The sequence below is a fragment of the Carassius auratus genome, chromosome 12 (assembly GCF_003368295.1).
Source record: "Carassius auratus strain Wakin chromosome 12, ASM336829v1, whole genome shotgun sequence".
NCBI lineage: Eukaryota > Metazoa > Chordata > Actinopteri > Cypriniformes > Cyprinidae > Carassius > Carassius auratus.
The window spans coordinates 9,281,465-9,558,578 of record NC_039254.1 but is presented as its reverse complement, the minus strand read 5'-3'; the positions used below and the strand labels follow the sequence as shown (position 1 = coordinate 9,558,578).

At 37.2% G+C, this 277,114-nt stretch overlaps 20 protein-coding genes and 2 long non-coding RNA genes across 36 annotated transcripts; 15 read left to right on the top strand and 7 right to left on the bottom strand.

The window, feature by feature from the left end:
* The first annotated feature begins 5,028 nt into the window (after positions 1–5,028).
* On the top strand, positions 5,029–8,669 carry LOC113112230 (forkhead box protein L1-like). Its single transcript, XM_026277661.1, has 3 exons — positions 5,029–5,376; positions 6,252–6,420; positions 6,684–8,669. The coding sequence occupies exons 1-3, from the start codon at positions 5,267–5,269 to the stop codon at positions 7,098–7,100; spliced, it is 696 nt and encodes a 231-aa protein (XP_026133446.1). The 5' UTR covers positions 5,029–5,266; the 3' UTR covers positions 7,101–8,669.
* Positions 8,670–12,537: 3,868 nt separating this feature from the next.
* Positions 12,538–30,940, bottom strand: tom1l2b (target of myb1 like 2 membrane trafficking protein b). Of its 2 annotated transcripts, XM_026276828.1 has the most exons (15): positions 30,818–30,940; positions 30,149–30,233; positions 29,713–29,791; positions 29,435–29,584; positions 28,493–28,627; positions 28,203–28,376; positions 27,994–28,110; positions 27,725–27,858; positions 25,457–25,505; positions 21,751–21,916; positions 21,516–21,630; positions 18,981–19,053; positions 16,104–16,163; positions 15,621–15,654; positions 12,538–14,711 (listed from the first exon to the last, which is right to left on the bottom strand). In XM_026276828.1, the coding sequence occupies exons 1-15, from the start codon at positions 30,867–30,869 to the stop codon at positions 14,557–14,559; spliced, it is 1,578 nt and encodes a 525-aa protein (XP_026132613.1). In that variant the 5' UTR covers positions 30,870–30,940; the 3' UTR covers positions 12,538–14,556. The 2 variants fall into 2 exon arrangements, with proteins under 2 accessions (XP_026132613.1, XP_026132614.1); XM_026276829.1 differs by lacking the exon at positions 16,104–16,163.
* A 1,690-nt stretch (positions 30,941–32,630) lies between these two features.
* On the bottom strand, positions 32,631–34,865 carry atpaf2 (ATP synthase mitochondrial F1 complex assembly factor 2). Its single transcript, XM_026276827.1, has 8 exons — positions 34,468–34,865; positions 34,334–34,378; positions 34,069–34,217; positions 33,792–33,889; positions 33,562–33,642; positions 33,344–33,456; positions 33,152–33,267; positions 32,631–33,057 (listed from the first exon to the last, which is right to left on the bottom strand). The coding sequence occupies exons 1-8, from the start codon at positions 34,601–34,603 to the stop codon at positions 32,920–32,922; spliced, it is 876 nt and encodes a 291-aa protein (XP_026132612.1). The 5' UTR covers positions 34,604–34,865; the 3' UTR covers positions 32,631–32,919.
* Positions 34,866–36,158: 1,293 nt separating this feature from the next.
* On the top strand, positions 36,159–36,901 carry LOC113112229 (uncharacterized). Its single transcript, XR_003293401.1, has 3 exons — positions 36,159–36,358; positions 36,448–36,546; positions 36,840–36,901. It is a non-coding gene; the product is annotated as an uncharacterized LOC113112229 (long non-coding RNA).
* Positions 36,902–74,371: 37,470 nt separating this feature from the next.
* noxo1b (NADPH oxidase organizer 1b) lies at positions 74,372–77,572 on the top strand. The gene is made up of 8 exons (XM_026277660.1): positions 74,372–74,580; positions 74,685–74,765; positions 74,850–74,919; positions 75,170–75,353; positions 75,546–75,754; positions 75,848–75,967; positions 76,054–76,171; positions 76,679–77,572. Exons 1-8 carry the CDS (start codon positions 74,515–74,517, stop codon positions 77,244–77,246), a joined length of 1,416 nt encoding a protein of 471 aa, XP_026133445.1. The 5' UTR covers positions 74,372–74,514; the 3' UTR covers positions 77,247–77,572.
* Positions 77,573–80,249: 2,677 nt separating this feature from the next.
* Positions 80,250–82,727, top strand: rnf151 (ring finger protein 151). Its single transcript, XM_026276826.1, has 4 exons — positions 80,250–80,417; positions 80,721–80,866; positions 81,450–81,546; positions 81,649–82,727. The coding sequence occupies exons 1-4, from the start codon at positions 80,415–80,417 to the stop codon at positions 82,147–82,149; spliced, it is 747 nt and encodes a 248-aa protein (XP_026132611.1). The 5' UTR covers positions 80,250–80,414; the 3' UTR covers positions 82,150–82,727.
* Positions 82,728–82,878: 151 nt separating this feature from the next.
* Positions 82,879–99,593, bottom strand: tex2l (testis expressed 2, like). Its single transcript, XM_026276825.1, has 12 exons — positions 99,093–99,593; positions 94,564–95,868; positions 92,973–93,173; positions 92,515–92,800; positions 89,829–90,061; positions 88,646–88,786; positions 88,365–88,464; positions 87,193–87,325; positions 85,619–85,753; positions 84,865–85,077; positions 83,633–83,753; positions 82,879–83,384 (listed from the first exon to the last, which is right to left on the bottom strand). Exons 2-12 carry the CDS (start codon positions 95,857–95,859, stop codon positions 83,220–83,222), a joined length of 3,024 nt encoding a protein of 1,007 aa, XP_026132610.1. The 5' UTR covers positions 95,860–95,868; positions 99,093–99,593; the 3' UTR covers positions 82,879–83,219.
* Positions 99,594–100,011: 418 nt separating this feature from the next.
* neurl2 (neuralized E3 ubiquitin protein ligase 2) lies at positions 100,012–102,451 on the top strand. 2 transcript variants are annotated; one of them, XM_026276822.1, is made up of 3 exons: positions 100,012–100,727; positions 100,846–101,569; positions 101,673–102,449. In XM_026276822.1, exons 2-3 carry the CDS (start codon positions 100,858–100,860, stop codon positions 101,786–101,788), a joined length of 828 nt encoding a protein of 275 aa, XP_026132607.1. In that variant the 5' UTR covers positions 100,012–100,727; positions 100,846–100,857; the 3' UTR covers positions 101,789–102,449. The 2 variants fall into 2 exon arrangements, with proteins under 2 accessions (XP_026132607.1, XP_026132608.1); XM_026276823.1 differs by lacking the exon at positions 100,012–100,727 and having other exon boundaries at positions 100,744–101,569; positions 101,673–102,451.
* A 644-nt stretch (positions 102,452–103,095) lies between these two features.
* On the top strand, positions 103,096–105,516 carry LOC113111760 (methionine-R-sulfoxide reductase B1-A). The gene is made up of 4 exons (XM_074559942.1): positions 103,096–103,241; positions 104,392–104,534; positions 104,625–104,739; positions 104,854–105,516. Exons 1-4 carry the CDS (start codon positions 103,187–103,189, stop codon positions 104,871–104,873), a joined length of 333 nt encoding a protein of 110 aa, XP_074416043.1. The 5' UTR covers positions 103,096–103,186; the 3' UTR covers positions 104,874–105,516.
* A 1,940-nt stretch (positions 105,517–107,456) lies between these two features.
* meiob (meiosis specific with OB-fold) lies at positions 107,457–112,013 on the top strand. Its single transcript, XM_026276812.1, has 14 exons — positions 107,457–107,549; positions 107,813–107,886; positions 108,120–108,177; positions 108,310–108,441; positions 108,579–108,651; positions 108,757–108,952; positions 109,085–109,185; positions 109,295–109,347; positions 109,430–109,525; positions 109,649–109,747; positions 110,974–111,118; positions 111,201–111,387; positions 111,471–111,557; positions 111,633–112,013. Exons 2-14 carry the CDS (start codon positions 107,815–107,817, stop codon positions 111,738–111,740), a joined length of 1,407 nt encoding a protein of 468 aa, XP_026132597.1. The 5' UTR covers positions 107,457–107,549; positions 107,813–107,814; the 3' UTR covers positions 111,741–112,013.
* A 16-nt stretch (positions 112,014–112,029) lies between these two features.
* mlst8 (MTOR associated protein, LST8 homolog (S. cerevisiae)) lies at positions 112,030–116,372 on the top strand. 2 transcript variants are annotated; one of them, XM_026276813.1, is made up of 9 exons: positions 112,030–112,179; positions 112,400–112,541; positions 113,322–113,373; positions 113,491–113,653; positions 113,722–113,797; positions 113,913–114,065; positions 114,189–114,313; positions 114,419–114,582; positions 116,026–116,372. In XM_026276813.1, the coding sequence occupies exons 2-9, from the start codon at positions 112,413–112,415 to the stop codon at positions 116,142–116,144; spliced, it is 981 nt and encodes a 326-aa protein (XP_026132598.1). In that variant the 5' UTR covers positions 112,030–112,179; positions 112,400–112,412; the 3' UTR covers positions 116,145–116,372. The 2 variants fall into 2 exon arrangements, with proteins under 2 accessions (XP_026132598.1, XP_026132599.1); XM_026276814.1 differs by having other exon boundaries at positions 112,050–112,179; positions 112,319–112,541; positions 116,026–116,369.
* A 143-nt stretch (positions 116,373–116,515) lies between these two features.
* Positions 116,516–128,671, bottom strand: bricd5 (BRICHOS domain containing 5). Of its 6 annotated transcripts, none has more exons than XM_026276816.1 (9): positions 128,571–128,671; positions 128,224–128,350; positions 128,076–128,151; positions 121,228–121,326; positions 120,911–121,039; positions 120,069–120,215; positions 119,881–119,988; positions 118,162–118,315; positions 116,516–116,825 (listed from the first exon to the last, which is right to left on the bottom strand). In XM_026276816.1, the coding sequence occupies exons 3-9, from the start codon at positions 128,136–128,138 to the stop codon at positions 116,731–116,733; spliced, it is 795 nt and encodes a 264-aa protein (XP_026132601.1). In that variant the 5' UTR covers positions 128,139–128,151; positions 128,224–128,350; positions 128,571–128,671; the 3' UTR covers positions 116,516–116,730. The 6 variants fall into 6 exon arrangements, with proteins under 6 accessions (XP_026132601.1, XP_026132606.1, XP_026132602.1 ...); XM_026276821.1 differs by having other exon boundaries at positions 121,228–121,435; positions 128,281–128,350; XM_026276817.1 differs by having other exon boundaries at positions 128,281–128,350.
* pgp (phosphoglycolate phosphatase) lies at positions 121,835–123,622 on the bottom strand. The gene is made up of 2 exons (XM_026276815.1): positions 122,799–123,622; positions 121,835–122,707 (listed from the first exon to the last, which is right to left on the bottom strand). Exons 1-2 carry the CDS (start codon positions 123,391–123,393, stop codon positions 122,382–122,384), a joined length of 921 nt encoding a protein of 306 aa, XP_026132600.1. The 5' UTR covers positions 123,394–123,622; the 3' UTR covers positions 121,835–122,381.
* Positions 128,672–132,619: 3,948 nt separating the features above from the next.
* Positions 132,620–157,918, top strand: LOC113111754 (delphilin-like). Of its 3 annotated transcripts, none has more exons than XM_026276809.1 (23): positions 132,620–132,960; positions 133,604–133,857; positions 134,742–135,074; positions 135,154–135,308; positions 140,206–140,475; positions 143,900–143,985; positions 144,820–144,889; positions 145,367–145,660; positions 146,605–146,756; positions 146,834–146,959; positions 148,012–148,094; positions 148,192–148,336; positions 149,403–149,716; positions 150,215–150,988; positions 151,079–151,166; positions 155,200–155,277; positions 155,467–155,663; positions 155,752–155,907; positions 156,044–156,130; positions 156,493–156,622; positions 157,032–157,150; positions 157,266–157,430; positions 157,516–157,918. In XM_026276809.1, the coding sequence occupies exons 1-23, from the start codon at positions 132,876–132,878 to the stop codon at positions 157,585–157,587; spliced, it is 4,233 nt and encodes a 1,410-aa protein (XP_026132594.1). In that variant the 5' UTR covers positions 132,620–132,875; the 3' UTR covers positions 157,588–157,918. The 3 variants fall into 3 exon arrangements, with proteins under 3 accessions (XP_026132594.1, XP_026132593.1, XP_026132595.1); XM_026276808.1 differs by having other exon boundaries at positions 155,188–155,277; XM_026276810.1 differs by lacking the exons at positions 148,012–148,094; positions 148,192–148,336 and having other exon boundaries at positions 155,188–155,277.
* A 1,935-nt stretch (positions 157,919–159,853) lies between these two features.
* LOC113111753 (rho GTPase-activating protein 17-like) lies at positions 159,854–187,149 on the bottom strand. Of its 2 annotated transcripts, XM_026276806.1 has the most exons (20): positions 186,483–187,149; positions 178,400–178,439; positions 175,870–175,974; positions 175,707–175,783; positions 174,805–174,916; positions 174,572–174,648; positions 174,378–174,495; positions 172,203–172,271; positions 171,997–172,078; positions 169,584–169,711; positions 169,175–169,286; positions 169,006–169,087; positions 168,833–168,913; positions 166,586–166,699; positions 166,410–166,501; positions 166,158–166,314; positions 165,555–165,818; positions 163,495–163,622; positions 162,742–163,239; positions 159,854–161,172 (listed from the first exon to the last, which is right to left on the bottom strand). In XM_026276806.1, the coding sequence occupies exons 1-20, from the start codon at positions 186,533–186,535 to the stop codon at positions 161,057–161,059; spliced, it is 2,505 nt and encodes an 834-aa protein (XP_026132591.1). In that variant the 5' UTR covers positions 186,536–187,149; the 3' UTR covers positions 159,854–161,056. The 2 variants fall into 2 exon arrangements, with proteins under 2 accessions (XP_026132591.1, XP_026132592.1); XM_026276807.1 differs by lacking the exon at positions 165,555–165,818 and having other exon boundaries at positions 186,483–187,145.
* Positions 187,150–187,803: 654 nt separating this feature from the next.
* LOC113111752 (leucine carboxyl methyltransferase 1-like) lies at positions 187,804–194,302 on the top strand. Of its 2 annotated transcripts, none has more exons than XM_026276804.1 (12): positions 187,804–187,894; positions 188,082–188,173; positions 188,449–188,540; positions 188,638–188,759; positions 188,975–189,051; positions 190,130–190,191; positions 190,281–190,383; positions 192,014–192,134; positions 192,221–192,322; positions 193,498–193,589; positions 193,713–193,810; positions 193,904–194,302. In XM_026276804.1, exons 2-12 carry the CDS (start codon positions 188,088–188,090, stop codon positions 193,924–193,926), a joined length of 978 nt encoding a protein of 325 aa, XP_026132589.1. In that variant the 5' UTR covers positions 187,804–187,894; positions 188,082–188,087; the 3' UTR covers positions 193,927–194,302. The 2 variants fall into 2 exon arrangements, with proteins under 2 accessions (XP_026132589.1, XP_026132590.1); XM_026276805.1 differs by having other exon boundaries at positions 187,829–188,009.
* Positions 194,303–195,621: 1,319 nt separating this feature from the next.
* On the top strand, positions 195,622–198,414 carry LOC113111751 (aquaporin-8). The gene is made up of 5 exons (XM_026276803.1): positions 195,622–195,955; positions 196,468–196,594; positions 196,751–196,965; positions 197,783–197,917; positions 198,145–198,414. The coding sequence occupies exons 1-5, from the start codon at positions 195,693–195,695 to the stop codon at positions 198,185–198,187; spliced, it is 783 nt and encodes a 260-aa protein (XP_026132588.1). The 5' UTR covers positions 195,622–195,692; the 3' UTR covers positions 198,188–198,414.
* A 316-nt stretch (positions 198,415–198,730) lies between these two features.
* Positions 198,731–200,740, top strand: LOC113112227 (uncharacterized). 2 transcript variants are annotated; one of them, XR_003293399.1, is made up of 5 exons: positions 198,731–199,450; positions 199,730–199,830; positions 199,948–200,081; positions 200,190–200,323; positions 200,415–200,740. It is a non-coding gene; the product is annotated as an uncharacterized LOC113112227 (long non-coding RNA). The 2 variants fall into 2 exon arrangements; XR_003293400.1 differs by having other exon boundaries at positions 199,914–200,081.
* Positions 200,741–201,888: 1,148 nt separating this feature from the next.
* Positions 201,889–202,875, bottom strand: LOC113111750 (hemoglobin subunit alpha-like). The gene is made up of 3 exons (XM_026276801.1): positions 202,505–202,875; positions 202,198–202,405; positions 201,889–202,097 (listed from the first exon to the last, which is right to left on the bottom strand). The coding sequence occupies exons 1-3, from the start codon at positions 202,597–202,599 to the stop codon at positions 201,969–201,971; spliced, it is 432 nt and encodes a 143-aa protein (XP_026132586.1). The 5' UTR covers positions 202,600–202,875; the 3' UTR covers positions 201,889–201,968.
* Positions 202,876–203,382: 507 nt separating this feature from the next.
* On the top strand, positions 203,383–204,662 carry LOC113111749 (hemoglobin subunit beta-2-like). The gene is made up of 3 exons (XM_026276800.1): positions 203,383–204,003; positions 204,147–204,369; positions 204,468–204,662. Exons 1-3 carry the CDS (start codon positions 203,912–203,914, stop codon positions 204,594–204,596), a joined length of 444 nt encoding a protein of 147 aa, XP_026132585.1. The 5' UTR covers positions 203,383–203,911; the 3' UTR covers positions 204,597–204,662.
* A 5,992-nt stretch (positions 204,663–210,654) lies between these two features.
* On the top strand, positions 210,655–211,452 carry hbbe3 (hemoglobin beta embryonic-3). The gene is made up of 3 exons (XM_026276799.1): positions 210,655–210,785; positions 210,934–211,156; positions 211,241–211,452. The coding sequence occupies exons 1-3, from the start codon at positions 210,694–210,696 to the stop codon at positions 211,367–211,369; spliced, it is 444 nt and encodes a 147-aa protein (XP_026132584.1). The 5' UTR covers positions 210,655–210,693; the 3' UTR covers positions 211,370–211,452.
* Positions 211,453–228,521: 17,069 nt separating this feature from the next.
* Positions 228,522–258,501, top strand: LOC113111747 (inactive rhomboid protein 1). Of its 2 annotated transcripts, XM_026276797.1 has the most exons (18): positions 228,522–228,748; positions 242,593–242,740; positions 242,840–242,982; positions 248,915–249,128; positions 249,327–249,533; positions 250,746–250,868; positions 251,011–251,174; positions 251,259–251,510; positions 251,607–251,718; positions 251,805–251,879; positions 252,573–252,734; positions 252,812–252,906; positions 252,993–253,056; positions 253,157–253,251; positions 255,673–255,748; positions 255,955–256,055; positions 256,207–256,360; positions 257,653–258,501. In XM_026276797.1, the coding sequence occupies exons 2-18, from the start codon at positions 242,621–242,623 to the stop codon at positions 258,070–258,072; spliced, it is 2,577 nt and encodes an 858-aa protein (XP_026132582.1). In that variant the 5' UTR covers positions 228,522–228,748; positions 242,593–242,620; the 3' UTR covers positions 258,073–258,501. The 2 variants fall into 2 exon arrangements, with proteins under 2 accessions (XP_026132582.1, XP_026132583.1); XM_026276798.1 differs by lacking the exons at positions 228,522–228,748; positions 242,593–242,740; positions 242,840–242,982 and adding an exon at positions 246,613–246,870.
* Positions 258,502–277,114: the final 18,613 nt, after the last annotated feature.

Sequence of the window (277,114 nt, the reverse complement as noted above, 5' to 3'; positions counted from 1 at the left end):
ACCTGCATCATTTCCAGCATATCAGTTCTTTTTTCAGTCATATTTAATGCAATATCTAAAACTGAACATTCGAATATCAATAATCAATATAGTGTGACTGCTGCATTTCCACCCACGTGACCTAAAAATGTAGCCCTTAAATTGCACAAGGATACTGATTAATAATGTCAAATCTATGAATCACTGTAGAATTTTCATGCTATTAAACTAACATTTTGGAAAACTGTTTTGTTGTGCTCAGAAGAGTTTGATGTGAATGATGTTTTTTTAGATCTATATGATGGTATAGGTTACACATCTTTCGTCCTCTGTTTCTGAATAAGCATTCTATTGAAGAATTTTGACCGCAGTAAAAAGAAAATAAATAAATAAATACATTAAATTGGTATTTTTAAGAAATGTTTTTTAGAAACTACACAGCTCTTAAAGAAACAGTACATGACAGGCAACTGAAGCATTATTACCACTTGGGTTTTAGCCCAAACTCATAGGCAGAAGCACACAGGCCATGTTTTTTAGTATAATTTTGTATATATTATATGCTTCAGTGTATGTATAGCATGTACATTGTAAGATTTAGTGTATTTTTAGTTGAAGGTGGGAAGGATGTTGGTGTTTATGTAGAGCTCTTTACAGCCCGTGTTGTACTACGAAACATGTTTCTACTAACTGCTGAAAAAGTTCTGTAAATATGTTAACTGAGTGCCTGTGCAATTAGAGATATACTTGAATACTCAGTTGTGGAGATGACAGAGTAGTCAGCAGAATAAATGTGGTGTATCGTACCAAGGCTACAACGCAGTTCCATACATTAAGTTGTTTTCTTTATATTTACGGTATTTTCACATTTTCAAAGAAATACGGAATGTTTTGTTGTTGCAGTCATTTTGTCTCTTATTTTGGCTTTTTGTTTCAGTTTTTCCCCTTGGTTATGGTGCAATAAACAAAGATTACGCAAATGGTCTTATACAGATGTTTTATATATATATATATATATATATATATATATATATATATATATATATATATATATGCATAATGATTTAATTGAAAAAATTATATACTTTTGAATACATCACAGGCATTATCTTAACACTGCTATAATCCACACTGATTAGGACACCAGAAGTGCTAATATTATAATAGGAATTTTGTTGCTTTTCACCTTTTTTTTTTTTTTTTATAAAAATTGGACATCATTATCACTAAGAAGCATTTACATTTACATTAATACTTTGCTTTTATGTAATTGCTACAAAATCACATTTAGAGCGATTGTTTGTTCTAAAGTGATCAAATGTTTACTTCTGTTTAAACAGTTCAAATTGATCAATTATCTAGACTAGCTAATTATCTAGTCTAGCTAATGACCAGAGGCCATGTAGAAACGTTTATGCTATAGTGGTTACAATTAAAGTGATTAGGAGATGTCTGGACTGTTTTATGACATGGTTCTTTATATATTAGCTCAAAATGGTATGATAATTAATAGCTGTCCCAGCTGTACAGATGTGTTCCTAAAGTGGGACACTGAAAAGTCTATGATAAATGGCCAAAATCACCTTTCATGTAGAACAGTCAAACCTTAAAAGTTAGTATTTCTCTTGGTTATGGATGGATCAAATAATCAAACATCATCAGACAAATAATACAATATGATAGTTTTGATGCATTTATTATGCATTAAGTAAGACATTAAGCAACTGTTAGGGGAGAGCAAGGGCGAAAGTACCATTTTTCAGAAAAACATAATTTTAAAAGATCATGTTGTAGACAGAGATTTATTTCTGCTGTGGCCAGTAACTCAGAAGTGTGGTCTATCAATACCAGGTGGTATTTTGTAGAAATGCAGAAAGACTTCAGTATAATTTCACTTTGAACATAAGTTGCACATTGTTCCTTTCGACCCCCTCGGTTGTGATGAAAGTAACACAACAATATAAACTAGATTTTTTCCTGTTACTCTTAGTTTTCTTAAGTATACCTGATTGTGACCTTGTTAATATGTAACTGCAAACTTATTTTGTCCTTAATCTTTGCAAAAAATTAAATTACATCTTCATATTTTCATTTTAAATTTAAGTTTCATCAGATGTCTCAAAACCTGCCTGTATTTTTTATTGTCAATTTCAATGCATTTTTATAAAATATAAAAAATTCAACAGAATGTACAATATAAAAATTTAATTACATTAGCAGAATAATAATAAATCTTTAAACATAATGTAACAGTATGTTTCCATCCAGTTGTTTTTATACATAAATTGAAAATGTGCATTAAAACATCTGGCAACAATGCAAATTCATATGTGGAGGTGTAAAGGCTAAGATATGGCTACAACCTAAATATAAATGTGATGTAGCAGCTGCCCAGAGAGAGATGTTCCTCTATGTCCAGAAACGCCCTCTCAAAAACATTTGGATAAAACCAGACCTCTGTCTGTCTTTCTGACCCTCACTCAGACATGTTTTTTTGGCATAATATGACATAAACATTTGTAAGAAATTATTCAAGATGCAGAAAGTCACAATATAGCACGCACTGGAACAAAATAAATACTTTTTGTCACTGTAGTGGGACAAAAGTAACAATTGTTACTTTCGTCCCAACAGGAACTCCTGACATTTAAACTCAATTTAATTTTATACTAAAAAAATTGAAAATGCAAACTTTAGGATGTGTTAAAGCACTAAATAACCTGTAGATTGATCATTACTGTGACACATGACACAAGAAAAACAACACGACTAATTAAAAAAAATTACCGCTTCAATAATTTACTTTTTGCAATCGAAAACAGTTTTACGGACCTAACTTTGGGAAACGACGAGGAAATCACGTGATATTTCTCAGCTCCATCAAGGATTGCATGCTGAATATGCTGTCAGCTGGGAATGCAAATGAAGAAAGAGGCTTGGAGAAAATCGCGTTGTTACTTTCGCCCCACGTTACTTTCGACCCCGCTCTCCCCTATCATAGAGACCTGTGATATTTTATGTAGATAGAATTCTTGACTGTTCTCTAGTTCAACAAACACATACAACCACTGCAGGCATAACCTATAGGACTATTTGAAGGCAAAATATACAACCACAGTTGAGGCTTTAGGTTAAGTTAAGTTTAACTTTATAGGCTAGATACTAAACAGATATACAATCATAACTGTCTTTTTTGAAAACCTCTAGTAGCTAGCCTGCACAAACATTGAGAACTACCTGAAAACAACCTACAGAGGTTAACTCATTACACCTCTGAAAACAAGCAGTCCTTCGCATGTCAAGACACCATTATTATCATCTATAATCCCATCTGCAGTAACAGCATTAACACTGCATAACAACACTAAAACCCTGTAAATAATCAGATACAATTTTCAATAATTAATATATATATATAGACCAAAGTACAGTACAGACCAAAAGTTTGGACACACCTTCTCATTCAAAGAGTTTTCTTTATTTTCATGACTATGAAAATTGTAGAGTCACACTGAAGGCATCAAGGCTATTTGACCAAGAAGGAGAGTGATGGCGTGCTGCTCCAGATGACCTGGCCTCCACAGTCACCAGACCTGAACCCAATCGAGATGGTTTAGGGGTGAGCTGGACCGCAGACAGAAGGCAAAAGGTCCAACAAGTGCTAGGCATCTCTCGGGGAACTCCTTCAAGACTGTTGGAAGACCATTTCAGGTGACTACCTCTTGAAGCTCATCAAGAGAATGCCAAGAGTGTGCAAAGCAGTAATCAAAGAAAAAAGGTGGCTACTTTGAAGAACCTAGAATATGACAAATTTTCAGTTGTTTCACACTTTTTTGTTATGTATATAATTCCATACATAATTCCACTTGTGTTAATTCATAGTTTTGATGCCTTCAGTGTGAATCTACAATTTTTAGATATATAATCTACAATATATATATGTGGTGCAAAAGCAATGTAACCATTAATAATATTTTTAGGGTTAGAGTTATTAAAGTGTTACATGCAGTTTTGTGTCTGGTGAGCATCTAAAATAGTGATGTTAAAAAAAAACTCTAAAATATACAGTGAGTATGAAGAAATTTTATGTAATTATTAAATTATGAAAAATGAAACAGTTATAAATTGGTATATTATTATAAAATCAATATTAACCAAACGAACCTTTATTAAAAAATGTATTTTGATATAACATAACGTTGTACACATAACATTTGATAAAAAGGGAGACGGGGTCATTTTACCCCCTACCATTTAATTATTAGGAGTTTTGCCTGAAGCCTGGTTAATGTCTGGCCCTGGTGCACAGTGTTTTCTGCTGGTGCAGTAATGGTCTTGTGTGCAGTGGTCTGGTGTAGTCTGGGGGGACAGGGGGACTGCAGCGATCACAGCAGCCGCAGACGGTCCAGCAGAGGAAACGGCGTCATGGGAACGGAGCGGGACTCCGCAGGGACCGTTATCAGATCGCACTCTCTGTGCACTCAGACAGGAAACGCCACATGAGCGTTTGTAAACTTCAGTTTAAACGAACGAACGCAAAACAACGGAACGTGAATCCTTGTTCAAGCCTCACCTGCTAAATTATCAAACCAAGGCCGTTTTTGACGAATTGTAGCCTATCATTTAAAAAGAAAAAATGAATGAGCTCGGTCCCAGATGTCCGAGCTGCATGTGTCCAAACAAGGAAGCGAGATCGATCGGAGGCCACACACAGACATCTCGCGCCGCGGGCTGTTTGCTCGTGTTTCTCGGTCCCTCATATGCCATTTAATGTTCTTTTGAACACACATCCCCTTTTTAGTCACGGAAACACAATTTATGGCTATTATGCCGCATTATAGATTGCATCTACAGAAGCCAAGAGTTGTTGCCGAGAGATATGTGATTAACTCAACACAATATAAACAACCTGAAAGAGTTAAGACGAAAGCCACGAGATACATGTTTGTTAACGTTTATTTCGTCATTCAATTATAGTTAAGAGGATCAGACTATAAAAAGAAACACAAGAAAAAAACAAAACACCCAATCCCGAGTAGGACCGGACCACCCAGAATCAAAGAGTGAATGAGTGACTGGAGTTTGTTGATCACGCCCCGGGTTCAGACGTTTACAGTAGTTCCAGTCATGTACGCCCATTATATGAGCATCTGAGCAGCAGCCGGCCACTTCCCCTACAGTACACACACTCACAAACACTTCTCATGAGCGCTGCTTCATTTGTCTTGGCCAGCTAGAGCCTTTCTCATTACTAGAAACCATAAAGGCTTGCCACCCTGGACGTCTGATGATGTTTGACAGCTCGCAATATCCTTATAACTGTTTTAACTATGATGGAGAAGGATACCCCTCATGTGCCACTGATGAAGAGAAGAAAGTGTGTCGACCAGCTTACAGGTATTTCATTGTTGTTGTTATATATTATATTATATTATATTATATTATATTATATTATATTATATTATATTATATTATATTATATTATATTATATTACATTATAATATATTATATTATATTATATTATATTATATTATATTATATTATATTATATTATATTATATTATATTATAGCAATAGTAGCCTAATTTACTAAACAATTATATATTAATTTAATAAATTAGCACTTTTTGTTTAGCACTTTTACAATAATTTTGTAAATTAAATTAAATATTAGTTAATGTTATTTTTGTTATGATGTTTTTTATTATTGTATATTTCAAAATGTATTTCTTAAGTTGGTAGAATTAATGAAGTGTTAAGCATTACAGTGCTAACTTTTGTAAGTAATTAAGGAAAGGTTATTATAATAACACAAGTTATTAAATAAATATATATATGTGTATGTGTGTATGATCATGTATATATATATATATATATATATATATATATATATATATATATATATATATATATATATATATATATATATATAATTACAGCAATATGTATTAATTATCATAATTATAATAACTTTAGCAATCATGAAAAGTTGTTTGCTGTTGACTTGATCAGAGCGCACTTGCAATGTGTAGTCTCTTACAATATTATCAATATTAATAGAGTTTCATTTCAAGTATATTCATTTTATATTTAAAGTATATTTTTAGATTTAAAGTATATCATATTTGTAATATTCTATTCATTATTTCCGCATGTGTATGAATGATTACAAATATTCCTGTAAACCCTTAATTAGGGGATACAGAGCTTTGAAGGGACAAATCTTTTCTTACTCTTTCTCTGACATCCGTTTTCCGTCTCTGTCTATCAGTTACATTGCACTAATAGCGATGGCTATACAGCAGAGCCCCGAGAACAAAGTTACCCTATCAGGAATCTACGAGTTCATCATGAGGAGATTTCCTTATTACAGATCCAACCAGAGGGCTTGGCAAAACTCAATTCGTCACAACCTCTCTCTAAACAGCTGCTTTATAAAGGTATGATGGAGACTGGATGTGTATGTTAAAACGTAAACGTCAAAAAAAAAAATAAAAAAAAATGAATGAACAATTTCCAATATATAAACAACCAGATTGTTTTTTTATGCTTTGCATCTGAAATCTGTACTCAGCTGCAATAAATGTTTAAGAAATAGTTAAGAAAACCCATAGTTATAATTAGTAAGGTAAAGGCGTTATTAATGGGTTTCCTAACTTTAGGGGTTTGTTGTAACTGGCTGCTGATTATATGTTTTCCTCAGGTGCCCCGTACGGAAGGTAACGAGAAAGGAAAAGGTAATTACTGGACATTCGCCACAGGCTGCGAGTCCATGCTGGACCTCTTTGAAAATGGCAACTTTCGTCGGCGCCGCCGCAGACGCAACTTAAAAATGGGCCTGAAGGAGACAGCCGAACCCTTCATTTCCATGGACACTCATCAGGGCATTGCAGTAAGACCCGTGGATTCAGATTCTTTCTGCCCTGTGAACACTAGTCACAGACCGGCCCAAAACAACCCGCCTCTCAGCAAACCTGAGCCTGAGATCAAATTCAGCATTGACTACATCCTCTCCACGCCGGACCCTCTGCCTGGGTTCAGAGCCCCTAACAGTGGAGCTGGAGCTGTGATCCATCATCTGGAGCCGCAACATCTCAGTCTTCACTTCTGGACCATCTAACCAAAACCATAGACTGAAACAGTCAAAAAAAAAACTTTAAGGCTTCTATAGAGCGCAGACAGTCTTTCCCATAATGCAAATCAGCTTGTCAAGTAGGCACATGCAGTTTGTTGTGTGCATATAGTGACTTAAAACATAATAATACTGAATGATATTGCTAATAATATAAATAGAAAAATGCTCTTTTTGAAAATATCCACATATGGTCATGAATCTTTGAAGGCATACCCTAGTCCAAAAAGTAATACATTTATTTCATACTTAGAATAGTTCAAATCTCTTAACATATTTACTGATATGTCGCTCACAGCTTACTGATATAAAACTTATAATTTCACTTTATTTGGAGTACTACTTGTGCACAATGCAGATTTCTTAATATTAAGCCTAAAATGTGTTTTAATGTCACTGTTGATGAGGACTGTATACAGATACTGTCTTTAAATGCAAGATATTTAAAGTGTACCTGAAGTATTGTAATAGTTCCCCACTTTATCACAATCAAATATATACCTCAGTATATCTTTAGTTGGACTTTAGTTGCACGATTAAAGTGCATTAAGTACAAAATTTGTTGTTCCAAATTTATCAGACTTTAAGTATACCAGTATACCAAAAGTACAATAGCAGGGCATTTTTATTAAGCGCATAAATATGTACATGTATTTGTAGTATACTTAGCATGAAATAAATGTATTTCAAATATGTTATTTTTCACTACGGCTGATTTTGATTAAATCAATCATACTTTTAATGTCAAACATACTGTAGGAAATACTTTACAGTATGTCTCCATTTGTTAACATTAACATTAAAAAGTAATTAGTTAAATATGACATTTACTAACGCATTAATAAAATCAAAAAGTCGTGTCTGTTCACATTTAATGGACTTGAGTTCACGTGAACATATACACATACAGTATTTTATTAACTAAGTAATTGATAAATGCTATAATAAATGTATTGCTTATTATCAGTAATATTAGCTAATGCATTAATGGGACCTTATTGTAAAGTGTGACCCAAACATAACTCACATTTTTCATTCCTCACCTTAAAGTATAAATTTAAAACTACAGATCTCATGCTCATCTGAGGTGTGTTGGTGTTGCAGGCACGGGTTTGGAGAATGTGAAGTGTTTGCAAGTAAATGCGCTAACATAGCTATGGGGTTGGTGGAATCAGCATTCCCTGCTTACTGCACAACTCTATTGTTTACATGTGTTGTTTATAATGTGTATCGTTGTTCCCTGACGGTCTGTGATCCGTATCAATCACTGATAGACTGAACAAATGCTCCCCCAGGCAAAACCAGAGCTCTCCGTCTCTAAAGCCCTCCCCGGGGGGGGGTTCTGTCATTTTGTTCGGGAATCTCTGTTTATTTGAAAGTGTCTTTAAGCTTTTTTTTTTAAGGGAAAAGTGACTGCTGAATTGATCACAATGTATCATAGGCCTTGTTTTGGTCATTCGTTTTTAGTCAAATTCGAACAAGCTTAGTGACCAACAAGCTTAGTGAAACAATAATCACAATATCTGCTAAATTTGTAGGTTTATAAGAGATAGCAATGCTGGAATCTATTAAATATTGTTTGACTGCCAATATAAGGCAATAAAGCAGTAATCATTTAAAATACTGCTTGAAGACTCTTTCTTGCCCCGTTTGCAACATTCAGGATCTGAGAAAACATTCTCTAAATATTCTAATCTTCTATAACAGATTAGATATTCTGACTTTAGAATTGTGAACTGCTGACTAAAATGAAGCACTCATTGAACAAAACGAGGTTATGAATAAATGAACACTCTAAATTGCAGCCAGTTTCCAGTAATGTACTAATTAGGCAAAATATTTATGATTTATCATAAAGAACGGAAACAAGAGTGCTTAGTTTTATTCATTTCCCACATATACTGTATGTAACTTATACAAAGTAAAAAGTCCATTACGCACAAGTCAAGAAAATTCATTTTAATGATATAGAAATGCTTTGACATATTTGAATAGACATAACTGAATATTAACGAACTGTCAGACAAGCGCAGTCTAACCTTCTCCAAATCTCCCTAATCTCTCTGACTGACCTTTTCCATTTATAAATGTGATTCAAACACTCTATTAGAATACATATCACTCATAAAGCCGGGAGTTTAGAGCGGAAGCCTGTTAACATTTATTTTCCTTCTAAGGTGTATCAATCATGGCTTGCTTTGTGCTCAGGAGGGGACATTTTTCAATTTAACCTTTATATTACGGAGTGACTGCATCAAAAAGGCTTCAACACACTTAACATGAGTGGCATTTAATATAGCATTACACTTGCAAGGTTAGCCGGAGATGTGACCTTATTCAAATCCTGCTGCCACTACAACATCTATCCCGATGCAATTATAATTAAACGCCTTATGCCGGCTTGCAAATCCTCTGATCGATCACTGATATTAAGGTAAATATTGCACTGCCCCCAGTGAACATCTAACTCTAAAAGTGTTATGGATCAGCAGGTTTCTATTAACAGGGTTGTTGATGTTGTGCGCTCTGGTGTGGATATATTTGGGTAAATTAACTTAGCATAAAGCGCTCCAAGGCTTGATCTTAAAAGCCCCCATAAAAAAAAAAGAAAAAGAAAAAAGAAAATCAAAGCTCCGACAGCATTGTTGCGTTAAGATTGCTCTCATTTTCTTTAGAATGAAAAACCAATTCATAGTTCACCCATTAATGTGTCTCTTCTGGTTTAGGAATATTGTGACTGTCATTGTCATTGTACAAATCTTAGATAAAAATTTCAGTCCCCCCCCCCCCCCATTATTTGTAAATAAACCCTCTTTTGTGCATACATGTGTTGCATTATATTGAAGCATTGTCAGCGAGGTGAAATGAGAGGCTTAGGGCTAAGTAAACAGCACTGAATGAGGAAATTGGGAAATCAGTGATGTGCAACGATAATAGCACCCATATAATAAACATAAACAGCTCATTTACTCAAAATGTTTAGCTTTCATTGCCTTTTCCCGTTTTCAAATTGGATTTTGGCCAGTAAATTATTATAAAATGCTTCTTAAAAAGGGAAAAAAGCAATCTAATAATGCAATAATGAGTCCCTGATTAGCAATCGTTATTTCCTTAAGGTGTGATTTTTAGTGGATGCTAAGGATGTCGCATTCATTGAATAACTCTATTGAATGATCAAGTGGTGGATGTGTATGTACGCTTCTGAATAAACCTAGAATCTAAAGAGAGCTCTTTAAATAACTGTGGGTTATGAGGTTTTTAAAACATGAACAATGGCATGGTTTGGACTGACATCGGCTACTAGAATTACTTTTCAAATTGAATTTTTTTGGTAACCATAATCTCTAAATACCCCCATTTCACAGCGGACCCCAAACTGAGCAGGCCATGTCATGAAAATGTTGTGCAGCTGTTCAAAACAAGCTTTTAAACTATCAAACAAGTTTTTATATGCAACAGTAAACCATTGATTTGAATTATGGAGTTTATGAAATTAATTCCAGAGCCCAAAATGTGAACACATTAAAAGATCCTTGCACTATGATTAGGAAATAATCAATTTCGCCCACGATGGAAGTGAATATGCACTTGTTAGGTGTTTACAACAGCCTTTCGAACATACTGTAGGTTTTATTTTTAACCCTTAGGAATGTGCCACGCGAGCCTGATTCTCATTGGTGCTCGCATCATTTCCTCTAAATTGTTGTCAAATTTGTCCACATGCACAGAGGATTCTGTCTTTAGGGGTTTACGAGAAACAACGTCACCCCTTCACTGGCAGACAGTCACGCAATTAAAACAAATGAAGTATCTTTGAAATAAAGTGGTTATGATAAGGACACTCACCTTCTAGATCTTGAGCAGCTCTTCCTGTTCATTTGGCCTTCTGTTTGAGATCTTTTCCTGCTGACTTACTTTAATCCAGGCTTTAGGTTTTTTTTTAGCAGTCTGAAACAGGTTTTCTGATTGTTTTCTTCCTTCTCCAGAAATAGCTCATTCAGGTTGATCCTTGGGCCTTTTCTTGGTTGCTGGGTTTTGAAGTATACAACTCTTCAAGTTGCGAGATCAGGGTTTTTAAAAAAAATGTTTTTGAGAGAAGTGTCTTATACTATATACCAAGGCTGATACATGATCTGAATGATAGATCTTATATGCAATTCCTGTGAGACGTCCAAGGCCCGTTGTGCAGCTAAAGATCTTGTTCTCACCTCAGGCCTTTTTTAATAGAGGCTCAATACGTTGAATTCAGTATACTAATATTTATGAGGAAACAGCTGATCACTCTACTCATCAAACATTTATCATTAATGTTTGCCATCAAACATTTAGTTTTGAGTGAGCTACATTTGAAAATATAAGCGGAGGAAGAGAAGTCAGCAGAAAATTCAGTCTTAAAACTGAAAGCCCTATAATCAACATAACATGCATCTTCAGTAGACAGTCAGGTAACAGATCACCATCTTGGTATAGTTTATTGGAGTTCAACACATGCATGAATCAAACAATACAGAGAGCAGCTTGAGGTATTACAACAGGTAAGCACACAGACCAACACAAGTACAATCTGTAAAACCAAGATTGACCAGAGAAATGATCACCTGCTAGAGAGTACAGCTTATTCCATCCCTTCTTTCTCTCTCTCTCTCTCTCTCTCTCTCTCTCTCTCTCTCTCACACACACACACACACACACACACACACACGTTTGTTTTTGTGAAAAGTGGGGACATCCCCTAGGTGTAATGGTTTTTATACTGTACAAACTGTATATTCTATCGCCCTACACCAACCCTACACCTAACCCTAACAGGAAACTTTGCTCATTTTTACTTTCTCTAAAAAACTCATTCTGTATGATTTATAAGCAATTTGAGAAATGGGGACATGGGTCATATCCTCATAAGTCACCATCTCCTTGTAATACCGGTGTCTTACCCATGTCATTATACAGAGTTGTGTCCTGATAGGTCACAAAACCAAGAGCATGCACACACACACACACACGCACACGCACACACACACACACACACTTTTCTTTGTTGAGATGTGTCCTTTTAGAAAGCTAGATTCTCTCTTTCCTGTCCCTTGGTAAATACAGAATAAACACGGTGTCTGCAGCAGACATCAGTATATCAGGAGCTGTTGTTCACACAGATACAGAGACACGCACACACACACACACACACACAACTCCAAATACATATCAAAGAGAAGAAAAGTGCCGTTCCTATAAAGAAATGCTCTCAATGGTACAAAAGACATTGGCATAACCTGACCATATAGTGGGCATCACTTTTGTCTGATTGCAATAAGTCAGTCAATTAAAAAAAAAAGGAAACTCCAAATCTATGATTTTTTTTTATTTTTACAGTCCCTCCATTCTAATATACAGTAACCAATACTATCTTCTGAGGAAAAAAAAAATGTTCTGCTTTCTCAAACTGTACATTAGAGACAATTTCCAGCAAAAACTTTTTCAAATAAATCAAGCTCTAGTGCAGCATTAAGTGATGAAATTGCACAATTGCTGAAAAATTCATTCAATGTGATGCTGAGAAATGGATAAATAACTTCACTTAATCATGTTTTTATTTTATTTTTATCCAGGATGAAATATTTCAGTGATAGTGTCAAAATCAGTGACCACAGCATTTAAATGGGATGGTTAACATCCATGGGAGGTCAGATTTGAGTGTATTTTAGCATACATATTAGTAATGTAGAAGATGATACAGATCTCATGAAAGAAACTAATCAACTGTGTCCCTCAAATCTCCTGTTATCAACAGAAGTAGCCATAATATTTTAGTATTAATGCTTGTACATATTCGAGCTGCATCCCTTCTACAGCTATCCTTGAATTTCTTCTTAGATCTTCTCAAGTACACCTAACTAACAAGACTAAATCTCACTGACACCTGATCCCTAAACTGTTTCCCTTACAGCTCCGGTCCACAAACACAGCATAATGAACTCCCAATAATTCTGCCAAAGGCGGCGATCCTCAAAATCCCAGTTTTCAAACTGAAATTATGAGTGCAAGAGGGCCAAAGCTTAGTTACTCATTAGATCTGGGCTTCTTAATACATATTGTGTGTAGTGTAAAATCATAAATAATCAGCCATGCAAAAGTGCACTGTCCCTTTGATTTGTGCTCACCTACATGAACAAATATAATCAAACACAAACACAACTAAAACTCCTCTGGACATTAAAAGCAATATATGTCTTAAGTTAGTCGACTTTACACTTAAATTATTTGCCAAGGTTAAACATTTGGTCCGTCAAAACAGTATGTACACAACAGCACTCAAATGAAAATATTACATCAGCACTTCACCTCACTAAACCAAATCTCTGATTTTTAAATGACGTTAAATGACTAAGTGGACCACAACCAGTTCTTTAAGGCAGATCCATTTCATTCTCAATAATAACAACATTACGCTCGACACCACTTCTGCTGCAGTCGTGCAATGTAAAATCCAATTTAAACTGCCTCGCAGTCACCATCAGTTCTCTGGAAACTCCATTTGTTTTCGGCCTCGTAATAGACGGCGTCGAAATGAACGACAGCTTAAATTTTATATTTGGACAAAAGCTCTTTTAACACAGCCCAAAGGCAAATAATTCCTTCAGTGCAAATTCAATTGAAATGCATATTTTTGTTCCTATTAATCATTTCTAATAGGCAATGAATTTGCCAAGTAAAATAGCATTTAAAAGTATCTAGTGAAATATTAGAGATGTGGTACAGACATGTCACATCTGTCAATTTTAAGCAATTAATTTTAATAAATAACGACTATGCTTAAAACTTATTTAATAACTGGTACTAATTTCTGATAATATAACACAATCTTTAAATTTGCCAGCTGAACCGCTACCATTAGCGGTCACCTTGTCAGAGGTATTAATTGGAAATTTCATAAATAATCCTATGTATAACATCCCTTTAAAGCAGATCAACAGGTAAATAAAACGAAAAAAAGAAAGAAGAAGAAAAAAAAAACGATTATTAGCTCCCTTAACAGATAATTAATGAGGAAAGCGAAGTTGGATTATCCAGCTGTTGCATGCAGAACCACAGTGAACACAAAGTTAGACATGACCGGATCTGGTAGTAGACATTGCAAGAACTTCCTTGCTTTATACCACAAATATCAATTAAAAAAATAGACACTGAACTCTCGAACCCACAAGGAACAGTATGCTTTTAAAGGGAGTTATGAATGGATCTTATACAGTATTTTGAATGGAATGAAAACTTGGTAGAGTATGAAAATGTCCATTATGAAAATGTCTAGAACATGAGATTGTTTTGATCACTTCAGTTGTGGTAGTGTTGATTGTGCTGGAGAAGCAGGAGAGAAAGAGGAGACGCTGATGAATCTGCAAAGCGGCTGACCCATCACTTCCGCATGAGCAGAGGATCTAACACTTATCTACAAGGCAAAGACAGGGTCCTCAGACCTGCCTGCCTTTTTGCTCGCATTCGCAGAAGCGCCGGCAGCAGCTGAAAGCTCGTCACTCGGGGGTGTCGGCATCTTGGGCACCATCTCTGATGCTTTGGCTCTCTCCTCCAGAAACTTGTCAAACTCTGGAAGACAGTTTTCATGGGGAATTTAAAGTCAAAATCTGCATATAATTGCTGGGACTATGAACAGATAAACACTACTGTTCAAAAGTTTGGGGTTGGTTTTTAATGTTTTTTTCTTATATTCACTAAAGGATGCATTTATTTGATTTAAAATACAGTAAAATGGTAACATTGTGAAATTACCATTTTAAATCTGAATACATTTTAAAATGCAATTCCTGTGATGCCAAAGCTGAAATTTCAGTGTTGTATCATCATGCAGAGATGATCTTAATATGCTAATTTGCTGCTTAAGAAACAGTTATTATCTACAGTGGCCCAGTAGTGCACAGCAAAACTAAATTAAAAAAGCAAACACAAGCTCACAACACAACAACATTAAGCCACAACACAACGGGAATGCTCCTGACCACTAGGGGGCAGTTGGTGCAGAAAGAGCAGAGCTAAACTGTCCAAATCAAAAATATTATTGATTTACTTTCTGCTCGATTCATGAATTAAGATTATAAGGATATCCAAACATTCAGTAAAAACATGTTATTAATTTAAAAATCGATTACACATATTAAGATCAATCACTTACATTTACGTTGGGTTGTGAGCTTACATTTTAATTGTGTTGTGTTGTGCACTACTGGGCCACCGTATTTATCACAGTTGAAAAACCTTTTGTGGAAGACATGATGGAAACCAGGTTCTTCAGTGAATAGAAAGTTTAAATAAAGTAGAAACAGAAATAATAGGCAACATTATAAATGTCTTTACTGTCAGCTATTGATCCATTTAATGCATATTTAATGAGTGTTAATTTCTTTAAAAACAAAAACAACAAAACCTGCCCCCCCCCCCAATAAAAAATACAAAAATACAATTTCTGAATGTTAGCATAAATCAAGTAATTCTTCATACCTTCACTTGTCACACCCTCTTCTTCATCTCCTTTCTGAAGGAAAGCGGAAAAAGGGTTAAAGATTTCAGTGCATTAAGGTTTGCGCAAAAAGATACACCAAGAAACATGATCATTTTTTCTCTTCAAAATTACCTATTCTTCATTTAACCAAATTACATTACCCAAAACATCCAAAAGAGTCATTAGTATAGAAAATAAGCGGTAAAGCAAGCAAGAGTCTACTCACTATGCACAGTGTATATTTTAATAAGTTAAAACAATTGTGAGAATATCCCAGAAAAGTAAGGAATGCAGAAAAACCATACAAGGAGAATCGTTAGTGACCCCAAAAAGAGGATAAAGGGAAATCAGCCAAAAACAAAAAGGCAAACAAAAAGAAAAATGTGGTAATAAGGGCATATTCCTTTTCAGACAAATTGCTCAAATCCTAAAGAAGAAGAAAAAAAATTCAATAAAATAAACGAAAGGACAGGAAATCTCACCACATCAGCACAGAGCCACTCCTCAATGTCATCCATGACAGAGGACTGGTCAAGAGCTGCCTATGGGCCCAAACCATGGGCCGGAGCAAAGCAAATAATAAATAAAATAATAATCCCAAGAAAACATGACAAAACAAACGAACAACAAAAAACAAAACAAAAACAATATGACTTCAACATAAAAGTCTTAATCAAAACAATATTAGCAAACTACCCCCCAAGTGTAGACATGTGGTAATTGCACTGAGTGTCACAGCACAATACTGTAATTCAAAATTATGTCATTAATAACTTACCCTTATTCCTTTCCAAACCAGTAAGACCTCCGTTTATCTTCGGAACACAGTTTAAAGGGGGGGTGAAATGCTCGTTTTCACTCAATATCCTGTTAATCTTAAGTACCTATAGAGTACTACTGCATCCTTCATAACTCCAAAAAGTCTTTATTCTTATTATATTTATAAGAGAAAGATAGTCTGTACCGATTTTTCCCGGAAAAACACGAGCGCCTAGAGGCGTGACGTGTGGGCGGAGCTAAAGAATCACGAGCGCGAGTAGGCTTTTGAGTTGAGAGCATGTGGAAGCTGTGACACAGATCCAGAGGCTGAAATTTAACAAGAGCAGCATCAGCAAAGGCGTCTCTGTGTGGTATGTACTGAAACTGTATATATTTGCTTAGCGGTTTTGGAAAATGACTAAGTTCCACTTTATGTCGTCTTTTTTTTTTTTTTTTTTTTTTTTAAGCTGTACATGTGGAAAGTGCAGTTTGATGACAACATCGCATGTTGTTTACTTGATGTGCTTACGCGCTGATAGCTAAGTTAACAACACAGAGATATTTGAAGCAGTCTTACTCACCGCATGCGGTTCCAACACACAATCGTGACCCTTTTCCGTTGGGACTGCATTATCCTTAAGAAATAAACGATGTGCAATCCGAAATGCAGGAAACAAACAAAAACACTTGCACAACTCTGTTGATGCTCTGTAAAAATAAACTCCATCCACTGGTCCCTTAATGCTGTTTCTCTTTTGGTAATCTGTGCAGGGTTGTCTTGCCCTGGCAACCAAAAACACACTTCTTTTGTGACTTTTCGCGACGCTCTCGCTCTGATCAGGCTGTGCTAAGCCTCTCAGTGCTCTGCTATACTGGAGCGCGCGCTCTTCTTAGGACCCATATAAGGAAATTCCGCTCCATCTAACGTCACACAGAGCCATACTCGAAAAAAACTTTCCGAAACTTGTGACAAACCGGAAGAGTTTTTTTTGGAACAAAAATACTCCTTCAAATGTACAACTTAATTTTTTAAACTTTGTCCATGTTTAGCATGGGAATCCAACTCTTTAACAGTGTAAAAAACTCAGAATGCATGAAATAGCATTTCACCCCCCCTTTAAGTTATTTTAGATTTAGTCCAAGAGCTCTCAGTCCCTCCATTGAAACTGTGTGTATGATCTACTGTCCATGTCTAGAAAGGTAAGAATATCAAAGTAGTCCATGTGACAGAGAACGAGGATGAGTCAGTCTGCTGTTCGTTAACTCTCTCACAACAGACACTGAAGAGAAGACAATGCTGAATAAAGTCATAGTTTTTGCTATTTTTGGACCAAAAAGTATTTTCGATGCTTCAAAAAATTCTAACTGACCCTCTGATGTCACATGGACTACTTTGACGTTTTTCTTACCTTTCTCGACATGGACAGTATACCGTACACACAGTTTCAATGGAGGGACTGAGAGCTCTCGGACTAAAGGCCCGTTCACACCAAGCACGATAACTATAAAGATTATGATAAAAATATAGTTCTAAAAATCGTTCTCAACATTAAAGAATAGCGGAGTCCACACCACAACTATAACGATAACGGCAAAGAGAAACGATATCGTTGGAATCACTTTCAGAACGATTTTTTTTCCTGATGAACGATAAAAACATTGCCAACCAATCAGAATCAATCCTGCTGTAATGAGCTCAAGAATTTAAAGCAGCAGACGCGCGTCTGCTTAGAATACACAGATAATATCATTCGCTGGTGTGGACGCTAATATCGTTATCTTTATAGTTCTCGTTCTTGGTGTGAATGGGCCTCAAATCTAAAATATCTTAAACGGTGTTCCGAAGATGAACTGAGGTCTCACGGGTTTGGAATGACAGGAGGGTGAGTTATTAATGACATAATTTAGATTTTTGGGTGAACTAACCCTTAAATGTCACGTTCTTCTCACTTACTAATTTAGAGTTTTTGCTTCACTACATACATTGATGTTGTACTACGTACCTTGGTATCCTTTGAAAATAGCCACAATTCGTTTGCCTTTTCAACCATTCCAAAATAAGTATCTCAATATCCAGCTCTATGATGCCTCTTTCGGTGCGTTTACATTTGACAACATCAACATCTATCTGGATTACCGATCGGATCTGTCTTTCCCGTTTTCTTTTGAACTGCATTTTCAGTCACAGGACATTTTACAAATCAGAGATAAGTATGTAGGAGTCTCAATAGTCTCCACACAGGTGTTCTCCATCTTTTTTTCCTGACAGTTCACGAGAGAGGGGTGATGTTGACCTCCGAACGTAGACACGATTGGCTGGATTGCGTTTACATTACACAGAGATCCGATCACAATGCATCCTTCGACTACCTCTGGACCAGGACATGCTGATCGGATAACATTCCAATCAGAAGTGCATTTACACTTCCCTTTTCAATGTGTATGTGGACAACGTCCAGATCCAGGTCGCATGTTAAAGCCAAGTGTAAACGCAGCCTTGAACGTTGAAACAATGGTTCCAAATGCACATATACTGATGGAAAAGGCAAGAAACTGACCTAAATTAAAAATACACACAGAAAGAGTTAAAGAAAACTCACCCCAGTGTGTTGTTGTCTGACATCCAAAGTCGGGGCCACTCCACTTGAAGCCTTCGTGTCTTCGAATGGTGCGCTAATAGTTCAAAATGAGCAATGTTAAAGCTAATACAACACAACATCATTTAAAATAAATTGTATCATAATATTAGGGAACAATGCCTCTTTAAACATTTATTTTATAATAAAGATCTGCTAATTTATTATTTCAGACAGCATGATTTAGTATTTTACATGAAAAGGGGCCCCTTCTGTCTAAGTAAATAAACACTTTAAAATTGAAAGTGTAAAACAAATGAATGAATGACACTAATCTGGCATAAAATCTTACCATTTGAGACCTTCTAGCCCTAGACAGGCGGTCATCTTTTAAAGTAGTGGGGAAAGATGAAATTGACCTTCTCTTAAATTAAAATTTAGTGTCATTAAAACTGAATTTACAAATGTTTCCATTTATTCCCCTTAATAAATGAAATATTGAATGATGTATCATCATAAAGCTATCTCCAAACTGAACAAAATTAATACGTAATAGCACACTGCTCGTAAAGGGATACTCTGTGAGTCTTACAATGCAAGAGTACAGGACCTCCAAAATGGATGCTTAAAAAAAACCACACAAAGTGAACACAAAAGGAAACCACACAGCTAAAGTTTATAAATCAATGTTTTCTAGATGGTAGAAGTCTGTTTTATGGGTTCTGACTATAGGTACGTGTAAGATAAATACTAATATTTGTAACTTTTTAAGCTATGATGCATCATTTTCAGCTAACTGCCACATGCATGATAATTCATCGGAAGTGATGGTTTATGGTTTAAAAAGCTGAATTTGTTTTGTATTTTTCTGACACACAACTATTACGTCGCTTAAGAAAACAATGTTCAACTGGGATGTTCAACAAAGTTCAACTCTTATGTAGGGATGCACCGAAATTTCGGCCACCGAAAATTTTCGGCCGAAAATGGCCTTTTCGGTTTTCGGCCGATAGACTTTTATCACCGAAACAACACGGCCGAAATGTTGTGATGACGCAAACAGAAACCGCGACCTGCACGTGCACCTGCATAGCAAAGACCACGAGCTCCACGCGACATTCATTTAACACCAGTGAGAACATTGTCTCTCTTCGTATTCCTTTATTCGCAGCACTAAAGCGTCTCCTAACAAAGAGATTAAGACGGACCACGAAGTAAAAACAAAGAAAAGTACAGTCTTATAGAGTCTGTTAGCACACGTCTCACTGAGATCTTTTCGGATCCTCTGCACTTCATCGCGAATGTGCTTGATCCGCGTTATAAAGAACATTACTTGGATGCGGAAATAAGGCAGCGCGCACGAGAAATTATCCAGGCCTCGCTGGATGCGGAGAACCCGCGTGGAGACGGAGAAGCGCCAAGTGCAGGAGACAGATCAGAGCGCAGAAAAAAAAGACTCGTCTCTGCACCAGATGAGTGGCATGCACCATCGTTGTCTGATATGTTCAGTGGAATTCTGCAAGAAAGTGCCTCAAATAATAATAATAATACGTTGGGTATTTTGTTCTTATACACACACACAAACATATATACATACATAATATCAGATTGTAGCCATATTTATGCTAGATTTTCTGCTAGATTTCTGCTTTAATTTGATAAAAATGTTTATTTATGCCCTGGCCCTATTTAAATACACTCTCTCAAATATGGCTCAAATGTCAGGCACATGACAAGCTCAACTGCTCAACAGCTAGATGGTTATCTGTCTGAAGTCCCCATCCCCAGAAGTGATAACAGTCTTGCCTATACTGGAGAAGTGATGCACTTTCTAGTCCCACATAGAAAAATTTCAAATGCACTTCACCTAAATGCACTTTGTTTTTATGAGAGAACAGTTCATTTTAAAACCTTTCTGCAGGCCAGTAGGCCTGTACATTATTATTAAATATACACATGAGTGGGATACATTTTTAGTTTGAATTTTATTTTATACTGTGCATTGTTGCAATGTGCTTAATAAATATTTACATCATTTGTAATTATGTATTTTTATGGGTTTTTTTTAATAAGTTATGTAATTGTAATTATCTTTGAAACTTTAATATTAATTTATGCAATTGCAATGTCTTAATTTTAGTAAAGTTAGTACACGGTCATAGCAATAAATGCAATGGTACTAATAATTGGCATAATTTATTTCGGTGTTTCGGTTTCGGTTTTCGGCCTTGGTTTTCTCTTTTTCGGTTTTCGGTTTCGGCCAAGAATTTTCATTTCGGTGCATCCCTACTCTTATGGATCATGCTTGTGTTGTGCGGATTATAAAGCATCAACATCGGAGGTACCGTAAAAGTGCATTATACAGACTAATTTTTTTCATTTTTAAATTCTTCAATTGTGTTCATCTAAAGAAATTAATTTATATACATCTGGGGTGTTATATGAAGGTGAGAAAATGATGAGAGAAAATTTTCTTTTCTGAGTATCCCTTTTGAGGAGGCATCTCACTCCATTACACATGATAATCTAATAATTACATGAAATAGATTTGTTTCATACTTCTTCCTTTCAGGCATGGTGCCAGTCCTGGTCTGGGCAAATGTGTCAAAGTCATCTTGGGGTTGACAAGTAGTCAATGAAGTCAAGGTGCCACTCACACTGTTGGAACCCACATCTGTAAAGCAATGGTATTCTCACATTAGTACAGACAAACACAGAGAGCTTCCCACTTGATATCTAAAATGTAAAAAAAAAAAAAAAAAAAAAATAGCGGCTCTAATGCCACCAGACTCACCCAAACCAGCCAGTCTGGAGGAGAGAGTGACTGGTGAGGCGGAGAGAATCGGAGCCACAGAGGGAGGCAAGCTGGATGGAGGAGTAGCACTGATCCTGGGGCTGACCACTGCAGGAGACCCTGGTCCCAGATCTATCAGGTTATCTTCTGTCGCCTCATTCAGGACCTGTGGATACACAACACCATTCCACCAGACACACATCGATTATGGACACTTTGTGGTGATGAGGTGATGTATTTGCTATCTTACCTTTACACCATGAACATTTTTGAACTGGTTTACATACAATAATTCTACTTTTTCTACGTACTTTAAAAAGAGAGACCCTGCAGTTAGGTATATAAGGTCAAGAGGAGTTAAGACAAATGGTTGGGATGTGCTATACACATTGTTTTCACCGGTTTCACCAACTCTTTTGTGAGGCTAAGTTCAAATTTGTAACTCGGGGTACACCAAGGATTGATGAAAAAGGTGAAGTTTTCAGACTGTACAGGAACATCGATTATTATAGTGGGCACAAGAGGAATCGCAAATGTGATAATGTGTTTCTCACAACATGTGTTTCTTCGCCACTTAGAAAAAGTTATGCTGCTGTAATCCCTCAGTATCTCAATTAAAAGCACTTTAAAACATGCTTTCAAAACCATAATTTGTTAATGTCTTACTACTACTACTACTACTACAACTACCACTACTACTCAAAAATAATACAATGATAACTCATGTGGATGACCTGGACTACATGTCCTTATCCTACTCCATAACACTTTGCACATAAATCTCGGTCCCCCCTATAATATCTTGTGTAGGGCTGAAAACAGTAGGAATTAAGATTCTGTGACAGTGAATTATGGTAGACTATATTAAATATGTATTCATGGATTAATGAATTTACTAAAATACATTACCACTCAAAACTTTGGAAGATTTTTAAATGTTTTTCAAAGAAAACCAAGGCTGTATTTATTTGATCAAAAATACAGTAACGTTATAAGTACTGTTTTTTTTATTTTATTTTAATATACTGTATAAAAAAATATTTATTCCTTCAATAACAAAGCTGAATTTCAGCATCCATTACACAAATGGCACATAAATAACTAAACATCAGAAATATATCATTTGAATATCCTTTATTTATCAGTACTGAATATTAACAGTTTTACTGCTTAATATTTTTGCAGAAACCATGCAATTTTTGTTTAGATTTTTTTATGAATATAAAATTCAAGAGAACAGCATTTTTGTGTAACAATTTAAAATCCTTTACTATCACTTCTGATCAATTTAATGCATCCTTGCTGAAAAAAAAAAAGTATTTAATTCATTTGTTCATTCAAAAATCTTCCTGATCCCAAATTTTAGGTAGTGTATGCCTCATGCAGTCCTGGAAATTACTACAATACCCTAAAAATATAACTGTATACAGTATTGTTCAAAATAATAGCAGTACAATGTGACTAACCAGAATAATCAAGGTTTTTAGTATATTTTTTATTGCTACGTGGCAAACAAGTTACCAGTAGGTTCAGTAGATTGTCAGAAAACAAACAAGACCCAGCATTCATGATATGCACGCTCTTAAGGCTGTGCAATTGGGCAATTAGTTGAAAGGGGTGTGTTCAAAAAAATAGCAGTGTCTACCTTTGACTGTACAAACTCAAAACTATTTTGTACAAACATTTTTTTTTTCTGGGATTTGGCAATCCTGTGAATCACTAAACTAATATTTAGTTGTATGACCACAGTTTTTTAAAACTGCTTGACATCTGTGTGGCATGGAGTCAACCAACTTGTGGCACCTCTCAGCTGTTATTCCACTCCATGATTCTTTAACAACATTCCACAATTCATTCACATTTCTTGGTTTTGCTTCAGAAACAGCATTTTTGATATCACCCCACAAGTTCTCAATTGGATTAAGGTCTGGAGATTGGGCTGGCCACTCCATAACATTAATTTTGTTGGTTTGGAACCAAGACTTTGCCCGTTTACTAGTGTGTTTTGGGTCATTGTCTTGTTGAAACAACCATTTCAAGGGCATGTCCTCTTCAGCATAGGGCAACATGACCTCTTCAAGTATTTTAACAAATGCAAACTGATCCATGATCCCTGGTATGCGATAAATAGGCCCAACACCATAGTAGGAGAAACATGCCCATATCATGATGCTTGCACCTCCATGCTTCACTGTCTTCACTGTGTACTGTGGCTTGAATTCAGAGTTTGGGGGTCGTCTCACAAACTGCCTGTGGCCCTTGGACCCAAAAAGAACAATTTTACTCTCATCAGTCCACAAAATGTTCCTCCATTTCTCTTTAGGCCAGTTGATGTGTTCTTTGGCAAATTGTAACCTCTTCTGCACATGCCTTTTTTTTAACAGAGGGACTTTGCGGGGGATTCTTGAAAATAGATTAGCTTCACACAGACGTCTTCTAACTGTCACAGTACTTACAGGTAACTCCAGACTGTCTTTGATCATCCTGGAGGTGATCATTGGCTGAGCCTTTGCCATTCTGGTTATTCTTCTATCCATTTTGATGGTTGTCTTCCGTTTTCTTCCACGTCTCTCTGGTTTTGCTCTCCATTTTAAGGCATTGGAGATCATTTTAGCTGAACAGCCTATCATTTTTTGCACCTCTTTATAGGTTTTCCCCTCTCTAATCAACTTTTTAATCAAAGTACGCTGTTCTTCTGAACAATGTCTTGAACGACCCATTTTCCTCAGCTTTCAAATGCATGTTCAACAAGTGTTGGCTTCATCCTTAAATAGGGGCCACCTGATTCACACCTGTTTCTTCACAAAATTGATGACCTCAGTGATTGAATGCCACACTGCTATTTTTTTGAACACACCCCTTTCAACTAATTCAACTAATTGCCCAATTGCACAGCCTTAAGAGCGTGCATATCATGAATGCTGGGTCTCATTTGTTTTCTGAGAATCTACTGAACCTACTGGTAACTTGTTTGCCACGTAGCAATAAAAAAATATACGAAAAACTGATTATTCTGGTTAGTCACATTGTACTGCTATTATTTTGAACAATACTGTATGTGCAGTTAGAAATCATATATCAATTACATGAAATGCATTGTTAATACTGTAAATCCCCATGTAGCCAATTTTATTTGAAGCAGTACAGGAACTAGTACTAGTGCAAGTAGAGGAAAGGCCAAAAAAAAAAAGGCAAGTGTCACAGACTGTGGGACAGGCATTCTACATGCTAGTGGAGGTTCACTGTCTAGACATGCTGGATAAACACAGGAAGATGTACCAGCCAAAACTGACATAACGTTTTTTTTGCATTTGCATGTCAAAAGTAAAAAAAATGAGATTAGATGACTTTTATACTTGCCTCCCTCAGCTAGCAATACCAGAAAATAAAAATAGGAAAAAAAAAAAAAATCACAAAACCGACCAAACCACACAATAAATAACACCAACATGCAATCACATCAGTTAATAACCACACAATGAAGTTACATCTCAAAGCAAACGTACCACACATTCTCAGAGCATGTTTTAGAGCAAAAAGCAAGCAATGACAGGAAGAGGAAACTATAAGAGTGACTCCGAGATGTGCTGTTAGCATGAACAATTACCTTATATGTGTTTGGGAAAAAAAAAAAAAAACCATCTTGATGATGAAATGATGCTAACACAGATAAAAGAACAACTCTCTTAAAGAAGACACAACCCACCCCGTTGTTTATGCCTTGAGCAGTTCGGCCAGATCGGAATCTCTCATATCTATAAAAAAATAAAAAAAATTAAATATTTAAAAAGCATGAAAAATAAGCAACCAGAATAAATACAATTTATTAAAACCTCACTCTAATTTAAAACAGACTTTTTTAATCAAGCATTAAATTTTGTCATCATTTACTCTCATGACATCCCAAAGACATTAGGTGCAATATTACATTGCAATATTGGAAATATTTGTGTTTTAAATATCATGAAGGCGAACCAAATGATACCACACAATCAACATGAAATTTGTTGCATGCAATGTCTTGATCTCAGTCAATTCACTATAAAGAAAGTGGAAGTACACAAAGCTTTCTAACCCTGCATTAATGGCACATATTCTCTCAGAGATGACAAGAGACAAGTCTTCTATATATGCTGATAACGGTACATAACGGTCTTACATTTGTCCCTTAATATTTCTCTTATGGTCTGTATAGTTAAAAACATTAGAAAAAACGTATTCAGCTTTAAACAGGTCTTTTATTTATTTATTTTTTAATCGGTGCATGAAATAAAACTGCTCTTAATTTTCACTGATGACTGCAGTGTTAATAATTTTAATTATAGGCCTATATTTCATTTTATAAATGAATATACCTGTTTTAAAAAAACATTTTTTAAAACATTTTTAATGAGGAGTAAGATAATAGCCTAATTGTTTATTATCTTCACAGCATGTCATACAGTAATGCGCTATGATATTACTATGAAATTATTAATCATTTAATAAAAAAAAAGAAAAAAAAAAAAAGAAAAAGTTACCTAATAATAGGCCTAATGAGAAGAATGTAAATCCTCTCACTACTGCCAATATTTGATGCTTTTGACAGAATTTCTGGCTATTGTTGATATGTGATACAACGCAACTCAACACGGGAAGGCTAGGGACCCACAGTGTGTGCCCTGTGTTCTAAAACAAATCTCATTGGTTCTCGTGATCTTCCACTATGTGGATGTGTTGATCGTTGTTTAGATGTAAACAAAAGCCTCGATTAAAACTGTTCATACAAAACCTTGGATTAAACTGCACTATTTATATGGATTCAGTTTAAAATGACATTATAACCTTTGATATTCAACGTTATATATCGCTAACGCCAGTATATCGGCTGATATTTGGCTTCTTTTTTTTTAATCTAGGGTTGTGCGATATGACGATATATATTGGATAGAAAAAATTTATATTGTTTCATTTTAAAGTGGTGTTGTAAAATACATTGTTTACAGTAATACTTTTGAATCATTTGGATGACTGCGATCTTTACACACCACCACGGGGCGTGAAGGGGAGACCGAACCAGATGGAGAAAAACCAGCCTGGACCAAACGAGGAGCTCGTTCCTAAACGAGGGACTACATCTGTATCACGGACACGCGTTTTTAAGCACTGCAGTTTTAAAACATTGAAACACAAACAACAGAGCTATATGTGTGCACTGTCTCGGTTTCTGTGTGAGGAGCACACGTTTTTTGACACTTCATTGGCATTGAACGATTACATAAAAACTCTTATATGGGTCAGATGAGCTGGAGTTTTTTTATAAGTATTTTTTTATTTAGGCTTGTATTAGTTTGATATTGACATTGGTGACAAGGAATATGAAAATTGGTGATTCTTTTATTTTGTTTTGTTTTTATTCGCTGTCGTCGTTTAACAGTTGTGTCTATTACTGATAAAAGTCTGTATAATAATCAGACAGAACGGTTAAACAAAGGAATTAAAACGGCTATACAATAAGTATTATAACCATTGTTTTTAAATTATTAGTAATAGAAAGGCAAACATAAAATGAACTTAATTAAACCGCACCACAAGGATACGTTTTCTGTGTGTATTTACGCATTGAATTTGAAAGAAAACAGCTCATCCTTGTGGTGCAGCCGAAACAGAGGAGCGCACGCAACCTGCGCTATGTTGATGTGGGGAGAGACAGAGAATTAAACTGTTGAATAAAGTCATTATTTTTGTTTTCTTCTCATAAAAAAGTATTCTCATCGACTTTTCTAGACCTTGGCAGAGTATTTTACTTGGCAGTCTATGGGACAGTCACAAGCTTCAAGGTTTTCATCCAAATTATCTTAAATTGTGTGCCAAAAACAAACAAAGCTTTAACGGGTTTGGAATGATATGGGGGTAAGTAATTAATGACTAAATTTTCTTTTTTGGGTGGAGTATCCCTTTAAAGAAAAGGTAAATTCATTGTTCTTCATCACACCTCTCATATCGTAGGAAGATGTTGTTGAGGTCATCGTTGACATGCAGGAGCTCCTCTGTGACTTCCTCATTGGACACACGTGAGATGAGCTCAACTATCCTCTGCTGCATGGCCCTGCACGTTCTGTTTAACTCCTTTAAACAAAGGAAGCAAACCATGTAACACTGTATAATAAAAACAGTCAACATACTGCTGCACCAACACTCCCTCTGGTGGTCTTCAGTAGCTCTTTCAAGCAAAGAAAACAAAAAAGAATCTGAATGAGAAACCTGGAGAAGCTCATGATCGGACGGATCCTCTTGACCAGGAACCATCTCGGTTAACATCTCCGACATCACCTTAGTGTTCCCACGCACAATGTCAAGCTCACTGCGCAGCTTGCAAATCTAGTCAATTATATTTTAGCAAATCATTATGCAATCCATGAAAACAAATGTTGATCTATCCCATTTAGAAGAACGAAGGAAGGCAGCAGTACCTGTTCAGGGGAAGGGTTGATGGGCCCAGACATGTGCAGATTGGGCATCTGTGGGGAAGTGTGGGTCACAGGGGCAGAGAAAGGAGGAGCAGAGGCAGGGTGAGGCTGTGGCTGTGGCTTGGGCTGAACTGGGGCGTTATATTTCTGCTGGTCCAACTCTGGAGCACTTTGCAGCTATTATCAACAGAGCAACACAATAAATGAAAGTGCAGAGATAGAGAGGGAAAGTTAAGTAAATGATAAGGGGCATAATATAACATAATTATAACATATCTGACTTCAACACCTACCCGTTGTGGTGTGTGAATGGGGGACAAGGTCTCCAATTCAGATCGAGGAAACTCTATACCCTTCCTCTTCATTTCTTCATACACGTGGACTACTCCAGTCAAATCTGGACTACTCCTGAAGGCATCTGCCCATGCCTGATGTACAAAGTACATGCAAACGTCATGTATGCTTTGAAATCTTGTAATTTAAAATGCATTAGAATAGCTATTAATATAGTTGATAACTGCAGTACACTTAGATCCTCTCTACTTTTACATTTAAAAGCTTGTTCAAGGGATAGTTCCCCAAAAATTTCTTAACACAAATAGATATTTCTTTGAATATTAAGTATATTGAGGATATTAAGTAAAGATCACGTTCCATGAAAGAAATTTTTTACATTTCCTACTGTAAATATATAAAATTGTATATATTTTTTAGATAATATAATTATATAATTTTATATATATTTTTTTAACAGCTATTACATAAAATATAATTCTAAAACACTGCTAGGAAGCTCAAGACACATTTTGACTTTTAAAAGGTACTGTTGGTACTACAATCAGGTGACGGTTTTAAATAATGATTTTTGAATGTCCAACAAAAAAAACAAAGCACAGACTTTACTTGCCTAGTTCTCTTTGGACAAAGTCATTCTAGACATGTTAATAATTTCATAAATAGAAACTTCTAGCATCACATTAGATGCAAGACCAAGCAAACTGAAGTCAACCTTGGTCATCTGAGCCAAACCTAGTAACCTGATCCACTAGGTTGTAATGAGCACAACTTCAGTGCCAATGAAACAATCGGATCTCCTTGACTACAGAGCATCAGGTAACCACCTCATGATGTACCTCCTAACACTCTCTATTAAGCCCTTCTGTTTGAAATATCATAACTTTCCTATCCTCATGTTGCATTTAACTTCTTGAACAATCAAAACATCCAGTCCATACCTGTATCAAAGCTAGAACTTTGTCCTGCACTATGGCAGGTGGGTTATTTTTAGGAGATATGATTTTCACCAAAACACCATCAATGAAGTCCCGGGTGGTGACGAGCGCATGGAACCGGTACCCACAGTTCTTTACACATGTCTCAAGAACCTGAACACATTATGGAAAATCTAAATGGACAGGACAATCTAAAAAAAAAATCAAAATGAACAGGATAATCTAAAAAATGGATTTTAGTAAGACTGCAAAGAGAATTGTTCCCATTGCATGCTTCTCACCGTCAACGTAAGCATCACCTCCCTGTAGTTTTTATTCCCATTAAGCCTCTTCTTTACAGCTCTTATAGCATCCTTAGGCCTATAAATCAGATAAATAACTAAATAACACATCCATGGTGCTAATAAGCAATCTGTTATGAAATTACAATGACAAGGTCAAGTGAATGAATCATCTTCCACAAGCAAGCATTGCCATGTTCTATAAATAACACATTGTAATGAGTTTATGTAATGCCCTGGACTTGCAATGGACTTGAATGGCCACAGAATGACTTATGAATGCATGATCATTCAGCCATAAATTAAATGTGCAACTATAACAATGACAGTATCTTCTGGATATGTAAAATTTTTGTAGGTTTTAAGGTTCAAATAACGTCAAAACAGAGGTTACTTAATTCAACCTGCTGTAATCCATGCATCTTTCATGTCTCACCCATCCTCTGTTTCATTGATTATATCACATATTTCCATATTCAAGGTCCAGTCTTCACTTTGAAGAGAGCCATCTGTGGCCCTTTCTGGGAAAGATAAAAAAACAAACTGATTAAATAATCGATTACAGCCGTTCACTAATAAGAGATTATGATTAATATAGGCACTAATAACATTACACTGAACTGTAAACTGCTGAGCAGTATGTGCTTGCATGCTAGTTATCTTCCAAAGCAAGACGTCAGTTTCTTTATACAGAGTGTCCATTTATAAGAGTTGATCAATAGTATGAATCATTAACACACATTATCTCAAGCTTTTGGTATGAAACTGGGTGTGAGAGATACACGAAGTGTCGACTGCCTAGCAGGCTAATACCAGCTGGTTAGTGAAAGTAGTATTTCAGCTTAACTTACTTAAAAGCGCCTCGCCTCACTATAATCAATAATTTAATTAATTTAGTATCTTTATTTTTAAAGACGCACATGTTGAGAGGTAACGTTAACGGTAAATAAGATCAGCTAACATTAATGAGCATTAGCTGTCAGCCAGCTAACTGTTAAGCTATCCATAAGAGTTTCTAAGCAGCGGCGGCTTACCTAAATGCATCGCTTTAAGCGTTAACTTGTTACTAACAATTTTTAACCATATAATTCCTTAAAAAACATACCAATGCACTGTCCCACCGGAGTACTATACGGGTTTCCCAGCAAGAACTCCATCTTGTCAACATACTCAACGACTAAACAGTCAATAAGACTGTAAACACTCAAGGCCCGCCAATGGACGACTCCCATTGGTCGTGTGATTCAAGGGCAGCAAAGCTATTGGCCGAGCATGCAGTCAGTTATTGAAATGGCACGCCAGCTAATTAAAGGGACAGCAGTGATTCCACTGACATGACGTTGCTTTATGCCGCGGATTTGATAATGTGGTTATGTAGCTAAAGCACTAAAAACTAAGAGCTAAAAACATACAGGTGCATCTCAATTAATTAGAATGTCGTGGAAAAATTTATTTTTTTCAGTAATTCAACTCAAATTGTGAAACTTGTATTAAATTGAATACACACAGACTGAAGTGGTTAAGCCTTTGGTTATTTTAATTGTGATGATTTTGGCTCACATTTAACAAAAAACCCACCAATTCACCATCTCAACATATTAGAATATGGTGACATGCCAATCATCTAGCCTTCAAAATGGTCTCTCAGTTTGGTTCACTAGGCTACACAATCATGGGGAAGACTGCTGATCTAACAGATCTGACATTGTCCAAAAAGACAATCATTGACACCCTTCACATGGAGGGAAAACCACAAACATTCATTGCCAAAGAAGCTGGCTGTTCACCGAATGCTGTATCCAAGCATGTTAACAGAAAGTTGAGTGGAAGGAAAAAGTTTGGAAGAAAAAGATGCACAACCAACCGAGAGAACCGCAGCCTTATGAGGATTGTCAAGCAAAACCGATTTAGGAATTTGAGTGAACTTCACAAGGAATGGACTGAGGCTGGGCTCAAGGCATCACCACACACAGACGTGACAAGGAATTTGCTGAAACACAGACAATGTCAGAGGCGTCTTACCTGAGCAAAGGAGAAGAACTGGACTGTTGCCCAGTGGTCCAAAGTCCTCTTTTCAGATGAAAGCAAGTTTTTTATTTCATTTGAAAGCCAAGGTCCTAGAGTCTGGAAGAAGGGTGGAGAAGCTCATAGCCTAAGTTGGTTTTAGTCCAGTGTTAAGTTTCCAAAGTCTGTGATGATTTGGGGTGCAATGTCATCTGCTGGTGTTGGTCCATTGTGTTTTTTTGAAAACCAAAGTCACTGCACCCATTTGCCAAGAAATTTTGGAGCACTTCATGCTTCCTTCTGCTGATCTGCTTTTTGAAGATTGCTGATTTAATTTTCCAGCAGGATTTGGCATCTGCCCAAAGCACCAAAAGTTGGTTAAATGACCATGGTGTTCGTGTGCTTGACTGGTCAGCAAACTCACCAGATCTGAACTCCATAGAGAATCTACTGTATGGGATATTGTCAAGAGGAAAATGAGAAACAAGAGACCAATAAATGCAGATAAGCTGAAGGTCACTGTCAAAGAAACCTGGGCTTCCAAACAACCTCAGCAGTGCCACAAACTGATCACCGCCATGCCACGCTGAAATTAGGCAGTTATTAAAGCAAAAGGAGCCCCTAACAAGTATTGAATACATGTACAGTAAATTAACATACTTTCCAGAAGGCCAACAATTCAATAAAAACATTTATTTTTTATTTATCTCATGAAGTATTCTAATTTGTTGAGATAGTGAATGGTGGGTTTTTGTTAAATGTGAGCCAAAATCATCACAATTAAAAGAACCAAAGACTTAAACTACTTCAGTCTGTGTGCACTGTATTTATTTAATACAGAAGTTTCACAATTTGTAATGAATTACTGAAATAAATGACCTTTTCAATGATAAATGAGATGACTCAGTCAGATGTGCACATGATTACAATTTATCAAAATTTTCCAACATATTAGCTAAACAGTTTCACAGCTTTGACATTAAAATACTGGGATTTAGTATTTACAGTTTTTCCATTTGGCAGCTGTTGAAACTAGTAATACATATCATGACCTTAGACATCTATATTATTGCTCAAAACATAACTAAACAGCAACAGCATTGTAACTGGTGTCACTGCAGCTTGCAGTAAAAAAAAAAAAAACACTGGGCAGAGAAATCAAAAATCAAATTTTTTTTCAGTCTCAAACAGTGCCTTTTGGCATTATTCCTGTAAAATTTTTCTCTTTACAGCTGCGCTTTCAGAAGAAAGATGCACAAACATTGCACCAGCAGCTGTTCGTGCTCGCAACTCATACATGTCATAATCATGAACCCATTCCACATTTCCCCATTGCTGGATCTAAGACAGAACAGAACATAAAGAACAGTAATTACTGATACGGGTAAAAAGCAGTAAGTACTAAACAGCTGGAACAAACTAAAAGCTACCAAACCTGGTATTCTTCCTCAAGTCTGGACAGAAGAACTGCTTGTTCCACGCTTAGGTGTTTGTCAATCAGCCCAAAGGACAAGACCAATGATTTCAGCTGAGAGATCATAAAATCAAGCCCTGTAGAAACAAAAAAAACTGTACCATTCAAATGGTCCTCTTCACATAAGATGCAAAATCACCACAGTATCTTTACCTGTCAGAGACCAAAAATTGTAGGAATTAAGGTGTTGACGAAAGGTCTCCTTAGTCTCCTCTGGGATTTGAGGGCCCAGTATACTGGTGGATGTGCCAATTACTACATTGTACCTAAAAATCACAAGATGCTCATATACGTCATTCATTTTTTATGGCTATATATTGTGGCTATTACATAATCTAGCTAAAAAGTGTAAATTATCTAGCCAAAATTACCTTTGTTCTATCCAGTTCATTACAGGGTCCCATTCATTTCTCTGAACTTCTACAAGTCCTGGAGGCTCTTCTACTCTGAAACTACAACAGAGACATCTGATTTAATGAAAACACAATATAAATAGATGCACTTAGGAAATGTAATACCATTTACCTTTACTGCCATTACAAGATAACGTTATATAAACTTTTTTTAATCAATTAAATGCCATCAAGTGAACAAAAAATACCAGATTGTGTCAGTCTCCAAAAACTTTAGAGCAGCTGAGATAATTTGTTTCTTCGTCCTTTGCGTTGGGTTATCAAGTGCTGTGTTGCAAAGGGTGGTCTGTATGGACAGAAAAACAATTAAACAGTTAAGATTTGAGATCTGGTAGGCATCGCTTGCTGCTTGTATGCAGATAATGTTGGATGCATCTGTTTCTAAATTAAAAAATGCTGCTGGGTGATAACACAGTTAATATACACAATGTAAGAACTCTACTTTATTTAATCAGGATGGCCTACTAAGTGCATGGTGTAAAACTTCAGTGAGTCCTTCTGAATGTCCCACTCTGTTGCAACAGCTATGGCAAGAGCTTCATTGGGCACTGTGAACAGCTTTCCACCTGGAGTCTTCATCTTTCGTTGGTCAAGGATTATTTCATACAAACCCCCTGTAGATGACACAAAACCTATTTTCAAACAGACATAACCTTTTCTTTTGTTAAATACATGTTTCTTTTTGAAGTTGTAGACTGCTATATGGGCATAAACACTGAATGATGCTCACCTTCACCTTGAGATATCGAGACATTCTCGTAGAACTTCTTTCTCTCTGCAAAATGTGATTTAAAGAACAAGATACCAAGCATCAATACATTACCTTTGTCTTTCTATAACGTTACTCTTCTGTAATGATCTTACCTGTTGTGGCACTGGCATATCTTGCCTTTTGTAGGTGTGTTGATAAACAAGGCACATGCTGGCCTTGAGGAATAGAAAATGGCCAAATGACCTGACCGAACTGTCTGGGATACTTACAAATATTCCGTAACATCATACTCGGAACGCTATATTACTCGTATCAATGTAAGAGTAACGTTACTGAAGCATTGAGTCAAGGTTAGAAAGCTGAATCAGGCGTTACTGCTAACTTGACAAATCATCGTTCATGTTTCAGTATGAATATGAAAACACAGGTATTAAGTATAATTAAGGTTAACTCAATTATTTAAGAACAAATAAATACTCTGACAAGAGATGTCACAGCATGCAGCAACGTGAAACCAAAGCGTGAAGCTGATGACTGTGACCTACACAAGGTCGTGGAGAACAATTCAAAATAAAAGTCCTTGCAGCTACACCTATAAACTACTGGAATTTCAGACTTATATTAGGATTTCAAACATTTCAAACATTTGCTTACTTCGATACAAATAAACACACATACACACACGCACACACACACACACACACACACACACACACACTATTTATTGCTATTTACTAGAATTGAATAGATTTCCTTTATAAAATATAAATTAATTATGTTAGTTTACTTTTTTATTTTCTACTAGGAAAGTGAGTCACTGTTTCGAAGTGCTCGAAACACCACACGGTGGTGAACCCTGCTGGTCATAACTGCGTAAATGCAACAAAAACCAGCAGGGGTTCAGATAAAAAATCGGCAGCTGGCAGCAGGAAGTGGCTGACATTGACAGCCGGAAGGCAGTAACTGACAGCCGGAAGGCAGTAACTGTCAGCCGGATGGTAGGCGGGACCTGCCATTCGGTGGGAGCCAATCAGTATCGACCAACGTGGGCGCAACCAATCAGATATAACTGCACCCAAACGCTTCAGTAATGGTTGCGATTGATCAAACGGTAAGTTCAGAAATTGGTCATCGGAGTAATTAATGTTTTTTTGCGTTGTAAGTTTGATTTTAATTGGTATCTTGGTGAACGACTTGGTAGACTTGGTGTCTACTTTGGTTTAATTGTTCAATGAAATCTAATTAGTGGTAGCAACGTTGTTTGTGTACCTTGTTAGGGGCCTACCATTAACTTCAAATTACGTTTGACGTACCATTAAATATTAACGTTTGTTAGCGTGTTAACAGTCTATTGAATAATATAAAAGAATGTTGTTTGACTGGAATGATAGAAGATACATTTGCAACACTAACCATATATTTTTGCATGTTAAGTCTTTCAGGAGATTGTGTGATATACATTAACTTAAGAGTTCTTAAAATAAGTTTTTTTTTTTTGCACTATTGAGGTGTGTTTTCTCTAATACTATGCATGTGCAGAACTGTTCTGTGTACCAGTTGAAGTTGTAAGCATGTGAATGCAAAACAATTTTTTAAATTTTTTTTTTATTGTTATCTATACAAAATATAATGGACCGGTTCATAATTCCTTATAACTTTTAGGTCTAGTTTCACAGACAGGGCTTGGATTAAGCCAGGATTAGGCTGTAGTTAAATTTAGAACATTGAAGTAGCTTTTGTAAACATGCATTTAGAAAGAAAAAAAACACATTACTGATGTGCATCTTGAGACAAAACCATGGCACTGACACCTTTTTTTTATTTTTTTTGTAATACCCAATAGTTGCCAGATGCTGTCCTGTTGAAAATTCTTCTTTACGTGATCCTGGAGGAGGGGTGATGCTACATTACTAAGTCCGTCTTTGGTTTGTTCCAAATTCAGAAGTCTGCTGTACTGTATACAGACTCCTTTCGAAAGAGGGCACAATCCAGCTGGCTTGACTGAGTATCTTCTTTTACAGATTTGATTAGAGGTTTAAAAAGGTGCCATAACAATACATTTCTCAGTTGCCATGTCTGAATGTTTATCTTTGTAATAATGCTGTTTTCATGCTCCTCATCTCAATATACAGGTGGAACAAAATGGAGAACAAGTCTAAGCCATGTCAGGAATTCAACAAAATGTACACCCTACAGACACTGCGACGAGGTTTACAACAACTGCTTACCAGGTGTGCAAATTATGCATGAAAATGTAATCACTGCTCTGTACATGATGACAAGATGCAATGGGAATAATCATTAATATGGCTGTGCATGCATGTCTACTGTTAATAAAGCAATTTAGGTATTAAAGTCACCAATTTCTTATGAATGGTAAAATGCAGCAGCTAGAGTTCTTCCTAGAATCAGGAAGTATGACCGGATTAGCCCAGTTCTGTAAACCCTGTACTGGCTCCCTATCAAACATCGTATAGATATTAACATCTTCAATTATATTAATCTGTTTCTTTCTTATTCGAAGGTCACTGCAGTCACCCGGATCCAGTACGTATCCAGACCAGATGGTGGATCGCACCTAGAAAGGACCTCTACAGCCCTGAAAGACAGCGGAGACCAGGACAACTAGAGCCCCAGATACAGATCCCCTGTAAAGACCTTGTTTTTTCTCCATTTTGTGACCGGTGGAGTTTTGGTTCCTTGTCACCTCTGGCTTGCTTCGTTGTGGTCACTTCATTTACAGTGATATCATTGACATGATTGCAAATGATTCCACAGATACTATTTAAACTGAACCGAGCTCAAGGATGACATCACTGAACTGAATGATAAACTGCCTTTTAAACTGACTACAAACTGAGTTTACTAATGTCCTTCTGCATTATTGACTGACACACTATTTTCCTATTTAATACTGTAAAGTTGCTTTGCTTTGAGCTGTATTATTAAAAGCACTATATAAATAAACAATGCTTGACTTGACCATGTTGCAAGAGGAAAATGAGGGGAGATGCACATCCACCCTGGGTTTTACAGTGATTGGTGCAAGATGCTGGAGAAGTAACTCTGTATACCTCATCAGTTCTGATCTAAGAGTCTTGAAAATACCTCCGGATTGTTGTTAGTGATTTTGATTGATATTTTAGTCTGCTTGCTTACTGGATATATTTTATACGGTTTACATTGTAAAGCACTGACTTTGACAACTTACTAACCCAGTTACAAATTTAACAGCTACTTTATACTATATATATATAGTTGTTTCTTGAAATACTACAAATATAACCGCAAATTATGATTTTAAATAAAGGTCTCTGAGAGACTTCTCTCTTTTCAGTCATTTGTGTATATAGCCTATAATAAATATACAACATACACCCAGTAAGTGCCACTCTCGTATATAAATATAAATTGTTTTATTTCACACAAACAATGATACATGCATAAACATTCAGCTGGAAAATAACGTTTAGCAAAATGATCTTATTTCTTTGTTTATATTTGATCAATATTTTAAATCAAATAATATACAATACTGACCTTTATACTTATTTAAAAAAGTATTAAACATAATCATAAGTGTATATAATTATTTATTTGTCTTGTTGCCGCCGGCAGCCTCCTCCAATTTCCGGGTATTAGCGACAGCTGCCATCCGGTTTTATTGGCAGCCACTTCCTGCTGCCAGTGACAGCCACTTCCTGCTGACAGCTGCCGATTTTTCGCTGAACCCCCTCTCACAAAAACTCAGGATGAACTGCATAAAACGGATTTCAGAAACCCATTCCAAATGTTTTATCAAAAGTGTAATATATTGAGTCTAATTAACAAAACATTAAATACCAATAAATAGGTAATGTTAGTATAATATGTGTTATTTTATTATTTACTTGTTTTGTTTGTTTTATAAAGCTTATTTAAACAGGCCAAAAATTGACTTTTAACTACTATTCTACATTTTAATTAGACAAATTTCTCATTAAAATGGCTACACATTTATAAAACTGATTCAAGATCAGGTAAACCATAAAGACACTGGTGGTCTTCACAGAGATCACCCTCCAGCGTCGAACCATTGGAATTTCAAAACATTTCAATACAGTGTGATGTAACAAAGTCTCGTTTACTGGAAATCGAAACTTTTTGAAATTATCCATAACTCAAACACACCAAAGCCAAAGGAAGTTAACCTCTTCTGCATCAGATGTCCGTTAGGCTACAGGAGTTTCGAATAGCTTTCCTTCCCATCATCCTGGTTTTCATCCGTTCTGAACATAGGCTGTACATCCCACTGCAATAAAAACTAATGGAAATTCTTGCAATATTGAGGTTGTGCTCCAGACAAACAAGCAAGCAAAATTAGCCTACCTGGCTGTGACCCATACTGAACCCAATTCTGTTTTGATCTGTGCTTTTCGTTTTATTGCTCCATTTTTTAGCTGTATATGAAATTAGGTCAAATCCAAAATAATTTCCCTACTTTTGTACCTATAGTTGTATTATTGGAATGTGCTATTATTTTATGTGTTTTTGCATAAATTTAGACCTTTTTTTGTCTTTCAACCGCATACATGCAAAAAAATTATAAAAATATGTATTAATTAATTAATTTAATAATTTATTCAGCAAGGAATTATTAAATTGACCAGAAGTGAGAGTAAAGAATTTTGTTTAAAAAAAACAAAGACTTTTGTTAAAGACCGTTGTTTCAACTTGTTGTGCATTTTTGTTTTATCTAAGTCTCCTGAAAAAAAAGTAAAGAAAAAAAAGTATCATAGTTTCTAATTCTAACTCTAATAAGAAATATTTGTTATTTTTCAGATCAGCATAATGATTTCTGACTGACAGTTTGACCTTTAAGCCTATGGCTGCTGAAAATTCGGATTTGCCACAGGAAAATAAAATCACATTTTAAAATAAAAATAGCAATCAGTTGTTTCTAATTGCAATAGTATGCCATAATATTATTGTTTTTACAGCATTTTTTTTTATCAAACGCAGGCTGAACACAAGTTTTAAAGCCATATATTGTTCTGCTGAACTAAAGCACCAGTCCTATTTCAGCATGATGTCTCCTTATGTGAATACTGGAGGATCAAATGCTTGGCAGAAGAAAGAGTAAAACCCTCCTGTCACGTTAGACAGATTTATAAAAGTCAACACACTCCCTTTACAGGAATATAAAACAATAACCACATTCTTCATTGGGGATTACGAAATGCCCTTTTCTGAGAGGAAAATAGAATACTGATAAAGATAGTAATGGCACTGGGCAAGGCTTTATTCTTAGAATACAATACTTCATCTGATAGTAGAGAGAAATCAGGGCATATTCTCATTAGCAGAAGATACATAAGTAGAAATGTTTTCTTTAGTAGGTCTGGATTACAGTTCAAATCAATAAAGCAATGTTTAATTTCTGGAGCGTGTCAAAATTAACCAACTTATTTAGACAAGCAGGTTTCTCATTTTGAAGCTGTGCTGTGTAGGAGTGAGACGTGAGGTGCACAGGGAAATACAATAATAACAACAGCTTTTATTATTATTAAAAGTTCCTGTAACATTCTTGTCAAACACTGTTGTCTAGTTCCTTGAACTAGACATAATACTTTATAGCCTGCACGGTGTATTTATGCTTTTGGTATTTTTTTTTTTTTACATTAAGCTTTTTCACTTTGAAGCTGTGCAGTGTAGGAGGGAAACGTGAGGTTCACAGGGAAATGCATTAATAACAACAGCTATTTTATTATTAGAAGTTCCTGTAACATTCTTGTCATACACTGTTGTCTACTTCCTTGAACTAGACATAATACTTAATAGCCTGCACTGTGTATTTATGCTTTTGGTATTTATTTTTAAACATGAAGCTTTTTCACTTTGAAGCTGTGCTGTGTAGGAGTGAAACGTGAGGTGCACAGGGAAATGCATTAATAACAAAAGCTATTTTTATTATTAGAAGTTCCTGTAACATTTTTGTCAAACACTGTTGTTCTGTTCCTTGAACTAGACATTATACTTAACCCCTTACTTGTCACCCCCCATTTTTTGGCATGGAGACAGAAATGACATATAAAATAAAAATGTTTCTGCTCATGATTCTTTCTGACTCTCACCAATGCTCTTCTCCCCCGATAGCTCAGTTTGGCCAGATGGCCAGCTCTAGGAAGGGTTCTGGTCATCCCAAAAATCTTCCATTTAAGGATTATGGAGGCCACTGTGCTCTTAGGAACCTTAAGTGCAGCAGAAATGTTCTTGTAACCTTGACCAGATCTGTGCCTTGCCACAATTCTGTCTCTGAGCTATTCAGGCAGTTCCTTGGACCTCATGATTCTCATTTGATCTGACATGCACTGTGAGCTGTGGACTTTCCTAATCAAGTCCAATCAGTATAATCAAACATTCAAATGAAGGTGTAAAACCATCTCAAGGATAATTGGAAGAAATGGACATCACCTGAATTAAATACAGTATATGAGTGTAACATCAATGGGTCTGAATACTTAGGACCATGTGATATTTCAGTTTTTCTTTTTTAATAAATCTGCAAAAAATGTCAACAGTTCTGTGTCTTTCTGTCAATATGGGGTGCTGAGTGTACATTAATGAGAAAAAAAAGAAGAACTTAAATGATTTTAGCAAATGGCTGCAATATAACAAAGAGTGAAAAATGTAAGGGGGTTTGAATACTTTCCGTACCCACTGTAGTACTGTCCAGAGTAAGATATTTTACATAAAAGATGTTTACATTTAGTCCACAAGATAAAAAAAAAATGATGAAATGATTAAAATAACCCCATTCAAAAGTTTGGGAACCCTTGGTTCTTAATACTGTGTGTGGTTACCTGGATGATCCACGACTGTCTTTCTGTTTTGTGATGGTTGTGCATGAGTCCATTGTTTGTTCTGAACAGTTAAACTGAGAACTGTTCTTCAGAAAAATATTTAAGGTGAAAAATAGCTGGGTGGAAATCTGTAAAAATTTTATACTTTTAAATTTGACTTAATAAAATTTATATTTTTAAAAATTGCATTGCTTTTTTTATTTTTTATTTTGCACTTTTAAAGGTTTGCATTGTGGATGATGATTCTTCCCCTAAGTCTGAGTACTCAGCCTGGCAAAAACACTTTCAAATACTTATGATTCTATTCTATTCTATTTCAAGTTTTATTTTTGTTATTTCTGACACTTACTTATTATATGTGAATATAGTGCTTTATACAATACAGATTCACATTAATAAACAAGAAACAGTTAACAATGTTGCTGTAACTGTAACAGTTTTAATGTTGCACAATTCAACAATTATGAAAACAAATTTAGTTTCAGCTGTAAAGCAGTTCTAAAGTGTCATTATTCAGCTCAATTTAATTCAATGTTATTTTAGTTCAGTTTAATAACTGTCAATGTGGCAAAGTTCATCAATTAAAAAAATATTTCATCAGATCTTTAAACTACTGTATGACTTTCATGCTATTATACAGCTCAAGTCAATTCAGTAACAGTGTCAATGTTAGTCAAAGTCAGTTTCATTTTCCAGCTCAGTTCCGTTCAAATTTTGGTTTCATCCTACACAGTAAAAAAACATTGGGTTGTCAATGTGTTGGGTTATCTTAAAATTTGTTGGGTCATTTTTTTTCGTCGTTGGGTTATTTTTAGTTATATCCCAACTGTTGGGTTAAATATGTTTCCTGCATCACTCCGTTCAAATTTTAACGGTCCAGTCAGAGACTCAGAGCGGACATCAGCAGCAGCCATAGACAGTAAAAGAAATCGACACAGCGACCCTATTGGAACTCAATTGAGAAAAGTGAAGCCCATTTGTAGCGTTTTTTAGCACTTCTGTTTCTGACGCGCAGACTCAAACTAAGCTTGATGACGTCAGCAACCTGTCTGACAGATGTAAATCTTCTAAGTGGCTGTGCGTGAAAACTGCCATTGTTAATCTTGCATAGAGGGCGAGCTTGAGCGGGGAGTTCTTTAGCGTGAGTGAGCAGGAGTAAGTATTCTGATTAATTATTGTGTATAGTATTTTAAAATGTAACGCCAGTACGCCATATTAAGTTAATTGCCTGCGAGCTTCTCCTCCTGTCTGTACGGTAATTTCTCTACTGTGCGACAGAGAGTCGAGTGGTTATGACGCAATCGTTAGCCAATTTTTATAAAAATTGTTTCTACGGGGCCATAATGTAACATGGAAGGTAATGGAGCCCTTTATACATTGTCGTGTATCTTTAGAAATAAATAATGGACAAATGGAGTCTTTAAATGCCTCAGATGTAAAGTTATTCGCTGTCAAAGTGACACCAAAATGAATGGGATGTCAATAGGATGCTAACGCAAGTGAAGTTCTGCTACAAGATGGCAGCACGAGGCTGACTTCAACTTCCGGTCGACTTCTGTGCCGCCTGGCGGCAGTCTGCATGATTATAGAAGGTAAGTAACTGTTAATATAATCGTATGATGTATATAACTTTTATAACATTAAGTAATGTGTCTGATACGTTAATTCTAATTTTTTGATACGTAAATTTTTTTTTAATTCCCTTTAGTCTGTTTGTTTCCCCCAGAGAATCAGATTGATTGTAAATGAATGCTATTCCTGTTTGTTCGCCAACATTAATACATTAAAAGATTAGCTGCAAAACTTTTCAGACAAGTATTACTTAAAGTTAATAAAAATGTCTGGTGAAAGTGAAAGTTTAACGAAATCATTAGAATTAAGCTAGAAAAGCCGCAGGGACCATTTATCGGATCGGACCAGATTGGAACAGACTCCGTGAGAATCGTTTGAATGAACCTGCAATTTTCTGTTATAAAAGTTCAAAACCCAGATGAAAGAAAAGCGCACAGTCGTGAGGCAATCCGCTCTTTCAGCGGAAATTTATACCAGTGCCCCAAATTTACATAACGTTACTCCTACAACCAACCTTTAAGAGGGGAGCGTAAAACAGAAGCCATATTCATCTTAGCCCACCAGCACTATTTAATTGTACAGTAAAAGTGTCAAGGGGCGAGACTGGGACTCAGTTGCAGGTGCTCAAAAGGTCAGTTTATTAGATGGCTTAATTCCAAAGGACAGAGAAAAAAAATAAAAATGAGAATTAACAAAAAACAATCCAGGAACAGGGCAGTCTGGAGCAGATCCAAAAGAGCCTCCTGGACGAATTCCACTTGGAAATCCTCTGATGCAATGCCCGGACAAACTGACAGGGAGACGGGGGCGCTGTTGAGGCGGGGAACTGGTGGCGCGCTGTGGCGCGGCGAAGAAGAGGAGTGACAGCGATCGGTGAGCTCTAACGCGGGAGGCTGGAGAGTAGCGCTGCCTGAAAGCAGGAGGAAGTGGGAAAAAACAAACAAACTAGAGGATGAAAACAAAACGGGCACGATATCTGTGTAGGCTAAACAAGAGATGTGGATAAAGTTGAGACATGGACGAGAACAACTCGACGATCTGACAACAGACAGCACACATGAGGAGACTAAATAGAGAAGGAGTGATTATCATAATGCAGAGCAGGTGATGGTGACCAATAACAAGATAATAATGAAACAAGAGGGCGGAGACGGGCACCACGGTGACACAGAAGCACATGGTAAGTGTAAACAACACACACTATGGGGAAAAACAGACAGATCAGCCCGGGGGCGTGACATTACCCCCCTCCCCAGGAGCGCCCCCTGGCGCTCCAGGGAAGGTACCACCACACTGCCGGTTGAAGTCCTCGATCAGCGACCGATCCAGAATATCCCGAGCCGGGACACAACTCCTCTCATCCGGACCATATCCCTCCCAGTCCACCAGATACTGAAATCCCCGACCACGACGTCTGACATCCAGCAACCTCCTGACAGTGAAGGCTGGGGAACCATCCACTAGACGGGGAGGGGGAGGGGGAGGGTTAGTAGCAGATGGGTTAAGGCGAGAATGAAACACAGGCTTGACCCGAGAAACATGAAAGACTGGGTGTACCCGACCAAGTATGGGAGGTAACTTGAGCTTTACCGCCACCGGACTCAATACCTTGGTGATCTGATATGGCCCCATGAACCTGGGGGCTAACTTGCGAGAAGCCACCCGGAGAGGAAGGTCCTTGGTAGACAGCCATACTCTCTGACCACATACGTAGCGGGGAGCAGGAATACGGTGACGGTCAGCCGCTGCTTTGGTTCGTCTGGAAACCCGAGCCAATGTTTCCTCAGCCCTCCTCCAGGTGCGGCGACACCTGCGGACGAAGGCTAAGGCAGACGGAACAGCAGCATCGGGTTCCTGTGAGGGGAACATAGGAGGTTGAAAACCAATGGAGCACTGGAATGGAGACATACCTGTGGCCGCCACTGGCAAGGAGTTATGGGCATATTCAATCCAGGATAACTGTTGGCTCCAAGAACTCGGATTATGGGACGTCAGGCAGCGGAGAGCTTGTTCCAGAACCTGGTTTGCCCGCTCGGACTGCCCATTGGTCTGAGGGTGAAAACCTGACGACAGACTCGTAGAGGCCCCGATCTGTCGACAGAACTCCTTCCAGAATCGGGAGACAAACTGTGGCCCCCTATCAGAAACCACGTCCACCGGAAGGCCATGAATCAGGAAGATGTGGTCAACCACCACTTGAGCGGTCTCCTTAGCTGAAGGCAGTTTGGGAAGGGGGATGAAATGGGCCGCTTTAGAGAAGCGATCAACCACCGTCAATACTACGGTGTTACCCCTCGATGGTGGAAGACCAGTGACAAAGTCAAGGGCTATGTGTGACCAGGGGCGGGAGGGGATGGGTAAGGGCTGTAGCAGACCAACAGGAGGCTGATTAGAACTCTTGTTCTGGGCGCAAATTGGGCAGGCAAACACAAACTGCCTGACGTCCTGGGCCATGGATGGCCACCAAAATCGCTGGCGGATGGCAGCCAGAGATCTCCGAACCCCAGGATGACAGACTAACTTGGATGAATGCCCCCACTGGAGGACTTCAGGGCGCAGCCCATCCGGCACGAAAAGTCTACCCTCTGGGCACTCCCTCGGCACCTCTCTCTCTCGTATGGCTTCCAGCACTCTCCTCTCCACGTCCCAGGAGAGGGACCCTACCACAATCTCTTTAGGGATAATTGTTTCAGTAGATACACTGGTTCTTTTTGTATCTCTGTAAAGACGGGAGAGGGCATCAGGTTTCATATTTTTGGAGCCTGGGCGATACGAGAGAGAGAAGTTGAACCGGCCAAAGAAGAGTGCCCATCGGGCCTGGCGTGAACTCACCCTCTTGGCCGAACGGACGTATTCCAAGTTCTTATGGTCCGTCCAAACCAAGAAGGGCTGTGCTGACCCCTCCAACCAGTGATGCCACTCACCCAAGGCTAGCCTGACCGCCAACAGTTCCCGGTTCCCTACGTCATAATTCCGTTCTGCTGGGCTCAGGCGGTGAGAGTAGTAGGCACAGGGATGTACCTTCCCATCTCTGGGGGATCTCTGAGAAAGGACCGCACCTACTCCAATCTCAGAAGCATCCACCTCCACAATAAACTGACGTTCAGGGTCTGGAAATGAAAGAACAGGAGCAGAAATGAATCGGGACTTTAGGTCATTAAAGGCCTCCTGAGCCTTCAAATTCCACCTAAACGGTACCTTAGTGGAAGTAAGAGCTGTCAAGGGTGCAGCAACCTGACTAAAGTTTCTGATGAAGCGCCTGTAGAAGTTGGCAAATCCCAGAAACCGCTGCAGTGCCTTTCGTGAGTCTGGAGGTGGCCACTCGGCTACGGCCCTTACCTTAGCGGGATCAGCTTTGATTCCCTCCGCCGAAATGATATAGCCCAGGAAGGGAACTGACTTGGAGTGGAAAACGCACTTCTCCGCTTTAACATATAGCTGGTTCTCCAGCAGCCGTTGTAGCACCTGGCGCACGTGTTGGGTGTGTACCTGAAGTGAAGGAGAGAAAATAAGAATGTCATCTAGGTACACAAAGACAAACTTGTTAACCATGTCTCGCAACACGTCATTAACCAGGGCCTGGAAGACAGCTGGGGCATTTGTCAGGCCAAAGGGTAGCACCCGGTACTCATAATGTCCCGAAGGAGTGATGAATGCTGTCTTCCACTCATCCCCCTCTCGAATCCGAACCAGGTGATAAGCATTACGGAGGTCCAACTTACTGAAGACCTTGGCTCCCTGCAAAAGTTCAAAGGCAGATGACATTAAGGGCAGGGGGTACCTATTCTTAATGGTAATGTCATTCAAACCTCTGTAATCAATACAAGGGCGCAAGGAGCCGTCCTTCTTCTTAACAAAGAAAAACCCTGCGCCAGCAGGAGACGAGGAGGGACGGATGAGACCGGCATCAAGGGACTCACGAATATATTTGTCCATAGCCTCTCTTTCAGGACCAGACAGGGAATATAACCGACCCCTGGGCGGAGAAGTGCCTGGGAGGAGGTTGATGGCACAATCATAAGGCCGGTGAGGAGGCAGGGACACAGCCCGGGACTTGCTGAAGACCTGCCGCAGATCGCAGTACTCCTCCGGCACCCCGGACAGATCAGCATCATCCACCTGCACAACAGGAAACACAAAACCAGGAAAAGAGGCAGAACCCAAACAAGACTCAAGACAAGACTGTTTCCAAGACAAGACTGAGTTTCTGGCCCAATCCACATGAGGGCCGTGCTGCACCAACCACGGGTGTCCCAGAACCACGGGGGCACTCGGGGAATCAAGAAGGTACAGCTCGGTTATCTCATGGTGATTGCCAGAAACGATAAGACTTACAGGAGGGGTGAGGTGAGTGATGGTAGTGATAGGGGAATCATCCAGAGACCGAACAGAGATAGGAGTAGAGAGGGGAATGGCGGGAATTCCCCACTGCTTGGCCAGTGCCGTGTCCAGGAAACTACCACCAGCCCCAGAATCCACCAGGGCCGAACAGGAGTGACGAGAACCTCCGAACTGGACACCCACGGGAAGTAGTGTGCGGGAGGAGTGGGGGAAATTAAGCGGAGATGTGCCCACCAGAATCCCCCTGGCTACTGATGGGCCTTGGCTTTTAGCGGGCATTTTCCAACGAAGTGTCCGGCCCTCCCACAGTAGAGACATAAGCCCCGGGTGAGTCTCTCTTGCTTCTGCTGGGAAGTAAGACGCAGTCGTCCCACCTGCATGGGTTCAGGGTCAGCAGGAGATGGCAGAGGCAGGACCGGGGTGGATTCGCTGGTCATTTCACCCACCCTCCAAGAAGTGCGAGCAGTCAGTTGTTGGTGACGAAGGCGAAGGCGGTTCTCAACACGGAGGGCCAGGTCGACCAGATCATCGAAACTGCGTGGAAGCTCTTGGGTGGCGATCTTGTCTTGGATCTCCTCGTCTAGTCCAGCACGAAACACAGCTCTGCAAGCCCCCTCATTCCAGTCACAGGCCGCTGCTAAGGTCTTGAATTCAATGGCATACTCGGTCACTGAGCGGCCTCCTTGCTGTAGCCGTGCCAGCTGGGCCGCTGCTTCATCACCCCGAGCAGAACGGTCGAATAATTTGACCATCTCCTGTCGAAAAGCCCCAAACGAGGCACAAAAGGGAGCCCGGGCCTCCCACACTGAAGTTCCCCAGTCACGGGCTCTGCCTGTGAGGAGGGTTAGAACATAAGCCACCTTAGTCTCTTCCTGGGCATACCGGCGGGGCTGGAGGGCGAAGACTAGGGAGCACTGAGACAGGAAGGCTCTGCAGGAGTTAGGGTTCCCATCATAGGGAGGTGGGTTGTTGGCGTGAGGCTCAGGATCATGACGGGTAGAGGAAAGGCTAGTGGGGTCCTCCGATCTTGCAGATGTCTGTCTCCGAAGTTCCTGGAGCTGGGCAGTCAGCTCCGACAACTTGGCATTAAGGAACTCAACCTCCCGCGATGTGGATGTTAGCTGGGAGGCATGTTGGCCCAGGAGAATGCCCTGCTGGGTGACGGCTGATCTGAGGGGATCTGCACCTGCTGAGTCCATGGTGGTCAGATCGTTCTGTCAAGGGGCGAGACTGGGACTCAGTTGCAGGTGCTCAAAAGGTCAGTTTATTAGATGGCTTAATTCCAAAGGACAGAGAAAAAAAATAAAAATGAGAATTAACAAAAAACAATCCAGGAACAGGGCAGTCTGGAGCAGATCCAAAAGAGCCTCCTGGACGAATTCCACTTGGAAATCCTCTGATGCAATGCCCGGACAAACTGACAGGGAGACGGGGGCGCTGTTGAGGCGGGGAACTGGTGGCGCGCTGTGGCGCGGCGAAGAAGAGGAGTGAAAAACAGACAGATCAGCCCGGGGGCGTGACATAAAAGTGTTTTAATGGTTTATTCATATTGAATTTTGTTATGCATCTATTAGAATACCCTATAATTACAACAATTTCTCTTATAAAGCTAGATTGATTGACATGTTTTGAAATGTGTTGTAAATGTGTTTATACTTATGTTTTAGACAATGGATTTTTTCGTGAAGGAAAAATTGCAACAATAGAATTTCTGTCTGTTAACTGAAACATTTCAAGGTAAGCAACCTATTTAAATTAATGATACATAAGTTTTCAATTTTAGACCTATGACTTCCAAAAATTATGAAAAAAGACAAATGAGGTGAAATAAGTGTATTGCCACATTCAATCCAACAAAGCTTCCTTTCATTTACAGTGTACTTTTGTTCCTTCCTACAAGTCCAAATCAGTTAAAGGGTAAAGGGTGGTAAAATGTACTCATTAGCCGCAAATATTAGCACAAATTTTCTGGAGGGAGTGAAAACTGGTTTAGTCTGTCTGTTAGTGCAAATGATTGTAGATCCCCAAAAACTGTAAGTTTAGTTTTAGATTTTTGTTTTTTTGTTTTTACTTGTGCTTTCTATGTACTTTTGTCATTTAAAGGCCTTCATGCAGAAATTGTCTTTAAAACCCTTGGTGAAAAATGGTGTGCACATCATACACGGAAATGAAGCGGTCCTTCATTGACATTCAACCTGTAAGTAAAAGCAAAACTTAAAATTACAGTGCCCTGTGGAGTCAAGTCACCTTTATTTATTTTGTATAACACATACGTTGTACAATACAATTAGTTCCAAGAAGATATTAAAAAAAATAAAAAATGAGGACATAATTTTCATTTTTGGGTGAATTATCACTTTAACCAATTTAAATTTGCTATAGCTTTTAACTAATTTAAATTTGCTATAGCTTTTAACTAATTTAAATTCACTCATTTGTGAAGTGAGTGTATCAATGAAATATCACAATGCGTGTTAACTGAACTTTTTTTTATTTTATTATTCTTTTAAGGTTGGCACTAATTAGTGCTGTAATTGAATCATGAGACAAGCCAGAATCCACATGTCCTGGTGCAAGTTTTTATTATTTTAAACGGGGAGGCGATGGAACAGAAGATGATACTACAAGCAGTCGATCTGTGTTTCAAACTTTTCTTTGTATATGACATCTACTACCTAAAGCCCTCTGCTCCCATTTGAGAGATTTTGGAACACACAGTCTTTAATAGTTTCTTCTGCACACTGTCTCCTCCTTAAAAACTTTGTATTTAGTAATCAGTAAAAAAATGTTTGTTATTATATATTATGTTCATTTTATTTGAAAGTCATAACATTTGCCAAGTGTGGTAACCCATACTCAGAATTGGTGCTCTACATCCAAGTGCACACACACAGCAGTGAGAAGTGAACACATACCCGGAGCAGTGGGCAGCTATAGATCCAGCGTCCGGAGAGCAACTGGGGCTCAAGGGCACTTCAGCCATGGGTACTGAGGGCGGAAGAGAGCGCTGTTCATTCACTACCTCCACCTACAACTCCTGCCAGCACCGAGACTCAAACATGTGACTTTCGGGTTACAGGTCTAATTCTCTAACCATTAGGCCACAGCTGTGAACTGTATTTGCACATTTGTGTGTTTTGATATGAATATGAATTGACACATTTGTACATCTTGAAAATGTCAGTTGTATTTGTATTTGTATTTGTATATTGCATATTACAATAAAATTTGTAATTTACAACAAAAGTAGTTTCAAAATATGGTTGCATTAAGTAATTTTTAATAAAAATACTGATGTTAATTAATATAAATAATTAACTCAACCGTTGGGTAACTTTTAACCACTGCTGGGAACGTTACTTTAAAAAAGTAATTAGTTATAGTTACTCACTACTTGTTCCAAAAAGTAACTGATTTAGTAACTGAATTACTCTATAATAAAAGTAACTCGTTACCAGGGAAAGTAACTATTTGCTTTACTGTAAAAAAAAGAGTTGCTACATAGAAGTCATAGAATTTGTACTTTTTTTTTTTTTTTTTTGCAGTTTTCACAAGTCAGCTGAAATTAGTAGAACAGACAGGTACATAACTTTCAATATTTAATGCACGTCAACAGACAGCAAGAGTTTTATCCAGCACTTCAAGTATTATCTTTGTAAGAAAAGTGTTTTTGGCCACTAGCTTTGTAGATGCGTGTGTCACACATTACATGTACACATTACATGCACGTTCTTGCCTTTGACCACAATGAATTTGAAGTAGTGCTTATATCTTCACCTTGAAAATGCCAACTTTTCATCGGATTGCTCCTGACTCGACATCTCTGCTGCGAATCTCTGTGTAGCTGTTGCGTGTGTGTGTTTGTGTGTGTGTGTGTTTGTACATGAGTAAAAACACTGGCTCTGATTGGCTACCATGAAACACATGACTCTGCCTTAGCCAATCACAACCGCTTATCTCATCATTAACCCACCTGCTCACTCGCTGTGTGAGCCAAGGGTGCGTTCGGATTGCATAATTTATTAAATCAATGCATAGTAACGCACCCCATTTAACGTTCAGTAACGTTAACGGCGTTGTAATGACGGAAAAAGTAATTAGTTAGATTACCGCGTTACTGAAAAAATAAAGTTTTTACCTAACGCCGTTCTTTTAAACGCTGTTATTCCAAACACTGCCTTTAACCCAACAGGATTTTAACCCAATGGGTTGGGTTGAAATAACCCACAGATGGGAAGGTGCTATACCAACCCATAATTTGGTTACAAGTTGGGTTATTTTTAACCCAACATTTTTTAGTGTGTATAATGTCAACACAGTTAAATCAATAACAATTGTTTACCGACGTTTACTTTCTCTTTTTACACAAATAAGAACATTTACTTGGCTTGTTCAAGATCCCCCAGTTCAGAGGGTGGTGACACAAGGGTCCGCCCACTCAGAAGCCATGCTACAGATGGCTCTTGATGAGGTAGACTTGGACATGTTTCGGGAAGTTCATCTGACATCAGCGAGTTCACGGATGTAGCATTAAGCTTTGTAAACATGCCAGCTGAACAAGCTACGGATACAATAATCATTAGGACCTTCTCTAATCAGAAACCGTGGGTGGTCAGAACAATCCGTTCAGTAGTAAACAAATGCACTGCTGCTTACAACGCCAGTCTTTTGTCGGGAAACATGAGCGACTACAAAGCATCATGATATGCTCTCCGACACACAGTAAGAGCTGCGAAACACAGATACAGGGAACGCATAGAGTCACATTTCCAGCTAAAGGACTCCCAATGCATGTGGCGAGGACTAAGGTCCATCTCTGCAGAAGTGAGAGCAGATCCGTCACTGGCTGACAAGCAAAACACTTTCTACGGCCGCTTTGAAAACAATCTAAGCAGCGCGAGTCTGTCGATCAGCGCATCAGGAAGCAGCAGTCAGAGCAGCGATGATCATGTGATCACTGTGTCGGAGGATGAGGTTCAGAGGGCTCTTAAGTGAGTGAACGTCAAGAAAGCAGCCAGACCTGATGGGATTCCTGGACATGTTCTGAGGTCCTGTGCTGATCAGCTCACTGGTTTGTTTACATGCATTTTTAATGAGTCTCTTGCTACATCTGTGGTTCCCACCTCCTTCAAAAAATCTGTCATCATCCCTGTGCCTAAGAACAATAAACCCTTTCGCTGAATGACTATTGTCCAGTTGCCCTCACATCAATAGTCATGAAGGTCTTCGAGGGACTGGTTAAAAACTTAGTCTGCTCCTCCATCCCTGCTACTTTAGATCCTCTTCAGTTTGCTTATCGCCCCAACAGATCCACTGGTGATGCCATCTCTCACATCCTGCACTCTTCTCTCACACAAATTGACAGCAATAACAGGAACTATGTAAGGCTGCTATTTATCGTCTATAGCTCAGCTTTCAATACTATAGTCCCAATAAAGCTAGCTTCTAAACTCATGGACCTCGTCATGAATTCTTGAATTCTTGAACTCTGCAACTGGATTTTTTATTTCCTCACCGGCAGACCTCAAGTGGTAAAAGTAGGCAAGTTCCTCTCCAACTCCATCACCCTGAATGTAGGAGCCCCACAGGGCTGTGTCCTGAGTCCCCTGCTCTACTCTCTCTACACACATGACTGCATGTCTTCCCACAGCTCCACATCTATTATCAGATTTGCTGATGATACTGTGGTTCTGGGCCTCATTCACAACAACAATGAGACCACATACTTGGATGAGGTAGATAAACTCTCTCTCTCTGAATGTGAGCTAAACAAAAGAACTGATTGTGGACTTTAGAAAGAGAAAGCAGCAGCCCTATGTCACGGTTGGTAAACCGTGATCTCTGGGTTTTGCACTTTGTGGTGAAGTCTGTGTGTTTCGCGTCTGCGCTGATTGTCATCAGCAGCAGCTGTCACACATTACTCTCCCTCTATATAATGGCTTGTCTCACGTCTTGTGTTTGTGAGAGCATAGTTTCATGTCGGTAACTGTGCTTTGCTTTTGTGTTGTTCTGTGTCTGGATGTCCGTGTCTTCCCCCGGAACCTCATCCACTCATCGCAACCATCACAAGCATCACCACTTACCTTCGGCTCGATTCCCCGCAGTTCCTGTGCCATCCTCTCCTGTTGCCAACTCACCACCACCATCTGGATTACTCACCGCCTTCCACCATCTTGGATTTTTGTCTTCCCAGCGTTGTTTGTATTCTAGTTTGTTTTGTTTTAGTCTTCATTAAACCTTGTTCATACTCTCACTTGTTTCCAGCTTCTCCTTCACCCAGTCGTCACAGAGCACTCTCACCCACCATGGAAGCAGCGAGCACCACCTCCTTGCCTGACTTTTTCCACCACAGCGTCAACCGTATGGATCAGCAGCAGGAGAGCATCGCTAACACTGGACGCGTTATCCAAGCGCTGGTGGCACAGGTGCCCGAGCTCACCCAGCAGATCCACCAGCTCACCTCTCCCACTGCGCCCATCGCACCGCCTGCGCTGCTCGTCCCCCGGGATACCCGTCAGGATCACTTCCGGCCAGAGCTGCAACTTCTGGCACCAGAGAATTATTCCGGTGAGCCAACCTTCTGCAAAACTTTCCTTAATAAGTGTTCCATGCACTTTGCCTTACAGCCCCGCACCTTCGCAACAGAGCAGTCGAAGGTTGCGTTTACCCTGACTCTACTATTCGGCAAAGCAGCCCTATGGGGGACGGCGGTGTGGGAGAACCAACATCCATGCTGCGCCTCATTCCACACCCTCTCGGAGGAGATGAGACGGGTCTTTGATCGAGCCACGGCCGGCAGGGAAGCCGCCCACCAGCTCTCAGACCTACATCAAGGGAAATCTTCTGTCACGGATTACTCCATCCAGTTCCGCACCCTGGCGGCCACGTGCCAGTGGAACGAGGCGGCACAGTGGGATTGATTCCTGCATGGGCTGGCCGACCGTGTTCAGAAGGAGATCTACCTCCTCGAGCTAGCGCTTCGAGTTGATGCCCAGATTAATCGTCTGGGTAGACAGACCAGTCCTACACGCCATCCGATCTCTCCGGAAAGGGGCCGCTCGAGTCGAGAGAACACGGTCGGTCCCATCGACGACGACCACGAACCCATGCAGTTGGGTAGAGCTCGGCTGTCCCGGAGGGAGAGAGAGCGGCGGAGGTCCCAAGGACTGTGTTTATACTGTGGAGGCTATGGACATTCCATCTATTCCTGCCCGGTAAAAGAGCCAGCCCTGTAGTAAAAATGAGGCTACTATAGGGTGGGATCTCCACTGGGAAGTCCTCAACTACATCATCGACTCTCCTTCCGGTGAAACTGCGGTGGGAGAATCACACTCACGACTGTCATGCCCTTCTGGACTCCGGAGCTGAAGGTAAATATATCGACTCACTCCTTGCACGTCACCTAAACATTCCTGTCCTACCTGTGTCTCTTCCCATCCATGTCACTGCACTCAATGGCCAGGAACTGCCTCATGTCACCCACTATACTGAACCCATCACTCTGCTCACTTCAGGCAATCATTGCAAAACCATATCCTTTTTTCTCATGGACTCCCCCGTAGCTCCCATTGTCTTAGGTCACCCCTGGTTAATTAAACATAATCCACGAGTGGATTGGGGTTCCAACACTGTCACATTGTGGAGTGAAAGTTGTCATGAGCCTTGTCTGGTTTCTGCTTGTCCTGTTTTCCCTGTCTCTGTCTTTCAGAAGGAGAACATGGTATTATCAAATGTGCCCGCAGAGTATCTGGACCTGAAGGAGGTGATCAGTAAGTCCCATGGTGCTTCTCTTCCTCCGCATCATCCCTACGACTGTGCCATAGACTTAGTGCCAGGTAAGTCTCCGCCTAAAGGCAAAATATACTCACTTTCTATTCCAAAGAGGGAGGCCATGGAGAAATACATTTCTGATTCCTTGGCATCTAGGTTCATCCACCCTTCCTCTTCTCCAGCGGGGGCGGGATTCTTTTTTGTGGGTAAGAAGGCTGGTTCTCTGTGACCTTGTATTGACTACCGAGAGCTGAACAACATTACGATAAAGAACACCTATCCATTGCCATTTATGTCTTCAGCTTTTGAGAGGTTACAGGGAGCATCCGTATTCACAAAATTGGATTTACATAATGCTTATCATTTGGTCCACATCAGGAAGGGGGATGAATGGACAACTGCCTTTAATACCCCTAGAGCGCACTTTGAATACTTGGTGATGCCGTTCGTCCTCTCCAACTCGCCAGGGCTTTTGCAAGCACTTGTTAATGACGTGTTGAGAGATATGGTAGATCAGTTTATATATGTTTACCTGGATGACATACTGATTTTTTCTTCATCTCTCCAGGAACACGTCAGACGAGTGTTCCAGAGATTACTTGACAATGGGCTTTTTGTCAAGGCGGAGAAAAGCATATTCCATGCACAGTCTGTTCCCTTCCTAGGGTATATCGTCTCGTCCGAGGGAATACGTATGGACCCACATGGCACTAGATTTTGTTACCGACCTCCCGATCTCTAATGGCATGACGGCTGTTTGACCATAGAGGACCGGTTCTCGAAGGCGGCACATTTCATTCCCTTAACCAAATTACAGACAGCCAAGGAGACAGCGGTCACTGTCCTAGATCACATCTTTCGGCTTCATGGCCTCCAAGTAGACGTGGTTTCTGACAGGGGATCTCAATTTATATCCAAATTTTGGAAAGAATTTTGTAAATTGCTAGGAGCGTCAGTTAGCTTGTATTTGGGTTATCATCCCTGATGAGCAAGCCAACCAAGATTTAGAGAGGACGTTGCGATGTTTGGTTCCAGTGCAGCTTAGGGTACCAGCCACCAGTATTTCCCAGTCTGGAATCTGAAGTCGTGGTCCCCTCTGCTCACGCATTTGTCCAGATGTTTCACCACACCTGGAACAGAGCCCGCGAGACTCTGCTCCAGGTGAGGGAGCGCACTAAGGCCAAGGCCGATTGCCACCGGTCAAAGCCTCCCGTTTACGACGTGGGTCAAAAAGTGTGGCTTTGGGTTTTGCACTTTCTCTGGATTTTGCACTTTGTGGTGAAGTCTGTGTGTTTCGCGTCTGCACTGATTAGCTTGTGGGCGTCTCCGTTAATTGTCATCAGCAGCAGCTGTCACTCATTACTCTCCCTCTATATAATGGCTTGTCTCACGTCTTGTGTTTGTGAGAGCATTGTTTCATGTCGGTAACTGTGCTTTGCTTTTGTGTTGTTCTGCGTCTGGATGTCCGTGTCTTCCCCCGGAACGTCATCCACTCATTGCAACCATCACAAGCATCACCACTTACCTTTGGCTCGATTCCCCGCAGTTCCCGTGCCATCCTCTCCTGTTGCCAACTCACCACCACCATCTGGATTACTCGCCGCCTTCCACCATCTTGGATTTTCGTCTTCCCAGCGTTGTTTGTATTCTAGTTTGTTTTGTTTTAGTCTTCATTAAACCTTGTTCATACTCTAACTTGTTTCTAGCTTCTCCTTCACCCAGTCGTCACACCCTATACTCCTCTTATGATCAGCGGGACCCCTGTGGAGAGGGTGAGCAGCTTCAAGTACCTTGGTGTAAACATCTCCGGGGACCTGACTTGGACTACACACATTCAAACTCAGGTTAATGAAGCCAGGCAAAGACTGTACCATCTGCGACAGCTGAGGAAATTCAGGGTCTCACCAGCAATCCTGAAAACTTTCTATTCAGGAGCCATAGAAAGTGTATTGACTCAGTGTATCTCAGTGTGGTATGGGAACAGCTCCAGTAAATAGAAGAAGAAGAAGAATGCTTTTTATTTTCATTGTACACAAATACAATGAAACTGCAGAGCTTCTGCGCAAGGTGCGTGGCATACAATAGAAAAAAAAGGATACATATGATATACACATATTGTACTGAATAAGATGGAAGGGGTGGGGTCAGTGCGTGTCAATGCATGTTTGTGTTCAGCATAATTATAGCTCTGGAGAAGAAGTTATACTTAAGTCTGTACGTGATTTAATGCACCTGCCAGATGGCAGTGCTCTGAGCTCTGTTGAGGCAGCAGGAGTTGTAAATGATCCTCTGCGCGGTGTTGATGATCAACTGTATTCCTTTTCTCTCCACCTCTGTACAGCTGCCATACCATACTGTGATACAGTATGTCAGCAGGCTCTCCACTGCAGAGTGATAGAAGGTCTCCAGCAGCTTCTCCTTCAAGTTGTTCTTCTTCAGCACTCTTAGGAAGTGGAGGCATTGCTGTGCCTTCTTGATGACTGCTATGGTGTCGGCTGACCATGTGACATTCTATTATTGTATTGAAGGTATTGAAGGCTGAGCTGTAGTCAATAAAAAACATCCTCACATACCTATCCCGATGTTCCAGATGGCTCAGCGCATTATGGAGAGCTATGGCTATTGCATCCTCAGTTGATCTGTTAGCTCTATAGGCAAATTGATGTGCGTCGAAGGTAGAGGGGAGGCAGGTCTTCAGATGGTGTTGGACCAGCCTCTCGAAGCACTTCATGATAATTGGTGTGAGGGTTATTAGGCGATATTCATTGAGGCTATCTTTAGCTGATTTCTTTGATATCGGGATAATTATGGAAGTTTTCAGGCAGGATGGAATTGAGGCTTGTATCAAAGAAAGGTTGAAGAGGTCGGCAAGGACTCCTGAGAGCTGGTCAGCACATCCCTTAAGCACTTTCCCTGGGATGCAATCAGGGCCTGCAGCTTTCCTAGTGTTCACTGTTCTGAGCACCCGCCTCACTTCATGCTCTTGGACAGTATGTGGGGGGGTACTAGGGTCTGGTGTTGGCTGAGGTGATGTGTTTTTTGCTGCTGTGGTGTGTCAAAATGAGCAAAAAAGCAGTTCAGTTCTTCTGCCAACAGAGGCGAGCTGTTCCCAGCTGCACATCTGCTCCCTCTGAAGTTTGTTAGGTGCTTAAATCCCTGCCATACCTGTCGTGAATTGCCATCTGTGAAGTGATCTTTTACCTTCTTTTTGTAGTCCCTTTTTGCATCCTTAATTCCTCTCTTCAGGTTGGCTCTGATGGCACTGTAAAGAGCTCTATCACCTGATCTAAAGGCAGCTTTCCGATCTTAAAGGAGCTTGTGGACTTGGCTGGTCATCCAGGGTTTCTGGTTAGGAAAAACCCAGATTATTTTATTCACTCTGACGTTGTCCATGCAGTATTTAATGTAAGCCAGTACCACCTCAGTGTGAACAGCCAGGTCCTGATGTTGAAAAACTTCCCAGTCAGTATGTGTAAAACAGTCCTGAAGCTGAGGAAGTGCATTTTCGGGCAATACAGACAGTATATAACAGTCTTTGTGAGTGGTGTTGTTCTTCTTCTGAGGGGAGTATATGTTGGAATAAGAAACATAGAGAGGTGGTCTGACTGGCCTAGGTGAGGGAGAGGGATAGCTCTATATGCATGTTTAATGTTGGTGTACATACGTCAAGTGTGTTATCCCCTCTAGTCGGGCATTTAACATGCTGGAAGAAGTGTGGAAGTGCTGTTTTCAGATCTGCCTGATTAAAATTTGCAGCTATAATGTGTACTCCATTAGGATGAGCATGCTGCTGTTTATTTATGGAATCTAGCAAGAGAGTAAGAGCTATGCTGACATTAGCATTGGGTGGTATATAAACAGCAATGACAATCACTACTGTTGTCATTTTTACTCGGTAAAAAGAATGGGCGGCATTTGACAGTCATGAATTCCAAATCCGGAGAGCAGTGGCTATCTATGATTATACTATTTTTTGACCAATCATTGTGCATGTATATACACACGCCGCCCCCTCTGCTCTTACCAAAGTCTTTATTTCTGTCACAGCGATGTAAAGTGCGACCCGACAGGTGCACTGCTGTGTCAGGGCGTCCGTGGGTGGAGCCAGGACTCAGATACTATCATAATGCCGGATTTGATGGTTCCCAGCGATATAAAGCCCCAGTTTGTCCATTTTGTGAACCAAGGATCTTGCATTGGTGAGAGACATGCTTGGTAAAGGAGGCTTATGTGGTTGTTTTCTGGGTCTCGCCAAAAGACCGGCCCGGGAGCCCCGCTTTTGTTTCCTTTCCAGACGCCGCCCGCGTCTGGGTTTGCAGAGACCAAAAACTGTCCACTGAGATCCCGGTGGTCTGTCGATGTCCTTCGGAATATTATGTGTGCAACAAAAGTCATTTGTGACTGTGGTCTTATGCTGAAATCCAATGTCTAATAAGCCCTGATGGCTATAATTATGCTCCAAAGCAGCAACATACGAAAAAAAACATGATAAAACAGAAAAAAATGCACCAAAAGCAAGAGCTGTAAGCCGCTGCATCTATGTGCGCCGCCATTGTAAAATCCAGGTGTAAATGTTACAGACTGAAAGCCCTGCAGAGAGTTGTGCGCTTAGCTGAGCGCATCTTAGGGTCTGCTCACCCCACTCTGCAGGACATCTACTTCAAACGCTGCAAAAGCAGAGCTGTTAAAATCATCAAGGACTCCATCCACCCCAGTAACCATCTTTTCATTTTGCTGCCATCTGGTAAGCGCTTCTGTAGTCTGATGGCAAAAACCGAGAGACTAAGGAGGAGTTTCTTCCCCCAGGCCATCAGACTCCTAAACTCAAAACCAGCCTCTTAACATCTTCATGTCTCCACTTAATATTCACTTTTTCAGTAAGATATTCATCACTACCTCACCTTGATCTTAGTGCCGCGTTCGACACCATAGATCATGACATACTCATAGATCGATTACAAACCTATACAGGTATTTAAGGGCAGGCTCTAAGATGGTTTAGATCCTACCTGTCCGATCGCTACAATTTTGTTTATTTAAATGGGGAGTCCTCTCATTTATCACCAATAAAATATGGAGTGCCACAAGGTTCTGTCCTAGGTCCTCTGCTATTTTCAATATACATGTTGCCCTTTGGTAATATTATTAGAACATACAGGATTAGTTTCCACTGTTATGCTGATGATACTCAACTATATATGTCAACGAGACCAGGTGAAACTTCTTAATTTATCTAAGCTAACAAAGTGTGTTAAAAGATTGGATGACCAATAATTTTTTTCCTATTAAATTCAGATAAGACAGAGATATTACTTACTGGACCAAAAAACAGTACACACAATCTCTTGGATTGCAATTTGCAACTAGACGGATGTACTGTTAAATCACCAAGTTTTTGTACTGGCCAAGTTTTCAAATAATGCCTTTCATAATTTTGGACTGCAGTTATATCTGATCAAATGTGCATTATTTTTATTAACTTGGGTTAAACAAATTAATTTTACTTGGTTGGAACAGCAGCTAAGCTAATTATGTCTCTATTTGTTTCTCTGTTTTGCCACATGATTTTTATCACGATACAGAGGCAGTAATTTGGACACATTGACAAAAAGCCCATTCTCTAGCAACCTCTGAAGCACTCGTGTGATGTGCTGAACATGATCCTGGAGAGAAGATGAAAAAATCTATATGTCATCCAGGTAAACATATATGAACTGATCAACCATTTCTCTTAGCACGTCATTGACGAATGCTTGGAAGACTGCTGGGGAGTTGGACAGCCCGAAGGGCATGACCAAGTATTCAAAGTGCCCCCTAGTGCTATTATAAATGCAGTCTTCCATTCACCATCCTCCCTTATGCGGACCAGATGATAAGCATTACATAAATCCAATTTTGTGAAAAATGGATGCTCCCTGTAACTGTTTGAAGGCTGAAGACGTTGTTCAGCCCCCGTTAATCGATACACAGTCGCAAAGATCCATCCTTCTTCCCCACAAATAAGAACCCCGCCCCCGCCGGAGATGAGGAAGGACGAATTAACTTGGATGCCAGAGAATCAGAAAAATATTTCTCCATAGCCTCCCTCTCTGGAACAGAAATTGAATAACTTGCCTTGAGGCGGAGTCTTACCCGGTACTAAGTCTATGGCACAGTGTAAGGACGATGCAGGGTAGAGGTAGAGGTAGAGAAGCAGCACAGGACTTACTGAACACTTCCCTCAGGTCCTGGTACTCATCTGGCAAGTTAGACAAATTCACTGCTTTTTCCTGGAACACAGAAACAGGCAAAGATTAACAGACAGGCACAAGACAAGACTTTTGACATGGGGTACTCCAATCGACACTGGGATTGTGCAGAGTGAGCCAGGGGTGAACAAAAACTACGGGTGCCAGAGGTGAGTCCATGATGAGAAATGTAATGTTCTCGGAGTGGTTGCCAGGAGTAATGGGAGTTATGGATCCAGTGACATGAGAAATGTAGGGGAGTTGCTGTCCATTAAGAGCATTGATGGATATCTTGTGAGTGAGCGGGAATATGGGTATGTGGAGTTGTTGAGCCAGTTTAAAATCCAAAAATGTACCCTCTGCCCCAGAGGCCAGTAGTGCCTTGGTGTCGTGCGTATGGGTTGCTCATCTTAGTCTTACCGGGAGGCGTGTGGATGAGGTCTCGGCAGAGATCCCACCCGAGAGTAGTCTCCTAGTAATGACCGGGCCTGATCCCTTTACCGGGTAGAGGCAAAGTCCTAGGGATCTCCGCCTCTCCTTCTCCTCCCGGGAAAGCCGAGCTCTGTACACAGTCAGCCAACCCATGCAGGAATCAGTCCCACTGCGCCTCCTTGTTCCAATGGCACTCTGCGGCCAGGGTGCGGAACTGGATGGTGTACTCTGACACAGATCTCTCCCCCTGGCAAAGATCGGCGAGTAGTCTGGCCGCCTCCCTACCTGCCACCGCACAATTGAAAACCCTCCTCATCTCTTCTGAGAGTGCCTGGAACAAGGTGCAGCATGGATCCTGATTTCCCCAGACAGCCGTTCCGCACACAACCGCCTTGCCTGACAGAAGGGTGAGGACAAATGCCACCTTGGATTGCTTCTGACGAAATGTCTGAGGCTGCAATGAGAAATACATCAAGCAATGGGTAAGGAATGCTCTGCAATACTCGGGTTCACCTGAGTATCCCTCTGGTGTGGGTAAATGGGGCTCTTGCTGATGAGGCGGCTTGGGGGAAACCGCTAGAATTGGCATCAGTGATGCGCGGGTTGATCCAAAAATATTTTTTATGATATTCAGGTCGCGGTCGGTCGGGTCCTCTGAAATAAAGATGCCAATTAAACCTTTGTTATTTATGTAGTACTATACACGATTTTGAAATATATAGGCCTACACTTTATTGGCTGAATAACTGGCGCGAATAGAGTGAAAACCTGTCCCGCTTTACGTTGTACAGCAATTTTACCCTTTGTCCCGCCTGACGCAAATTGAGCATCTGTCCCGCTTTTTCATTCGACCCTGCTTAATAAATACACGGATATGTCCATAGGTGTAGTGTTAACTTATGTCCAATAGTTCAGAGGAGAGCAATAAAAGCGTTAGTCGATAGGCTCAGTCGTACATCATTCATACTGTTGACGCGAGCACTGTTCGGTCAGGTTAATGGCCACGAAAAAGAGAAGATTCACTTTTAATAGCGAATGGACCACAGCATACCCTTGATCAAGACCTGTAGATGGCGAAGCAGAGAGAGCTTTTTTTCTGTGGGACATGGAGGAGAATACAACGTGAAGCGACATGGTGCATGTGAGTACCACAGGAAAAAAGCACATCATCAAGAAACATGCAAATCAGTGCAATCGTTTTTCAATAAACTAAATGACCCACAGGCTGACAAAGTTTGGGCAGCAGAAGTGACGAGCATTTATCATGCCGCACATGACTGCAGTAACAAGTTTGCCCAAGTCATTTTTCCAGATTCTGAAATAGCTAAGAAAAAAGCTGTAGAAACTTTGGGTTATATTTTGGGTCAGGTAGTGTCTTAATCTTTTAGTCGGTGGGTTTAAAAAGAAATATAAGCAATATATTACAGAAAGCTTGAAATGTCTACTTTTAAACGAAAATATTCAAACCAAAATAAATAGGCTACTCTCTGATTATGTAATCCATATGAAATGTGCATTTCTCTCTGGCGTTCATGGCGAGCAACTACATCTTAGCAGCGACACAGAAAACAGCAGTTTATTACCATACATTTAAATGTCTCCTTTCAAATTTAGACACATTCATAATCGTTACTTTAACCGGTTCTTTGTGGCAAGCCTTATGTGTCCAGTTATGACGCTTATCCTGTAGGCTAAAGCCTATTTAAGTAATTATATTAATATAAAGGGGCGACGCATTTACTACTTTTACAAAATGTGGGTCAGGAAGCGGGTCGGGTAAAATATTGTATTTTAATTTTTTTGCGGTCCGAGTTGCGGGCGAGTTAGTTGAAAACATCGGTTGGGTGCGGGTTGTTTATACATTGACCCACGCATCACTGATTGGAGTGGGGGTGGTGCAACGGGGCTTTTCAGATGTTGGAGTTGTAGGGTGAGCTTGGCCAACTGCGCCACAAGAGCTTGGATCACCCAACCTGTGTTGGCGATACCTTCGTCTTGTTGATCCATCCTCGCCATGCTGCAAGAAGCAAAATCATTCCAGCTAGTAGGGCCTGCTGAATCCATGGTGTGGTCAGATCGTTCTTTCACAACCCAGAGGCAGGATGCAATTGCAAGGCAATTTAATGACAAGATATATAGTAGGTCAGACAAACAGATTACAATGAATGATGCACACAGATGGAGATTGGCGAAGATCACAAGCTCTGATGGTGAATGATGCAGGGACCTTGGTGGACAACAGTGTTAATCATCTGTGATCCAGTCCTGTAATCCCAGTGAAGGTGCTCGTGATTCCGGTGCAGGGAACAAGAAGACACGATGAAGAACAACAGGGGGAATCCACGATCCAACACAGCCAGGGGACAGAACGGAAAACAGGGAAGAATCACATCGATCTGACAATATGAGACACCAGTTAATGCACTTAAATAGACACACACAATGGGACGCAGGTGGTGCTGTAATCAGACGTGATCAAGGACCACGCCCACAGACACACACCTGCACACTAAACAAGCCAAGAGAGAGACAGAGAATTCATGAACCGTGACAGATTTACAACCAGTGGTAACTAGGATTTACACAAGCTACAGTCAAGATCCAGAACATGTGAGAAGAGATGATGCAGAAGACCTCGGATGATGCTAACCCTGAAACCCAACATACAGAGCTACCAACTTTGGTATAGGTTTGATTGTAACACATTATAATCAGGGGTGCACATCATTTTTTCAGCCTGGTTCTCTTAATAAAACCTGGAGATTTGGTTTGGTCCTCACACTGCATATAGCGCGACCCATTAAATGCAACTATAAAAAAATAATTAATAAAAGTTATAATATTATTACACTTTATTTATTTAGTTTTTAAAAAATTAAATAATAGTAAATAAACTAAATAATACTGTGTGATAATATTATTAAAAATAAAAAGCAGTCCTAGTATTAAATACAAATGCATTTATTTTTTATTAAATAAACTTAAAAATAAAATCCAAATATTTACTACTACTTTGTTTGTTTGCCTCTTTAAGACGAATCGCTTTATGTATTCCCCAATTTTAAGTCGCTCTGGAAAAAAGCATTTAAAAATAAATAAACAAAAGCGTTTTCATCATATTCAAACTTAAAATCAGCAGGCTTTTATTTTGACAGTTTGCGGGCAAGTACTGTAAGTATTGTAAGGGAAACAGGTCAATTTAGCTCAAAGGGAATCATTTAAGATTTTAAAGGGAATTTGAACAGAATCACTGTTTCAAGGCTGGTCACGGAGACGCGCCTGCGGTTCAGTGAACGAGCCGTTTAACATTAAATCTGCGCTGGATACTAATATCCAAACTATAGTGAAAACACTATTAATTAGCACAGTAACAAGATCGGCAGTTTAAGACATTAACTTGTAAGCACAAAACACAAGATACTTCTCTTTTCAATATGAATAAGGCTTTATTAGATAAATCTAAGACATATAAACTAATCTAACACATAAACGCACGCACACACACATTCACACAAGTTGCAGGAAGGTCGAAAGTTAGGGAAAGATGAGTTTAAGAGAATGGAAATATGGAATTCCAAGTTTACAGCAATACGTTAAATTGCATAGACATGAACAACCATCAATCACGTAATTAGCGCTCGCATTGAGTTCCTCAGTGGGGTTAAAATTATATTAGATACACCAGTGTCGCTGATTGGCTGGAAGTTCAGTTGGCTGAAGTGACGTCTTGGGGAGCCTGTGCTTGGGCGTTGGCTGAAGCTGGAGTTGTGTGGCTGGTTGGAGTTCAAACGCGCAGACGAGGTCGACGTTACAAAACTTAACTCAGAACACAAAACTCTCAAACGGAAAAGAAAAGAAATAAAGTTTGACGAGACTAGGTTGTGTTCCTTCTCATTGTGGCATAGTAGCAGCAGGCAGGCACGCTGGAACCGCGCTCAAAGAACAATGATGACTAACCGCATGGCTAGATGCTACAAGCTAAAGCTAGGTAGCAAAGCTACAAGCTAAAAGCTAAGAGCAGGCATGACTAATAGCATGACTGATAGCACGAGCAAGGCTGGAACTAAAAGCAGACTAAAAGCGAAATTACATCGTGTCCAAAGTATTTAAACTTCCTTGTTGGCCACCCCTCAAATGTTGCCTTGACCAATCAGATATGGTCTTGGGTCTGGGGTCATAAATCATTTGTTTATCTTACCAAGCATGTGGTTCCTGCCTCGCAGGATCTAATTTTGGACATTTTGGATTCCTATAACACAATTATGATATATTTTACAAATAAATGATTGTCAGGACAATATCAAGCAAGAAAATTTGATTATATCAATACTAGTCATGACTATGTATCCTATAGTTATCAAAAGACATACACAATAAGTGATTATACATGATAGTCAAATGTGTGGGTTACACATAAATGAATATGGAGTTAAGCAATGGAACGATTCATTTATAAGTCTTTTTGAGTTCATTCTGGTCCATATATAATGTACAACAAGCAGTTTCTTTGCCATTCTCTGGCAAAGGGACTTTTCTTTGAAGACAAAGGTTTAAAGCCCTTCCCCCTTAGGAATTTCAGTCTGGTTCTGCCTGATGGGGGAAGTCAGTGCAAGTATTTAACATGATCTCCTGGGTTTACATGTGATGTCCAGCGTTGCATTTCAATCACGAACAATAAATTTGACAATCTCTTCTTCGAATTAAAATTGTTAATAATTGTTCTATTGGTGTTAATGTTGAAAGCTGTTGTGTGAACAAGTTGGTTGGTTGGTTATCTTGCTTGGTTCTTGTGGCACTAGAACTGATTTATGACTTCCTGAGGAGTTCAGCTCTCGTTTCAATGCACACAGCTCTGATAGACTCTTTGATTTGTCTGGTTTGACTCATTTCTGCTACAGTATACACGCTTCCGGATTTATCGCTGCTGATTAAAGAGTGTCAGTGAATGAATGTCACAGTTTTGCATTGTGCTTTAAAACGGTAGGCATAGCCTAGATTTATGCTTTCAGGTTGAAAATAAGACTTCTATATTACAGTTTGTGATCTGAAATGGTAATTGTGCATTAACAGCTGTCAACCATGTCGGTACGCAAATGTGCTGTCAGAACATATTTATATTAAGCATTTTATTTTAAATCTAGATAAAAAAAACTGTCTCTTTGACCTGGCTTACACATAACACACTAATAGGCTTCTAATATCAAATCTGTTAAAGGATTTTTAGGCTGCATTAATTAGGTAAACTGGAACCGGGAACACTTCCCATAACCCCCGATGTAATTGCTACATCATTAGAAGAATGGCATCTGCGCTAATATTAGTCTGTTTCTCTCTTATTCCGAGGTCACCGTAGCCACCAGATCCAGTCTGTATCCAAGTCAAAGGGTGACTGCAGCCACCCTGATCCAGGATGTATCCAGACTAGATGGTGGATCAACACCTAGAAAGAACCTCTTCAGCTGTGAAAGACAGTGGAGACCAGGACAACTAGAGCCCCAGATACAGATCCCCTGTAAAAACCTTGTCTCAGACGACCACCGGGACAAGATCACAGGAACCAGATGATTCTTCTGCCAATCTGACTTTACTGCAACCTGGAATTGAACTGGTTTCGTCTGGTCAGAGGAGAACTGGCCCCCCAACTGAGCCTGGTTTCTCCCAAAGTTTTTTCTTCATTCTGTCACTGATGGAGTTTTGGTTCCTTGCCGCTGTCGCCTCTGACTTGCTTAGTTGGGGTCACTTCATTTACAGCGATATCGTTGACTTGATTGCAAATGATTGCACAGATACTATTTAAACTGAACTGATGACTTCACTGAATTCAATGAAGAACTGCCATTAACTGTTATTTTCCATTATTGACACACTGTTTTCCTAATTAATGTTGTTCAGTTGCTTTGACGCCATCCTTTTTGTTTAAAGGGCAATATATATAAAGGTGACTTGACTTGTATCATATAATAATAGCTGTTAATACTGTTTACTGTCCATTGCAATACTGTAAATTATGTTCATAGTTCTGCCTATAGTGTACATACACTTTTACATAGCCCATCTGTATAGTATGTTCATAGTACACCTATCTGTATATCGTGCTTATAGTATTTAATATCTGTAAATTATGTCCATAATACTTACCTGTATAGTTATTGTACATATTATAGACCTTTATTCTGTACTTACTGCTTATTGCACTTCTGGTTAGATGCTAACTGAATTTTGTTGCCTTGTACCTACATGTGCAGTGACAATAAAGTTGAATCTAATCTAATCTAATCTAATAGTTTTCTGATTAAATATGGTCTGAATGAATACGTCTTTAATTGATTTTTCCATACATTTCTGCCATATGCACATAAACTGACAGTCACCACTGATAAGCTGCAACTAAATATTGTAGAAACTTAATTTTCTGTAAAGTTGCTTTGCAATGATGTGTATCGTTAAAAGCGCTATACAAATAAACTTAAATTGAACTGAATTACTAATCATGCTAATGACATGTTAGTAACTTGCTAGTCATGGTAGCAACATGCTAGTCACCTGCTAATCATACTAACAACATGCCAGTCACTTGCTAGTCATGCTTGTGACATGCTAGTTACTTGCTAATCATGGTGGAAACATGCTAGCGACATGTTATTAACTTGCTAATAATGCTAATGACATGCTAGTCACTTGCTATTCATGTTAGCAACATGTTAGAAACATTCTAATGACATGCTAGTAAATTGTTAATAATGCTAGCAATATGCTAGTCACTTGCTAATCATGTTAGTGACATACTAGTAATATGTTAAGCATGCTAGCAACATTTAAAAAAAGCTAATGACATGCTAGCAACATGCTAGTCACTTGCTAATCATGCAAACAACATGCTAGCGACATGCTATTCACTTGCTTATCATGCTAGCAACATGCAAGTCATTTGTTAGTCATGGTAACAACATGATAATGACATGCTAGTCACTTGCTAATCATGCTATTAACATGCTAGTAACTTGCTAATTATTCTAGCATGCTGGAAACATGCTAGTAACTTGGTAATTATGCTATCAACACACTAGTTACTTGCTAATCATGCTAGCAACATGCTAGTTCACTATTTCTTATCTATCTATCTGTCTATTTATCTATTTACTTTTCTGATAGATTATATTGCCTTCAAAACTTTAAAACTTCAAATTAGTTAAAATCCCTCAAACCCTCAAACTTTAAGCTTTTAAAATTACTTCAAACCTTCTGGCTAGGCTTTTTCAAGCCAACTTTAAGTTTGCCTACAAAATTGTTATCTAGTTTAATATAAAATGCTTCATCATCCAACTTCTTTGGAAAGCTCAAACACTGTAATGCTTGGTGCCAAGAACACGTTTCCTACTATTAACAAAATGTCTGTGTTCTCTTTCAGAATCCATTTATTAAAAGCCTAAAAACAACAAAACAAAGAAACAACACTTTAATTGAAATTGCCATCTTGAATCTACTTGGTCATTAGTTTATGTCCTTTGTCTTGAAGATGTTAAGGCTAAATAAATGTTTACTTGTCAGCATGATTGATTGTTCAGGATATTCTTTTTTGTCCAATATTTAAATGTAAGAGAAAGAACTAGAAAGGAGAAAAAGGAGCAAAACCCTGATATTACAAATTCCTCATACACAACCCATAAATGACCTATCAGTGTCAGCAACACAATTAAAAATGTGAAGTTTAACCAGAGTAAGGTGTTGGGGGGTGCTTGACAGGTGTCAAACACTAGAAAGGGGTCCATGCTGCAAAAAGTTTGGGAACAACTGGTCTAGCTGTAAAATGTCTGGGTGATTGCTTGAATATGTTTTCGTCTATGTGCACACCATGTGCAGTATTGCATATTTACAAACAGTCTTCTGTCTTATGTTTACCATTAGGGTGGGTTTTTGAAAAACAGGCCGTAAACGCAGTCATTTCTTGGGCATAACAAAAGTCCTTCCTGTAACAAGAAATATAATTGACTCTTTTTCCTTGTTTGGGTGCCATAAAGTTTACTTCTCCAGTTACTCACCACTCTGAGAAGCACTTCTTTTATCTCTAATGACAGCAGTCATAAATATACAACTATATAATAATAAGCTTTCGTGGAATAAATTTATTTGTTTGCACGTGCTTTAAAAAAAACAGTTGCACATAACATGGGATTATAGCTGTAGTCATTAATTTACTCTCAAAACTGTTGTTTTACTGTTTGATTCATTCAAAGGTGTAGAGATTTTCCAGTTTATTTAAAGGCCGTTCTCAGTGTTTTATATGAGTCATGGACTTTCATGTGATGTTTAAAAAAGGTCATGCCAAGAGCCAAAATAAAAACAATGTAATCTTAACTCCTATTGCCAGAATAGTTTACCCCTGTTACTGTCAAGTATCTACTTTTGTGCACCACAGTTTGGTGCACAGGTGTTTTATGCATGACTGTTACTTATAAATTTTAACATAGCTAAAATGCTGCATTAAGAAACCAGGACATAACCATTTTATAAACATCATTGTAGTGGTATTTTATTTAATCCAATTTAGTTAAGGCCCAGTCACACAAGAACAACAACTATAACAATAATCTACTCTCATTTATTGAGAATGATTAATTTCACGTCGGTGTGATTGTGACCCAGTGTCGGTGGTATCGTCCCAGTTTTAATACCCAGACTCGGGCCAGTACTGGCTGAGTGTTTCATTTCTCTTCATTGTGATTTTTGGCCCAATGAGGTTGTTTCAGTCCAGTTTCAGTATCAAGATTTTGGCCAGTACTGGCTAATTTCTCTTCAGTGTGATTAGGGTGGGTTTTTGAAAAACAGGCCGTAAACGCAGACTAATTTCTTGGACATGACAAAAGTCCTTCTTGTAACAAGAAATATAATGTACTCTTTTTCCTTGTTTGGGTGCCATAAAGTTTACTTCTCCAGTTAGTCACCACACTGAGAAGCACTTCTTTTTATCTTTAATGACAGCAGTCATAAATATACATCTGAATAATAATACACTTTTGTGGAATCAATTTATTTGTTTGAACTTGCTTTAAAAAAAGAGTTGCATACAACAGAACCCAGACTTGGGCGAGTACTAGCAAAGTGTTTAATTTCTCATTGGTGTGATTGTGGCCCAATGTTGGTGGTGTCAGCCCAGTTTCAGTACCCAGACTCAGGCCAGTACTGGCCAAGTATTTCATTTATTGTCGGTGTGATTGTGGCCCAATGCTGGTGGTTTTGGCCCAGTTTCAGTACGCAGACTCGGGCCAGTACTGGCCAAGTAATTAATTTATTGTCGTGTGATTGTGGCCCAATGCTGGTGGTGTTGGCCCAGTTTCAGAACCCAGACTCGGGCCAGTACTGGCCAAGTAATTCATTTATTGTCGGTGATTGTGGCCCAGTGCTGGTGGTGTTGGCCCAGTTTTAGTACCCAGACTCGGGCCAGTACAGACTAAGTGTTACAATTCTCATCGGTGTGATTGTGGCCCAATGCCAGTGGTGTCAACTCAGTTATAGTACCCAGACTTAGGCCAGTACAGACTAAGTGTTACAGTTCTGGTCTTTGTGATTGAGGCCAAATGTTTTGGCAGCCGGATTAAGGCCAGTGTATTTGGGTCTATACTGGGGCATCATTCATCCTATGTCCATTCCGAGTCTGGCAACCGCAACAGCAGCCAGGCCAAATTATTTTTTCTGGCCTGCCAGATCTAGGCCATTATCGGGCCAAACCATTTTGGCTACCCGTGGAGGGTCAGTACATTTTCAGTAAATACAATTTTCATTTTGAAAATTATTATGAATTATTTCTTTAAAAGATAGAAAAGTTTAATTTCTAGCCATTATTAATGCCTTAGTTGCAGGACTATTTTAATACTCTGGGGTCTCATTTATAAACGTTACATACACACAAAATAGGCATAGAAATTGCATACGCAATTATTTCCACACATATCGGGATTTATCAAAAATAACCTTGGGGTAAATATGTACAGACATTCTGGACTTTGCGTACGCACTATTTATCATGGAGTGAGAAAATTAATGAAGTAAACAATGATTTAATTAAACTCTGTTTTCATGTCGATATACACATTTACATTAAATATTCCACTCGCATTAAAGGAAATTTCATTAACAATAACAATTTATGTGACATGTTATTTTTTAATGACAGCGGGGAGTGCTATAGGTGCACAGTATATTATGCGATATTATGGCGGACACTGCTGGATTACTGTACAACCACAGCTGCACGGAGGTGTTAATGTCGTGTAAAGTCATCTGTACATTATGAAAAATTTTAGATTTGCATGTTTCCTTTTTACAATACTTTTTCAGTGACGCACCCAATCAGACAGTACACTGCAATAAATATGGATTTATCGGTTTCCACTAAAAATGCTAAAATATGTTTATCTTATCAGCAAAACTGCGTACATTTAATTTGAAATCATCTAAATTCTATTTGGCAGTGTAAAAGAATGAGATCATCTAAAATATCAGAACTATTTAAGACTATTTTGTTTTTATGTATATTTTCAGCAAGGATTCTATTTCTCTACTGGCTCTGTGTTAAACATGGTGTCACGTGCATGGGAATTCGCATAGAAATTATATGCAGATGAGGTTATGCATAGTAAAACTAGGCATTGTAAGCTTCATATTTGGTGGTTTCAGGGAGGAGATGAGGTGTAAAATTTTGCGCAGGTTCTGGGGTGCGCATGGTTTTATAAATCTGAGAACTTTTGGGCGCAAACTGTTTTAAGAAATCTATGAAGAGTTATATAAATGAGACCCCTGATGACTATTTGTAGAATGTGTATGTGTAGCTGTAGATCAGTTTTATTTTCCTGATATGTTCATTTCCTAATACATAGCTGTTACAGGAAACAAAAAGAGAAACTAGCTTCAATGAATGCATAGTTGTCTAACACTGATACTTAATGCAGAGAAATCTTGCTCCCCTCCCTAACCTCTCCCAAACAACTATTTTAAGAAGACAATTGGCTTTACATCTTTACATTCATCATTGTCGTTATAGGTTGTGTACACATTTTTTTCTTGACTACAGCATACAGTTCCACAGAAAGAAAATAGTTAATTCTATTGACATTTTTTGCCAGTATCCATACAATCATGCGTGTTCATTTATCTGTTGAATTTTGTTGTATTATAAAATGTATACATATGTGTGTGTGCTCTTGTTTTTGTGACATATCAGGACACAAATCTGTATAATGACATGGGTATGACACAGGTATTACAAGGAGACTTATGAGGACATAACCCATGTCCCCATTTTTCAAAACGCTTATAAATCATACAGAATGATTTTTTTTGAGAAAGTAAAAATTCACAAAGTTTCCGGTGAGGTTTAGGGGTAGGGTTGAGAAAGGGCGATGGAATATACAGTTTGTACAGTATTAAAACCATTACACCTAGGGGATGTCCCCACTTTTCACAAAAACAAACATGTGTGTGTGTGTGTGTGTGTGTGTGTGTATAAATAAACTTTTTCTGGTATTTGAAGGTTGCAGGTTTCTAGCAAAGAAGAAAAGCAATATTTCAAAAAATACTTTGACCATTTTTTATAAGGGACTTTCTTTGGGGTATTTTCCAAGATTGTCATTCTGTTCATTATTGCAGCTGGCTCAGATCAAGTCTTTGGGCACATATTTTCTTCTGGACTGTCCCAGGTGAGTGGGCGGTGCACAGGGCCAGAGTAGGACTCTTTTTCAGCCATGGAGTTTCATGCCTTAGAACAGTCCACTTTAGTTAACTATTTACTATAGGTGGAAGGGAATTGCCGTTTGTCCCGCGTGCTGTAAAGCGGAAGCAGGCAGCAGAGAATTGTGCTTGCAAATACTGGACAAACTGTGTTCCATAGGCTATAGCTTTCATACAGAATGACTGGCAACCCTGCAAGTGGTGCTCCAAGAAAATAATAAATAAACAGAGTGGGTTTGTTGTGAGTGGATGCCTAGGACAGAATATCTCAACCCCAGTGGCATGACAACACTGGCCCTCACGGCCAAAAAACAGACCGGCCCACCAGGAATTCTCCCGTACCTCCCGATTAGCCAATCCGTGCCTGGTGTGCAAAAAGCACGTGTTTTGGGCCTTTACCCAAAACGTGCGTCTGGGGTTCTTTCCCAGGTGATGATGTTGGCATGCTTGAGGCATGACAAATCGTCAGTGTTGATGACCTTGAGCTGATTCTGCAGAGGAGTTTTGGCGGTTCTTCACAGGCCGCTGTGACGCCAGCAGCTTCAGATCAATGTTCTAGCTGTCTGCCCTCTCATCACCCTCAGTTTGAAGACACACCTGTGAGCCTCACTTAGCCTGTCCACCAGCACAAAACCACCAGGTCATCATGGAAAAATTACTAAAGGATGACAGCCGTGAATGGACTGCTCACGTTGGATATTTTGATGAAAAAGTCATTATCCCTTACGGGAAAAGTCCCAGTTTAAACTCTTGGAGCTCGCCCTGGCATTGAAAAATGTCAAAAGCCATCCAGATAAATAGACAGATACTGTAGTTAGACAGATAGATACTTATATAATATATAAATAATTAATATTGCCAGGTAGTAGCTAATGACTGTATAGACAGACAGACAGACAGACAGACAGACAGATAGACAGAGATAGATAGATAGATAGATAGATATTATTGTTTGCATCTTAAACTATCTACTATATACCATGTTTTGAAGACAACATTTATGTTTTATCAGCGACAAAAATTGTCATAACTTATCTCACCTTGGTTTGAAGTTTCATTCCTGATAAATATTATAAGTTGGTATTGTGTAATAACTTCTCCCGGCGCTCAATTCGCACGTGGGCGCGGCTGTTTTACCGGGTATTCGCTCAACTTTCTGTAAAGGTTCACGTGAGATAAACAACACGCCCAGGTCTGACTGGCTATAAATGAGGATGAGGATGCTAGTGATGCTGAAAGAGAACCAGGAAGAATAGAGTTCATAACGTAATCTCCTGAAACCGCTTCAGCTATGAGTGACCCGCGCTTTCCTGTCGACATCCGAATCATCGGAGTAATGAAGAAAGACAAGGACAAAGTATGATTATGTTGTATATTTGAATGATAACTTTAAGTATTGCTAAGATAATTTGTTCATTATTATTATAATTATTAAAAAATTTTTTTGCTTGTTTGTTACAGAAGTTCATGACTTCAGTGCTATGGTCAGATCAGACTGAGTTGATAGTGTACAGATCCTTTTGGGACTTCAAAACGCTCCACGTAGGTTTTACAGTCATTTATATAGCACAAATGGTTATATAAGTATAAAAATCACCAGCTAACCTGATTTTCTTGCTTTAACAGAGGCAACTGAAAAAGAAGTTTCCTGTGGAGAACCACAACAAAGAAGATAGAGTGCTTCCCAGATTTGGAGGTATGATTGGCAGTTTTTAGGCATTTTTGTCGCATTTAAATCACTCAAGATCAAAAATAGGCATATAATATAAGCATATAATAGCATGCATAAAGTAGCATAACTGCATTTACATACTTTGTGGTGATAAAAGTATATTGCAAGCGCTTTCAAATAATCATGAATGATTATTATTATTAGGCCTATATAATGCATTATTGTAATACATTTAATATCAAATATGTTCAAATATAATTTCTATTGTTTGCAGCACAGTTCATGGTGACTTCATTTCAGCTGAAAGGTCGGCATAAGTCAGTGTCTCGTCTAAGGTATCTGGAGAAATACTGTTCCACCCTGTTGCAGTGTGACACAACTGTGTCACATTCCACAGAAGTTATTCAATTCTTCTTGCCAACTGAACAGGAGCTTCAGCCAGAATATACCCAGAACAGGTATGTAGATAATTTCCCTGCAGCAAATAAACAGACTGCTTCAGCTTGCCAAGCACATAGTATGTACAGTAGTTCAGTTCATATTTCTGACTTGATATGTTTATGGTTTTCCAGAATTTATTGCTAATGTGAACCAGCTGGAAAGTGTTTGTGCAGTAAATGTCTGTTAAAGCTGCTTTCCTCTCCCTGCAGTGTGATGATTCTGCAATCAGACAACATCAATGCTGTCAGAGGAGGACCTGACTCGGCAAATAAACATCTGAGCAACGGCAACGTGACCCAGCCTTTTGTATCCAAGACATATCGATGTGTGGCTCCATACGAGACCAGAGATACAAAGAACAGGCCATTTAAAGTAGCTGTGGATGAAAGACTGGAAGTGCTGATCAGAGACAAAGCAGGTATGTATCTTCTATAAACAAGTGAAACAAAAGTAAATAGTAAAGTTATGTTTAGTCAATTCATGTTTTTGTGTGGGTGTTTGTTCTGAACAGGTTGGTGGCTTGTTGAGAATGAGGATAAATATCTAGCTTGGTTTCCTGCTCCCTACTTGGAATTATGTGATGAGGAAGAGGAAGAGAAAGAGGAAGAGTTTGAAACAGCAGCCTTTGAAAGTAAGACACGGTTGTTACATAAACATTCTGTTGCAATGAATCTCCAAAGATAACCTTGCTAATCAAACATTTTCTTGCTCCACTAGGCTCTCTGTACTGCGCTATAAGAAGTTACACCTCAAAAAAAAAGGATGAGCTCTCTCTCAGCATTGGCGCTGTTGTGGAGGTGTTACAGAGGACTGATAATGGCTGGTGGCTTGTTAGGTAATTAAAGTTGTTAACTCAAATTGCATTCAAAGTATTATAGGAAAATATATAGCTGGAATAAGTAAAATAACCCCCTTCAAAAGTTTGGTTCTTGTGTGTGGTTACCTGTTATCTATGATTGTGTCTTTGTTTTGCGATGGTTGTTCATGAGCCTGTTATTTGTTCTGAACAGTTAAACTGAGCAGCATTCTTCAGAAAAATCCTCAATGTCCTGCAGATTCTTCAGTTTTCCAGCATCTTTTGCATATTTGAACCCTCTCGAGCAGTGAATTTATGATTTTGAGATTCTTCTTTTCACACTGAGGACAATTTTTCTGAAGAACATTTACTGCCTTGAATTATTTACTGCCTTGTCAGCATATATCTTATGAAAAGTAGTGTATTTTTACATATATATGAGGGAGAGAAGCGGGGGGGGGGTGGAGTAATGATAACCTCTACATGTACATGGAGTTTTCCCCATACAAAACATACTGTTACCTAAATCTTTTATTGCTTCTACAGATATAACAGAAAGGCAGGCTATGTGCCCTCCATGTACCTTAAGCTCTACAGCAGCCCCAGCTTTGGCCTTCAGTCACTTCAGAGGAAACTTCACAGCTCCACTATCAACCTGTCCTCCAGCAACACTTTCAAACTGGAGCCTCAGGTCGACTCACGAAACAGAATGAATAATTTCCTTAAATCAAACTCTCTGGAAATGCTGTCAGAGCCGGTACATCATGAGGAAGCAGGCAGCTTTAGCGATGATGGAACTGACTTCAGCTTTAGTTCCTCAGACACAACCTCCATGAGCCCAAGCATGTCCAGCTCAGAGGGGGAAGAGGGCCTGAGACAGGAGCATAGAGAGAGAGACAGCAATGACAGTGATATGTCCAGCGGTCAGTCCAGCCCCACCAGCTCAGACACTGATCACCCAATGAAAGGAGTCGAAGCTCCCAGGGTTCCACCCAGACCACAAACTCAGGAGATCCTACGTCGCTGCACGACTTACACCCGAAAAGCTGCTCTGGCGACTTCTGCACGCCTGGCACCTGAAAGAGAAGTCATTGCAAATGAAGGGAGAGCATGAAAAGGGTGCATTTGACCATGAGAGACTCTTTGCTTTTACCTTATTTTTGATCGCCTTTGAGTATAATACAACAATATTAATCTGGTTTCTTTTTCATTTCTTTGTAATCCTTGATGTGGCTATGTAAATAGTATAAATATTGAATTAATCAAATATATTATACATAACCTGTTAAAAGTAGTTACTGTGTACATATTTAAAGTTTTTTAATCTTCTCACATTTGTATTTTTTCATTAACCTTGTATTCAGACTGTTAGCTTTCATCCTGGAGATAATGGTCTTCCATACTAGAAAATAAAAAGAAAATATTTGTACTTTGTATATATACCTGCACAAGTTTCAATAAATGTTTTAACTTCATTTTAATGCTTTTGATGTCATGACTTTTTTTCATGGGAACTGGTCATTTATAATATATACAGGCACATATTTGCACACACACATAAAGCATATTAGCACACGGTTATACATTTAAAATAAAATTAAAATTATGCATTTTGTTTTATCCAAAGCAAATTACAGTGCATTTCAGGCTATCAATTTTCACCTATCATGTGTTCCCGGGGAATCATCAACGCATCTCTTACCTCTGATTCATTTCCTCTGTCACTCAAAACTGCAGTTGTTACCCCTGTTCTCAAGAAACCCAACCTTGATCCCTCAGTTTTATCTAATTATCGTCCCATTTCAAATCTCCCCTTCATAGCTAAATTACTGGAAAGTACTGTTGCCTCCCAGCTTCAGTCTTTTCTAGTTCAAAATAATCTTTTTGATCCTTTTCAATCTGGTTTTCGCCCTTTGCATAGTACTGAAACTGCACTAGTTAAGGTACTGAATGATCTGCTTCTCTCTGGTGATTCTGGTTCTCTGTCTCTGCTTTTGCTGCTCGACCTTGGCTCTGCCTTCGATACCGTCTCCCATCAACTACTCATTTTGCGCCTTTCGGATGTGGGTATTTCTGGTGCTGCTCTTTCCTGGTTCTCCTCTTATCTCTCTGACAGACTGTTCTACATTTCACTTCAGAATTTTCGCTCACCCACTGTCCCCCTGAAGCAAGGTGTCCCTCAGGGATCCGTTCTTGGGCCATTATTATTTATAATCTATATAATACCTCTTGGTCAGATCCTCTGCCGTCATGGTTTTAATTATAATTTTTACGCTGACGACATTCAATTATATACTACCTGTACATCAACTTTTTCTTTCACAACTGACAAAATCTCTGCTTGTGTACATGAAATAAAAGATTGGCTTCATTCAAATTTTCTAAAACCTAATATGGACAAAACAAGATTTTTTTGAGATGAGATTAAATGAGATTATTTTCACTGGACCTTCATCACTCACTGATAAAATTCCTACCAACTTCACCTGTGAGATCGCTGGCTCTCTTATCAAACCATCTAGTACTGTTAAAAATCTTGGTGTAATTTTTGATTCCTCTCTTGATTCCACATATTTCCCCAATTCTGCATGATCACTGGCTTCCTGTTCAAATTCAAATTCAAAATTCTCCTTCTCACTTTTAAGTCTTAAAATTTTCTGAATGTTATAGTTCTTAGTTTTTTTTTTTTTTCTGCTGGTTGCTGCCCCATCTACCCAATTTCTCACTTACTGTACTTGCACTCTCAATTGCCTTCTGTTGCTCTGTCTGCTCTCTTTGTCAATTGCCTTTATTGTTGTTTGTTTATTGTAAAGTGTCCTTGAGCTCTGGAAAGGCGCTATATAAATAAAACTTATTATTATTATTATTATTATTATTATTATAAACTATTCCACTCAGTGTTACAATACATCTGGGGTTATCTTAAGTGTAATTACCATTATCATCATCAAAGAATTGAGTTTGTTTTTGTGAAAGTCCTTCTGTGTAATTATGTCGTTAAGATAAAAAAAAAGTGTATACACTTTATAAACTTTAAACATAAGGAGTGGCTGAGATTTATTTATAGGAAGCTGCATTTCCTTATATGAAAAAAAATCAGACATTCTCAGAAACAGTTTGTCACCCTCTAATCTGTATATTATTATTCCCTATTTACTTGTTCTATTTTTATTATTTTATTATCTGTGTGTTTGTCCTGTTACTGTCATTCTGTTGCACTCTGGAAGCGTCTCATGAAAACAAATTCTTCATATGTGTTTACATACCTGGCAATAAAGCTCATTCTGATTATTCTTGTTTGTTGATTATTTGTAGTCATTATAGAGTATTCTGCCCGTATTTTAGTATCCAAAGTCCTCACAAATTTCCCTTATGTCAACATGGCAAAGGATAATACAGTATTGAATGCGACAGATAAATAACTTTGCAATATCTACATTCACTCACTACATTGATTATTCCACTTCCAATTTTCCCCTGTCCTGGAAATTACAGTGGTTTTGATTGTACATCTAGATTACTTTTTCCGAATTCTATTATCCACATTAAATTCCAATAATCACATATATGCTATCTGTAAACACGCGAGTGCCAACAAATACAATGAACAACATTAAGACAATTGTGTACTATGTATTTTATCCATAAGAAGCACAACTTACCTACTGATCAATCTAACCCCATTCTCTCCTGTACATATGAATGGTGACCAGTACAAACTGGTGTTTTCTTTATTGTAAAAAAAACTTTTTAGCTTTTGCTTAGGTTTTTCAAACACCATAGCTCTTTAGTTCAACTGTTAAAGTGTGGTATACATTTAGTTAAAGTGTATGACACATTCAGTTAAAGTGTATGACACACATTTTTTCACACATAATGATTTATGATATATTCTGTTGTGCAGAGAATGCTGCTGTGTGTTCATTGGCTATTCAGTCCTGTGTGTTTAGAGAATAGGGCTTGTAGCCTCTAGAGCAGGCAGTCATTGAAGTTCACTGGTTCCCATAGCAATGCCTTTGTCTAATAAGTAAAACCTAGATGGTACCAAAACAGGGTCCCAGTGGTTAGTGTAAAAAAAGTTGTCAGGTGCTAACCACATTCGTGACTTGTGCTAGAATGGACAAGAAGAGAAAATGGGACATCTGTAATGCATTTCTGAATGATCCAGGGTCAAGTGATCTCCTTCGGGATGTTTTGACACATGCCTGTCTTTTTGCCTCTACAAATTATTTAACATATACAGCATCTGTATTAGCTGTGCCCTGCCTGGTATCAAGTCAAGATGGTGAGTTTTTCCTTTTTTTAATTACATTAAGTATAAAGTAAGATATTTGTGAAAAAACATATACAGTATATAGGCCTATTTATATTTTACAAGCTAGAACGTACAGTATAAAAAAATCTGAAAATATGCAACGTGAGTAATTTATTTAAAAAAATGATTAAATTTTTTTTTTTAATAAAAAATGGTCTGTAATAGTTTGATCTAATTTTAGTAGTTATATCAGTAATAACACTAGTATCCATATGACATTAAAATACAAATTAAATTATTATATATTACTTTTTAATTTGATTTTGGGTTTAGACTGGAGGTTATGAAGTGGAGCAGTTTGTGGAGACCCCAGATGAAGATCTGATTTGTGTCATCTGTAGAGCAGTTCTACGCTGTCCTGTACGACTTAAATGCAACCATGTCTTCTGCAAGGAATGCATTTTACAGTGGATGAAAAGGTAACAACTTAATATTTGATAATAAAAGATAAAATACACTAAGGGGAAATGAAGGGGGCGAAAATGAGGTAGGAAAGTAACATTTCTTGTCTAAGTTATAATTTTTGACTTAACTGGTATAACCGGTTTCATCTGAATTGGGTGCTTCTCTTGTATCTTATGTCTTTATCTTAATTTGATGTATGTTATACATCCTGATGGGAAACCTTTCATCTAAAAGAAGTCTCTTAAGCTCTCCAAGGCTTCATTGATTGGATCAAATATACTGTAAAACTAGTAATATTGTGAAATATGACATATATATATATATATATACTGTGATTTTCAGCAGCCATTACTCCAGTTTTAAATATATCACATGAGCTGATTTGGTATTCAAGAAAAATTCTTGAAAACATTTTTAGAAGAAACCGTGATTTTCCAGATTTTTTTGGTAAACAAACTGCATTCAATTGAAATATCATTTGTTGATTGCATTGTAAATGTTTGTACAGCCACTTTTGATCGATTTACTTAATCTTACGTCTATTTTGAAGTAACTCATTGGATGCTTGAGCAAATGTTAAAGTCAGTGTTGTTTCAGACAGGTGAAATGCCCATGTTGTAGGCAGTCTATCGATCAGAACCAAATGCTGGTTTTGTTTAAGCTGAGTAAATCCATTGGCCGTTTATCAATCAAGGTAGGCAACTTTTTTTTAAACTCAAGACTAAAATACAGTACAGTAGTTAAAGTTCTAGTACTTAAACTGTGAATTTGAAACAACTCCATACTTTGTTCTTAGTGTCGAAATGCACAGCAGGGCTGCAGGGCCACTTTCCCGCTTTCTAACGAGTACCTCCACATCTCCAGCTGTCCGTATGAGTGGCAGCTCTGTCCCCATGAGGGCTGTGGGCAGCAGGTGCTGAGGAAAGACGCGCAGGCGCATGATCAGAGCTGCTGCCACTGGCGACAGCCGTGTCCCATGGGCTGCGGGACGGTGCTCGTCCGTGAGAATCAGGCCCAACATAACTGCTACAGAGATCTGCAGCAGCGCTATGTAGCTGAGCGGCGGAAGCAAAGGGCCATCGCAGCCAACCTGCGCAGGAAGATGCAGCGTATGCAGAGCCGGATGGCACAAATAAGGAGGCAGATAAATCTGATGTGTGAGAGCCTGGAGGTTGGAGATCTGGAAGTTGAAGCAGGGGAGGGAACCAGTGTTTGGACTGATGCTAGTGATTCCAGTCCGAGCGGCAGCAGACACCGTCACACCGACAGCAGAAGTTCACGAGTCAGATTTATATAGAGATTCAAAGAGAGCATTCAAGTTAGTTTTTTATGTGAGCGCGTTTTATTAAATGTGTCTTTCCACTTTTATAGTCATCTTAGGGAATCGTTCACTCAAAAATGAAAGTTACTGGCATCTTTGTTTACTCACCTTCACGCTGTTCCAAACCTACAGCATATAATTACTTTCGTTTGGGACACATAAAAGAAACTATTTTGAAGAATGTTTGATCTGTCCATACAATAAAAGTCAAATGGGGTCCAAAACAACGACAACAAAAACAGACATCCGGGTGTTCCACAATCACAACATGAGTGACAAATGATGATAGAAAGTTTATTTTTTGGGTTAACTATCCCTATAAGGGCAGCACAACACACATTTTTACAGATTTACTGAGAAAAAAGCATGATGGTAAACAAAATAGTGAAGATATTCTTTGCACATTCCTTCGACAGCTTTGAGAAGTTAATAAAGTGAGACATTGATGGGAATGCATAAATATGAAAAAGATAAACTTTTTTGTAACATTCAAATGCCTGCTTAAGTTCAGATATTACAATCTTGAAGTGACACTTGACAAGTAAATGTGAAATCGTACAAAAACTGTCTTTGATATTAAATTATAATTTATGAAGTAAAAAGCAAACACTGTAATGTAAGACTTTTTTTTACTCAAAAGAGTTGTATTTCATTCTAAATATGATTTCTTAAATAAATTTGATAGTTTTTGATTATTACTTATGCTTATTTGTCTAATTTAAGCCATTGTGGAAGTTCATAAACAGTTGTCCTCAGGAAATAAACAAAATAAAGTTATAAAAATGGTTTATTCACACATTAAGCCACTGGTATGTTAAGAATAACTGACTTTGATTTCTGGGATGTTAGGAATTTTACAAAGAGTGCCTTGTAATGACTGTATAAGGAGATGTCTGATATATTTAGAGAGAATATGTGTGAGAGCTTAGTGCTGTGATGTTTAAATGAAGCTGAATGAATGAAGCTTACACTGCAAGAAGTTTGATGAAGTTAAATGAGGGAGTTCTGTTACTGGTGTATTGTCATGTCTGTTCCACAAGGAGGCACTACTGTAGTTCTGCAGAATGTTCCAGATCACATCTGTCAGTGGAGGCCATAGAGGAATGCTGGGAGAGCTTTGCAGGGTGTTGTGGGAAAGCTGGCAGCTCATCCATCCCAGAGTGCATTAGCGGCAGGTAAATGTCATCCATGTTGGGCAAAACAAAAACTTTCTGGAAAAATAATTGTTGTGGGGGTCAATATAAACATTTTAGATTATAATTACAAATAATTGTCTTTGCATTGCCTGCCTTCTGATCCCAACTTTAGGAAAGACAAAGTGAATGGACTTAAAAAAAAAAAAAAAAAAAAAAAGTTCCAGACCACGCCAGAAATATCTTGGTAAATTAGTTGCCATATGCTTAACATGTTCACCAATTTATAGTGAAGCTCCTGAGATCATAATATAATTAAAACAAACCTGAAACTCATCCTTCAGCTTTTTTTCAATCCATTCAGTTACATGACAGAATGTCACTTCTCGCTCTCCCAGTTTGGGTCTGACTCTTAGATCAAGCTTCGGGGGTCCGCAGAAACTGTACCTGAGAGTGAAACAAAAAATGCTTACAAATCTGGGGCATGCATCCAAAGACATGTCTGCAGGGCATATAATGATTAATAGGCAAAGAGTGGGCCAATTTCCAACTCTTAAAGTGCACTTCTTTTGATTTGTTGAAAAAAAAAAAAACTATAAAGGCACATGTAAAGTACTTGATTAGAATTTTATCTGTAGTTTGTTCACATATTTTAAACACACAAAATTGAAAATTTGTAATTACAAATGCATCCAAATAAATAACATGTTTCAATAGAATGATGATAAAAGTATGTATTAGTTTGCCAAAGATTCTTGTTAGTATATTTGTCAGTAAACTTTAAACATACTTCAAAGACAAAGGAAGTAATTATAAAATTGCATATAAAGATCTGCTAAAGTCCTACTCAATAAGTTCCAAACCGACTCAAATAATTCAGCTAATTGCATTTTATATAATATTCGGTTTGAACTTAAGGCTATTCTTTTAAAGAATAAGTAGTATTTTGGTAACCCTTTATTTTAAGAACCAATTTTCACTATTGTTGCTTTTTAGCATGCATATTACTAGCATATTGGCTGTTTATTACTTATAAAGCATTTATCAATGCCTTATTCTGCATTCCCATATTTTAGATCTCTTTACTACAAACCCATACCTAAATTTAGCAACCACCTTGCTATAGTAACTATTAAGCAGCAAACTGGGAGTTTATTGAGAGAAAACTCTTAGTTAATTGTGAATATGTGTTCCCTAATCTAAAGTGTTACCAGTATTTTTATTATTTTACTATCAGATACTTCTTTTTGTTTCAAAAGCCTGCTCCTCATAACTGCACCTGAAACATCACATATCTTCTGTCTGGCTGCGACTGCATCACTGAACTCATCAAATCTCGCCCAGTTAGTACAGTGTTACACTTGTCTCTAATCCATAAACCTCAAATTGAAATGTAATTACAACAAAGTCAAACCTTCAAGATTGAATGGCACCAAACTTTAAGGAGCATGATTGCTCTAGATAATCTCTGCAGATGCTGTGTAAGCTTAAGCAAAGCTTCAGTCCCTAATGCAACATTAACAGCGTACGTGTTCAAGTGAGTGAGAATGGCTCGTACCATATTCTGTCGGTGGGGGGAGGAGGAACGTTGATGGCGAGTGTTCCAGAGAGCTCTTGAACTTCCACAGCCAGCAGCAGTGGGGTGTTGGACATTTCTTCAATCTTTTTTTTAATGTACTCATTTTCTGTGGCCTTCTGGAAATACTTCGACTTGGCAATCTTGTCGACAAATCTCAAAATCCGCCTACTAGTACTGCCTCCAGCTGCAGTCCTGTGGGAAGCAAAGTAAATTATTCATCAGGTGGCCTTGATTTATTTTAAGCTGCATTTATTGTCAAAGAGATGATGCTATATAGACATAATTCACCCCAAAATCATGTCACTCCAAACCTGTATTATTTTTATGGCTGGAACACCAAAGAAGTTATTTAGTGAAATGTCCAAGCTGCTCTTATCCATACACTGAAAGTGTGGACGGTTGTTCCTGGTCACCAGCTACTTTCATTGTGTGTACAAGAAGCAGCATGGACATACTCCTAAAAAATCTCAATATAGAGTCCATTATAAAAAAGAAAGTCAGAACAACTACAGAACAGAACAGAACAACTTGAGGGTAAAAATGGATTTTTATCAGATTTCATTTTTGAGTGAACCACCCCTTGAGTGGTGTCAGCAAGACAAATACATCTTGATGTTTCATTTACAAAAACAGCATTTCTGATATACATCTCCTTCGAGTAATACAGAGTTGCGAGATCTCAGAGAATAATTGTTTAATGAATAACATGAATGGTCTATTAAATAAGAATTACCCCTCAACACCAGGTACAGCCTTTTCATTCAGACTTCCTTGAGTGTCAGCAGATGAAACTTCCTCTTCATCAGAAGATCCTGCACTTGATGATTCCTCTTCACTGTCAGCCAGCACAGAGAGCCTGGACCTGCTACTGCAGAACACATCCAGACAGGACCTCATCATTACGAGATATCATGAACATACACCCACAAACAACACTAGGATGGTACTGAGTCTACGGAACAACATACAGCATACAGTGGGCTCCAAAAGTCAATGAAAATATTTTGATTTAAAAAAAAAGAAGCATAACATGCCACAGTATAAAACAAAAATATTATTGTCCAAAATATTGGAGTTTGGAGTTTTTTTTACTCTTGCTCACAATGGCTGTATTTATTTGACCAAAATACAGTAAAAACATAATATAATAATGATTAATAGTAAAAAAAACTTTTCTATTTAGAGCTGCAGTAGGTAAATTTTGTAAAAATATATTTTTTTACATATTTGTTAAACCTGTCATTATGTCCTGACAGTAGAATATGAGACAGATAATCTGTGAAGAAATCAAGCTCCTCTGGCTCCTCCCAGTGGTCCTATTGCCATTTGCAGAAATTCATCCGCTCCCGGTAAAAAACAACCAATCAGAGCTGCGGTCCGTAACTTTGTTTATGTTCAAAATGTAGAAAAATTTATATAATAAGCGAGTACACCATGAATCCATTTTCCAAACCGTGTTTTTAGCTTGTCCTGAATCACTAGGGTGCACTTATAATAAGTGTTTATATTCTGACTATTTTAGATTGCTTCGGGGGTACCACAGCGGAGTAACCAAGTACCTTTGTGATTCTTCATAGACATAAACAGAGAGAAGTAGTGTCACAGTGTGTCTGGTCTGTGTATCCCTGGGTGTCCACTAGAGGTCTCACTTCCCCTTATCGTCACTGTTCATTGTTTTCAGCTGTTTCCACTTTCATCATTTGCACCTGTCTATAAATACCAGGTCTGTTTCTGTCTTTGTTACGGAGTCCTTGTTTGATGTCAGTGTGTTACATGTCCATCACTCTTGCCTTGTCTTGCCTTGCTTTGCCTTGCCCTGTGTTCGTGTACTGTTTATGTTCTGTTTTGGATATCCTGGTTTTGACCCTGCATCGCTTGACTACCCGTTTGGATTACCCTTATTAAACAAGCTTCATACCTGCATTTGGTTCTCTCCTCGTTCCTTGCATCACGAGATGTGAAAAGTAGTTCTGGCTACGGTATTCTTCCACAAGACGCAAGCAGTTCTGTTTATTTACCGCTAGAGCGTCAAAAGTTACCTACTGCAGCTTTAAATGTATTTTTTTATGTAATTTATTCCTCTGATGACACATCTCAGTTTTCAGCAACCATTAATTGGTCACATGATGGTTATTTGGTGCTCAGTTCCATTAATTCCATTTGAGTTCCATTAATGTCTTTCAAAAAAAAGGACTCCGAAATGTTGTATGGTATAGGTTACATCATTGACTTGTGTCTATGCTGTGTTGAGATAATGATATATTGAGATATAATGAATAATATAAATGTTATTCTCCAAAAACGTACAACACATTAATGGTCTCCAACTCTGTCTCTGCCTCGGGGACTCCCTCCTTCCCAAGTTTGGAGAGGTTGATTTTGGTCTCTAGAGTCATCTGCAGTGCTCCTGTGTACTCCACCTCCAAATGTAACCAAAGGCCTGACACACAAACACAAGACAAGTTTATTGTTTTCCTGAAATATAATATAGCAAAAGTACCAGGTTAAAAAAAGTACACTTCAATAATGTACTTAAAGTGCTCTGTTTTCCTTACTAAAAACAATTCTTTAGTACTTCTTAAGATCAACTAAGTGTACTCAACTGTGCTATTTTGGGACACCATGAAGATGAACTAAAATGTGCTTTTAACTGTATGTATATATATATATATATATATATATATATATATATATATATATATATATATATATATATATATATATATATATATATATATATATATATATATATATACATACACCACTTGTATAAAAAAAAAAGCAAATTTAAGTACATATTCATGGTTTCCCAAAATAGCACAGTTGAGTTCACTTAGTTGATCTTAAGTTTATCTCAAGAAGTACTGAAGAATCCTTTGTAGTATATTAAGTACAAAATTAGTGTGCGAAAATAGATCACTTTAAGTAAATTATGGAATTGTACTGTAGTACCACCACTATATGTGTGTAGTGAAAATTAAAGTGATGTGATCTGTTTATGGATGAAATTTCAAATAATTATAGTGCCATAAAACGCTCACATGTCTACTAACACATTTTACAAATCCATAAATGGGATGAGACCAGAGCCAGGGAGCCAGACTCTGTCGAAAGCCATTAGGTGTTACATAACACCCAGAGATCATGAGGCGGAGAGAAAACGACGCATGCTGTGCCCCACACAATAATAACTTCACTCCTCATGAGGATAATACATCCCCCATATGCTACACAGTGATCATTTTACCATACAGCTGAGTGCATAAACACACATGTGCACTTGCTCGCAGACATGCTGCTATTCGCTGAGGAGCATGATGTGATGTTATGTGCTTCTTTGATCCCTGATATTACAGAAGGATAATAACCTTTCATCTACTGCTCAGTGCAGGAACATAATAACATATACGCTCAACAGTCCTGATGGATGAATGACCTAATCTGCTCTTTTATAAGAGGCTCTTATGAGCCTCACCAACCTCTGCTGTTGATCTGTGGTAGAGATGTGCCTGTTATCTGGGGCATGCTGGAGCCCATGGCCAGTTCGGTGAGGGTCAATTCATCCATGAAGTAAGGCAACTGTGGAAAAAAAGGGTAAACTCACACAAAAGCACTTGCACACGTGGTAGGAATATTAATATCATAAGCTATTGATTCCACTTTTCGAAACCATGCTTGAGGAAGATTATAAAAAAGAGCATTAGCTCCACACACTTTGTCCAGTTAAAGAACATCCTGTAATTCCTGTGTGTTCTCTTACCCGAATTTTGCTCAGCTTTCGCTGAATCTTCTGTTGGACTTTATCAGCCCAGTACTTCTCATGGAGGAAGTCCCAAAAGATCCGACCAATTAGTGCATTCAACCAGTCAGGTTTTGTGTCATCCTCATGGCAACAAAAGGTCTGCTCCAAAAGGGGTGATGGAAGAAAAATTTTTGGATTCATGAAGATACAATGAAGATACACTGTGCCACTTTTCAAATAAATTGTTCTCTAAGCTTGGAGAAATGAGATATGAGAGGTTAATATATTACTACTTAATATATTTCAAGATAATTTAACTATTAGCTGAACTGAACCATGTTAGGGTAAACTGTGTCAGGTCAAGAGGTATAATATTGTTGAACATATGACATGTTTGCATTACATTAATGAGCTTGCTATGCTGAATTGTTGTGCAGTATGTTAAAGGGAGAGTTCACACCAAAATTAAAATTTCCTCATTTTGTTCCAAACCCATAAGACCTTTATTCATCTTCAGAACACAAATAAAAATATTTTTGATGAAATCCAAGAGCTTTTTGACCTTGCATAAACAGCAACACAACTGACACGTTCATGGCCCAGAAAGTTAGTAAGGACTTTGTTAAAATAGTCCATGTGACATCAGTGGTTCAACCTTAATTTTATGAAGCTACGAGAATTCATCTCATGCAAATTCAATAAATCTGCAATTTAAAAGGATTAAAAAAAAATAACATCAATGAAAAATAAGCAGATTTATAAATCCCATTCCTAACTTTGATGTTTTATAATTTTGGAATGTGGTTAAATTTCTCTACTAGTTTAATATTTTAGAAAATTTAGAAAGCAGTAAAATGTTTTTCAATATTTTGTAATAGTATTTCCTGCATTTGGAGGCAAAACTCACTGTCATTTTTAGCCGCTGTCTCTAAGCATCTGACACACTTCTCACACCCCACAGGAAAAAGCAGCATTTAATAATTCATGGTTGATCTTTAGCCAAATATTTTACTGAATTGTACACATTAGCAATTCAACAGCATGTAAAGCCACCCTTGATAACTGCAGTTTGACATACCTGCCATGCAGACTATTTATTCTGACATGCTTTGGTGGAATTTTTGTATCATCTGTATATCACAGGCTTTTTTACATGGTCATGTGACAAAATTGACACAAAGCCTCTTTGTTTAAAGCTCACCTGTTCTTTTTGAGTAGGGCTGCCCTGGGTGCTGCTTTGGCAGGGGCTTTGCAGTGGACTGGCATGTGCTGAGAAGATGAGACTGGTCATGTAAGAAGTATAGTCTGGTATAATGTTCTCTTTTACTCTGCCAGCCAAATCACTATGGTACACATCTTCACTGCTGTCCTTGACTGAGCTTTCATCACCATGTGACAGACCCCAAGAGTTCTCCTCATGCACTGCAGATTTATCTACAGAGCAAAAGAAAATTCAGAAATAAAACAATTGTGTAACTTAATGTTAGCAAAACATTTTTAAAATGTTATTTTCTCAGCTCAGGCAACTTCTTTCTTTATACTTTACAAGACTGTACAAAATGGCTTCTGTATAGACACTTTTATTTGTATAATTGATACATTAAATAGATAATTTGCATATTACATTATAGTAATATAAAATAATATTATAACATTATTATTAACTATATTGAATAATATTCAATTAATATATTAAATATTTTATATATGGCATATATTCATTCAACATTTTGACAACCACAAAATGTTCCTTTATGAATTAGATCGATAGAAATGTTGTGATGCATAAATTACCATAAAAGCCTGATCTGTCAAATATGATACATTAAAAAACATATGCAATAACATTTTTGACATATTTTGTCAAATTGTGTTTGATGCAATTTATGTACTGTATGTTCAGTTCACTTAAAAGGGTTGGTTTACCCAATAATCAAAATTATGTCATTAATGACTCACTCTCATGTCGTTCCAAACCCGTAAGGCCTCCTTTTATCTTCGGAACACAGTTTAAGATATTTTAGATTTAGTCCGAGAGGTCTCAGTCCCTCCATTGATACTGTGTACGGTCTACTGTCCATGTCCAGAAAGGCAAGAAAAAAACGTCATCAAAGTAGTCCATGTGACATCAGAGGATCAGTTAGAATTTTTTGAAGCATCGATAATACATTTTGGTCCAAAAATAGCAAAAACACCGACTTTATTCAGCATTGTCTTCTCTTCCATGTCTGTTGTGAGAGAGAGTTCAAAACAAAGCAGTTTGTGATATCCGGTTCATGAACGAATCATTCGATTGAGCCACATTAAAAAATTTACCAGCTTAAGGGTGTACTCACACTGCCAGTTTGAACCGTGCCCAAGTGCGTTTGACCACCAAAGCGCGGTTCGTTTGACTAGTGTGAGTGCTCCGAATCGTGCCCGGGCGCGGCTCGATTAGCCGGTCCTGGCCCACTTGGAAGAGGTGGGCCAGGGCACGGTTCAGTTGGACTCGGGCGCGGTTCGCATGCAGTGTGAGCGCTAACCGTGCCGGAGCACGGAAAAGGACGCTTTGCATCACGGTTTTGCGACGCTCCAAAACCAACATGGCAGGGAAAGGGTCGCTTTGGTCTACGGCTGAGGTGCAAAACGCATAAAAACTAAAAACTGCAAAGTCCTTGCTGCACTTCAGCTGGTACCTTGCAAACATCCTCATACGAGCAGCACGATTACATGAAAATTTTCGCGCCACTAAGGTGACACATCTGTTTAACAACAGGCTGTGGACCAAACAACACAAAATTATCCACAAAGAAAACAGAGCGATGCACTCCATTGTGTTCAGAGAACGCCGCTCTTCCTGTTTATCCCGAAACTGTCGCACCATAATGACGTAAGCGTGCTCCGGCACGAATGCTGAAACCCTATATGTGAGTGCAGGCCAGAGGGGGAGTGGGGAGGGGGGACAATCGTACTCGGGCCCGGTTCATGGCAACCGTGCCTAGTGTGAGTACACCCTAAGTCATTTGTGGATTAATGTGTATTGGAGACGCGAACCGTTTAAAACGATTCAGTTCGATTTGGTGAACTGGTTCAAAAAGGTCCAGTTATATCGAATGATTCGTTTTGAACGTTTTGAAATGTTTTGAACTCTCTCACAACAGACACGGAAGAGAAGACAATGGTGAATAAAGTCTTTACCAAATAAAGTTTTTACCAAAATGTATTTTCGATGCTTCAACAAATTCTAACTGACCCTCTAATGTCTGGACATTCAAATTTCTGGACATGGACAGTATACCGTTCACACAGTTTCAATGGAGGGACTGAGAGCTCTCGGACTAAATCTAAAATATCTTAAACTGTGTTCTGAAGATGAATGGAGGTCTCACAGGTTTGGAGCAACATGAGGGTGAGTCATTAATGACATAATTTAGATTTTTGGGTGAACTAACCCTTTAAAGGGAGTTCTCCCAAAAATGAAAATTCTGTCATTAATTTCTTATTAATCAGAGCTTTCTGACACTGCATAGGCAACAACACAACTGACGTGTTCAAGGCCCATAAAGGTAGTAAGAACATCAATGGTTCAACCATAATGTAATGAAACTATGAGAAAGAGCAAAAAAAAAATAATAATAATAATAATAATGACTTTAATCAATGATTTCTTCTCTTCTGTGTCAGTCTTCGACACACGTTCATGACAAGGCATGTGACTTTTTTATTGATGTCCATACTACCTTTCTATGGGAGGGTCAGAGAGCTCTTGGATTTCATCAGAAATATCTTAATTTGTGTTCCGAAGATGAACAAAGGTCTTACCGCGTTTGGAACAACATGAGCGTGAATGAGTTTTCATTTTTGGGTGAACTATCCCTTTTAAGTTCAACTAATTTCATTTTTACTACCAGATATAGATTCAGAATGGTTCTCTTCATTGTGAATGGATGCAGAAAACAGTTGATGGAACCATTCTTCTTTCTCCCGCCCTGTGCGTCCAAAGAGGTACAGTGTGAGAGGATGGGAAACATTTGTCGTAGGCCCCGGGTGTTTCTCTACTTTCTGAGCCTCCTCCTGACCGTGTGCCATCTCGTCTTCCTCCACAGCTCTTTCTCCTTCAGCCAAACTTATACAGATTGGATACTTCCTGTTCCACACTCTCTTGTGTGCCAAAGCCAGTGGCAGAAGAAATACCTGTTACCAAGGCAACAACTTCATTATAATTACGTGACATCTATGCAACATTCTGCCACATTAAAACTCCAGCCATTTGGGTTCAGAGACCATAAGTAGAACTGTGTCACACTACCACTGAAGGGCAATGCACGTCCTTCTACTAAGGTGTTAAAATCAGTGGTACACTGACCTTGCTGCCAGTGAGTCGAAATATCCGTGAGTGGGTGAAATTTTTTTCGTAACAGGGCTCGTCAAAGGTAGCCCAGCGGGGAATGTTGTTACGTGGGTAGTCAAGCCGCAAACAGGGTCCATCCAATGTGACATACACAGTGTGCATGAGTGATGGAAAGTAGGTCTCTGGATCATATGCGTACATCTCATTCATCCAGCCCTAGAATGCAGAAACTGTAATATATGAATTCTCACCACAAAGTTTTAGGACAGAGACAGACAAACTAAAGAAGTGGGGCATTGGGATAAGCTCTGTAGCTACTGTAGTTAGCCGTGACAAGTAGTGGGTGTGTGTTATTCTCCATCAGACACAGAAGAGCAGAATTATTCACAGAAGCGAGTGGTAATGAGAGTTTTGTTCAGTCTTTGGAGAAAAGCAAGTTTAAGGCTTACTTTAGACACTGTGACATTCAACGCAGTGTGTTAAAAAAATAATAATACTGATTCCCGAAGGACATGAGCCTTGACACACTGAAGTACAGGTTTTGGTTTAATAGCAGTCAGCAAGGCTGTTGTTACCTGTGGTGCTGTTCTATTGCTTTTCTTAGCATTTAACCCTATAGTGGAAACCCAACTACATGTCTTCTGCACCCTGGTGGATAATCTAGGCTATTTAGGAAGTAGAATAAATTGCCTGTCCAAAATTGTAAGTAGGTACTTATTTAAAGAAAAAAAAGTAATTACTTTACGATCACTAAAAAAAGGAAGTTATATATTTTTATAATATGTGTAGCATGAATTTAATCTGGATGTTCTACATTCACTATGTCATTATCATGGGATCTACCAAAGTCAGTTGTGTAGCTTCAATGCCATTCACAAATCCTCTCCATGGCCTCATGGGATAGTCGTGTCCATTGTATACACACAGAATCACACCAGAAGCAGTAGGTCATCCAGGTACTTTTGCCTATGAGTATTGTGAATTCAGACATAGGTCTACCTCCTTTGTTACATATTATTTTTCATCTAGTATATACAGTATTAGGGAAGTATGCAATTTTGTATGCAGCCACAGTTATATAAAAAATATTAAATATAACATTTTATATTTATATTTTTACTCTGCCTTGCAAAAATCAAAAGTTGTTCAGATATTTTTTTTTTTTTATAAATCCCTTATGCTCACCAATGTTGCATTTTATTTTATTTAATTTTTTGTTAAAACTGTAAAGCAGTCAGATTGAAATATTACTTACAACTTAATTTTAAACATATTAAAATGTAATTTATTCCTGTGATGGCAAAGCTGAATTTTCTTCAGCGTCACATAATCACTCAATTAACTATTATAATGTCCTGATAATGTGCACAAGAAATGTATTTTTTTATTTTTATCAACTTAAATTCTACTGTATACCTTAATGAATAAAAGTTATCATTTATTTAAAGAAATTACTGACCCCATACTTTTGAATGGTAATGTACACACAAAAATTATTTTACTAACATATTTTGTTATATTATACGTTCTGTACTTTGCAAGTACAGATCATTACACCAATTAATTTTTTACAAAATATAAATATTTTAAAATGCATCATACTCACCTTGAGAGACGGTACGTTGCTCTGTAGAGCTTCAAAGAGAATATTATTATGAGAGGTCCCATGTAGTCTATGTTGTTGACTGGTGGGAAAGTGTTTCATGGAGCCCCATCGGATAAGCACAAGCCCCAACATTAATCCAAACACTAAACCAAGGAACAGGCCAGACCAATACGCTGACAGAGGAACAATAAAGTAGCAGTATGACAGAAACGCTACATAGGCAAGACCCACTCCTGGCACTGGAGAGGAGGCCTGTTCTGTCACATCTTCTGCCAAACCATCTTGATCAGTTCTATTCATATCTGTGCTCTGGGATGCACTGACGTGAGTGCTGGACTCCATCACAGATCCAGTGTCTGCCTGTCTGCTATGGTGCTCATGGGAAAGCGAGGATTTCTGCACACACCGTTTGCGATGTCTCACAGGCCAGTTGCACTCCAGTAGAATCTCACTTTCTGCTTTCCTAGCACTTTTAGGAGATTCAGATACAGTCAGGTCACTGGTCGTTTTCCCAATTCCAAAGCCTTTGTAGCTTGGTGAGTCCACTGATCCTGTGCTCCTTTGGTGCTTGGGGCTTCCAACACTATCTTCACGCATGATCTTACTGAACATGCTCAAAGGTTCCTGCATGGCCTCCGAGAGCTTGCGTCGTGTGTCCTCCAGCTCCATTTTGAAGAAGCTGGCTTTGGGCTCGGTGGGGGATAAGTTGACTGGAGATGGAGGAGCGGTGCGGGAGTCACCGGTGCGGCTTTTGGGATGGGTGAATTGCGACAACAAGTGCAAATTGAGCTTGGAGTCAGACCTGGATTGAGACACCTCCGGCTCACTGCGAGAAAGCTCGGTGGAAATCGACTTCACGAGGCTGAGGAGCGGTTTGGGCTTTAGAGAAGACTCTTTCAGTTCCAGTTCTGTAGATAATGACTTCACTAAGCTTGCCAGGGGTCGGTGAGTGGGCGAGAGGAAGCCAGACCCCGGGGGGAAAGAGTTTCCCAAGGAACCCAGAGAAGATGGAGAAAGAGGAACATTGAAAGCAGGTGAGCTGAGACCCCATTCCCCCTCTGTCTGAATGTCGACCGAACATGGTCTTTGGTTTCGGAAGGAGCTAAGTGACTTTTTGCCATCACAGTCCAAGGTGAATATGAGGTCAGTGTCATCAAGATTGTCCCATTCACCCTCGGTGTCCGTCAGTTGGATTACTATGCCTCTCTGGTCAGTGTCCTTCTTCAGCTGTAAACCTGGTCTCTGGGTCCCACCGGCCAGTTTGTGAGTTCCTTCATTTCCTGTCATCCCTGCCATGATTTATCTCTACAGAGCAAAAGCAAAAAATCTTTGAGTCGGCAAAAAAGACAATTAAACTATTTTGCCTCAAGATATATGGACAACACAGTCATTTTGCTTCAACTTCCATCAGCAGTTTTTTAGAGCGTGACAGAATATGATGATTAAGAGGAAGATCTGTCTTTGGCAATGATCGTTTTGGACAAACCATTGACTGGATCAGTTTTGTGCTACAAAAAAAGTAACTCTTCTTCCTCAACAACAGTGGTTCTTAACAAGGCTTCTGAAAAGAGCCTTTTACCTATGAGTATTATGAGTAAGATAACAAATCTTAATTAAATGCTTTAAAAACAAACAAAATCATATATATTTTTCCCCTTCGACAGCTAGGCTTCTGGATTAACAAAATGAATCATGTTTAATTCATTTATTTAAACAGTCACAGATTGTATTATTAAAAAAGTTTGAAAACAACAATAATTTGGAGCCTTCAAACACCTCGTTGGACCTTTTAGTCAAAATCTCTATATTTGATGCCCCCTGAATAATGTCTAGAGTCTATAATTATTACATAATGCATTAGTAGGGTTTCAGAGATCTACCTACTCTGAAATTTTATAAAAAAATAATAATAACATTTGAATAAAGTTCATGCACTTTGTGCCTGATATCCTCTATGTATAAAAGGCAAAATAACAGAACTAGAACAATTATGCTGAACATTTGCATTTTCTCCGTTAATGTTCAATTTCAAGTAAATTTTCCTAATAAAGCACATTTATAACAGCCACTAGGCTGACCAAGGTACTTTACAGAAGAGAAAATTATAAAAACATACACAAAAAGCAAACCAGATAAAAATAAGAGCAACCCATTTAAAAATTATTGTACAAGAGTATTCGGTACACTAAGAAAAACAAATAGGTTTTAGCAAGGACTTAAAAACAGCAGGGTATTCCAAAGTCGTGGCACCTGCCACTGCAAATGCATGCTCCCCTCTACGCTTAAGTCTAACATGTGAAACTACCAACAAAGCCTGGTCGCAAGATCTTAGGCTTCTAGTTGGAGTGTATAAATCAAGTAATTCAGAGATGTAAACAGGAGCTAGGTAATATAAAGGTTTATAAACAAAGAGAAGAATTTTAAAATCTATTATCTGATGAACCGGCAACCAGTGTAGAGATCTGAGAATTGGAGTGATGTTTTCATGTTTGCGACACTTCAGAAGTAGTCTGGCTGCAGCGTTTTGGACTAGCTGAAGGCGTGCACTTTGAGATTTCAATACACTGCAATATAAGGAATTGCAGTAATCTAGCCAAGATGTAATAAATGCATGAACAGCCATTTCTTGAGCTTTGGGAGTGAAAAAGTCTCTGATTTTAGACAGTAGGCGAAGTTGATGCAACCGATAATGAAGGAGATATGTTTATCAAATTTTAAATGCTGGTTGACAAGAACACCTCTAGGTTCCACACCTGTGATCTAAAAATGTATAAACTGTCCAAATCAGGGCATAAATACTGAGAATTCTCATTAGAACAATTACTTCGGTCTTCGTTTAAGAAGAGGAAATTTTGGGCAAGCCATGATTTAACCTCCTTTAAACATTTCCAAAGAGAGGTAATCACTGCGGAATTGTTTCTTTTGATCGATAGATTTGAGTATTGTCTGCATAAAAATGAAAAGAGACAACATGTTTCCTAAGAATAGAGCCAAGAGGTAGCATGTAGAGAGAAAATAGAGAAGAAGCTAAGATAAAGTCTTGCAGAAGTCCACAGGTCAGAGGTACAGAGGAAGAGGTAAGGTATGACTTAAACCAATTAAGAATGCTAGCTTTTAGACCCTCCCAGGACTCTAGTCTGGATAATAGTGTGGAGTGGTCTATATTACATTTTCAGCATGTATGTTGGACACTAAAGTGCTGAAAATACACGTTGCCTATAAGATTTATTGTTTTCTTTCTGTGCTCGACAAAAGAAAAAATGAAGCCAATTGGCACATAAAAGAGGTTAGGTAACACTTAAATACACAATACGCAAACATATTCATAGACAGAACCAGTATTCAATTTTGCTTTGCCCATTAATTGTAATTAGTTTCCCTATAGGCTGCAACATTCTAAAATACTACTTAATACATCAAGGGGAACCACAATGAGGGACTTATCTCTTAGTCAGGAAATAATGGGCCTTTCTACTTCAGTCAACAGAAGATCTAGCACTATCTTTCTAGGTCAAGTAAGGCATTTAAAAGTAAGTTAAAGACTGCCTTCTGTGGTTATGTAACCCTGTGACACCAATTCTCCAGCAACTGGCAAACTCTCTTTAATCCCTTCTTCATTCAAAATGGACTGATGAAATAATAAACCAACCGACTGTTCGAGGGCACATCTACATGAGGTATGTCAGACCTCTCTCATGTTGTTGGAGAGGTCTTTTCTTCTGAACGATCAACAATGCTGTATAGGCTATAAGTGTATAGAAATCTGCATAAACCATAATTTGGTGTGGTACAGTACAATAAAATATGTTTGGTTTGTCTAAATTCCTATCAAATTTCAGCTATTATTCACAACAGGGTAAAAACATAATGTATGATGGAACATTCACTCCCTATAAATAGTTATTGATTATTAATTTAAGCTTAGGCAGACTTGGACACACAATGCCTTTAATCATCTCATCTGAGCTACTGTGTGTGGTAAAAAAAAAAAAAAAAAAAAAAACAACAACAAAAAAAACATGTTGATTGACAGCCAACTGGAAGGCAACCATCTGGACTAAACTATGATAGACAATAAACACACATGTAACTTCTGTAGAATTTGTTACTGGTAAATAGAAAAAGATTGCATGCAAATGTGTTGATAATGTGTCATAATATACGTCATAAAATACTGTAAAATCCTTAAAATTCTTTCAGATCTGTCTGACAGACACAAAAATATCTCAACAGATTAATAGCACTGCTTAGGCCTAATGTCAGATGAACTGGATTTGAGCTCAAGCAAATGTTTCAGATGGATTAAATTCATTAATAATTCTCAGAGACACGTGCCAATGATGGAAACAAATACCGAGCAGTATGATAAACTTTAATTTGTTGCAAATGAACAGGCATCACAGCAGGTGATTCATCAAGGCAGCTGGTGTATTGCTTTGTAGGATTCATGCAAATCATAAAATATGAAGGATGCTCATTAAAGCAACTTTCTGTGAGTATGGAGATAATTTCAAAAAGAATGAACTCACCCAATTTCTGCACAATCGCCTGATCTCAAAAAAGAAAAAGAAAATCAGCTTTTGCCTTCTGTCAATAACAGTGAGTCGCAGATCCGTGAATCATTCCCAGAGAAGAGACAGATGACACTTTCTCAAACCGTCTTGCGTGAATCGTAAGTCTCCACAGAGCTCGACATCAGACTTTATGATACAAGCTCAGTTAAAGAGCGATGTGCGCTCATGTCGTTCATTATATCCGCAGGGCTGTGCAGATGTGCATGTATCGCTCGGTAAACCTGGACTGTGCAGCGCGCAGATCCTCCGGAGTTCTGAAGTATTATTACACTTATGCAGTGCATCGCTGTTATATTACTGTGAAGCTGTGTATTCCCATAGAAACTAACTCCTCCCCCTCACAGGCTCCATCCAGATGTGATTTTGCGAGCAGCAGCTCCTCAATCTGATTATAGGAAGTATGGCTGGAGTCCACTTTAATCCCCATTTAAAAATAAATAAATAAATGAATAAACCCTGCCCCAACATCCATACGCTTATAGAGACACAACAAGACACTCCGATGACCCTAAAAACTCAATATTTGTCCTAATTTTGTTACCGCGACCATGCACAGCACTTTCAGAATTCATATATTACGATTATTGTCTGAAAATACTGGAAATGGTCACTGTTACAGTTTATTATGCTGCATTTTATTAATTTTGGACAATAATAATTGAATTTAAAAAAGTTACTTAAACATGTTCTAATTTATATTTTTTCCCCTTAATCCACAAAACTGAGTCTTCACTCCAAACATATGTCTTATATATCAGTACAAATTAATATCCAGTTTAGTTAATTTGTTTACAGGGGCAGTGCACATTAATGAACATGACTGTAAATTTGACAGAGTGTCAAAAAGTAAAATAAATAGATAAATAAAAGTTATTTTATTATTAAAAGTAAATAGGCTAACTGTCATAATATGTTTCTGGTTATAGAAATCAGGTTAATGCATTCACATGATTCCACAATACGACCACTTTCCGTTAAATATCAGAATATTCTTGAGTATATAAACTAATTTAAAGAATAGCAAAATAATAAAAAATGAACTACATTTTATTTTTCATTTGACCAAGAAAAAAATATTGCATTCCCACATTGTAGCCTGTAATATTTCACTGTCTCAGACTTTGCTAGGGAGGTGGGGTAAAAGAGGACAATTACTTTGGCCTAGATAAAGCTTTGCAGAGCCCTCTTAACACAGATCTCTCTGCTATGAAGATACATGTTACTTAGAGAAATAGACAACACAAGCCCACTCTCTACTTCCTTACGAGTACTATTCAGTATTTATTTATATTTTTAATGAACACCATGATCTACAAGAAACAGTGGATAGTGAATTGTCAATGAGCAGTTCTGATCTGAAGGCTATAACTCCTCCCAGTCATTAGTCTTCACTCACCATATCTGTCAGCTATTTAAAACCACAACTGACACATGCAGGAGGTCAAAAATAGTCAGCCCTTCAGGGCTAAAAATTCCTAAGCCACAAGTGAACCGTGGTGGAGGTATCGTTTAAAAAGATCATGCTTTTAACAAGAACTATCCCCAGAGAAAAGGACAATAAACACTGAGGAAAATATTCTGCTTGAATAAGTGAGTTTTTAGCTTTTATTCTTTGTCCATTTGTGTTTTACAGGCTTAAAAAAAAAAAAAAAAACTTTTAAGCTTGAGTTATTACAAAGTTATGTCTCTTATTTGATTTAACTTGTAGAAAACTGTCAAAATGGCAGCAGTTTTGGGTCAGTTTATGGAATTCCATTCAGTTCACGGGACAAATGTGAGACTGGACCCCTCGAGGACTCAAGCCACCCGAGTAGAAAGTTTTGCAAATGGTGTCTGCTTCAGTAGAGGCCCTTTAAGCCCTGGAGAGATCTTCCTAGTGGAGATAGAAGAGAAAGAACTGGGTTGGTGTGGTCATTTAAGGATCGGACTTACTGCCCACGACCCTCGGACACTGGAAACTGTGCCAGAATACTCTCTGCCTGATCTAGTGGATATGGGAGACAGCTGGGTATTTGCAATAACAAGAAATCATAATAAAGTCATTGAAGAAGAAGGAGAAGGTGGTGAACAGCCAAATGTTGGTGATGAGGCAGAAAACAAGCCTAAAACATTTTTCACAGACACTCACCTGTATATAGAAAACATAGGCATACCCAGAGACAAGTTGGTGGGACGCAGTCGACCCGGGAGATTCAGTCACATCCTGGATGATCTGTATAAAACCAACGCTCTACCCCCCACGGCCCGTCGCAGTCGGATAGGGGTTGTCTATGTACCTAAGGGACAAGGGTGTGCCGACATGCACATTATTGTCAATGGTGAAGACATGGGAGCCTCTGCAAAGAGCATCCCCACCAATAAGCCGCTGTATGCTGTTGTGGATGTATTTGCAGCTACTAAATGTGTTCGGATTGTCCAGGTGGAATATGGATGTAAGTTTCAGTTTATAGCTTGCTAATATGCTTTGATATGATTATATGACCCACATTGTAAGACAGACTGTAATGATCCCTCTCTTTTGCTCCTGTGTTTTAGTTGCCTCACTGCAGACACTCTGCCGAAAGACAATCCAGAAACACATCATTCACAGAATGGCTTTGGACTGGTTGGAACTTCCTGAGTTACTTAAACACTATTGTAAATATGAGTGAGCATAACCTATTAAACATCTGAGCAGAAAAGGTCTTTAAAACTAAATGTGGCTGTATTGTTTTTTTTTTCTTCGCCCACCTTTACATATCTATGAAATAAAAAATAAATGTTCTTCAAGGCTTGTAGCACTTACAGTGTTGCTCAAACTTGCATTTCCAGTAATACTTCAGTGAACTGTGATTCTTATATTCTCATGGCTAAAATGATCTTTCAGCGAGCCATAAATGCATATTAGCCATGTAAAGCCTGGCATATTGAATAATAGTAGTCCAAATAAATGTTTATTACAGTTTAGAATCTTAGACTGAATCTTTAGATAAAAACGTGAAAATATTTTTTTGTTTTATGTTTTATATTTGTATGTGATACATCAGGGTTTTATGGCATAAACTGATATAGTAAGAAAAAGACCTCATACTCGAGGAGGAGGAAAAAAACACAGAATTCTGATAGCTGTAAATCACTGAGATCTTAACATACATACATAAATACATATAAATATCTGTTGTCACTCTACCTATATCTCCTAATACGGGCCTATATGTCTTATTAAGATTATTATTAGAAATATTGTTTAGAAATATTAATTAATTATTTAAAATAATAAAAGTTCTGTGGTTTTATTGTGGGGGGAACCTTCTTTATGCAATGCAATGCACTGCATCTTTCCTAATGCAATGATATACAGTGATAAGTGATAAATGTACAAATATACATATACATACATATACATACATATACATATATATATATATATATATATATATATATATATGTATATATATATATATGTATATATATATATATATATATATATATATATATATATATATATATATATATATATATATATATATATATATTATCATGTCAATTGATAATTGAGAGGCCTCTTGTGTATCAAACATGATACAGTGGGCTTTATAGGGTTAAATGTCAACATGCCATTTTGTTTGTGTTTGTAAATTTCTTGATTCACAATGTCTTTTCTTTGCCATTTGTAAATTAGTAAATAAACGTAGTTGAATTTTCACTTGTGGTCTTTGACTTTTGAACCTCACTATATTTCATTATCTTTTTAAATGGTTGAGGTTTCTTAAAAACATTCCTGAGACATATCATAGCATTCATTATTTAGCCTACCATAAAATAAATGTATTCTTAATGTATATAATTCATCTTTTAAACGAATCCATTTATTAAAGCGCCTTCATTCATTCACATATGAAGCGTTGTCCACGTTGACAGGAGTGTTCGGTTGATCTGCACTGACACCTAGCGGTCGTTCAGAGAAAGGTAAACTGTTGTGTAAGGGTCACGTGACCGGAACATTTCGTTTCTCAGCTTGTCCTCGCACTTGATCTGCTCATACACTGTCTGTGCTATCTACTGAAACGATGTCATTTTGTTCTTTTTTCGGGAAGGAGTATTATAAAGATAATTTTAAACCCGGTAAGTAATGTTTTTCATTATTTACTTTCCACAACCTGCTCCCTTGAAGGAAGATTATGATGTAACTTTATAAAACTTGGCTGAACAGGTGTACCGAAATTCGCTAACCAAGGGCCTGTACCATGAAGCTGGATTAGGTGGCTAGCCAGCTATGTTTCATCTTAGTTTCCGCCAACTCTGGATTTTAGGTACTATGAAAGTAGCTCGGCTTTAATCGGTGTTAGTTGCCATGGAATCTTTCGCTGCACGGCTAACCTGCTCCGGGGCAGGTTATGTTCTTGATTAGAGATTTCAAACTGAAGGTGGACCAATCAGATGTGAGAGAAGTGACACATGTCTGACACAAAGTCACTCCAGTTTATCTTGCTCCAAATTAAAGGTCACTTATGCTTAAAAAAAAAAAATAGAAGTCTGGCTTTAATGATAATAACTGAGTCATTTTATGATTTATATAATTATTGTGATTGATATTATTATTTATCTCTTACACACAAGCAATTTTAGTTTAACAGTTATTATAAATTATTTTAAATAAATATTAATGTATACAGATCATGTAATATAAATAAGCTGTAGTATCAAAAGATTGCACTATTTTAAAAATTACAAATCTGAACTTACATGTTCAAGTCTCTATCACTATATATTTTCAAATGTATAAACTATGTTAACAAGTTCCACTTGTGACTACACTGATGGAGCAAGATCATTTATTTTATTAGTCCTCCTTCATTTTTCATATGACATTTAAATTTCGCATAATCTTCAATCTCTTAATCTTTAGCAAAACCTTTAACCTTTAGTTTTGAATCTCGCGAGAAGTAAATTAAACATGCTTTGTATTGCAAGGCTCCTGATTGGCTGTTCACCAGTGATGTCACACATTCATGTGCATGCGCTCCACAAACTCAGGATCAAAGCCTGAATTGACAAAGAAAGTTGATGAACAGCATCATGGTACCAACAAAGCCGGATTGGAGAGGTTTGGTTTTGTCAACTCAAAACTAATCCTCTAACTCTGAATTTGTTCAGCTACCATCATGGTACAGGCCCCAACACTGCTTAAATATTACTATAGCTAAGAAAACAACGTGTCTGTTTTACAAACTTGTCGAAAAGGACATTTACCTGATTCAGTTTTTCTCTGCAGGTATATATGTTTGCTCCCAGTGTGGGCATCCACTCTTTTCTAGCAGATCCAAATATGAGCATTCCTCCCCCTGGCCTGCCTTCACTGAAACCCTCCGAGAGGACAGTGTATCAAAACACATGGAGACATTAACAGCCTACAAGGTCAGAATCAGATGTTTTTTAATTAGTTCATATTTACAGACACCACAAATATGTTCCTGTTTGTTTATACGTATCCATTTATATATGCAGGTTCTGTGTGGCAAGTGTGGAAATGGACTAGGCCATGAGTTTCTGAATGACGGACCCGAGGACGGCTTATCACGTTTTTGAATATTCAGTCACTCGCTTAAGTTTGTCCCAAAAGGTAAGTCACCACACGTAGTTTTCTGTATCATTTTAACAGTATCAAATAGCTTTATTTGTATTTACATTAATAAGTAACCATTTTAATTCATACTCCCAACTTTTTTCCAATCAGATAAGGTTGATAAACAATAAGCGAGGTGATGAGGCTGCTGTTGCACGCACACTGGTAACGGGATGTTCAGCTCATGAAGTGGACAAGGAAAAGCCCCAAATGGAGATCCTGTTCACAGATATATTATGACATTCCTGGGAGCCACAGAGACTAAAGTAGTTGCTTTATTTTTATACTAGTCTGTAGAGCCTGACCGATATATCTTTACCTTTTTTTTTTTACAGAACATAAAACGCAGATTAAATGCAGATTAAAAGTTTGTCCAGCAGAGCGCACTTTTTTTTCTGGAATATTGCTAAATTTTAAATTCGAAAAATATTGAAACTCTTTGGTCATTTTTGAGCATGCTAACGGTCTAATCTGATTAAATGATCTATGCCAGACTAAGCTAAATATGCTACCGTCAGACCCGGAGATCGGCTGAATGGATTCGAAAACGGTAAAACTCAACTGTTGAACTCTAGCGGAGTTGGAAAATTAGCCTGTTTTCAAAAATAGTGGAGTGTTCCTTTAATGCTACATTGTCACCTAGTTTGAGAGACTCGATGCTAAGTAAATAACAAAAATGTCCCCGTCTTTTACTATCACAATGAGCTTATCATATTCGTTTGCTACATAGTAAGGCCCTATGATTTCCATTAAATGGAATTTACTGTATAACATGGAATTTCATGGAATTTGTCTTATTTTTGATGAATAAATAAAAACCTATCCATACACACACACACACTACTAGGCTACTAATAGGCTATTAAATTGCAAAACAAAACACAAAGATTTTAATACTAATGTTCTGCATGCTCATTTGATTTCCAGAAAATACACAACACAGAGTTTGTGGAAAAAAAATAGTTATTATTTATTTATTTTAGATGTTTACATTTGGAAAAGCTGTGCTTCCTGCATAAACCTGCACCTGTTGGTTAGGCAGTAGCTTGCTTGCCACAGTAACCAATGTCTCTCTATATCTGACGCACCCACTTCAGGTCCAAATACCAAATACTTAATCAGCTGTGATAGATGAGGGAGACATTCAAAATGTACAGGGCTGGGGGTACTCCAGGACAGGTTTGAGAACCACTGCCCAACACAGTTACCTTCTTTAATTTCTTAATTCCAAGTTATTTATAGTTTGTTCTATTTGTGTTATTTAAAATAAGTGAAGTTTACTGTTGACTGCACTGATGTCAGACTCATTTTGAATAATACAGTTTATTGTTAAATTGCTAAATACCCTACCATGTCACATGATTATAAGTGTTTGATCACTACATTTGAGTTATCATTGCAAAAATGGGTGTATGTGTTTATGTAGGCTATATACTGTATTCTATATACAGTATCAAGTCAAAAGTTTGGATACACTAATGGGAAGTGTGTCGAAACATTTGACTATACTGTACTATAATATAGTCTAGAATATTATCCAATATATCGGTATCGGTCTTGTTTTACTCCCTAATATAAATATCTGCATCGATTGGGCCCCCAAAAAAAACATATCGTTTGGGCTCTACTAGTCTGCATAAGCTGATATGAACATGTGCAAGATGAATGAATGAAATTACTTGATAAAACCAGTCTGGAATATTGCTAATTTAAAATGATAATTGTGGACCTTCACTTATTTCCTAAAGAAAGTTACAGCACAGTTCACTGTCACAATGATGATTATTATTATGAACAAATAAATAATTTTAACATTAAAATAGCATGTTATTAATTCATGTCTCTTTGTTTTGTTTCCACTATTAAAGTATGAATCAAATCAATTTTGTTTGTTTCCTTTTATTGTTATTTTAATTTTTAATTTATTTATTTTAACCTTAAATTTCTATTTTAATTTTTAAATAGCACAGTTGGTTTTAATTTTGTTGAATAAAAACACATACAAAATACAAAAGTCATTCACACATACAAAAACAAAGAATTGAATACTCCAATGACTTAGCATTTTTTTGTGTGTGTCAGTCTATGGTGCACACGCAGTGGCTGCTTGGCACACACACACATACACACAAAGTGCTAAGTCATTGGCGTATTCAATTCTTTGGTTTTGTATGTGTGAATGACTGTTTTTATTCAACAAAATTAAAACCCACTGTGCTATAGGCTTATTCAGTGCTTACACACTTCAAAGTGAGATTAAAGTCTTACTGAAAGATTTGCTGATAATTCTGAATGTCTGGAATATACTACTTAACTTATTTATTCTTATTTTTTGGCACCATTTTACTATTTTTTTTTGTTTTAGTTATTGAAATTTATATATATAAATTTCAAATAACTCAATATAAGTGTGTTTGTGTGTGTGTGTGTGTGTATAATTATTATTATTTTTTTATATATATAAATGATTACTCTGTCTCCTTGTCTTTTCCTTGTAAGTCTGTATGTAACTTACGTGTATTTTTGTATTGTCTTTTTTTTCTTTATTTATTGAAGTAAAATAAATATTGAATATATAACATAAAAATAAACATTTTACATAAACTATGGTACTTTTAGAGGGGAAATATTTTTTATTTTATTTTATCGAAGACCATGATATGTCATTTATTTAATAAAATAAAATAAATGGGAGCACCCAACTTTGGTTGTAACGTTAGTAGTAACGGTCACATTTCAAAGCTCCAGACCCGCGAATTGCTTCATCTGCTGCTTTCGACTGAAAGAAGAAAACAAGACTTCCCAAGGTGATTATAGTGGCGGTTAAGCTTAACGAACAATAACACATTGCTTAATTAATTTATAATAAGTAATATAGTGTAGGGTACAGAAAAAGTAACAATTAGCAACGAATCTGTTTTACCTCAGCGTTAGTTCTTCAGGTTGAAATTAATGTTACTAGCTTTTTTTAATGACTCCTTTGCTGGTTTTGCGCTTCATAAAATTGGAATTATTTTTTCGTCAGAATCACACTCCACATCGTTTTTCCGTTGTGATACTGTCGTTTCAGGTATGAAAAAGATGTACGGTTCAATCGGAAACTACGTTCCAATAAGTGACCTAAACATAAACATCACACACTCGGTGAGAACCTGAGGCAAATGTCAGAAGACGTAACGTTAGTTTTGAGGACCTGGTTATGCTGGTGTCTTGATTTGAATAAATGATTAGCAGTAAGAGAATTGTTCAAAATATGGTTTATATATTTAGCTTCGTTTATAAGATAGATAAATTGCTCTTAACAAAACTGGCCTTGTAATAGAATGCCTGCAAGCAATATATTTTCCATCAAAAAATAAGGCCTTTTCATTTTCCAGAAGGTGGTCGGAGTTATAATTGGGAAAACTGATTCAAGAGGATTTCCAGACCGGAAAAGTTGGTTACCATTACATAGATGTTCATGCATTCTATTTCCATTCAATTTCTTTCTTTCTTTCTTTCTTTCTTTCTTTCTTTCTTTCTTTCTTTATATAGCTTATAATAGTCAGTCTTTTATGTTTATTTCAGATGCTGGCTCTGAAAGGTTTACTTTCAGCTTTACCATCAAAGATTCCCCAGAACATTTTATCAATGTGTCTGCATGGGGAAATGAGGAATATGTCCAAGGACTGAGCAGTCGCTTTCAGATTGGGGATTGTGGTGAGATTTAATTTAGTCATTAGGAATCTAATTAATGTCATTTAGATTTAACAATTACTTTTAACAAACACACTTTTAATATTAACTTCTAATGCACTGAATTGACACTGCAAGCCAAAAAACATCTTCTGTTTCAGTTGTAATTGAAAATCCCCTCGTAGTGACCAAAGACTATGAGAAAGAAGAAAGATTTTGCCCTTCAACACCCAGGTAAAAAAAATAAATAAATTAAAAACAAATTAAATCACATCCAGCTAAGAAACATTACTCTGTCATCATACTGTAAGTTTGTAAGTGATACATATTTTATTTCAGTACCTACAGGCTGTTGGTAACAGAGACTCACTCAAACATTAGGATATGCTCAGATTTAGAAACAGAGGCCAGGATTCTGCCACTATTCCACATGCCAATTAAAGACTCAAGGGACTTCTATTCATTGGGAGACATTACTGCAAATGGAGAGAGTCTGAATGGACACATCATTAACATTCTAGCAGCAGTGCAGTCGGTTAGATTCCAACAATATACTGCTAGCCCTCCTCACTGTCATGGAAATTCACACAACTTGGCATTGGTGGCTGCGGGGCAAAAGTACAAATGTGTTTTTATCCTTTTCAATGATTGAGATTATATCATTTAGATTGGAGAGGAGAAATTCTTTACCAAATCTGATGGACGCAAAGGACAGAGGCTAGAAATAAAGCTCTTTGATGACACTGGGAAATCATTCCCTTTTGTGTGGTGAGTACAGTTAAATTCAGTATGATTCAAAAAATGAAATAAATCAACAAACAACAAATATCCACCGCAAACACTAAATTGAGTGATTTCATTATTTTTTTTCATCCAGCTGGGATAAAGAGACTATTAGGCTGGTACAAACACTGACACAAAGAGAAACAGGTATAATAATGTTTATTTGTCTGTTTATTGGCAATTTCTAAGATGTGCGGATTGAAATGCATTTGATCTATTTTTTTCTCAGTGCTGTTTATTGCAGATGCCCGCATCACTTTTGACAGCTTTCGCAGCTGTATGACAGCAACAGCCACCTCAAAGACAATCATTACCCTCAACCCTGGTACCGATGTGATATGCTAGATAAAAGAATCTGTTTAAATACTTACAGTTATAATATTTTTATTATTGTTCTATTTAAACAGCTATCATTAAAATCCTTAAATTGTTTTCAATTACATTTTAGATACAGCAGAAGCCAACCAGCTGTACACATGTATCAGGGAACTGCTAGAAGCTGGAGGACTGGATGACCAAGACATCCTCTCAGGTGACGATGTGCAATGTAAGTGACAGGATGTATCTTAACCTCTGCATTAACAATGCAGTACATATAGTGCAGTTCATACAGAAACATTTTACAATAAGGTCCCAATATTAACATTAGTTAATGCATTAAAGTAGTAGTTCATCCAAAAATAAAAATATACTAAGCCTCAGCCCGTCCAAGAAGTACTGTTGACGAGTTATTTTCTTTGTCTGAGCAGATTTGGCATAATATAGCCTTACATTACTTGCTCACAAAATTGATCCTCTGAAGTGAAAGGTGCCATCAGAATGAGAGAATGAGAGCCATAAAAACATCACAATACTCTTTGTGTTTTACATAGACTGTATAAAAACATGGCCGTAGTGTCCGTGATGTCACGCATAGGTTTCCGAAGAGTGTTTTTGAAGCAAATATTATTTTTGGAACCAGGCTGTAAACGTTTTTTATTTCTGCTGTTAAGTTAGACATTTTAACATGGGGAGACTATGGGATTGACTCCCTTTTGCAGCCAGCCTCAAGCATCCAGTTGACGAATTACAGTTTAAGTCACTTCCTTATGGGCTTCACGAGAGAGAGCGGGAGGATGCCGCTTGGTTTTTTAAGAAACATATCTATCATTTTGAATCTAAAACCATTGCTTGTGGTTAAGATACGAGTCCTCTATCCATAAAATTGCTTTCTCTAGTGAAAAAGACTTCTTGTCTGAATCAGAAGAGAAATGTGCACAGATGAAATACTGTTTACATGTGAAAACTGTTCTGAACAAATATGTTGGTGGATTTTGATATGAGAGGAATTTTCACTGGAGGTATCATTAGTATGGATTCTTATGGACTCATTTTGTGGCAAGAGGTGATGGTTTAAAGTTTACATTTCTCCAAATGTAAAAAAGAAAGAAACTCATACTTTTTGGATGTTCTGAAGGTGGAAATTTTTTCATTTCGGGGTGAACTATTCCTAAACTAACATTGACTAACAGTAAGCAATTTTTTACAGTTTTTGATAAACTTTATTCACATTAGTCAACAAAAACACAATTCTTTATTGTTAGTTCATATTAGCTTAGGTCCGTTAAATAACACTACTTCTGATTTTATTAATGCATCAATAGATGCTGAAATTAACATTAAGGTTAACAAATAATATTTTTCTTATTATCTAATGTAGTTAACTAATGTTAAAAATTAAATCTTAATGTAAAGTGTAACCACTAAAACTGTAACCTTCCATTTATTTCTCAGTGGATTCCATTAGTGATGTTCTGACTGTGGAAAAGCTTAAAGCCAGAAGTCAAGAACATGCTGAGGTCCTTCACTGCATAATATTTGGATTCATCACAAGTCTGGAACTAAATTCCTCCATCTCAAAGGTCATACGCAAGAGATGGTAAGTGTGCAATGCTTTGACAGTTTGATGCAATGGTCTTCTATTCACAAGCCTTAGTTTTAACAAATAACTTCTCCACCAGTGCCAAATGCAAATTTCGAATCAATGAGGAGAGTCAGACATGTTCCAATGATGCCTGTCCAAATCAAGGACAACAGCTCCAGGCCACTGAAGGCTTTGACCTGCTGGTGGACATCAGTGATCACACTGGGACTGTGCAGTCGTGCAGCCTGGCAGGCACAGTGGCTGAGAAAACCCTGGGCTGTAAAGTGAGTTAACTTAAGACTGTCTGTGTGTGTCCTGATGTCTGTATGTTCTGCAAAGAGTAAACGTCAAATATTTATGTTGACAGACAGAAGAGTTTTTGCGTCTGTCGGAGTCTCAAAGGATGACTCTGAAGTGGCAGTTTCTTCTGGAGAGATGCAAAATCTATCTAAAGGTTATCCATGTTTTTTTCTTATTTTTAAAAATTGAATATTTAAGCATGTAACTCACTCTGCATTTTAAATTGTAGGTTTTTCCATCTACTAGAAGCAGAAGTGGAATGAGGGCAAGCATTTTGTCATGTGCACTCGCTGACCCCGTTGAAGTGAAGCAAAACTTTGCCTCCTTTGTGGTTTGATGCAACACAGCAACCAAAACAGCATTGTTCCTCATGTGAAAACAAATTGAATGTAGGCCTTCTTGTGTTTAAGTTCACCTTGCTTCAAATCCATATATTGTGAATAATATATATATATATTTGAAAATTTGTTCCAATGCCCCATTTGATCTCATTGTGTTGTAATTGATCTCTGTAAAGAATTTATTTCCATAATTGTATCCAAATATGTTTGCATCAAACTGATTTTTCTTAACTGTTTTAACAAATAAATACGTTAAATATTGAACACTGTGCTGCTGCCTCGGAACCTTTTTTTTCACGAATTGTTTGTGTGCGGACGGTTTTGGAAGAAACACTGTTTAGGTTTGACATCTCTAAATAAATAATGTTAAATTCGTTAGCGCTGTCATATTTTACATGTATCTGATCGGATTTCTAGTGTAATCTTAATCATCAGGTAAGAACATTAATTTAAGTTGTATTATTTGTATCAAGCTTGTACAGTTTTATATTTAGAAAAGCATTTTAGCACGGTAAACACATTAGTGCCATGCTATTAGGTTTATTATCTTATTGCCAACATAAATGATTTACAGAAACACGAACATAAAAACGCTTTAAGGTACATTCACAAAGACTGCCTCGGCTAAAACGAGTCTGGAAATCCTCCTGTGAAGCTGTCTTTAGGTCATGAATGTGAATCAAGGCACCGTGGGCAGTGATCCGGTGATACTCGCCACCGCTGGATATGATCACACCGTCCGGTTCTGGCAGGCTCACAGTGGCATCTGCACGAGAACCGTCCAGCACCAGGACTCTGTATCCTTCGCAGAGCAAGATACACAGACTTTTACCCCGTATCAAAAAGAAGTGCTCTAATTGTACTGAATCTACACTTGTAATGTATTACAAATCTTAAAAGTATTTTTCGAAATGTACTTGCAGATAATGTAACATTACATTAATAAAAAGCAATTTAAGTCCTTAATGTTCATGTTTATTAAAACACTTTAAAAAGTGCACTTTGTAATAATGCCATATTAGAAGTTTTGGTAACATGTACTTTTTAAATCATGTAACCATTTAATAATCATTTGTCATGTTTTGAAGAAGTGCACTTATTTTGATGTTATGACCAAGATACTAAAGCACATGTAATCATAATTTTAGCTACATTTTTAAGTATAATGCAACTTCATCACTACAAATGTTTAATTACAGATATATTTAAATACTTGACATGCATTGTTTTTATAGAAATTACATGAAAATATATTTTTGTTGCCATAAATGGTTACCATAAATGGGCATATTTAAAAGACAATGCAAGTAATTATACAATTAGATTTAAAAATGCACTCAAGTCCCCCTTAAGTGGGTCAAACCCACACTTAAGTTTAACTAATTGTACCTAATTTACCTTTTTTTACATTTTAATTTGATTGCAAACAGTATAATTTTTTTGTAGTATATTATTTCCATAATAAGGACTCTGTGTGAACTGCTGGTACATCCTGTGCAGTAGGGTTAGTGAGTTTATGGTGCAAATTTATGGTTTAGGTGCAAAAATACCTCCAAGATCCTTAACTCAAACACCAGCAGGTGAATTCCCTTGAAGTGACACCTGATAGGAGCATGATTGCTGCTACTGGTAAGTTAAGCATGTGCCTCCTAATTTATATATAAAGCTGTTAAATTATGCAAATAGTATTTCTCTTCTATCTCTGCCTGAATAGTTTCCACACTGTACCCTTTTCTTGTGTTTTAGGTTATCAACACATACGCATGTATGACTTAAATTCAAATAATCCAAACCCTGTGATCAATTACGACGGTGTCAGCAAGAACATCACGTCTGTTGGCTTTCACGAGGATGGGCGGTGGATGTACACGGGTGGAGAAGACTGCATGGCTCGCATCTGGGACTTGAGGTAGGGCCAAACGAATGCTGTCTGCTGGATCTATAAAGGCTGTTTCTCAAAGTACTCTTTTCATTCAGGTCAAGGAATCTACAGTGCCAAAGAATATTTCAAGTCAATGCACCTATTAATTGTGTGTGTCTTCATCCCAATCAGGTCAGTTGGATATTGTTTTATTTTTAATATCTTATTATCTGCTACTATTGCTACTGCTCACAAGAACACCAATCAAAAGTACAGTACATTTTCTTTCTGAATACATTTGCTTTAGGCTGAATTAATTGTTGGGGACCAAAGTGGCGTTATCCATATTTGGGATTTAAAAACAGACCACAATGAACAGCTCATCCCTGAGCCAGATGTGTCCGTCAACTCAGTCCATATCGATCCTGATGCCAGTTATATGGCTGCAGTCAACAGCTCGGTCAGTAACCAATAACAATCAAGTGTTATTCAGTATCTCACACTACTGAGGTTGAGCTAATATGTACTGCATATATTCATACTGTATCAGAATCAGGATTGGTTTATTTGGTTTTGATTGTAGGGCAACTGTTATGTTTGGAATTTGGCCGGAGGAATCGGCGATGAGGTGACACAACTCATACCCAAGACCAAGATCCCTGCTCACAAACGCTACTCATTACGCTGCAAATTCAGCCCAGACTCCACGTAAGTGTCTTACAAAAAAAAGCTAAACTAAGGAACAGGGAGTTATGATTTGATTATACGATTATTAGACCAATCAGTGCATCAGTGTTTTCAACTCTTTGTTAGATTGTTGGCCACATGCTCCGCTGACCAGACCTGTAAAATCTGGAGAACCTCCAACTTCTCTCTGATGACAGAGTTGAGTATAAAGAGTAACAACCCAGGAGAGACGTCCCGAGGCTGGATGTGGGATTGTGCCTTCTCTGGAGATTCACAATACATAGTTACAGGTGAACACGCATAACATACACAGTCCATATGTTTTACTAATACGAGAAGATCATAAGTTTACATGACCATTGCAGAACCTTTGGGCCCACATTATATGAGGTGTCTCCAATAGCATAGTTTCGGTTACATTTTATTTTACAGTACGTGTACTTACATGTACTTATAGTGTACTTACACTTTATCTAAGAAAGTTCTGGTAATACAAGGTAACTACATGGGGTAGGTTAGGTTTAGGGGTAGGTTCAGGGTTAGTACCTAGTTATTACATAGTTATTGTAATTACAATAATAAGTACATAGTATGTACATGAGGAACAGGACTGTAAAATAAATTGGTACCATAGTTTCTGTAATAATTTGTTCACCCTCAAGTTGTTATAACTCTGTATGAGTTTCTTTCTTCTGTTCAATAGCCATTGACTTCCATAATATGAAAACAAAATGCTATAGAAGTCAGTGGCTTACCAGTAATTTTCAAATGATCTTCTTTCATGTTCAAACGAGGAAAGAAACTCATACAGATTTGGAACTAGTGGAAAGTGAGTAAATGTTGACAGAATTAAAATTTATGGGCCAACTATCACTTTGTACTTGCATCGAAAAATAATAATTATTGTTTGGTACAATGTACTTATTGTGCTCATGTTGTACTGCAAAACACTTTTGCTGCTATTGAGGTAGGATACATGTAACCTTTACAGTCCTGTTCTGCATGTACAGTAAATACTACTACACATTGTAGTAATAACAATAACTGGGTAGTATGCTGGCCTGAACCTACCACATCCAAAATTAAAGTTTGTTTGCATAATATAGTATATGGGTGTGCTGCATATATTTATGTATAGAAATACATACACATAGACAAGAAATATATTTAACATATATTTATAATATAAATAATATACTGTATAAATAAATATGTAAAAAATCTATAAATATTTAAAAATGTGAAATATTTGAAGTATTTATATATAAATAGAAATATAAACAGCACACACTGTATATTATGGAAACAAACTTTTATTTTGGACGTGATTAATCGATTTGACAGCACTAGTTTCTACAGATATTACAGATTTAGTAACTTGTAGGCATTATTCAAATAAAAGTACAATGTAAAAAAATATGTTTGTACGTACATTGTATCAAATTATTAATGACATTTTTAGTAGATAGTTGTAAGAGACAGATGTAAAATGGGTCTGAATTTTATAGATGTGTAATATTTTTTTTTTTACGTTCCATAATACTTCCATAATACTTTATACAAATCAAACTGTCCTGTTCAGAATTTTGCTTTCTTTTCTTAATATCGTGTATTGCCTCTTGGAGCATCGATGACATTTTTGTAATGGTTGAGAATCAGTCCCTCAGTTGTCCTGAGTTTGCAGACTTAAAAAATTTTTTTGAGTTTGTGTTCATTTTGGTGTATTTTCTCAGCCTCCTCAGATAACCTTGCACGTCTGTGGTGTGTGGAGACTGGAGAGATCAAACGGGAATACAGTGGCCATCAGAAGGCCGTGGTGTGTTTGGCCTTCAATGACAGTGTGCTTGGATAGTATTCTCCTCATAACATCTGACTTCTGCATATCATAACCATCCTCATGGTATTCAATGGACTGATTACGTGTGTAAACCCTTAATGTTGATGATGACTGGTCTAAAAACTTTCTAAATATTGTATCCTTATCGTAGCAAATCAAATGTATGTTAGGATGCTTCTGCTCAGTTTTTGTATGCATCTACAAGTTTTGTCAATAAATATATTTAGCTTTTGATTATTATCCAGAGATTGCTGAATTTATTCCCTTTCTAGAATGAAATACTCATTCAGATATCTATGAATGTTTGAACACAATGGTGCTTTATTGTAGACCAACAGTGTTTTCCATTACTCATCTGCATCAGGTTACAAGCTGGACTGAGTCTTAGAGCCGAGTCATGTTCAAACGCCACTGGAAAATGGGGCTAAATACTAGAGAAGGTGAAGATAAGGATTGAGCAGATAACATGGCAAGATGGTTCCGCCTTCGTTGCCAGACTGGCATTAAATATGCCATTTGTGTAGCCTCTCCAGTTGCTCTCGTGGATGTGAACGCATTTGTTTGTTTCCCTGGCGTGTGCTGGTACACCGTCAGTGGAATGTCACTCTGGCAAGTAGTAGAAGCACACAGAAACACAAATGTTGCTGGGAAAGCAGATGTCGATGCAGAAGTAAATAAGTCTTTGTTTCCCGGGCCCTTCAGGGGAAAAAAGGAAAGAAATCTCAAGGTTCTTATTTCTATGGATGTGCCGATGACAATCATAATCAATGTACTGTTCCTCGTTCATGCTCTGCTGGTTGCAACCCTAAAAAAGGTCACAACTCAATCTCACTGCACCACTGGATTAGGTTTCTGTCACTGTGCTCTTTAAAGAGCAACTCGGCATGTTCTTGGCTTATATCTCTCCTATACATTCTCTGTCACAAAAATCAGGCCATCCAATATTTTAAAAAGGAATATTTTGTCTTCTGTCTAGTTTTAGCCCAGTACAGCATTTTGATTAACACAAAATTTAGAACAGAAGTGAATGGGGCCAATTTGTTAAATGTTAAATTATTCATTGTTTCAGTAGTATAGCTACAAGATACAGTTTACACTATATTTATTTTAACATGATTTCAATGTAAACCTAATAAAAATCCTTTCTAGCTTTTCTATGTCATGTTATATCCAAATGTACAATTTAATTGATCTAATCTTAGATGAGGCTTAAGCCTAGTCTAAAACTAAAATGCATGTCTAGACTGTTTTAATTTAAATATTAAAATATCAGTGCCATCATTTCATCTCAAGATGTACACCAGTCATTTCTTTTTTTTTTTTCTTCCTAAGGCACGTTTATAAAAAATACTTAAATGTCCTAATTGAACTATGGCCTAATCCTAGTTTTAAATATTAAAAATATCATAACTCATTTTTGAGTGAGATGCTAAGGTCTAATCAAATTCAATTATCTATGCTAAGCTAAGCTAAAAGTACTATCGCCAGACCCGGAGATCGGCTGAATTGATTAGAAAACGGTAAAACTCAACTGTTTAACTCTAGGGGAGTTGAAAGCCTATTTTCAAAAAAATCTTAATCATAACGCAACTACTTTACAAATGATTTAAACGACTTTACTCATTAAATAATATAAAAGTTGTAACAGAAGAATGCAAGTGGAATGTTTATATGGCTAAAATTATATGGAGTTTTAAATATTAATTGGTTCCCTTTTTGGTAACAAATGTGGCTGATTGATCATAACTCTTTCAAACGTTTGGGGTCAGTAAGTTTTATTTTATTTTATGTTTTTGATATAAGTTTCTTTTGCGTTTATTTTATACCAATCTTAAGTGTCACATGATTCTACAGAAGTCATTCTAATTTACTGATTTGATGTTTAAAAAAAAAATGTAAACCAGTTTTGCTGCATAATACTTATTGAAAGCATTTCACTTTTATCTTTTGTGACATTATACACATATTGACTTTCACTTTTGATCAGTTTATTGTAAAAGAATGTAATACTGTAGTATTGACACACTCTTACCATCAGATCTTCTAGTCCAGTACACAGAGGCCTGCTGACAGATGGACTGAAGAGGTTCTTGAAGGGTGGAAGCTTCAACACGACTGCCGGGCAGCACTCCCAAAAACTCAGTGTGTTTTTCAGTCTGATTTCCCACCACCCAGACCTGACGAACCTGTGAGAATCATCACATATCTCACTGTAGAGTAAATTATCCTCTAATGGTGTGATACAGGCTCACTATATTGTTCCTGTGTGAACACATACGCTGTATAACTCCCGATCGTATAATTGTGTCTTTTGGGGGTTTTAAGTGTTTCCTCTCGTACAAAAGCCATTTGTAATTACACCACTTACTCCTCTGAGAAATCAGATAGACACTTGCTAAAGCAGAGTAATGCCTGAGTGAGCCTAAGACAGGCAGTTTATGCTTCTCAATAGCTCATTGTGCAGCAAAAATTGGAAATCTTGTTCAAAAGGCTATTGACCAAGGATTAAGTTTCCAAAAGGTTTTCTAATGGCTTTAATCAAACGCAATGATGCAAAAATCTCAACTGAGACCAAGATTTTAAGTGGTCAGCGATACTTATCGGTTCATCAACCCATCCCGTTCTGCACAGATCATAACCCAGCGCATGAATCACCTTGTTAAGTGCTGAGAGAAGTGTGTCCAACACAGTTCCCTGCTCTGTTTGCGGAAAGGAGCTCTGTCTTTCCAGTAGTGACTTATAAGAGGAAAAAGCCAACAGAGTGGCCATTGTGCACCCTGTGGTCCCATCCTGTAATGCGATCCAGCCAAGGTGGATCAGATGGTCTGTGGAATTCGGACTCGGCTACACTAAAGCCCTCCTGAGCTGGTGCAGTCCATTACTCCCTTTCTGGAGTCACGGAGGAGAAAGCAGCCAAAAGAGCTCTCTAATCTACCCAAGAGCACTGGGGTGGTGCCGCGTTCAAGTGTCAGTCAATTTGCCAGCCACCTTTACATTTAGGTACATATGGTGTATTAGTTCTTAAAAAGCCGCTGCGTCCAAAAGAACGAGATCCTGTCAAATACACCAAAGCGTTTTACACTGACATTCTCCTTCATATGGCAACAACAGGAGAGTTGATCATTTATTCCTGTGATGGCAAAGGTGAATTCTCATTTTTTTCAGTGTCACATGATCTTCCAGGAATCATTCTAATATGTTGATTTGGTAACATTTCTTAGCATTTCAATAATAATAATAATAATAATAAAATAGTTGCATTGGGTAATATTTTTGTGAAATCCCTTATACTGCCCCCCCCCCATTTTTGGGTAAATAGGAAGTTTAAAAACAGCATTAATTTGAAACAGAAATCTTGGTACGTAATAAAATACTGCCATTTTTTATTCATTTATTATATATATGTTGAATAAAATAATTTATTAAATTTAAAAAATTTTGAATGGTACACTCGCAAAATTAAAGGTTCTTTATTTGGCATCTATGGTTGCATGAAGACATCCATTCTTTGCTAAGAAAAGAAATGGTTCTTTTAAGAACTGTCCACTGAAAGGTTCTCTGAAGAACCCAAGTTGGTTCTTCCATGGCATAGCTGCATGCAGAATCCCCCTTTTTGAACCTTTATTTTTTTTTTGTAGAGTGCAGTGTATATATTAAATATAATGTAATATTGTAAGATTGGTTTGCCATAATCACACAATCTTCTGGTCCATTACAAAAATAGGAGACTCAACAAGCAGAAATATTTTACCTCTTGCTCAGACTTGTTCAGATGAGACTGCACATTCTCGTAATCCAAACTTTCCATCCGGCGAAGAAAGCAGCTGTCCTGGTTGCCAGGCTTATAGCATACCAGCCCCTGAGGAAGAGCGATACATAGGGAAATGTCACTGAGGTTTAGAGGAAAAGCCTAATCCGTAGAGAAAGAAAAGGCCTTACATGTCTCATGTCAAAAATCACTGTGGAGGTGTGGTTGACATGGGAAGTCACAGAGTAGGTCACTATGCTGTTGTGCTTGTCAATCAGAGCCGACTGATTGATCAAGTCTCCTGTGTGATCAGGAATTCTGACAACCTGCAATGAAGACTGTGCGGAAAAGTTTTAGTTTAAAGCAAGACAACACAGCTGGATATCATATCACCATATTTTACATTACATTTATGCAGACACTTTTATCCAAGGCAACTTACAGTGCATTCAAGCTAACATTTTTTTACCTAACATGTGTTCCCTTGGAATTGAACCAACAACCTTTAACACTGCTAACACAATGCTCTACCACTGAGCCACAGGAACACTATCCATTAATCAGTAATAATTTTAAATATTAATCATTTGCTGATTAATCACAGTGTATTACTTAGCAAGTATATTGCATTTGTATTCAAAAGTTATTGAAATGTTACATTTAAATATGCAGTAAGGTATTGTGTAATTAAATATGCACTAATTTGCATATATTGAAAGAAAACTGAACACTGGATAAAGCCAGATTCAAAATTCTTGTTTCATTTTGATATATTATTTTGGATATTTATGACTCCATAAATCAGAAAACACTGTCAAAATACAAATACATTTTCGCCATGTTTTTAGAAGTAAAATGATATATAAATCAGATGATGACATATGAACAAAAAAATAATATTTACTTTTCACCAGTATGAAATAAAAAAAAAAGTTATACAAGCAAATCCCCTTGCATGGGAAACAAACAAACAATGATATACTGGTGTCTTGGCTTAAAAATGCTTGAAAATAGGAAATGGCTGGACTCTTACTTGTGCCTTGTGCTGTAGCCCTAGATGTGCGGTCACACCGAGAGCGATGATAACAATGAGCAGCATGGCAGCAATACTCCCCCAGAGAACTTTGTGAGGAACCCTGGAGGAGCTCAAAGGACCACAGTGCTAGAAAACCCAAGCACACAATCATCTCCCTTCGTGCTACATTTAAAGCACATTCCCACTGAACAGTATTTATGGTTTGTAAACATAAGCTAGCAATAAAACACAGCTAAGCAAAACACAAACTGACATATTTGTGCTATAATCTAAAGTATGCGTACTGCTAATGGAAAACAGCAATGAACCCTCACCATGTTCTGTGGGTCCTCCAGACTGGCTTCCGAAAGCTTCCAGCACCTCACCATTCTGCCCTGTTTTGCTTCTCCTCGCGGTACCTGTCTTACTTCTTTCTGTGTAAAGCAATGTTCATGACTGAGCCTGACCAGCGGTGCCTGCGGTATAGGTGTCTAACTCCTCTCTGCCCCCCACCAGGTAGTCCAACCCACTGGCTGACTACCCCTATACCAGACAATAGACAAAGGGGACAGGTAGATCGGCACTGTGGACAGGGCTTTTCGTCGTGGAGCCAGTTTTTAAGGCATCGACTGCCCATGCCCTTTGGCTGCTGATAGACCAAGGTGACTTTAATAACTTCAGAGGTGGTTATAGTGAGAAAACTGAAGAGCAGTCTCATTACAGGGAACCCAAAAATTTTAACGGTCATCATTTACTCACTCTCACGTCGTTCCAAAACTCGGTGACCTTCTTTCTTTTGAGGAATGTTGATAACCACACACTTTCCAAAATATAATTTCTCCAAACAGTGTCTTTTATGTACCCCAGAAGAGAGTAAGTTCGGCAAGTAGTGAATGTTCATCCATTTATGTACAATATTAAGAAAAAGAAAACGTCGTACACTTTTCGTTAACAATTGTTATTTATTTGATCGGTTAGGCAAAATGAAACACTTTGTTCAAACCTGGGTGAAGAATTATCATCCTACCAGGGTTATGGGTTTGTGAGGGACAAAGCTGTCGAGTGCAAAATATATTTAAAAATGGTCATAATATTCTCGCGCTCATTATAATTTCAAGTAAATCGAGTTAACAGTACAGAATTGTACAAGTACTAAAAACAAACGGCACAATTTAAAGGGTCACTTGTTTTGTAGCACCGGAGTGTTACTGACCAGAAAACACATTACAATTTTTTAGACAAAATAAAACAAAACCAAACAAATAAACATCAACACTAAAATGAAAACATAATGCCCTTATATTACCTTAAAATTAAATCAGTGGTAGGCCAGTTTGAAATGAAGCCTTGATGACATAGTAAAACCATACAGCATATATTTTTAGAAACAATTTCCATTAAATCTATTTAACTGCAATATTAAAATATTGACACACATATATTGTTAAACATTCTCTATTAAAGTGGGTAAATTCCAAGCAAACGCTGACTATGCTTGTAGTGCAGGTAAAATATCAGCAACGCTCTCTATATAGTAGTCAGGCACCATCTTCTGCCGCTGTGGACATTCGCTCTTCTGGTTTGCCTCAGCTTCGGCTACAGTAGAAACTCCTGTGAGGGCCAGCAGGGTCTTCAGGCCACAGTTTGAGCCTAGCATGATGTCCGTGTCCAGTCTATCTCCGACCATCAGACACCTCTCAGGGTTCAGCCCGAACTGGCTGGCCACACACTCGAATATGAAGTTGCTGGGCTTTCCGACCACTTGAGCTTGGCGCTGCGCCGCGGTCTCTACCGACCTAAGAATGCACCCTGTCCCTGCAAACAAGAGGAAGACAAGGGCGTTGTGAAAACAAAACAACATGATTCAAGGTGATGCATATTTGTGATGTCACTCATATCTGCTTACCAGGGATCGTTTTGCCTCCCTCCAGAGGCAGCGTCGCGTCCATGTTAGTGCCCACGAACTGACAGTCGGGGTTGCACAGGTACTGCAGAGCTCTGTTGAGCTTCATGTAGCTGAAATGTTCATCAAAGCCGACCAGTACAGCTCGGACCTCATTATCGAGAGGAATATTCGCCCAGTCTTTCTGGACTCCTGAGATGGGGTCAGGTCCTACACCGACCGGCTGGATCCCCACGTACTCGAGCTCCTGCCTCATCGCATTGCTCCCAATTAAATAGACTTTTCCGTCGAGTTTACACACATTTTTTAGGTACATCGCCGAGCAGTACCCGGTCCCGAACACCTCGTCCTTGGAGGCATCGAAACCGAGCTTGCCTAATTTATCCGCGTACATTTGTCGGGTCTTCGAGCTGTTGTTTGTAACAAAAAACACCTGTTTGCCGCTTTTCTTCAGAGAATTAATAACCTCAGATGCTCCGGGGATGGCTTGGTCCCCTCTCCATAATACACCATCGCAGTCAAAGAGCACACTGTCCACTGAGTCCAGTAACGGTCTGCTCAGAGCTTCTGTCAGCCGCGTACACTTAGATGAAGCCATTCCTCTAACGTTAGTTAACGTTACTCTCGGTCTTGTTTCTTGTTCTCGGTCCGTCCTAAAATAGCATTTGATCTTCACCTATCTACGAACAGTCCGCCGACTAGACGGATATCAGCTTATGTCGGATGACAGAGAATGACAACGAACTGGAAATTACCAGTCGCGGCAACCGAAGGGCAGGCACTCTGCCTTGTGCAAGTGATTCGTCGTTTGACATTGTAGGTGACGTTTTATATACCAGTAAAGCACTTCCGCACCGATTTAAAGGGCCAATGACCCTAATAAAATGGTATTAAATAGACCTCGGGCAGGTGCCATTTTAACATTTTTATGAAACCCAGAGTGTGAGGAAAACATGTATAGTACATTACACTGTTATCGAGTATTTTTGTTGAACAAAACTAAAAAAAAGCATTTTTTTTTAAAGCCTTTTGTCTTGGAAAAGGCGGATGCTGACAAGTGCCATTAAACTTACTCTACTCATTCGCTAGTCTACTCACAAGTGTATTCATGTTGCATTTAGTCACACTCTAGCAAATTATCCTGACCCAGACTTTCTGGGAATATATATATATATATAACATTTAAATTTATGCATTTAGCAGACGCTTTTATCCAAAGCGACTTACAGTGCATTCAGGCTATCATATATATATATATATATATATATATATATATATATATATATATATATATATATATATATATATATATATACACACACGCACACGCGCGCACACACACACACACACACACACGCACACACACGCACACACACACACACACACTGTGTTGAGCTGCCATTTTATTAATCCCTACCGACAGAGAGCATCATTGAGTCACATGCAAACCACTGATCTAAAAATCACCCAATTTGAAGCAAAACAGTCAAAAAAATCTTTCTATGTTGTGTGTATACAAATTCCTTTTTTACTTCAGCTGTTACCTGCAATGTTTATGGTATTTTCGGGCAGGATAAGAGATATATTTAAACCGTTTAGGTGGATGTGTCTGCTGCACACTGCTGCCACAGGTAACTGATCCAACGCAAAATATAGCCTATTTCTTTATACATAATTATCCCCTTGTCTTCCAGGCCAGCTCATACCACCCCTTCTGCCCCTTGGCTGTCTGACATTGTTCTAAGCTTGGGGCTGCTGAAAGGGTATGGCACAAATAAATAAATGTATATCAGTTATTCCTCTCTTCCTTCTCTGTATTGTCTCCACTGCTAAAACAACATACTATCATAATAAAGTTAACAATTTTTCTAACTCTCGCCATGCTCTTTAAAACATTTTCCTCCCTCCTTTGTCCTCCTTCTCCTCCTATCAACTCTAACAGCTAACGACTTTAATTAAATAAAATGAGAACCATCAGTGCACAATTTTCCACCCCACAAACTGTCAAGCGCATCTGAACAGCAAACATACACTCATTCACATCCTTCTCTTCACTCTCTGAGGCAGAGGTCTCCAATCTCATCCTTTCGAATCATCCTACTACTTGTCCGTTTGATCTCATCTCCTTCAAGCCATTTCTCCTGCCGTTGGTTGTACCTACACTCAAACACATCCCTTCACACTAGTGTTTTTCCCTTGGCATTTAGACAGGCTCGTATAACCCCACTAATAAATAAACCCACTCTTAACCCATCTCATTTAGAGAACAACAGAACAGTTTCCCTTCTTCCTTTCATTGAAAAAAAAAACACTTGAACGCACTGTGTTCAACCAAGTCTCTGCCTTTCTCACACAGAACAACCTCCTTGGTATTAACCAGTCTGGTTTCAGAAGCGAACATTCAACTGAGACTGCCTTGAAACTCTAAGATTGGCAAGAGCAGATTCTGAATTTTCAGTGTTTATTTAGCTGGATCTGTCCGCTGCTTTTGACACGGTTAACAACCAGATCATCCTGTCAACCTATTGGCAAAGTGCATCTCGGGAACCACACTCCAGTGGTTTGAGTCTTATCTCTCAGATAGGTCCTTTAAGATATCTTGGAGAGGTGAGGTGTCCAAATCGCAACATTTAACTGGGTGCCACAGGGCTCAGGTCTTCGACCACTTCTCTGTCTACATGGCATCACTAGGCCCTGTCATTCAGAAACATGACTTTTCATATCACTTCTATGCTTATGAGTCAACTCTACTTCTCATTCCATCCTGATGATCTGACGATAGCTGCTCACATCTCAGCTTGTCTAACAGGCATTTCTTGCTGGAGGAAGGACCATCATCTTCAACTCAACCTTGCCAAGACAGAACTGCTTGTGGTTCCAGCAAACCCATCGTTTCATTACAATTTCACCATGAAGTTAGGCACATGAACCATAACTTCTTAAAAAACAGCCAGAAACCTTGGAGTTATGATTGATGATCAGCTTACTTTCTCAGATCACATTGCTAAAACTGTCCGCTCCTGCAGATTCGCTTTATTCAACATTAAGAAGATCAGGCCCTTTCTTTCGGAGCATGCTGCACAACTCCTTGTTCAAGCTCTTGTTCTGTCCAGGGTGGACTAGTGCAATGCCCTCTTGGCAGGTCTTCCAGCCAACCAGCCTATCAAACATTTACAATTAATGCAGACCGCAGCAGCAAGATACATTTTTAATGAGACAAAAAGAATACACGTCGAACCTCTGTTTATCAATTTGCACTGGCTTCCAATAGCTACTCGTATAAAATTCAAGGGATTAATGCTTGTCTACAAAACCAACACTGGCTCTGCACCTCTTTACTTAAATTGATTACTTCAGACTTATGTGCCCTCTTGCATTCTGCAAGTGAATGTTGCTTTATTGTGCCATCCCAAAGAGGCATCTTACACTATAACTTCTCTATTTTTTTTCTATTCTATCTATTCCTTTTATTTTTATTCATTATACAACTAACAAAAAGGCCTCTTAACACTAGTTTTCTCTATTCTTTTTCTATTCTATCTGTTTTCTTTTTATTAATTATATAATAATTAACGCTTCCATTGTCCTCATTTGTAAGTCGGTTAGAATAAAAGTATCTGCTAAATGACTTAATGTAAATGTAAGTCAATGTATGGGTTTTTACTGTAGATTATACAATGATTTGTTCTTTTACACTTCCTAATATTGTATATTCAACAGTATTTTACTGTAAAGATACATGAAATGTAATCTGATGTTTAAAGGAAGGATAAACCTATACTTACTATAATGTTTGGATTGTGCAGGTTTTGACCAGCTGACAGGTTGTACAGTTCCCAGATAATATAAATCATAAGACCTTGTTTACCTGCGCTGGTCAGGGGTGAGTATTTTTAAGAAGTGTAAGGGTGTGAAAATTATACCCCCCGTTTAAACCTGCCCTGTTGAAGCTACAATCAAATTCTTTTTTGCACACATCCTCCATGACATGACGTGATGATAAAATAAATTTGGTGAGTCTGTGACATTGTTAGCCCATGCTGGTCAGGGGGGTGTAATTTTAAGAAGTGTAAGGGCGTGAAAATTACACCCCCCATAAACCCGTCCTGTTGAAGCTACAGTCAAATGCTTTTGAGCACATATCCTCTATGACATGATGTGATGATAAAATACATTTGGCAAGTCTGTTACCTTGTTAACCTGTGCTGGTCAGGGGCATAAACCCATGTTGTTGAAGCTACATGGTAATTATTATATGTACACAACATATAGTCTATTCATAAGCTTAATGTAAATGAATGAAAAAAAGAGATCCTAATAAGTACATACACATGAGAAAATATATAAAAATAAATAAAGTAAAAAAAGCTTTTTAACATATTTGTTTTATCAATTGTCACTGCTATAACAAGAAATTTGGTAATCATTTTATTTTATTTGTTTGATGTAATTACACATACCACTTAAACAGTGTATTTTTGTGCAAACATTTATTTGCCTCGCAATAGCGTGTTATTTGCATGAATGAATTATGCGAGAAACAAATGCGATTAACTATTATAATTTATGACATTCATTTGCGAGTTCAATCTTCAGAGTAATAAAGTGTTTACTCAAATCACGGAGTGAACTAATAAGAAATGACAACAGTAAATATGACCTGGATCTTCATGCAGAAGGATAGTCAATGCAATGTGAATTAAACAGCTTTATTTTGCCAACTGGCAGCTTTATTCTTATTCTTAACCCTGTGGTTATGGGCGAATAAAATTTCTGCTTATTACTTTAAATCTACAATGCTTCCATGCTACTTGGTGCTTGCTGAGTGGAACATCGAAAAATATAATATACGAGGAAAAGCATAAAATGTATACCCTGAATACACTTCATAGTACAGTAAAACTAAGTCACTTTGGATCAAAATTTCTGCCAAATGCATGCATGTAAAAATTCCTTAAATGGTTCAAGTAGATATTTATCAGATATTTTTGTAATTATTTTATAAGTTAAGGAAGGACAGTGCACATTAATAAACATTACTAGGTAAGTTATACAGTTAGTTATGTAGTCTTTTAAATATGTTTAATATACACTACCGTTCAAAGTTTTGGGGCCAGTGATGGGTAAATGGGGTTTTGGGGTTAATTTTTATATTTTTATAAATGAATACTTTTATTCAGCAACAATGCATTAAACTGATCAAAAGTGCATTTTACACAGATACAAAATAAAATAAATAATAAAAAAAAAAAAAACTTTCTGTTCATCAAAGGAGCCTACCTTTGATGGAACAGCTCTTGCATAGTTCTGTAGCAAATGCTTAAGAGACATGGTGGGATCCATGGAGAGGCAAAATCTAAAAGAAAACATGATATAATTTCTATTTTAAACAACACAAGAAATCAAAAGTTTGCAGGACTTTACTGACCCCTGTGAAATTGTCCAAAAGCAGACCGAGGAGTCTGCTGATGTCCTGAATACTTACAAACCAGAGCAATGCAGGTGAGCACCATCGCCACATATACAACAGAGTGAGGACTTCCGTTAGCCACTACCTAAGCAGAACAGCACTGTAAGTGAGTAATTCATTTCACTTATTATATGTTTATACACGACCGGAAAGAGCGCTTAAATCAATATTTTCTAAACCATACTGTGTTTAAGAGAGTATTTTTTTTACAACGTTGGACATATATTTGAGCTAATATACACAGAAAGAGGCAAGCGAAGGAGTTTCATTATTTATTTATTTTAAGTTTATTAACCTTTATTCACCTGAACATCATTCTCACACCTTTTTATCCCATGCAGACAGTAGTGTGGTGAAGCAGACGTGAATACTGAACTATGTTGCCAGATCTCCACACACAAAAAAACAGCTCTGTTAAAAAAAACAGTCAGACTATCCATATCAAACAAGTAAAAGGAGGTATTAAATTACATAATTTTAGATAAATTTTTTTAAACGTTTTACACTACTTCAATCTGGAAATAAATCACCAGCAGCTAGTTATATTTATATGCGACTTTTTCACTTGAAGACAATGCCATGGCGGATATGGCAACATTGGTACGGAACAACTGTGCTGTCAAGGTAAAAGTCTTTTTTTCTTCTTCTTCTTTCTCGCTATTTTGAAGTAATTCAGTTCATGTTTAACCCTTTCACGCATATTGGTCACTACAGCGGATAGCTATTTAAAAAGCATTTTCTTGAATTTGCATGGGTTTTTATGGCAAAGTTGCACATCAGCCTCTTGGACCCTGGTGCATCATCCTAATAATTGCAACCAAGTTGGCTAGCTGTTGTGTTTCGATTTTTTCCCCCTCCAAACCAAGATGGCCAAAGGACAGTCAGACATGCCAAGTTGCTCCGGAATATCCACCCATTCTTCTGGAGACTTTTGTAGGTAAAAAAAAAAAATATTGCAGCATCAAGCAATATCTAATGAGTCATATCACAGTAAAATCTTCCAATTTTTTTTTTTTTTTAGATTGAGAGAAAACTCTGATTAATCACATGTCCACTGTAGTGGACGTCATGCATCAATTGCTATATTTCAGCTACAATTCATAATTATAATGTGAATATTGTTTTTGAAACTTAAAACTTAAAAACTTAGAAATCGTGCTCTGCATTTAACCCATCCAAAGTGCACACACACACAGCAGTGAACACACACACACACAACACACACAACACACACCCGGAGCAGAGGGCAGCCATTTATGCTGCGGCGCCCGGGGAGCAGTTGGGGGTTCGATGCCTTGCTCAAGGGCACCTAAGTGTAGCAGTCGATTTTGTTCCCCTCGGAATGTCTGTTTCCCCACGGGTTGCCAGGTCCGTGTAATACCTGGATGTAAGGAAAGCAAAATGGGACATATTTCTTGTTACACTGCAGCATAGTAAAATGATTCCCACACTCCCGTTTATGTTCTTTTTTTTATAATTCATCTTGCAGTTGTTCCGTTATTTTTGTCTTATGTTTTTACATTTCAAGTTGAAAAACTTCTCGTCTTAAATTTATTTTCAAGTTTAAAATTTAGAACGGTATTTTGAGCTATTTGACTTGCCGTACATCCAGTCACGCTTCTTGCGCACGGTAGTTCTGATCGTACGTATAGTTACTTGGCAACTACGCAAGAATTATAGTATGTTTGCGTAAAGGGGAACAGACATTCCGAGGGGAACAGAATCGACTGCTACACCGGCCCGAGATTTTAACCCACAACCCTAGGGTTAGGAGTCAAACTCTCCAACCACTATAGGCCACGACTTCCCCCACAATGCATGTTACTTGTAATGCTTTTCCTTACTCATAACATCAAAAAGTAATCTGATTATGTAATGTGCGTTATTGTAATGCGTTTCTTTAATTGTTACATCAAAAAGTAATCTGATTAGGATAATGGACATTACTTGTAGTTAATTACTTGTTAGATCAAAAAGTTATCTGATTAGGTAATGCATACTTGTAACACATTACTTTACTTGTAACATCAAAAAAGGAATCTGAATGCGTTATGCATGTTACTTGTAATGCATTAACCCCAACACTGATAATTTCAGATGAGATTGAAAAAACGTATCACTAGGTTTTCTCAGAGGAGGGCTATGATAGAAATGTGCATGTCCACCTTGAACATAATCAGAATTATCAGCTAATCAGGGTAAATATCCATACTCTGGTGCACTGGAGGGAGCATCTGAGTGGTTTCCACAGTTGTACCTTGACAGGCTGTACAAAATTCTGATGGAATCATGTCCTCATGTTCTAATATCAAAGATACGCAAAGTGCAACTTGTATGACGTTGTATGAAGCCTTTGCAATATTTCGCATTTATATTTTTTGTATATATTTTATATTTTTCACATGATTTGATTTAATTGTATTGATTAGTTAAATTCACACACTTTATCTGTTTGATTATTGTATTTTATTTAATATAGTATATCTTCAGTTTAAACCATAACCACATGCTGTCCACTAAAGTGGACATCTGAAGATCTCTTTGAAAAATGTGTTAATTCTTGTTTTTCATGCCCTAAGAGCAATAAAAACACAAAAAAATCCTGACTGAGGTTATCATAATTAATGCATGAAAGGGTTAAATTATAGTCTGCAAATTACTTATTCCTATTTTAAATAAACTCTTCTTTCTCAATGTGGAGGTTATTATTTGGATAATAAATAATTAGACAATATAATTTATTAAATTGCAATACAATACAATACAGTTACAATACAGCCTTTATATTTTCCTCTGAAATTCAGTTTTTCCAAAAGTTTATTTGTCCATCAAAAACTTTGAATTATTTACAATTTTTGTTATTCGTTTCAGAAGCAGGTGGTTGATAATGTTAAGTGCACTTGTTATCAGTTCAGGGTTGCCATAGCCTTCTAACTGTTGCCTCTTACGGTTATCATGTTACAGACCTGCACATTCACTACAGCGGTGATGCCTCAAAGGAAAGGGATACCACTGAAGTCCTTCGAGAATACTCCACCCAGCAAAGGAAGCAGGTATTCTCTTTTAAAATATGCGTGCATTTGTAAATCTATATATGAACAATATGGTCATGAATATAAAGAAAGTTTACTATGTGTTTTTAAACTTGGTCTTTTATTGCACTTTTGGTTGTACATCATTAACATAATCGTGAGCTAACACAAATCAGGATGTAGACTGCTATTATTTGTTACCAATCTTATTTTTAATGTTTATGGATTGTACTGTAATACATAAGTTATTGTGTTTTGTAATATGTTAAATTATGTCTAATTTATGCATTTATAAAAGAAAGAGGTCTTTATTATTTTAAAATCTTAAAAAGATCATAGAGTCCTTATAGTCAGTGCAATATATATATATATATATATATATATATATATATATATATATATATATATATATATATATATATAGCACTGACATGACAATTATTATTATTATTTTCTGAATGTATCTATTTATTCATTGTAACATCAGGGTTATTATCGTTAACTAATATTTTGATAAATTAAGATAAAAGTGGATTAAAACTAAATAAAATGAAAAACAAATATTTGCTGAAAAATTTTACCAAAACGAAAATGAGAATGGTGCTCTATATATACGTATAAAAGTACTGTTTTATTGCAATACAATAATATATTATTTTTTACATGCACTACCACCTTTCTATTGTATTGGTAAGTTGAGATGTTGATTGAGGAACAGTGTGTTTGGATATACAAGCATTGGCTGTAAATAATTTAGTTAGCCCTGTATAACTTGTCTTTGCTTCAGTCTTTTACATAATATGTTTTATTGCTAGTTATACTGTTTCCTCATTCAGTTTGTAACCTTGAAAGTGAAACCATGCTACACTTTGTCATGTGTTTATACCGTGGCTTGTTCATACTTATTATCTGCCTGGGCCAGTACTCTAAAAAATACAAATAAAATCGTTTGCACCTGAGATGCATCTCAGCTCACTCAGTAAATCAATCCTTCCTCCCAAATTCCCCCCGGATGCATGACAGCATGTGGCACGAGAGATCTCGAGATGCAGCATTTAATCTGCCTGATCCAGAGCAAGAGCTTTAATAGCACTGTTCCTGTTCAAAGATGTGTGACTGCGCTCTTCAGTGCATTCAGACGTTCTAATTATCCACCATCGTCCTGACAGATCCCCAAGCAGATACTGGGCTACTTTTTGTCCCTTGGAGAGACAGCTAGAAGAGAGAGTATGGGAAGGTGGTATTTATAGAGAAATGGGGCCTCACTTTACCCTTTTTTGGAGAGAGAATCATCAAGGATCTGTGCTAGGTGTCCCAGTTTCTTGATTTGAGCTCTGCAGGCAGGACTAGCAAGACTCGCCAGAGATGCAGAGTCAACTCATCAACAACATCACTCTGGCACTCGATGCAGTGTCACTCTTTTTTTAAGTGGCAGTGCTCTGCATGCCACACGATGATGGGGGGCATTCGAAAGGCGTTTCCCCTGAAGCGTGGTGCGGTGCAGTAAGAGGATCTTATGGAAGACGTGGACCAGGCATTTTGCTCTCGAATTTTTGATACCTGTTGAATTACGACAAAATGAAGAAATTCCTCCAGAATAAGAAAGGGAGATACTCCTTACGGCAGAACAAGCCGGGTCCTCGATATCCGCCCAAAGATTTTTGTAAGTGTTTAGTGTTCAAGAATGTTGTTTTTTATAGGATCATGATGATGATGATGACTTTCAGCATCACATTTAAAGTCAGTTTAGGTGTGCATGGAGCCTAATGTTTGGATGTCATGGAGCCGGTTTAGCATGGACCGGCCCACAAACACAATATTTTACCAGACATTTAATTGGGAATGTTGATCTGTGAATGTTTCCGTTTTACAAGAAATGACTTGCTATGCTACAAACGTGAGTCTCATGTTGATGAAGCTGTATTCAGGCACATCTTTGCTCTGATATCAGATGATTTGGGAGCCTCTGTGCCTTTTTCAATGAGGTCAATGTTACTGGGAGGTCTAATGTGTCAGCTGAGACTCTGTATTTAGGGAAGGTTGTATGGCTCTCTTTATGTTACTGCATTACTTTATCTTGTCAAGATAGGCAAAAATGACTTCACTTGACATATTTGAGCATCTAGGTGTATATATTTTAGGTGCTTGGTATATTTTAGAGTCTGTTCAAGCATGTGATGTCCAGCAAATTCCATATTTCTCAGGAGGCTTGATCGTTTTGCTGTGTAGGTCTTGTTTACAACAGGCTGATCAAACATTTGAGCCTCGTTGCTCCCATATCTTCTTATTTGCCATCTTTCTTACAGTCCTCACCATGCCAGCGTCCAACCAGGGCTGGCCAGAGGAGTTTGGCTTTCAGATAGGGGGGAATGGGCCCAGCTACATCCTGTATGTGGAGGATGGAAGCAGTGCTCATCTGTCTGGACTGCAACCTGGAGATCAGGTCTTGGAGATTGAGGGCCAGAACGTTTCCAGTCTAAGTGCTCAAGAGGTCATTGCCCTTGCCCAATCACAGCGAAACATCCCGCCCAGTATTGGAGTAGTTTCACGCATCCAACAGGTGGGACAATGACGTGACAATTATTATTATTATTTTCTGAATATATTAATTTATTCATTGTAACATCAGGGTTATTAACGTTAACTAATATTTTGATAAATTAAGATAAAACTGGATTAAAACTAAATAAAATGAAATACCAATATTTGATAAAAAATTTTTTAAACGAAATGAAAATGAGAAATTGCTTTGGAAAGTCAAAGCACTGAAATTACAAACTGGAAATAAATGAAATGCACAACTGAAGTGAACTAAAAACTAAATTAAAATATGTAATAGAAATTACAAAATCACTAAACAAACTTACTAAAAATTTACAGATAATTAAAATGAAACCTGACAAAATAAAAGCTTGTTTAAACAAAAACAAAATGTCGGTACAAACTATAATATAAAATGTTTATATACATTATTTAAATGCACATATTCTATGAAAATATGTGAAAAAAAAAAAAATATATATATATGTTATATATATATATATATGTATATGTTATATATATATATATATGTATATGTATATATATATATATATATATATATATATATATATATATATATATATATATATATATATATATTTCCGAAGGCATAAGGTGATATGAAATCAAGAAAATATAAAACCTCTGAAATAATGAAATACAAACAAAAAAAAAAATGTCATGATGTCTGACTCTCCAAAAATCTAAATATTGTTTGTGATTTAATAATTCAAGATGACAATATATAAATAAAAATATAATTATCTTGAAAATGTACCAATACTTTTTATATTTATAAAAAGTATAATTCTATTTATAAAAGTTTTTTAAAACCCAAACTATTCATTCATTTCTGTCCATTACAATATTTACAGTCTGTTGCGTTTTATGGCCCTCCTGCAGATGGATATCACTCCAGGCCCTGATGGTCGCTTCGGTTTCACTATCGTGGGAGACTGTCCCCTGCTGGTGGATGATTGCTCCCCCTGCTCCCCAGCGGGTCGAAGTGGTCTCAGAGCTGGAGATTATGTCATGGAGGTGAACGGGATCCCAGTGAAGCACCATGAGATGGCAGCCGCTTTGATAAAGGCCTCTCAGGGCCGCACACTACGGCTTGGGGTGCTGTGCATGGGCAGTCGCCAGAAGCGCAGCAGCGGGTGTCTAGAGGGCTCTCAGAAAGACACTGATGGCATGCGTCAAGACCGCAAACACAAGGCTCTGGAGTTCAATAGGAGAGTGAGTTTATCTGACAAATGCCTGCTTTTTGAATTTATAAAATGAAAGAGGTGCCAAATCAGAATCCTTCCTGTTTCAGGTTGAGGAGATTTTGAGGAATGAACCAGAGGTGAAAGAGAAGCTGTTTGCTGTACTGAAACAGTTTGCTGCTGAGAGGAAGGTGGACTGGCTTGCTTCCGTTCTTCCTGACATCTTGACAACCGAAGAGCAGCAACAGCTCATCTCAGACATCAGGTGACAACCCTGACAAGCCCACCTGCCACCTACAGCGTTCAGTCATGCTAACCTCCATCTCAGGGTCACTCTGACCCAGATGTCTTCTGCTACTGTACTGTATTTAGCCGTGCAGAACAGATTGAAGGCCACCAGAGGGCATCAGTTTAATGTAGGTTTTTCTAAATATAAGAACAGAACTTAAGTACATTCTTTGCTTTTGTTATTATTTATGATGCACATATGATGCACACATTTGCAGTAAACATAAAAACGCTTTCATTTCTCTGTGTTTGCAATAGAATTAAGCAGTGTGGCTTTCAGTATAAACTGGTATGACTTAATAAGGCCACCGATAGATGTGTCTCCATCTGGTGCTGCCATGCAAACTGATCATCTTCAATCCCTCTGATGTGCGCTGGCAAAGCTAATAGTGAAGTTCCCTTTCCAGTCCAGCTTATGCCTTAATGCCAACTGGGTCAATAACATAAGACGGCACTGGACAGAGAATTTTAGTGTTGATCCATTTGTCTGTGTCTCTTTGGGCACTGTCAAGCTGTTTGGTACATGATGCTTAGTCGGACGGTTAACTATAATGTACACTTCAAAAGTTTGGGTTCTGAAGTCTCTTATGCTCACAAAGGCTGCATTTATTTTGATCAAAATATGATTCAAATAAATTATTGTGAAATATTATTTTGATATAAAATATTTTATAAGTTTATTGATGTTAAAGTCGTAGTTAATGGTTTGTTAATTATGAGAATTGGACCTTTTAAAAAAAAGTGTGACCAAAACACCACAAACTTTATGGTAAATGGTAGTCTAAGCTATTGCCATTATTAAAAAAATATTATCATAATAGAGTCTGTCTGGTGAAGGTGCTCGATGTGCAAGAGAAATATATTGTATGTTATATGTACAACTTGGTTGCATTTTGCAAGACAGCTTTCCTCAGTTTATTAAAGAGAGGTTATAATATAGTGTTCAGTATTGTGTTTGCTAAATGGAGACAAGCTATTCCCTCAGAGCGGTGGGTGTTGTTATCTCTGTATTATGAGATAATAACCTTTGTCACTGTATAATCCTCTTTAGAGAGATATCTGGTGAAGGGTGGTGAATGGTGATGTCACCATGTGTTCAGCTGCGTGGGGATCTTGAGTTCCTTCCGATGTACTTTGTAATCCTAAATATGCTGTAGTTGAACTGGAATATTTGATACATGGAACTTGTGGAAGGACATTAACCAACTGTTGAACTGAACTGTTGGAACTTAGTATAGTGAATCTTTATGATCTAGTACATTTGAATATTATCTAGGACAGATTTTGAGCCATTCTGGGTAGATTTAGTTTGCACTGGCCTACTGGGACATTAGCCAGTTTCCAATTGAATTGAGATATGCTCTTTCAGTTGGCACTATAGATGTATCTGGGCACAATCATCATCATGTCTAGAAATCCATTATTTAGGTTATATGACAAGCCATGGCTGTTCAGTTTAAGTTGTGACTGTTTATTTTGCCATCTTAGAGAAGTAGTCACAAGTTTGTTCTTATTCTTATTCATTATTCATGAAGAAACTGAATGCTATGAACAGAGATTTTTTTTTTAATTTTTATGTTTATGTTTAGGATTTCTTTTTTTTATGTTTTTGAAGGTCTTAGGCTTGCCAAAGTAGCAATTAAAATCAGAATCTTGTGAAATATTATTATAATTTCATTTGTGAATATATTTTACAATTGATTTTATTCCTGTGATGGTAAAGCTGAATTTCAGTGTCAGTACCTTATGATCCTTCTGAAATCATTCTAATATGCAGGTTTAACTTTTCTATTATAAACATTGAAAACAGCATTCATATTTACAACATACAGTAGCTTGTATCTTATCACCTGTCCTGCCCAATTAAACACATGAACTGGCAGATAATATCACTGGTCTCATTTAGTTAATCTAACTCATTTTGATCTAAATGAATCAGCCTTGTCTCAATATATTATGTACATGTCTCAGTTTCTGCCAACACATAATCTCACTCTCTCTCTCTCTTTGTGAATCTAATGGATTTTCTGCTCATTATTCGGGGCTGATCTTCTTCTGCAGGTCAATGTGAGAGGCAGCGGTCTCTAGATTGTAGTCGATGGCTCTTGATGGCTCAGAGGATGTTAAATTATGTCCCTCTGGGTCAAAGTGACGATAATTTTTCTGAATATGTCTCTTAAGTAGCCACTTCACATTCATCTTGTTCTGAGTCATGATAAACTAAAAGATTAGATGCTTTAGGTGAGTACTTTTCATTAAACTTTAATATTATTCATTGTGGAAGGTGTCTCTTCAATTTACAGTATTTTACGAAGAACATCTTTGTGATTTTATTTGTTGATTCATTTCATCTCTGTTATAAGATTGTTTAACATTTCTAACATTTTAACTTGTCATGTATGAAAGTGTTTGTGTTCATTGTTGCTAAATCAGGCATGTTGTGTCAGTAATACAGCGATATTTTAGAGATAAACAACTGTTCACAATTTTGGGGGTCAGTAGGATTTTTAAAATGATTTTGAATGATTTTTACACTCTCACCAAGGTTGCATTTATTTCTCAAAAATAAATTATAACCAATATTATCATGAAATATTATTACAATTTCAAAAAACGAATAACAAATAATTAAACCATTTAAAAATTTAATTTAAATCTGTGATGGCAAAGCTGAAGTAATAATAATAATAATAATAATTATAATAATAATAATAATAATAAATCAGCAGCATTAATCTAGTTTTCGCATGATCCTGTAGTTAAACAACCAATTAAGTTATTTTAATAATAATAATAATAATAATAATAATAAAATGTACAGATAGTAAGCTTTTGAATGTAAGATTCCATGGCTTATTTATAAATTTATTTTTAATTATTTATCTTCACTTGTTTGACGATTCATATTTTCCCTTTTATTCTATCCAGAAATATAGAGCTATATAAATAATTTTCAATTAAATATTATGGTGAACTAAAAAGTAATTAATAAAAACATTGTTGTGTTTTGCAACGGTGCCTGTCAAAGTGAGTCATTAAAATATCAAAACAGAGCAACTCATATTAACCTTTCCTCAAATTATTATTATTTTTTTTCTCTCAAAAACCACCTGACCTCCTCAGATGAATTTCACATTACAAATGCAAATATAGTCTGGCAATGGTAGTTCCATCCGCATTTTCTGAAAAGCACAATAAATGTTAATGTTCTGTGGTGTACAGTATGGAGTCATTTATAATACTGGCAGTAGTGCTTCGGTACTCTACGTAAGCTAAGGTTTGTACTCTAGTGGCCTCTTAGGGTGCTTAATTCTTTATTTTATTCTTGTCTGCTGTCTAGAACTGCTGCCATTAATGCAGCGTTTCTTCCTCTGTTAAGTCACTGTGTCTCTCTCTCTGTGCCTCCATAATAATGTGAACCCGAGGCAACTCTGCACTCAAGAATTGTCTAATGGTGTGGTTTTGTCAATTCTGTAGACCAGGCAATGGGGAGAGAAAAATGATAATGTGAAACTGTATAATTTGATATAATATATCCAGTCATATATCCAGGTTACGATTATAAAGTATCTGTGTGCAAGGTGTCTGTGTCCTTCAGAAAGACAGAGACTGAAATCAAGAAAACAAATGTGTATGTTTTTCTTAAAGGGATAGTTCACCCAAAAATCTTCAGAACCTATATTTTTTAAAAATGTCTCTATGTTTGTGAGGGTGAGTAAATGATGGCAGAAAAGCACTATAGATAGTTCTCTTTCTGTGCCTTATGTTGTTGAGTATTAAAATAATGTCTGATCTATGAAAAAGAAAATGAGTTACATTGAGTTTGTAGGCTATTCATAACTCATTAGTCTGATTACAGTCTGTCACTGACAATAAGAGACTTACAAATTTTAGGAGAATGAATGCCGTGACTCAGAAAATGTCTGTGCTTTTTGTTTGATAAACACATGGAATTATTTTAAATGCTAATGTCGGTACATCACCTTCAGAGAACAAAAGCAGACAGAAATGCGCTGACGTTACACTTGTCGAGGTTACTAAGGCTACATTTGCTGAGGTTTTTCACTTTTTCTGGTTCCCTGGTGGGCGGCATAACAGGCTTTTCCATATCCACCAATGTTGCATAAATGTGACAAACGTGGCCTTATTTCTAGTCAGAATCCCATAAAAGGTGAAGCTATCAGAGTTAACACTGTATTTATCTCCTCTCTGCCAAATGTTTTTCTCAAATGTTTTTGTCTAGCCATTTTCCCACTTTAGATTGCGCTGAATTCCGCATGCGCTGAATCTTTTCAATTATATTTTGAATGCCATGCTACGAGTTTTGGGTTTGCTTTCTTGCATATGAGATTTGAAGCTGTTCCCAGAGAGCATAGGACAACAGGAACAGCAAAAAGAGAATGAGAGAGAGAGAGAGAGAGAGAGAGCGAGAGAGAGAGAGAGAGAGAGAGAGAGAGAGAGGCGGTAGTGTGATGTACTCCCACACCTTTGCTATTGCTGGCTTCTGGTATCTGTACCAGAGCTCCTGGAGTGGGATTTTCAGATGAAGACCGCACTCACAGAGGCTGCTACATGTTGGAGTTCCTCACAGCTTCCATAAAATATCGGGATTGCCTTCATTACTTGGGTTGCTTTTTATCTCTGCCATCCTTTCCTGTTTTCATGGATTGTGAAGTGTCACAGTGATCCTGAATGAACGCAGTGGACTCAGATCTGAAGCTCTTTCACTTTGAGTCGTGATAGAAACCATTAGATGGGAAACCTGACTGGCTGAGCTGAACTAACAACCTTTAAAAAGTCTTTATAATAATGGCTCCTCGTAGCTGATTTAGACCCTTTTTTCTCTGTTGCCTTTCTGTGACCATGTTTGCCAGGATCTTCATTCCCAAGAAGCATCGGCAGCGCTTTGACGAGGCCGTTTCTCAGAGTCTCCTCAACCGCATGTGCCGTAGCAAGAGCCTTGGCGAGCCCCAGAACAGGCCCCGCCGAAGCCGAAGTCAAGACCACCATGAGCGAACCCATGGCTCGAAACGGGCCAGTTCTGTGCCCAGAGATCCCAGCGATGACCCGGCCCAACCTGAGCGTGGCCTTAGGAAGAGCACCACCAAGATTCCCAGCCACTATGTCACTGGAGCTAACCAGAGGTACATATCGCACGCCTCTTTCATTGGTGTTCCTTTTCAATGTCCTATTATTTATGATAAAATGAGCGTTTTAATCTTTCATACTGGTTTGAAAGGACAATTTTATCCCAAAACACTGCAGGAAGCCTTCTTAAATGCTTAGAACACTGTATGATATGTGGGAGACTTTGTGTGTGGGTGGGTGAGAGCTGTGTTTGTTTCTGTGCCTCATGCTTTCCCCCCCCCCACACACACATACACATGCATGTACTGTCCACAACACAAGCATTTTTTCATATTGTGATCTACTAATCGTTTGTTATTAAGTATTAATGAATTAAATTCACGACCTAAAAGGAAGATTGCCATCATATTCAAGCCATGAAGCTTTTTATTGGAATTTAAGCCAGAACAAAAGCAGATTCTTTTGTCATCTGGTTTAAATTAATATTGCTTTCTATATGATGTCATTACAATCTGTCGATATGCTTTATTTGTGAACTGGAAATGATATCTAAAATATTAACAGGGAAGTATCACCCAGAGTGTTTAGGTTAGTAAATAAAACAGCACGAGTGGATATGATGTGCTGATACCCCATAGACTGCTGCTCTTCAATAAATAATGCTTCTTTGGCTCAGATCTTATGTAATCTCTTTTCAGAGTTCTTATGTCTTTGTTTTTCTGTCATCCCCTTTCTAATCCGCCATCACTGTTTGGTTCTGGTGGCCCGTCTTATATAAAATGGCACTGCGACAAGAAGCAAATGTTTCTACTGCTTTCTCTTGTCTCTGTTTACTCAATGGTTCCAGTGTCGCCTTGAACTGTTGCCACAGCAACCGCTAAGGCTAGCTATGAATTTTTAAAGCTAGCTTTGAAATGCATTGGTCATATAGTGTAAACATATAGCGTACTATTATTTTTATATATTTTTGCATTATTGCATTGCACTGGTGCATTATAAAACTTTTAAAATATCCCATAAAGACTTATTGGAAGGCATTGGTGAGCCATTTCAAAGGACATGAATAAATATGAGACTTGGGCAAGTAGCAACCAACCAGGACGCCTTAGCAACGCCCTAAAAAAAAACAACTGCTCTTTTGACTTGTGCCAGTGAACAACCACCTAGCAACTGCCCAGAACACCCTAGAAAAACCCTGCAAAGCCACACCATGACAACTGTTTTGATCTGTGCCAGTGTACACTAGGTAACCACTAGGGGTGTAACAGTTCAAGTTAATCACGGTTTGATTCGTGTCACAGTTTTAGAGTCAGTTTCAGCATGGTTTGGTATCCGCTATGTTTAGGGAAAAGCACTATACTATCAAACAAATGTAATTTAAATAAGAATAATTAATCTAATTACAAGCCACGGTACAAATAAATACAATAGAGCAAAGATACAAATAATACAAACAGTGCTTTTCAGGTTTTTCTAGGTACAGTAGGTCTAACATTAGGTTTTAGGTGCAGAAATTGAATAAAGTAATCAAATGTAAAGTAACATTGCAAATCAATCTGTATAGATCTAAGACGAATCCTTGTTAACTCTTTCCCTGCCAGCATTTTTTTTTTTAAGTTGACAGCCACAGCCAGCGATTTTTATGAACTTCACTAAAATTTGATGGCCTACATTATATTTTGCTGTATGAATATTTGAATATACAAAACACCAAAATAAAGATCAATGCCTCTACTTTTAAACAAAAAAAGTTTTATTCTAGCTTCTATCAACACTTGAATATAGGTAGGTTTCATACAAATTTATAATTTTGAGCAAAAAAGGGGAGAAAATCAAGTTTTTAACAAAAACTACATCTGGATTCTCTATGATTATCAAAGCATAAATCCAGTAAATACCTTCCATTAACATCTCCAAAGCTTGTACAGCCATATACCAATTCCTGTATCATCATTTTACTCCAGAATATTATGCAGTTTTCATTTATATGCCGTCTATTGCTGATGATCGCATTATTTATCATATGCATCTGTTTACATTAGTTTTTCCGTCCTGTTCACGTGTGTTTTTGTTTGGGAGGTTTTGTACTCGTTCAGAAGATAGCGCCCCTGAGTTTATAAGAGTGAAAACACGTAAAGCTGTAAGAACTCGTCAACGGCAGGGAATCGTTGTCTTCTAAATGACGAGATAACTCGTCAATGGCGGGGAAAGAGTTAAGTTACAAAAGCTATTCAGTCAATAGCAGTGAGTTATTTCCTTGTCTTTTGTTGTTTGACTAACATAAAAAAGTGCTGTCACTTTAAGACAATGCACAGATCCATTCAAGCACAAGACTTGAAAACAAACTCATCTGTGCGTTCTGAGATGTGGGTTCAAGCACTTCAGATGAGTGCACACAGATCTTCTCACTGCGTGCGAGTTCTCCATGTCTTCTGGCTCTTTAATATTTCAACTGGCAAGGCTTAAATGAGTTTAGTTTAAAAACAGATAGCAACATTTGCTATCAGACTTTGTTGCTGCCTAGAATTAAACTGTTGGTTTCGTCTGGCCAGAGGAGAACGGCACACTACTTTGACACACTATTCCCCGTTTAATACGGTAATGCTGCTTTGACACAATCTGCATTGTAATAAGCGCTATATAAATAATGGTGACTTGACTTGACCTTTCAAGTCTCACCTGTTGTTGTAATGTATTGGGAAGCCAGAATCCATATCAATTGACAATCATGCATTAGCTGGACTCTGTCTGTTTTATGTGTTGTAATTATTATTATTATTTTAAGATTTATTTGTGCCATTATTATGATAGGACAGACCAGAGCTGACAGGAAGCAAGGTGGGAGGGATTAATAAAGGCCCTTGTGTTGGGATTTGACCTCGGGACGCCCTTAGCGCAGTGGTGCTGTATGTCGGCATGCTGCCCACAAAGCTATCGGCGCTGACATGTGTTGTTATTTTTAACAAAGCATGTTACAAATGCATTGTCAGATTTAAGTTGACCCTCATTGAAATTTCATCCCGAACCGTGGGTGGAGAACAGTATGGTTTGATTTTTTACCAAGAACCGTTACACCCCTTCTATTAACTGCCTAGAACACCCAAGCAAAGCCCTACTGTAGCAACCACTCAGACTGCAAAGTAACACCATGACAAACTTTTGACCTGGGGCACTAACTTAACTCCCATAACACCCCAGCAAAGCCCTAGCAACCACCAAGAACACCCTAGAAACAACAATGCAACAACATGGCAAATGCTATTTTGATATGAGCCAGAACGCGACCACACTTTAGCAACATGCAAAAAATCCCTCTGAACGCCTTGGCAGCTGCCGAGATTACACTGTGGCAGTAGGTTTTGTGCAGACAAGTTATGTTATTAAAGAAAAAAAAAATCTTATTTTGAATATTAGTTTTGAATATTATATGAGTATTTAACATACCTACAGACAGTAATGCCTCTCTTGTTTCCTCCGCAGAACCATCCGTGTGTACAGGGGTAAGAAGAGTTTTGGGTTTACTCTGAGAGGTCACGCTCCTGTGTGGATCGACTCCGTAATGCCAGGTGTGTATGAATGATTGTGACGTCTACCCATAAGCACTTGCAACCTTTCATTATTAATCAGAGTGATAAAAGCACTGACTCTCAGGTGAGTCCGGCTTTTCTTTTTCTGAGCGTTTCTGATCTGACACAGAGTTATACATCCTGCCACCTACATGTAGCTTACAAGTCTAATACTAGAAATTAATTTTTCCCATGATATTTTCGCCGCCAGCCATCGATCAAGTAAAGATGCTCTCCTTATATAAATCACCATCTTCCAGGACACGGCTGTGTTTTGTTACTCAGAATATGTGCCACGTTGAGGGTCACATCGCTGTTGGCTACAGAGGCGGATGTAATAAAAAGGCACATGGAAAGCACAGCTGGGGTCAGTGGTTTGTTTTCAAGGGGAATGGAGTGTTTTTTTTTTTTTTGGGGTTTATTGTGAAAAAGGAAGGAGTGGGCTGTTGCACTAATGAGAAAGCTTTGGGTACATTTGTATTGAAGTCTGCACGATTGAACATTCTGTGTGGAGAGAGGGCGGTAAGTGTGTGAGTGTGTGTATGACGATATTCGCCCACTGCGGGCCTGTGCTGAGGCTAGTTAACACTGACTCAGCCGCCTGTGTGGGGCTGCTTAGAAAAACAAGTAGGAGTCTAGCATCGTGATGGAAAAAACTGATTACATTCCCTTTCAGACCTACGACGGGGTACCTTGTAGTGTTTTACTAACAACCCATCACAGAGGACAGCGATATTACACATCAACATGGTTCACTGAAAGAGTGTCTGTGGCTTTGGGTGTCTTATTCACAGGTTTCATTTTCAGTCTCAAACCCATGTTTCCCTATTACAGGTAGTCCAGCCGAGGCGTGTGGCCTTAAAACAGGAGACCGCATATTGTTCCTCAATGGCCTGGACATGAGGTGTGTTTATTTTTGTTATGCTGCGACGATGCTTTAAAAGTTGCACATCAGTGAACTGATATTACAGTATAGCAGATACTGTAGATAGCAAGTTCAAATGCTAATTAGGTTTGAAACAAGCTATTTTTAGTTTCACTATTCATATTATGCATTTATATTATTCCGCTACTCCTTAACCAACCACTAGCTTTCATAGTTTGTTTGTTTAAGCCTAAATGTAAATCAGTTTCCTGCGGCCAGGGTTTAGCTGTTTCTTGGCTGTGAAGTTAATCTGAAGAGCACAGCAATTTACTTCATACTGCCTCCGGCGGACTGACAAGCATAGAATTATGTCAATAAAAAATTCCCACCAACTGTACATATATTTATGAGTGTTCTTTAAGAGAACATGCTATTTGATTTTGTCCTTTTTGTCTTATATTATATTATATTACTGTGTATTATATTACACATTAATTCTATTCTGTCTACATTAAGGAACTGCTCCCATGAGAAGGTGGTGTCCATGCTGCAGGGCAGTGGTGCCATGCCCACTCTAGTGGTGGAAGAGGGCCCCGTAGATTATTCGCTCTCAGATTCCGAGCCGGAGGAGACCCCCACCATCCCGCGCTCGCGCTCCCCGGCCCTCAGCTCCTTGCAGTGGGTGGCCGAGATCCTGCCACCCAGCATCCGCGTGCACGGCCGTACCTTCAGCCAGCAACTTGAACACCTCCTCACCCTGCAAGAAAGATATACCATTTGCAAAGCTCTGGAGACCTTCTTCCAGCACAGGTCAGGGCAAAATTCATCATGGCTGAGTGGGAGCAGACACATGACTTAGCAGTCCTGAGATTATCAAAACAAAAATGAGTTGTGTATGTTGCTCACAGCATGCTTGGGTTTAGTGATTAGATTTGGTGGTCTGAGATGTTTGGGTCTCAACGTCGACCGTAACAACAAATGCAGGTCAAGAGTTTGAAATAATTCAGTTATGTAATTGAAATGTTTTTTTTTTTTCATTTATTTGATTCTGATTTGCTGCTGCAGAAACATTTCTTCCTATTATCAATGCTGAAAACTGTTTTTGCTGCTTAATATTTTTGTGTAAGCATTGATACACTGCCATTTAAAAGTTTAGGGTAAATAAAAAAAATACATTTAGGGCAGAAGGAAAAATTCAACTGATCAAAAGTTACAGTTAAAGAAATGTATACATTTATAGAAAATGGTGATGTTAAATTGTAACAAGATTTCACAATATTACTATTTTTCTGTCTTTTTACTAAAATAAATGAAACCTACGTCTTGTTTCGAAAACATCAAAACAGTAATTATTCCAACTTGCATTTCTTTTAATTAAAGATATAATTGTATTTTATAGTCATGAATTAAGTGACTAATGCAGTGTTTGACAAAAAACATACAAGTTAGAAATGTGTTAGCCAATTACAGGCAACAGAGCTAATTAACACTTAGACACTGTAACCATCCTGCCATATGATTACAAATATCCTAGCTGTTCCCACAGTGAGGGAGTTTTTGCCGCTTGGCAGCAGCAAGGCAAATATGAAAAGCATTCAAAAATAGCTTCAGCCTCAAGCAAAAATAGATACTCACAATCAAGAACAATCTGTGGGTTCTTCCAAATGTAATAAATAACGCTCCCTGGTGCAATTGCTTGCTTTGAGAGCAGCCCAATTATTTCTAAAATGGCTCTCTCTGTTGCATGTAAACAGGAATGTGGACACACTCATTGTAGACGTGTTTCCTGTGCTGGACACTCCAGCCAAGCAGCTGATTTGGCAGTTCATTTACCAGCTGCTGACCTACGAGGAACAGGAACACTGCAAGTGCAAGATCGCCCGCTTCCTGGGCTTCAAGAGTGCAGGTTAGCCGTGGGTTTACTGTGTGAATGACAGGGGTTTTCTTTCCTGATTACATTCTGACTGTGCATCATTACCGCAGAACCAGAGACAGGTCCAGAAAGCCACAGACGGAGCAGCTCCATGCGAGTGTCAGGTAGCTCTCACAAAAACACTGTGAGAGAGAGAAGCTCAGACGACTGCATCATCGGCACTCACCTGGGAATGGGTATGACATTTCCCCCATCAATGTTTTGGATTTAGGCAAAAAAAAAAGCAGAGTCCAAAATGAACTTTTTCCACACTGAACATATAAATACATGAAAATTGTAAAATAAAATAAAATATTTTTATTAAATGTATATATATGCATTATAAATTTAAAATTTTGGGGGGTTTTGCAAAGACTTTTTTTCATACCTTTTTTAAACAAAGTCTCCTATGTTCACCAAGACTGCATTTATTTGATGAATTAAACTACAACAACAACAACAACAAAACAATAAAAATCATAATATTGAGAAATCTTATTACAATTTAAAATAACAAATGTCTATTTTAATGTATTTTTAAAAGTTGTTCTTGTAATGATTTTTTTTTTATTTTTTACTTTTTTTCTGGATTCTTTTGTCAATAGAAAGTTCAAAAGAACATTTGAAATACCTTGATGTTTATTTTTTAAAAATAATTTGAAAAATCTATTTAAAAAAAATACAAAATAAAAATTGAGGGGCATCTATACTTATATATCTATACTTATATAAGTATATATATATAAGTATATATATATATATATATATATATATATATATATATATAAGTATATATATATATAAAGTATATATAAGTATATATATAAGTATATATCTATACTTGCCGTTTCATAAAATCAGTTTGTTACTCTTATTTGAAGCCTAATACTTGTTCATTTTGGATCCTGCTCATAGTATGTTATAGAACAGATATAGGTCAATAAGTTTATGTAGAAGACTGTTTATGCTATGCATTGCTCCATCGTAACATTGTTTCAGATAGCCATGCCATTCTGTCCCTGTCTGTGGTAAACAAGCAGTCAGAAGTGTTCTCAGCCTTGTTTATGATTCACCAGCATCTATTAGGCTAAAGCTATAAACTGCTTGCAGTCTCTGTGCGCCCCTCAGCCAGCTAGCGCCCGACCCGCTGCTGAAGCTGACTGCCCTCAGTCTCTTTATAACTCCTGAAGGGCAAGCAGCTTTCTGTGCACATGCTCTGTTTCTGGACCACGCTCTCTCTGTGTCTCAGGAACATTCACTGACCCTGTGACTCCAGAGGAAAGACAGTGTGGGGATGGGACTTCCTTCCCAGAGTCCCCAGATCTCAGCCACGTGGGTACCATTTTCTGCTCACCTGCAATTCATTGCACTGTCATCACTGTGTTATGGAATCATGCATAGTCTCATCTAACCACGCCCCAACCTGTAGATGTCAGGAGTGTACACGGAGCTTGAGAACATGTTTCCCGGGAAGAGCAACCAGTCTCTCCAGAGTCACTCCTCACCCAGGGCTGTCGGCATGGGCCACGCTGAGAACAATACATACACGCAGTCTTTCACACACAGTAACGCAGGTATTCTGAGCTTGTTCTGACATCCGCAATTGACACATGGTGCCTCCACAAAAAAAATGGCTGTGCAGGACCTGTGTGACAAATTTACATTAAATGTGCTTGCTTATGTAGCTTTAATTTAAGATAGAAAACAGGGGTTTTCAAACTAGCCACAAGGGGTTAAATGGGTTTTCTTTTTCTTTAAGACTTAAAAGAATTACAAAATATTTTTGGAGAGGTTTTTAAAGTTAACACACTAAAGATATTATTTAAATCTCTTTTATACATAATTTTGGTAACACTTTATAATAAGGTTACATTTAGTTAACATTAGTTAACTACATTGCATGAAAAATACTTCTAAAGTATTAATTAATCTTAATTAACATTAATTTCAACAAAATTCTATTAAGATTAGTTAATGAACCTGATCGAACTAACTAGATGTATTTTTATTAACTAAAATAAAAAAAGATGAATAAATACTGTAATTTTGTTAGTTAATGTTAGGTAATGCATTAATGATTGTTAACTAACACTTTATTGTAAAGTATTACCATAATTTCTTTAACATTATTACTGTTATTAACTGTACTTATATTATTATTATTACTACTTATTTTTATTTATTTAGTTGTTTGTTTATTGACATAGCTTGTACATAGAAATAGATATTAGCTTTTAAGAGTAAGAAACTAACAAAAATCTAATATGGATAATATTAGTTGGCAGAAAAAAATGGATTTGGATAAATATCAAAAAAATAATTTAATTGTAAATGTTTCTCTTTAGATTTGGATTATACTTTAAAAGTGGTTGTACTTTCCAATTCAATTGAAATATTTAACAAATAATATTGTAATGCTTTTGTTTTTCAATGACCATATATAAGCCAATTCTGTTTTATGCCTTACAATTAGGATTATGGCATCAACAAGTTTGAAAATCCCTAGTTTAATGTATTAGCATGTTAAAGTTCTTTATTTTGATCAATTTAAAAATTTTTAAGAACATTTAGAACAATACGATCTCTGATAAGTATTCCTGTGTAGTTTAAATGGTCCTCATGATTTTATTTATTTTGCAGGGAGCCGTAAGTCAGGCCTCTCTCTTTCATGGACTGAATCCTTACCTGGCCCTCAGTTTGAGCCTTACCAGCAGACTGTGGCTTCTCCAGACAGCGTGGACTCTAATCCTTATGTTAGTTTGGACAGCCCCCCCGCCTCCCCTCTGCCTTCTGATGAACCCAGTCCTCTGCCCCAGCGCAGGAAGCTCTTCACCTTCTCACGTCCACCTCGCAGTCGAGACACCGACAAGTTCCTGGATGCTCTGAGCGAGCAGCTGGGACACCGGGTCAATATCGTGGATGACTTTAAGGGAGGGGAGAATGACTATGAGGAGGTTTGTGTCGGATACAGAAACAGGTTACTATAGCCTGGCCAATTAAATATTGTGAAATTGTAATATTAAAATATTCACAAAGAGTTATTTATTTATATAAATTATACAAAAAAAAAATCTCATTTTGTTTTTATTATTTTTTTCTACCCATCCCCCAAAACACTTGTTTTATGGAGGGTTGCTTTTACTTTACTTTACTTTTTTCCACTATTCATTTTCTAATGTAATATATATTTCAGTTCAGTTATTTATTTATTTTTCTCCATCCATTTTCCAAACTTTTTGTTCAATGTAAGGTCAGATTTCTTATGTTATTTATTTATTTTCCATTTATCCGTTCTTTATATTTAAATAATTTTTACGAAATTTTGGGTCTATACGTTCTTTAAACACTTTATTTTTATTTTATTTTATTTTATTTTATTAGGTGCATTATATACATTTTAGTTCTATGTAAAGTTGTTTTTTAAGCCCTAATTGTTTTTGCGACACTGGCAGATGAGTTTCCAGGATGAGCAGGAAGTGAACATGCTGCCTCACGAGTTAAGCAGTGCCAGCAGTGAAGACCACAGCAGCAGCGATGACTCCACCTCAGTCTCCTTCTCCTCAGGCTCTGACCACATCCCTCCTCCCCCACAGAGTCCTCCGCCTCCACCACCTGCCATCCAGTTCACCGACCCGCCCTCGCCCCTTCCCCTTACCCCAGAGCACTTGCCCCAACCTCCCCCTGCCTTCCAGCACCACCCCATCATAGCCCCGCCCCCACCTCCACCTCGACCCTTCCTAACTAACCGCCCCTCTTTGCACAAGGTACTGTCCACCAGTGAGGAGCTCAGGTCCCAACACACCCATCCCCGACGCTCCTCTCCCCAGCCCAACGCTCCACCCATTCTCCAGCTGCACCAACCGAAGGCTCACCCCATCCTACAGTCATCCCCGCGTACCCCCCCTCAACCCCCGCACGCAACCACACAGCACACTCACTTACGACATCCCACCCAGTCCATCTACCACAGCCAGCAGACCTCTGCTCCCAGAACCTCCCCGAACCTGACCAAACAAAAGAGCCTCCATTCCCAGCATTCCCAACAAAGCTTTGATGGTACTCTGTCAACCAAGGTTCCCCCACCACCGCCTCCTCCTTTACCCCCACCCTGCGATCCTCCACCTTTGCCCAAAGCCAGCCCGAAAGCCTCTGACAACAACCACATGAGCGTGAAGAGACTGCGCTGGGAGCAGGTGGAGAACTCTGAAGGAACTATCTGGGGACAGGTAAGTTAGTGATACATAACAACCACAGCGCGCCTCAGAGCCATGTTGAAGTGATGAGTTGTTATTAAGTACAGGTGATCTGTTTTCTAGCTTGGAGATGATCCTGATTATCATAAACTCAGTGACATGGTCAAGTACCTGGATCTGGATCTGTACTTCGGCACACAGAGGAATTCCAGTACGTTCTCTCTTTTGTTATAGCTGCTTCAGTGTAGTTTTGCATGTATACAACATCATCATCCCCTTTTCATACAGCGCTGTGAAAGAGTGTTTTTTGCCCCATCTGATTTTCTGTGTTTTTACACTGAATGTCTTCAGATCCTCAACCAATGGGTCAGTGACATATGTACCATAAAAAAGTGTTTTTTCAAAAATTTCAAATAACAGGCATAAAAATGGTTGACTTTTGTTCTACTAACTCTCATCTTTATAGAAACATATGTTGTTTCAAAATTTTCAATTGGAATCAGAATTTATGTGACAATTTGTTGTATTAGTGCTTACAATCGTCATATGGTGTGACATGAAAATAATTGTATATAAACTGAAAATGGATATCATCTTTTAAGTTACTCACTTTATCAAAATCATTTATCATAACTAAACTGTGATCCATTATAGTTTTGTGAAAATTAATTAAATTTGTGTATTTTTTTTAAAACATTGCTCAATGTGAGACCTATGCCGTCGGTCTTTCAACATTTTTTCTATTTATTGTGACAAACCTTGCTAGAAAATTATAAAAATATTTGTGACTCTTGCTGATACTATTTTCTATGTATTCCATGAACATTTTCAGGTTTTATCATTAATAAAGGTATGTTATTTTCACAATTTGGAATGTCACACCAAATGATATAGTGTCACACCATATGATAATGTCGCCATGTGTCAATGCAAACCATGTATTATCCTACTTATTGGTGAGTACTGATCACTCATATGGCAGGAAATATTTAACCACTCTTAAATGCTGCAAGGCAATATTCAAATTTTATTGATTTATTTGATATTTAACAATAAAACAAACATTGTTTTAATATTGTATGAACCATATGAACATATGTTTGTGTATCAAATTTCATTTCAATTCAAAACTGGTCTGCAATATGTATTAAAATAAGTAAAACAACCATTTTTTTAATATCATATGAACCGTGAACATAAAACGTAGCTGAGTGGATCCACAAATAAATCAGTTCATCTAGACTCCATTGTACATAAGCCAGTCAAATTTGGAGAGAGTAGTGAAAGTGAAAGTGAAGTGACATTCAGCCAAGTATGGTGACCCATACTCAGAATTTGTGCTCTGCATTTAACCCATCCGAAATGCACACACACAGAGCAGTGAACACACACACACACACACACTGTGAACACACACCCGGAGCAGTGGGCAGCCATTTATGCTGCGGCGCCCGGGGAGCAGTTGGGGGTTCGATGCCTTGCTCAAGGGCACCTAAGTCGTGGTATTGAAGGTGGAGAGAGAACTGTACATGCACTCCCCCCACCCCGAGACTCGAACTCACAACCCTTCGATTGGGAGTCCAACCCTCTAACCATTAGGCCACGTAGCAAACCTCTCCCTGTATCTCTTTGTCCTGTCTGCACTTGTCATCATTATCTGCCTCAAGTTGACAAAAAAAAGGAAATGTATGGTTTGAGATGAAGACAACATTGTTTAGACTTAAACAGCATTCTAAGGTTTCTGTGAAGGGATCTGCTGTGTCTGTCTGATGAACTAGAAATCTGTATCACCGAATTAAACTAAACTAAACTAAACTAAACACAATCGATGGTGGATAATTACAGCTTTTATGTGATGATTGACCCAAATAAATGTTTAAAAAGACAAAACATACATTGGACTTTGTTATTTATTGTTATATATGCAGGGAATTACAATTCATATCATATGGTGTGACAATCAAATCATATGGCGTGACAGGCAGACATGTCACACCATATGATGTTTTCTGCACTTAGCACAACCTTGAGTCTTGTAGCTACACATTAGCATACTAACAACATGCTAGCTGTAACAAAGCAGCATATATTTACATATAATTATGACAGAATAATAACATTTCTTTTGCATTTTTATAAAAAAATGTGTCACACCAAAAGACATCTGGAAGTGGGACTTTTGTCAGAGTGCCAACAAGATCTGATTTATTGTAAAAATAAAAATGATGACTCACCTCAGGTTGAACAGTAGAAATACACTGCTAGTTCTGTACAACATTGCTGAAGAAGGTCCTCTCCTTCCCAAGGGTGTCAAAACAGTTGTCCGTTCAAATATCCCAAAATAGTGTCACACCATATGAATTTGATTTGTGTGACAAAATCTTTTTGATTAGAACTGACTCAAAACATTATGCTTGGACTTTGAAAAGAGTAGGCTCACAAATAGACATCTGTATTATTTGTCTGTATTTTTTTGAGAATTTTTGCATTTATTTTTTTTTGTTTTATTCAAGTTCTCACTTTGAGAAACAAGTGCCGGACAGTCACAGCATATGAGTTTTGTTATGTTTGGTTGAAAATTCTGAAAAAATTAGTTATGAACTGTTTTAATGTTGAATATGTTCACATAAAGCATAATGTTCTGCACAATATTGAGAAGGTTTTTGGCAAATATATTTTGCATTCATACATGTTTGACACTGTGAAAGAGTGTTTTTTGCCCCATCTGATTTTCTGTGTTTTTACACTGAATGTCTTCAGATCCTCAACCAATACTAATTAAAAAAAATCGAAACCCTTTACAAACAAAAAACACAACAACATATATCTTCCATATGATTCCTGTATTGATTTGTTTTAGATCATGCCGAAGGATTTTATTTTTTAATTTAATAAATCTATTATTATGTAATAATTTAATGCAATGTTACTTTATATTTATTATATATTATATTTTATATTAATTTATTTTATAAGTCATTAAAATAATACAATATATTAGACTACCATTCAAAAAAAAAGTTTTTGAAAAACTCTTTTTAAATTAATTTTAAAAATAACTTTTCTATTTTAATATATTTTAAATGTTATTTATTCCTGTGATGGCCAAGTCGAAATTTCACACTTTCAGATATCATTCTAATGTGCTGATATGGTGCTCGAAATTTTTCGTTATTATCATCAATGTGGAAAACCGTCATGTTTCTTTCTATTTCTTTGTAACATTATACATCTCTTTACTTTCACCTTTTGTCTAATGCATTCTTGCTGAAAAATAATATATTAGCATAATTATTAGTATAATAAATAGAGCTGTCAAATGATTAATCGCGATTAATTGCATCCAAAATAAAAGTTTTTGTTTGCATCATATATGTATGTATATATTTAAGAAAAATATGTCACGTTTATATATTGAATATATTTATATAAATATAAATATATACATGTAAATATTTTCAAAATATGCTCTACGTGTGTGTCTTTATGTATATAAGACATAATAAATATACTAGGCACACACACATATATTATGTAAACAAAAACTTTTATTTTGGAGCACTAATAATAAGCATTCATGTCTTTAAAAACAAAACAAATCGGTAACACTTTAGTATAGGGACCAACCCTCACTATTAACTACATGCATATTAGCATGCCTAACATTTTGGCTGTTTATTAGTACTTATAAAGCACATATTCTGCATGATTATATTCCACATCTCTAATCCTACCCAATACCTAAAATTAACAACTAACTCTTGATAACAAGCAGTTGAGGAGTTTATTAAGGCAACAGTCATATTTAATGGTTTGTTAATAGCGTGAATTTTACCTTAAAATAAAGTGTCACCCCAAACTTTTGATGGTAGAGTACAATATATGTAATATATGTATGTGACATTAGAAATTCAGATGTTGGCAAATACTTTTTTATGAACACAACATGTCAACATTGTCTGTATATTGCTGTCTTCATCCACATGTGGCATCTGTTTTGTAGCTTGTCATTTTGATGGTGAGAATGAATGCAATTACCTTGTCTATTTTTGTACTTTTCAGCTCATCTCTCATGGAGAGCTACTGTACATGTCTGTCTCCGATCCCATCATTCTCATCCAGTTATTGGCACCTTACAGCCTCTTTTCAGTCTCACAACCCTCCATACAGTTTATTGTCTCCACTTCTGGTGCGAGGAGAGCTCATCCTTACACTGTTATTAAATGTGTCAGTCTCTCTTCCAGAGCCTGCTTTCCTGCCCGAGAACTTTAAAAAGAAAGACGTGGTCGAGATTCTCTCCCATAAAAAGGCCTACAACGCCTGTGAGTATGAGTAGGGTTGGGTTGAAGTGCTCTGGGTTGAGTCAGGTTTGTCGTCTTGTGTGACGTAGATGTGTAGGAGTAGGTTAAAGAGGTGTTGTAGGTATTTGCTGCTGTAGCAACTGTGTGGGAATTTTTCTCAATGAGAATGTTAAGAGTCCATGTCTCATCACATCTGGCCGCCCTGTTCAGCTATCCTCATAGCGCATCTGAAGCTGTCCCCGAAGGAGCTGCGAGAAATCCTCATGACCATGAGCACCGAGCGTCTGGAACCCGCACATATTAAACAACTGTTGCTTTACGCTCCTGATGACGAGGAGGTCAAACAGTTTCAGCATTACAACCAGGACCCCGCCAAACTTAGCGAGCCTGACCAGTTTGTCCTACAGGTGCTGTCGAGTTCCTATTACTTGAGTTCCAGCCGTTATGTTCCAATTCATGTAAATATTCATGGCTTCTTGTGGCCTTGTTCTACAGATGCTACTAGTTCCTGAGTATAAAACCAGACTGAGGAGTCTTCTTTTTAAGACCACTGTGCAGGAGAAAACCGAAGAAATGAGAGGCGCATATGAATGCATATACAAAGCATCATTAGAGCTTAAAAACAGCAAGAGGTTGGCCAAGATCTTGGAGGTAAAACACTTAATTCTGCACTGAATTATAAATGATCTTTTAGAAATCTTGGTGTTTCCAGAGCCATTCATTTTAAAATATTTGCTCTTTATTGAAATATTGTTCTCAACGCTTTGTATACTTTTCGTGCTTTTAGTTTGTTTTAGCAATGGGTAATTATCTGAATAATGGTCAACCCAAGACGAATAAGACAACAGGATTCAAAATCAATTTTCTTACGGAGGTATGGGTGCAATAATTACATTGCAATGTTTTGGTAACACTTTCTCACCATGAAGTAGTTGCTTGTTAGCATGCCTATTATTAACACACTGGTTATTTAACCCTAACCCTAACCCTAACCCTAAGCACATATACTGCATGACCATATTCTACATCTCTCTGATCTCTAATCCTACCCAATGCCTAAACTTAACAACAACTCTTAATGAGCAGCAAATTACGAGTTTATTGAGGCAAAAATCATACTTAATTAGGTCTGTTAATAGTGAGAATTGGACCTTAAAATAAAAGTGTGACCAATGTTTTTATTAAAAATTCTTATTTTTTATGTTTGTCCTATTAATGGATTCAAATACCTTTCAGCTGAACACAACAAAAACAGTTGATGGAAAGTCAACTTTCCTCCATATTCTTGCCAAATCATTATGCCAACACTTCCCAGAGCTCATCGACTTCGCCAGGGACCTCGTAACAGTGCCACTAGCTGCCAAAGGTAAGCTGTCAGTCAGAACAACTTCCTGTTCGATATTTGTATATACACCTCTTTTCAGAAGTTTGATAATTGTTTTACGTTTTCTGCATTTAGTTGATCAAAAATATAGTTAAAACTATATTATTATTTAATACTCTAAATAAATTGTTCTCAGTATTAACAAATATGTGATGCTTAATATTTTTCATGATTGTTTAAAGAATAGAACAGAATATTTCTTTGAAATAGAGATATTTTCTAACATTATAGATGTCATTACTATAATGTTTGATCAATTTAATGCATCATGGGCGAATACATTATTTTATTTTTTTGCTGTTGGTTTAAATAGGAACGCAGACATAAAATTTGCAACTATAAAATGTATTGACAAATGATTCATGTTCCTGTATTTTTATCGCAAATTCAGTCAATCAGAGGATCATTACGGCTGAGCTCAGTGACCTTCACTCCACCATCCAAGACATTAGAACCTCCTGTGTGAAAATCCCAGCGACTGCAGAGGATCGCTTTGCATCAGTTATGAGTGTATCCACCAATCCACAGCCTTTTCTGAATGAGTTTGTTAGTGAAAAGTACAGCTATCCTGTGAGAACATATTGAACTTCCATCGCAGTGCATCATTCCTTAACTCTGATATTAGAGCTTTCTGGAAAACTGTCATCCAGCTGTGCAGTCCCTAGACTCCTTACAGCAAAGAGCAATGGATGAGTTTCATAAAGTGGCCTCCTACTTTGGAGAAGACAGTAAGGCCACGACCACAGAAACCTTCTTTGGCATCTTCGCCGAATTTATCTCCAAATTTGAGGTGAGTTTTTTAAATGCTGCCATTTTCACAGATGTAATTGCACTAAAGCTGTGAAGTAAGAGATTGCTGATTTTGTATTCAACAGAGAGCACTGAGTGAGACGCAAGGAACAGAAAACCCCAGAAGCCCCCGAATAGCCTCGCCGCTGGCATGGTGAAACCAACAGCATCTGCTGCTTCTAACCCAGAACGCCCATGTGCCAATAAAAACAGGGAACTTGATAGCGTGAAGGGAAATGAACCTTACTTTAAATGTCTCAGATGAATTCAAAATATCTTTAGAATAAAAAAAAAGTTTATATTTTATACAGAACTTCAGCTAGAAAGTATATTAATATAGCCTAATAATAATAATCTTTTTGTTTTGAGATGTCCAGCTGCTAGAGAATGTAACAGGAACACGCACACTTCAGGTGGAGAGGATTGATGGTCTATTTTGGTACCGAGGTGAATGAATGAAGCCAAATGTATTTTAAAACACACAGAAAAGAAAAAAAAAAGTTTCCGATGAGTTTTAAATTCTTCACAGTATTAGTGTTTTATTGTTGTACTCCGTTGTGATACGCCGATACTATAGCAGAACAAGAGTGCACCCTTCATAACTATTTTCCAAATCAATGATCATTTGTATTTTATTGCATTATTAGTTGTACAATTGATCGGTGGTTTCATCCCGCATGAGAATCTGTGGTAGGTCTAACATCATGAAAATGATTTTCAGCTATGAAAAGATGATGCAAAAGCTTCACATTGTTAAAAGGGTACACATATCATCTGTGTTCTTTTAAAACGAATATGTAGCTGGTCTGACTTTTTTAGGTACTATTGTTTAAGATAACCCAACGCATTTCTTCCCGACGTCTTCGGTTCTTAAACAAATGCATGATCTTCCTTATTGCCTGTTTTTGTCCTTTTTGTGTATTTTTCTTGTCAGAACCAATCAACGAGGAGAAAACCTTCAATTTGCATTTGCATGTAGCAGAGTATTTCTATTTATGTAATGGATTCCTGTTTTGATCGTTTCTGTATCTATTTGTTTTACTGAATATGTTTTACCAAATTAGTTGTAAATTAATATCTGTGTACAAATTGTTGGTGTGACTAACCTAGTGTTTTCCTGAGCAGTTCTATATTACTGAGCAGTTCAATATTGAAGGGCCACATATTGCTGCGTTTTAATCAGATGTCGAATTCGTTTTGCCTGAATAAATACGCTTTTGCGGAAATTCATCCGTTATTTCGTACTGACCTCTATTTACGGCTTTTTTACGGTTACATTTAACAACAGTTGTTTTGTCCATTTTTTTTTTCTTCAGTGAACTCTCCAGATCCACTTTGAATGACATCATCAGGTTCTCGTTACTAGGCAACACTATAAGTGCTTCAAATACCAAAGCTCTTAGACGTTTTTATACAGAGTCAGAGGATATAGAAAAATGACTAATAATAAACCCCTGCCTCTTCATCAAGAAACTTAAACCCAATTACACAGACACACAAAAAAAAATTTAATGAGAAAAACAGCACAGTATAAGGCTAAATTCTCTCTTCATAAATAAATGATACATTTTAGAATGAAATCTGGTTTATATCAGTACTTTACACCAAGGAGCTCAAAGATCAGAATGAGGAGGAAATCCAAAAGCAACTAACTGAAATGAATGCATGAATTATTAATGTCTGTGAAACTGGATTCTCATTGGCCGATTGTGATTATTCACTACATAATTCATTAGTGTCCTCATCGATTCCCCAAAGCAGTGCTGCTTGTTTTTCACTATGGTTTCTTTCTTCACATATAAAATACAAATAATTATTTTGTAAGTTGGCCTGTAAGCAAAATAATGAAAAGTCATTTGGTCACTTCAGGCTGTATATTGGTAGAGAAGAAGCTACATTTAATTTCATACAATGACAGCTTACACTCAGTGTGCATAAAGACTAGAATAGGTTGTGAAATTAATGAGAATACAACAATTTGTGAGCCTGGAGCCTGGTCTTTAAGTAGCAGGGTATATTTGTAGCAATAGCCAAAAAATACATTGTATGGGTCAAAATTATAGATTTTTCTTATTAGGACATTGAGTAAAGAACATGTTCCATGAAGATATTTTGTAAATTTCCTACTGTGAATATTAGTAATATGCATTAAGAACTTCATTTGGACAACCTTAAAAGTGATTTTCTCAATATTTAGATTTTTTTTTGCACTCTCTCAGTGTTCAGATTTTCAAGTGTGAGTAAAACCATTAATGGACTCTGATCAGAGACATTGGTGGTGTTAATTTATATTGTAGGTGGTCAGTTCACTTAAAATGGTGTAATATTTTTAGTGTTTCTTTGCACTCGTATATATCCAGAACTACTGGTGAAGAAATACATTTGAGAAGACAACATCTACACAATGAACTGTTGAAACACCAGTTCCTGTTTCACTTTTTTTTATTTCACTTCGAAGCAGTAATACAAAGCATTTTTTGCCTTATTCCAAATTCAATAAAGATGTAGTCTTCTGACATGAAGCTTCTGAACTTCAAATGCACCGTCAACTTTTCGTTTCATAAGTGTGAAGTCAGTTTACTTTCCAAACCTTGGTAAAATAGCTCTTGTAAGTGTACTTAAGTAAGGCAGCATGGTAAAGGCAAGGAAAATGATAAAGAAAAGCTAACTGAGCATGATCGCCTACATTTTCCCCCCTCACACGAGAATCATATTCCAAATGTTCGGATTTTAAATGAGAGTTTATGGAAATGAGACAAAGAGGGATAAATGTAAGCAATTATGTCTGCTCTTAGCTATTATACAATAAGACTAACATCCGCGTGGCACTTTATTCCCCACTTTGGTACCATATCAGGGGTAAAAGGAGGGAAATACAAAGCTATCCTTGTCAAGGCCTGATAAACATACAAACAAAGCCATAACAAAGTTTCCATACCAGAATATCACTAAAGCACATATTTTGACCTTTTTTCTCATTACATAAACTGACAGCTAAACACTATTTCTAATTTTAGCAATCATATTGAGAGTCCAATAACAAATGGCCTTTTTCACATATGATCCAATCAGGATTACTTTTACACATAGCCGAGCAGTGCTCTCCCACATATGTTAGGTCCAGTCATTTTAATGCCCTCACAATAAGAAATCATCAGCTGTCAAAGGCAGGAAACCAATCATTTGACATTTGCATACCTATAACCAAAATTAAGGCTTGCAAAAAAAAAAAAAAGGAATGTAATGTATTTGTACTGTATTAGCTGACTGGAGACCTGCAGTCACAAGCTACACACAAGCCACAGCTTTCAATCTTTTAAATTGAGTAATTGCTTTATTTAGCTAAGGCCACTTAAGACTCACCTCCACGTACCTCGTTCACCAAATTCACCCTATCACCGTACAGTGTTCATTTTTGCTGCCATCGCAATGAAAGGCATGTTTAAATAAACATGCAATATCTCGGGGCGCCTGTTTTCCTGGTGCCACTGGGATTTTTGAGTGTCTTAAGCGTAGGGTAATCGAGGAATACAGCCAAGATGATAAACACTTTGGTAATGGTGAGAAGAGCAGCCCTTTAGCAAACCTTTGGTTAAGGGAGCGAGTGTTTGGGGGACAAGGCCGTTTTTACAGGACGGTGCTCTCTGTGTCAAGGTCAGTGTCCTTGAGTTGGGCGACGGGCTTCTCAATGGCGATATCAGGAACAAGAGCTCGAGCCAGTGGTTTAAATGTCATCCCCGAATCTGTAAGAGACAAGATTAGGGATTCAGACCATGTTGACTAATGATTGTTAATAATCAAAATACAAAATTAAGTTTAACAGCGCTTTCATTTATTAGACCAGCACCACCCAATGATGAGCAAAATCATTTTTTATGTTTCTGTAATGGTTGAGCTCATTAGTCATAGTAGTTGTGTTTCTAATTATAAAGTTGTTGAAATGACTGTTGTTATCCTTGAATTTTTGAGTTTGCTGTTAAAAAAATAAATAGTAAAGCACTTTATACATGTTTTATTCAGATACCTAATTACAGTCAACAACAACAGAAACTGTGGAAAAGTACATAAAAACAATTGCAAGAATGCAAGATATTATTATCAAGGCCAAAGGCAGTCAAGCAAAATATGTTTTTTGGTGATGTGTGAATGAAAATTATTTAATTGCCTAATAAATGACAATAACATTTTGAATTTTAAACAAATTTTTGACAAATTCAGCAGGAGGTCTAATAAGTGTGTTAAGCACATGCAGTGCTTAAATTTATTAGAGTATATTTATTGACTTTGTGCATCCGAATACAAAATATTAATAAAGTGTTATACAATTTTTTTCTGTCTTTTGCGTATAACAGTACATTCAAAAGCTCATGGATTGGCTTTAAAATGAGGATTTAGTTTATTTTAGAATAAGGATTTAAGGGAAAACTCACTCTACATACTATACAGTTTGCTTTTGAATGTTTTTTTTTTTTTTTATGGGACCTATTCCAGGACTATAATAATAATAATAATGATAATAAATGAATAAATAAATAATACTTTATTATTAAATTATAACAAACCAATAAAGAACTCTTACTATATTAATAATACTACCGTGCTGTAAAATACAATTGTATAGTATTTGATCTTTATAACATTTTACAGAAAAACTAAAATCACAGTGCTAATATCCATACTGTCTTCATTTCAAAATCTTGTTACATTCAAACTGGCGTTTCTTGTCAAAAAGTGACAAGCTTGCATCCCTGCTTTCTCTAAAATGCTGCACGTCAAGGATATCTGCAACATATCTCACTTTATCATAAATGGCAGAATTAAGTAATACTATTAATATAGTGTCAAAGGTTAAATAAGTTATAGCAGTGTATTAATTTGGGGTACTATTTTGGGTAAAATCCTTCAGGTTGCACTTATTGGTTGACATCGTAGATAAGAAAAAAAACTAAGTAGAAAAGTACTCTAGTACTGACACAGTATTCAATATTCAGAGCAAGGAAGCTCAATTATAAAATGTTAATCATTAAATGCAATTCTAAAATAGTAGCGAGATAAATGTGAACTCATTTTGTTATGAAACTTTGTTTGAATAAACGCATTCTGCTCTCAGTGCATCTGTGGTTAGTATTTCACCAAGCAGTGGTATTACAAATGAATCCACTTTTTTTTATGATGTAGCAACATCTATGAAATTCTATTCAGCTTTCAGACACAGTCTTCATGTGCCCCAAAACCTTATGCAACTCGTAGAAACGCAAACAATATGGCAAGTTAAACAGAAGCGTAGAGTGACGGAAATAAAAGAGCTTCACCCATTGTTTTGAAAGCAGCACTGCAAATTCCATTGCTGTCACTTCCTGTGGCTGGAGGCTGGGGCGGAGGGGGAACAGTAGGTCTGTTTCGTGGTTTAGGCACAGGCCTCGGCCGAGGAAGCGATCCTGACTGGAACACTGGGGGAGCAGTGGGACTGGGACTGTCGTGGAACACTGCTGTGGGCGGAGGGGTGCTCGGTGGTGTGGGAGTGCTGGGAGGGGAGGGCTCTTCTCCGCTGGGCTGGGGAGGGGGCGTGGCCTGCGTGGGAGGCTGCGGGGGCGGGTGATTGGGTGCCTGAATAGGAGGCTGGTTGCTGGAGTGGCGACGTGGGGTTGTGTTGGTTTGAGCCTGTGGTTGTGTGGGGCTCAGATTGGTCGGAGAGTTACTAGAAAGCGGTCTAGGGGAGGGGCCGAGGGAATGCTGTACTGACTGATTGGCTGGTTGGCCTGGTGGAGGGTTGGCTGGTTTAGGAGGAGCAGGGGCCGGCTTCTTGGTACCTATAAATAAAAAGAGAATTTAAAACAAGCTCTGTCTGGTTTTCTGAGCTGTTCTCGTACAACACCGGTCTACACCGGACGTGACCATTACACACCGCAAATCCAGTCATACTTTGTTTCAAAAGAACATTAGAAATAGAATGGGTGATCAGTTTACTGTCGGAGACTTGTTTCATGTTGAACTGCAATGTATCTAGTGTAGACAGTGTCAATGATTTTTGTCATTTACTCAATTTCTGAGGTAAGTCTACTGACCTCTGCGTGCCATGTGAGGACTGGGTCCTGTAGATCCAGCCACAGGGGTCCCCACACTCAGCTGTCCTGATCCTCCAGTGCCATTTCTCTGAGCTGGAGGAGTGGACGCAGAGTCTCGCGACTTTGGACTGTGACACAAACAGAAGAAAAAATAGACATCTGTAATATTTATTAAATAATATTCATTTGACATTCTGCAACATGCAAACTCCACAAATACAAACGTAAGCCTTATTGTGGTGGAATATTTAAATTTTAATTAGTTCACCCAGATAGCAAAATTATGTAATTAATAACTTACCCTCATGTTAGTCCAAACCTGTAAGACCTCCATTTATCTTTGGAACACAGTTTAAGATATTTTAGATTTAGTCCGAGAGCTCTCAGTCCCTCCATTGAAGCTGTGTGTACGGTCTACTGTCCATGTCCAGAAAGGTAAGAAAAACATCATCAAAGTAGTCCATGTGACATCAGAGGGTCAGTTAGAATTTTAGAAGCATTGAAAATACATTTTGGTAAAAAAATAGCAAAAACTACGACTTTATTCAGCACTGTCTTCTCTTCCGGGTCTGTTGTGAGAGAGAGTTCAAAACAAAGCAGTCTGGATATCCGGTTCGCGAACGAATCATTCGATGTAACCAGATCTTTTTGAACCAGTTCACCAAATCGAAGTGAATCGTTTTAAAATGTTTGCATCTCTAATACGCATTAATCCACAAATGACTTAAGCTGTTAACTTTTGCTGAATAAAGTCGTCGTTTTTGCTATTTTTGGACCAAAATGTATTTTCAATGCTTCAAAAAATTCTAACTGACCCTCTGATGTCACATGGACTACTTTTATGATGTTTTTCTTACCTTTCTGGACACGGACAGTACCGTACACACAGTTTCAATGGAGGGACTGAGATCTCTCGGACTAAATCTAAAATATCTTAAACTGTGTTTTACGGGTTTGGAACGACATGAGGGTAAGTTATTAATTACATAATTTTGCTATCTGGGTGAACTAACCCTTTAAGTTTGAAATGGTTAATTGGGATTTTTTTATGTGGATTTTTTTCTCAACATAAAAATATGTCTGTATTTCAGAAAAAAATAAGTGCAAAAAGCAAGCTTAAGATTGTCAGTGAGGCAGCAAATAGACATATGTACCATATATACACCTAAAGCAGTGGTTCTCAACCTTTTTGACCTAAATATCCACGTTTATTTAAATTATAAACATAATTGATATTCAAAGCCCCCCGTCCCCATATGATAGACAGATACATCAAAATGTCAAATGTCTAATTGACTAAATGCAACTATAAATTATGAAGATATTAAAATATTAAATCATAATATTAAATAATTATTTTCTGTAAATATTACATCTTAACATTTTAACCATTTTAATCTTTTCTTTCATTTCTTTACTTTTTATTGTTAAATCATTTGCATGTATTTTTCTCCACTTTGTATTATCACAGCCTTCTAATATCTTAGAAGATGATAGGACACAAATGTCCACACATTAGAGTGTATGACAAGCTGATTTGACACATTTTCCCTTTTAGTGTAAGCCAATAAAAGCGGTTTTGTTTTAAATGGAGGAGGAGCATGAGCAGTCAAATACTCTCTTTAAAGGGGAAGTCGTGGCCTAGTGGTTGAAGAGTTTGACTCCTAACCCTAGGGTTGTGGGCTCGAATCTCGGGCCGGCAATACCATGACTTAGGTGCCATTGGCTGCCCACTGCTCCGGGTGTGTGTTCACGGTTTGTGTGTGTTCACTACTGTGTGTGTGCACTTTGAATGGGTTAAATGCAGAGCACGAATTCTGAGTATAGGTCACTCCCTCACAAAATACATTTATCAAACATACCTACTTGCCATCTGTTGCTGAAAAGAAATATCAGTAAAACTAATTTTATTTTAGGGTTGTTATAGAACAATGTAAACCACTGGAAAAAAGAAGTTGAAAGATCCGTTTTCCCTCCACAGCTATTCCATGTGCATGCAGGGTGGATTCATTCATGCATTGCACTGATCCGGCACGGTCCGGAACATGCAGGAGTCTTACCTGATCTCCTCAGTATGCTGAGCTAGAAGCTGCTGTGCTGCTGCCAGGGCGGCCATCCCCAGCGCCAGCCCGGGCTGACAGCTCTCTAAGCCCAGGCCCACCTGTGCAGGCTGCTGGAGCAAGAGATCAACCACGGGCTGACCCCCTGCACTACCTGCAGCCTCCACCGGGGGCAGCGGGGGCTGGAAGGCAGGCGAAGCGTGCTGCTTTCTAGGCACAGTATTGCCTCTACGAGGATTGTGGTCCATTAATTTATTAGCAGAGCTACAGAAAGAAGAGACAGCAGAGACACCACTAGTGCTAATAAGTTCCCAGGAGAGCGACGCTACAGAAACCAAGAGGGTAATCTGCATTGGTAGAAATCCCACTTACACCACACACATTGCAGGGTTAAGAGGGAAAAGCAAGAGCTTTATCAGTAGAATGGACACATGGCGGGTGTAATCTGATCCACTATTTTAATAGCTCAATTAAAGTGAATCGATCTATTAAACTGCATTCTAAATCAACTTAATTGCAGATCTTTGTGAAGCAAGAGGAACTAACTAGTGTGATTGATTCAGGGAATCAAACTGTTAATTGAGATTTTGCGTTAAGTTTTACCTGTCTCTCCGGGGCAATTCACCATCTGGGCCCACCATGCTGCCAGGTCTCTTCCTCTCTATAGTGCCCGAGTCATAATCTGGTGAGGTCAGGTGGTTGACGTTGTTCGGCAGGGGCGCAGGCATAGAAAACATGCCGGATACATTAAAATCCACATCTGAAGGAATAACAAGAAACAGGTTAATCCTAAAACTGACAGTAACACTTTTTTCACTGGTAAATACTATATATTTAAAGCTTTATGGCCCCTACCCTCAGGGAAAAACCAATCTGCATGCTGAATGATGGGTTCAATTATAGTAACTACATGTACAGAGGTTGCAGCAGCCATTTCTGCTAGGCTCCTGAAGGTAAAGAGAGGAGAGTTTTAAAAAGGCACAATTAAATGTGTTAACGTGTTTGCTGGATATTGCAAAAAATATTCTGACCCCTCGGTTTTGGCCCACAATAGATTGGGTCCAAGGACAATTGCAATGTTGCTGGGGGTCATCTTGTTAACGTCACTTTCCTGTGCAAGCTTAGCAAGGAACTTAACAAGGTATCTGTAAAACAGAAACAATAGTCTAAATGAGAAGATAGCAATTGAGAAACAATATTTTGAAATCACCATCTTGAACTGTTTTTTAATGTAGTCATAGTGCTGACGTATAAACAAGTTGTTTCAGCAATCCACTGATTTCAGATTTTTTTTTTTTACTACAAATTAGAAGAAAATAAGAAAATTTGCATTAGATGAGGTTATTCTTAAAACGAGAAAAAAAAACCCCACATTTACAGGATAAGTAACATGATTATATTCAAGATATATTTGTATCATTTTATTTACCATTATTTATTATTTCTCTATGTTTTTAATACAGTTAAACTGGGAAGGATCATGGGTCTGCACATGAATAACATGCAGATGATTGACAATAAAATTTCAATACGTCTGAAACCTCTCTGCATACTAGGGGTGACCCCGAATAGTCGACGAATCGATGCTTCGATTCGAGGAGCCTGATTCGACAATCTAACAGTCGAATATTCGCGGGTGTTATTGATTATGCCATTTTGACTATATGGGAGAGCTCAAATGTCTTCACATAGAACTATCGGTTTTCTCCCAATAAGTTAATATACAGCCTATTATGATAAAGCTGTAAGAATCTGAAAAGAGAGAAGCTTCAAATTAATATTTTAAAGTGCGTGAATAAATCCAACCACCCCTATAGATTTATGTTTCACTTTCCATAATCCGTGACCGACATGAGGAGCATCTTGGCAGCAGGGATTTTTTGGGTAGAGACTGGATTTTTTTCGAACAGGTAGGGTACAAGTGATTTCAAAACATTTCAGCAGGTATATATATATATATATATATATATATATATAAATATATATATATATATATATATTATATATCGAGGATTATTTACCTGATATAAAATGCATTTGATTTTGAGTCAAGTGCTTCATTGTAGTACTACGGTGATATCTATTCATACAAAATGCATGTTATTTTTTATTTAGTGCTGTCCTGAGTAAGACATTGTACGTACATCTTGTTTCCTTATGGAGCATCAGTGAATGTTTGAATCTTTTTAAATAGTTGTGTTCGAGTCCCTAAAATGTCCTCAGTGTGATAACATGTATCTCAAAATCATACAGTCACTGCTGGAAAGGGTTCAAATATGTAAAGATGCTGGAAAACTGAAGAATCTGCAGGACCTTAAAGATTTTTCTGAAGAACGCTGCTCAGTTTAACAGTTCAGAAAAAACAAGGGACTCATGCACAACCATCACAAAACAGTCAGTCAGATCCAGACAGTCGAGGATCATCAGGTGACCACACATAGTACTAAGAACCAAGGGTACCCAAACTTTTGAGTGGGGTTATTTTAATAATTTCAGCATTTTTTTTGTCTTGTGGACTAAATGTTAATATATTTTATGTACAATATCTTACTCAGGACAGTACTAAATAAAATATAACATGCATTTAGTATGATCTCTTTTATTTTTTGAAAATTACTCGCATTTTCACAGATTCTGCAAAGGGTGCCCAAACTTTCGAGCCCCACTCGGGCACTTTTTGCAAATAGCCTATAAGTCTTAATATTAACGTTATGTTGTATAAATAAGGAAGCGTATTCTATATGAAATTATGAGTTGAATCCCATTGATTAAAAACTTTCTATTAAATGCATTACTCTACTGGTCATCTTCAGTGCGCGCAGCTCAAAACAGAAATGCAGAACATTAATTACTAACATTTTAGGCTAAAGTTAAAATGAGGGCACTATTGAAAAAATAAATAAAATAAAATTGTTAATTCTTATGGTTTCGCCGACGTTAAGTGTTAGCTATCTGTTCATCAAAACATAAAACATTATTTACCCCGTTTATATCTGCAAGGTGTTCATTACACATTTTCCCTGTGTGTTAACATCAGTAATTATGGCTGTTGAATGTCTGACTTGACGCTTGTTAATGTATTTTGCCCCTCCCCCAAACATATGATTTCACTATCAGTCGAATATCGGCAAGATTCGAAAATTCCGATTCGACTATGAAAATCCTTAGTTGGGGACACCCCTACTGCATACACGTATACGTTTTCAATCTCACACATGGAGCCCCAGAACTCTGCACAAACTGATTATACTTCACATTAAAATGCAGTTGAAACTCACCTGAAGTTTGCCTTGTTGTTTTTTGGTAACTGATCACAGGTAACCCACAAAGCTTGTAACCGTTTGTCTGGATCAGGGACACTTGACAAAATAAAAGCCAAGTAATTAACATCATAAACACTACAAGATTTATTTAAAAAACCTTTTCTGTAAAGTACTGCAAGATGGCTTACTTGGATGCCTGTATCCATTCATCATACAACTGGTACGTCATCAAAGGTTCAGGCAGCTCTCTGAGATATGACTTTAATGCCCCTTAAATCAGGAGGATGTGGTTTTAAATTAACATTCATTAAGTGTGAATGACAAATGACTGATACACTCAACAAAACAAGGACTTACCAGCAACGGCATGCGGGTCGGAGTAAAACTCCTCCAGCTGTGAAGTGGAGCAATCCAGAGCTGCCTTCAGCTTCTTCAGCTTGGAGGCTCCTGCAGCTATTCTGAAAAGACCCTGGAGAACGATGAATTTAAAGAAGGATTCAGAGTGAAAACCAAGACCCAAATTCATTCTCTAACACTTTAAATGTTTTGTTTTGTCGGATAGCTGTAGGAGCAGTTTCAAAGATGTGTCGGTACAATGTGGACACAGTTAAAGGATGAACAATACTTGTATTGTGGTTCGATAATTGAAAACATTTGCCGTTCTGTCTTGAACGGATTGGAAAAGATTACTGTGGCAGATCAACAATACAGTATTTGATGTGTATGACTGATGTATTGTTTAAACACTGTAGTTGTCTCGCCGTACCTCCTCTTTCATTCCAGTCTCCAGCAGCATCATGATGCAGGCCTCTATAGGCAGCGCGATCTCTCTGCTACTGCGCTTCAGGTGCTCGTCCAGAGCCGTTCCAAACGCTGGCTTCTCAGTCCACGAATCTATCAGGAAAACAAAAATAGCTTTATTGAAAAAAAAAAAAAATAATAGTAAATGTTTACTAGCAGCATCAACTGAAAGCATCACACTCTTAAAATAAAAGATGTGAATTACAGAAGGAGTGTTCATCTGTGATTCATCAAGACAAAATACTGTAAGCACTAGCCCCCTTCAAGCTGTCTTTTTCCATATTACTGTTTCTGAAAAAGGCAGGTGGGTGAGATCTGAGAAATATTACTCATGGCCCACATGCTGGGACACCAAGTCTGTCTGCCTCACGTGTGCTCGCAGGAAAACATCAAAACAACCATTTATAGCACTCAAGCGCTAGATTTCCAGGCACAAACGAGAATGAAAACAATTATGAGCCTCTGAGGACTGCACAGAAAAATCACTGAAACACACCGTCAGGCTAAATTCACTTCATTTTCATTTGATACATCTACATTAGTCACTAGGGATGGTCACAATGGTGCAGCACTCAATCAAAAACCAGCTACTGTAGCAGACTAATCTGGCTGATAGTTTATGTAGTTTTTTTTTTAAAGTTTTTTATTTTTGTATATTTTTACCAGCAGTGATTTAACTAGTCTAAAAAAAAAAAAAAAAAATCTTCGTCTTCATCTAAAACCAGAATAATTATATAAGGTTGCCTTAAAGGCATAGTTGACCAAAAAAAAATGAAAGTTGTGTCATTACTTACTGACCTTCATGTCATTCTACGCCTGTATGACTTTTGTCAGCTGAACATAAAAGAATATATTCGCACATTGGGATTAAAGTGGTCAAATGATGCAATTTCAATTTTTCCTTTCTCTTTGGAGTGTTACAAGCTCTTGGTGCATAAAGAAGCTCTGTAAAGTTGCAAAGACTAAAGTCTCAAAACCAAAGAGATAATCTTTATAAGATTTAAGAGTAAAAAAAAAACGCCCTCCTAAAACAGCTCATTCAAACACGCCCCCACATCTCTACCTCACAATGTGGGAAGATTTGCATAACACCGCCTAAATGTTCACGCAAAGAAAGATGGCATTACGTTTATTCTCACTGTCGCCACCAGCACCATGTTCTGGAGACACTGTGCGATTCCTTGTAAAAGCAAAACTACTTTGTTTGGCCTTCCAAAAGAGGACGCAACTACAAATCAGCGGTTAATTTGCATTTACAACACTGTTTCAGAACACATTTCGTATGTTTCTCTTGTCGCTTCAGGCGTTTGTTCTATTTGAACAAAAGTGCCCTGTGAAGTGGACATCACAGGAAATTCAGCCATGGTTCCAGTTAAAAGTGAATGTATACGTTTAATTCAAAGTGCATTGAAGTTTGCGAGATGTGAATTTAAATAGTATTTATTTACAAAGGTATACGATGTCACACAAATCCATGAATTTATGTTCTAAAGTGAGGTAAACGTCAACAGATTTCCCTGCTCAGGCAGTAGGGAGCAATGAAAACAGTGTAGGGACCATGTCAATAGGAACACAGTTCATGCACTGAGCTCACTTCTAACAAGCTGATTATCTGAATCAGTTGTGTTAACAAAAAGAGATATGCAAAATATGCAGACCTGGGGGGCGTGAGGACTGGAATTGAGAACCGCTGGTGTTTTAGTGTCATTATAATCCGTAATTATGTCCCCAACAGATGCAACAAATTTCTCGTTTATAATGGGTTTTAATGTTTTTGCCTCAGCACTCCGGGACACACAGCATCACAGTATACTGTAGTAAGGGGCGTAACACTTCCGTCACACGCTTGAGGTATTCGGCCAAATCACAACGCACTGGATAGCTGTCCAAATCAGAGCACACTTTGCTTTTCAGAATGGTGAGTTTTGTTAAAAAAATGTCACGTTTCAGAAAGGTGGGGCATAGAGGAGAAACAATAATGTACACTATGTGGAAAATAATGCATAATGCAAAATCGTGTTTTTTGAAACTTAAACCGCATAAACATTTATTATAATCATTACACCAAATACACAAAATAAATGTTATTTTTAGCAACATTATATGACCCTTTTAATATAATGAACGCCATTGACTTTCATTGTATGGATAAACACAGTCAAAACATTTTTCCAAGTAATTTGTTTTATGTTGCACAGAAGAAACTTTCTGAAAAAGATCTGTTTTCAGTGAACTATCCCTTTAAGACCAATCAATCAACTAGACATTCATCTTCAAAATATGTAGTTTTAAGGATGCTTGTTAGTCACTAGAGGCTATTATGTTTCATTGGTACTTATTTCAGATACACAGCAATAAGAAAGAAACTGAGTCGTCACCTTGTTGAGCTTGAATGGTTGGCAGGACGCTCTCAAGCAAGGTGAGAGATTTTCGATGATAATCCGCTTGTGCCTCTAATAACTGAGAACAGAGCAGACATTGAGGAAGGAGAGACACACAGCAGGATGAACAATGGCCATTACAAACATGGAACTGAACAGGAATAAACACAGCAACTGAGTTACTGAACAAAAAAGCTCCTTACCATTACATAGTGGCGCGCATAGTCTGCCTCCTTTGAGAAGAAATTGTACATGTCTGCTGAAAGTTGATCCTGGAAGAAAAGGAAAAAAAACATGATTGAAACTATTGGTTTTGTTCTGGCTGTACAGACAGAGAAACTGGATATTACAGGAAACAAGCACAGCAGTTAGCCACATTCTCTTGATACATTACATTATGCATTCGGTAGATGCTTTTATCTAAATTGACTTATACTCTTTGCTATACATTTTATCAGTAATGTGTTCCCTGGCAATCAAACCCATGCCGAACAGGAATGCACATGCTGAGCCTTAATTGTTCAAGTGGTGACGCAGGTTTGAGACCTTATTTCATGTCTGCATTTACCAAAAATGACTATTCAGTCAGAAAGGAAAAAAATTGTCTGTAATTACGACATTGATTACACATCAGATTTCTGCAGTTATAACAACCGCTGCATCATAAATCAGCCACCATATGGCTGACTAGCAGCTCAATGGTTTTGCCACAGGCTAGATGAACTTTGAATTAAGCAGACTGATGTCTAGTTTTATTTGAGATCGCCTAGTGATTAGAAATATCATATTTTATTATTTATACAAGAAAAAAAATTGTAGACTAAGAGCAACGATTTTCATTGAACGGACTTTAAATTTAAAATATAGACTGAAAAGGATATTCATGTACAGTATACAATAAACTCACCTACACTAACACATTCAGAGGTTTTGGCTGGTAAAAATACAGTTTGGGATTTGATGAAAAATATAGTAAAAAAGTTAAAACTGTGAAATATTATTTCAACTCTGTTCTATTTTGATATCTTATAAAATAGCTTATTCCCTGTGATGGCAAAGCTCAAAATGTTTATTGTTATTATCATCACAGCTTACTATTTTTCTGGAAACCCTGATACCTTTTAGGACACTTTGATGAATAGAAAAAAATACAAAGAAATGCATTCATTTGAGATAAAATTTAATGCAGCCTTGCTGAAAAGTTATTTCTTAAAGAAACAAAATTCTTCCTGACTGCAGACTTACGGTATTGTACGCTCCTTTTAGAAATCTGAAACTGCACACCCTTTCTAAAAATTCTAGATTCAGTTTCAAAATGCTTGGCTGAAGATTCTAGCTATAATCCTCCTGTAACTAACACCCACTTACCTTACCTCAGCAAATCAGTTAAAGGGATAGTTCACCCAAAAATGAAAATTTGATGTTTATCTGTTTACCCCCAGGGCATCCAACATGTAGGTGTCTTTGTTTCGTCAGCAGAACAAAAACAAGATTTTTAACTCAAGCCGTTGCAGTCTGTCTGTCTTCTAATGTAAGTGGATGGGAAGCACGGCTAAAACACACAAACAAAACCAAATTAAACCCTGCGGCCCGTGACAATACATTGACGTGTAAAGAAACAAATAGTCGTTCTGTGCAAGAAACTGAATAGCATTTATATTTGATCTTTTACATCTGATTCACGCAATGTCCGAACTGTTAGAACTCTCCTGAGCATGTCCTCCTGAGCGCGTTATCAGCAGCAGGTGCATGAGGCGTCTTCTTCTTCTTGCTTTATGGCGGAATGTCAATGGTCGACTTGAGAGATAGGTGGCAGTAATGCACTTATAAGTCTGCATCCGCCATAAAACAAGACGACGACAACGCCTCATGCGCCTACTGCTGTGAACGCGCTCATGAGATTCTAACAGTTTAGACATTGTGTGAACCACAGGTAAAAAGCAATATAAATACTGTTCAGTTTCTTGCACAGACCGATCATTTTGTGTCTTTACACATCAATGTATCGTCACAAGCAGAAGGGTTAAATTTGGTTTTGTGTATTTATTTTTATTTTTTTTGTATGCTTTAGCCATGATTCTCAACCACTTACATTACAAGACTGATACACTGCAATGGCTTGAGTTAAAAATCTTGTTTTGTGTTCAACTGAAGAAACAAAGTCGTCTGCACCTTGGATGCCCTGGGGGTAAGCAGATAAACATCACAACAAAACACATTTCATGTCATCTAACTGATATCCATCAGCCAAGCCAATGAGGTGTATGATGCTATCGTTCTTACATGCCACTGCAATATGTTGCTGTAAAATTCATAACTAAGCAACTCATAAGGTTAAGGCATGTTAAGGCATGTTTAGGCATGTTGCACATCAGTACCTTACACAGCTCCATTTTGTTCATAGCTTCATCGACTTCTTCTTTAAGTGAGTCTGCTTTGGCTGTCAGTGCTTGTGTGTTTGTTCCTGAGATTATGGACTTGGTCGCCTGCAACCACCTGTAAAGAGACCGTTTCAGTTATGAACTAGGTAAAACATGATATAGAGAAACCTGATGCGTGACAGAAACCTAACCTTGCTCGGGCAGAGTCATAGTCCAGAACCAGCTTGGCTAACTGCCGCCTCTGTTTCAGGATGTTAGGAATGTCCACCTGAAAAAACAATAAGATTACGTAAGCTTTGTTATTAACATTCTGGCCTACACCAATCATTTTTGTCATATTATGTGTGGCTGATATTAAAATGAAGCTAATCTAAATGTTAAATTGGGGAAATGAGCATGGATATACTTTTATGTTTGACTGTACCTCTGCTAGCTGATTGAGGGGGTCTAAGATTTCCTTTTCAATGTTCATCTCATGCTGCATTAGTTCAGAGGCCAGTTTGTTCTCTGCATCTCCGCACATCTCCATCATTTTCCTGCAAAGAAGATACTGAATATAAATGACTGTTCAAAAATTTGGGGACTCAAGATAAAGAAAATACAATAAAAACAGCAATACTTGGAAAAACTATTACACAAAAAAATGTTTTGAGGATGTAATTTATTCCTGTGATGGCAAAGATAATTTTTCAGCAGCCATTATTTCATTGCTCAGTGTCACATGATCCTTCAGAAATCAATATGCTGATTTGATCCTCAAGAAACATTTCTTATTAATGCCGAAAACAGTTGTGCTGTTCAATATTTTTGTGGAAATCGCGATACATATTATCTATAAATATATTCACTCTTACTTTCGACCAATTTATTTAAACTCAAAATTATTTAATTAACCCCTTAGTATAGAGACCAATTTTCACTATTAACTAATTGCTTCTTAGCTTGCCCGTTATTAATATATTAACATACTTATAAAGCACATATAAATCTGCATGACCATATTCTGCATCCCTAATTACTATTAATAAGCAGCAAATTATGAGTTTATTGAAGCATAAGTCATAGTTAATGGTTTGTTAATAGCGATAATGGAATCTCAAAATAAAGTGTGACCTTAATTTCCTTACAAAAATCTTACTGAACAAAGTTTATACTGTTTTTTTATTAAATGCATGACATGAGTGCTTTTATACACTGTGCTTTTTTGTGTCATTGTCTCATTTAAACAATACAATGAACTAATCCATAACCAATCAAAAAAATAAAGAGCCACGTTTAAGCGGTAATTGATTAAAATCGATTTAAATGTTAACGTCATCCAATTACCCAATCAGAGACTCCTCCCCCAACTGGTTTCCGCCATCCTGCATGGCCTGAGACAGCGATGTCAGTGGAAGCTTTTTCTGTGCCAGAAAACCAGGGAGTTTTTTCATGTGAAACATTATATGCAAATTCAAGTCATAAGTCGTAAGCACTGTTATGTCCTTACATGTCTCTTCTCAGCATCAGTGCCTATCTGCCCCTGCAAACACATGACCATTCTTTTGTGCGTGTTGTGCGAAATGACTCGCACCAACTCCATACGCCGCTCAATCTGTGCGGAGTAAAACAAAACATCAATAAAAACCCACAATCCATACTGAGCTGTGGCTACCACTCAATATAAAACCTGTATGCATCGTGTTGAAAGAAAACAGCCAGTAAAAAAGTGCCTAAGGCGTGTTATGCAATATCTTCTGGGAAGCTTCTGTGATATGAAACAGATTTCAGAAATTCAACATTCCAGCTTAACTTTAGAATAGACATCAATGTCAATTAGCAGGTGTTGCTGTCAGAAAGGTATAAAACTTTTTATAGTCTTGAGTGTGGGGTAAGGTCAAACAAGATTTATCACACCACTCCCTGAGGAGGCATGAAAAAGATATATTACTTTACATAAAGACGACAAGTATGACTCATCTGCCCTGTTGGGATGCCTAAGATTTAAATGCATGAGCTCAGCAATGGGATGCCATAAATAGAGAATACAGATGCAGACCAGACTCTCTTGTTCTACTTCATACTGTTAACTAAAAAGTAAATTTTATATTTAAGACTGGCCTTTATTTGTCCGTGTTGACCACGCCCCCGGCCACTATAAGAGGCCCGGGGTTTATTTGACTACCGGTTTTTATTTGAGGAATTACGGTATATATATATATATACACACACACACACACACACACACACACACACACATACTAGTTTGATTGTAGTTTGAGATGGATTTTGTACTGATTTGCTTATCATAATTTTCTAATAGGTGGATTTCTTTTAAAGACTGACTGGAAATGTAGTTCTTTATCTGGAATTTACAATTCACAAATACAACCATTTATAATTGTATAATTATTATACGATTTATTAAAAATGAAAACAAAAATGGAAACCATTATATTCCATTATATAGAATTAAACTAAATGCAGTGGATACAAGTGGATTTTGTGACAAAAATGATAAACTAAATACATTTCTGCAGCAGAATGTATTTGGCAACATTTCCAACGTTTATAATCTGATAAATCATATTCATTATATCTAACTCTATAGGACCTAGCAAACTGCTAAATAAAGCTCTACTGTATTCATTTTTATTTATTTTTGACTGACATTTAACTTCTCATTTATCAGTTAGGCCTCTGATTTTACCAGCAGCAATATGCTTAGAAAAAAATATAGGATGTAATCTTGTATTGTTTTGTTGGAACAGAGATCTACTGTCTAAGACTTTGTAAATACCGTCATGACAGACAAGTCAGCTTTTTGATGTGTGCAGGACGGGCCTGCTCGAACACATGTCAGCCCTAAAAACAACCATGAAAAGAATGTCACTTCAGAACTGTGAGAGCGGAATGACTGAACAAACACTGAGGAGGAGAAAAGAGATCCGAAAAAAAAAAAAACTGACTCGTGTTCCAAAAACAGCCCAGATCAGGAATTCCACAGGCTGGGAGAGGAGATAACCACCTCCTCACACTTCTCTGCCTCCTTTACGTCATGACATTCCCTCACAGCCGTCCCAAAGCAGCTGGGTCAAGCGTACATTCCGCTCGGGTGTCTCCGGCATGAACGCACAGAGGCCCGCCACCCGGCATGGGAACAAGGGGAATCGCTGACTGTTATTGTCTGTGCTTTTCTGCTGAGGGAGATCCTGTTCGAGGGAAGTTGTTTGGATTATCTGGTGTGAGAGGTCTTTAAATGTTTGCCTGTTGCCATCACAGACTAAAAACTGGCAAGCCATCGACAGACTAAACATGCAGAAACAATGAGCTATAGTTTTTTTTTTTGTAATGGAACAGATCATGCGATGTTCAGAAACTGGGGAAACACCACTATAATACTGAATAGTCACTGGCAAAACGAAAGGCACAGGAACGTCCTGTCCGGACAAGGAAAACTGGATGTAATTCAAAATGGGAGGATGCCACTATTCTAGACGCTTAAGAAGTGTCCCCTGAATGTATCTGTGAGTGGCATGAGCATAGCAGCCCTGAGGTTACATGGGTGTCCAGACAGCTGAGAACGGGGTGATGGGATACCGCTGTGATCATCCTTGAGCACCACACAGAACCCAGATTAAAAACCAAGCCCCTCTGAGTGCCACAGGGGGATGTCAGCATAATTCTCGCTTGATGTGTTCCAACATCTCATTGAGATAATTTTAGACACAGCCGGCCAAGAGGAATAAACAAGCTGTCACGAACACAATATTGGTGGAAGTTCAGATAATGACTTTCTATTTCATGGAATCAAGTCCCTGCGTTTCGAGGAGGTCGTTTTAGCACTTTTCTAGAAGAGAACATTCTCTAATGTGACTAAAATAAATAGAATGGAATGTATTTGCTTGACATCAGTGACTACACCTTTCTCTACCCTGTGACTCACTAGTTCCCCACCAACTGATGTAATGTAAAATAGATTACAGACAGAGAAAAGAAGGGCTTCACTGCAGGCAGAGATGGAAATAAAAAGCAGTCACCTGTAACAGGTCATCACTAAGGACCTCGGTTTTCTCCGCTCTGTAAAAGAAGACAACAGATCATTAGAAATTAAACCCATATCCATTTTGAAACAGTAATACTAGTAAATTCCTGTAAAATTACCGTAATGACTTCACCGGTAAATACACAAATGTGCTGATCACACAGACAACAACGTTCCATCTTTTTACCAGTAAAACACCATTCTCAGATCAGTTTCAAAATACCGGTAAATTCGGTCACATCATTAACCAGAAATGACCTCTCAACGGCGGTGCTTCCCGGTGTTGTGTTTGTAAACATGGAGGAGTATACGTGGTCAGTGTTTCTGTTGATGTTCTCATTTTTGTGTCAAACATTCACATTTATGCATCATACAGACATCATATCAGACCACTTCAGACATTTCTTTGACTTCGGTAAATCCATCATCAGTATCAGAATGTTATGATTGGCTCAGAATAGACATCTTACGGCAGCGCGTCCAGTTTCATATCAGTAATCTCGTTCCCCATTTACACTGAGGCCATTACCCATAATTTACTGATAATGTTATAACTTCTGATACCAGCAAATTACCAAAACTAATTTACCATATTTTTGAAAAGGTCCTGTTCACACGATCTCTTAACGGTAATTTACCAGTAATTTGTTTGGAAGGCGCTACTAAAAACACTGGTTCATGAGCTGCTTGCGTGTAAAAGTACACTGTGCCATGCTTCACCATGAAAAACATACAGTATAACATATTTATTGTAATAGTCATGTAATATTCAGGGCTCTAGACTAACTTTTTGCACTGGTTGCACTGGTGCGCCTAAGAAAAAGTTAGGTGAACCCAAATTTTATTTTTATTAAAATAGTTCAGTTTTGTATGTCAATAGCAACGTGATTATATTTCATTTCGATTTTATTAAGTTAATTTAGAAAAACATTGAGCATTTTTTTGGTGTGTTAAATATAAGTTTTAGTTTTTTTTTTTTTTTTTTTAAGTAACGACCAAGCTGCCAGTGGCAGACAGTGAGCATATGTTTGATCAATTTAGCCTTCTCAAATCATCACGACTTGCCTAAAATAAAAACTAGATATAAAACAGTTCAAGCATATAAAAATGTTTAAACGCTAGACCCAGGTAAATGTGTGCTGTATCCAATAGTTTATGCGGAGACGCCTCAGGACATGGCGACGCCAGCATGATCACTTGCATTTTTTTTCAGTGGATACGCCGCCCTTTTTGCTCATAAAGCTAAGAGTAATACATCATTCGTAACTGCAAAGGGTCTTTTATTTGTGTGCCCTCACAATATCAACAAAACGTTGCACTTTCTGCCATGTCGTCTTTAACAGGAGTACAAAAATCTACGGAAACTCAGTAAAAACATGCCTCACAGACGTGATAAATATATCTATAGAAAGCTTTAAATGTCTACTTAACAAAATAAAACAAAAACTCTTTCATTATAATCATAATCCGTAAAAATGCTCTTCTCTTAAAGGCGCGTCTAATGAGGAGATGATGAGCCAGGCTCAGCAACTTCGTCGTTGCGACACAGACTCAGAAAACACTAGTTTATTAGTAAATAGTTCAAATATCTCCTCACTATTTCCCCCGGTCACATTTATGGTAATTTCTTTTGCCGGTGCTATGTGGCAAGCCAGTGAAAATTGGCCCGAAGCCCAGCTCGAGGGGCGTAAGAAAGTCGGGGCCCATCGGGCTCTGGCTGAAATACAGGGCTCTAGTGTCTGTTGATGAACCACAGGGAGATTTTCAGCGTCACTGAGACTTTTTTCCCCCTCGAACGGCTGGTCGCACCAATGCGACCTCAGATTATTTTTAGTCGCACCATTGAGAAATTAGATCGCACTCTAGAGCCCTGATGTTTATAAATTAAACTGTAGACTCTAGTAATGATCAAGTCTAGGACTAGCCAGCAGCTGACAGTCTGTCTAATGAAACCAGCTGTTCGAAACGGGAGTCACCGGCATTTACTTTCCCAGGGAATTTTAGCAGTCCACTGTCAGCCTTGTGAACAAATAGTTAAGGCCCTATTAATAGTAAACTAACAGAGGGCTTTGACCATGGCACAGATTATGTCCTGTCTATCCGAGACCGAGAACGTGAGAGGACAACACCAGCTCAGTTCACACAGGTTACACACACACAAACAAACGTCTATAACACTACTGTTCCAGAATAATGACTCAGAGACAGGTTGTGTGACCTTACCTAAAAATCGTCTTCACTAATGAACTTTTATTGAAGTGTTTGCTACTGTAAAGATCGGAAAGGATTTTACTATGTTCAATCAAATATAGTGACCTTTGCAGGGAGAACAGGTAGATATTTATATATATTTAGATATATATATTTATGACCCTACAAGTTCACATCAACAACAAAAACCAGCATAACGCAGGTCTGGCAATAAAACATTGTTGAAATGTTTCCTGTGTGTGTGGAAGTGGGCCTGTCCCTGTGTCTGCACCTTTTGTTGTGGCAACCGTAACATTCGAAAGCATGGAGGACGTCATACATTATACAATACTGTAAGCTTGCCCGGCATAATATAGAATATTAGTTTCACTGTACATTCATAAAATCCTATTGTTCTCCAAGAGGAAGACAGCAAGTATGACCTTATTCTGCCAGTGACATGGAAATCAGTAATTTACATTAAACTTGAATGTAAAAATAATGCTCTAAAATCATTTTAATTAACTTTGTAAGTAACCACATTTAAGCATTTTGGTGTTTTTAATGTTTTTGAAAAAAGTCTCTTATACTCATCAAATGTAATATTGTGAGATATTCTTACAATTGAAAATATTTGTATTTTATTTTAATATAGTTATAATTTATTCCAGTTTCCAGCAGCCATTACTGTCTTCGGGGTCAATTTATCCTTTAAAAATGTCTCTAATAAGCTGAATTGATGCAACATTTCATATAATTTTTAATGGTAAAAACAGTTGTTGCTTAATATTTTTTGGAAACGATCATACCCTTTTTCAAGATTCTTTAATAAAGGCTAAATTCAAAATAACAGCATTTTTTATTTTCAAATGGAATTAGTTAAAACTTAATGGTTACAGTAATGAATGCTCACGCCCAAGGCTAATGAGTTGTATCTCTTTTTATGGTTATTTAATTTCATTTTATGTATTTTAACCACAAATCTCCTGATGTAAAAGGATGCTTAATGATGCTTAATATTTATTATTATATATTTACTGACCAAAGCTGGCTTGAAAGTTAATTATGGTAGTTTTAAGACCTTGTGTTTTCTTTTTGTTATCAAAAAGGCAATAAAACAATTAGTGCCATTGTAATTATTGAGGAGCAATCAAGCAGACATGATCGCCATTAACTTCTAATGAAGCTTGACTAATGTGTTTAAAGCAGAATACACAGTCTGAATAACTGAAAAATCATCTGTCAAAGCTTGAGACTCTGATTCTGTACTGTTGCATGTCTTCCTTTAGTCTGCCATGTTACCCACAAATCTCAGCCCCAGTTCCTCCTCCTGCCAAAACTCCACGGTTGTAACCTCGTGACAGTAGAGAACAGCTGCTTTCAATTAACACAGGAGGACAAGAAAAAGGGCCTACAAGACTGAAACCAATCCAGATTGAACTCCAAACATTGTGAAAGTGTGTCTGAATCAAGCTCTTGATGTCAGATGTAAAGAAGAACTGAAAATAAATGGTTTCCAGAGCTTTCTCCAGACACTGTCAAACTAACAAACTGATCAAAAATACAGTAAAATGGTACACTTCGCCAAAAAAAGAAAAAAAACAATAACACTATAAAACAATTTTAAATAACTACTGTTCTATTATAAAATATAAAACTGAATTGAAATCAAAGCTGAATTTTCGCCTGACAGCAACTACTAAATAACACTTTACATTTATCTTAAATTAGCCTTATCTTTATATTATATTCAGTGAAGTGTCAAGTGTATGGCCTGAAGCATACTGTCCATTCATGGTTTGAGCAGAGCATTACACACTGATATCAACAGTATCTGATAAAGAAGCGGATTAAGAGCACATAGCAACCACAAAAACTGCGGATTTCTGTAATGGCTTAAAACAGCCATGCTTTTACTTAAAATTACTACAATCTTGTTTTTCCTCTTTGCTGAAACAAACACAGCACACGAGGCCAGTGAAAAGCCTGAGCTGACAATAGATCTGCATCATCAGCGAACTGACAGGTGGTTCTAGTCTTCTGATAAATTGTGAGGTAACGTGGCACTAATGTGGCTTGAGATGGTGTTATGCACAAGTGTGCCATTTAGATCGGCGGTAGAATCTGGTCACACGGTTTGAACCCCAGATCATCGCTGGATCTGCCTCAGAGATGATTCTTTGATTTCATTCATAGAAATGAAACTTCCTCAGTACGATTTCCTATTTAAAAAAAAAGAATAAGGAGAGATTTCCTTTGAGTGGTTGCATGCCGAACACAGTGTACTGCCTCCTCACAATCACAGGAACCATGGGACCAGCTGAGCCCTGCGTCCGACCGACCCTCAACCGCTTCAAGTCTGCTTTCTGCATCACACTGAAGTGATTTATGGTTCGTAAAATAAATTCAGGAAGAGATGAGAATTCCAGCCGAATCTCTTTTATCCACATAATAGTCAACGGATGGCTTTGATGTTCTCATTTTATTGAGCAAATGACTCTGTGTTTATAAAATTGTTAATGAGAAACAAAGGTCAAATAAAACAAATAAAAAAAATACATTTCAACCTGCAGTCAAAAATTTGTGTTACACTATGATTCAGATGTTTGGGGGTTTTAAAGCAGGTTTCATTTATTTAATTAAAGGGGTAATACAACGATGCTAAAAATAACAGTATTTGGGTTAATGCAATGTGCTTTTTATGTGGTTTAAGGTTCACAAAACACATTATTTTCCACATGCCGTACATTGTTATTACTCCTCTCTGCCCAGCCTTTCTGAAATGCTTAGAATTTTACAAAGCGCATCATTCTGAACAGTGCGGTGTGATCCGATAGGCCAGCTATCCAGTGCATTGGGATTGGCTGAAAATAGGGGTGCACGAAAAATATCGGCCAATAATTAATGCATATCTCCCCAGTAAAGGCGGTTATCTAATCAGCTGTAAATTCCTGTGCAATTCCACACTGATAATGAACGTAAATTTGCGAAGATTATCAGTTAACAACGATGAAATGGACATAATCTCCATGACATGGCGGCAACAATACTAGCGAGAATAAAAGTAATGCCTTCTTTCTTTGCGTAAACACTTGGTGGTGTTATGTAAATCTTCCCACAGTGACTCAGATTTGGGGGGGGGGGGGGGTTAAATGAAGCGTTTCAAGAAGGTGTGGATGAGTCTTAACTTTATAAACAATATCTCTTTGGATTTGAGACTTTAGTCTTTGTAACTTTACTTATTTTATATATACACGAACAGATTATAACACTCCAAAGACAAAGGAAAACATTTAAAAAAAATTACCCCTTTAAAAATACATTGTTCTTATATTATATTATATTAATATTATTGCCATTTAAAATGACTGTTCTCTATTTTTAATACATTTTAAAATGTTTTTTTTTTTGTTTTTATCCCAGTGATAGCGAAGCTGAATTTTCAACAGCCTCAATCTTCAATGTTGCATAATCATTTAGATAATCATTCTAATGCTCGTTTAGTGCTCAAGAAACATATTTTTTATTATTATCAATGTTAAAACTACTTAATATATTTGTGGAAACAGTAATGCTTTTTTCTAGATCCCTTTTTTTCCCCAAGTAAATTTTTTTTTTATTGATTTATTCATTCACTACACCTGACACTTGAAATTTGAAATTAAATTACTTTAAAACCTAATGATGCTTTGTAAGTCCATTACTATGTAGATCTTCATTTAGAGGTATAATTTGACACCTCACATGTTGTGAAAATACACTGTCTGGGCTGTCTAGTGGTGCTGGACGTGCCGCCCTCTTTATAGCAGACAGTAATTTTCGGAGGCCTAGAAAGATTGAGGGGGCTGTAAAGTTCCTGGTATTCCAAACTTTGCAACAAAATTATAAATCACCTCAGTTATCTTCTTTTAAACTGAACAGGGATGACCTTGCCCCAGTTTGGTTCAGTGTGAACACTAGTAAACTGTTAGCTACTGGCAATTCTCATTGTCATTGGGCTAGGCAAATGTCTCTGGTGGCTGATCAAATTGCACATGTTTAAAGGGAATGAGGCTGCAGACATGGATGCTAAAGGTCAGGTTAACCACTAGTTCAATGAGCACAGCTGATAGGCAGGTGCATCGCTCCTTGTAAACGTGCTATGATTGGTTAGAAAACTAAAGTGAAAGGCATGTCATCTCTGATACCATATATTCAAGCAAGAAAGTAATGATCTGCTAGAAATGTTACAGTTTGTTTAGTCAAGTGGCCTGTTCAGTAAAGTTAGTACGATTGATACAAACTTAATTTAAACTCTGTATTAGATCTACTTAAAAGGCTTAAAGTGAACAAAATATAGTTTGATGCGAGGAAGGGGAAAAAACTGCATTAACAGCTTTAACACCTCCCTGAAAGACCTGTTCCCTGCATGTTGAGAATTAACAATCCCATTTACCCTCACACAGCTTGTGCAGAATCAAGAATGCAGTTTGAGGCTTTATCAACAGTCAGAGGAGTCAGAAGTGATGACCATGCACATGCCATTTCAATGTACGACACAAAATATGAGCTCAAAGGACATGCTGGCGGACCAACAAACATTAGAAAATACAAGAAGCGCACATAACATCTGAGAACTATATTTTCAAATAGATCCAGGATGTTATCGAGGCACCTATGAAGAAGGAATGTGATCGTGATGAAAGGCAGACTTATCATAATTTTGTTCTTTGAACCAGTTCAAAAAACGATTCAGGGGCTATATTACGTTCTGATCCCTGACATCCGGAACATATACTGAAGTGTACCAATAAAACACACACTGCTTATTAATTTTCTAATTTTACTAATACACGTGTTTTCTTGTAATTTATAATGTTCTGTATGTTTCAGTCATGACTGAGTCTGTTAAAACAAATATAATGAGAATGAGTTTGAGAACTGAGAACAACTCAGACTGATTCAGGAGTGAATCATTCAGTCGATTCATGAACAAATAGTTCAAACGAATTATTGTTCGAAAAGATCTGACCAACTCATTTTAAAGACCCGACTCCAAAAAATGATTCATTCACGAATTAGACTTGCCTAATCGTGCAGATTGCGTTAACTGCTTAAAATAGTCTTAAAAGTCTATCTTGGGCTAGTTGGTCAAACTAGTCATTAGTCTTTAAAAAAGTGGCTATGTTTATGCAACTGGCCCAAAGTAGTTTATCAGAAACTTTATTTTACAGACACAGCAATATAAGGCCGTAATGATTCATACTAACAGTCATTATTGCTGCTCTAAAGTAATTATGTAAAAATAAATCTATCTAAAATAATAATATGTGGTCAAAGAACTGCACAATGTTTGTATACAACGTAAACGATAAAAAAGTTTTATCATGGCATTTAACTAATTACTTGCTGTTACACTGACTGTTAAATTATTCACACTGAATCATGAACGAATAGTTCAGTCGATTCATTAACGAATTGTTCATACTAGTTTTTGAACAGATCCCACTGACTCGTTGCAAAGATCCGATTCAATAATTCACAAATCAGACATCTCTAATCTTCAGCAGTTTATCAGATAGCTTATCTTAAACCATTTCCCTTTCAGATTTAGTATTACATAGTAACGAGGGCGCAACAAGTCTAACAGTGTAACAGTCAAATCAAAAGTAGCAAAAAGTTGAGTTTGTAATCAAACAAAATTACGTAATTTAAATATAATGTAAAACAACGAAGAAAGTTTACTCTTAAGCTAACTGCTATTATTCTAAGCGGTAAATCGAAGAGATTTGTTTAAGGCAACAACCGCCTTGACAACATAACATAACAACATACCAACCCATGACAGAGCTGCCCGTGCCCATTCGTGAGAGGAAAAAAACAAATAAAAACTTTAAATCTGTACTCGCCTGCCAACTGTTTGACTGGCGAGCTGTCTCATCCGATTGAACTGTTTCTTCATTTTAGTGGAGTCGGCCTCAAAACCCAGTTTTTAAGACGAGGAGATTGTGTTCGTCGATGCCTCATGAGCCGAAAGATCCTTGAGCACGATGGTGAAGTCGTGTGGATAATTACATTAAAACAGCCCGAGCCCGCTGTACGGTTAGCTCGAGCAGCTAGAAAACTAGCCGATCGGGAGAGAAAAAAACAGTAACGTTAGTGTGGAAAAAGTTAGCTCCGGTGAATAGCGGTGCTCGTTTCATGTCATTCCGTGCTGCAACTGCTCTCATAAACGGGAGTGAGCGGTGTTTCCACGTATGCCAGCCCGTGACATCTACGGGAGACGGTGGAAGAGCATAGCAGCGGGCTGATCACTGCAACCGTGTCGGTAATGAGTGTGTGTTTCTCAGCTCGGATCAGCGCAGCTCCAATATGATCGTGATGACATTAATATGGACACAGGGGCTGTCTCGAAACCTAGTGCGCTGACTTTACAGACAGCATATTTGTGCGTCTGTAATTTTCAAAGATGCTGTCTGTGTAGGCAGCTCCAAAGGTTTTGAGACGCAGCCTGCGAAGACTACGTAGAGTTACTCATATTACCGACTGTGATGATCACACACTCCCTGGATGGACTGTAGGAATATTACATCTTAAGGATTTTTTTTTTTTTTACAGTGTAAATAACTCACTGTTAGTTTTTATAATATTATCTTTTATAAGATATTTTTTACCACGTTCCTTATGTAATATAATTCACACATTCACGTGCTACTTTTATGTCACTATTGATTTTATTGTCTAATAATACTTTAAGTACAGTATATGTATTTGGAAATGTTGAAAAAGCTGAAAATAGTGCTAATAAAATGAAATAAAATAAAGTTTTGTCTCTGTCTATTTATCACTTTCACTCACTGACAACTGCAGCTACTCACACCAATCCAGTCTAAATCTATAATACCGCTATTAATACCTTATCTAGTTTTATGTGGCATGCGTCTGAATGACAGATTTAAGTAATATATGTTTTTGTAGTCCTTAAAACATTAATCTCTAATATCTATAAATCATCTGTAGCTAACGGGACATTTTCCCGAGTGATTTTTAAGCGAGTGATGCAGGGGTTAAACATTGTTGTGAACAATAATATAAAACGACGGGGTATTTGAAATGATTACGATTTGCAGAATCATAAGCGTAAACATCAAGACATCAACCAATGTGAATGTTACACATAAATGTGAATAAAAGCACTGTCATGCGCAGTATAAGGTCTCCTCGCTGCCACGAAATGTATTATGGGAAAGTTTCGTCAGCGGAAGTGGATGTAAACATGTCAATCGGAGCGTTTGGTTCAGTTTTGCGGCTGTGAAAATCAGTATGATTGATTCAAATAAATGTGCTTTTAAAAAATATTTTAAGAAAATGTTGGCAATGAAGTATTGAATCTTATACTGCGGCGTTTTCGAAACTCAGTTTTGCTAACGTTTAGCATATGTGTTCATACAAATACAGAGTGTGTTAAATGTAATGCAGTGTTTATCAGCATCTCTTCAAATCTGTAGGTGTCCATGGCCTCCAAACAGCCATTTACAGATTCTGACACTGCTGATGAAGCAGTCAGAGCAACTTGCGACGATGCATCGACATGCAAAAGGTATAAAAAATAAAATTATGATGATTTTCTGTGTTTCTGAATACGTTACTGTGCTTCTCTCTGGACATTCAACTGCAGTGTTATTGAGCACCCTGTGGGAATATTTCAGTCGAATATTTCACAGTGTTTCTAACAAAGAATAGCTGTAAATAATACTTAAATTATTTTCTGATTATAAAAAATTTTAATGTTAAAGAGCAACGCTGTAATACTATTTGTTATCAACTTACAATAATCATTTAGTATTTTACATACGTTTTTATTTTGTTTTATAGATTTGCTACCAGTAAAGGTTACTGGACTGACCTCTACGTCCAGTATTTTGTGAGACAAATAGGTGAACGTAAAGCACCTGAGATCAACAGAGGTAAGAGTGTGGGAGTGTTTAAACATCTCCCCCTGCTGGTTAATGTTTGCAGCTGCGTTTAATCAAATGCGCTGGCGTGTTATTAATCGTGCTGCAGGTTATTATGGTCGTGTCAGAGGGATGAATCTTCTCATCGATGCTTTTCTCAAGAAGACTCGATGTGATTGCCAGGTGGTCAATCTTGGGGCAGGACTGGATACTACTTTTTGGAGATTAAAGGTTTTTCTCTTTTTTTTTTTTTATCACATTTAGCTATTTAACGATTCCAAAAGAAGACATTACCCCCCCCCCAAAAAAAAGAAATTAATAAATATATTAGTTATATATATTTTTAATAAGGAATTAGATGTATTCTTATACAGACTCCCATCAAATATTTTTGATAATCAAAATATCTTCTGTTTAGTAAGTGCATGTATTATCTAAATTTTTAGGATGAAAACATAATGCCGAAAAAGTTCTTCGAAGTCGACTTCCCAATGATTGTTGCCAGAAAAATACACCACATCAAGTAAGGCGTTTTTTACTGTTATAATATGATTATTGTTATTATTGTCAGTAAATTGTTGAACGATTTTGGATATTGGCATGTTCTTTTAGTCATATTCCTGTAGGGGGAGACAGTGTTTCTAGGACCCTCTGATTCCGTATGCCCACCCTCCGAAGTATTGCCACTCATTGTATATCTGTCATCTATTTTGTAGTGTATTCAGTTTTATAAGTCCTTTGATGCACTTTATCATTTTAAAATACCCCTCCTTAATTGATATATTTCAATACCTGTTATGCACATGAATTATACTCGTGTGATGGATGTTTTGTCATGGGCGTTAATTTTTTTAATTGCTACATAACAGTCAGTGTAAATCGCTGTGGGTGTGGCTGTGCAACATAAACAAGACTGCATTTGCATTGCAATGAGATTTTTATTCAAAGTGACTTACAATAGAGGAACAGAAGCAATTTGTCAGAGAGCCAACTATATTCATAGTCTACCATGCCAGGTTTATTAGAAAGCTGAACTAGGAAACAAGCAAGAGCAGATGTGAAATGCAAATAAAAGGACGATTTTTGTGTGCGTTTAAGTGCTTCGGTTTGAGAGTGTGTATGTAAGTGACAACAGAAATACACACAGAGTTCAGAGGGACTTATGCAATACAACATTATCTGTAAACACCCTCGATTATCAGTGCATCAGATAACAGAATACCAAAGTGTCATCTGCAAACAAATGATACTAGACCTTTCTCACGTTTCTTTTTCTTTTTTTTTCTTTTTTGCAGTTTACTCTGTGTTTTTAAAGTCAGTTCCCCTCAAGTTAACCAGAAAAGTGTCCACGTTATTTGAATAATATATTTATCATGTGTATATTTTCGAGATTGCTATACAATAGTACAGAAGGGATCTTATGGAATTCAGAGGTCAAACTTTTTTTTTTTTTCCTTTTTTTTTATTGTGTATTTCCTACAAGTTGTGGGATGATAAAACATGAATGCTTTTGAAGATAGAAATCTGATCACCGTTAGTGATCATGAGATAAAATCTAGAGATAAGATCTATCTCTCTATCTCTCTATCTCTCTATCACAGGACAAAACCTCCACTATCAAAACCTTTGATTGAGACCCACTCCACTGATTCACTCGTCCTGGGTATTGAAATCAAATTCTGATGTAACAGAGCATTTTTCGTTGTTGTGGCGTGAACCTTTCACTCTTTCAGCTGTGTGTCTTTTTGACAGATGGTCACAGCCTGGACTCGGACAGATATTGTATCATCGGTGCTGATCTAAGAGACCTTCCTGCTTTAGAGGAGAAACTAAAAAAGTTCCAGATAAACCCAGAGTAAGTACTGTAACACCACTGCCTTGGCTGAGTTCAATATAAATTCAACATTATTACAGTTTCTCTATTGCACTGCATTTTTGTGACGTTTTATCTATGTGGTTATCGGAGTAGATTATATAGTAAGTGCACTTACAACCTCTCTTATCTTTATTGTGATGATGTGCGGGTTTGTCTTCTGAAAGGTTCATGTTTAATTTGTTGCCCCAGTTACATGTTAGTTTTAAAACGCATGGTTGTGTATCAGAACAATAGGTTTTTGAGATTAAACTTGATGTACTAGAACAGTAACTTCACGATTCTGTGCATCCTAGATAGGGTTGATCCATCCTGTTTGGCATCCCAGTAGGAGTTGCAGGCATCTGTTGTTTTGTTTTCGTGCATCTCTGCTGATGCCCCTGACGACAATAGTACACTCGGGAGCATTTAGAGTTTCCTCAGATGCGTCAATAAGTGCACGCTTTCTTTGATGTGGACTGATGAGACCCGAAGGAAGCTACCGTTCTAGAAGGTGTATGACATCAATAGCATCATTCCCAAGGCCTCTCACCTTGAGTTTTTTTTTGGTTTTGTTTCGCCTTTTTTTGTGTGTGTGTGTGCAACTTCCCGTTCAGTCCACCCTAACGTGGCGTCTTGACGTTTGCCAGCTTGTCTGCAAATCCCATTAGTGTCGCAGATGCTGAGTAAATCTGGAAAATCTATTGTCATAGCACGCAAAGCACTCTTCCAAAAACATGATTTCCTGCTATGTTCTTTTAGGTATTACCATAATGATTCTTGTTTTGCTGAAATGGATGAGCGGAACAAATTGTGATGTTCTTATTAAAAAAAAAGAAAAAAAAACAGTTGCAGAAAGGACCCCTCTTTTTTTTTTTTTTTTTTTTTTTTTTTAATACAGGAAACATGATTTTGTAACTAGATTGAATTTAGTTAATGCATTAGGTATAATAAACTAACACTTATCTTTTTTTTGTATTTAAAATTATCAACACAAATTAAGAGTTTTCTAATGATTTGAAATAAGTCTCTTATGCTTACCGGGGTTGCATTTAGTTGATAACAAAATACAGTGAAATCCATAATATTATGAAATATTATACAATTAAAAAAAAAAAAATTGTAATAATTGAATACATTTTATATGTAATTCAGTCCTATGATGACAAAGCTTAATTTGCCCAGGAAACATTTTTATCAATGTTAAAAACCACTTAGCTACTTAATATTTTCAAAGGAATTTTTATTTTACTATATTTTGATGATATTTTGAAGAGGAAGTTCAAAAACCACAAACTGGATTTCAAATAGAAATCTTTTGTAACATTATAAATGTACTGACCCCAAACAATTGGTGGTGTAGGTAGTGTTAATTAAAAATATACTATTATTCATTAACACCTGTTTCTTTATTATGCATTAAATAATGTTAATTTATACATAAATTGGTATTAACCTAAATGCTATAAAAAGTAATGCTGTTCATTTTTAGTTCATAGTACCTAATTTTAAAAAAATATCCGTAAGTCATAGTTACATTTATCTAGAGGAAGCTTAATCATAGGATGGGTGTTGTAAAGAAACACTTCCCCACCATTCCTTTATCAGTGTACTCCTGCTTCTCTCCACCCAGGTTGCCCACTCTGTTTCTGTCCGAGTGTGTACTGGTGTACATGACCCCTGAGAAGTCCTCCAAACTGCTGAACTGGGTTGCACACACCTTCCCCACAGCCATGTTCATTAACTACGAGCAGGTGAGTCCATGACGTTAAACAGCTTCATTACTACAGTTGTTTAACAATTCCCGTCTTCCCCTTCTTAACGGTCCAGATCTTTTCAGGTGAACATGAACGATCGCTTCGGGCAGATCATGATTGAGAATCTGCAGAGACGACAGTGTAACCTGGCTGGGGTGGATGTGTGTCAGTCTCTGGACTCTCAAGTACGACATTTTACACTTAGGACTCGCAACTTCATTTATAATGCACTTCATTGATATTGTGCAGCTGTCATACTGTATGATTGTTGATTGTTCTGCTACTTACAGTAAGTCAGTGTCTTTCTATGTGCAATCAAAACATTACACTGGGTTTTACTTGGAATTCAAAGTTGTTTTCCTGCTCAAAATACAATGGGTGATCAAGACTCAGGAAACGGAGCAGTTAAGCACAAGGCATTGTTTATGCGACCAACGCCAAGACTTCAGTCTCACAAGCAGTGTCAGTGCACGTCTCTCAAGGTTAACACCAGCATGTGTAGACACCCTAGAATATCTGGTCAACATAGATTGAAAATGTGCTAGTGTTTGTGATTATAGTATGATATTTCAGTTTTCATTAATGTATTGTGAATCATATCTTACATTAACATTAATCATTTTGGGTCACCATGATGGCCTTAGCATGGCTTGGTCGGGTCTGTTTGCATACAGATTGAAAATGTGGTATTGTTTATGATTAATAGTATGCTATTTTAGTTACATTAATACTAATATAGATTTATTAATATTTTGAACCACTTTATTATTTTCTGTTTTCATTTTCATTTAAAAGTTTGTCATCAGAATATATCTGGTCAACATGGCTTGACATTTGTATTCAGATTGAAAAAGTGTTTATGATTAGCATGTCATTTTAGTTTCTTTAATATGCTAATGCAAATCTGTGAATATTTAGAATCAGTTTAGAGCTAAAAGAAGATTTTCTGTTTTCAATTTTCATTTTGATGTTTTTGCCATTTGTAGACGCCTCAGAATATATCTGGTCAACATGGCTTGAAATTTGTAATGCGTTGTGTGTATGAAATGTGAATGATAGTGTGTCGTTTTAAGTTTCATTAATATACTAATATAGATTTATTCATATTTGGAATTCATTTGAGATTGCAAATGCGGCGTTTACGATCATAGTGTGTTATTAAATCTGATTTGAATGTTTTCTGTTTCCATTTTAATTCAAATTTTCAGCATTCGGTTGTGTTTTGTCATTTTAATTTTCTTAATTTTCTTCTATAGATTTTATCATTATTTTTTTTATAAATTTTCAGTTTAATATTTTGAATAAATGTTTCCTTGGCAATTAGCTAAAATTAATAAACTTTTTCTATGTGTTTCCACAGAAGGAGCGCTTTCTGTCAGCAGGCTGGGAAAGTGTAAAGGCACTGGACATGATGACGGTCTACAGCATGCTTCCTCGGGAAGATGTAGCTAGGTACACAAGTCAACACTCTCATCCAGTTATAATCAAGCGTATGTATTTATAACTGTACAACCTGTGCCAGGAAAGCATGAGATCAGAATCTCTACTGTGACACTCTCTGTTTTACAATCACAGAATTGAGCGTCTGGAATTTTTAGATGAAAAGGAACTTCTCCACCAGCTTCTCCAGCACTACTGCATCTGCTGGGCTGTAAAAGATAAGCTCAGTCTAGGTGAGGCTTCCATTTGCACCGCTTAAACTGCATTCTAGAGTTTCATGGATGGTTTGACGTCACCTGTAACTAACAGCCGACTTCTCTTTTCAGGCCTCTCGCAAATTGGGTTTTAAACTTCAATAGCGTCTTGGTTGTAAATGTTTCATTTGAGACGGCATCACTAAGAGTGGACAGGACGCTCTTCTTGTTCTTGGCGCTTTTCAGAGGACAGGAAGGGGAAGTCATTTATATCTTTATTTCCATTTTTGAGCACAATAAAAATGGAGACTACTGGCATCAGCGTCTTTTCTTCTGTTTTACTTGTCTCTTCTTCTGTCTCCCATGTGACCGACGGGTCTCACTAAAGTGTCGTATTAATTCAGGCATGTTTAACAAATGTAAAGCAAAGCTGTTGTTAAACAGTTTTTGTTAGCTGAATAAAAAGTAACGGGTTTTTGTAAAAGCACTGAATATTCATGAACGGTGATGATGAATAAAGTCAATTAAGAGTATAAAATGATGGTTACGTGCTTGATTTTATTGATTCAAAACCATTTTACACAATCTACATTGTAATACAGAATTAAAAACCTGGGGAAAGACCTTTTCTCACCTTTTCAAATAACATTAAATTTGTCATAAGCATCCCTCAATTAATTTTTTCTGATTTTAATGTAGTTATGTTTGTTGATAATTATAGGTATAAAATTAAACGACAGCAAAAGGCATAAGTTTGTGTTCTGCCATGGGTTTTCTTTTGACTATATAGTAGTATTCATTCTGGACTTTTTTTTCATAGTACCTTTTATAAAGGCAATTAATACTTTTATTAAACAAGGACACATAATATTGTCAGTTAAGACATTCATAATGTTATAAAAGATTTCTGTTTAAAATACATGCTGTTATATTGAACTTTCCTCAAAGAAGCCTCGTTGATAATATTAAGCAGGACAATTGTGTTCAACATTGATAATAATAACGGGAAATGTTTCTTTAAAAAATCTGCATATTCTAATTATTTCGGAACCGTGTAACATTGAAGACTGTAGTAATTCAGCTAAGCCATTCACAGGAATAAATTACACTTTAAAATCGAATATTGAAATACAAAGCAAAAACGTTTATAACCGGTAATATTTCACACTTGTACTGTCACTGCTGTATTTTAGATCAGATGAATGCAGCTTTGGTGAGCTTTAGAGAGAGACTTCTTTCAAAAACAAAATCTTACTATCCTAAACTTTTGAACCGTAAAGTAAGTGTTTTTTTCAACGTCACGAATAATCACAAGGAAGTAGTTTTAGAAAACAAAAGGCGATTAAAAGACACAAAAAAAGGAAACGTTTCCTCTTTAGCCATCAACGCCAGGCATCCTGCCGTCTTTCTCTGCATTCATTTTTGTCAGTGACTCCCTGAAGAGAAACATGAACCCAAACCGACCTTGTGCTGTTATTTACTGCCACAGGAACCCCAATTTAATGCATGAGAGTGAGAGATGCAAATGATCTGCTGCAGGCCACTCGGAACTGCAGAGCAATCTATAATATGCCATTAAATATGTCAAGTTTGGGGAACTGCATTAACTCTGATCAATCCAGTTGCATAAGACAGGCGAGCAGACCTTGAGTGACATGTGAGTTGGTTATGCACATTTTTATTGTCCTCAGTTGTGTAATAGCAGACTGGTGGATGATAAGCTATATCCTGAAGCCATCACCCCCTAAACAATGCTCTCCACTGCTGGAATTGTAAAGTGTTTTTCCCAAGCCACCATGAGTGATGACGGGGGAGACTGTTGTCCCGCCTTACCACCACTCCACCCCATCCTCTGTCCACCTTTATCAGTACCAAGCCGCAGTGTGTGAGCACAGATCACCTGAAGTTTCACAAAGACAAGATGACCTCAGCGGAGTCCAAGTCAGAGCTCTTCACTGTAGCCACTGGCGATGGAGGGGATGCCCATCAGAATCAGCCTAAGAAGTTGTCTTTCTTCGAGCACTACATTCAGCCGTGCCTGGCCGAGGTCCTGGGCTCCACTCTCTTCATGTTTGTGGGCTGTGTGTCGGTCATGGGCAACGTGGGCATCAGCGGGAGCATCCAGCCTGCCCTGGCACATGGACTAGCTCTGGCTATAGCAATTGCCATTTTTGGAGAAATCAGGTAACTGCCTTAAGTTCTGTGTGCTTGATTTAGCAGATGACTCGACTTTGAAATAGAGAATCAAAAAATTTGAAATAATATATTTAAATATTAAACAATGTTAAGCATATTTATATTAGGTTTAGTACATTTATAATATATTTATAAGAATATAATATTGAAAAACGAATAATGTAACCAAAACTGTAAACTGAAAGACATTTATTTTGTGTTTACTTCAAATATCTGATTAATCTGCAAAATTATATATTTTTACTTCACAGTTTTATAAATAAGAAAAGTTATTAAATTATAATTTTATATTTTTATGTTTCATTAAAAAATTGTTTTATACTTTTTTATGTAAAAGAGTTTTATATGTTATTGTATTGTTATTTTAAAATGTATTGAAGTTTGTTACCTGTTTTATTGGACAAATGAAATGTACTCATTCATTCTGGACCAAAACTGTAGAATATATGTTTGATTGCTTACATTTGATTTCCCTATTTGATCCTTTTATTTTTCCCCAGTGGCGGTCACTTCAATCCAGCTGTATCTGTGTGTGTTTACCTCATCGGAGGAATGGAACTGATCCTCCTGGTGCCATACGTGATCTCACAAATGTTAGGTGGAGTGATCGCTGCCAGCCTCGCCAAAGTATGTGTCTAAGCTTCTCTGTTAATATTTGACTTGACATACGGTGAAGCCTTGATGCACACATTACTGAAAGTCCAATCATTTACTCCCGATGATAAAACTTTCCCTTGATTCAATAGTTTTATTATTTATCTTTTATCTTTTTCTTTTCTTTAGGCTGTCACTACAGATGTAGCATTTGCGAATGCAACAGGAGCAGCGTTTAATGCCATTGAGTCCGCTCATGGCACTGGCTCTGCGACTGTGGCAGAGATGGTTATGACGCTCTTCTTAACTATGGTTGTCAGCATGGGTGCCGTGAACGGAAGGACCCGAAGTCAGCTGGCTCCTTTCTGCATTGGACTCACAGTGACTGCAAATATTTTGGCTGGGTAGGGAGCTAGTTTTTCATGCAAAAATAAATGAACTAGCCTATCGTACAGAATATGTGCTACAGGATATTTTAAATAAGATTTAGTCTTCTGTTTCGCAGCCATAGAAAGCATTTGTGTTAAATATAAAAAAATTAGTAAATATACGAATGAATCGAAGCACTGTTTAACATGCATGTCTTTTTGAGTCTCCAACTTTGATATATAATATAACTATACAGTACAAGAGGTACTGTCGATACTATAGTAACTATGTAGATATGTGTGAAATGCAAGTTCACTACTGTAACAACTGTAAACATGGATGTTTTATTTATTAATGTAAACATGGATGTTTATTATATAGGAAACATTTAAATTCCAAGCAGCTTAATAGAGTGGAAAAAATAGAACAAATACAACGCTAAACACATATTTTCTTTGTTTCTAAAATATCACTTTTAATTATTTTATATCTATAATTATACATACTTTAAAACGTATAAAGCAATAGAAATATAATAACAGAAAACTGTCAATTATATTATGGTAAAGATCCATTTTTCTAGATCATTTCGATTTTTCTGTAGATCATCTTCTCACTTGTTTTATATGTGGAGACAGAGGTGTCTTTAATGAACATGGCAACCTAATGAATTGAAAATCACAGGATATGTTACAGGAAACAAAGACATTAAACAGCCTTAGAACAATAATGGAAATAGGAAACAATGATTCCTAATGTGCTAATGTGCTGTATTTGGGTCACAATTGAAGCCAGTCTTGTAACTTCTCAGTCTTCAGTGATTTCACTGATTTTGTCTTCCGTGTTCAACAGGGGTGGAATATCAGGAGCATGTATGAATCCAGCACGGGCCTTCGGGCCAGCAATAGTGTCCGGTCACTGGGAGTACCACTGGATATATTGGGTTGGACCTATGACTGGTGCCCTGGTCACTGTCAGTCTTGTGAGGTATTCATTGCACAATGAGTGGTTTTCTTCATTTAGAAAGAGTGTGAAGTCATTGAGTGTATAAAGATAACTGAGTTTGAATCAGATCAGGCTGAAATAAGAATTCAGAGTTCTTTTGTGTTTTATGTGTAATACAGTGTTTGAAACATTCAGTCCTGATATGTAATATGTAAGTAGAAGTATTTGAGTATCTATAAGTATCTGAACAATTGCATTTTTTGTTCTAGGTTGGTGGTGGGAGACAAGAAGATTCGTGTTATTTTCAAGTGATGGAGAGGGGTCCTCTGAGGATCTCATGTTGCCAGCTTTTCAAAGTCAAGATAACTTGTAAAACATTGTATGATATTGTCAAACATTTATATTACTGCAGTATTCTAAACTTTCCTGTATTCTGATGCTTTATTGTCTCTTTGCCAAATGTATTTGTTGTTTTTATAGCCTGCCATAATGTATTCTGATGTTTTCTGTTAATAAACTGTCTTTTGTTAGAAATTGCAGATTTCTTCACATTGCATATCATTAAATGAGCCTATAGTTATATATTTTATTTTATTATATATAACACAATATGTTATTATTTGGTAAAAAAAAGTGCTCTCTCTCTCTCTCTCTCTCTCTCTCTCTCTCTCTCTCTCTCTCTCTATATATATATATATATATATATATTATATGTATATATAAGAAAGATCATGATTCGATTTCTAAATAAAAAAAAGTTATATTAATAAGAATATCAATATCAATTGTAATATATATATATATATATATATATATATATATATATATATATATTCCTTTTTTCTTCTTCTTTTTTTTAACCTATGACCCCCTGAGCATATTAATCATATTTATAATACCTCCATATTAATATATCACACTGCATCTCAAAGTTCACTTTTGAGTGTCAATGCATTGTTTTATAATGCACATGGGTGATCATGCTCTGTGAGTTATGACACACTATCACACAAGCAAATCAATAACACAGAGATAATAGTGAAAGCAATACTGTGCAAATGTGAAGCACCTCACGTCTGATAAGGGAACAGCTATGCACTAATTTAACTCCAATCTGAAAATGTCTGTAATTATACTTGGATACCATCTTGTTCTCACCAAATCTTTTCATTGACTCCCAAAACTTGATTGTATGTTGTTGCTGCATTGTTCATATATAATCCTACGATAATATATCAGACCTTTCAGGGATAAAAGAGTGATTTATGATGGAACAGAAGTGCTTCCTTCTGCCACGGTCACAAAGTTACTCAGTGCTCTGGATGTCAGCGGAGCCAGAGAAGCTAGAGCTTGAAAATCTGGACAAAACCTTGCCGAAGAAGAACAAACCCAAACATCTGGGCAAGTATGACAGAATAATCCAGCCATGTGTTGCTGAGCTGGTGGGCACCACTTTTTTGTCTTTATCAGCTGTGTGTCTGTCATTGAAAATGTGGAGACAGCGGGACGATTACAGCCAGCGCTTGTGCATGGACTGACAGTCACTGTGCTGGTGGCGTGTACGGCAGAAATCAGGTAAGATATTATATATGTATGTATGTACTGTATGTATTGTATAACTTTAAAAAAAAAAAGTTTTAACTATTTTGTATTTATATTTTCAGATTTGTTACATTTATTTACTGTGTAATTTACAAAGAATTCACACACTTCAATATGTTTGTTATTCAAAACTATTCTTATATTGTACATTTTGGGTTTGTTTATCAATTTCTGATTCTAAAAGTGATTTTCTGAATCCATTTCTCCATCTCACCTGAATGTTTCTCTCTCTCTCTCTCTCTCTCTCTGCAGCGGATCACATTTTAACCCTCCGTTCACCATCGCTATCTGGTTATGTGGTGGAATTCAGCTGACGATGGCTGTTCCCTGACTTATCATTCAGCTTATCGGAGGTTTGCTGGGAGCTGCAATATCAAAGTTGTGAACGAGACTGCACTTATTACATAAAAAGAAAATAATATGAACATGCTACTAGACCGGCCTTTACTATTCTTCCATCTGAGGAGCAGCTGGGGAAGGCTGTGTTTGCTGAGATGGCCATGACGTGTCTAACTAATGCTGCTGGGAGCTGTCAATGGAAAGAGCAAAAGCCCCCTTGTGCCCTTCATGGTGGGCTGCACTGATTTGTCAATGTTCTGGCAGAGTGAGTCTTAATACCATGCATTTGTAGCTTAATACGTATATGTTTATGTAATATCTGTTTTGTTAACATTTTTATCTGTCTGAAAAAAACAAATGTTTTCTTTAAAAGAGGAGTTGTTTCTGGCACCTGTTTGAATCCTGCAAGAGCTTTTGGACCTGCGTTGGTGGCTAACCACTGGACATATCATTGGATTTATTGGGTCGGCCCGATTCGGGGAGGTCTTGGGGCTGCTGCTGTGTGAGGTCAGTTTGCCTTGATATCAAATCTGTTGTTTACGACTTCCATTTCAAGAAATTAGTTTTACAGCAGACTGTTACTTTACTGTTTTAACAGGCTTCTGCTTGGAGATGATACTGGAGCACCTCAGCATGCCAAAACCTTGATGACTTCATTACTCTTAAACAGTCAACAATATTTCACATGTCAAACCCAGCAGCATATTGCATTTAAACTGTGAATATAGTGTACGTGACTTTGATAAAACGTGACCAGTCCTTTTTCCTTATGTTTTGCCTCAGGCTGCACTCTACAGTTTACTCTATTTCATGTATTTATATTATCAGTGTGTTATGAAGCATTGTGACTTTCCACACTATAGAACAAAGAAAGTTTAATCCATACCCAACATGTCTAAATGCAAGATTTCTTTCTTTCTTTCTTTTCTTTCTTTTTTTTTGCCAGACACCAAATAAATTAAACCCACTGTAAAATTAAACCACTACATTATATCAGGAGTACTCGATCCCATTTCTGGAGCTTTATAGACCACCTAATGAGTTCAAACCCTGATCAAACACTCCTGAATGTGATTATCAAGTTGCCCTGAAGCTCTGAATTTGTTGGTTCAGATGTGTTTGAACTTTGCAGGAAGGTAGATCTTCAGGAACAGGACAGGGCACCCTGTCACACTTCATATCAAGGCGCAATTCTCACTTATAGTCTAATTAACACATAACTACGACTTTTGCCTCAGTAAACTCATAATTTGCTACTTTTTAATAGTGAGAATTGGTACTTAAAAAAAGTGTTAAACTGTCACAAAGGCTCAATGGCTGTTTAATTATTTCAGTAAAATGTTAGTCTATTTTTTTTTTAGATACAAAATACTGTTAGTTACTGTACCTACCTTATGTGAAAGAGTTTGTAGCCTTTTCTTGGTGTTTGTGCATGTGGCTCCTTGATAAAGTGTTTTTTTTTTTTTTTTTCTGAATGACCGTAAATGCCCTTTCCAAGATTCACGTGACTCAAAGCTGCTGGCGAGTCATTGACCTTGTTCAGTTGACTTTCATGTTTATTTATTTAATGATTGCTAGTTTAATATGATTTATTTATTTATTTATTTTCGGTTATGCATTATATATATATAAATGAAAAAGTAGCTATTGGCTAATACAATATAAATATAAGTTTTATGTATTAAACTTATTGCAATATCCTTCTTATTGCAATATCCTAGTCTCTTAATAAACCTTGATATTTTTTCATTTTTCATAAAACTAATATTTTATATGCTTAAAGAAATATAATGGATAAGAGTCGCATGAGCATATCTTGATGTGGCAAAATGATTTATTCAAGCAACCGCTTAACCTTAAATCACAATTAAAATTAAAGTAAAGTTTTAAAATTAAAATGACGCTTAATTAACTAAAAATAATTCATTTAATTCGTATAAATTTGGTCTAATCTAAGTTTAATCATATAAAAGTTTTACAAATCTAATGGGATTCATATGATCCCGTATTCATGCAGTTTCACGTTTTAAATTTGCATGTATTGCAAATGAATTTAGGACAGGGTAAGTGTCTCCAGATTAATTATTTATTGACATGTTGCTGACCAAATCGACAAAGCAACATTCAAACTGCATAACAAATATCAAACAGGTTAGCGATATTTGTCAGACAAAGCCAGGGCCACTCTTGCAAGAAACTTGTCCATGGCAAGGTGGGCTTCAGGTGTGAAGTCATCAGGGAAGAGCATGGCCAACACCACAAGAATGTTGTGGGACAGGATCTGTTAAATGAAGATTAAGAGACAGCATTTTGAGCAAGACAACTTCGTAATGAGAACTATGGAAGTCTGGCTAAATTATTCAGCAGTAGGCTATATTTACCCTGAAGTTAGCAGGGTCGACTCTCAACTGAAAGGCATGCAGCTCGCTAAGAGTGAGCAGGCCGGAAAACAGGTCGTCGATTTTCTCAACAGCCAAACCGATTCCAGCGATGATCTTCTTCCCGTGCTTCCTCACAGGAGCGGATCCGGGGGTCAGGTCGCTCCAGTGAGAGAAGTAGGTTTTGGTCTGAGGGTAGACATAGAGCATTCTGCAAAATGGAGAGATGTAAAAGCCGATTTATTCCATCTTACATCTGTAAAATATATAGTCTATATAAATAAATGAATAAAAAACTGATTTGACTTACCTGGACAACGCCTCATTGCCGACATCCCCAGCCTTTGGGGAGATCTTTGCCCAGAGGGCCTTCACAATCGCTTTGTCATTAGCAGAGAGACTCATTTTGAATCGATGTCGTGCTTGGGTCAAATGACTTGCCCACCTAAACGTTGGTCCTCTTTTTAAGCGTTTGAAGTTGAGCGGGCACACCCAAGATACAGCCTAATTGCGTGTCAGATTGAACTCCTGCCAGTTAGCACTGAAAATTGACATGATGCCCATTTTCCTCCCTCTTCGTTTTAGGGAGAACGTGATGATACGTGCGTCACAAGAAACAGATATTGGCAGATCCTAATCAATCCACGTCCACATCTTAAGTTCAAGTAACCCAACAACATGATTTGACTAAGTAATGAATGAATGAATTAATTAATTTAATAAGTTAGTAAGTTTGTTAATTAGTTAATATGACCTGTTATGGCCATAGGCTAAATGCTTCCTGCACCCAAATATCTGTGATTTTACGCTCTTTCAATGAATGAATTAATATATATATATATATATATATATATATATATATATATATATATATATATATATATATATATATATATATATATATATATATATATATATATATATATATATATATATAATATTAAACAAGATTATTAAAATGTTATTATTATTATATTATTTCTTTTCTTACAGGGCTCTTATTGTGCATAAAAATGACCAAAAAAGTAACTGAGGGCACAGATCTTGATTTTCAGATTTTTCTTTTTTTTTTTTTTTTTAATTCTGAATTGATTTATAAATCATTTATTTCATTTATTGGCTCTAAAATAGTGCGTGTCTGGTGAATGGATAAAATGGCCACACCCTTTTAATTTGGTATTTGATTGGATTTTATTTATTTTTTTTAACACACAGGCATTTCATTTTGAGATCTACGCAAGTGGAGAGTCTGTGACTGGAGATAAGGAAGAGTCGTTTTGAATGTGCGTATGTGCATGAGATAACCAGCAGCTGAGATCACAAGAATAATTCATAGACTGTGAAAGTCACATTTCCCAAGGATTTAAACAAGTAAATAAAGATGTCCTCTACAATCATATGCTTACATTTTATATTCAAAGGCATTATCCTTGTCATACTATGCTGAAGTTATATTTTATTTTTACTCTTTTCATAAAAAGAGGGCGTATGTTATGCTACAAATGTTTTGCCACTTGCATTAAAACGTCATGTAACTTCTAGAGCAATGCAACGAGCAAAATCACTACATCTTTGCGTCCTGCGCACAAGCAGCTCCAGCCAATCACACGAGCCCTCTTGTATTGGCAATGCAACCCGATGACATAAATACCATCGACAAGAGTGGAAAGGTATGATTCTAATTCCTAACGGAGAACAAAAATCATAACCCGGCGACATGGTTGTTTGGACCGACCAGGAGCGTGCCTGCATCCAGGACATTTTCAGCAAGCTGAATTATGAGGATGCTGGCCCCAAAGCTTTGCAGAGGTATGGTGCTCATGTTATTGTGCTCATCATTATCATCATTTTCATAATTTTATCATACGTTTATAAAAACACAACAAAGGCATATTTCTTTTCAGTTTTATTTAATTCACTTTTTGGATGCTGTATATTATATTGTATTGCAGGGCCTTGATTGTGTATCCCTGGACTCAGCGGTACTTCGCAAGTTTTGGAAACCTTTACAATGCAGAGGCCATCATGTCCAATCCAAAGGTGGCAGCCCACGGGATTGTTGTGCTCCACGGGCTTGACAGAGCCATGAAAAACATGGATGATATCAAGAACACGTATGCCGAACTGAGCGTGCTGCACTCCGAGAAACTCCACGTGGATCCTGACAACTTCAGGGTACGCAAACACAGCATATAAACATATAAAACTCATATCCAGTCAGACTACCAGCGACTCACCTGTTGCGCTACACTCTTCTGCTTTTTCCGTTTCAGCTGTTGGCCGACTGCCTGACCATCGTGATTGCGGCGACTATGGGTTCCTCTTTCACAGCTGATGTGCAGGCCGCCTGGCAGAAGTTCCTCGCTGTTGTGGTCTCTGCTCTGCGCAGACAGTATCATTAAAACCTCTAACATGGGGGAAAGCTTTATTTGTTCTCTAACACAATAAAGAGAATTGATACGCACCTGAGCCACGCGTTTAAACTGTTCATTGTGCGAGTATCAGGTATCATTAAACTGAAAACTCTGTCATTCTGTCAAAGACTCCAGGGCTTTATCACAAAATTATAATTTCAAACAAACAAACCACAAGACAGAAGACGTTCAAAGAAGTTTGGGGTAATTAGAATGCTTTAGTAAAGCTTGTCTACTGAATTAGACTAGACTTGCTGTGGGATGCCTAAAACGTCTCTGAAATATCAAAAGGGATGAACTAAACACAAGCAAATAGCACTGAGATTTTCCATTTCAATGGTAACCTACAGTATATAATGAAAATGAAATAAATGAAAGTAAACGAGTAATAAATTAATGTGCATCAATATAATATTTAATGCTTTATTTGAAGTCTTCGTCAGATAGGCTGATCAAACAATTTATTGTTTCAGGACACAGCTGATATAGTTTGGCTGTTTCCATTGCAAATCCTCCTTTTAATGTTATTTTAATTAACAATATTTTTGTATAGCCTATGTCTGGTGGTATATAGGGAGAAGCAATGAATTGAGGCAAAACTTTATAGAAAACATGGTCGTATTAAAAGGGGGTGTCTGCTTGGCTAAAGTGACTCTCAGAAAAAAAGGTAAAAGTTTGAGTTTCAAAAAGTAGTCTACACCTTTGTTCCTATTTACTCCCAAAGAACGCCTATAAAAGGAACTCTGTGACACAGCAATAATATAATTTATTTAGGCTAGTGTTCCTTTAACTCAGAAAATGTCAAACCAAATAACAAATGTAAGTATATTCGTGGCTGTCTGAGCATGTTGTTTACATGTTGACAAACTATCTGTTAGTGTAACTTATAAACATAATTTCAAAATGTCAAAATTACATGTATTTTTTCTGGTTTTGTATTACTACGCTACAAGTCACCCAAGTCTCAAGTCAAGTCAAGTCAAGTCATCACCCTGTCTTGCAGCTGTGAAAAATATAGTGTGTGTGTGTATATGTGTGTATAGTGTATATGTGTGTAAAATATAGTTGCAATTCAACATATATTGTACAGGGAGCTATTGGGGGACAATGATGTCACACAGGCCCCCCAAAACATACCTTAATTGCAAAGTACAAGGGGCCCAGAAAACCTGGAATGTTTAAAACATAAGACCTGGAAAGACAATTCATGAAATAAAGTTATTAAAAGAACTCACAAAGGAATATAACTTACATGATGAAAAGATCTTTATCAGCCTACATCCAGTACATTGACACGTCAACTAAGGAATGATCAAACGCAGATCTTATAAATGCTTAAAACTTAATCGCGAAAAACTTGAATAAACATTGTGGCTATATTCCTAGTGAGAAATATTGAAGCCCATTTTCACAGAATGAAAACTCTATTTTTGTTGATGCCAAAGTGCATCTATGATATCTTTTATACCAGTGGACAAGAAATCTAACTGACACAGGGCGGGAGATACAGTATGCTTTCAGAAAAAAAAGTACCTTTAGGGGTAAAACAGCTTGTCACCCGGCCAGTACCCTCAAAGCGACTCCTTTAACCCTAAAGGGTGCATATATCTTAGAGCAGTATGATGTACCCTTAAGGTAACAGTATTATTATGGTATACTCTTATGAACACTTTATGAGAAAGAATATAGAAAGGTGTCCCTTTGAGGGCACTGCCCCAGTGGCAAGCTGTTGTACCCCTACAGGTAAAAAACATTTTCTCAGAGGGTATAAAAAAGACTACTTCAGTGGGACCGATGCTTCAATAAACATACTGTTCCGGAAGTTGACTGTAAACCCCCAGACGAAGTCCTATTTTTTTTTTTGAGGAAACATACAAGTCCTTGATCAGCACCTGTCCAGAAGCATGGCATCACTGATATGAGAGGTGTATATGAGGCAGTTAACAAAATTCCCAACCTTACAAACTCCTATAGTTTGAGGGTCTCCTTATCAGCCCATATGAGCTTTCATGCCTCCATGTTTAGAGTTGATCCCATCAACTTCCAGGTAAGTGATTTCATCTCCAACCTCGACACCATGAATAAGCATGCACACCATAACATTTTAAAGAACTGGAAATGTATTGACTTCAGACATTGACTGTCTTCTGTTTTTCAACATATCTTGTCTCACTGCATTTGTGCAGTGTTGGGCATTTTTGAACCAGTTCACTCTTGCTCGACTGTTGACAAGATTCTGGTCCTCATCTCTCTTGCCCAGGCTGTAAAAAATCTTTAAACTTTGCTTCATTGATTTTGAGAATTAAAGTTGAGCAATTAATCAAATATAACTGTTGTTGTAGTTTGATTTCATTAGCCATATTTCCGCTGTTGGGTCAAAAGCGGGCGTGCTAGGGCTGGTCACTTCTGGGGCGGTACTTCCTCAAGACCAACGTCCAGGGATTTATGACCCCGCGGATACCTTGGCTTGGGCCAAAGCGTGCCAGCTGGGCCTAGAGTGTGGTCATGAACAAGAAAAATTAGACAGTCTACCGCCTCACTTCCCTAGTTTTCACATCAGCATTTAAAACATTTTAAACTATTTTAAAATTAGCCTTCAGACGCAAAAGTGTCTTAAATAACTTAAGATTGTGATCCGATGGGAATTCTCTTCAGTGTGTGAGGCTGAAATGCATTGGCCTATGCAATACTAAAGGCTACGTATGCTAACCATCGGCATAATGGGCCTAATAAATACCAGAGGCCATTGAAGAACTTGGACAAATCATATATAATTATACTTGTGTATTTAATTGGATTCGTGTTCTGTCTTTGTCCTGTGGTTTTGTTGATATTTAGCTCCCTCTGTTGCTTTGGCTGAAAGGATAACAGCAAAGTGAAACAGGACAGTGCCCAAACATATATTATTTTGTGGAAAATTAATATAAATTATCCCTCTTTCTCAAGAAGTTGACACAAACATATGCGTTTAATGGTGTTTTTCTATTGTGTTGTTTGCATGCCTTGGACTTAAATGGACTGAGTTATGCATTTTTGTATTCTTTTTTCTAAATAAACAGAGGAGCCTCGACTAAACAAGTATCCTATGTGTTTCTTTTTATGTTAAATTATACATATTAATTGGATTTGGCATCACTGATGTATTTCTGTCACTATTCTTAATCATTGGTAAAATATCGATGCTGGAGTCTTTTTAAATCTTTCTGAGGACAAAACATATGCTTCCGTCAAGTTCATTTTAAAGGGATAGTTCACCCAAAAATCAAAATTATGTAATTAATAACTCACCCTCATGTCGTTCCAAATCCGTAAGACCTCCGTTGATCTTCGGAACACAGTTTAAGATATTTTAGATTTAGTCAGAGAGCTCTCAGTCTCTCCATTGAAACTGTGTGTACGGTATACTGTCCATCGAAAATACATTTTGGTCCAAAAATAGCAAAAACTACGACTTTATTCAGCATTGTCTTCTCTTCCGTGTCTGTTGTGAGAGAGTTCAAAACAAAGCAGTTTGTGATATCCAGTTCGCGAACGAATCACTCGATGTAACCGGATCTTCTTGAACCGGTTCACCAAATCGAACTGGCTTGGCTCGGTGTTCATCTTCAGTTCTCTCTTCACAGCAGTTCAGTCAGTGTGCTGTTTGAGTAAATGAATTACTCCGGGATATTGGTTTGTTTGAACTCAGAGGGAGTGTCAGCCACATTAAAAAAGTAAACAGCTTAAGTCATTTGTGGATTAATGCTTAATGGAGACACAAACCGTTTAAAACAATTCAGTTCGATTTGGTGAACTGGTTCAAACAGATCCGGTTACATCGAATGATTCGTTCGTGAACCAGATATCACAAACTGCTTTGTTTTGAACTCTCTCACAACAGACACTGAAGAGAAGACAATGCTGAATTAATTCAAAGTTTTTGCAATTTTTAGTCCAAAATGTATTTTCGATGCTTCAAAAAATTCTAACTGACCCTCTGTTATCACATGGACTACTTTGAAGATGTTTTTCTTACTTTTCTGGACATGGACAGTATACCATGCAAACAGTTTCAATGGAGGGATTGAGAGCTCTAGGACTAAATCTAAAATATCTTAAACTGTGTTCCAAAGATAAACAGAGGTCTCACGGGTTTGGAATGACATGAGGGTCAGTTATTAATGACATCATTTTGATTTTTGGGTGAAATATCCCTTTAACAGTTTGAGCGTGGTCTCATGAAAATGCATATAAATAGTATGCCAAATAATCGTGGTAGGCTACTGATAAGCAAAAATAGACTTTGGCGCGCAAATGAGACGCACGTGTTTGACATATTCAGTTTCGGATGCATATGATACGAAATTTTTTGGCTTAGGCTACGTATGTATGATAAGCGTCCACCCCACAACCCTATCATATGGACGCAAAAAACAATTTTTGCGAAACAAAACCCGTGCTATTGATATGCAACGGGCTGATAGTTTTCATTCAATTTCCCCCGTGAAATGTTGATTGTGTGATGTTTGCTTAAGAGAGGCGTGGTTTTTAGAGGAGCGCTGGCCCGACAGTGCAAGCGCAGCATGATTTAGGGCCCGCGAGGGTGCGAGAGGCCTCTGGCCCAGCACGGCTCGTTCTTAGATCTGGACCGCACTGGTCTGATAGTGGAAGCAGCTATTGAATGTGAGTTTGATATTAGCAGAATTTACGAATTGTGTCACCATATTAAATTTGAGTTGGTGAAGTAGGCTACTATTATATTATATTTATTTTTATTAGGCTATTATAGTAACTAGGCTATTATATTATAGTATTATTATACTTCATGCCTAATATAAGTGCTAGGCTATTATAGGGGATAATTGGAGATGTACCAATAAAAGTTTGACTGATCAGAAAGGAGCTGTGGTCATCAATATCATACACTCCCATCTTCTTTTTGAGCACACAGGACAAACTGCATGTGGTTGTGAGCAAATCTGTAGATTTTATGACCACAAAAAAAAAAAAAAAAAAAAAAAAAAAACGGTTTTCAGCTAGGAAAGCATATTCTTGAGTTGTATGCAATTGTTTAGCTTGTATGACCTGAGTAGCTGTTTCTCAGATTAATCTGATGATTTGCATTTACGCTAACTTCAAAGCCATGCTAAGACAGTTTGTTGTATGGCTGTTTGATTTGGGGATAATTTTAACAGTATAGGCCTATAAAAAATGTTACAGCCAACCCTTATATGATTCCAATAAGTCCCGTTATCGATTGCATAGGCTACTTGAGGCAAAGTCACGAGTTTTCTTGTTGCATATCAAAATGTATGCGCATGGCTCCCAACAGACAAAATAAAGATCTTCCTCAATCGAACGCTTCCTCAATTGAAGTTTTTTTTTCACATTATAAGAATGTATGCACATATTGATCTTTCCATCCAGCGTTTTTGTGCTATATCTCAAAATTCACATCAAAATAGATGGAACATGGTGACTGAACCCTTATGTGACAGGAATAGAGAGCACTTAAACATAAAAAAGATTTACAACCATCTTCAGTCTCCCAACATTTGTTTTTGTTTAGAGACATTAGGCTACCTCAAATTGGTAATTGTTGTAATGATTTAAAATATATTTTACTGGTTTAAAAAGTTGGGATTTCAAATGACTTCGGTGAGAATATTTCGATTATTGTTTTGTAATTTCCTCAGTTTAAGTCAAGAACTGAGAAAAAAAATCGAAACAGTTTATCTGTTTAGGCCTAGGCTAATGTGACATTTTTTTTTATTTTTATTTTTTACATGAGTCACTAATGGATATCTCTACGCAAATAGCCTTTTATTGTTGTACCATTAAATCAAATTTGCAGCCTACAGACGAAGTCAATCTATTCAGGATAAATAAATAAACAAGAAAACTAAATAAAAGAACCACGCTCTATGACACACTATCATAGCCATGCTACTATAAACTTAATTTAAACGGACTTTGGAGTTTATCGGTCAGCTGCCGCCTTTTTCTCCGTACTATCGGCAAAACACATCTGTCCGAAATACATGGGCGGGGGTCTAGAAGGGTCTATTTAAGCCTATGTCCAGTTGTAAAGCCACAACAAGTCACGATGGTTCAGTGGAAAGCTGAGGAACGCGCTGCGATACAGGCTGTATTCGCCAAACTCGACTACGAGTCGGTGGGCCGCGAGACCTTGACGAGGTATGCTACTCTTATTTCTGGCCTGTACATTGTTCGATAACCTATATTTTATTGTGTCTATTTCTTCAGAGCATGTGCATGTAATCAGCCATTAGCTTGTTTCAATCAAGGTCTTATATTGTTCTTGTATTAATTGTCTGGTCTCAAGGCTCTTGGTGGTCTACCCTTGGACTCGGCGGTACTTTGGTGGGTTTGGAAACCTGTTCAACTCCGAGGCAATCATGGCTAACCCAAAGGTCGCAGCGCACGGGGTTGTAGTGCTCAAAGGTCTGGAGATGGCTCTTAAAAACATGGATGATATCAAGAACACCTACGCTTCCCTTAGCGAGCTTCACTCAGAGAAACTGCAAGTCGACCCGGGCAATTTCCAGGTTTGAGTCTCAGAGCAGTAGCCAAGCTATGAAGTTGCTGATTATGTGTGAGCTGTGCTTTACTTTTCTCAACTTCTCTTCCAGCTCTTGGGTGACTGCCTGACCGTGGTGATCGCTACTCGCATGAGGTCTGAGTTCACCCCAGACATCCAAGCTGCGTGGCAGAAGTTCCTGGCGGTTGTTGTGTCAGCTCTGAGAAAGCAGTATAATTGATTCATCGACTGAACGATGAAATGATGTAGCCTACTATTGTGTAATTCACCAAACAAATAAATAAAAATAATTTATTGACACGATTTGGTTGTCCATTGAGTTGTCTTATCAAAAGGGCTTACACAAAATCTGATGTGATTTCCACTGCCTCCCTCCCTATTTTTAATTTTATATTTTTTTTACACGCTTGACAAGACGAAAGATGTAGAACTAATGAAAACTTAATGTCCAAACTTCCTTCAATAAAGATCCAAAGTGCTTTATTATAAACATTCATTTAGGACTTATCGTAAACGTATTTAGGCCGAAATTTATTATATTTGTATTTAATTAGCATATTTTCATTCACCTGGATAATGCAAATTTTTCACAAACTAACCTGAAGCATTTTGGCAGTCAAATCAAACCGATAGGAAACAAATAAGGGTTAAAATTCAGCACTCAAAAAAAATAAATTTTACTATAATTTAATTTAACTGTTTCCGTTTATTCGATTCCATTTAGCCTAAATAATTAATTCTTTTTTTGATTTTATGCATAATGCTTCAAATTCATCTTTATTTGACTCTCTAACTTTAGCTCTCACTATTGTAATTCTATTCTTTAAAAAAAACTATACCTTTCTAATCTTTTTGCATTCTATATATATATATATATATATATATATATATATATATATATATATATATATATATATATATAGCTATATATATATATATATAAGACCACTAACACTTGCTTACTCTATTCTTTTTCTATTCTGTTTTCTTTTTATTTATATTATTTAAAAGCCCATGCTACGTATACTGTGTCAAGCTAACTGAGTCTTGTTATAGCACTTATATATTTCATTGCTCTTTTTGTTGTTTTTGATTGCTTCCACTGTCCTCAATTGTAAGTCGCTATGGATAAAAGCGTCTGCTAAATGACTAAATGTAAATGTTAATGTAAATTGGTTCAATGTTTGAGTAGCAATGGAACAAGCAAATCAATTAGTTAAATAAATAAGATTTATTGATGATAAATATATAAACCTGCGCATATAAAACATTTCGTCGGTAGGCTACTATGTTATCCACAGGTAATGACAGGTCTATATAAATGTTTTCAGCACAAAGGACAGCGTCACATTTCCTTTGGACTTCGGTCAAGATTTCAGCACTTATGTCTGGATAGCACCACACCCACATCAAACATCAATAATGTTTAATAGTCAGTTTCACAACTCAACAACGACAAATCAAATTCCACTGACTTGCATCACAGTAGAAATCACACGCGCACACACACAGAGCTAACTATGTTCAATTGATTTTTAATTGGTTAGTCCATTACATTCAGACAAACAACAAGGACATACATATTAGGCTATTTTGTATAAGATAAAGTTCTCAGAACCATCCAATTATTCTTTGGAGGGGCCTTCATATGAACTTTTCGGCCATAACAACTGAGAATGCCGAAAGAAACATATGGCAGGCTAACGTCACGAGGATGCAATGATTGAAAAGCTGGGAAAAAAAAGTGAGAAATTTAAGTTAGCGAGCTAAGGGAAACTTCGCACATTAGATTTGTACCGTATCAGTTAAGTGGACAGATAGACATTAAATGAACACCTTGAAGTTTGTAGGATGTATTCGCAGTTGATAGTCATGAAACCTGCTTAGTCGTGTCAACGTGTGCTTATGTTCCATCCTCGCGCCCTCGGCTAAAGCCTGGACGATTTTCTTCCCGCGACAGCGTAAATGCTCTGAATGGGGGCTGATATTTGTAAACCAGTTAACAAAGGAGAAAAACAAGGTCAGCAAGATGCAGACGGCGCGAGACCCCCACAGTCTTCCCTCCCACTCTGCTGCTTGCGTCACCACTCATGGGAAAGTGCCATCAATCATTGTACACTTTTGATATTCAGAAAACTGAAGGACGAACTAAGGACCCACCAAAGAGTAAGTCAGACCAAGTTTTGTATAGGCTAATTTAAAGAAAAGCAATATCCCAGCATGTTTAACAGTCTGTAAAAATATTTTGTTTTATAGCCTGTATCATTCTTGATCTAAGACAGCATCTTAAAAGAGCCTCAGATCCAACTTCTTCTGCCAGTGGAAGCATTTTGTCCCATAGGCCTATCTGTACAATCAACTCTTTTTCGGTGTTCAAATTCGAAAGCATTATAAGACTGCATGCGTGGCACAAGATATAGGCTATTTATAGCCTACTAGGCTATCTAAACACAGGTGAAACATATAAATTGAGTTTCTAAACAACGCGAACAATTCGTTGGGATCGGCAGCTTTGCCATAGGATATATTTTCGATCACATAATTAACCACAAGTTCTGCCTATCTCGAATTAATAAATATAGCACACAGTAGATAAGTTAGCAGAAATGTAGTTCCCTGCTGTGTGCGGTCAATGTCGTCATCTCACCGGCCAGCGAGAGGAAACCCGATCACGTGACGGGTGATGTTGCGCAAGGTTAAGATGATCAAGAGTTAATGTACTATAACTCATGAAGACCTAAACCATTTATTAATGATAACTAGATCAACAACTAATGAACATTCTATATGTTTTATAGATTAAGTAATAAATATATTGTTATTAGTTAAATGTGCCAAAATATAGCCTAGTTCCCTAACATTATATTAACTAATGATGTAAATTCATATGATAATTACCACAGTGGTCAAAGCTATTCAACTTCCAGTTGTCTGCTTTAATTAGTCATTAGCTCATGATTTGCAAAAGTATCATTATGTTATGACCTGTTGAGGCCCAGAACTATTAACTAATTGCTAAGTAATATGTAATTGTGGTGATGGATTCTTAATTAGTTAGCTTGTCATGTGCCTCAACAAGTAAAGTCATAACATAATGATTTATTTGCAAATCATTAGCTAATGACTAATTAAAGCAGACAAGTTGAAATGCATGTCTTCGACCATTGTGGTAATTAAAACATGGATTTACATTATTAGTTATTATATAATATGATATTGGGAATTAATACATTTTGACACATTTAACTAATAACCATTTATTGATTACTTAATGAATCATATCGAATGTTCATTTGTTGCTGATGCAAGAATTATTAATCATTCGTATAGTTCTTCATGAGTTATATATTATAAACCATACGATATTATTGTAAAGTGTTATCATTTTTATTTTGAAGCCCCACTCTTTTAATATTTTACATTTTGTGCTAAAACCACTAAATCAGCATCATCATCCTGCACATGTTTAATTTATATAAAATAAATAAATAAATAAATAAATAAATAAATCCACATTGTTCTTAAGGGGTGCATCGTATTTAATATTAGATGCATGTTGGTAACATCAATTTGATATTTACATTTAAACCTATTAATAAGGGCTACTTATGCAATTTACATGTACAATATGCAAATGTCTCTATAGTTGCACATGTATTGATAACAATTTACTGTTTCTTTTTTTATTCTACTATCATTAGCACAGTAAACTATTTCTATAAAAATATCATAGCATTACTGTTATTTTGCCTATAATACATTGTTTAACAATACTTTTGCACTCATCCAGCTGTATTTATTACCACTGTTCTCACGTTGCTGCTGTTCATAATGCATATATGCATTTCATTAGCTCTGTACTTGTACTCTGCATAATGACAATAAAGTTGAATCTAATCTAATCTTTAAATAACAGTTTTCAAAAGAAATGTATGGAGCATCTGCTTTCTTTGTTGTCATTTTACCACACATAATGCCAAATGTGGCTCAAATGCAGCAAGAAAACAACAGCAAAAACAATAAAGCTGTGAAGTGCTAATGCATTTATGATGTTAAATTACATTGACTCTCATTTTTAATGGCTACGAGAGCATGCACTTCTGTGACAGGGAGGGGTCAAGGCCCTGGGTCTGATAAACCCTCATGGCTGTTCATATCAGTGGCTCAAGCTGGAGGCTGAAAGGGTGGAAGCTGAAGAGCAGTATAATCACCCGTCTCACTCCTGCCCTGCCCTCCTGCCGGCCCGGACCGGACTGTGGCAGCACACATGACTCAGCTAAACTGGACGACTACATCTTTAATAGAATCAACATTCTTTTACATTTTGTGGAATGTGCAGTTATGACAGGTACACGATTGTGCTCAGGTCTATTCTTGGTTCTCTGTGTGGGAGATTTTGTTGATGCTTCAGTTAAAGCTTCATTGCCTATTATATTTTCTTCTAATAATTATATTATTATATATGTGTTTTGTTATTTTATATTATAATTCATTCTGTGTTTATCATTGCAATGATTTAAAAAAAAAAACATGCTTTCAACCCTGTTCACATTTTTATGCTTTGTTCAATTTTGTGTCTTTTTCAATCAGGAAACAACTCCAACCTTATAGCCTTTAGTGACATATCATATCATTATTATTATGTAGCATATTATAATGTTTTTTACTAAATATTTTGTCAAATAAACACAAATTGACAAAAGGTTCTTGTCACTTTAAAACAAAAAGAAAAATCACTTTATGTACCAATTTGCACTTTATTTGCTTGATTATAAGAAATTAAATAAGTCTTGACATAAAATGGCTTTATTAATATTTTGGTAGCACTTCATTTTACAGTCCTGTTACTCACGTACATATTATGTACTTATCATAGTAATTACAATAACTAGGTACTAACCCAGAACCTACCCCTAAACCTAACCCTACCCCATGTAGTTACCTTATATTACCAGTAAAATCTTAGATAAGTAAACTGTAACACTGCAAGTACATGTACTGTAAGTGCACGTACTGTAAAATGAAGTGCAACATATATATATATATATATATATATATATATATATATATATATATATATATATATATATATATATATATATATATATATATATATATATATATATATATATATATATATATATATATATATATATATATATATATAATTTATTTATTTTGTAAATTAAAATAGAGAGAAAAAAAATTCACCTGTAATACACCCCCAAGAGCAGTAACAGAACAACAACGGATGTTTTTGAAAAAATCATTAGTAGGAAATGATGAGGTTGACAGACAAACCGAAAACTAAAATACAAAAAACAGCTCTGCAGATGTTTTGCTATGATCGGAAAACACTGTACCCTGAATAACCTTGTGTCCTTAAAAGACTTTCTCAAATGAATGAGTATTCCTTTTATGCCATATCACATACAGTACACCACCAATCAGTCATTAAAAAAAAAAATCTACTTTTATTTAACACATGTGCATTAAATTGATCAAAAGTGTGTGAAAGACATTTACAACATTATGCTTTAAATAAATGCTTGTTTCTATTTCATCAAGAATTATCAAGGATCCTGAAAAAAAGTGTCAGTTTCAACAAGCACCAGATCAGTATATTAGGATGATTTCTGAAGAATAATGTAACATGAAGACTGGATTAATGGCTGCTGAAAACTCTGATACCAGATTTTGCTTGAATTCAAATGCCTGCCTACCATTTAAAACAATTAGTTGTTGATCTTGCTGACCACTAGATGGCAACAGCGCACCGAAAGCAACTGTACTGTACATACAAGTGTACTAGGAAAAATTGCATTTGTATGGCACATATATGAACACATTTGTTAAAAGCTCTGTTTTCCAAACTGTTGCAATGAATAGAACAATATGCATATATTACAAAGCATCTAGGCAACCGAATCGTTTTGCATAGGTGAAGAAAATAAATTTTGAAGAAGTGCCAGTTTTCCTAAAAAAGAAACCTATGGTTAGCCAAAGACGGAACTGCCTGTCATCACTTCACAAGACACAAAATACAGCAAACAAAACTAATCCAGATTAATTATTTTCCTCTTCTTTAATCCTTCTGATGTGTTGTTTGCTTGAGCACTCACTGATAGATCACACATGCCACCCACACTGTCTAGTCTCATCCTGCCAAATACACAAACGTGTTATATTGTGACTGGTTGGCACACCAATATATTGCAACTGCCGTTTACATTAGATTAACATTTTTAGGAAGCCTATAAGTTCTTATGAGGGCTGTAATAATGGTGAAAAGAGAGATAAAAGGACTGTGAAACATCAAATAACTCAACTTAATCTTGATTGTTCTGCACATGAAACAAAACATTTGAGTGGTAGTTTAAAATCTTGCCAAATAAAAGCCATCAATTCATGGCTATATGCTTGCTCCCCTCTTAGGCCCATGTCATGTCTCCTCATCCTGTGAATGCCCCCATGAGGGCCTTTAAACATCCATCATTCCATGACAGTTAATCCTCCTTCCCAGGAAAAAAAAGTCTCAAGTGTTTAAACAGTGCCACAGACAGCCATTGTGGTGTGGAGCTCCATTGAGGATATCCATTAGATTATCTATGAACTAGACGAAGTGACTAGCAACACGGGCACTATCTTCTCGAATAAATTAGAAGCTGTTGCCCCCCTCAAATTGAAAAAGGTTAGAGAAAAACCTACTGTGCAGAAATACCCATTCTCTCAAGAAAGGAACTCGTAGTCTGGAGCGCGATTAGAGAAAAACTAATTTGGAAGTTTTTGAAATTGTGTGGAAAAACATTATGTGCAGCAAAAATAGGCTCTAAAAGCTGGCAGGGCTGAGCATATCCACAGACTCATTGAAAATAGCCAAAACAATCCAAGGTTTTTATATAGCACAGTGGCTAGATTAACAAGTAACCAGACGCCACCCGATCTAAAAAATCCCTCACAGTTTAATAATAATGACTTTATGAATATCTTCAGTGATAAAATAGATAACATCAGAAATACAATAACAAATGTAGATTCTACAGCGTCTAATACTTCAGCCTTATTCATCGCACCCAAAGTTACACTGCAGTGCTTTACAGCTATATGACAGGAAGTGCTAAAAAAAACTTATCACTGCATCTAAACCAACAACATGCCTGTTAGATACTGTACCCACTAAATTACTGAATGAGTTGTTACTTGTAGCAGAAGAACCGCTTCTCAATATTATTAATTTTAGGGCATGCCCCAAAACTATTCAAACTGGTGGTTATTAAGCCTCTTATTAAGAAACCACAACTACCGGTAGATCCTAGTGAACTGTGTCTGCTCAGTTGCACTTCTTCCTGAAAAAAAGAAAAGATCTCTATGAAGAAGGACCCACCATAGCAAAGAAAATGCATTTATTAAAATTACAAATGACTTGTTTCTTGCTTCAGATCAAGGTTGCATCTCATTGCTAGTTTTACTTGATCTTAGTGCCGGGTTCGACACTGTAGATCATGACATACTCATAGATTGATTACAAAACTATACAGGTATTCAAGGGCAGGCTTTAAGATGGTTTAGATCCTAACTGTCTGATTAATACCACTTTGTTTATTTAAATTGGGAGTCATCTCAATTATCACCAGTAAAATATGGAGTGCCGCAAGGATCTGTCCTAGGTCTTCTTCTATTTTCAACATGTTGCCCTTTGGTAATATTATTAGAACATACAAGATTAGTTCCCCCTGTTATGCTGATGATACTCAACTTTATATCTCAACGGGACCAGATTAAAAATGTTAAAGATTGGATGACCAAAACTTTTCTCCTATTAGATTCAGATAAGACTGAGATATAACTTATTGGACCAAAAAACAGTACACAGAATCTTGTAGACTACAGTTTGCAACTAGACGGATGTGCTGTTCCTTAACTGTCCAAAATCTGAGTATTATATTTGACAGCAACTTGTCTTTTGAAAATAATATTTCCCAACACCATTCTTCCATTTTAGAAACATTGCAAAGCTATGAAACATGTAACCTGTTTCTAATGCAGAAAAGCTAGTTCATGCATTCATAACCTGTAGACTGGACTATTGTATTGCCCTGCTAGCTGGTCAAGAAAATATGATCATATTACCCCAATTTTATAGTCTCTGCACTGGCAACCTACTGTATTAAGGTCCATATTAGTTACTTAGAAAATATTATTACTCACATATAAGGCCCTTAATGGTATAGCTCCTGCGTACATGCTACAATCCATCATGCTCCCTAAGGTCGCAAAACTCTGGACTTCTGGTAGTACCTAGGATAGCAAAGTCCACTAAAAGAGGGTAAAGCTTGTTTAATTTGGCTCCCAAACTCTGGAATAGCCTTCCTGATAATGTTCGGGGTTCAGACACACTCTCTCTGTTTAAATCTAGATTTAAAACATCTCTTTAGCCAAGCATTCAAATAATGCATCTCATAATATTGTACTGCAGTTATATCTGATTAGATGTTCATTATTATTCTTTAGATTGGGTTAAACAAATTAATTTTAATTGGTTGGAACAGCAGCTACAGTAATTATGTCTCTATTTGTTTCTCTGTTTTGCCATGGGTTTTACATTACCAGTGGTTACCAGTTACCAGTGGTAACTAGGATTTACACAAGCTCCAGTCTGGATCCAGAACACCTGAGAAGAGATGATGCTAACCCCTCAAAGAGCCTCAGATGATGACCAAACCTGAAACAATACAGAACTAAAAGAATTTTCTATAATTGCCGTTAATAGTTTTCATCGTCCGTTTGATTACGACTTTAATTGATTTCTCCATACATTTCTGCCAAATGCACATAAACTGAAAGTCACCACTGATAAGCTACTAAATATAGTAGAAACTTAATTTTCTGTAAAGTTGCTTTGCCACGATTTGTTTAGTAAAAAGTGCTATAGAAATAAACTTGAATTTAATTGAATTAAACTATATATACACAGCCTTTCAATTAGTTTATTTTCAGACAAATGCTTTTCTGTAGAACTTTCTACTCACAAAAAAGAATCCCTAAAGCATATCACCACTTCCACAAAAATATTAAGCAACATTTTTAAGCTGTGCAATAAGAAATGTTCTTGAGCACCAAATCAGTATATTAAAACAATTTCTGAATGATCATAAACTTACATTAAAACACAAAACAGTTAGTTTAAAGTAGCATATTATATTTTATATTTTATTAGGATTTTTTTTTATCATGAAAGCCTGGCATATATTCAATATGAATCAAATATAGTATCAAATACAGTCCTTTTTTATCTAAAGATCTAAAACATTTACGGGAGTTTTCCTTCTCATAGTTGCACTTGATCTTTGCATTCAGAAAGTTCAGTGTTCAATGAAAAAACCATTTGCTCTTAGCTACACAAAAGAGAGGAGGCTTTTGAATTTCCAGCACGTATTGGAGAGTCAACCCAGAAACTTAAAAAACTTTCCCTTTTCCACGAGAAAGCTTAATTGCAAACTTCTGAGGCACAAGTGGACCTTACAATGGTCAAATTAAGCCCTCCAGGCTGGCAAGTGTACAAAAAAAGAGTGTTCCTACATACACTGAATTGCTGTTATTCCTACAAATGTATTCCATTATACTTATTTATCATGTTTTAGATAGTAATAGCATAATAGAGTTATATGCAGATTATGATTTGTTAGCTAAAGTATGATGCATCGCTTCAATTCAGGTTCAATTGTATTTTGTGTACACATACACATACTCTAATCCTCATGCTCCAGACTGTCTAAAATGATGAGGAATGACCTCAGCAATAAATACTGTAAGTCACCAGGGATCCGGAACATCTCCCTTGAACAGTATGTCAATGTATAGTTAGAGACAAGCAGTGGATTTACTGTCTGCATCGCTGTTTAGATAAAAACATCAGCAGCAGCCCTGTCTCTCTCAAACCGGTGGAAAGAGAAAGAGCTCTTGTTTCTGGCTGCTCTTGTCTGTGAAAAGGCAGTGATTTACAGGACATCCTCCTACTTTTGCTTTCAGTTGCAAATGAGTAATTGAATAATTAAGTGACTCACATGCTACTAACAGGAACCAATCCGCAGTTTCTTTTTATATTGTACTATTTTACAAAACCATAAAGCTACGTTGTTGGAAACAAGCAGGTCTCACAGTCAGGTTCTCTGAGGGAGTATGGACATGTCATCAGGTTGAGTACTACTGTAAACTAGTACTCCCTTCTGGCCCCAATAATCTAGAAGGCCAAAGGGGAGCACAAGAGAGAAGAAGTAAAACTTCCAGTGCTCCTGTGAACAGCTGCCAGCTATGCTTCCTGCTCTGGGCTTCTGCAGGAGAACAGGAAACTTTGAAGTGGTCATGGCAAGTACAGTAGTTGATCAACATGCAGTGTTAAGAAGTTGTAGAGAGGAAGTGCTAGAGTGTGTAAAGCTGAGGTTCTTAGAGTGGTCTGCTCTCTAAACTAATTATAATCCAATTTAAGATACCACATAATTGAGAGAAGAGTTTGAAAGTGTCAGTGATTCAGCTGTAGGAATGAAGACGCAAAATGTATATTTAAGCATTGTGAGTGTAATATTTTTTTTCACAACAGGTCAGTAAACATTGTGTTATTTAAAAACTTATATTTTAGATACAACATTGGCTATTTATTTATCTGTTTTTGCTTTGCCGGTGAAAACTGTCCCTAACAAACAATTCAGAGACACATACTGGCATCTTATTTTTCTGCCATATGGATATCAAGTCATGAAATTTGCATACCACAGGTAGGTCTGATAGGTCTTTCACAAGCAAGCACATCATTCACAAGATGATTGTCCTTAGCTGATTCTGTAGCCAATGAGATTGCTTGCTCAATATCTAAAGAGTATGTTCAGTGACGAGTTCCTCTGAAGCCTTCTACCTCCCCCAGCTCCACTTGTCAAGAACTGCTAAGGGATTTATCTACAGAGCCAATAAAGGGAAATTTCCTTCTCTTGCAAAACTTTTGCATTCCCTCGCAAAACAACTTTAATATTTTACATATACACTATATGACATATGACATAGCCTATACACTATGTCCCAAAACTGCGCCTTGAACTAAGTGCGGACTGTATTTCCAAGTACCAAGTTCAAAATAAAACTCTATGAACCACTCCATTGTGAATATATATAGTTATATGAACCCTGCAAGCTGTAAACTAAACAGCAAGTGTTTGTCCGAACTCAACTGGTTTGGCAAAAGAATGCAAAAGTTTTGTGAAGGGACACAAATATCTTCGCAAGAGACTGCAAAGTTTCTCAAGGGAATACAAAAGTTTTGCGAGAGAATGCAAAAAATTGGACAAAAGAATGACAACATGGCAAATGTAGTACGTATATATATATATATATATATATATATATATATATATATATATATATATATATATATGTGTGTGTGTGTGTGTGTGTGTGTGTGTGTGTGTGCATGTTTTAGATTACATCATCACGCATAGGCTTGTGTATTTCCATTATCTAATTTTTATCATCATTGAACGGTTAATCACAACCAGACGCTGCACAGTGGATTACACAGTCCACCCAAAGGAACCATAATGTCTGTGGAAACTAAAAGCTGGGATTTTACTCACAGGCTCGTGATGTCAGGATCGATCCGATGATACAGATCAAAGGAGCAAGAGCATAAAGCAGAAATTTCTCCAAATGTATTCCCTGGAAGGTGCAAGCTTTAACTATCAAAGGATGAAACCATGATGATCTTTTTTATTGTTACATGTTCATAACAAAATCAAGGTAGTGTAGTGTTTAAAAGGAGCCTGTCATGAGCTGTGATTAACTCCTGGGATTCCCCTCACCTCAACATCCTAGTTCACAGGGTCAATGTCTCAGCATTAAATCCTGATAAACACTTCCTCTACTCAGCTTACACCAACTCTGAGTACCTTTAAATTGCCAGAGGGATGATTCTGAAATCACGAATATACTACAGTTTGCTGGTGACTCCATAGTTTGCTGTTTTCTTCTTCTTCATGACTATGATGGTCCACCAGGTAAAACAACACCAAGCCATTCTGGAATTCCCCAGTGATCTAAGACTTTTCCCCTATCATGAGTTAGAATTGGTTACTTACATTTAATTTAATCATTAATTAGTTAGACTTTATTGAAGAACTGTCTGCAGTTACTTTAGCTTCTGAAATAATTATTTACTTTTTAGAATAAATGTAATCTGTTTTAGCACTCAGTAGTCATCCAAAAGCATCTCTGAACAGTTTATAGTCCCAAGTTAAGGAACTAGAGAGTAGATGGTTTATGAAACAACATATTGGCGCAGTAGTGTTTAGGTCGCCGGCTGTCTAGATTTGCTGCTAATAAACAGAGTTTGTGGGGAGCTATGGAAGCACTTACCCCTCTGACATGTAATCATTTCCATTCTCTTTTTGGTTTAGCCTGGAGAAATGGCACAGTAGAGCTTGCCAGTGTTGGTTAGTGTGGATGCAGACAGAAACCACAAAAACAACATTTAACCTCAAATCCTTAATACACTGTGGCATATGACTGACAATATAGAGGAACAGACTCAATGGCTTTTGTATAAACTTTCAAAATGTCACATAAAATTTGAAGCACATGTGACTGATATCGGTTTTGAGCACAAGCTACACTTGGAAGACACTAGATATTTTCATACATCCATATCTCCAGTGTGTTGTTGCTTTGAATCAAAATGCTTAGCCTATAGCACTTAAAAAAACGAATTTTTTTTTTTTTTTTGTATTTTATATTTAATATGACTTGAGCCAAATCAAAGATTTCTGAATGTGCCTCTGATATCTAGGTTATGATAATTGGTAAGCTACACATTTCTCAATTATAAGTAGGATTTACAAAATTTCATTTCAGTTCATCAATTATGGTATACGGATGTGAGAATCGCTAGAAAAAATGCTATAGTTTCTCTCAGATGTTTAATTTGTAATGTTCATTTTTCTAACATTGTCTTGCATTAGAGATATAAAACATTTTTTTTATTGTTGCTAATACTATTACATACATTTCACAGATCAGTGATTCAGACTGATTCTATAGAAACTTTATTCAGCCAGTGGATAAAAAGGTAACTATGACTTTTTACCTCACAAAATGTGGACTTTAAACTTGCAATTCAAATAATGACATATAAACTCATATTTAAAAGTAAATAAGTCAGAAATGTGCAATAAAACGTTTTTTTTTTTTTTTTTTGTAATATGTTCAGGCAAAATAGAATTTATGCATGAGTGTGAACCATAAAGCAAGAAAGCACCCAGGGTTCAGACAGGGTTAAATCTCAGGTCAGGACATAATGTCTTCCATATGCTGATAGAGCTAAGGACATGTATGCACTCTCCTCTTTCTACCTGCATTCCTTCACCAACACAGAGCACTAAATCTCTGATAGCTCCCCCATGCAGGGTTTTATTCATTGCAAGGGCTATCCTATGATATCTGTGCCTTTTATCTGCTTCCTCTGAGTAGCAAATGTGCCCTTACGTGGAGCAGCATATCTGATTTGTTCTGCTTTTAGTTGTAGGCTGATTTTGTTGCTTAAAGTCATATCAGTGTGTGGAATCAAAGCTCTCTACACCTCATGACAAAAGTGTAAGGTTGAGTGGCAAGGAGCAACTGTAGCACTCAAGAACAGAACAGAACAGAACAGAGCTCTCCATTGGGCTTTATAACTGTGTTACACACATGTGCATGTACACACATATGCAAATATTTAAATTAAAACATATTTTTAATTGTTTCTAGAGGCAATTAAGGGTAAATCCTCTTGTATTACATTTCTACTGGTATGAATTATAAGTCATTTTTTATTTTAGAAAATCCAGTAAGAGCTCAGAAAGGATTTGTCAGTTAATGAATAAATGTAGAAATATAAATATAAGTCTAAAATGTGGAATTTCAGCCCAAGGTAAGCACTGGAAAATCCCAGCTGGACGTTTGTCTATCCTGCAGGAGGAATGCTGTTTAATTTCAGGAAGGGGAAGAACATGCAGATCCAATCAATGTAGGGATCAGCACTGGTTCTTTAGGGACAATCCTATCGTCCTCTGTTTACTTTTGTTTCCTCTCATCAAATCTGTCACACAGATGTTGTCTGTGCCAGGAGGAGTGTATACCTGTCTGAATTAAAGACAAGCACCACTGCCAGTAAAAATAAAACCTAATATAAAAATAATATCCATCCAAATGTTATGTCCAAGAAAGACGTTAAAATGTTCTAGCCAAACAGTGGCTCATCTACTATACTAAATCAGCATTATCCTGCATTGACCATATCCCTGGTTGTGTGCTAAAAGGGTGTGCAGAGCAATAAAATGATGTTTTTTTGTGATATATTTAACATCTTTCTCAGCCAGGCCAGTGTACCCACCTGTCTAAAAAAGCTCCATTATTATCACACTCCCAAAAAAGTCCAATTCATTCTCATTGAACGACTATTGTCCAGTAGCCTTGACCCCCATTGACATGAAGTGTTTTGTGTGGCTATAATGAGTCATATCAGGTCTCGTCTCCCAACAAATCTGGACCCCCTTCAGGTTGCATATAGAGCAAACCACTCTTCTGAGGATGCAATCTTCACCATGCTCCATCTCACACTGACACACCTGGAAGACAAGAACACCTACGCCAGGATCTTATACTAACTTCGGCTCAGCATTTAATGCAATCTTGCCTCAACAACTGGTGGAAAAGTTGTTGCTGCTGGGTCTGGATTCAGGAGTAGGTGGATTATGAACTTTCTGACAGCGAGAAGACAAACAGATAGAGTTGGCAGTTTTACATCTAAAACAATAACTGTGAGCACAGGTACACCACAAGGGTGTGTTCTGAGTCCTTTATTGTTCACGCTGCTGACATATGACTGTACTGCCCGTTTTAATGGCCTGTCATCAAGTTTGCAGATGATACCATTGTTGTTGGCCTTATTACCAATAATGATGAGTTGGCATACAGGAAAGAGGTGGAGAAACTCACAGCCCTCAATACCAACAAGACAAAGGAGATGGTCATAGACTTCAGGAGGGTTAGCCAATATCATCATATCCCTCTAACCAACAGCTCTGAGGTGGAGAGGGTAATTGGAGGAGAGACACAAATGATTGGTGTCTCATTGCCACAGATACAGGAAATCTACAAAGAGCGCATTGTGCAGAGAGCTGGTGGCATCCTGAAGGACTGCACACATCCATTTTATGGATTGTTTACTTTGATGCTGTAAGGAAAAAAATACCGTAGCATAAAAACTACAACAACACGGCTTCAAAAATAGCTTTCTTCCTACAGCAATCAGGCTGCTAAATTAGAGTTTGTGACTTTAATTTTGTGAGTTTGTAATTTTTTTTCTCTTTGGAGTGTTACAAGCTCTTGGTGCATAAAGAAGATCTGTAATGTTGCAAAGACTAAAGTCTCAAATCCAAAGAGATATTCTTTATCAAAGTTAAGACTGCCATGCCTCCCTAAAACAGCTTGTTCTAACACATCCCCATATCTCTACGTCACTGTGTGTAAATATTTGCATAATGCAGTCCAAATATTCACGCAAAGAAAGAAGGCGTGGTTTCAGTAATCACAGTTAGTGTTGAAGCAGCCATGTCAGGGAGATGCTGTGTGTATCTAGTTGAAAGCAAAATCACTTTATTTGGCCTTCCGAAAATAGATGCATTTAGGAATCATTAAGATTACTTACAATAGAACAGCCAACAGCAACACATTTTATGGATGACCGTTTTGTGAACCTAGGAGAGGAGGTAATTCTGACTTGGCTACGACAATCTGGCGACAATCTATCTATCTATCTATCTATCTATCTATCTATCTATCTATCTATCTATCTATCTATCTATCTATCTATCTATCTATCTATCTATCTATCTATCTATCTATCTATCTATCTATCTATCTATCTATCTATCTATCTATCTATATTCTGAATGTGTGCTAATTCCTGCTGAATAGTAAGTCTTCTCTTTGATTTTTAACCTCTCATTTGGTAAATTTTCTATGTGACAATCCTCTTATGGTTGCCATTGTGTCCAAATTCAACAGTGAATACATTGAGCTGGGTCTCCGTTCTGAAAGAAATCATAGTAACTTTGAATTAAACAGCCTAACTGGATCCACAGATGGGAGATCACATTTTACATCTCATTACAGTGACATTTAGTCTATGGCGGCACAATAACACTGACGCAAGAAGGTGTCTGTTTGAAGTACTTCAGTTTCCCTCATGTGCAACTGTATGAGCTGTGATTATCTTATTCTTTCCACTTAATAAGGCAAATGGAAAAATGTGACCAACAGATATCAGTATAGATCAGTATCAGAGTGTGAAAGTCATATACATTAACAGCACAATTCTTTCTATATGGCAGATATATCACACTCTATATCCAGAATGTTGGCTAATATATCAAGCTTATGAATGCCATCAATAGATTATTTCTGTGGTACGACAGGTATATTAAGTGCAAGTTGAAGACTAAACTTTAAGAATATATGTGCAAGAATACATGTAGCTGATGAATTTGTGGTCCTAAAACCTACAAGACAATTTTAGCCGAGGGTTTCCCCCTGAGCAGTTTTGGATGAATGTCATTTATGTAAAAAAATAAATAAATAAATATCATCATAAAGTTATACTTGATGTTTCACATTTATGTACATACATTATACAATTAAAATGTACATTTTGATTTCTGAAACAGGTTACTAATTAGTTATAAAACTGGAACTGCAACAGAGATATAAGAAGTGTATGAAACCAGTGACAGTGTCAAGTCACCAGTCACAGTGGCTTCAGAATCCACGTTTGACTTTTGATTATTTATCATTTATTATGTAGAACAAAGGTTCATCAAGTAATGTTAATCAAAGACCTTATTTTTCACTTAAACCAAACAGCTATGCTAAAAACCCCCTGGAAATTATCAAGGCAATTTGTATGACCTACAAATTGATATTATGACTGAATAGCTCTATTGAAAGGCCTAAAAAGCCTAGACTTTGTTATAGATATGAAAATATTGTGGTTACATTTTATGACCAGATTTTATGACGAGTGCATCATGAGGAAAATATATCCTTAAAATATAGGGATGTATCTTAATTTTATCTCAAGGAAATAATGTTTGCTCTAACGTTGTACTTGTTGTTGCCATAAATGACGCACAACAGCGGTTTCTGCATCCTTTTGCGGTGAAGAGGTGAAGAAGCAGTTTGCTTTTCTTTTACGCCCATGAGCGGCGCTGATTGGTTAATGACATCTGCATGTTTCTGTAGTCTCCGCCCACTCCTTCTCTTTCAGCGCGTGTGGGCGTATTTTACAGCTCGAAACTGAACTACAGACTTCAGTGTGGGAATTTACGGGGCGAGCAGAATGGTTTTCATCTGCAGCGTTGTTGCAGCCTTTGAATTTAGGATTTGACTATATAAAATCACATTGCTTCCGTACTGTTTAGTTATGCTTTGACATTACATATCCTCTGCGAAGAAGGTGCATCACACTAAACGCCGGTTAATGAACAAACCCTGCTGCTAAAATCTGAAAGTCCATCAGAAGGTATGGCTTTATTTCACTTTACGTCAGTTGTTTTAAAGTTGCACCCATAGTAACAAACGGAGCATCTTTGCTATTTGAGACTAATAAGATGTGTGTCAACTCACGTGCAGCTGAATGCATGCCAAATACATTTCATAGATAACAGTATATTGTGCATGTTGCGTTATGCAGCTATTGGAAATACCACATTAATTTTCTGAAATTATGGCTGTTTTAAAAACTTGAGCTTTCTACCTAGACGTGTGTGTTGACTGAAAAAATGTGCTGTGATGGCCAAAAAGATATCTAGGTAGGCACCTCACGAAGTTTTTGGAGACATCCCATAAATATGTGCTTGTGTAAAATGGTTTCGCAGAGCGATTGCATGCATCTGTAATCTGGCTGCATGATAATCTGCAGCTGGTGGATTAAGTGCTACGAGCGTCACTGCTTTAGTCATTTTAATGGACATGGATTCTCCTCAGTCAGGGGCTTTTCTTCATGTTCCAGAAGAATTGAGTACAGAAGAACCTATGTCAACCAATATGAACAATGTTTTATATTTTACACTGAATTTTGCCATTTGTTATGATCTCAAAACTAGAATATTGCCCATAAATATCAGGCTGGGTCAAACTGTCACATATTTTAAACGTTATAATGTTAAATGAGTTTGTTGCCAAAACAATGTATTTATTTATTTATTTTTACAATATTGCTGTTTCATGAATTTTGTGCAGATGCTGAAGCAACTTACAAATGAGGTCAATAGAAACAATCAAACCAATAAAAGCAAGAACAAGTTTTATAATAAATAAATAGATGAAACAATCTTTTTCTTAACTGGGCAATTATTGCAGAAATGTGATGTGGCTATGCAAAATAAATAAATAAATAAATAAAAGTCTATATGCAGATTATACAGTTATTTATTGAATTCTTCTCAGCAAATTTTGAATCAACAGAACAGTCTTCATGTTTGTTAAAGTTGTTTCAAATTTTAGTGGTTACAGCTGCAGGAATGTGCAAGGTGCACATGAAAAAAAGTAAATTGAAACATCTGACTTTCCTGAAACTGATCATTTTTTTCATTTATTTGAATGGCTACAAATCAAAAGCATACTTCTAACATTGGAAAAAATCTGTGGACTTAAAAAGCTTTTTCTACATGAATTATTCTCACTTCTATTTTACTGTCTTACCAGTGACACTGAATATTTAGCCCCTGGACGCTATTAAAGTGAAGGTGAAAGTATAGCTCAAGGAATACAGGAACACATCCCCCCTGACCTGAGTCATAAGTGCTAAGTTTCCTGGTTTAAAGAACAGGTGCAATTTCCTCCCCAGGAAGTTACTTGCATTTACAATTATTATATATGCCCATTCAAATTCCTGCTCAAAATTAATAATTATTAAATAGTAGACACACAAAGACAGCATGCTGCGTGCAGATTTTTGTGAAGATGATGGGGCCAACATTCAGCCATCTGGTGACTACAGTGCACACTGAATCTCATTTAATACTTCATAGATTTGCATAAATAATGTCATTTTACTTCTGTTACTGAGCTTGGAAATTTTAGAGTTCTTGTTCTGAAAAAAAAAAAAGATAGGTTGCTTTCTCATGCATGTTAACAGTCATAATTTTTGGCTTTTTAGAGATGCTACAGTGTGAGGTAAACTCCTCTGTTCTGACTTCAGATGAGGCTGTTGTGTGCGAGTAGTATGATCCCATTTGTGGATTTATCGTAAGCTTGGGTGATTTGGATCCACACACTTTACCATAGCCTAGTGTCTCTCATTTTGCCTTGTCACTGTCAGATAAAAACAGCAATTTACTTGTTCTTGGAATAGGTGTTGAATTATGTATAGGGATTTGTTCCAATAGGCTGTCACTCATTTCCCTTGAGCTCATGTTAAGTTGTTACATCACTTTCTTACACAAGATCATATCATTTCTTATGCTTTTCAATCTTTTAAGATTTCCGTTTCATTCCTAGGTGTTTAGTAATCTGTGTACATACCAGTTTCGCATCTTTTGGGCTGGATTGCCTACTTCTTGACAGCATTGACAATATGGCATTATATACAGTAGTATTAGTAGTACACTATCGATCAGAGGTCTGGGGTCAGTAAGATTGTTTTCAAATGAATACTTTTTCAGAAAGAATGCATTATATTGATTAAAAGTGACAGTAGTAACATTATTTATTTATATATTTATTTTTCAAATGATTGCTTTCAAATGAATGGATACAAAAATTTATTAAATCTTTATAAATAAAGATTCATTTAATTTTAAAGACAGAATAAAGTATTAAGACACAACTCTTTTCAACATTCATATTAAGATTTTTTTTTTTGAGTGCCAAATCAGGATATTAAAACGTGACACCGAAGACTGGACTAATGCCTGCTTTAAATTGAGCTTTGCCTTCTCAGGAAAAAATTTAAAATCTAATAAAATAGATTGCTATTATACAACTGCTATTGATATTTTAATGCATTTATGTGCATACATTTTTAGGTGTGCATAAATGCTTTTTTCATGTATGCAACATACTGTAGCAAGTATTCGAACAGTCAAGTGGAGAAAAAAAAGGATTTCTTGCAGCATTGCTTTCAGGAAGTATGGACTAGTTCAGACCTATCCCAAACTATCATACAGAAAAGTGAGACATCTGTCAGATCACAGGGAGTGCATTCACTTCCAAATTCCTTTTGAGCAATCCATTCAGTGAATAAGATTCACAAGACCCTTGAACGGATCTTATTTAAATGATTAATTCGTCATCAGATTTTTATGAGACCATATTAATGTTTGCTTTGATTTTGCAAAAGGCCTGTCAGACAGCCTGTGAAGATACTTGAGCACCAGCATATTGTGTCTGGAAATTAAGGGATGAAGAAGTAGATTGGGGATTTGTTGGCTGTTCAAGACAAGTAGAGAGAATGACATTATGATAAAAAGGAATGGAAATGAAAACTGATGATCCAGCTCTTCTGGAGAATCAAATTACCTTAATTCATGATATTTTTACCTTAATTCTCTCATTCTTTCTCTGTTTCCTGGCTGCTGATTCTGGAAGAAAGAGCAGACTGTGGTGGGTAAACCCCATGTGTGCATAAGCAGCTCTTTCCCTGCTCCTCCGTGTCTCTCTCATTCCTGCAGGCCCTATCAGAAAACTGCAGGCCCCTTCCAGTCTCTGTCTGTTGTCAAGCACTTTTGAAAGGATAATTTGTATTTATTGGTACATAACACAAGGAACGGGATTTGACTGTCATTTTATTGTTTTTGCAAGCTTTTTCTTTTTCACTTCGCCTTGGAGAAGGAAAAAATATGAAGATTTGAGTTTATCCTGAACAAGTGGGGGGTTATAATCCCAGTAGCCTTTGTGTGGTTGGGTGGAGCAGCAGAGACATGGGTTGTGTCCGGGCCTTAGGACGTCACGTGGCAGGTCAAGTTCATCTGCTCGCAGGCAATCTGTGCGTCATCATATATAGCTGCGGATTTTAGGCTCTCGTCAATGACCTGTTTATATCTGATCATTCGACATCTGAGGATGAAAGTGCTCTTAAAAAAAAAAACACTTTACGCACCCATGTGCACTTTTTGGCTTCGAGACTTTGTTGGAAGTGTGAATGGTAAAGATGATAAGACATCCCTCCAAAAAGATGGCTGTTTATGTGTAACTGAGGCTTTAAATCTCACCTGAAAATGAACATTTTTTTTTCTCTTGTGAAACACATAAGGAAATGTTTAGCAGGTTTCTGAGCTGCTTTTTCCATACATTGAACGTGGATGAGAACCAGGGAATGTCAGAGTAAAAAAAAAAGATTCATAATAGCCCTTAGTCAGACTATTAAGTATATTATTGTATCTTTATGCGATGAATTTAATTTAAGTTGTTATTCATTATAAATCTCAGTTAAAATGAACTCCTCCTACGGGTCCTTTAATCAAGTTGATGCATCAGAAAGGAAAATCTTGAAGGATGGAAGCAGTTAACCCAGAGACATTCACAGTGTCTTTTTTTTTTTTTTTTTTTTGAGTTTTTCGAATTTTTCCGGGAAATATGCAGTTTGGGATTGATCTTGTTTTTCCCTCCATGAATATTGTGAATTTAATAAGACTTTTAGGTGTTACTGCCAGTAATAAGAATTCTTGGTTATATTCTTAGATAAATCATATTAATCTATACTAGCAGTAAATATCCAAGATCATGCAGGTACTATATTGACAAACTATATGACAAACTTTAGTTGTGGTGTAATAAATGGTATTATTTAAAGCTTTTGACAGCCTGCTGCTTCTTGACTGTAAGACTTGGACCTTTCCTGTTCATATTGGGAAGACTTTTTACTAATTCATACAGAAATAATCACATCTTTCTGTTTAAACCCTTGTAGAGTCTAATGTATTTTCGGGGATTGGGGGAGATTTGGCTTTCATGTGATTTGAGACCTTCTGCGTCTTTATTTGATCTTGGATGTCAGATGTTTGAAATTTTCCTTTTATTGTCTATTTTCTTTTCAAACCCGCGCACCATCTGCGTACAATTAACATTTTATTTTCATACAGTGTGATCCAACAGAGGAAGTGTTCATGTCAAATTCACAGCGTGAAGAAGCCTCATAATGAGCACTATTGTGAAAGCAGCCCCTTCTTAGACAAAGGTGACAAACCACCTGCAGTTCTCAAACAGCCCCTAATGCAACACCATTTGCCCATCTGCAGTGCTACAGATTCTTGTTATCAGTGTTCTTTGAAAAGAAACTGCTTTCAATGTATGGTTGAAAGATTTTTTATATGAGCACAATTCATGTTCTGCTGTGTTATCTTGGAGCAAGGCTTAGCCTGTTTGTGATACATGCTGTTACATGTTAATGGAAGCTGTCTATTAATTGGGTGTGTTGGACTCACTGGAATTGCAATGTGAACACAGACGGCATTCTTTGAATTATATCCCCAAGTCAAGCTCTTGGCAGACAGGAGTCAGTTAATGGAGCCCAGACAGGTTATTTTTAAGAAATGTACAAAGAGAAGACTATTGCATGTGGTATTTCTCTATCATTTATTATGTGGGTCAAAGACATTTCCAAAAATATACATTAAAAATGCATTTCAAACATACAATGAAAGGATGGTCCTCCCAAAAATGAAAAATTTGACATCATTTATTCAACCTCATGTCTATAAGCTAAATAAGCTATTTTGAAGAATTTTGATAACCAAACAGTTTTGGATTAAACTGATTTCCATTGTATTTTTTGTCTATATAATGGAAATCCATTGGGAACTCTTGGCAAAAGAGTTAAAAATTGGGGCCAATAACTGCACAAAAGTCCGAGCTGCTACCTCGGATTGGGGCGACAGACCCTGTCAAACAGTCACTTAATTCACAAGAATGTCAACTTTATGGAAAGATACTAACCTGACCCTAGCCTAGCTCGCTAGCTTATGTTGATAGTTGCACAATTAAACCGGTTAACATTAACAATTAAACAACATCTCATAACAAGGAGATAACTACGTAGCTAAACACTTTCAGTTATACCACTCCCCTGTCGTTGCCAGAATCCATGTTGAGGTCTCAACCAACTGAAAGACAGAACTGCTCGCCCTCGCGCTCATGACACAGGCATATCGCGCTGTGTGAACGCGTTCGTGTGATTGGCTTAGAAGTAAAGAATCCCCCGCGTGGGGTGCATTCTTGTGATTGGCTAAAACAAGGGAGATATCTGATTGGTTTGCTGATCATTCCCCGTTTTAAAAAAATGTTCTAAGTTCAAGTTTTAAGTTCACTGACCGCAAGCAGTTTGTAAATCAAGGTATATTTGTGTGTGCAACAGAAATACATTCCTGAATCTTGTCCTGTGCATTTCTGAATCTTGAGTGAATTTGTAAATGTTGTTTGCATTTCTGAATTGTGTGTGTATTTATGAATTTTGTGTGCATTCGTGAATTTTGTATGCATTTGTGAATCTTCTGTGCTTTTTACATTTTGTGTGTGCATTTGTGAATTTTGTGTGCATTTGTGTATTTTGTGTGTGTATTTATGAATCCTGTGTGTGCATTTATGAATCCTGTGTGTGCATATGTGAATGTAGTGTGTGCATTTATCTTTTTTGAGACTCGTTTAGCTCCATATCTTTGACCCATAAGTATACCACAGTCAATTCTAGTAAGTTTGGCACATTTGTGTCCGTCTTACTGGAACAGACTTAGATCCGCGTGGCTTACAGTATATGTAAATCAGGGATTGGTTTGGGATTGGGATCTCTTATGGGTTTTTGACTGCTGTTTCCTGGCAGTTCCACGCAAACAACGTCAGCCTCAGGTTTGTGTTGTGTGCCATTCACGTGAGAGCCAGATTTACACATTTATGACTGTGAGTTTTGGCCTGTTTTAGCTTATAGTCTACAGTTGTGTCTCCTGTGCCCCCGGAGACAAACCTAACCCACCAAATTAACAAAGCGTTCCACTGGTTCTGTGAATAAGGTTTGAAAGTTCCCTCCATTTTCAACCATTATTATGCTGTCACAGCTTATTAAGTATAAAACAGTCTGCCAGACCAGCCGCTCTGGTAAAGGTTTGTCTGTTTTTAGAGTTGAGACCTATATTATTCTCCAACAGCTTCTTTGGCAGTTGCGAAGACTGATTCTTTTGGGAGCTAATGCATAATTGAAGGGATTTTCCAGAAGTAAATTGCTTTTGTGTCTGAAATATTGCATTTTTCTCCCCTTAAGTGATGTTATGGAAGTGTGGAGCCATTTTCTCCCTTTGAATTAATGACACAGAGCCACTTTATTAGCACGGCTTTGACATTTCCATCAAAAGCCAGCAAGGATTTTTAACAGCCCAAATCAATACTGACAACCCACACAGCGAGTCCTCTCTAGTGGGAAATGCTTCAGGCGGCCTTCACCCTGGAAAGTATTTAAATGGAGATCACATGTTGTTTAGGCATGCGCTGCTGAAAGTCCTCTTGGCTGGCGACTGATGCAACCGAGACAGAAAGATGTTTGTTGGCAGGTTGGAAGATGGATCTGAAGTCTAGCAGGACCATTCAACACCTCTGTTTCTCACAGCATGCAATCTGGGATCAGCACCAGTGCCACTCTGTCAGCACATTGAAATCCAGGGACACTTATTCTGATGTTTTCAAACCGCATCAAGCTGAAGCACAGCCATTGAGTTTTAATGGACCATTTTCTTAATTTGCAGAGTCTTTTAAGAGCCGTATGTGTTTAGTCTTTAGCATAGAAAAACAGAGCCCTGTTGGCTCTGAATGGATTAGGTTCAATTAATTTCTGACTGGTTTTTGCTGGTTTACAGTTGATCTAGCTGGTCTAGCAGCATAATCAATGACATAGTTTTCACAGTTGACAGTTATATAAAAATATATATCTAAAATATATATATATATATATATATATATATATATATATATATATATATATATATATATATATATATATATATATATATATATATATATATATATATATATATAAATAATATAATATTTCAACATAATAATTTTTAAACATTAGTTGACTTAAATAAAACAACCCAGCTTGGTGGGTAACCAGCTGGGTTGCCAAATAACCCAAGTTGGGTTGTTTTTAACCCAGCATTTTTTTTTTTTTTTTTTTTTTTTGAGTGTAAACATGGTTTTTTGGGGGTCTTTAAAAGTCTTAAATTGTACAAGAAAGTCTTAATTATGATTTCAAGAGGTCTTACATTTGGGGACGGAAAGACCAGATTTGGTCATTGGATATGGCTGAATGTGATGCTTAAACTTCAAAAGGTTAACATTATGATTTCATTAAATAACATGAGTGCTGCACATTCGAAGTCCAGTGCTGTGCTGCTTTGTGTTCTGCTGTCACCGGGGAAACAGTTTTATTCTACCAAACGCTCCAGAGAATGAATGAGCATTTTAAATACAACTGTTGTTTTGTTTGGAGTTCAGAAAAATGTGAAAATCGACCCATGTTTTTACCCTGCAAACACACCGAATTTTAAATGTGAACTGATGGATCGATAAGAAGACAATGCATTGTAATCTAAACATTGGATGTGCAATATGTATGTTCTGCGATAATATCATAATTGTAATTGCACGTTCATGTTTATTCACTGCATGCATTAATCAGTCTATTAAAATACATTTAGAATATTCACATAATTTAATATAGGGGACAGAAAATGTATATTTATATAATTTATAGTTAATAGCACATGAAGAGTGACGTTTTTTTTTTTCTCCAAAAGCAAGCATGATTACAAAAGTGATATTGATTTTATGCAGCAGTTTATACAGCAGATAACATTTTAGACGTTTTGCTCTATTTCTCCAACAAAAAAATCATTTCAAATAATTTCAGTGCTGTTTTGTGTCTCTGAGCAACAGGACGCTGTTTTGTTCCCGAATGAATCAACTGTTTAAATGATTCGGCTCAATTGTAATGACTCACTTATTAACAGCGACTTACTGTCGCCTACTAGCCGTTTTAATTTCACATTAAAGGTATTTTTTCTTTTCTTTTTTTTTTTTATAATTTCAAACATCAGTTTTCAATATTTATGTTTAAAATATCAAAACATTATTCATGCATTTGTAACTGCAGGTTAAGGTATTCCATGTCCCTCTGAGCTACATTAAACAGTGTGTAAATGCATGTAAATGACACTTCTAATGCAGCTTCTGTGTTTCCTCTGCATTGCAAAGATAAATTCTGTTGATTTAATTTGTTGGTATTGGTAACCACCCAAATGCAAGAATCTGACTTAAAAGTTGGTGCACACTTTTAGAAAAAAAAAATGATTTAAATGTAAAAATGCCCATGAAACTTAATGGAAATTATTAATTTATACAACTGCTGTGAACTGACCACACAGAATATGAATAATATCCACTGATCTATATATATAACTGGATCGCTCATCGCGTTCTAAACCATAGACATCATATAGGTAGACGCCACTGATCTATATTATAGATCAGTGATAATATCAAAAAAATTCAGGAATCAGCTGTCCACGGCAGTCCTTAAGATATCAGCACAATAACACACTCAGAAAAATATGATCTAATTATCATTATTGATAAAATCCCAGAATATTTTGGAGATATCTTTTTAATCAATATCGCACACCCCTGATTTACGTTAATTGATATAATAATTTGATAATAAATGTTTAAATAAATAATTTTGACTTTAAAGGCTGAAATGTAAAGTTGATCATTTAGAAAATTTGAACTGTAAATTATACTTTTTATTTGAAATATTTTGTAGCATCATAAATATCTCACTTATTGATCAGTTTTATGCATCTTTGCTGGATAAAAGTGTTTTTTTTATATATATGAACATTATACTGAACATAATGTTTTAACAGTAGTGTATATTAAAATGCAATTCATCTATAAAGTTACTTAAATACATATCTATATGATAAGCACGTTTATTTTAATTCTTAAATTCAAATTCAACTTAATATTTCAATATTTTCTGGCATATTGATTTTTCATCTTTAAAAAAGCGTAATCTTTCATTTTTATTTCTTGCGAGGGAAAAAAAATATTTTAAGAATATTGTGGTTAAAATGCTTTATTAAATGCTTTACTATTGCTTATTAATTTGTATTTTATTTTCCATATGAAACCATCATGAATACAACTTTAACATGAGTGCAATTATAAGAACTTGGCAGAATTTTATATAAAAAGATTTTAGTCCTTTTCTTTATCAAGGACAAGGACACTTGTTTGTCACTGACCCTACAATTGTGGTCTTTTATTGAAGCATATTGATGCTGATGACGAGCTTACTGAAAGGAACAAGTTAACTGTAAAAGCAGGCTGACCAATCATCAGCTGAGTCATTATAGTGGACTCTATCCAGTCTTAACCTCAATGGCCAACCAAAATAAATGCAGTGAATTAGTGCAGAACGGCTCAGGCAGTCCAGTGGTATGTGTGGCATTTCCCAGAATGTGCAGGGAGCGCTCTGCCAGACAGCATGCCCAGATCAGTGAGATTCATGCTCATTCCTAAAGGTATACAGGCAAGTTCTTCAACATCAGCAGTTTACTGATGCCAGATGTGCCGGCATCATTCAAAGCTGAGGAACCATCATTCAGTGTTTGACCAAATACATGGATGTTTCTTTACCTCTTGTGGCCTATTTTTGAAAAGCAACTGCATAGAGGTTATCTTTGGACATTCAATTATTTAGTCTTTCTCTGTTTAAAATATGAATCTATATCACATACTATAGTAAACATCACAGTGGGCTTTCAGTTATTGGAGTTGAATGAATGTGTCTGTTTTGTGAAGCTTTCTATTGACGTCAAACGGATGAAAACCCCAGATCAGATTCCTGTGGCTTCTGCATGTCTTTGTCGTCCCTCCTTTTCTGAGAGGAACTATTGTGTCTGTTGTTGCTCATGGAATGAATTTGACTCAGTTGAGCCAGTGTTTTGAACAAGACCAATGTTCCTTAGGCGTCTTTTGCAGAGGAAAATGTGTGTCCAGTGAGTCAGTCAGCTATGGGTTATTGAGTTACTGTAACCATTTTGACCACCTTAAATTAATAGATTTCTGATAACTATTGGTTGTATCAAAGCATATGTGCTTACAGAAAGCATCCACAAATTTGGACATAAGGAAGGGGTTGTTGACTCTAAAGCAGATCTTTGATAGAACTGTGTATGTGAGAAAGAAAACAGGGCTAAAGCATCCCTGCTCAGGAAGGAAGTGCTCTCCAAATTAGATCATTTATCACCGGCCGGCAACACATGGACATCTGCCTTCTAGTCCTGTCCACAAAAACCAACTCAGCGTCCCACTGCAACATCTGGCCCAAGTCAAAACATCAGCCATGTCCTTCCCAGCACTGCAGGAGGACCTCAGGAAGAAGATCTGCAGATCGCAAAGGGAAGGAATTAAATTGCAGCTTTTAATTACATCAGAAAATTAAAAGAATATTCTGTATTCATAACAAGGAAAAATAAAAATACAAATCAGTGTTGAAATGTGAAGCTTTTACCTTGCTATTATGTTATCACATACTGTAAAATTTGTCTTATTCTTATTTTTTTATTACTATGAGTTTTTTTCATATGATCTCATGTTCTACTTTACGTTTGTTAATGGCATCTAAGAGCACTGAAAATAGTAAATCTAGTACAAAACCTCTCATTTGTGGCTGGTTAAGGTGGATTGCGGACGGCATGTGAGTAAGCTGCAGGGTTTTATGCTGAACCGCTGCATGCTGAACTGTTTAGTGAGTTTGAGCCTCAGATAATTAAAGAATATCGAGGGCCCTGTTGTGTGCTTTTGATGCTATAACTGTTTCTATACACCACAGTTCTCTGGAAGTATCAGGACATGCAGTATTTTGTTGTAATAAGAAACTTTACAAACACAACAGTCAACTCATGTGGGCTCCTTGTGTCTCTTTCTCTGTATATGAGGAAAAGTAATGCTTCTGATTAGGTTTACTTAAGGATGTTTCTAAGTCACTACCATCAAATGGTTTGACTAAGCTGTGACTAATGAGTGAATTACACACAGGAGAATATATTTTGCTTGTTGTTTTGTATTCTTGGACAACCAGGGTAAACAGCTCTGTTTTTCATGTAACTAATAAGAAATGAACACGGCCAGAGTATCAACAGTCACATCTGTGCGTAGGAGTCATTAAGAGAGGGAAAATAACTAATTTACTGTCAGTATAACCAAAGTGAACCACATTTTACATCATCATTTTTTCGAGAGTTTCCATTGTTTTATTTAGTCCTCTGAACAGTTCTGATTTATATAATGCGAAGTGTTCGCTGGGAGACGTGTATCAGGTCAGACTCATGCCAGTTAAGAGTGTTTTTATTGCAGTTTACTTGCAAACAGCTTTGAGCGGAAACTCTTTATATGGTACTAGAAATTAGGTAAATGCATTCAAGTGGATTTCTGGGAAGATCTTGTTTTCTTGTTTCTTTTTCTGTGCTGGTTTTTAGTAAGTCGCTGTGTAGAAGCAAGTCTACCAGTTCTTGAAAATACAATATATATACTGTATAAATCAAGAACTAGTATTTATGGGGTTGTATCTGTTAGCAAGCTAATCTTTTGCCAGTCGTCACATGCCATGCTCTAAAATGTGCTCCAAATACACAATAAAGTCAACACATGAATTAGTTCTCTGAAATACTGCATATTGATAAATATAAAGGAAAGCTTAAATATGTTGGTTTATAAGGGTTAGTGCTTACCTTTTGCCCAATCCTGAAAGTTTGTTTGGTTACAAATGTGGTCTGCAGTAGGATGTGGTGGGATTTCCTTTTGTTTATGTGATAACAGGAATGTTATTTGAAAGATTATGTTTAACTTTTTGTAGAAGCAGATGCACTTGTTTTCGTGAGCAAGAAGTGCTGTTCATTATTTGTGTTTGTGCTATGCTTCATGATCCAAACTGTAGTCACTGAGAGGGGCTTGTCAAGAGGTGTTAGATAGCGCTTTTGGCTGATGTTTCAGGATCTTTTGGAGGAAGTCATTTTAAATAAAGTCAGTGGGGTCGGTAATGATATTACAGTCTTTCTATAGCATTCAGCCACGGATATAAAAAATTAAATAAAAAAACTTGTAAGCTGATTCGAAAAAGGCTTTGATTTCTGTGCTTCTAATTACTTCCTTTGTGTTTAAAAACCAGTCTGTTTAGTTCAGTTTGTCGGTCCTTAAAGTAATGTAGCGTAAAGTAAAGTAAAGTTCTTTATGTGTTTGTTCTTTGCCCTTGTTATCATTAAAACCTACTTTGGATTTTCGTCTGGCACCCTTCATTTGACGACACGAGCTGTTACAATGAGTGTGCCTAGATTTATATTAGTGTAATACAAAAAAATATTCTTTTTTAGTTTCTTCTATATTTTCTGATTTCAAAATTGATTTGTATTAAATATGAGTTTAATGAAAATTATATTGTCATTATATTGTCATTATATTGTTTATATTATATTGCTATATTAAAATCATATGTAATTATGAACATATTATGAATTACATTTAGTCATTTAGCAGACGCTTTTATCCAAAGCCACTTACAAATAAGGACAATGGAAGCAATCAAAAAAAGCAATGGTATATAAGTGCTATAACAAGTCTCAGTTAGCTTAAATGCAGTCCTCGTAGCAAGGTTTTTTAAATACTATAAAAAGAAAACAGATAGAATAGAAAAAGAATAGAGCAAGCTAGTGTCATAGGTCTTTTTTTATAATTGTATAATAAATGAAACGAAAATAGAATACAACAAGATTAGAAAGTTTGTTTTAGTAGACATGACCGCCCCATCCAACATCTCTGAGAAAATACCATTACAAACTGCCTTGCTTTTTCATAATGAATGAATAAGGGGAGTCCCTATAGCACACTACAAACAGTTAAAATTATTAAACGGTGAAATAATAGGTGAATTTGCATCCTCTGCTGGAGGAGCTGGGGCAATGCACTTTTGTCATAATTAATTTTTTTAGCTAAACTGAAGGTATATTTGACAGGACTCTTTGATTTACTGTTTTGTCCATATATGGATATCTTCAAACTTTGCTATTTCTAACGGTGATTTTAATGTCAGAAGGTGCATTGAAAATATACATCAACTGAGCAATAACTGTGTGAGTGCAGAGAGCACAGATGCAGCTTTACACTGTTGTGTGCAGTGTGAATGGAGGACAGCACACTGTCACATCAACCAGATGGAAATGCGGATTATCATGGCATGTGTCTTATGTAAGGCAGCGCTGCTGTGTGTGTGCATTGTTCACCCATATCTGTGTGTTTATGTGACCCTGTCTGATCTTACAGCTGGCTGGTAAGGGAAAGGGTGGCAGACATGGCCGAAGCTGAGGACGAGAGCAGAAACAGCAGCCTGCGGAGAAAGAAACCGCCCTGGCTCAGACTGGACATCCCCATCGCCCCGAACCCTGTGGAGGAACATAATAACTTTCTCCAGGTGGATATTTGATGTTACACATTTCCTCAAGATATTTTGATTCACCTGTGTTTCCATGCAATAAATCAAATCATTAAAATATGTCATTATTGACCACAGCCCGGCATGCGTAACAGCTTGTACCTGCGGAGTGCCAGCGTACCGACAGAAAACATCCAGCTCAGATGCCCGCTGGTCGATCCCAACGCCTGCCGGAGACCCTCGGTCCTGCGCAAACCCTCCATCTCACAGACCATCAAAAGGTAAGATCGCCCATCCAAAAACACACATACACTACTATGAAATATGAAAATAGAAAACTGTTATTTTAAATTGTAATAATATCTCACAGTATTTGATTAAATACATTCAGCCATGGTGAGCATGATGGACTTTTTGGCCACAAATTGTCACCATCAACAATCCATTAGCTACTACTTTTGGCTCAGTAGCTCCTAATTTGCTGCTTATAAATAGTTAGTAAGGATGTTGTTAAGTTTAGATATTGAGAAGGATTAGGGATGTAGAATATGTTTATGCAGAATATGTGCTTACATGACAACAATGTACTTAAAATGGCAAATTCTTTCCTTTGAGTTTTCAAAAAGTTTTACGTACAGACAGCAACGTTGTGAAAACAATCCTGTTTACACGGATCGCGTCAAAAAATGCTGTATTATGTATGCCAAGCCAGTAGATGGCGATCTCAGTTAGTGAAGAATCACTATGTGCCTGCACACAAACCTAAAAACAAAATATGCATGTGCATGACATCACCGTTTTCACAAATTTGAATTTTTTTGTAGTTTACATGGGGAAATATTTGTTTTCAAAAACTTGCATCGGTTGAGCCAATGATTCGCAAAGGCATAGCATTTACATTTTTCTTGCTTACTTAAAGTTCGGTGTCTTGGCAGTAGGAATGCACTTATATTCCTTTGTTGTGTATATGTACTGTTTTACATAGTTGTGTTTTGTGTCAGGGTTCTGTCATGGTCACAAGCTAATTTGCCTGCAGGAATGTAAATAGGTATCTGAAAAGTCATTTATCTTGTCTTATTGCCAAACAAACAGATACACTCATGCAAACCCACATGTAATGGCAAAGATGTATATTAGCATATGCTAGGTGACGCAGTAGCTCATTGCACAGTGTTGTTTATTTCAATGTTATGTTTAATGTTTAATGTCTTGTATGTAAAAGCCTTGTTTTGATGCCAAGCAGCTTTGCTGTTTGAAAAGGAGATTGCTGGTAACCGTTGACCCATTTCTATTCTACGGGGGAAAGATGTTTGTGAAACAGATACACAACTTATTCTGAAGTTTATTCTTTATTTGGTACATATGCTGTCTTTAATAAATCAATCGCTTCTTGAAATCATCACCATCTTGCGCTTGTAAGTGTGTTTATAGCTGGTCAACCAGTCACTATGATGCAAAAACAAGTTTGACCTCCTGAATCTGGTCTAATGGTTAGTTACTATTAGAGACCAGTTAAAACCGGAGACCAGTTAGATTTTCCAGCAGTGGCTTTTTGGTAGCCTGTCTGATACAATGCCATAGTTTTATGCTGTGACTGAGCTAAAAGGCTAATGCATTATTAATGACGGTTTAGGTGCTAAATAAAAAATTAAGTCAAGAACGTGTTTTGTATCTGTGCTCCGTGCTTATTCTTTTTTAAATCGCTGACTTGACTGCTCTCTAGACTCCCGGCCAGTAACAAGCACTGTTTATCTTAATGGCTTTGGATGTTTTATCTTCCTGGTATGGCTTGAAGTCCTCCACTGTGAGGAGACACAGCAGTAAATCACGCTAATGTATTTATGTTCGTTTTGACTGGAAGTACGCATTTCTTTTTCAGCATCTGTTCTTGTGCTCATATTTTACAAAACCAGTTCTCTTTGTTAACCTTCTTTCTACTGCTTTTTTTCTGCAATTAATATGATCCTGTCGGCTTCTTTTTTTCCAGCTCTGTTTTTCTTCTGTAATTAAACTGGTTGCTTTTCTATCTTTTCTGTTTTCCCCTGTTTTCTCATCTGCCTTTCCTGATCCTCCTCACCTCATCCCGTCTAGTCCCACGGGGAAGAGGGTACGCTTTGAACAGATGAGCACCGTCCTGGTCAAAGGCCAGTGTTTCTCCCGTCTGGAATCCCCCAGACGTCAGTCGCTGCCTCAAATCGTCCTCAGGTACGGTGGAACCAATATAGATCCACTCGAATCAAAGTCAATTTTTTTTACTCTTTCACATAGTTTAAAGTAATAATCAGGCGTTTGTTGCCTTAAAAAAATCTTAAATAAATTGCGGTTTTCAACAATAAATGGAAATATTCAAAGAGATTTTAATCTGGTTCGCCCACGCTTAGTTTAAAATTAATTATTTAAAATAACATATTACCTGATCAGCCATAAAACTGTCAGAGCACACACAGACTACAACACAAACTTGAAAAAGAGCTCCTTTCTTCCTCTGCACAAAAACAGGAGCGCATCAAAGCCTTCACACCTGTGTCTATGGGTTTGGCTCTGTTTTAAGATAATACACTGATAGCATATTGGCTCTTGAGTCCACCATGTGTCTGCCATCAAAGGAATATCTGAGCTGTGGGAGAAGAACATGTCATGACAGAAAGTGTTATTATTCACAATGCTGAAAAAGCTGCTATGTGGGCCTCTGTCGGCTATTTTCAACTCTGCCGCTGGTTGTGACTCATGCCTTATTAATGTAAACTTGTATCCACAGTTTGATGCCACTAGTATCGATTCACAGTGGAGCAGTGAGGGTTTCTGGAGTCCCAGGGTTGGAAATGTGTCCTGTCTTGTCTATATTATGATTCATTCAGTTTCAGAAAAAGTACATTTAATTTTAATTGCATTGACACTACAGCCATAGTTTCTACAAGTAAGACATAAAATAAATTATTTATTTTAAAGTTTTATACATCTAATAGTAATAGTGGGAAGAAAATATATGATGTAATGAAAAATATTTCCACTTTAAAAAAAAAAGTAAAAAAAGTCAAACTACTTAATATTTAAAGTAAATGTATATAATTAAATAAAATTATTTACAAATATATATTTTTTTAGTAGCCATTATTCTAGGGTTCATTGCCACACGATCCTTCAAAAAAATTATTTACTGTGGGTTTGGATCAATTTAATGCATCCTTGCTGAATAAAAGTATTCATTTCTTTAAAAAATAAATAAATTCATACTGACCCCAAACTCTAGAATGGCAGTTTAAATAATAGAGAGACAATGTATTATTTATTTGGTAAAATCTTCAAAAAACATTACATGAAAACAGTAATTTAGGAAACATCTTATCTTGATTATATTATGCTTCATGTTATCTTACACAGTGGGTCCTCCTTATACATGAAGATATAAAGCTGCCTATGTTTTACTAAGGAGTTCTTTATTTTTAGGGGTCCTCCTGGGCATCACCATCAAAAAACCCCAGTCTATAACAGGGTGTAATTGTACCATCTCCCCATTTAAATCCAGGACTCCACCTCTCTGTCATTGACAAGTAATAACCACTGATGTGCACAGTGCATGTTGGGAATTTCATGTCAGATTATGAAGGGGGTTTAAAGTTGAATTTCCTCCGCTGGAGTTTTTTAAAGAATAATTTGCAAAGGACTGTAATAGAGGAGACTGTATTATTGTGTGATGTGTGTGTCATCGAATGTGTGAGTGCTTATAATTGAATTGTGCAAACAGTCTTTTAGTCCCAGTTCTCACACTTATCTCATGTTTCGGCATGTTCCCTACCTTCTCTCTCTTTCTCTTTCTTTTCTGTCTCTCTTTTTTAGTCAGATGAGCTGGTATTTTACTGGGTTTTTACACACACTTCTCAAACACTATCTGAGTAGGCGGCAAGAGTAAAGTGAAGTTTCTGTTGGGATATGAATCACTGCTGTATGTAGCGTTTAAGCAAGTGCTGATCCTTCAGACTTACTTGGAGTGTAGCAGGTTTTCTGCCTGAACTCTGACATCAAGGAAATGTCTTGTTTGCCTCTATGACATCATGTGAAATAGGGGGTAGGAGAAAGGGCAAGCCAATATTTGACTCAGTGTGAAGGCTTCCGTTCCCCCTCTGTACCTCAGACATGACCTTCCTGGCCTCCTGGGATGAGTTAGACAGGTAGGGCAATGGATAGTTTTAATGATTCACAGTGTCTTTATGAGTGATGTGGATATTTTTTAATCAAGTTTTTTTTTTTTTTTTTTTTTTTACGGACAGCTTTTTAAACAGAAAATTGTAATTTAATTTAATTGAATGTATTGGTTTAATTTGTGTTGTGAATGCATAAACTTGATTTGGAAAGTGTTTGTACTTTTTAGTAGGGATGTCAATTGGTGTGGTTTATGGTCTTGTTTGGTTTATAGATCATCTCAATGTGTCTGGTTTATTAATTAATTATGTGTTGTTGTTTTTTGTTGTTGTTTTTCAGTTACACACTGCTATGGAATGCTTGCTTTTGATTGGTCAGTTGTTGTATGCGGTTTATTTAATTGTTGTCAGGTTTAGTTTCAATAGTTGTACTTTTATTAATGAATCTCACCGAATATTGTTCGCTTTCTCCAAACAACAAATTATTATGATATGCAATTACTTATTTCTTTTTACTTCTAAAGCCAATGAAACATGGGTTTTTGTTTTCTTTCAGTGCATAGTAGTTACATGCTCGGCAGTGATTTTTTTCATCACCATATTGAGTGCTTACAGTTAAGGAGTTTGCAGTTATTCACTGGATAGCAGAACGGTCCAAGTTATTTTGTTGGTTGATTTTACTGAAAATGTTCTTTCTCAAATAATGCTTCCAAAATGAGGATGACATTAAGCTGGTGACTCCCCCTCTGATGCCTTAAAAGGTCCTCCCTCAGCAGGCCTCCCTTGTAATGATGCACAGCCGACTCTGTTATTACTATGTGTCCTTTACTCTAAACACTGCTCATGTCCTCACTGTACTACCAGCAGTTACACACACTTCAAACATTTGAAGACACTGTCCAGGATTGTGTTAGTGGGTACTGTTTTCCAGTAATGTAACATCTAAGCATCCTTAAAATAAGACTTTAAGTTTATTTAAGTTTATTTGAGAAGCGATATTGCATACAATATTAAGAGATTATTATATCTTGAATTAAATGTGTATCTAAATTTAAAATATTTGTGTCAGCTAAATCCCTTAAAGTCTTAGGGAGTAATTTTAAAATGTAAGTAAATATTTCAATAATTTAACGATATAGTCATATGATTGTGTTTTTGATGGTGGTTAATGCTCACATGACCTGCAAGTGAACAGATCAATTATTATTTTATTAGTATACTTTTGTAATGAATTACTTTAATTATAAAAAATAAATGTATTGTTGTAAATTGCACTTGTAAGATTAAACAAAATAAATGCTCGATAATTATGCACCCATATGAAATAGCTACCATTGATTTGAAAATAGCACTAAGCTATATCATGATTTCAGTTTTATTTTGATTAATTTTGCCACATTTTTTATTTAAATGTAACATTCAATGTAATTATAAGCATTTAATCAGTTTTATTTTAACTTATTTTAACTCACTAAATTGATTTATGCTTAAGACAAACTATTTACCAATAAGTTAAAATCAAACATATATATATATAAAAATTGTGTATCAGAAGTTAATTTAAATTAATGCATTTAGCAGACACTTTTATCCAAAGCGACTTACTGTGCATTCAGGCTATCAATTTTTACCTATCATGTGTTCCCGGGGAATCGAACCCCCAACCTTGTGCTAGCTTGCTTGCTAACACAACGCTCTACCAGTTGAGCTACAGGAACACTATTTTTGCACATTTATTGTGTCTTATAAATGTTTTTGTTTTTAACAAAACAAAAATACAGAAAAAAATCATGGTATGGTTTTACCGTATCAAAAATTTGTTTTCATCCATCAATTTTAGATACTCATGAATCTTTCTTTAGAAACGTGTTAATTCATGAGATTGCAGTCGACCGCAGTTGTTTTGGAGTTCTCAGGAGGTTCGTTTATTCAGAAGCTCAGACTTGTTTCGACTCTTTACTCAGGTCACACAGTGGATTTGATCATGATTCTCCATTCTCTCAATTTGAACACATGGTGTAATAAAACTGTTTTTTTTTACTATTACTCTAATGAACAATGAATGTGACTGCAGGGGCACAGCAGACTGGTTTGGGGTCAGCAATGATGTGGATGCCACTCAGAAATGGCAGCGGAAGAGCCTTCGTCATTGTACCCAGCGCTACGGCAAACTGAAGCCTCAGGTGATTCGCGAAATGGACCTTCCCAGTCAAGACAATCTCTCCATGACCAGCACTGAGACCCCTCCTCCTCTATACGTCCCCCCCGCACAGCATGGCATGCAGAGGGTAAGCTGGACAACATACTGAACTCTTTATAATGGTACAATCCAAAATAGCTTAAACTGTTCTGTTTGAAACCACTTCATTTCTATAAATCATTAGACTTCTATTAAAATTTACCATGAGCATTTACTCAGGTGGTTTATGATACAGATGGGGTGATCGTGACTCACTGTTTAGGCTTTTTGTGATTGGTGTCTGTAGATCGTAGACCCGCTGGCTCGGGGTCGAGCGTTCCGTAACGTAGAGGAAGTGGACGGTCTTAGTATACCTCAGACCCCCATCACCCCCTGCGCCGCCTCCCTGTGCTCCTTCACCAGCTCCCGCTCTGGCTTCAACCGACCCCCCCGCAGACGAAAGCGCGAGTCTGTCGCCAAAATGGGCTTCAGAGCGGCTGCTGCTCTGGTGAAGGTAAGAGCCCATAGATAGACAGCAGTGTTGTATCTGCATTTTGTATGATTTATAACGGTGGTTCTCAACAAGGGGGACGGGGCCCAATGTAAGGACTCAGCAAACTTCCAAACGGGGACTTAAAATTATTTAATTATACATACTAAAATTTAAATAAAATTCTTTTTTTTTTTTTTTTTTTTTTTTTTTTTTTTTATTAATGACAGAATTAAATTTTTTGAAAGAACTATTCCTTGAATCAGAATCTTGAATTATCTGGCATCACAATTAATTTGAGTTGTTTTAAAATAATGTTTTTTAATTATTAACATTCCCAGTTTTATGTAAATTTTTTTTTTTTTTGGGAAATTGTCATATTCAAGCAAAAATCCCTTAGGAAATATTTTGCCTGATTTGTGTAGCCTTCAATTAATAAAGGTTGAGGACGACTGACTTCTACCATTCTAGATGGTCTACTTTAGTTGCATAGAACAGAATAGCTCCAAAAACTGATTTCATTTCCGGGATTTCCAGGGAAGTCATGTTTTATTATCATCCCCCAGACATGAACACAAGTTCTCAGACAGGAACAGACAACAGGATAAAGCGACAGATTTAATTTCTGACGTTTGCTGAAAAAAATCACCTTTTGATTTGGTCAATAATCATTCCTTAAAATTCGAAAATCCCCTTTTAGCTCAAGCCCCTAATGTCAAAGTGACGTGAATGCCGTTGGAACAAGGCATCGGACATCCAATAAACCCAGCCGTGGTGATTATCATAGATTACTTCCGAGGCTCACTTTGACGTCCTTGTAAAGATTGCAATAAATATTACCCTCCCCCATATAATCTGTTATGTAAAAGTTTATCTCTGGCTTGACTTGTTGGCTGTGGATTTGGCCCAGTTCCATTTAGTGCCTGAGCCCAGATGACCAGGCTCTAGGCCGGGAACCACGCTAACAGATGGCTATGATAATTCCACTGGAATGTTCAGTTGTTAGTCTGATAGAATATTCTGGAGCCGTTTGAGGTAATCCCCTGCTTGGCCACAGAAGAAGCACAGCTGCTCTGGAAAGGACATTAGGCTCTTACCCATTGTTTGTGATGTATAACATAAGATATTTAATTTCACAGTTGTTGTGTTCATTTCTATTCATTATATAAACACTGAGCATAGTAGTAAGCATGATGCTGTCAATGAGGATGATTGTAAAGATTACGGTGGTTTTAGGGACGCTCTCTGCGGGACGGTGCCTCTCGGAGAGTGCATCGGCGGAGTTTCGCCACAGCTAGTTTTCTGGATGAGGACACTGTGGATTTCCCAGATGAACTGGACACCTCCTTCTTTGCCAAGGTGAAAATAAATACAAGACCTGAAGTGTACGACCCAGACCGTCTCGGTGCTGCCACCTAGGGGTTGATATATTTATTTAATGTTATTAGTATTAGTGTTCATTTATTTGTATGTAGCCAATGTAGCCATTCTGTCACTTTAGGATGGGCTTGCACATGAAGAGCTGTCCACGTACGCAGACGAGGTGTTTGAGTCTCCTTCTGAAGCTGCCATTAAAGAAACTGATGCCAGTAGAGCTGGAGATGAGAGAGACCTGACAGGCAGTGCCCTAGAGAGGACAGAACTAGAGCGGAGCCATCTTATGCTGTGAGTCACATGCACACATGAAAAACATGTTTGAGCTTTAGATCATTCTGAATGCTTTTAAGTGGACTCCTCATCTCTGTTCAGGCCTCTTGAGAGGGGATGGCGTAAGGGAAAGGATGGTGCTCTGATACAGCCTAAAGTGCGGTTACGGCAGGAAGTGGTGAGTGTGAGTGGTGAGCGGCGTGGACAGCGCATTACTGTACCTGTTAAGAAACTCTTTGCCACTGAGAAGCGTCCTTATGGGCTTGGCATGGTGGGCCGACTGACCAACCGAACCTACCGTAAACGCATCGACAGCTATGTGAAGAAACAGATAGAAGACATGAATGACCACAGGTATTTACAACACTATTGTGAATGGGAGCCTTTTTAAAATGCGTGATATACAGTATACTGTACAGGGTGATGAAGTGGTGTTTTTTTATCCCACAGGCCTTTCTTCACTTACTGGATCACCTTTGTCCATTTGCTGATTACCATATTGGCAGTTTCCATCTACGGCATTGCACCAGTGGGTTTTTCACAACATGAGACCGTTGATTCTGTAAGTAAAACCATGTGTATTTGGTTTTGTTACACTGGACTTCTGTTTAATACGGTGTGTTTAACAGATTATGTCATCTGTTGTAGGTCTTGCGAAACAAAGGAGTTTATGAAAACGTCAAATTCATGCAGCAAGAAAATTTCTGGGTTGGACCAAGCTCGGTAAATATATACATTGCTTCACATGGTCACTAAAAGTGAAAAAAGTAGATGTTATGGAATTAAGTTAAGAAATGGCGAAAGGGATTATTTGAGTGTTAAACTAAAAACGATAAGGCTTTTATGAGAGTATTTGCATATGTTGATAGATGTACCATGGTAAGGGGCTTTTGTGATTTATTTTCAAACTAATTGTTTTGCTACATCCATATTCAAACACAATAAATCTTTTTTTTTTCAGTCATCATAAACTTCAAAAACAAATTTTCTTTAAAAGGAAAATGTGTATGAGGCATTAATTGCATGTGAAATATTTTGAACATTAGTTATTAGGCTATAAAATACTGTTTTGAATAATCTTGGATAAACAATGTTCTTAACTGATACTAAACCAGTTACAAATTATTTTGGTTAGTGAAATGAAACTTAAAAATAGTGAAATATTCTAAATATATAAAGTTTAAGCTTCTAAAATGACTGAAATTAGAACTGGAATAAAAATAACGCTAAATAGAAATATTTATAAATAAAAATAAACATTAATTGCTACAAAAGCAAGAAATTAGTTAATTAAAATGAAAATTGAAAATATGAATATATATTATTGTTATAGAATAAAATTTTTTGAGTTTATTGAGTTTAGTATGTTCCCATTATGCGCTTGCCTAATATGCAGTTCTTGTTGGTGGCCTACAGGAGGCGCTGATTCACCTCGGGGCTAAGTTCTCCCCCTGTATGCGTCAGGATCAGGAGGTGCACCAGCTCATTCAGGAGAAGAAGGACAGTGAGCGGCAGTCGGCCTGCTGCGTCCGCAATGACCAATCAGGCTGCCTGCAGACCTCTCAGGAGGAGTGCTCGGTCAGTTCCTGTATGACCTCACATAGTGACATTAATGTCAACCTATGTTTACACAAATCTCCCTGTTATGTTCTCAGAGTACACTGGCATTATGGGTAAAGTGGCCTCAGCACCAAAGTGTTCCAAAGGGGAAAGTGTATCAGTATGGCTCTGTGTGCCATCAAGACCCCAGGTACAGTTATAACCCTCTTTGATTATTTTACCCGTTCACATCGCCTGTGGATTTAATTATCTTATTTACCATATTTATACCTTTAGGATTTGTCTGGAGCCTGCTTCGGTTACTCCTCACGAGTGGCCTGATGACATCACTGAGTGGCCGGTGAGTTTGCTACAGTGTCCGGTGACCAACAATGACCACAACGTCATTTTTGTTTGTTTCAGTGTAATACTGTTACAGTGTACTGTTGTTCCTCGCTCAGATATGCACCCGGTACAGCACAGGGAATCACACTAACCTGCCACACATTGATTGTGTCATCACTGGCAGACCCTGCTGCATCGGAACCAAAGGAAGGTGAGGAACACCGGCTGACACCCATTACGCCATGAGATACACTGTAAAAAGACTTATCTTACTTAGTATTTTTGTCTTGTGTCTAGTTAAGATACAAAAAAATGCAAGATGCATTTACTAGATAAGCAAAATGACATAAGATATTTAGTCTTCTTTCTTAATTTTGTTATAAGAGTATTTTAGATAACTGATAGATCATTTACTTGTTTTATGTAAAACCAGATGTTAGAATTTTTTTCCCCCTCAGGAAAAAAGACTAAATATCTTGTCATTTTGCTAGTAAACTCATCTTGATTTAAGAATTTTTGGTTGCGCTTTATTTTACAGTACATGTACTAACATGTACTTATAGTGTACTTACACTTTATTTATCTAAGAAAGTTCTGGTAACACAAGGTAACTACATGTGGTAGGGTTAGGTTTAGGGGTAGGTTCAGGGTTAGTACCTAGTTATTACATAGTTATTGTAATTAATTTAATAAGTACATAGTATGTACACGAGGAACAGGACTGTAAAATAAAGTGCTACCGAATTTTTGGTAACACTTTATTTTAAGGTGTCCTTGTTACACGTTACATGTACTTACTATTATAAGAACAATTAATTATGCATAATTATGTTCAAGTAACCCGAAGCCAAACCATGATCCTAAACCAAACCATACAGTAAGTACGTGTATTAAATTAATATTACTCAGTACTTGTATATGAGTAATAATGTATAATTACACTGTAACAAAGACACCTTAAAATAAAGTGTAACCAGCAGTGTATTGTAGTGTATTAATAATAATAACAAAGATTGATAACAGGTGCAATATAAAATAAGGATATAAAATGATCACTAGTCTCATGTAGCCAGACCTTTTATTTATGGCAGCTTTCATTGGCCAAGGCCCGCCCACTAGGGTGTTTGACCGACAACGTCTTCACCCCAACCTTTAAAAATTAGTTTCTGTTTCTTGCAAAAAATGTGTTCTGTCTGAAAACATGAGTAGTTTTGAATGAGAAAGATGCTGTTGGACACCCGATGGTTAAAGCATGTACTGGCGGGGGCTGACGAGGGTCATGCAGTAGCGGTATTAACTTGAAGTGGTTTTACATCTTGTGGCATATGTCACAAAAACGTGTCTTGTGTCAGTGGATTATGCCATGTGAAAAAATTGTGGAACAAGATCCAGTATGTTGGGGCATCTAATATGCCGGTGCCTGAAGGCATATAGATGTGTAACGCATTTAATAAAAGACCGTTATTTATTCAGTACTATTGCTTTTAAACATACTGTATATGTTCATATACATATTCATATACATATACATATTGTAATATGTTCGTATTAGTCTACCTTCTCCAAAATAAAAGATTTCTGCTGTGACTACATTTTTGAAAATGTATTATTTAATAAAAAACACAATTATTATTGTGTCTCAGTTGTATCGGAATAGCTGCCGACTCTTAAAGTCACATGTCTGTCACTTCTGGATGTGCCGCAACATTCTTCATCATGTTCTGCCATTCTCATGGGCACAATCCACTGACACATGACACAAGATTTAGTGACATACACAACAAACCACTGAAAACCAGACTGGTCTTTAAACATAGCGATATGTGTTTATGGCTTCTGTTCATATGATGCTATGCCAATTAATTTTAATACTGCCTCTCAGGCCATGCTAACCAGCCAAGTCTTGACCCCTTGGTTGTGGCATTAATATTAGATAAATGTAAAAATGGACAGGAACAAGTCAAGTGTCAGTCAAGCTCTATCAGAGGGTTTAGGTGTTTAAATCATGCGAAGCGTGATCAAAATCATACAACAGTATATTACATATTTTATGTTTGTGCCCTTTAGAAATTAAAGTCCTTACAGGGATAGTTTACCCAAAAATTATTATCAGAATTTACTCACCCTTATGTTGTGGGATTTGGTTAATCTTAGAAACACAAATATATATATATTTTAAACCTGGAAGGTTTCTGTCCATTGAAAGTAGCCACAACTTAGATGAAAAAAGTCTACAAAATGGATCCATGTGAAATGAAAGGTTTAATCCAAGTCTTGCGAAGAGATATAATCACTTTATATGAGGAACAATAATTGTAAGAATGTGTACATACACGGTGGTAAAAATGGAATGGCAGAAGGTAGGCATCCACAGTCTTCTGTGTTCACCATATGTGAGTTGCTCTGTTATTGTATTTATATGTGAATAACAGCCTAAATTAAATCTGTTCATCATACAAAAATGACCACACTGCACCTCTTCAAAAGATTTGGATCAAACATTGATTCATTTGGATTTCTTTATAAGTCTAGACTAACAATGGTTTGCAATGACATGAGGGTAATTAAACACTAACAGATTTTTCAGGTATGGTTGAACTATCCCTTTAAATGTGAATTGTGATTTGCACAGGTGTGAGATTACATCAAGAGAGTACTGTAACTTCATGAAGGGATACTTCCACGAGGAGGCCACACTGTGTTCCCAGGTCAGTGAGCATTGCCTGTTGACATGTAAGTAGAGATCTATACATTCTGTTCATTTGTCATGAGGAGCAGTAGTGCAGGTTTATGAATTGCCAGCAGGGGGTGTAAAGACCTAAAGCTGTACCAGTGCCTGTAATAAGAGTGAGCAGACCTTTAGCTATAAGTTGTAATTTGTGTAATTATGGATAAAACGATTATCTGCTCCCAGGTTCATTGCATGGATGATGTGTGCGGCCTCCTGCCGTTCCTGAACCCAGAGATCCCAGACCAGTTCTATCGGCTCTGGCTCTCTCTCTTCCTGCACGCTGGGTGAGTAGGAAGCGTGATCCGTTGCAGGGGGCCTATTGTGAATTTCGCAATAAATAAAATGCAGTGTCAAATTACTTATCCTGACTGAACTTTCTTGACAATGGTAAAGCTGTGTTTGATTGATGGCGTAAGTCTCTTCCTGTCTCTGCAGGATTCTGCACTGCCTGGTGTCTGTGTGCTTCCAGATGACCATTTTGAGGGATTTGGAGAAGCTAGCGGGCTGGCTGAGAATCTCCATTATCTATATCCTCAGTGGGATTACAGGAAACCTCGCCAGTGCCATCTTCTTACCGTACAGAGCAGAGGTACAGGACGAGTCTGGATTAGGGGTCTTAAACTCCTCACATTCAGTCATGAAATCATTTAAAACAGAATGTTAGCAATGCATATCATTTCTTACTTTTTACTTAATTACTTTTTGCATTTACCTTCATTGTAAAATAGTTTTCCTTAAGATTATAATACAGCATATACATAAAATTAAAAATAAATGGCTGCTTAAAATAGAAGATATTAATATTTTTTATTTAGGTAGGAAACATTAAATTGATCAAACGTTACATAAAATTCATAAAGGCCATTTATTATATTATAATACACTTTTTATAGTTTTATAGTTTTTATAGTTTATAGTTATAAAAGATTTCTAATAAAATGAAAATAAATGTTGTCCTTTCTAACTTTCTATTCATTAAGACAAAAAAAAAAACATTACATTTTCCACAAAAAAATTAAAGAAGCTTTTTTATTGTCACATTGATATTAATAAGACATGTTTAATGGTCACCAAATTAGCATCTAAGAATGATTTATGGAGGGTCATGTGACACTGAAGACTGGAGTAATGGCTGCTGAAAATTCAGCTTTACCATCCAAAGGATTAAATTTATTAAAATACAAAAGTTATATTAAATAGTCACACAATTTCACAATATTGCAGATGAGCACTGCTTTCAAAAACATTGCGTCACATTTCATTTTAAGGTCCAATACTCGCTATTTAAAAAAAAATGAACTACAACTTTTGCCCCAATAAGTATTAATAAACAGCCAATATGTCAAAAATAGACATGCTAATAAGCAATTAGTGAGAATAGGTCCCACCGATGGAGAAAACAGATGTCAATATGCATTTGTAACCTAGATGATGAAAACAACTCGGATCAGTTGAAAATTGAATGCATGCGGTGTTACAATTGCTGTTTTAAAATTGTGTAATGAGTATGAACTTTATTTGATGGCTTACTTGCTTCTTGACTGTTATTAATGTATGTTGTATGATACACATGTATGATTATATACACATAACAACATATAATGTTGGAATTGGCATGTGATTTATGATGTCTGTTGAGTCACAGAAACACATGGTATAGTAAATTCTCAATCGGATGCACATTTGGCAGAATTAGAATGTCACCCTTGCATATTTCGACTCATTTAATATACTGTTTTTCACATGCTATATAGTAGCGAAGTAGACAAACTCAGATGCCTAACCACATACTTAGCATCCCCCAGGTTATTTGAGTTTCAGACCACTGCTCTATGTGGATAAAACATGATAGTAACTGCTCTTCTACTCTTCTAATGCCAGGTGGGTCCGGCTGGTTCTCAATTTGGCATCCTGGCCTGTCTGTTTGTGGAGCTGTTCCAGAGCTGGCAGATCTTGGCACGGCCATGGAGGGCCTTCATCAAGCTCTCATGCATCGTGCTGTTCCTCTTCGCCTTCGGCCTGCTGCCCTGGATAGATAATTTCGCCCACATCTGTGGCTTTGTCTCAGGCTTCTTCCTTTCCTTCGCCTTCCTGCCCTACATCAGCTTCGGCCGTATGGACATGTACCGCAAACGTTTGCAGATTCTAGTGGCACTTACTCTTTTCCTGGGCATCTTCTCCGGCTTCGTCGTGCTCTTCTATGTTTACCCTGTCAAGTGCGAGTGGTGTGAGCTTCTCACCTGCATCCCGCTGACAGACAAGTTCTGTGAGAAATACGACCTCAATGCTCACCTCCACTGAGGCCTTGCAGAAGAAGGGCTAGAATAGAGATCTTTCTGCAGGCCTGGATTGATTTGATTACAGCCTCTTTGACTTACAACACACAATCTTTTTATATATTGTACTTTTTTAAAGAAAGTTTGATTGTTTTTAATTTCTTTGGCTCAGAGAAGAGCCCACCCCAGGAGGGAACCATAATAATTATGCCAGTCGTGCCTTTTTACTCAGTACCAGCTACTGCCATATCCTACAAGATCACTTTTGAGGGCCAACCTGTGTGTAGTGCTACTACAGTGGTAATGTTCGGTAGTGTTTTAGCTACCTGATCACATGTAACACAAAATACAATGTGACAAAATCTCAAAGTCTGCCTTTTTCTTGTCTTTTTGATACTTAAAATAGTAGGATATTGTGAGTTTATATACTATAAATACAAAAAAATGCTGCTCATTTGCATCTCATATGTGCTGCCCCCAACTCAATGTATGTTCCAAATAGGAAGCAACATAATTATGCTGATTTATAGGGCAGGATCACTGTGTTCTTTGTGGACAAAGCAATCTCATAATGACTTGCAAAAAGTTAATTTCTATGCTAAAATGCTTTTGATAGTAAAATGCTAAAAATCAAGTTCAAAAAGTATAATAATCTTAGAGACATTTATTAAATCTATTCATTAAAGCATATTAAGACATTAACACTAATAAATACATTAAAAATACTATATATTTTATATATATATATATATATATATATATATATATATATATATATATATATATATATATATATATATATATATATATATATATATATATATATATATATATATAGTAATTTTTATGTTGTAGAAAAATTGTAGAGTCACACTGAAGAGGGCTATTTGAGCAAGAAGGAGAGTGATGGGGTGCTGCGCCAGATGAACTGGCCTCCACAGTCACTGGACCTGAACCCAATCGAGATGGTTTAGGGGTAAGCTGGACCACAGACTGAAGGTTAAAGGGCCAACAAGTGCTAAGCATCTCTCGGGGAACTCCTTCAAGACTGTTGGAAGACCGTTTCAGGTGACTACCTCTTGAAGCTCATCAAGAGAACGGCAAGAGTGTGCAAAGCAGTAATCAAAGCAAAAGGTGGCTACTTTGAAGAACCTAGAATATGACATATTTTCAGTTGTTTCACACTTTTTTGTTATATTCCATATATAATTCCACATGTGTTAATTCATAGTTTTGATGCCTTCAGTGTGAATCTACAATTTTCAAAGTCATGAAAATAAAGAAAACTCTTTGAATGAGAAGGTGTGTCCAAACTTTTGGTCTGTACTATATATATATATATATATATATATATATATATATATATATATATATATATATATATATTAAATAGCACAACCATTTCCAACATGGATAATAAGAAATGTTTCTTAAACACCAAATCGTTAGATGAATGTTTTCTGAAAAATCGTGATACTAAAGACACATAATGGCTGCTGAAAATTCATCTTTGAAATATAAATATAAAATTACATCAAATGCAATACCGTTTTAATTTTCATCAAATAAATTAAGCACTTGGCATATATATATATATATATATATATATATATATATATATATATATATATATATATATATATATATATATATATATATATAGTATATAGTATATATTTTATATATATATTCCAACAAATAAAATAAAAATTTTACCAACTTTTGAATGGCATTATTTGTAAAATAAACTTATAGACTACTAAATAGGTTTGTATGAAAAGAAGTATGCCTTTATAATTAAAAATAATATTTATTTTAAGGTCCAGTTCTTACTGTTAACTAACTAAGTACAACCTTTGCTTCAATAAACTCTTAATTATTATTTATTAATAGCTAGTAAGGTCGTTTTTAAGTTTAAGGAATTGGGCATTAATCATGTAGAATATGGTCATGGAGAATGTGCTTTATACTAATAAACAGCCAGTATGCTAGTAAGTAACATGTATGCTTATAATAAGCAACTCAGTAGCGGTTTTAGGCACGGGCGAACCGGGCAGCCGCCCGGGGCGTCATTTTTTCGGGACACATTGGGGGCGGCAGCACGAGTAGATAAACAAAAAATCCTCTGTGTCGCGAAGCGGTTTTTCGTCATTTATATCATTTCACTGTGTGTGGAATTGGCAAATTGGCGCTCCCTGCAGCTGCTGGCGCCCCTGCTTGCTGAAAATATCCACTGAAGCGTTGTGTTGTGAGAGAAGTGTAAGGGAGTGGGGCGAGAGGCGCGTGCGACATTTCACCTCTGGGTCTCTCTCAAATGGAACGGACAGGGCGGGGGTGGACGGGGACGGGGGATCCACACTAGTAATATAATTAATAATAGGCTAAAGTCAGTCACACACCTCGACTTTCTTCCAAATAACGCACATTTCATTCATAATGTTATAATACAGGCCTATAGTTCCTGCAAATGAAACTAGGTAATACAAAACGATTATGCGGTCATCAAGGTGAATTGGTTTAGTCCTGACTTCTGGTCCTGAGTGACAGTTGGGGGGATGGGAAATCTGTTGATTGTCGAGTGCCAAATAAACAGAGATGGAGAAGAAAAGGTCAAAGCCAGGTGCCCAATTTCGGAAAAGAAGAAGAGGAGAAACGAGCAAAAGATAAAGGTATGCAACTATTGTCTCTGTATGATTACAGTATCCATTTCATGAATGAAGGGCTAATGTTAATTGATGGTGGGTATAACGTAACTCTTTGTTAGCATTTTTGCTATGATGCTTTAAAAGTGTGTCATGCGTATAATTTGAGGCAGTAACCTAATGGTACCTCCATGAAAAGTTAGATTGATATACAAATTTTGGCTGAAAAATATCCTGAAACCCAAAAAGTTTTTGTTTTTGCCTATACATATAATTTAAAGTCATTTTATTTTTTAAACAACTGAGTCCCAGTGACCATAGCATAACGTGAATAAAATATAATTTTTCAATGTATTTGTTTTACTATTTGTTTCTATGCTCTAAAAAATGTGATGACATGGGGGGAAAAATGAAATAAATAAATGTTGTTTTTTTTCGGGTCTAGGAGGATATAGCGTGTAATGACAGACATTTAGTGTGTAAGAGCATGTTTATGTAACCCTTCTATTATGTTTTGAGTCAATTTGACCCTAGGCTGTTTTAGCTTTATAAAACATTATCCTATGGTCTTTTGATTTCAAATGCAGTTAAATTGCAATTTCAGGGGCACTTCTAAAATATTTTGGAGCATCCTCTACCACTGGTCAGGATGAGCCAACCACCTCCTCCGCTACAAATATGTCTCCACAAATATCTGATATTGAGGATGAAGACCTCTTTGCCTCTACTTCTACCCAGCATGAGCTTTCAGGTGTGCATATCGTGTGTGTGTATGTGTGTGTGTGTGTGGGGGCTACAAGACAACTGCAATTTAATGTAATTTTAATATTTCTGATAATTTATGAGTAGGACTGTGTTTTTTCACTGCTATGTGTTTTGAGTAATATGCCAATATGCTGTCTGATAGAAATGCCTGGAGCTGAACCCCCACTGAGCCCCACTGGCCCTCACATCTGACTGACAGGATTCGGACTGAGCTGGTTCACAGAGGACCAAGTAAAGTGCCACCTGGCTTTGTTTTCCGTAGGAATGAGAGTAATGTGAGAAGTTGCCACCACTAATATTTTAAGAAGACATTAGTAAGTGGTGAAAAGATGGCAAGAAGTTGGCTGATTTCTTCAATTAAGAACAACAGCCTCTTTTGCTTCTGCTGTAAATTGTTTTCCAAGAGGAACATCAATTTAACAAGTGCAGGAATGGCAAATTGGAAACATGCATGCAATGATATCACATCATATGAAAACAGTTGTTATAATAAAATATTGCTGTTTGTGCAGAACTTTGTTTGCTATTTTTTGTGTGTGTGTGTGGGGGGGGGGGGGGGGGGGCGCTCGAAAGGGGTCTCGCCCAGGGTGTATTTCAATGTAGAACCGCCACTGAAGCAACTAGTTAATATTGAGAATTGGTTCCTATGCAAGTGTTAAATGATTATTTTGAGGGTTATTGGCGTTAAAAATAAAAAATTACAGTGTTGTAGTGTTAGCTTAGCAAAATGCTAATGACAAGGTCTATTGAAATCAATTGTGAGTCATGCCTCTGTTCACTTTGTGGAAACAATGTCAACTGTAAGTGTTGCTGGATCAAAAAGACGCTCCCTTAGAAGGAAGTTGACTGTTTACACAGTAGACAGCAATTCAACTCACTATGTTTTGTAGAAGAGTCTATGAATTTGATTGTGTTGATATGAATGGAAACTACATGTCACATCTAAGCTGTCCCCAGCTGAGTTTCAAAATAGTATGGCCTATTAGAGATATATTAATGAATGAATTTTCATTTGGCAAGAAACATGGTTTTACGGACCCAGAGCCCTGCCACGTGCACACACATGGCTGTTCTTCACACAGCTGTATGTGTTTGCATACTCATCTGTGACAGAGGATGATTGGCAGCTCTTTGTTCAGTAAGTGTGTGGGGGTGGGTCGCGGTTTGCGCGTGCCACGCTGCCTGCCATCATCCTGAAGGATCTGCGGCAGTCTAGAGAGCATCACTGCATTAATGGAGCTCCATCTTTACGGTCCAACATCTCTACCCCACCTCCTGTAAAAACAAATAACGAGAAAAAGGCTTCTCTATTGTGAGCTATGCTAATTACAACTCTCCCATCCCCCGTTTTCCTAATGTAGCAAACACAACAAGCAAACCCAGTGTTAGTTTAGCAGAGATGGTAATTAAAATCGAATAATTAATGTGTGCGTTGGGCTCTGGACTGCATATTTAAGTCTCAGATCTGTCACAAGGAACGGTTCCCAGCATTCCATGTCATCGCATGCGTTTTTAACTTCTTCGCTGACCCTTCTGCTCCTTCCCTGATTCTGATAAGGACAAAGGAGCAGCTGAGGGAAGCACTGCAATCAGATCTTTTTAGCAGCTCTATACATCAAACCCCACACAGGCACTTGAGAGGAAATTAGCCATCTCTCCCCCAGCCCCCAGCCTCTCTGTCCGCTGGCCTATAGAGATGGTAATTTAGGGTAAGAGGGCCATATCGCAAGTCATTGATCAGAATCGAATCAGCATGCAGGGGATCCTCTAATCCGGCTACTTCAATTGTGCATAACAGCTATTTGCTGATTAGCAGACTGCTCACGAATATTCTAGATGTCTCTCTCCAACAATCCCTCTTTAATCTCCTTGATTTCTGTTTTAGTACATCCTCATCAGTTTTCTTCAATAGTACTTCATCAATTGACTCCAGGAACAAAATATGAACATAGGGGTCTTGCTGTCATATTTAAGCATATAATACGGTAGGGTTCAAAACTCTCTTTCTCTTATTTGATATCTTTTAGATTCATTACAAATCCTCAAGTACACAATTGCAGTTCCACAGGTTCATGTGAAGCATTTCATATAGTTATATAGTTTCATATAGATCACAAAGTGGTCTCTTTGGGACCCCACTATGTGTTAGATTAGTAATTCTCAACCTTTTTGACTTTAAGGCCCCCCAGTTGTTCAACACAATTTTCAAAGGCATCTCATGAATTGATAATTCTGCTAAATCTAATTTTAATAATAATTGAAATCATCTGGAGGCCTTTTGGTGAGTCCTGGGTCCTCTGGTTGTGAACCACTGTATTAGACTGCATGAAGATGTCTCTGTCATGATTGGCCTGGCTGAATATAAACACTTACCAGATTTAACAGTTGACCCCTTCGGTCAGAAAGGGGACATTTTTTTGTCTTCCAGCTGTTGACAAATTAACCAGACTTCTGATCAGTGAAATGAGACATCCTTGCAGTGCTGTAGACCGAGGCAGGAGGGGGTTTTACTGAAATACAAACACCAAATTTAAGACCAGTTCTTGGCTTGACCTCTTCTTTCATCTGTGGCATAGTGGTTATCACATGCTTCAGTCATGTTAAGCTGTGGTGCAGCTTGTTGCTATTCCATGTATTTTTCTTTCCTGTCAATTTTTTTTTTCAATAATATACCCAAAATAGAAATTTAAAATAGCCTCTTTCAGAATTAGAGCTGCACCAATATTACAATTCTGCTTCATAAACCAGTAATCATGATATGGCAGGCCAGGTAACACAATTTTACATGCAATAAAAAATCTCCTTTACGTATAATGCATAAAAATTATGTGTGTTGTAATACATTATATCTTGCCGTAAATAATTATAACTTAATTTAAAATGCATAGTGTAACAATGACTAGATAAGTGTTATAATGTTTTAACTTTGGTTACAATTATAAATAAGATTGTAGGATGCATTGTATGGTGCATTGGAAGGCACAATTAAGTAAATTTAAGTTACGGAAAACTAAAAATTAAAATCAATCATTTTTTGCCCTAAATTTGAGCATCACAACATTAAAATGTACAGTATGAAAAAATTAGATTTAGATGTGACTTGGTTATTATATGTTTATATCGTATCATATCACATATTTTTAAAATGTTTGAAAAAACTCTTATGTTCTCCAAGTCAGGTTTTATTTGATGAAGCCAGTAATTATTCTGACATTATGACAAGATATTAATATTATATGCATTTTTGTCTTCATAATTAAAAATAAAACACAAAATTGGAATTTAATCATCAAGTTAATTTGAACATCACAACATTAAATTGTACAGTATGAAAAATGGATATTCATGTTGAGATTTCCTAAACGTTACATTCAACAATGGTGTTATTGAATGACCAGTGTTTTAAAGATTAACTTTGAGTCTTAAATGATGGTAAAGGTACTCTACATGTAAAAATAGAGGAAATGAGCATGCACAATTAAATATTCAATATTTACCAAAACTGATATAAAATACATTTATCAGCCGATAACCGATATGGTGCTGTTATACAACACATCTCTAGCTGTAAGTCATGCTCCAGCAGTACTGTGATGGGGATGATAAACGTGAGACTGTGTTGGTGTGTGCTGTACCTCCATCTGATCAGGCGGAGGGGTAGAAGGATGGGGGTGGGTGCTGAAAGCTGATTCTGAAACAGGAACCTGGCAGCTGCGCAGCAGGTGGTCAGTGGCAGGCTGTCTATCCTCATTGTCCTTCAGATGAGCACATAGGCCGCAGCAGACCCCCAGAGCCACTGCTGCAGGACAGGGGCTTACAGGTGAATGAGCCAGGGGGAGGGGGGCTGGATGGATACCACGCACCTGCTTCAGACGCCGCAGTCATGGCTCAGTGGAGAGAGAGGAGCCCCTGGGTGCAAAATGTGGCCTATCTGCCACCTGTGCCGTGCCCCCGTCATTTTAGAGCGGGCGAGAGGCATCAGGTAGATGAATTTAAAGGGTGATCTGTCAAAACATGCTAAATACAGTCCACTGACCTCACAGTGAAGTGTTGTATTATCTAGTGATGGTAATTAAAATTAAAATGTACTTTATTCATATAATGGGAATTTTCTGCATTTAAAATGTCTTTATTGTCCCTTTTGATCAGTTTAGTGTGTCCTTGCATCATAAAAGTAGTTTAATTTTATAAAAAAAAAAAAAAAAAAAAAAAAAAAAAACTAGACAAGTTGCAACCCTTTATTAACAATCACAGCTGTTTCTATTTAACATTTATGGTTCATTCTATGTGACAGCCCTGTCGGTTCAGTGTTTCAAGGGTTAACGTCTTTATTTTCCATCTCGTTTGGATCTTTCATTTGCCTACTCAGCTGTCAGATCCAGGCCTCAGGCTGCGATGACTCTGTCTCCCCCCGTAGCACTGATCCTCAACCCTTCATTCTTTGCTCCACAGCCCTCTGTTTGTAAATTACATTTCTGCTAGTTAGGGACGAGTTTAACAAGCTCCTCTAAGCCCACACAATGCCCTCTCGAAGAAAAATAAGTGACCTCAGTGTAGCAGATGTACAGCTGGTCATCAGTACTCATACAAAACCAAATTGATGTATCTCTTCTCTCTCTCTCTCTCTCTCTCTCTCTCTCTCTCTCTCTCTCTCTCTCTCTCTCTGTGTGTGTGTGTGTGCTCTTTTTTTGTGAGATATCAGGACACAACTCTGTATAATGACATGGGTATGACACAGGTATTACAAGGAGAGGGTGACTTATGAGGACATAACCCATGTCCCCATTTTTCAAAACGCTTATAAATCATACAGAATGAGTTTTTTTTGAGAAAGTAAAAATGCACAAAGTTTCCTGAGAGGGTTAGGGTTAGGGGTAGGGTTGATGAAGGGCCACAGAATATACAGTTTGTACAGTATTAAAACCATTACGCCTATGGAATGTCCCCACTTTTCACAAAAACGAACATTTGTGTATGTGTGTGTGTGTGTGTGTGTGCATGTTTTGTGATCAAAATGTTACTGATTTATTATATAATACATATGTATTAAATTATAATATATTATACCTTTGTGTTAGAATATCTGTGCTTGTTTTTAACCCACTTTTCTTTTATTTCTTTATTTATTTGTTGACACACTGAATATACATTTGTGGTATTACTGATCATTTTGAATGTTAATGAAACATGAAAAGAGTTAAAGAGTTAAACTGTGTCAGAACAATTTCATCTTGATAATGCCGGATAACTCTGATAGAAAGTTATGTAAAGAATTAGGCTGAATAGCAGTCAGCAGTCAGCTGTTAAATTTATGTACTCAATTAGATAATAGACATTTAGGCAAACTAATTACCACATTAACAATTAAGGAAAAGAAAACACTTTAGCAAAACATGGACTGGTCAAAGTGTCTGAATAATTTTTTGGTCCCAAATTAATTATTATTATTTAAAAAAAAAAAAAGTTTTACTGATAGTCCACTGAGTGAAGAATGTTTGAGTATAATATGTCACAGATTACTTTTTACTTAAATGAAGTATAGTGTCCTAAATTTATATCTGGTGTCTGAATAATTTTCTGGTTTGACTGTATGTTTATATATATATATACAGTACAGACCAAAAGTTTGGACACACCTTCTCATTCAAAGACTTTTCTTTATTTTCATGACTATGAAAATTGTAGATTCACACTGAAGGCATCAAAACTATGAATTAACACATTTGGAATTATGTATGGAATTCTATACATAACAAAAAAGTGTGAAACAACTGAAAATATGTCATATTCTAGGTTCTTCAAAGTAGCCACCTTTTGCTTTGATTACTGCTTTGCACACTCTTGGCATTCTCTTGATGAGCTTCAAGAGGTAGTCACCTGAAACGGTCTTCCAACAGTCTTGAAGGAGTTCCCCGAGAGATGCTTAGCACTTGTTGGCCCTTTTGCCTTCTGTCTGCGGTCCAGCTCACCCCTAAACCATCTCGATTGGGTTCAGGTCCGGTGACTGTGGAGGCCAGGTCATCTGGCGCAGCACCCCATCACTCTCCTTCTTGGTCAAATAGCCCTTGATGCCTTCAGTGTGACTCTACAATTTTCATATTCATGAAAATAAAGAAAACTCTTTGAATGAGAAGGTGTGTCCAAACTTTTGGTCTGTACTGTATATATATATATATATATATATATATATATATATATATATATATATATATATATATATATATATATATATATATATATATATATATATATATATATATATATATATATATATATATATAGAAATGGTTTTGTGTTGATGAACAGGTAATTGAACCCTATTGCTGGGGATGTTGGGGTACATTAAACACTGCATTAGACCATCCTCGTGGTTTTAGGTACTCAAACAAATGCTACATATAATACTGGTTCTTCCACATGTCAGTGGTCACAACCCCCCACCCACTCAAAAATGGCAAATCTAATGATGAATCCAAACTGACAACAAATGTGTCAGTTTTCATAACCGGAAAAACCGAAAGTATTACAAGCTGGACCTCCTTAAAGCACTTTGACCCATTGTGCTGAGGAATGGTGCATTGTTCTCCCTCAGGACTTGCGTGTGTAATCAGTAAACAGAGCATGTGTGGGCTTGCCCCGACCCGAGGTGAGGCTTGTGTCTCAGGTTATTCTGCGCTGGATCAGCGCTGGAGCATGAGGTTGTCAAAGATATCTGAACGTCTCACTCTGAGGGGGTCATTCTGAATAACTGCATACAGATGATAGTTCTTTAATTATGAAGAATGTCACGACTGACCCAGCACTGTAGTAGATTGTGCTAGATTGTCATCCTTGAACTCATGGATGTCAAGACAGTTTGTCGTGAGCCACCTGATTAACATTTAGATTAAGAACATTCTCATAACACCTTCAAGCACTTCATTAAAGCTCATCAGCTGCAGTAATGAGAGATTTAAAAAAAATACTGCAGAATTTTGATATGATAGCCACACAGATTTTAATCCAACTGCTATCTATCTATCTATCTATCTATCTATCTATCTATCTATCTATCTATCTATCTATCTATCTATCTATCTATCTATCTATCTATCTATCTATCTATCTATCTATCTATCTATCCATCTATCTGCTTCAATAAAAGACATTTCTGGGTACCATTCATAAATGTGATTCTGTGTGCTGTGTGATTTCGTTTATAATTCGTTGCAAGTCATTCTAGGGTTAGAGGGTTGATGCGGGCATGACATCGTCAGGGCGAGTTGAGACATGTTCGAGAAGCCCTCCCAAGGACCAGGCACGTGGACCGTTGTACCAGGAACAGCTCTCACCCAATCACATCCTGCAGTCTCAGTGAATGGCCTGCCAGCTAAATTACAGCTTTGCTGATTTGCGCTGGATTGGCTCTCTAAACCGGATAATCTAGTGTCGTCTTCAAAGCTGACTGATTGACTCGAAACAACGAAAATCAAAGTTCAGAAGCGAAGTACTTCAGAAAATCACAAACCTCTCAGCTTCTGATAAAGAACCCTATTCATATATGCTGTCATTGTTTACCATATTAAAAGCTCAAGTGAATTCAAAATTTATCAGAATTTGGACACAAATCCTTACAGTTTTTTGATTTAGCCCCTCTAGTGTGACAACTAGCCTCGTTCTCTGAAAAGGCTATCCTGTCACAGACACCAGACAGTTCACACTTGTCCATTTCTTTCAAGTGTAAGGCATCCAAAATAGTGTCCCTCGCCTTTGAAAGTGAAACACAAACTTGAGCCATCTCATAAAACTAACAGGCATGCCATCGGCTGCACGACCGTATGGTAAATCAGGCATGCATTGTCTCCGTTTAAAGACAAAGCTCATCCGTTTGGTCCAGACTCTTAACAAGAGCTTTACAATGCAGTGCGAGTCGCTCTAGTGAATGAACACACCGGTGGATGAGGCTCAGCCTTGGGAGGTAGCTCAGCAGGCCTTCATTGTAATGCTAATACAGAATCAGGGAGCCGGGATACACATTTAAAGAATAAGACATGGGGAGAGACTGAGAGGGCCGGAATCACAACATTACAGACAGGCAGCAACTCCCCTTCCATCAGACCCCACCCTGAGAGGAACAACATGTTCAAGGAGCTTTTATGACAGCAGCTTTTTACTGAAGCATTTAATAAGCTGTGTAGTGACTGGACAAAAAGAGTGTCTGTTAAAAAAGAAAGAGAGAGAGAGAGAGAGAGAGAGAGAGAGAGAGGGAGAGAAAGAGAAAATATATTGATGTAATTATATTCTTTAGAATAAATGTCAAAGATCATACAGCATTTACTGTTAAATGCTCAGGTCTCCTATTCAAATACTACTGGTCCATAAAGAGCAGGCTGGCACTATCAGTTTGAGACTTCAGTAGGGAGTCATTCCCAAACAAGTAAAACGTCTGCACACAATTATTTTCTGTGACCTCAACTGGCCAAAAAGCCAGAACGATTAGCTGATTAGATATAAATGGCACACAGGAGCTCTTCAGGAACAGGCTGAACTTCATGAATGTATGTACACTATGACCACTGTATAATCTGTGTATTTTCTATGTGAGGACCCAAGCTCATAATCAATATGAATCTTTGGCATCAGTTTGTACACTGGACACTGAGTTTCTTTTGCATGCTCCCAAGTGTTTTTGAGTGTTGTTTTTTAACTGGCACGGGGCAGCAGACAGAGTTTGTCTGGAATAGAGTCAATTCGTCTCATTAAGAAGAACAGAGCTGTCCCATAGTCCTCTCTGAATTGAAGAGTGTGAATCTACATGTCCAAATGTCCTGGAAGTGCTGCTTTGACAGAACTAGAGGAACAAAGCACACGTCAGAACAACAAAACTGTATCTTAGTCAATGGCTGCTTTGACGATTTCAGCATGTTGGCTCAAATTTATCACAGTTGTTTTACTGAATCTTTTGATTCCCATCTTAAGGACAACTGCTGTGGTGTTAGCAGTCAAATGACAGAACTTGGATGGCCTTTGAATTCTTTTGCTAAAGCTGTGTTGGTTCTGTCTTCTTCTATACATGCTGTTCTTTCGGTTTGGCTCATGCAGCAGACAACTGGCATTGGTTAAACCACATGGCCTTATGTTTCAATGGACAGTTTTACCTGGTCAGGGTGAGTGATGTGTAACTGTCCGGTGTGAAAGCTGTGATTGGAAAGTCCAAGGCCCACGGGACTGTCACTCCTGTTCACGTCTTCTAATGATACCTCTACTAACATTAGACTTGCTCAATGCATGACATTTTCTCCCCTCCTTGCATCCTTCTATCCCCTGTCCTCTAATTATGCATCCGTGCAACAGACCTGCAAACCCCACAGAGACATTTCAGCATCGCAGTCCTCCTCAGCCAATGACAGAGTTTATATAGTGTAAAGAGCTCTCACGTAAAAAATAAGCCTTGCAATTTTTTTACTTTAAAATATATTGACATTCTTAAATTATTTATCATTGACTGTCAGAAATAAAACTGATATATATGAAAACATAACTAAATTACCAATGTACCTCAAAGCAACATTGTGAGAGATGTTGTTTATATTGGATGCTCTTGCTGTTCTGGCTAAACAAAATTAAATCTAACATTAAATCGATCTAAATTTATCATGGTCAGAGACTATTTGTCATGGTTCATCCTTAAAGGGTTAGTTCACCCAAAAATGAAAATCAGCCCATGTTTTACTCACCCTAAAAAGCATCCTAGGTATTCTTCCATTCCATTTTATGCACATATACAGTTCTCAAAATATTTTCATTTCTTTTCCACAAAAGAAAGGAAGTCATTATGTCATGAATGACATGAGAGTAAGGAAACAATAATTATTATTTTTTTTTATATACTATCCCTTTTAATACAAAATAACAAAATAAAAACAAAAGTAGATGTCAATATATTAAAAAAAACAAGTCTAATTATCTTTTACTATCAAGTGAGTTTATCTTGTTTTTAATTTGTTTAGATATTCTTGCGTTAAAAAAAATCTATAGTCAACAAAAAATACAGCAAACAAAAAACTATAAAACAAGACATATATATATATGTGTGTGTGTGTGTGTGTTTTCAATCAGGGATGAATGTTGTCCTGTGGCACTGGCTGATTTATTATTTAAATCTTTTATTTATTATTTAATTTGTATATTTTTTTTGCACTCATATATAGATATTTAGATACATTTATAAAGCATAATTTGTAATTATAATAAAGTAAAAGTATACTTTATTTGACCTTTAATGTATATATATATGTGTGTTTTCAATCAGGGATGAATGTTGTCCTGTGGCACTGGCTGATTTATTATTTAAATCTTTTATTTTTTATTTAATTTGTATATTTTTTTTGCACTCATATATAGATATTTAGATACATTTATAAAGCATAATTTGTAATTATAATAAAGTAAAAGTATACTTTATTTGACCTTTAATGTATTGCAGAAGAGACATGAAAGTTCACAGGGAATAGGATGAGAATATAAGACCTATACCAGACTTAATCCTGAACCAACAATTCATTGTACATATGTGCTATCCTGTGGGCCAAATGCTAAATACTTCCTATTTATTTGGCAGAAACTGTTAAGCAAAGCCAACTACAGGGCATACATTTTATCAGTGTGCATGGTCCCTGGAAATCAAACCCTGCATGCAACAAAATGCAAACTGCCATTGTGGTAAGCCAGTTACAGTAATACACTGACCCTGTGTATGTGTTCCACTCAAATGGCTACAGTAATATTTTTCTTTCTTGTCACTGTGGTGTGTTGTCAAACAACATGTATTTAATTATAAACAGTGCAGTACTTAACACACAGGTACACACAAATCACACTCCCAATATATTTCTCTGCTTCAACTTCCCTGTCTTTCTCCCCCTCTACTTCTCATCTCTGTCCCACAGGGCAACTATTATTCACCTCAGTCCTCCTGGGCCCAATTACAAAGCTCTGAGTCGTCAGAGGTGTTCTGATCTATCCTACTGTACCATTGTACTGACTATACATTTGACTGTGTTTATGACTATATGTGAATCCATGTGTTAAGAAGGGAGAATTCTTAAAGGGGAAATATGAATAATCAATCATAACTAGTTAACAGTATAAATATTTTGATCCTCTGTAAGTATGGTATTTACTTGATCACTCAGTGTCAACTGTCTGTCAGTTCTAAGAAGTTTAATTTCCTGGTTAAGGAAAATAATTTTCTTATTGTACAATATTTGTCAGAGCACGTAGTGAAAGTCTGCATGATTGAGACTTCAGTTATGAGCAAACAATGAACAACCTCAAGTGTTATACAAATAAGACTTTATTAACTATAGATGCTGGTCATATAATTAGAATATCATCAAAAAGTTGATTTATTTCACTAATTCCATTCAAAAAGTGACACTTGCATATTATATTCATTCATTACACACAGACTGATATATTTCAAATGTTTATTTCTTTTCATTTTGATAATTAAAACTGACAAGTAAGGAAAATCCCAAATTCAGTATCTCAGAAAATTGGAATATTGTGAAAAGGTTCAATATTGAAGACACCTGGTGCCCCACTCTAATCAGCTAATTAACTCAAAAGACCTGCAAAGGCCTTTAAATGGTCTCTCAGTCTAGTTCTGTAGGCTAAACAATCATGGGGAAGACTGCTGACTTGACTGTTGTCCAAAAGACAACCATTGACACCTTGCACAAGGAGGGCAAGAACAAAAGTTCATTGCAAAAAAGGCTGGCTGTCCAAGCACATTAATAGAGAGGCAAAGGGAAGGAAAAGATGTGGTAGAAAAAATTGTACACGCAATAGGGATAACCGCACCCTGGAGAGGATTGTGAAACAAAACCCATTCAAAAATGTGGGGGAGATTTACAAAAAGTGGACTGCAGCTGGAGTCAGTGCTTCAAGAACCACTATGCACAGACTCATGCAAGAGATGGGTTTCAGCTGTCGCATTCCTTGTGTCAAGCCACTCTTGAACAACAGATAGCGTCAGAAGCGTCTAAAGACAAAAAGGACTGGACTGCTACTGAGTGGTTGTCTGATGAGCTAATCATACACAGCTATGTTGTTTGATGAAAGTAAATTTTGCATTTCCTTTGGAAATCAGGGTCCCAGGGTCTGGAGGAAGAGAGAAGAGGCACACAATCCATTTTGCTTGAGGCCCAGTGTAAAGTTTCCACAGTCAGTGATGGTTTGGGTGCCATGTCATCTGCTGGTGTTGGTTCACTGTGTTTTCTGAGATCCAAGATCAACACAGCCCGAATACCAGGACGTTTTAGAGCACTTCATGCTTCCTGCTGCTGAACAACTTTATGGAGATGCAGATTTCATTTTCCAACAGGACTTGGCACCTGCACACAGTGCCAAAGCTACCAGTACCTGGTTTAAGGACCATGGTATCGCTGTTCTTAATTGGCCAGCAAACTCGCCTGACCTTAACCCCATAGAAAATATATGTGGTATTGTGAAGAGGAAGATGCGATATGCCAAACCCAACAATCAGAAAGAGCTGAAGGCCACTATCAGAGCAACATGGGCTCTCATAACACCTGAGCAGTGCCACAGATTGATCGACTCCATGCTACACCACATTGCTGGAGTAATATATATAATATATAATATATATATAATATATAATAATATATAAGTTACATTTTTTGAATGGAATCAGTGAAATAAACTTTTTGATGAAATTCTAATTATATGACCAGCACCTGTACATAAACACTTAAACTAGTCTAACATACACACACACATGCATACAGTTGGCATAGGAAAATTATTAAAGCTTAAGCAGTAAAAAGAAAAGAAATAAAGAAATGGAGCTATGGTACAATCTGATATATTTAGCAGATCTACAGCCTGAAGGAAACATCAGTTTCTTAGTTCAAACACACCTTTGTAAAAGGTGCACATGATACTTAATGTATCAATTAATAAGACTAGGTTGGATACTAGCAAGTCTTGCCTGTTTGATAAAGATTCCTGATGCATTCTGTGGCTCAGTTGGTCTCTGCTGAAGTGAATTGATGAGACCAGTTGGAACCAGAGGATCTTGATGAATGAATAGTCAAGGCCGAAGCCTGGCACAAGCTTAGCATGGTTTTTAAGGCCCTTAGCTCAGCATCTTCTCCTGGAATTCCTGAATCTAGAAGAACCGCCTGATCTGGTGATCAGTGATCTGTATAGGGGGATGATGTCAGCCAATGAGGAATGTTATCTTTGGAGGAAATTTATACAGCTCTTTGTCTCTAGTATGGTGTCTTGCATAGGAAATTAGATTGGGGGGTTCAAGATAAGAATCTTTAAGATTCTTATAAAACTAATGTGCTGCATAGGCATCAACATATAATATACACTCTCATTTAGATCATGAAAATAAGAACTCTTAGATACCACACATCATATAGATGAAGTTATATTAACTAATGATCCATCATAAGCATGTAAACATATACAATACAAAAAAACACAATATACAAGAACAGTAACAGCGTACAGTACCCAATGCCCTAAAGTATATGTAAATTAATTGAAAGAATGGTTTTTCTATGAATTAATTAGAGAAAAGTCCCTTTTTATGTGCATTATGTGTCTGTTCCTGAGAGACTTGAGTTAAGAGTGGCTTAGCCACATTTTTGGACGTCGTAAACCTAGTATTATCAGATAGTGTGCCTTTAGTTGCTGGGGAACCAGAGGCCTGTTCTGTCCTTTTTGAGGTGATAGCTTCCTTTTGGTTAGATGAGGAGGCGTTAGATATTATTTGGGGGGGTGGAATACTATTTCATGCATAGTGAGTTTTTTACACTGTTAAAGAGTTGGATTCCCATGTTAGACATGGACAAAGTTTCAAAAATTAAGTTGTACGTTTGAAGGAGTATTTTTGTTCTAAAAATACTCCTTCTGGTTTGTCCAAGTTTCTCTTCCAAGTTTCGGAAAGTTTTTTTCCAGTATGGCTCTGTGTGACGTTAGATGGAGCGGAATTTCCTTATATGGGTCCTAAGGGCACTTCTCCCGGGAGAGCACGCGTGCCCGTAAACCAGAGCAGAGACATTCACTGATCAGAGCGAGAGCAAAATGTCACAAAAGAAGTGTGTTTTTGGTTGCCAGGGCAAGACAACCCTGCACAGATTACCCCCCCCCCCCCCTAAAAAAAACAGCATTAAGGGACCAGTGGATGGAGTTTATTTTTACAGAGCATCAACGGAGTTGTGCAAGTGTTTTTGTTTGTTCCCTGCATTTCGAAGATGCTTGTTTTACAAACAAGGCCCAGTTTGACGCCGGATTTGCATATCATTTATTTCTTAAGGATAATGCAGTCCCAACGAAAAAGGGTCACGATTGTGTGTTGGAACCACAGGCGGTGAGTAAAACTGCTTCAAATATCTCTGTGTTGTTAACTTAGCTATCGACGCGTAAGCACACAAGTAAACAACATGCGATGTTGGTATAAAACTGCACTTTCCGAATGTACACCTTGAAAAAAAAAAAAAAAAAAAAAAAAGACGCAATAAAGTGGAACTTAGTCATTTTCCAAAACTGCTAAGCAAATATATACAGTTTCAGTACATACCACATAGAGACGTCGTTGCTGCTGCTGCTCTTGTTCAATTTCAGCCTCTGGATCTGATTCTGGATCATAAATATACGCTGAATCTGACTGTTAGCCATGGTTTGTTTTGGATGATGTTTTTTTCCTCAAGGTAATGTCACAGCTTCCAAACGCGCTCAACCCAAAAGCTTACTCACGCTCGTGATTCTTTAGCTCCGCCCACACGCCACGCCTCCAGCCACTCGTGTTTTTCCGGGAAAAATCGGTACAGACTATCTTTCTCTTATAAATATAATAAAACTAAAGACTTTTTGGAGTTATGAAGGATGCAGTACTACTCTATAGGTACTCAAGATTAACAGGATATTGAGTGAAAGCGAGCATTTCACCCCCCCTTTAAATGTAACAAATAGTTGTGTGTCTGATTGGTCCAAATGCTACACGCTGTCTGTTTAATTGTGAAAGCGAAACTACTTTGTTTGACCTTCCAAAAGAGGATGATATCTGCTTCATCATGCCTGGAGCTGATCTGTGCTGGTCACTGAGGAAATATATCAACTTTGCACTGTGGATCGCCGGATCATCTTTCACCATGGATGAAGTGGAGTCCATGGACAGTAGGTGGAAAATAATGTGTTTTTTAACCTTAAATCGCATAAACATATCATTACACCAAATACATCAAATAATGTTTTCTTGGTGCATCATATGACCCCTTTAAATGTTAGTGAGGTCCAAATCAACATTTAGCATTAGAATAAATTAAGCATTATAATACATTTTCCAGATTTAACTTTAGATGACAATATCCAAGATGTCACTTAATACAGTAGGTAACAACTTAACATTTCATGCTGACTAAACCTGAAATGTTAAGTCAGCACAACATTTATTTATTTTTTACAGTGCAGAAGACAGAAATCCTACAGATTTGGAACAACATGAGGTGAGTAAATTTCATCTTTGAGTGAACTATCCCTTTAAGGCTGGTTTACACTGATGCAACTAACACCAACAGGGTTCACACACTGATCACATAGCAACTAAAGTGCTTTTATTAGCATTTGTTGTGAACTATCTTT

Excerpts from the sequence above, each read along its gene's own strand:
- LOC113111753 (XM_026276806.1), bottom strand. The coding sequence starts at position 186,535 with ATGAAGAAACAGTTCAATCGGATGAGACAGCTCGCCAGTCAAACAGTT. Across the intron at positions 166,700-168,832 it reads AACAACAAGGCAAACTTCAG|ATACCTTGTTAAGTTCCTTG; the intron begins GTGAGTTTCAAC and ends TCTGTTTTACAG. Across the intron at positions 163,240-163,494 it reads TCCTCACATGGCACGCAGAG|GTACCAAGAAGCCGGCCCCT; the intron begins GTCAGTAGACTT and ends TTTTATTTATAG.
- LOC113112230 (XM_026277661.1), top strand. The coding sequence starts at position 5,267 with ATGATGTTTGACAGCTCGCAATATCCTTATAACTGTTTTAACTATGAT. Across the intron at positions 5,377-6,251 it reads GTGTGTCGACCAGCTTACAG|TTACATTGCACTAATAGCGA; the intron begins GTATTTCATTGT and ends TCTGTCTATCAG. Across the intron at positions 6,421-6,683 it reads TAAACAGCTGCTTTATAAAG|GTGCCCCGTACGGAAGGTAA; the intron begins GTATGATGGAGA and ends TGTTTTCCTCAG.
- LOC113111749 (XM_026276800.1), top strand. The coding sequence starts at position 203,912 with ATGGTTGTTTGGACCGACCAGGAGCGTGCCTGCATCCAGGACATTTTC. Across the intron at positions 204,004-204,146 it reads GGCCCCAAAGCTTTGCAGAG|GGCCTTGATTGTGTATCCCT; the intron begins GTATGGTGCTCA and ends ATTGTATTGCAG. Across the intron at positions 204,370-204,467 it reads TGGATCCTGACAACTTCAGG|CTGTTGGCCGACTGCCTGAC; the intron begins GTACGCAAACAC and ends TTTCCGTTTCAG.
- LOC113111754 (XM_026276808.1), top strand. The coding sequence starts at position 132,876 with ATGAAGAAATTCCTCCAGAATAAGAAAGGGAGATACTCCTTACGGCAG. Across the intron at positions 145,661-146,604 it reads GAGACCTTCTTCCAGCACAG|GAATGTGGACACACTCATTG; the intron begins GTCAGGGCAAAA and ends GCATGTAAACAG. Across the intron at positions 156,623-157,031 it reads AGTGCCACTAGCTGCCAAAG|TCAATCAGAGGATCATTACG; the intron begins GTAAGCTGTCAG and ends TCGCAAATTCAG.
- hbbe3 (XM_026276799.1), top strand. The coding sequence starts at position 210,694 with ATGGTTCAGTGGAAAGCTGAGGAACGCGCTGCGATACAGGCTGTATTC. Across the intron at positions 210,786-210,933 it reads GGCCGCGAGACCTTGACGAG|GCTCTTGGTGGTCTACCCTT; the intron begins GTATGCTACTCT and ends TCTGGTCTCAAG. Across the intron at positions 211,157-211,240 it reads TCGACCCGGGCAATTTCCAG|CTCTTGGGTGACTGCCTGAC; the intron begins GTTTGAGTCTCA and ends CTTCTCTTCCAG.
- meiob (XM_026276812.1), top strand. The coding sequence starts at position 107,815 with ATGAAAAAGATGTACGGTTCAATCGGAAACTACGTTCCAATAAGTGAC. Across the intron at positions 108,442-108,578 it reads CTTTCAGATTGGGGATTGTG|TTGTAATTGAAAATCCCCTC; the intron begins GTGAGATTTAAT and ends CTTCTGTTTCAG. Across the intron at positions 111,388-111,470 it reads AGAAAACCCTGGGCTGTAAA|ACAGAAGAGTTTTTGCGTCT; the intron begins GTGAGTTAACTT and ends TTATGTTGACAG.
- noxo1b (XM_026277660.1), top strand. The coding sequence starts at position 74,515 with ATGAGTGACCCGCGCTTTCCTGTCGACATCCGAATCATCGGAGTAATG. Across the intron at positions 74,766-74,849 it reads GGGACTTCAAAACGCTCCAC|AGGCAACTGAAAAAGAAGTT; the intron begins GTAGGTTTTACA and ends TTGCTTTAACAG. Across the intron at positions 75,755-75,847 it reads GCTGATCAGAGACAAAGCAG|GTTGGTGGCTTGTTGAGAAT; the intron begins GTATGTATCTTC and ends TGTTCTGAACAG.
- neurl2 (XM_026276823.1), top strand. The coding sequence starts at position 100,858 with ATGGCAGCAGTTTTGGGTCAGTTTATGGAATTCCATTCAGTTCACGGG. Across the intron at positions 101,570-101,672 it reads TGTCCAGGTGGAATATGGAT|TTGCCTCACTGCAGACACTC; the intron begins GTAAGTTTCAGT and ends CCTGTGTTTTAG.
- mlst8 (XM_026276813.1), top strand. The coding sequence starts at position 112,413 with ATGAATGTGAATCAAGGCACCGTGGGCAGTGATCCGGTGATACTCGCC. Across the intron at positions 113,654-113,721 it reads GCTCGCATCTGGGACTTGAG|GTCAAGGAATCTACAGTGCC; the intron begins GTAGGGCCAAAC and ends CTTTTCATTCAG. Across the intron at positions 114,583-116,025 it reads TTCACAATACATAGTTACAG|CCTCCTCAGATAACCTTGCA; the intron begins GTGAACACGCAT and ends GTATTTTCTCAG.
- atpaf2 (XM_026276827.1), bottom strand. The coding sequence starts at position 34,603 with ATGATGTTACGGAATATTTGTAAGTATCCCAGACAGTTCGGTCAGGTC. Across the intron at positions 34,218-34,333 it reads CTCGATATCTCAAGGTGAAG|GGGGTTTGTATGAAATAATC; the intron begins GTGAGCATCATT and ends TGTCATCTACAG. Across the intron at positions 33,890-34,068 it reads AGTTTTACACCATGCACTTA|ACCACCCTTTGCAACACAGC; the intron begins GTAGGCCATCCT and ends CTGTCCATACAG.
- LOC113111752 (XM_026276804.1), top strand. The coding sequence starts at position 188,088 with ATGGCCTCCAAACAGCCATTTACAGATTCTGACACTGCTGATGAAGCA. Across the intron at positions 188,541-188,637 it reads AGCACCTGAGATCAACAGAG|GTTATTATGGTCGTGTCAGA; the intron begins GTAAGAGTGTGG and ends ATCGTGCTGCAG. Across the intron at positions 190,384-192,013 it reads AAGTTCCAGATAAACCCAGA|GTTGCCCACTCTGTTTCTGT; the intron begins GTAAGTACTGTA and ends CTCTCCACCCAG.
- pgp (XM_026276815.1), bottom strand. The coding sequence starts at position 123,393 with ATGGCTTCATCTAAGTGTACGCGGCTGACAGAAGCTCTGAGCAGACCG. Across the intron at positions 122,708-122,798 it reads GGGAGGCAAAACGATCCCTG|GGACAGGGTGCATTCTTAGG; the intron begins GTAAGCAGATAT and ends TCTTGTTTGCAG.
- LOC113111747 (XM_026276797.1), top strand. The coding sequence starts at position 242,621 with ATGGCCGAAGCTGAGGACGAGAGCAGAAACAGCAGCCTGCGGAGAAAG. Across the intron at positions 242,741-242,839 it reads AACATAATAACTTTCTCCAG|CCCGGCATGCGTAACAGCTT; the intron begins GTGGATATTTGA and ends TATTGACCACAG. Across the intron at positions 253,057-253,156 it reads ATGACATCACTGAGTGGCCG|ATATGCACCCGGTACAGCAC; the intron begins GTGAGTTTGCTA and ends TTCCTCGCTCAG.
- tom1l2b (XM_026276828.1), bottom strand. The coding sequence starts at position 30,869 with ATGGAGTTCTTGCTGGGAAACCCGTATAGTACTCCGGTGGGACAGTGC. Across the intron at positions 28,628-29,434 it reads AAGTTCTAGCTTTGATACAG|GCATGGGCAGATGCCTTCAG; the intron begins GTATGGACTGGA and ends TTTGTACATCAG. Across the intron at positions 15,655-16,103 it reads AGTGGCTCTGTGCTGATGTG|AAAGGAGATGAAGAAGAGGG; the intron begins GTGAGATTTCCT and ends GCTTTCCTTCAG.
- LOC113111750 (XM_026276801.1), bottom strand. The coding sequence starts at position 202,599 with ATGAGTCTCTCTGCTAATGACAAAGCGATTGTGAAGGCCCTCTGGGCA. Across the intron at positions 202,406-202,504 it reads GGCAATGAGGCGTTGTCCAG|AATGCTCTATGTCTACCCTC; the intron begins GTAAGTCAAATC and ends TCCATTTTGCAG. Across the intron at positions 202,098-202,197 it reads TCGACCCTGCTAACTTCAGG|ATCCTGTCCCACAACATTCT; the intron begins GTAAATATAGCC and ends TTCATTTAACAG.
- LOC113111751 (XM_026276803.1), top strand. The coding sequence starts at position 195,693 with ATGACCTCAGCGGAGTCCAAGTCAGAGCTCTTCACTGTAGCCACTGGC. Across the intron at positions 195,956-196,467 it reads GCCATTTTTGGAGAAATCAG|TGGCGGTCACTTCAATCCAG; the intron begins GTAACTGCCTTA and ends ATTTTTCCCCAG. Across the intron at positions 196,966-197,782 it reads ACTGCAAATATTTTGGCTGG|GGGTGGAATATCAGGAGCAT; the intron begins GTAGGGAGCTAG and ends CGTGTTCAACAG.
- rnf151 (XM_026276826.1), top strand. Across the intron at positions 80,867-81,449 it reads ATTTTACAGTGGATGAAAAG|ACAGGTGAAATGCCCATGTT; the intron begins GTAACAACTTAA and ends GTGTTGTTTCAG. Across the intron at positions 81,547-81,648 it reads TTGGCCGTTTATCAATCAAG|TGTCGAAATGCACAGCAGGG; the intron begins GTAGGCAACTTT and ends CTTTGTTCTTAG.
- bricd5 (XM_026276816.1), bottom strand. The coding sequence starts at position 128,138 with ATGGATCCCACCATGTCTCTTAAGCATTTGCTACAGAACTATGCAAGA. Across the intron at positions 121,327-128,075 it reads CAAGAGCTGTTCCATCAAAG|AAAGAAGTAAGACAGGTACC; the intron begins GTAGGCTCCTTT and ends TGCTTTACACAG. Across the intron at positions 119,989-120,068 it reads TGATTTTTGACATGAGACAT|GGGCTGGTATGCTATAAGCC; the intron begins GTAAGGCCTTTT and ends GCTCTTCCTCAG.
- tex2l (XM_026276825.1), bottom strand. The coding sequence starts at position 95,859 with ATGGCAGGGATGACAGGAAATGAAGGAACTCACAAACTGGCCGGTGGG. Across the intron at positions 92,801-92,972 it reads TTCGACTCACTGGCAGCAAG|GTATTTCTTCTGCCACTGGC; the intron begins GTCAGTGTACCA and ends CCTTGGTAACAG. Across the intron at positions 85,078-85,618 it reads GCTGTACCTGGTGTTGAGGG|GACTGCAGCTGGAGGCAGTA; the intron begins GTAATTCTTATT and ends TGCTTCCCACAG.